This window comes from Rattus norvegicus, chromosome 4 (assembly GCF_021556685.1).
Source record: "Rattus norvegicus strain SHRSP/BbbUtx chromosome 4, alternate assembly SHRSP_T2T, whole genome shotgun sequence".
Classification (NCBI taxonomy): domain Eukaryota; kingdom Metazoa; phylum Chordata; class Mammalia; order Rodentia; family Muridae; genus Rattus; species Rattus norvegicus.
Genome location: NC_141537.1, coordinates 118,965,903 through 119,208,938, shown reverse-complemented (window position 1 = coordinate 119,208,938; position 243,036 = coordinate 118,965,903). Strand labels below are relative to the sequence as shown.

Sequence of the window (243,036 nt, the reverse complement as noted above, 5' to 3'; positions counted from 1 at the left end):
ACCATGTAGTGAGGAGAATCCCCCAGTAGAAGGGCTTTGCAGGGACCACTAGAGAGGAGCAAATGATCTTATTTTGATGTCCCACCTGGGAGGGTCTGACTTGGTTGGTCTAACCTGAGGCCAGTGTTGGAGGTGGAGGTGGCTAGCTGTTTCCCTAGCCTTAATTGGAACATGAACCAGTGTGGCTGTGTCCCTGTCCCATTCAATAGTCTAGCTTGGGCCCTTAAGCTTCTTATTTATTTATTTATTTATTTATTTATTTATTTATTTATTTATGGACTGCACGTGAGTACACTGTCACTGTCTTCAGACACACCAGAAGAGGGCATCGGATCCCATTACAGTTGTGAGCCACCGGGGTTGGGGATTTGGCTCAGTGGTAGAGCGCTTGCCTAGGAAGTGCAAGGTCCTGGGTTCGATCCCCAGCCCCGAAAAAAAGAAAAAAAAAAAAAAAAGAAAAAAACAGTTGTGAGCCACCATGTGGTTGCTAGGAATTGAACTCAGGACCTTTAGAAGAGCAGCCAGTGCTCTTAACCACCCAGGGCCATCTCTCCAGCCCAAGCTTCGTATTTATTTACATACTTAGAGTGTTCGCATATGTGTGCATGTGCCTACAAAAGCCAAAGGTGTCTTCTCCAATTGCTCTTCACTGTTTCGTTTTGTTTTGCTTTTTGAGACTGGATCTCACTCTGTAGCCCTAGCTGGCCTAGACTGTTGTATAGAAAAGGCTATTCTTGACCTCACAGAAAAGCCACCTGCCTCTCTGCCTGCCAGATGCTGGGATTACATGACTTCAACAGCATACTCTGCTTTCCACCTGGCTTTGGGGAGCGGGTTTTCTCAGCTATATTTCATCCCCCAGTGCCTGGAGTGCTGGTGCAGAGCAAGGCCTTTTCACGTGGGTGCTGGGCAAACGAACTCAGGTGTGCTTTCATCAATAGAGAGTGGAATCGGTGGTGCACTGTGACTTCTGAGTCTGGGTCTGATGATCTACAGTTTTCCCTCAACTTGCAATATTTGTTCTTTGGGTCCAGTGGTTATGTGGAGGAGCTCAAGGACAGAGAGGGAGAGAGGGAGACAGACAGACAGACAGACAGACAGACAGATCCAGTTAAGATAATTTTTTATGGGCTGGAGAGATGGCTCAGTGGTTAAGAGCACTGACTGCTCTTCCAGACTCCCTGAGTTCAAATCCCAGCAACCACATGGTGGCTCACAACCATCTGTAATGAGATCTGATGCCCTCTTCAGGTGTGGATGAAGACAACTACAGCGTACTTATATATAAATAAATAAATCTTTTTAAAAAAAGATAATTTTTTATGTGGATGAGTATTTTGCTTGAAGGCATGGCTGTGCACATATGTGTGTTCCTGGTGCTTACCGAGGCCGGAAGAGGGCATCTGATTTCCTGGAATTGGAGTTACAGACAGTTTATAAACAACTTTGTAAGTAGCAGGAACTGAACTTAGGTCTTCTGAAAGAGCGGTTAGTGCTTTTTACCACTGAACCATCTCTCCAGCCCCAGTTAGGTTATTTTTCCTGGAAAAAAAAATGTCTACTTGTGTATGGTGGTTTTGAGAGGCCAAACCTACTCCATCTTGGAATGGCCTCCATCTTAAAAGAAAAAAGAAAGAAAAGCCTGAGAACTTGACCAGCAGCTGAACCCTAGCTGCACACAGGTACCTGGAAGGACCCCACGGCTTGTCCTTGGCCAGAGCTACCCCCAAGATCTTCCTAGCAACAGGTAATCAAAGATGAGTCTGATTGTTTCAGATGTACTTTCAGACATTTGTTTCACAGCACCCCCCTGTCAGCATACAGTAGTCATTCAGTTAGATGCTTGCCAGGCTGGACCCCTCACTTGCTCCCCATTCCTATAAAGCCTTGTCCCCCTAAGAGATCGGGGCTGCACCCCCCCATTTTGCTGCCAGAGATGGAGGTGTGGCCCAAGGTCAAGTTTGTAAATAAAGACCCCAATGCGACTGCATCAGAATTGGCTCCTTGGTGGTCTTTTGCGGTTCACGGTCGCTTCCTGGCACATTAGTCTGAATAGATTTGGCCCCCATAGACTCATGTGTTTGAATGCTTGCCTCACAGGGCATGGCACTACTAGGCGGTGTGGCCTTGTAGGAGGAACTGTGTCACTGTGTAGATGGGTTTTGAGGTCTCCGAGTGCTCAAGCTATGCCAAGTGTGGAAGAGACCCTCCTCTTGGCTGTCTGCAGAAGCCAGCCTCTCACTTCCTGACTGTCATTGGACCAAGATGTAGAGCTCTCAGCTCCTTGTCCAGCACCATGTCTTCCTGGATGCTGCCCTGCTTCCCATCATGATGATAGTGGACTGAACCTCTGAAACTGTAAACGTTCTTTATAAGAGTTGCCTTGGTCATGGTGTCTTGACTTCACAGCAATGGAAACCCTAAGACATCATCCTAGATCAGCCACCAGTGACAGACCAAAGTAACAATTCCATCCAAGTCCAGCTTGCTGCACCAATGAGTTTTTAAGGCTTACTCACAGATGAGTGAGGGTTACTTACAGGAGCATGGGTGATCCCAGACACTGTATCACACCAGTGTAAGTGAATAACCTCCCCAAAACTATGTAGAAGTCAATCCCCTGCAGTCAAGCTTCCTTCTGTATACAGCAGCAGCTCCTGAGACCACATGCAGCTATGATAGACTGCCTCTGTCACCGGGGACCAGGAAGGGGTGAGGTGGCTGGAGTCTCAGGTGGGAGCCTAACGACTAAATCTCTCGGAGGTTGTGTCCATGAACACACAAGGTGCACACCTAGGAAGCCAGCTTACTGTGACCTTGCAAGATCTAAGATAGACCCTAGGCTAGGGCCCTGTTCAGTTGGTATAGTGCTTGCCTTAGTATTCCTAAACCCTGGACCTGAGCCTCAGCACTGATTGACTAACTGGTTGTGGTGACACCGACTTGTAACCGCAGCACTCAGGAGGGAGAAGCAGGAGGATCAGTAATTCAGCAGGGCAGTGGTGGTGTATACCCTTAATCCCAGCACTCTGGCAGCAGAGGCAGGCAGATGGATCTCTGTGAGTTCAACGCTAGCCTGGTCTACAAAGCAAGTTTCAGAATAGCTAGAGCTACACAGAGAAACCCTGTCCTGAATCCTGCTCCCTCTACCCCCTGCAAAAAAAAGGATCAGTAGGATCAGTAATTCAAGGCCACCCTTGGCTATGTAGTCTGTAGCCAGTGGTGGATACATGAGATCCTGTCTCAAAAAAAAAAAAAAAAAAAAAAAAGGACAGGCAAAACAGTCTACACCTTTAACTCCTAGGGATTAGATACACCTCAGAGGGTCTCTGTGAGTTCAAGGCCAGCCTGGTCTACATAGTAGACTCCAGGACAGTTGAGAGTTAGGGCTACATAGACTCCTCTATCTAAAAATCCAATCAAACAAAAAACTTATTCTTTTAAATTCATTCTTCTGCCATCTGTCTCTCCCTGTCTCTGTCTCTGCCTCTGTCTCTCTGTCTCTGTGTGGTGTGTTGTGCTATGGCACATGTGGAAGTCAGGGACAATCTGTGAAATTTTGCTTTCTGCTTCTGTCATGTGAGCCCGAGAGATCTATCTCAGGTCGTCAGGTTTGGCAGCAAATGCCTTTATCTGCTGAGCCTTATTGTTACCCTCATCCCAGAGCAAAACAAAAAACACAAGGAAGGAGATGTCATTAAAGCCATAAGGTTCACTTAGGGGTAGCTTGTTATATAACCAAAGAACCTATCACACAGTCCTGAGTGACCCTCATGTAACACAGGAGCTGTTTGAAGCTATGTTGTCACAACGTGGTATGTCGTGACCGTTCATTTAGTTATTTCCGTCTGTTTTTGAGACAGGGTCTTTCTATGTAGCCTTTTTTTTTTTTTTTTTTGGTTCTTTTTTTTCGGAGCTGGGGACCGAACCCAGGGCCTTGCGCTTCCTAGGTAAGCGCTCTATCACTGAGCTAAATCCCCAGCCCCTAGCTAAATCCCCAGCCCCTTCTATGTAGCCTTGAACAGGCCATCTTCCTGCCTCAGCCTCTCCAGTGCTGGGATTATAGGTTTACCTGAATGAGTTGAGAATTACCTGGGAGATTAGGTATCAGGTACACTTTGGGATCGATCTCTGAGGGTACTCCAGGTCATCAGCTAAGGGAGGAAGATCTGGCCCAAGTGTGGTACCACTCAGGGGAGGGGGGGGCAGAGAGAATGAGTGCTTGTGCAGGCTTTCCCTCTCCTCGTCCCTCTCCCTGTCTCCCCTCTTCCTTTCTTTCCTGTCTCTGCTCCATTACACATTCTGCCATGACGCTTCCTCCTCACAGGCCCAGCAGGTATAGAGCCGTGGCTGTGCACAGCACTCTCTGACACCACGAGCCTAATTCCTTCACACAGGCCACTGAGTTGGGAAGCTCTTGGGTTAAGACCACTGCCAGGTTTCTAGGGAGGGAAGATTCCTGTACCCTAAGCCCCACTTCAGATGAAGATGAAGATGCTTTGCAGACTGCGTCAAGAACCCAAGCTGGGGCTGGAGAGATGCCTTAATGGTTAAGGACACTTGCTGCACATCAAGAGTTTGGTCCCACATTGGGTGGTTCAACGGTCTGTAGCTCCAGCTTTATGCTATCTGATATCCACTTCTGGCTTCCTCGGATTCATCCCTCCCACACACAATCACACACAGAAGGTCCCCCCCACACACACATAGACACAGACACACCTTCTCTCCTCCTCTACAGTACCGCTAGGTGGTACTGAGCCCTTTAAACAGACATACTGTTTTGTTTTGGAAATATCTGCGCACCCAGGTTTCATTCTAGTCAGAATTCAAGAAAGCACCCAGTAAGGGTGCAGGGCCAGGCCTATGCAGAATGTCATCTCTCACAGCGGGCAGCAGAGGGCGCGCGCAGACCGCTTGATGGGGGCACCTAATTTCCGCCCCGGCGGGACCTTGCCATAACAGTGACCCAGAAAGGGAATGATACTGGAAGGACAGGCCCTCACACAGAAGCCAAGGAGTTGAGACCAAAGCTACGGGACATGAGGCTCCTGGGGTAGGAGAGGCAGACCCCTGTGCCCAGAGAGCAGCAGAGAATGAAGGAGCTGGGAACCATTCAATCGCAGCAGCTCTGTTAGAAATCTAGACGGTGGGAAGAGTTCAGAGAGAACACAGCCGGTCTGAGACTTATTTGATCAGTTCGCAAGTGTCTGAATAGCAAGAAAAAAGACTTCCGAACACCAAGGAGAGAAGACTGATTGGCACAATATCGTGTTTCCCAAAGGTGGGGGGTCAGAGTGAGGCAAGGCGGAGAGTCCCTCTGTGACTCTCGAGAAAACCTAACCTATGGCCTGAAGAAAAGGGAGAAAGCTAAGGACACCTTATTGCTGGACAGCTGGGATGGGGACAGATGCTGTTTGTTCTTTTAATCTCTGAGGTGAAGGCAACCTGGAGGGCTTCCTGCAGGAATAATTTGGGAGTCAACAGTACCAGGACAGGGAAGGAATTATCAGCCTACACCAGGGAGGACAGAGAGCAAGGACAAGGATCTAGTGGGGACATGGCTTCTGTGTGAGTCTCAAAGCGCCCAGGAATGTGTGACGGTCCTTTCTACCTCTGAGAAATTCCACTTAAGACTAAGAAACACACCTCTGGCCAGGACCAAAGGAAGATGAAGGCTTCAGAATATCAAAGATTCAGAGCTGGCCTGGGGAGCAGCCAAGTGTTTCAGACATCATGGGTGCCTGTGCAGGGATCCACCCTGGCAGCCTGGGGACTGGGTGAGAAAAGGGGGAAGAGTCACTGGGCCTGCAAGCAGCAAGCTAGGGACTGGAGGTGAGATTAGAGGAAGGGGGCCCCTTATTGCTCCCCTTCTTGTCTTTTCTTGTCCTCCCAGCCTACCCTCTCTTCCTCTTCATTCTGTTTCTCCTCTTCTTCCCCCACCCCACCCCGCCCCCACTTCCTTCAGCCTTTTGAAACAGGGTAGCATGTAGCTCAGGCTGGCCTCGAATTGACTGATGTAGGCTGATCTTGACTCTGAGCCTCCAGCCTGCATCTCTCCACTGCTGAATCGCAAACCTGTGCCATCACCTCTTGCAGCAGTGGCCATCTTTTTCCATCTTCCTCCCCGCCTTCCTTCCCCCACTCCCTGTGTCCCTCCCATTTCCCTATCTTGGAATTTGAATCAACCCCGTTTTATATTTTTACTGGGTAGTTGACCTTCCATGTGCTCGAGCTCGAACTTTAGAGGATAGACAAGTTGCAAATTTCGTGGCATAGGAAGGAGGGAAGTCTCCTTAGTCTTCAGCGGGCGCCCCTCGGCGTCTCCCCTGGGTGTCCCCCTCCCTGGGACCAGTGGTTACAGCGGCCCGCACTCGCGGGCGGAATCGCGGCTGGGGGATTGAAGCGGCCCCCTAATCTCTGATACACTTGCGAGTAGGCTTCCCGCCCCGGGCCAGCTTCGCGAGCAAACAGGCGGGCGCGCACCGCATCCCAAATGCAGCATTTGAGTGAGGGCGGAGGATGTGGATGCCGCAGGCTGGTCAGCGCCCTTTGTGGCCTAATCCCCGCCAGGCCCAACCAGCTGCGGCAGAAGGATTAGCGCATTGGGCCGCTTTGCTGGCTCCCTAGGGCCTCAGGCTGGTGGGGGCCCACATCCTTTTCTGTTGAGGCTCTCTGTCCCTGGAAAGGACAGCAAGGTTGCCAGCAGGGAGGTGGCAGAAGAGTGGAGACACCCTCGGACTTGACTTGCTGATGGCGGCTCCTCCCAGCCTGAGGTGGACCTGCCCAACCACACTGTCCATCGAGGGGTAGAGGGTACAGGGACTCATGGGTACCAGTGGGTTCCATATCCAGTGAGCTCACTACGGAGCTGGGGAGAAGTCCAAGCCATCAAGACTTCAGTGCACCTTCAATGATCTGCTACCTCAGGTAGACCACAACCCTCACTTTGCCTCAAGGCGGAAGGCCGGGGGTTCAGGAGCTCCAAGGGCTCCAAATCAGACAGACAGAGACAGATCCACAAGTAGTTAATGAGAGGGGTTGTGGCAAAAAGAGAGAGATGGGCATTGTGGGAGTCTCTGAGGACAGGATGGGCTTACAAGGCTAGACCCTGTCCTGCGTTTGTCCTGTGTTTGCTTCCCACCTTTCACTGCCTGAGCCAACAGTCATGTCTGTCTCACCCCAGCCCAGGCCAGGAAACCTGAGAGCAGCCCCTCTGGCCCACACTGGCTGCGTAGCTTTTTCAGACAGAGCAAGCATGGAGGCCCAGATCCCCACCATAGCCCTCAGCAGCCTGAGGAGTTCTCCTGGAGTTTTAGGAACCTCAGCTCAGGCTGAAACAGGATTAGTCATTTTGTCACAGAAAAGAATTTCAGGACTAGCCAGTTTTATGAAGGAGAGTGGGAGACTTCATTGGAGATATTTTATTATAGACTTAATCACAAGGATTAGGAGGAAAGGGGGCATGCGCAAAAGAGGGAGGCACATCGGAGAGCCAACAATGCAGTGAGCTTCTCAGAGCCCCCACTCATTGTTTTTACAATATCACTGGATGGTTCCTGAGGGGCAGATGATGGGATTACCACAGTTAATTTGAAAGTCTAGCCCACAGGAATGCAGAAAGGTAGCTAGCTGTCTTTGCTATCAACAGTTCTGTTTGAGAATCTTAGCCAACAGCTGGGCAAAGCAAGGAGACCTTTCCCAAGGTCATAAACCTGGTTCACTGTTACTTAAACATGAACCATCTATGAGAGAAATAAAAAGCTCACATTGGCAGCCTTTTTAACAATGTGTTTTTATAGTTCTGAGTCTTAGCTGGCTGCAGGATTTCATCAGACTCCGGGACCCAGGATTCCTCTCATCCTCTCCTGTCCCTGCTATTTCCCTGAGTTCCTGGAAGGGAGGTTCCAGTTGGAAGCAGAGGCATGCTGGGACAGAAACAGAGACAGAGATGGAGAATGGCAAGGCAAGTGGACCCACCCACAGGTACCAGTTAAGGAGAAGCACTCTCTCACATGGTACATGACAGAGCCAGCCCCTGTGAGGGAGTGCCCCCTTGCCTCACATGGAATCAGGCTTCAAGAAACCCTATCCCTGCCTCGGGTAACTGCCACCAGGGCTCATCCCACACTGCCTTATCCACTTGGTTGGTAAGATCAGGGGACTATGTCCCAGTGAGACAGCCCAAGGCAGGGACCTCCTCTCTTGCAGTCATTGCCAAGAGCAGTACTTAGCAAACATTGAGGGCCTAATAAATGGCTTGGGAACTAATAACTCTCCTAAGCCACCACTCTCGCTTCCTCCAGCCTACCAAACACAGTCAGTTGCATGGCCACATCTGGACTGCTTGTTCTTTATACCCGGGTTTCTTCTATGACACTACATTTTATGTCTGTCTGCAGGCAGACACACAAGACCACGAGGGCAGAGACCAAGCTCAGCTTCAAATTCCCAGAGCAGTTAATGAAATAGACCTTCTTCGCATCTGGTACCCCAACCATCCCCCTCTTTTGTGGGTGTGAGGTGAGACAGTATCTTTTTTTTAATTAATTTATTATTATTATTATTTTTTTTTTTACATCCCAAATGCTGCTCCCTTCTTGGTTTCCCCATCACAGAGTCCCTCCCCTTCGGCCCTTTCCATCTCTGAGAAGATGGGACCTCCCCCTGGGTATCCCCCCACCCTGACACATCAAGTCTCTGCAGGATTAGGCCCATTCTCTGCCACTGAGGCCAGACAAAGCAGCCCTGCTGGGGACAGGATTCCACAGTCAGGCAACAGCTTTAGGGAGAACCCACACACACACGCCAGTTGTTGGAGGACCTACATGAAGACTGAGCTCACATCTGCTATATATGCACTGGGGGCCTTGGTCCAGCCCACATATGCTCTTGGGTTAGTGACTCAGTCTTCGAGACCCCCAAGAGTCCAGATTAGTTGACTCTGTTGGTCTTCCTGTGGAGTTCCTATGCCCGTCAGGGCCTTCAATCCTTCCCTCAACTCTTCCATAAGAGTCCGTGACTTCTGTCTAATATTTGTCTGCATTTATTTCAATCAGCTGCTGGGTAGAGTCCCCTTAAAGAACAGTTTTGCTAGGCCTCTGTCTGCAAGCATAACAGAGTTTCATTAATAATGTCAGGGATTGGTTCTTGCCCATGGGGTGGGTCTCAAGTTGGGCCAGTGATTGGTTGGCCGTTCCTTCACTCTCTACTCCATCTTTGTCCCTGCAATTCTTTTGGACAGGACAAATTTTGGGTCAAAAGTTTCGTGAGTGGGTTGGTGTCCTTATCCCCTCCCTGGGGGTCCTGCCTGACTACAGGAGGTGACCTTTTCAGGTTCCATATCCCCACTGTTATGAGTCTCAACTAAAGTGACCCACGTTGACTCCTGGGAGCCATCCCCATCCCAGGTCTCTGGGACTTCCTAGATATTCCTTCCACAACCCCAGCCCTGGCAGCTACAGGTTTCCACTCATTCCCCAGGCCCTCTGGCCCCCTCCTGAGACAGGATTTCTTTACATATCCTTGGATGCCCTAGAATTCACTATGTAGATCAGACAGGTCTTGAACTCACAGAGATCTGCCTGTCTCTGCTGGGATTAGAGGCGTGTGCCACGATGTCCAGCCCCTAACCTCCTCTTGAAGACTGTAGCTGGTCAAGTCCCCTAATGCCTTATTTCTGATCAAAAAGGAGATCTGGGTCCTGAGCCTCTGTAGAGGTAGAACAGGAGCTGGAGCCAGGGCTCTGCCTCCTAGAAGCAGCTCTGCTCTTGGGCTGCAGAGGCTCACCACAGTCAGTGGTCATGTGGGACAGGTTCAGGGAGGGACCGTTTCTGGATCTCATGCTCTTCTTCTGTCCACTAGCTCCAAGGGATGGAGCAGCAGACTGCGGAGAGGGCCAGAGCGAGTGTGTGGTGTCTCCTGGAGGTGTTAGGGTTGTTTGTTTTCATTTGGTAGGGTGTATGGATGCTGTTGGGCAAGTGCAGGCTTCCAAGAGTATGGTCTTTGGGATCTACATCTGGGGACTTTGGTGTGCGTGTAGTATGTCCCGAGTTGTCTAATTTTGTCCTGTTAGTGGAAGGTGAGGGGGATCCATGCTTTCGGACTGTGCATGCTGTGTGCAGGGCTCGGAAGATCCTCATGTCTCAAGACTTCGTGTGGGCAGAGGGTGCCTGCTGGCTGCTTCAGGATGCTGAGTATCTGCTGAGATGTCCCTGCCGCTGGCTCTGGTTCTTCTAGGCAGTCAGGACTTTGAAGCCAGTGTCTAAAGAGACAAGGGACTGAGGGAAAGCAGGGACTGCCATAACCAGGGTTTGGGGACTTAGTGACAGGTGATAGTTGTAAAAGTAGGCAGACGCCATGCTTAGGGGTTTCAAATCCTATTAAAACCAGATGCTTTGGGGTTGGGGATTTGGCGCAGTGGTAGAGCACTTGCCTAGCAAGCGCAAGGCCCTGGGTTCGATCCCCAGCTCCAAAAACAAACAAACAACAGATGCTTTTAGGTGCTTTTATGTCTACGACATCAGTGCTCGGGAGGCAGGGATAGGAGGTCTGTCTGTCTGTCTGAAAAACAAAACAACACCAAAAAAAGAGAGAAAAGAAAACATCAGCTGGGCTGGAGAGATGGCTCAGTGGTTAGGAGCACTGACTGTTCTTCCAGAGGTCCTGAGTTCAATTCCCAGTAACCACATGGTGGCTCACAACTATCTGTAATGATGCCCTCTTCTGGTGTGTCTGAAGACAGCTACAGTGTACTCATATATAATAAATAAATAAATCTTAAAAAAAAAGAAAACAACAGTGACTAATAACTAGCCAGGCATAGTAGTAGATGTACATACATTCAGTCCTCAGGAGGTAGAGGCAGGAGGGTCAGAAGTTCAAGACTATCTTCAGCTACATAGTGAGGCAAGCCTGGGCTATGGGAGACTGTCTCAAACAATGACAAAAAGATAACAGGCCCTGTGTGTCATAGACCCCAGAGATCCCAGGCAGAGGGAGAAGGTAAACTAAATAATGAAGTTTGTGTCGCGATCCAGGCAGCACTGAGGCTCAGGAGAGGGACTCTTCGAGAAGGGCTGAGCTCAGGTGGTTAGAGAAGGTGAGAGGAAAGTGAGCCAGTTCTGCAGGCCCAGGCTTGTCTATACTCATCCTTCTGGGCAAAGACATCCCCATGCCAAGGCACAGGACCCTGAGGAGGGAGTAGGGCCTGGATCCCAGCCCTTTACTCTTCTGGCCAAGTTGCTCCTATGAGACAGACACCTGCCCGGTCAACTCGAGGTTTGAGCAGATGTGAGCAGATGTGTGAGATGGCTCTCACTGTGGGGGAGAGGAAGGGCTGGTGAGGACTAAAGGTGGTAATAGGCAGTAGAGGTGTAGGAGCTGAGAATCTGTCTCCTGAGGCCTGGGAAGAGGATGCAACAACCGGGGGAGCTGCTAATTAAGAGGGTCAGAATGGCCGCTCCACAGTTACAGAACTACGAGGACGGCCTATTACTGACTATAACCTGCGGCTGTGCCTACTGGCTCTCCTTGGCTTTGCCATTGCAGAGAGAAGGTTGTGATAAGAATTTCCATTTCCCTCTCTGTTCCCAAGAGGAGCTGGGAGAGGTTGAGAGTGAGCTGACTGGGAGTGGTGTCCTCTCTCTGGGCTGAAAACTAGCTGTGGCTAGTCTCTGGATGGCTAAAGCCTGAGGCTCCTGTGTGAAGAAAAGTCCTTACAAAGCTTCAGCTCCAAGAAAGACCCTCCCCATTCCTTCCTTCCCTCTCTCCTTCCTTACCTCTTTCCAGAGTATCTCACTACATCACCCAGATTGTTCTCAAACTATCAACCTCCTGAGAACTAGGAGTAAAGGCCTGGGCCACCTCACCTAGATAGGCCTCTGACCTACCTACCTTCCTTCCTCCCTCCCTCCCTCCCTTCCCCCTTTCTCTCTCTCTCTCTCTCTCTCTCTCTCTCTCTCTCTCTCTCTCTCTCTCTCTCTTTCTTTCAGACAGTGTCTTTGTAGACCAGGCTGGCCTCAATCTCAGAGATCTACCTGCGTCTGCCTTCCGAGTGCTGGGACTAACGGCCTCCAGCATGGTGCCTGCCTTTCCCATCTTTCCTAAGCCTAAATAAAATTTAGAGCCGGACATGGTGTGAGCAGCCGTGGTCCAGCACTCGGGAGGTCGAGGCAGGGAGACTGGAAGTTTGAGCTCATCCTCCAGGACAGACCTTCTTGGCCATCCTGTGCTACATTCTTGTAACAGGGTTATTTATCTGCCCTCCAGGGCTCAGGGGACACAGGAGGGCAAGAGGCAGAGAAGTCCAGGCCTTTGGAGGTCACAGAGAAATGAAAGAGGAGGGAGTTACTGCTGCTGCTGCTGCTTTAAGGAGGAGGGAGGGGAGGAGGGAAGGAGTGATGGGAAAAGATTTTTTCACTCCTCAGTGAAACAAACAAAAAAATTATTTCTCCCATTTCCTCCTCTGAGATTAATGATAAACTGTCTTGTCCCCTAGAAGAAAATGATAACGACTTTAATATTACTTCCAGGCTTAGAAATGCCATTTCCACGCAAAACAGGGAGCCATAATCAGAGCTGAGCCCGGCATCTCTTTGATAGAAAATGGTTTCCTTTCTCTCTATTGCTTCCCTCCTTCCCGTGCAAACCGAGATGCCCGACAGCTAAGAACAATGCTCAATAAAGTGAAATCATATTTTAGTCAAAATAGGCCGGGACTGCTCCCAGCCAACTGTAAATTAGCATTTTGAGGGCAAATATGCAGACAATTTGAGATAATGAAGGCTGATTATTCAATCCAATGAATGTTAACTAGGAAGCAGGGCCGCGGCAGCCTTATCTCACTCCCTTCGATTTATTTTTTAATCGTTTCACATTTGAACTCTTTATTTGTTTCTGTTTTCTGTGCTTCATGCGCGCGCGCGCGCACACACACACACACACACACACACACACACCCTGCACACATCCCTCCTTCCTCATTTGCCCAGGCCATTCAGCAGTCGTCAGTTTATCTACACTGGCCTTAGGAAAGATCAACAGGCCCCAGTGAGTCCCTGCAGTGTTCTGGGTCCTTTGAGGACACAGGAACTGGGAACTGGAGAAAGCATGAGGTCAGAGCAGGCTGTGTAGGACCTGGAAACGCTATTGTTTGTAAAGGAGGATGCAGGGTGCGCAAGGCTTAAGGGAGTCTGTGTGTACTTGACATTCAAAACAACAAGGGAATACAAGCCTCCAACTCATCTTCCTCAAGGCCTTAGGATCTCCTCTGTTACCCCAGGGACCAGGACAGACTTCAAAAATAAAGTTGTGTTCGCCCTAGGCAGGGCAGACTTCATCCTTTGTGGGCCACAGATACAAAGCAAAAGTTCATAGGGCCTTGTTAAAAATGGTTGAGAAAGCTGGCCATCTCTGGGTGACACATGCCTCCAATCCCAGCACTTAGAGACAGAGGCAGGTGGGTCTCTGTGAGTCTGAGGCCAGCTTGGTCTACATAGCAAGTTCCAGGCCAGCCAGGCTATATAGAGAGTTCCTGTCTCAAAACAAAACCAGAATATTGGGCCTGCATCTAAGCAGCCAAGTGTGGCTCTTATAGCCCGAGAGGCATCCAAGTGGAGGGTCAGGGTGTGCTTTATATACCTGTATTCTTGATGCTCTGGAAGCTAAAGCATGGGCCTCTGGAGTTAAAGATTATTATCAGTTACATAGCCAACCTGAAAGGAAATGCTGGGTTTGGTGGCATATACCTGCAGTCCCAGCCCTCAGGAGTCAGAGGCAGGAGGATTGCCATAAGTTTGAGGCAAGCTTGGTCTACAAAGTGAGACCTTGTTCAAAACAAACATGGCTAGTTCTCCTTCTCAATGGGCAAGAGCAAGAGGACCTGAGGTCAGACCCCATCACCCACCTAAATAGCTTGACGTGGTCACAATGTCATGCCTGCACCCCATGCTGACGGTGTGCAGCTAGGAGGGTCCCTGGGATTGGCAGGTCACTAGCCTACCTGGAAAACAGCAAGCTCCAGACTCACTGAGAGACTGTGTCAAGAAAATACAGCAGAACCATAGAGGACAGTCCCTGAGTCCTCCTCTGGCCTCAACACACACATACACCGGTGCTGACACCACAGGTATTCATCACTGTACACACAAAAGGAAACAAAGCCAGGCATGCAGAGTGTCTCCTCTGGAACCAGTGCACCCTCCCGCCCCACCCCTGCACCTGTCTCTGTGTCCTGTGTGCCACCAACATCCTTCTGTGCCTCCCTGCATTCTAGGTCCTCACGGGGTCTTCCTGCAGCTTCTCCTCCCTGTCCTTGTCGTTCCACCCACAGCCATAGCTCTGTAGTGCCACCTTTCCCAGCCTCAGTTTCCCCACCTATAAATGAGATTGGAGTGGGTGGGACCTGCTTGATAGGACCATGGGAAGCTGGATTGGTTAGTACAGGTAAAGAAGTCTGGTCTGGACTAGCCTCAGGAAAGTGCCCACAGTAGCTCACTGTTCTGGGAAGTCTCTGCAGCTCACAGGGCCAGCTGCCCTCTTTGATTTCTACATAATTAGAATCCCCTTCCATTAGCCTAAGGTTATAACATTTTCTGGAACTCCTAAATGTCTGAACCCCAGGCTGATGGTCTCTGCTCTGACCTCCTGCAGCCTCCCTCGCTTTAGCTTTCTTGTCAAGCTAGTCTTATTTTATTCCTTTGGGTGCTTTGCCTGCATGCACGTCTATGTACCCCACGCATTCCTGGTGCCCTCAGAGGCCGGAAGAGCCACAGCGCTAAGGTGGAGGGAAGGGCAGCAGCCCTCGGTGCCCAGTTCTTCAACTTTGTTTTACTTTTCTTGCTGTTTTGTTTTTTTTTGTTTTTGTTTTTTTTGCTTTCGTTTTGTTTGAGACAAACTATCGCTATGTAACTCTCTGTAGAGCAGGCTGGCCTGGAACTCACAGAAATCTGCCTGCCTCTGCATCCCAAGTGCTGGGACTAAAGGGTGTGCCATGCCATCCTGCCTGGCTTTGCTTTGTTTACTGTGTGTGTGTGTGTGTGTGTGTGTGTGTGTGTGTGTGTGTGTGTGTGTGTGTGTGGTCTGCGTTGGTGTGTATGTGTACTATGTTCTTGGATCTGATGGAACTGGAGTAAGAGGCAGCTTCGAGCTGGCATGTGACTACTAGACATCAAATCCAGGTCCTCTGCAAGAGCGGTAAGTACTCCTAACCACTGAGCTACCGCTCCAGCCCTGACTTACATATTTAGAAGCAGGGTCTCACTTTGTAACCCTGCCTGACATTCAACTCACTCTGTACACCAGGCTGGCCTGGGAACTCACAGAGATCCTCTTGCCTCTGCCTCCTGAGTGCTGAAATTAAAAACGTGCACCAGCAGCCTGGGTTCATGTCCAGATCTTATGTGGATACTGGGGATTGATCCAATGTTCTGATGTTTGCGTAGCCCCTCACTTTACTATTGAGCCATCTCCCCAACCCTAAATGCTCACCTTTGAGGGGCCACAATATCCTGCTTCCAGTTCCCTGAACACAGTTCCTGGCTCCAGGTCCGTCCTCTTTATCCCGGCTACTTGATCGAAGTGGCATTCTTGAGAGTTCCTTCCCTCCTGCTACAAGGCTAGCTGCAGGTCCCTTGCCATAGCCTCCCACCTTTAGAGACCACAGTTTGTGTGACTCAGAGGCCTCGCTGGCCAGTCTAGCCTGGTCCTGCCTGCAAAAACATCTGGGCAGAATCCTCCGGGGTCTCCTCCTCAGCTGGAGAATGGGGGGCGGGGGAGGAGCCAGGGTGAGTGACAGCTTTCACGGACACCTCACTCTTCTCGACATGTTTACTCACAGGCTGTCTAGGAAGTGAGAATCCTCCCTAATGGGTGTTTCACCCAATTAAATAATTAACTCAGAGTGTTGCTAAGCATTCTGGGCTCAGGCTCCCCTTCCTGGAGGGGCCCTCCTGCCAGGCAGAGGCTGCTGCCAGCCCAGGGTCTGGCCTAGGCCAGGAGGAGAAGCTGCTTGGAGGAGCTGGGAGGGGTGCCCAGCTCTTGGGAATGCAGTGGGCAAAGGAAGGATGGTGGGGGCATTTAGACAGGGAGATGAGAGTCACCAAGAGGTGATGGAACCTTCTAGAGCTTCTCCACCGGCTTCTGTTTTACGCACCCTGCTCTCAGCCTTCCCATACTCCACTGCAGGATAGAGAAAAGGAAACTTCTCTCTACATGTGATGTGGGGGCAGAGGCACCCTCCCCGCCGGGCAAACAGGGCAAGGAGTCTACAGGAAGAAGCTAAATGATTTGGTTCATCCCATACTGTGGAGTATCACTCAGCCCTCAAAAAGGACGGTGGCTGAGCATGGGTGGCCCATGGCTACAGTCCCAGTACTTTGGAAGGGCAAGTGGACGCAGGAGACTTAGGAGTTCAGGCTTACTGGCTGGTTTTGTTTGTCAACTTGACACAAGCTAGAGTTATCACAGAAAAAGGAGTCTCAGTTGTGGAAATGCCTCCATGAGACCCGTTGTAAGGCATTTTCTCGATTAGTGTGATCGGGGGTGGGGGCAGGGGGGCGGGGTGGGGCGGGGCAGCCCATTGTGGGTGGTGCCGTCCCTGGACTGGTGGTCTTGGGTTCTATAAGAGAGCAAGCTGAGCAAGCCAGGGGAAGCAAGCCAGTAAGAAACATCCCTCCATGGCCTCTGCATCAGCGCCTGCTTCCTGACCTGCTTGAGCTCCAGTCCTGACTTCCTTTGGTGAGGAACAGCAATGTGGAAGTGTAAGCTGAATAAACCTTTCCTCCCTAACCTGCTTCTTGGTCCTGATGTTTGTGCAGGAATAGGAACCCCAACAGACAAAGCTTATCAGAGCTATATCTGAAGTTCGAAGTTAGTCTGAGCTACATGAGACCCTGCTTCCAAACAAAAACAAAGCCAAGAGTGAGACCATTTGTGTGTGGACAAGAAAAAGCATCCCTGAGATCTCTAAAGTGGAGGAGGAAGAAAGGCCGGGCTGCGAGATGCTTGGCAGGTGAAGTACCTGCTGCTCTACCTCCCGAGTTCAGTCCCTGGGTCCCTCATGGTGGATGGAGAGAATGGGCTCCTGAAAGCTGTTGTCTGGCTTCCACTCACATGCCACGCCAGGCATGCATTCATGCACACACACAGATAAATTAACGTAAGGAAAAAAATAAAAACACACAAAACTAACTTTTAAAAAGCAGTAATGAGGAATTATCCCAAAAAGACAGAATGAGAGAAAGCAAGTTAGTAAAATAGGTTCTCAGGCTGCAGAGAGGTCTCGGTGGAGAGCACTGACTGCTTCTGCAGAGGACCTGGATTCAGTTCCCAGAGCCCACAGGACAACTCACAACCCTAACTCCAGTCCCAGGGGATCTCACAACCTCTCCTGTCTTCCATGGGCACTGCATGCACACAATGCACATAACACATATAAGCAAAACCAATCGTGCACATAAAATAAATAAATGAGTAGATTCTTAACCTGGGGAGGTAAGGGTTTTGAATCTGCATTTTTCAATCATATTTGTTTCAACTCAAACTAAAATTCCATCTTAAGCCTGTATGCCTCAGCCATGGGTCCAACAGCCCACAAAAGAATGTATTCATCCGGTACAGACAGACCACGACCCTGGCATCTTCTTTTTTCCTGTTTTTGAAAGAAGGTTTCATGTATCCCAGGCTGGCCTGTCTCTAGCTCCTGATTTCTGGGATTACAGGTGTGTGCCACCATGGTGGTTTCTATTTCTTTCCTCAAACATATTTTTGATTTGTTTACTCTTTTATGTACTTGAGTGCTTTACCTGAATGTATGGCTGTGAACCACATGCAAGCCTGGTGATGTGGAAGCCAGAAGAGGATGTCAGATCCCCTGGAACTGGACTTATGGATGGTTGTAAAAGACCATGTGGAGGGCTGGAGAGATGGCTCAGCAGTTAAGAGCACCCGACTGCTCTTCCAGAGGTCATGAGTTCAATTCCCAGCAACCACATGGTGGCTCACAACCATCTGTAAAGAGATCTGATGCCCTCTTCTGGTGTATCTGAAGACAGCTACAGTGTACTTATATATAATAAATAAAATCTTTAGAAAAAAAAAAAAAAAAAAAAAGACCATGTGGGGTCCGCCACACGAGCTGTAATATGTACACTTAACCCCTGAGCTATGTCCCCCAGTTTCTCCCATTTCTAATTTTCCCTTGAATTTTAATTGTTATTGTTGTTGTTGTTGTTGTTGTTGTTGTTTGTTCATTTGTTTTTTCTGGCAGAGCGAACATCTGTGATCCCAGCACTTGGAAGGTAAAGACAGGAGCATAGAAGTCCAAGGTCACCCTTGGCTATGCAATGGCAGTGTTAACCTGCAGGACCCAGAGTAGCTGCTCTCAGCCTATGGGTTGAGATCCCTTGGTGGGGGTAAAACAACCCTTTCACAGGGGTCCCCTAAGACCACAGGAAAGCACAGGTATTTAGGTTATGATTCATATCAGTAGCAAAATTACTGCTATGAAGTAGCAACAAAAACTGTTTTATGGTTGGGGGTCGCCACAACATAATGACTTGTATTAAAGGGTCTCAGCGTTAGGAAGGTTGAGAACCACTGATGTGGAGTCTCTTAGAGGATGAGATTCTGTGTATTCTGGGGGGGAGGGGGAGGTCTTGATCACATTAATCAGTGTGGGAAGGTCCATCTTATTGTGGGTAGGGATCCTGGTCTGTACAAACTAGAGAAAGCCAGCCGAGCGGTGGCATGCATTGTTCTGCCTCTGCCTCAGCTTCCACACTGTGATTCCCCACAAGGATGGCCGGACAGAAGGCTGAACTGTGAACCTAAATGAAGTCTTTCTCCTTTGAGTTGCTTTTGCTGGTAAATTGCCACAGTGATAAAAAGAAACTAAGACAGATACATAGATGTTTGAGGCCACTGTGGAACACTTATGAAACCTTGTCTCAAAAGACCTAAAAAAAAACAAAAAAAACCCAAAAACAAAACAAACAAACAAACAAACAAACAAACAAACAAACAAACAAACAAAACAGACCTGTCTGTGACCTTCTAAATAGCCGCAATCTTTTTTATCCAAGTCCCCAAAGGAGCGGGGAGCTGTCCTTCAGAACTCCACCACTAGGTGGCAGCTTCGATACACTTGCCAGCATTGCAGGTTCAGCTCAGATGACGGGGTGGGGGTGGGGTGAGGAGTGGTGACGGTAGAGGGGGAGTGGGGGATGGGAGGGGTGATGATAATAAATGTGACTTGAGATAGATCATAGCTTGGAAGCCCAGATTGGCTCAGCCTCCCTAGTCTGGGATTACAGTTTACAAGGATGCCTCCCAATACCCTGGAAAGTTTATCTTTTAAACCATCTAGGAACCAAACTTAAACTGCCACCAGCTTCTCCACTCTACAGATCCAGTGCACTCTTGAAACGAGAGGCTTTATTGTTCCCAAATAGGATGGGGGCTAAGGTAAAAAGAACGCAGTCATTCCAAGAGGGTCTGGATTTCTTACACTGGTGTAGAGGGAGGAAATGGAAACAGAGGGTACCTAGTTTCAAAATTCATATTTGGGCCAACCACGTGGCCTTAGCCAAGTTCCTTAACCACTTGGTGTCTGATTCCTCGATTACAAATGGACTTAGGTAATAAAGATAGTTCTTGCCCTTGAGGAAGTGTTTTAAAAAGAAAAACAACAAAACAAAACAAAAACGAGGTTAATCCAGAGCTAAGCCCAGCAGCCAGACAGCACTACACAGGTTACTACCCTGCTCTCCGCTCGGGAAGTCCAGAGGAGTATGGGGCAGGTCCATTAACTGCAGAGTAAATGAAGCTAGGTCCCATTCCCACGCTCCCTGGGGCAGGCAACTGGCTGGTGCTGGACCTGAGAAAGTAGCAGGTGGCTTTTGATGGGGATGATAAACCATGTCCAGCAAGGCACCCCACTGCCCCAGCATCCCAACTGCTACCCCAGGCTGCCCCGCCCCAAGCCAGGCTCTTCATCCCTGGCCCCTGAACCAGACCTACGCTCTCTGCTACTCTGTAGGCTATAGGCTGTATGCTGTAGGCCTCTGTATGGGCTCTTTCCACCCTCCAGGCTCAATCTTAACTGCCACACCTGCACCAAAGCTACCTCTTCCTCCTGGAAGTCCTCAGCTTCTCTCTTCTGGCAGATCTGACCAAGGCCTTCTCTGTGCACCTGCCCCTGGAAGTCCTTGGCTAATAAGGGTCTCTGCCACACATCTGCACCCCAGGCATGTTAAGACGATGATGGTATCTACTTGGATTGGATGCCTGACTGAAAACAATGTCTCTTAAACATTTGCAGTACAGCTTATAAGGGCCTCGGGACTTTTGAAGTTGGCCATGGACAGAAACACAACAGTGGGAAGCTAACTCTGAGAAGCAGGTCCTTATTTAAATGTAGATTCTGCTTGTCTTAATTTTAAAAAGTTAGCAAGGCTGGAGAGTTGGTTCTTCTAGAGGACCAGGGTTCAATCCCAGTACCGACATGACAGCTCACAACCATCTGTAACTCTAGGGAATCTGGTGCCCTCTTCTGGCTTCTTTAGGCACTGCACACACGTGGTGAGAATACATTCAGGCAAACACGAATATACAAGATGACACAAATCTTAGCAACAACAAAAAGCCAGGCATGATGGTACATGGAAAGACAGTGCAGAAGTTCCTCCATCCTGTACTCTTGCTGATGGAGAATCCCATGAAAAATTACCCAAATCTGTTTTAGGATCCGAGGCCAAGATTTCCCAATTCTTAGCTTCGGTTAAACTGCCTGCTTGTGCAAATCTCCCCCTGAAGTTGCACAGACAACAGGATGTGGTTTTTGCCTTTGAGACCCATTAGTCTAAATGCTCAGGGTAACAGTATGTCCTGAATACCTGAGTGTAGTCCCATTCAGCTAGAATTAAAGACTTTCAGTTGGCTATAAACTGTCTGAGCAGTCGTCTGTGGTGGGTTCCCTGTAACACCTATAATCCTAGCATGTGGCAGATGAAGTCAAGTTCAAGACTAGCCTTGGGGCTGGAGAGTCTAGATGAGCCAGGGTTAAATGAGACTCTGCTCCCACTTCCTAATAAACGGGGTGGGGTGGGGGAGCAGTGGAAAGATTGCTATGAGTTCAAGACCAACCTTGAATCACACCCTGGTGTCCCACCACTTACCTCATCACAAGACTCATGTTAATAGCTAAGCAGGACTCAAATAACTTAGGCTCAAATCAAACTGGAGGCTGTAACAATTCGATTTAACAGAACAAAACAAAAACCAATAGTCTGCAGTCATTGTAAATATGCCGATTTTCGAGGATCATACATTTACATTGCTAAAATTCCAAAGATAAAAATTACATAGAACAGTCAGGTCTGCCCCACACCTTTAATCCCAGCACTCAAGGCAGAGAGGCAAGAGGCAAGAGTTTAGAGGTGGTTATGCTAGGTACCTGGCCCAGCTTTTCTCTTTTCTCTGAAATGGCAGCAGCAGCAAGCACTCTTAACTGCTGAGCCACCTCTCCAGTCCTGGTTGGCTACCCCCTTCCCCGCCAAGCCTGTTTCTCTGTGTAACAGGCTTGGGTGTCCTGGAATTTGCTCTGTAGACCAGGATGGCCTAAAACTCACAGAAATCTGCCTGCCTATCCTGAGTGCTGGGATTAAAGGCATGCACAACCCTGATTGTTTTCTGAACTGTTTTAAGACGGGGTCTCATGGAGGCCAGTCTGGTCTTGAACAAGCGCTATAGCCAATGTTGACCTTGAACTCCTGATCCTCCTGCCCCTACCCCCAAGGTGCCGGGGTTCCCAATGTGCTCTGTTATGCCTAGTTTACATGGTACTGGAGATGGAATCCAAGGCTTAAGCCTGCTGGGTAAGCCCTCTACTAACTATTCCCAGCCCACTCTGCTTGGGTGTATGAACGTTCCTGTTTAGACATACCTTCTTGGGGTTGGGGATTTAGCTCAGTGGTAGAGCGCTTGCCTAGCATGTGCAAGGCCCTGAGTTCAATCCCCAGCTCCGAAAAAAAGAAAAAACAAACAAAAAATTTAGACATACCTTCTTTAATACATATATTAGAGGTAGTTATGCTGGGTACCTGACCCAATCTCTCTCTTGGTCGGTCTGTCTGTCTGTCTGTCTGTCTCTCTCTCTCTTTCTCTCCATACACACACACACACACACACACACACACACACACACACACACACAACACACACACGATTTTTTATGTATATGTGTATACTGTTGCTGTCCTCAGACACACCAGAAGAGGTCATCAGATCCCATTACAGATGGTTGTGAGCCACCATGTGGTTGCTGGGAATTGAACTCAGGACCTTTGGAAGAGCAGTCAGTGCTCTTAATTTCTGAGCCATTTCTCCAGCTCCCATGGTTTTTTTTTTTTCATTAATTTATTTATGTGTATGTGTGTACCTGTCAGAATGGGACCACAGCATATGGAGGTCAGACTAGAGGAAGTTAGTTCTCCTTTCTACTCTGTGGATCTTGGGGATTGAACTGAAGTCATCATGTTTGGTGGTAGTCACCTTTTCCTGCTAGCCATCTCATCTATCCTGTGTGGCAGAATCTTGACATTAAACTCGTTGCTGGCAGTGGGTGAAACAGGAGGCTATGCTGCTATTGATAGACTTCTGTGCAGTGGTAGCCTCATAAGGTTATAGATCCTAAGGGCCATGCCAACACAAGCCTGGAATTCTAGCACCCAGGAGCTGAAGCAGGAAGATCCTTTGAAACTCAAGGTCAGTTTAGGCTACATAGTGAGTCCCAGGTCACCCAGGGCTACATAGCAAGAAGGAGAGATGTCTCTTGGTGGCCGTATGCTGTGGTCCCATCAGAAGGGCCTTGTCTTTTTTCTTTTTGAAAAAGTCGTATTATGTTTATTTGCTTTTCCTCTCTCCCACTCCTCTCACAGTTGTATGTACAACTTTCTGGAGTTGGTTCTTGCCTTATATCATGTGAATTCCAGAAATCCGGCTTGGTGACTGGCAATCGCTTTATCCATCCCAGAAGGGCCATCTCTTTCTAAATCCTGAACGCCCAGCAATCACTGTGACTCCAGTAGGTTGAGCTCAAGGGAAGGAGGCGCCTGTGAGCTGTAAGCCGGGAGGACAGCAAGGGAGGAGGGCAACTCTATGCTGCCTGGAGAATTTGGTGCAGAGGAGACGACCAGGAGCCGAGGAAGAGGGAGGGTCTGTTTCCTCAGAGTGTACACATGCAGCTTAATGAAGACTTGCAGGCCAAAGCAAAGAATTTTTATTCTTCTGGAGAGACGGAATGGGAGGTGGGGTGGAGTCCCAAACCCTCTTCAGGCCGGCTATTGCCTGTGCTAATGCCCACAGACTTTATAGTTTTGAGTTCTGCACGCGAGCAGCAGAGGGCGCACTCAGCTAAATGCAGAGAGAACTTGGGCAAAAGGTGCGTAGACCTCAAGGAGCTCGGATGCTGAGCTGAATCTGGTACTTTGGAGGTGGAGTCCGACGTTCGGAATAACCACGGGATGAAAAGCTGGCCTTGGAGATGTTTATTCATATTCTCAGAACTTAGAGGAGGAAGCAGGAGGATCAGGAGTTCAAGATCATCCTTACCCAGCCTGGGTTACATGAAATGTTGTCTCAAGAAAGGAAAAAGAAAAAAAAAAAGCTTGAGAAAGCTACATATCAATGTCACACACCTATAATCTCAACATGTGGCAGGCTAGGAAGGAGGGTCTCAAATTCAAGGTGAAGCTGGGTGTGGTAAGTGCACATGGGTAGCCTGGTCTACATAGTGAATTCCAGTACAATAGCTTACACAATGAGGTCCTATCTCAAAACCAGCCAACCGAACAAACAAACAAACAAACAAAAATCGAGGCCAGGTCTGGAGAGATGGCTCAGCAGTTAAGAGCATTGACTGCTCTTCCTAGAGGTCCTGAGTTCAATTCCCAGTAACCACATGGTGGGTCACAACCATCTGTAATGAGATCTGATGCCCTCTTCTTTTTTTTTTTTTTCTGGAGCTGGGGACCGAACCCAGGGCCTTGTGCTTGCTAGGCAAGCGCTCTACCACTGAGCTAAATCCCCAAACCCCTGATGTCCTCTTCTGGTGTGTCTGAAGAGATCAACAGTGTACTCAAATACATAAACTAAATGAATAAATCTTTTTTTTTTTTTTTTTGGTTCTTTTTTTCGGAGCTGGGGACCGAACCCAGGGCCTTGCGCTTCCTAGGCAAGCGCTCTACCACTGAGCTAAATCCCCAAACCCCGAATAAATCTTTTAAAAAATATATATATATATAAAAAATCGGGTTGGGGATTTAGCTCAGTGGTAGAGCGTTTGCCTAGCAAGCGCAAGGCCCTGGGTTCGGTCCCCAGCTCCGGAAAAAAAAAGAAAAGGAAAAAAAAAATCAAGGCCAATTTGGTTTACACCTTGTCTTTAAAAAAAAAAAAAAGCCAGGTAAGGTGGCAGGTGGTGTTGCACTCCTTCAATCCCAGTAGGCACTCCGAACTTAAGGCCAGCCTGGTCTACAACATGAGTTCCAGGATAGCTAGGGCTACACAGAAAAACCCAAAACCCAAAAACCAACCAAACAACAACAAAAGTGTGTGTGTGTGTGTGTGTGTGTGTGCGTGTGCGTGTGCGTGTGTGTGTGTGTGTGTGTGCGTGTGCGTGTGCGTGTGTGTGTGTGTGTGTGTGTGGTGTGTGTGTGTGTGTGTGTGCGCGTGTGGTGTGTAATCTTCTCCTCCATCTGGAACAGGACTCCTCTCTCCAACCTGAAAGGCAGGGACCCTTGGTTTTCACTTCCCTCTTCAGGGAGGACAACTGGCTCCCACACAGTCACATCCCTGTCTAGTTTCTTCCAAGGTCTGGCTATGTATGCATCTCTGGCCATCCTGAGCTCCCATCTTGAACTCCCAGCAATCTTCCTAGCTCAGCAACTAGAGAACGGTGGTTACAGGGCATGCCACCATGCACAGGGCATAGTTTTGGGTTTGTGCATGATAGTCCATGTCACTGGGGCCTAGGGCTGTCACTCATTTGGTAGAGAGCTTGGCTAGCATGCACAAAGACCTAGGTTTGAGTTCCAGAAATTTGTAAACCAGGCGTGGCAGTGTTTGTCTGCAATCCCAGCACTTGGGAAATAAAGATACAAGGATCAGTAATACAGGGTCAAGCTGGGCAGTGGTAGCACACACCTTTAATCCCACTACTCTGGACCTCTGTGAGTTCCAGACAGCCAGGGCTACACAGAGAAGTCCTGTCTTGGAAAAAAAACAAAAAACAAAAAACAGAATAAACTAAACAAAAATTTTTTTAAAAGGAAGAAAGAAATATAGGGTCATCCCCAATTACATATGGGGTTTGAGGCTAGCATGGGCTATTTGAAACCTTGCCTCAGGAGACAAAAGCCTGTGGGGAGATGGGCAGAGTAGAGATAAATGTTGACGACTTTTGAAACTAAATATCGGAAATAAAAACATTCATTATATTCTTCTCTCTACTTTAGGGCATTTGAAAATCTCTACAACAAAAAGGATTTTTTTCCCAGGCAATTAGAAAGGAAAGTCACATCATCTACACAGAAACAACTCCTGAGCTGACAGGTTTCTCACCAGCAAGGGTAAACAGACCACAGTAGAATAATATCCTCAAAGGATGAAAAGAAAATAACTACCATGTTAGAATTAAATATTCAGCGAAATTAGCTTTGAGGAGTAAGGTGAATTGAGGATACAGCCAAAATAAACAAAATCTGTGCTTAGCCCAATAAACAGGTGCAAAAATCCTGCTAGGAAGCAGTCTTCATGAAGACAGGAAAATTCTAGAAAAGATAGCCAGCAAATAAATGGATACAGGTATAACCAAACTGTGCCTCCTCTGTGAAACCACTGTAGAATCTGGCCTCTATGTCTTATTTGCTAGTGATGGGTTTTCTCCCTGTAGCTTACTGGCCTCTCTGCCATGGTTTTGGTTTGGTTTGTTTCTCAGGAAAGGGTCCTATCTTCCATTCAACTTCTTCCTCCCAAGACATCATGTACACACACGTTTACTTATATTTCCCTCCTCCTCCCTCTCCTCCTCTTTCTCCTTCTCTTCCCCCCCCCACCCCCGGGGCTGGGGACTGAACCCAGGACCTTGCGCTTCCTAGGTAACCGCTCTACCACTGAGCCAAATCCCCAACCCCTCTCCTTCTCTTCTTTAAATATGGTCTCACTATGTAGCCCTGGCTGGCCTAGAACTCACAATGGAGATCAGGTTAACCTTGAACTTCCACAGCTCTGTCTGCCTCTTCTGGGGCTAAAGGTGTGCTCTATCACACCACATAGCTTTAAAAATATTTTTAAAGAGCATAATGGTTTTTTTTCTAACAGTAAGGCTTGGAGGACTTTATAATAATGTTATAAGATACAATAGAACACCTCTCTCTAAGAATTTCAAAATAGTTATGGAACAATTCAAGCATATCTCTAAAACAGAACAGGGACTGAGTCAGTTTATCATCATCATGACAAATACTCGAGACAATCAACGGAAAGGAGGAAACTGTTCTGGGTTGATGTTTTTGAAGGTTTCCATCCATGGCCACTTGGCTCCGCCATTTCTAGGTCAGAAGGGGTGTGTGGTGGGTAAAGCTGGTCACCTTGGTGGCCAGGGGAGGGGGAGGGGGAGGGGGAGGGGGATGTTGGCCCAGAAAACGGGAAAGGGAATAACTATCGAAATGTAAATAAGAAATACTCAAGTTAATAAAGATAAAAAAAGAAAGAGACAGAGAGGCTCAGGGTGAGGTAGAGTCCTTCTAAGGATCAACATCCCTTGGCTGGGCACAACCTCCTAAGTCTGCATCACTATTGTGAGGTAATAGTTTATCCAGCATGAGACTGTCCAAGGCTCTGTTCTCAGGGCACATTAGACCCTTTATGATCTGACCACTTTCCAAAGCCCTAGTCCTGGGCCCTGCTGTAGGGGGGATTGAGTCTTCAATATGTTGGGTTCAATTGTTACTAGAGGCAGACTGGGTTTTATTGTGTGAGCTTTCCCTGGGGAAGACTCCTCCCAAAAAAGAATATGCACCCCTGAGTAGACCCACAAATAGCAGACCAAGTGTTTGACAACTCCAAAGTCCCAATTGGTGAATAATGAATTTACTGAGTGGACTTGCAGAGCATGGGTTACTTACAGAATCATGGGTGATCCCCATTCCCCATTCACCAAACAACCAAGCCACTAGGAAATCTTACCCCAGCCCAGGTGATGATTCCCTGTCCATAGATATCATCATCTCCCCTCCACCAGGTAAACTCCATACTCTATGAGCTGGTCCCTTTTTGTGTTGCTTTTACTGCTCCTGAGGAATTCTGAAACTAAATCTAGACTTAGCATCTCTCCTGTGGGTGGCCATTTTCTTCCACAGATACTGCCCCTACTACAATGAACAAGACTAGTAACACTTCCTTCACACTCTCTACTCATGTCCAAATTTCCCTAATGGTCTCAAAAATGTCCTTTTATTCCAAGCCTGTTGGCATCGGAGTACACAAATTGCACTCAGTAATTACAGCTCTTAAATCTCGTTTAATCTGGCGTAGTCTTTCCCTTTCTTTAATTTCTCCTGATAATGATAGGTTGAAAAACTGGATCAGTCATTCTGTGCACTGCCCTAATTTCTGGTTTTGTTGCTCACCTTCCTCGCGGTACCTCTTAACCTGCTTTTCTCTGCTGCTGCTCAGCTCTCAGGGCTGATTAGATGAGAGATCTCCTGGGAAACCATTTTGGATCTTGACAACATAGGAGGTTTTTTTTTAAGGCTCATTATTATTTTATGTGTGTGAGAGTTTGCCTACACATATATCTACACATATATATGTTCACAATGTGTGTGCCTGTGCAGGAGGAGGGCAGAAGGGGTCAGATCTTCAGGAACTGGAGTTACAGGTAACTGTGGGACACTATAAGGGGGCTTGGAACTGAACCTGGGTCCTTTTGAATAGCAACAAGTGCTTTTAATTAAGGAGCCAGCAGAGAGGGTTTTTTGCTCGTTTCTATGGCTTGTTTGAGTCAGAAACTTGCTGCATTTTTGTCCTAGTTTCTTTCCATGTTTCGTGATAAAATGCTGTGACAAAAACAACTCGAAGGAGAAAAGGGTTTCCCTGGCTCACACTGAGGAGTAGAGCTCATGGTGGGAAGTGGAGAATGCACATGTTTAAGCAGTTGGTCACCATCCTGGCCAACTTGACACAAACTAGAGTCAAGCTAGAAAGGCGCCTCAGTTGAGGAATACCTCCATGAGACCCAGTTGTAAGGCAATTCCCAATTAGTGATGAGTTGGGTAAGGCCCAGCCCATGTGGGTTGGTGGTCCTGGGTTCTGTAAGAAGGCAGGCTGAGCAAGCCCTGAGGAGTAAGCAAGTGAGCAGCACCCCTCCATGGCCTCTGCATCCACTCTGGCCTCAGGTTCCAGTCCTGACTTCCTTTGGTGATGAACAGAAATGTGGAAATGTAAGCTGAATAAACCTTTTCCTCTCCAATTTGCTTCTTGGTCATAGCGTTTCTTTGAAGCAGTATAAACCCTAAGACCATCACATAGCATCTACAGTCAGGAAGCAGAGAGCTAGGAATGCCTGCAGCTGCTCAGCTGCGTTCTTTATTTATATAGTCCAGGATCCCAACCAAGAAATGACGCACCCTGCAGTGGATAGACCCCACTTCAATGAACTCAGTCAAGATAATTCTCCACCAGCAAGCTCAGAAGCCCGCTCTAGACCTCATCAAACTGGTTATTATGAATTGCCCTTAAAAGTAATTTCTAGCACCTTTATTATAGGAAGAGGGAGGGCAGAGCAGATGCTTCAGTGGGTACAGACTCTTGCCGTATAAGCTTGGTAATCTGAGTTCAATCCCTGGAGCCTACATAAAGATGGAGGGAGGGAACCAACTCTGGAAAGCCGTCCCCCACAAGTGTGCCGTGGTATGCATCCCCTTCCCTTCCCTCGTAATAACTAAAGTAAGCACTTTAAAGGAAAGGGGAGATTTGACCAAGGAAATAAAGGATGGAAAATAGACACAGGGCATCTGGAGGAGCTGAAGAAAGGATCATAAATAAAAGGCAAACAGACCCTCCCCAGAGTCTCCCAATAGACCTAACCCTGCCTACACTGACTTGGGCCCAATGGAACGAATTCTAGATTTTCAGTTCCAGACTTCAGAAGAAGAAAATAATTTTGTGGTATTTTTTTTCTTTCTTTTCTTTTTTTTTTAGACAGGGTCTCCCTAAATAGCCCTGGATATACTAAACTCACTTTGTAGACCAGGCTGGCCTTAAATTCATGGAGATTTGTCTGCCTCTGCGCCCTGCCCTCCCTCCAACCCAGCACTAAGTTTGTGGTATTTTAAGTGATTGAGCAGTAAACACATTAAGAAACTAACATTAAGTTTCTTGTTACCATGAAACCCGCGTTTGTGTTATAGAGTGGCTAAGCCTGAGCAGACACCTTTAATCCCAGACAATGAAGGTAAAGGTAGCTTGTAGAAAGAAGCAGCCATGTTTGAAAGTGATATATAATTGAGTGTCAGTCAAAGTGATGAACCAGAGAAAGATTTTACAGACTAGGCTATGCCCAACTCTCATGAGAAGAGAGAGGAAAGGGAAGCTAACTGAGGAGCAGTGCAGAGAGAGAGAGAGAGAGAGAGAGAGAGAGAGAGAGAGAGAGAGAGAGAGAACGTTTTACTGAGACAGGCTGAAGAGAGAACAAGTTAGACACAGATGAAGACAGATGAGCAGAGAATGAGAAGGAGCCAGAAGATTAGAACATATTGCCAAAGTTAGTATGAGGCCAAGCAGAGCAATTCAGGAGGAGAGGCAGAGAGAAAGAAAGAAAGAAAGAAAGAAAGAAAGAAAGAAAGAAAGAAAGAAAGAAAGAGGGCTGGAGAGATGGCTCAGCGGTTAAGAGCACCCGACTACTCTTCCAGAGGTCCTGAGTTCAATTCCCAGCAACCACATGGTGGCTCACAACCATCTGTAAAGAGATCCCATGCCCTCTTCTGGTGTATCTGAAGACAGCTACAGTGTACTTATAAATAATAAATGATTAAATCTTTAAAAAAAAAAAGAAAGAAAGAAAGAAAGGAAGGAAGGAAGGAAGAGAGAGAGGGGGGAGGGAGGGAAGGAGGGAGGGAGAGAGAGAGAGAGAGAGAGAGAGAGAGAGAGAGAGAGAGCGAGCAACTTGGAGAGGAATTTGAGCCAGGACTGCTGAGTTGAACCAGCCAACCAGAGTTCTGAAAGAACGAGAAAGGGTGAGTGAGAGGCTGAGAACATTCTAGGCCTAGATTAGGTTGTACAGAGGCTGGAAGCTTCCAGGACTAGGCATAGGTTAGCAGACTAAGGCAGTAAGCATTGGAGATGACAGTGACTTCAGGCTTAAATAAAAGCTACTTTTACAATAAAATATTCAAATGTGTTTTATTTAGCTGATTGCTGTAGCACATGTTTATAATCCTAGCACTAGGGGCCGGGGGCAGGAGAATCAGGTTTGAGGCCAGCCTGGGCTACATACTGAAACCTTATCTCAAAAGGAAAAAAAAAACCAAACAAACAAACGATGGAGCATGAGGACTCTGTCTCGAAAATCAAACAAAAGACAAGAAAAGGGAAATTGAAATAAGCCCTTACCAGCACCCCATGTTTTATTTTATTTTTAAATTTATTTATTGCGTGAGTGTTCTGCTACATATGCATCCATATGCCAGAAGAGGGCATCGGATCCCCTTACAGATGGCTGTGAGCCACCACGTGGTTGCTGGAATTGAACTCAGGACCTCTGGAAGAACAACCAAGGCTCATGACTGATGAGCCATCTCACCAGCCCCCATGTTTTATTTCTATTTTACTTTCCTTTAGGAAATAGAACCCTGGGTTTTGTGGATACGGGGAAGACATTTTACCACAGTGTATACTTTAGCCTTGATGCATTTTTAAATTTTTCTTTGAGATTTTAATTTAATTACAGCATCTCTCCTCTCTCTCCTCTCACTAAGCCCAACCGTGTACCCTCCTCTGCTCTCCTTCAAATTCGTGGACTCTTTTTAAACTGTTACTGTCAATATATTTCTTGGAATATAGCAACTACATAAACCTTTTTGAATTTCCCATTAGGAATGGGTTTATGGCTTCACTGATGTTTACTGGAAGAAAAGTGGCCAGTGTCCCTCCATCGGAGAGGCATTCTAGGTGCTCCTGAATATTGCTGCCTTCTATTGCCCTTCCTTGTGTGCCTGCTGCTCCTCTGTGGTGCTTGTGGCTCCCCTGGGTTTCTCCTCCTCCTGACTGGCTATTAGATGCTTGCTGCAGCCATGTTAGCATCTGTGTGGGAGGGCGTGACTCAGGCACTGTGCTTGGCTGTGACATTGCCCTTACCACACAGATGATACCTGTCTGCTTTTTGAGAAGTCTTTGGCAGTTTATTCCTATACTGAGGATTGAATCCAGGACTCTGTGAATACCAGGCAAGCATTCTACCACAGAGCTACTGCAGAGTGACTGTGGAGGGAGTCAAGAAGGCTGTTCGTTTCATCACAATTAGGTAGCCAGCATTGGCTCAAACTCCAGGAGTCTGACCCTGAGTGGTTTATTTTAGGCATATTCAAGCACAGCACAATTTGGTGAAAACTTCCCTGATGATTATTAACTCAATCCAATGTGCACAATAAAGCAAGTTCAATAAAGGTTTGGCGTGACTACATTGAGACTCTTTGTGAAGTTCATAAGGCTAAGTTCTACAGAGTGAGAAAAACAGTGTGTCTCTGTCCATACAGATATGGCAGAGGTCACCGGGCTAGCATGCTCCCAGCCTTCTGGGCACATAACAGGTATGGGATTCTGTCCTTGAAGGAACAAACCTGTTTGCTAACATTCTAGGTTCCCCTAGTGCTTATCTGGGAGCACAAGGATCTCTGTCCCTCCTACAAGCCCTTTTAGAGGTCCTAACGTGGGGACAGAATGGTTACTTCTGAGGTTTCATGATGATAATGTGATGATGACGCCGCCACCGCCGATTTGAACTGGGCTTTATGTAGCCCAAGCCAGTCTCAGTCACTATGTAGCTGAGGACAAACTCGAATTTCAAATCCACCTGCTTCCTCACCCAGCGTGTTGGGATTACAGGCATGCACTAATGTTATGGATTCACACAGGGCATTGAATCCAGGACTACTTGCATGCTGGGCTCGTGCTCTTCCAACCAAGGTACACCCCCAGCCCCTGCCTGATTATTCTATCCTGACAGCTGCACATCTGGCTAAAATCCCCCACTGTATAACCAAGAGGTTCTTTCCTCGTGTTTCTCTCTAGGGTATTGGAGTCAGGAGTCTCTCTCTCTCTCTTGTTCGTGGATCTGGCTGTGGTTTCACACGGTGCTTACTGTGGATCCCAGGACCACCATCCACTCCTGCATCTCAGCCATTACAGGGGTGGGAAAGGCTGCTCTGCATTGGGGACTTGAGCGCACACCTGTGTCGGTGTGCACGTCAGCACAGGTGGGAGATAATCTACTTATCTGATGAAGTACAACACACAGTAAAGATACCTTAAACGTCTGTGTTAGAGCTGGGCTTGTGACCCATGCCGGAAATCCCAGCACTCCATGGGATTTTGCTAGGAAGTTACTTAGAGGCCAGCCTGTTTTCACAGTCAGTGAGCTCCAGGGCAGTAAGGGTTACAAGGTGAGTCACCTCCACTCCCTTCCCCGAGGGGCTGTCTAAAGTCTCTTGTGGCTGTGCACACCTTTCATTCCAGCAGTTGCAAGGTGGGAACAGAAATTCAAGGTCACCCTTGGCTTCACAGTTTGAGGCCTGACTGAACTATGTAGGGAGGAGGAGGAAGAAAGAGGAGGGGAAGGAAGAGGAGGAGGGTTTAATCTCTCAAAATCTAAGCCCTGCCCCTCAGGACCTCTCCTATTGCACCTTGAGAAATGAAACCTATTGCAAAGTCTTCTGCTGCTTTGGATTTCCTGCAACCCTTGGCTCAGTTCAGTTTTCTGAGGTTGGTCTTTCACACTCCGACCTGTCCTCATCCCAGGACCAACAGTTTTGTATAAGCTTACACACTGTTTGCCTCCCTATCCTCGACAAAAAATCCCACCAGTGTGCCTTGCTTAGAGGGGATTCTGTTTGGTTTTAGACTCCGAGACAAGGACCTGAGGTGCATATTTTACTTTTCAAAACAGACCTGACCTCCAGGTTCTCCCAGCATCCCTCAGCCCCTACCAGGCATACCCTGCCGCCAATTTAGAACTCTCCAGCCCAGGGGCTGGGCTGCTCTTCCCCTAGAGGCTCCTCCCTATATAATGCAGACATTTTGGTTACCCTCTCTCTTTCCTTCCCCCCTCCCCCTCCCTCTCCTCTCTCTTCTCTTCTCCCTTCTCTTCCCCCTCCCACAACCCGCCCTGAGACTCCCCTGGCCTCAATCCTTGGAGCCAGAGAACAGTTTCAATAAATCTGCCTCTAATATATGCTAATCTGGCTTGAATTGGCTCATTTCACTGGTGGGGAAATAACCTCTCAGATCCTGCTCTTCCCTCTGAGGTCCTCCCCTTACCACAAGGGGGCGATGTGGAGTCCTCTGCGGCTTTCTGGCCCTCTTCCCATTCCTTTTGGGAACCGCTTCTACCAGGGCACACCTACTTCCTTTCCCAGAGCACAGCTGCAGAGACTCCCAGGTCTGAATAATACTTTTAGGAATTTTTTCTAATTGTGAAATAATTTTAAATCATCAGGCGGTGATGGAGCATACCTTTGATCCCAGCATTCTGGAGGCAGAGGCCGGCAGATCTGAGTTTGAGGCCAGCCTGGTCTATAGAGTGTTCTGGTTTGACGGCCCCAGAATAGCTGAAGTCACTGCGTTTTATGTCTGTCAGCTATTCTTTGTTGTTGCTGTAACATGCCTGTCAGTCATTGACACAGAGAAGTGATGGCCCAAGGACATGCTGACCACACACCCAGTTTTGTCCTGTATGTTCTGTATGAGGTTTGCTAATCTTAAGAAATTCCGGGGTTGGGGCTGGGGATTTAGCTCAGTGGTAGAGCGCTTACCTAGGAAGCGCAAGGCCCTGGGTTCGGTCCCCAGCTCCGAAAAAAAAAAAAGAACCAAAAAAAAAAAAAAAAAAAAAAAAGAAAGAAATTCCACAAAGCTTTACATAGGACCCACCAAATCAAAGGTCAGTATGAACTGTTATGTCTAAACTATCATGAGTCAGAGCTGACCACCAGGCAGCACATCCTGTAGCTGGGAATAGACTCATTGTAGTTTTTGTGTGTGTGTGTGTGTGTGTGTTTTTTTCCTTTATAAGCAGACAGAAAAAGATATCCGCTGTCATGAGTTCGAGGACATCCAGGGCTACACAGAGAAACCATATCTCAAAAAACAAAACAAACAAACAAACAAAAAACAAAAGGAAGAAAGAAAGAAAGAAAGAAAGAAAGAAAGGAAGGAAGAAAGAAAGAAAGGGAGAAAGAGAGAGAAAAGAAAAAGAAAATCCTAAATCCTGTTGGGTATGGTGGCATACATCTGTGCCCCAGCACTCAGAAGGCAGAGGCAGGAAGAGTAAGTTCCAGGCCAGCCTGGGCAACAGAGTAAAACTGTGCAAACAAACAAACAACCACTCAACAAAGAAAGAAAGTAACCACCCTGTGTGAAATGCAGCAGTGCAGAGCACAGGACACTTGGACGCCATAGTTTGTCCTTGTTTATTCTTCCAAGTATTTACCGATAACTTTATAGACACGTGGGCTTTTTTTAATAGCCCAGTGCTCCTGAGATTTGCTTCTGGCTCCACTGCCGTGCTCAAGGCACCTGGAGCTTGTCCCGGTTGTTCCTGTGCTTTTCTGGCATTCCTCAGACCTTTGCTCCTGAGGACATTCTTATTTCCCCCTATTGCAAAACAACCCCTGCTCGTCCTGTTTCCACCCTCCAGGGATGGGTGATTTCTCTGTGCCTGCCCTGGGTGTGCTGCGTGGTCTCAACTTCTAATCTAGAGGAAGAGGCACCATGCCTCTCTCCATATCTGAGGGTCCCCTCTTGCCAGGCCACAGACAGCAAGTTGGCAGACTTTTCTCCTAGGGTCAAGAGCCTCACCAGGTGAGCACAGCCAGGGTTCATGGCTTCTTAGGGCTGTAGTCCTGGCCAGCAGGAAGTCTCAACTTGCCAACTGCTTAGGTCAGGGCAGGAGGAAGGAGAGCAGGAAGTGGGGTAGTACACCTGCGTTCTCTTCGCCCTTTCCTGGAGTCTTCCTGTTACTGGGGGGTGGGCGAGGAAGAGGGCAAGAGATAGGGGGCAGCTCTCTTAGAGAACCAGCCAGCATGAGACAGATTCTTAATGGAGCCTGGCAAACTCATGGTAGTTGAAGGTTAATAAAGAACCTTTCATTTAAAATAGAACCTACTGTTAAAAAAATGGGAACTTAGCAACTCACCAGAGAGAGAGAGAGAGGAGAGAGAGAGAGAGAGAGAGAGAGAACTGCTGGCCATTGGGAGACTCTGGGTTCAGTTGAGGGAGTGCCATGGAGACTTCTGAGTTTGTAACTGTGGGCAAGTCTGCTAACCCTTTCATATCTCAGCTCCTCCAGCACCATGCCCACTTGTATGCTGCCGTGCTCCCACCATGATGATGAAGGACAACCTCTGGAACTATAGCAAGCCCCAATCAAATGCTTCCCTTTAGTAGAGTTGCCTTAGTGTTTCTTCAGCAATAGGACATTGAGTAAAATGCGTGGGATACTGGACCTTATTCAGACAATTAAAACAAAACAACTAAGGGGTCGGGGATTTAGCTCAGTGGTAGAGCGCTTGCCTAGCAAGCACAAGGCCCTGGGTTCGGTCCCCAGCTCCGAAAAAAAAAAAAAAAAAAAAAAAGAAAGAAAGAAAGAAAAAAAAGAAAAAAGAAAAAAACAAAACAAAACAACTAAAACCTCCAAAAGTTTGTAGCGTTTAGATGGTCGGCAGCCATTTTGAGGGTAGAGTGCCACAGGCAATAAAATTATAGTAACTCACTGCTCCCCTGTCTGCCACTGCCGCCTGGGCTCACTGAGTGGTTCATCCCGGCCAGGAAGACAGACTACGGACCCCAGGAACCTGTACCTGTACCAATCCAAGACAAGACACTCAGCAAGGGCTCTGTGGTTCTGGACTACAATGGTGGTCCTGTACAGTGGCTGAAGGAACAAGGCTATGATGTCATCGCCTAACTGGCCAACATTGGCCAAAAGGAAGACTTTGAGGAAGCCAGGAAGAAGGAGCTGAAGCTTGGGTCTCTAAAGGTGTTCATTGTGGATGTAAGCACAGAGTTTGTGGAAGAGTTCATCTGGCCTGCTGTACAGTCCAGTGCACTCTATGAGGATTGCTGTCTCCTGGGTACCTCTCTTGCCAGACCTTGCATAGCTTGCAGACAGGTGGAAATTGCCCACTGCGAAGAGGCCAAGTATGTCTCAAGGCTCCACGGGAAAGGGGAGCAACCAGGTCTGCTTTGAACTCACCTGCTACTCATTGGCACCCCAGATTAAGGTCATCGCCCCCTGAAGGATGCCTGAGTTTTACAACAGGCTCAAGGGCCAAAATGATTTGATGGAGTACGCAAAGCAACATGGAATCCCCATCCTTGTCACCCCCAAGAACTCCTGGAGCATGGATGAGAACCTTATGCACATCAGCTACAAGGCTGGAATCCTGGAAAACCCAAGAACCAAGCACCTCCAGACCTCTACACAAAAACTCAGGACCTGCCAAAGCACCCAACAGCCCAGTTGTCCTTGAGATAGAATTCAAAAAAGGGGTCCTGTGAAGGTGACCAACATCAAAGATGGCACTACCCACAGCACGTCCTCAGATCTCTTCATGTATCTGAACAAAGTTGCGGGCAAGCACGGAGTGGGTCGCATTAACATCGTGAAGAACCACTTCATTAATCAAGTCCCGGAGTATCTACAAGACTCCAGCAGGGGCCATCCTTTACCACACTCATTTAGATATAGAGGCCTTCACCATGGATTGGGAATTATGCAAAATCAAGCATGGCCTGGGCCTCAAATTTGTAGAGCTTATATACACGGATTTCTGGCACAGCCCTAAATGTGAATTTGTTCACCACTACATTGAGAAGTCCCAGGAGCGGGTGGAAGGGAAGGAGCAGGTATCTGTCTTCAAGGGCCAGTTTACATCCTCTGCTGGGAGTCTCCACTCTCACTATACAATGAAGAGCTGGTGAGCATGAACATGCAGGGCGACCATGAGCCCATTGATGCCACCGGCTTCATCAATATCAACTCGCTCAGGCTGAAGGAGTACCATCTTCAGAGCAAGATCACTGCCAAATGAACCCTGGCAAACAGGCACAGGCCTCCCCACTCTGCAGCTCTCCCAGGCTTCAACATTACTTGTTGTGATAAATTTGTAATTGTAGCTGCTTGTCCTCCTACCACCTGACTGGGCTGTTGTACCCCACCCACCCCCCACCCCCGCAGGCTTTGTTCCCTGGTCCCCTGTAGCCTACAAAAGTGGTCATCGAAGGGAAGGGGAGGGTGGCAGGCAGCTGCAGAAAGTGTGAAATGACAATTAAAAGAAGTTACATTTTAAAAAGTTACTGAAACTATTATTCAATTTCATTTGTAGTTTTCTGTTGGTGACTTCAGAGAAACAGCCTAGGCTCTCTGCTTGGGTTTTCTCCTCCGTGAATGGAGGGGAGCAGAAGCACCTACCTCACTTGGGGGGTGGGCAAAGAAGATAATGACAGTAGAGTCCCAACCCCGCAGGTTTAACCTTTACTCTCCGAGGCCCTCAAATTATTTGCAGATAGAGCGTAAAGATTAGAATGACAACGAACGTAGTGCTGGCGGTGTTTTCTCTTTCCTTTATTTTCCTTATTTTCCAAATAACAATTTTTTTTTTGAGACAAGGTCTCATGTAGCTTAGATTGGACGTAAATTCAGTGTGTAGCCAAGGATGGCCTCTTTTGATCTTCCGGCTTCTCTCTCCCAATGGCCAGGAATAAGGGAGTGTTCTCCCAGCCCTACTTTATATAGTGTTGGAGATGGAATCCAGGACTTTAGGCACAGCATGCAGCAGTCCACCTCAACACAACAGTGGAGAGACCCCGAGTTTGAATCTCCCCACACCCCACATAAAGCCGGGTGTGTACAAAGCACACATTTGTACTTCCAGTGTTCTCACTGCGAGATGAAAGGTGGAGGTGGAGGAGGAATTCCAGGAAGCTTGAGGGCTAGCAGACTTGGTGCAGTCTGTCTAGGAGAATCTAAAATGTGACAGAGATGACACACCCTATTGTGGGAGGCTGACCAGATGGGCTGTGCTGGAGTTCTCTCAAGAGTCTCCTTTCCCTGGTGTGCTGACTTCCCAGTGGAGGGTGCAGCCTAGGAAGTGGAGATTTGGACGCTACCTAAGAAAGAAAGGGTGTCCCTGTGAACCTCCCAATGAGGGAAGGCCCACAGTAGGACAGAGGACGGAGAGTGGGTGTGAGCTAATGGCCAGCGCCAAATTTAGATCTAGCCACAGAAGCAGTTTATACAGCTAAGTGCAGCCAACCCCAAGGCCTGGAAACACAAATGTCTTTACGGGGTGTATACTCAGAGGTGTGTGGCCCAGTTATAAAAAGCCTGAGAGAAAGCTTGGGGTTTATCTCCAGACTACAACTGGAGGTGCTGGCACCATTTACAAGAAACGAAAGTAAGTGTGTTTAGATTGAAGATAGGCACAGTGGTGCTGATCTGGAATCCCAGAATTCTGAAGGGAAAGGCCGGAGGATCCGGGAATTCAAGGCCGGTCTATGGTGATTTCAAGGCCAGCCTGGGCTACACAGACCCTGTCTCAAAAATAAGTTAATAAAGAGCCCAAAATGATGACGAATACTAGCAGCACTTGGGAGGCAGAGGCAGGCTGATCCCTGTGCGTTTGAGGCCAGTCAGGGTTACATGGTAAGACCCTGGCTCAAACAGAATTAAAAGTAGGGCTGGAGAGATGGCTCAGTAGTTAAGAGCATCGACTTCTCTTCCAGAGATCCTGAGTTCAATTCCCAGCAACCACATGGTGGCTCACAACCATCTGTAATGGGATCCGATGTCCTCTTGTGTGTCTGGAGCTAGCTACAGTGTACTCATATAAATAAAGTAAATCTTAAAAAAAAAAGAAATTTAAAAGTAGGTATAATCAGATAAGAAAGCTCAGCAGGTAAAGCAGGTGGTTGCCAGGGAGCCTAATGACCTGATGTGATCCTGTGAGAACTGAGGCCCATGGATTGCTCTCTGACACCCCGACAGACAGACAGACAGACAGACAGACAGACAGACAGACAGAATAAAGTAATAGATATATACCGGCATCTAGGAAGGGAGGGCTTTTGGAGTCTCTCCCTTCTCCCCTCCCGATGCTTCTCAATTTTATCACTATTTTTTGCGGGAGGAAGTGTGCTGCAGTGCACGCGTTGGGGTTTGAGAACGAATTGCTGGAGTCAGCGCTCGCCTATCATGTAGGCCCTGAGGGTCAAACTCAAGTCCTCAGGTTTGGGGGCAATGGAGTAACCTTGTCGCCTACCGTTTTGTTTTTTGTCCTGAGCATATATGTAAACATTATTGAAAAGTATTCTAAGCCCGACAGTGGTGGTACACGCCTTTAATCCCAGGACTGGGAGGCAGAGGCAGGCGGATCTCAGTTAAGGCCAGCCTGGTCTGCAGAGAGTTCCACAACATCCAAGGTTACACAGAGAGGATCTGTCTTGAAAAATGAAAAAAGAAAAAACAAAATCTAAGGGTAGGCTCTGAAAGTTAACAGAAGAAAGTAAAGGCTCACCACGTAGCCCAGGCTGGCCTTGAATTTGCCTTCAGAATCCTGGGATTACAGGCTGTGCTACTCGGCTTCTTTGTTATGCATTTTAGGAAAATTTGTCTAACCTATAATTCTGCATTCTGGGAATTCACATACAGGGTGCTCTGAAGAATAGGTGAGGTCATGCACAGACAGCTCATGAGTCAGTCCTTGGCCAAGTCCTGCTAAAATTCAGCATCCATAATTATTAACCATTATCTTTGCAACGAACCAAGTGTGCTGGCAGTTCTCAGAACACAGTGCACAGGCTTGTAAGAATGGGTTTAGAGGTTGAAGATTAGCCTTGTTGTAGAATGCTTGTCTACTACAAACAAGGCCCTGTCTGCCTTGTTTGTATATAAGCCTAATGTTTTTTTGTTTTTTGTTTTTTTGAGTTTTTTTTTTTTTTTTTTTTGAAAAAGTGTTACCACTCAGTCTTGGCTGGCCTGGAACTTAATATGTAGACCAGGCTGGCCTCAAACTTAAAAAGATCTTCCCCCCTCTGCTTCCCAAGTGCAAGTGCTGGGATTAAAGGTGTGCACTACCACACTGTGTCACACAAAAGTTTTAAAGCCAGTAGGCATGAGTTAGGGGACGTGCAAAGCTAACTTGTGAGCCCTTGATCTTAAAAAAAAAAAAAATCAAAACAGCTCAAAAAGAAAGAAAAAACAAAACTAAACAAAAACTCTTGTCCTGGTGGAGCCTGTCTAATTCCAGCATTCAGTAGAGGCAGAAATCTTTAGAAATTCGAGGCCTAATCTACATAGCGAGTTCCAGGAGGGAGAGCCAGAACTACCTAAGAGACCCCGTTTCAAAAAAAAAAGGGGGGGGCGGGGGGAGAACCAAAACAGAAAAAGAACAGTTGTTTGAAATCCCACTCCAGTGACTTCTCAGCACCTAGGGGGCTGATCCAGGTCATCACATATATGGAGCTGAGAGTTGAAAATGGGAGCGAATGTGCGATTTAGGGGATCTCTAGAGTAGGCATCTACCCTCAAACGCACGCTGAGCGTAATGGATCTTGGAAGTGGCAACGGTTTTCAAGAGTAGAGGAGGTTGAGGGGGAAGAACCTGAAACTGCCCAGGTAGAGCGCAGTGGATAGTATGCAAAAGTCCGGCTCTCTAGCACCGAGTCGCTGCCTAAACGGGGCGGGGCCATGGTGGCAACCACGCCCACCTCTCTGCAGAGGCTGCTAGCTGCCTTCGCTCGTAGCCCCCTCCATTTCTTCCTTTGCTGCTCTGCAATGTGCTCAAGCGAATCCGGTCGTGATTAAGGCGTGGCCAGATCTCAAGCCTCTCCTCCAACACAAGCAGAGGCCACGCCCCTTCTGCGCGGGTCACCTTTTTGTACCGCAGCTCGAGCTTGAGGTTCCCCCAGAGGGGCTGGGCCAATGAGAAAGCCCCGCCCACATCTTTGCAGAGGCCGCGCCCCTCTTTGGGTTTCTTTAGCTCTTAGGCAGCTATACGCTGGTGGAACTTGGGGCGGGGCCTGGCCGGGCCTGGGCGGGGCGTGACGTCGCGGGGCGGCCGGCCGCCCGGGAGGCGGGGCGGCGGGGAGGCGGCGGCCCGCTCGGCCCAGGCCATCCCGCAGCTGCGGCGGTCCGTACGCTGCAGGCGGCGCGGGGAGCCGGCTCCTGACAGCATCCCGCGGCTGCCACGTCTATCACTGGGTCCCAGGGTCCACCATGGCCCTGGTGCGGGACGATGAACCGGCGGCCGGGTCCTCCCGCTGGCTGCCCACGCACGTCCAGGTGACCGTGCTGCGGGCCAGCGGGTTGAGGGGCAAGAGCTCGGGCGCCGGCAGCACCAGCGACGCGTACACGGTGATCCAGGTGGGCCGAGAGAAGTACAGCACCTCGGTGGTGGAGAAGACGCAAGGCTGCCCGGAATGGTGCGAAGAGTGTTCGTTCGAGCTGCCGCCCGGCGCCCTGGACGGCCTCCTGCGGGCACAGGAGACAGATGCGGGCCCTGCGCCCTGGGCCTCCGGTCCCAACGCCGCCTGCGAACTCGTGCTTACCACCATGCACCGCTCGCTCATCGGTGTGGACAAGTTTCTAGGCCGGGCAACCGTAGCTCTGGACGAGGTCTTTCGCGCAGGCCGCGCCCAGCACACGCAGTGAGTCTGGGGCGCTGGGAGCGGGCACAGGACGGTTGAAGGCCTAACTGGGCGGGGCTGGTTGGGATGTCTGAACCCCGTCTTCCCACTCAAGGACACAAACCGACATAGTAGTTGTTACTTCTCATTCAGCCCTCTGGCCTCTTGACTGTCTCCCAAGCAGCCTGGTGGGCCTGGAAGGCCTGTTGGAGTTGATCTAGTGACCAAGCGTCAGTAGTACATGGCCAAGGAAAGTTCAGAATGGGATTCTGAGGCTGTGGGAATTCAAGAAGGGAAATTTCAAGACTCTGCGGTCTGCCTTCCTTTTGTCAAAGAGGTGCCTGCCCTGTAGGGGAGTGGAGAGGCGGTCTCACCTTGTAGAGGCAGCAAGGTGAGGTGTTTTCTTCCAAGGCAGGATTGAAGGGAGATGCCCCAGTGTTCCCAGGAGTTACACAGGACACCTGCCTTTTGAATGTTCAGGGATGCTCATCACCATGTAGTCATACTCCCTGACTCTGTGTCTAGGATAGAGAGCACTGGGCCACCTCAGAGTAAAGGAAGGGAACACTTGGATCAGCTTGGATCAGTGACACAGTGGCATAGTTATAATACCCTTCAATTCTCCAGAATATTTTCTATAGAAAGGATAGGAGGGGTTCTTGTTTTGTTTTGTTTTAAGACAGGGTCTTTCTATGTAGCTCTGGCTGCCCTGGAACATGCTATGTAGACCAGGCTGCCTTTGAACTCAGAGATTTTACTGTCTCTGCCTCCCCAATGCTGGATTCAAAGGCCAGAGACTCCAAAACCTGGCTGTGAGTGTAGGAGGTTAAACATTTATTTTGTCAAGTTTGCCCTTTGTAGGGTTAAGATCAAGACCTAAGATTTGCCGTAAATGCCAGCATTTGAGAGGCAGAGATGTGTAGATCTCTGGATTCCAGGCCAGCACACAGAGAAACCCTGCCTTGAAAACCAAACCAACCAAACAAATAAAAGACCTAAGACTTGGAGCACCTTTTCCTGTTTGGGCCACGGATCATCTAGAAGTCAGGCCCCAGGGCTGACCATCTGCTGTAGCTGGCTGGGCCAGTTAATTTCTAAGCCTCCTGGGTGGGGTCCCAGAGAATGGGTGCAGAGTGGTACCCCTACGTAGGAGAACTGCTAGAAAAGGTTTATTGTTTTTGAGTAAATCAAGGAAGGCTGTTGGAGAGGGATGAGCCTTCAGCCTGGTGCAGACTAAGAGGAAAGCAGGCTTTGAATAGAAAAGGATCTGACCTTGAACAATTCTTTTTTTCCAAAACATGACTAGGGAAGGGCTTTCCTGGCTGGCCCAGTGTGGCTGGGGTGGGATAGACCTGGGCACATTCCAGCAGGGCTGTGACCTGACTTCATCTTCCCTCCCCTGGCTTCTCTCCTTCCCTCATGACTTGCTGTTTAGTTGCTGGGTGTGGAGTCATGAGGTACAACTTGGTCCTTGTTTTTTTCTTTTCCCTCCCTCTTTTGTGTCCTTACCCTCCTTCCTGGTGCAGGCTGATCAGGGGCCTGGGTGTGGGAAGGACTGCTCTCTCCTGATCTCTTAGCTCTTAACTTTCTCATTCCCTTCAGTTGCTCCAGCCAGGCTGGTACATTATATGGGGGTATGCATTAGGAGGAGGGTGGACTAAAAGGGACGGGGCTGGGGGGTGGGGGAACTAGCTTCTTTGATTTTTTTCCCCCTTGTTGTTGTTCATGTGCTTGCTTCCCTCTTGGCCTTGCATCTTTCTTAGTGGAGCTGGCCCAGCCTGCAAGTCCAGGTGGGCCTGTTTTCAGCCAAGAACAGTGCTCCCGGGAGAATGTGACGTGCTATCCCTTGATCGGAATGGGAGCTTTAATTTACTTTGAGAAGTCATCTTTTCCACAAGCCTTGTTTCACACCCACCTGGCTGCCTTTCTGCTGATGCCATGACCAGGATTATTTATAGAGTGGAGAGGGCAGGAAGTGGGGCACTTAGGGTGGGCAGAGGAAAAGTCCACACAGTTGGCCCGCTCTGTTCCTCTAGTCACTGGACCTCACAGCTTGCTCACTGACAGAACCAAGGCTGCCATTTCCACAGCCCTCAGGCTCTAATGGCCGCTCCTAGAGGTGTTTCCTGGACCACGCTGGCCTGAGCCACTGAGGTAGAGAAGATCAAGGGTAACATTGATCTTCACTGGGGTAGAGAAGATCAAGGGTAACAAAACCGAGAGGTTTTGGAATCTTGTGGAAAAGCACCGTATTCACATAAGAGGCAGGAGCAGAGGGAACAGGTGGTGGGCTCCTGTCCGCAGAGAATCTGACTTGAGAAGCACAAGCTGAGAAGTTGCATGGTACACATAAGATCTCTTTCTCTCTTGTGTGCTCCTTCATGGCAAGGCAGGTAAACTCTTTGAGTGTCTCAGTTTACTAGTCTTTAAAATGGGGGTAACTTATACCTTCCCAGTATTGATGTGGGAGATGAAATGAGGATATAGAGGAAGATTTAGTGCAGTTCCCCGGCACTGAGTGAGTGTGTGCGTGTGTGAGGTGCAGAGGGAGTGGGGTAGTGAAGAGACATGATGGTGGAAGGACATGTTGGCCACAGCATCTGGTAGCCTACATCTGGAAGAAGTTCTCTGCCTTAGAAGAACTGCTCAAGAACTTTAAGTCTGAGAAAACCTGTCTGTGGTTGGTGACAGGAAGAGTCTCAGAATCCCTGGCTGCCTTCTGCAGCCCTTGGGAGGCCCAAGAACTTGAGCTGCACCTGAGAGGCATCCCTGATCCGAAATCCAGACTCAGGTCACCTGATGGCTCTGCAGCTCTCCCTGGCAGCCTTGCTTGGCACTGCCCATGCCCTGGAGGAAGGCACGCTGGCACAATGCTGGTTCCTTAACCATTTCATCCCATCTCTGCAAGGGTCACAGTGATAGAGATTGGCTGTATAGATTGGTAAGATGCCATCCATGAAGCGTGCTGCTTTCACAAGGGTAGGTTTGGAGTTGCTGTGGGACCTGGCTTCTGTGCTGAGACTCTAGCTACCCCAGGGGTCCCTGAAACTCACTTCTCTGTGAGACAGTCTTCAGTGTGAGAGGTTTTACTGGAGGCTTTCGAAATATCCAAAGAGGAAATCCATGCTCTGTGCTCCCCACCCAGCCCACACGAGGGATGGGACTCCGTGACCAGTGTGTGCTACGCAAGCACACACTATACTGCTGAACTACATTTCCAGCCCCAGAGAGGAAGCTCTCAATACAAAAAACATGGTGCACATGACATTTTGTTAGAGCTACTTCCCCTCTGGAGCACCATCTGCCTGCATGACACCAGTGTTGATGTTGTGGCGGGGACAATTACAAAGTGCTACTCCCTTCTAGCTTTTTACCACCACTGGAAGGGACCCCACCCCATCCCAGAACTCCTAGTGAGTCCAGGTTTGCCACCCTGGCTCCCAGGACCTAGATGGGGTGGTGGCAGCTAGTGTTCTTTGTCACCTGTGTGGTCAGACGGGGACACTTGGACTCTTCATGGCTTACTGCTGTGGATGTGGCTTGTGCCACAGGGGAATGACCCTGAATAATTTGGAAGATGGAAGAAAAAGCAAGAATTTTGGAGTCAGAGGCTAGGGAGTCTGTCCCAAAGCTTTTTGGGTGGAGAGACCTGCCTTGGCCTCTGAGAGCTGGTTGGTCTGTTCTGAGGAAGGGGAGGACATAGCACCATCTTGTGTGGAGCCCCACAATTTCTCTCTCCCCAACCTGGTCGCAGCCTTCGAGCTTATGGTACAGAAATAGATTGGGTTGGTCCCCTGGAAAAGCCACGGCTGTGGATTTGTCAGCTGGGACCAGTTGTCCTCTCTCATCATCTAAAACTATGATCATGGTCAGGCTGCTAACTGTGCTCCTCCAGTGGCCTCATCAGTTCCTGCCCAGCCTGTGCCCTGGGTTTAGCTCTTTTTTTTTTTTTTTTTTTTTTTTTTTGGAGAAGGCCCAGGGGAGCTCGTGGGTGTGGAGGTCTGAGACAGAGATTCTTCGTAACTGGTCATGATCATTTTCATTTCTGACTCTCCTGCCTCTCTACCCTAAGAGCTGGGATGCCTGGATGACTGGCATGGCCCATTGTGCTTAGTGTTGTGAGGATCTCTTGGCTTCTTTCCATCCACAGCCCTACAACCTTTCCACTGGCTTCTACATGTGACCTTGTTTTCGAAACACAGCGGAGGCCCACTCAGCCCTCTGGTTCAGGCCCCTGCTTGAGCCTCAGATCTGGAGAATGGAGCCGCTGGTGATGGCGAGGGGTGTGGCCACACTCAGAAGGTGTCTTTAGGATGAGCAGGCTTCATCTCTCCATGGTGGTGGCCCTGTGGCCTATCCCTATCTGGGTTGCTTGAGCAGAGCAGCACAGGGGTGGAGGGGGAGAGGGAGGAAGTGTGACTCCTTCTCCCTGGCACAGTGGCTTCCCTTTTCCTTTGAATCTGCCCCGTCCCTGAACCCTGGATTAGAACCAGGCGTCCATAACCAACCCCACTGTGCCTTCCTCACTCCACTAGGCAGAAGAGACAAGATACCAGCCAGCAGAACCACAGTCCTGGTTGACCTTGAGGCCTGGGTTTCCTTTATGTTTTTCCTCTTTGCGACAGAATTTCATTGCGCATCTGAGGCCTACCTGGAACTTGCTTTGCAGTCTAGGCTGCAGCTGCTGCCCCCGTTATTGCAGTCACCCTGGCGCTGTGCCGCTTTCTTTGCTGCTAAACTGCTGGTCTGGCCCTCTCCAGATGTTTCCCTTGCCCTTCCCACCCTGTTTGGGACAGATGACTAACACAATGACAGGAGCTGCTAAGCTCTGTGGAAATCAGCCCCCGCACTTTATTTCTCCCTACAGAGTGTGCCCTCTAGCTGGGTCCTGGAAGTGCAGTACTGAAACGCTGATCATTGTTCATTTTTGAGTTGGCTTCCCTACGGATGAGAGGGATCTTACTGTGTGGTGATGAGGCCCTGCATGGGATTAGTCCCAGTGTCTTTTCAGCTAGCAGTGAGCAGAGTTATCAGAGAGATGCTGTGGAGAGAGTCTCTAGCAGGTCACCTACCCTACAGCCTAACCTTTGGTTCACCCCCTATCCCGTGGGTCTTTACTCTGGGAATTTTAGCCTCAATGCTCAAGAAGGACTGGAATGTGTGGAGACTGGCTGGGAGAAGGGAGAAGAGAGCCCAGAAGCTATTCAGGAGTCAGAGAGGGTGTGGTTTTCTGTGGCCTCTGTTAAGCCCTGGTAGCCTGAAGAGCTATGCGTGAGCAAAAGGTGGTATTTGGGGTCCTTTGTGCATCGTGGGGTTTCTCTAAGTTGGGAGCAAAGCTCTTGGGTAGCAGAAGAGGATCTGAAGGTCTCTACAGGCCTGGAAGGGTAGCTTCTTCTAGAGGTGTCCTTGGAGCACATGGCAAAGTCCAAGATCAATCTGAGTGGGAGGGATCCCAGAGATAGGGACTTGGGCATCTCTTTACAGTGGGCAGAAGTACCCGTATGTTTTAGCTCAGAAGGAACCCTGGTTTTATTCAGAGCAGATGGGCCACTGGGTTTGCTATAGGCAGGACCATCCTCCTTGAGGTGGTAACAATACCCCAGAGACCTGTTGGGTAGCCATTAGAGAGCCTATCTGCCTCCAGGCCCTAGGATTGGCGGACCCTTTCTTCTGTCTGGTCCTTGCTAGGACTTCCCTCACCCCAGAGCAGACTTATGAGCTGTCAGTGCTGTTACCTTGCTTCATGGCTGAGTAGTTCTTGGCACAGAGAGGTGAATTGACTTTGACACAACACATGACAGGACTTGAACCTGACCACAGCACCATGGGAACATTGGTTTATCCCCCTCCCCTACTTGGTACTTGGTGGGGGTGGGGAGCGAGGTCTTGCTGAGGTGTCCTCTCCCTCTTCAGTACAGATCTCCAGATCTTGGGGTTGGCCTTGGAGATCAGCTCTCCCTGAATTTATGGGTGTTTATGGTTCCAGCCAGTCTTGTTCTTCCTAGGGGACAAACGTTGTTCAGCCCCTGGTATATCACAAGGATAGATAGGTTGAGGCCTGGGACACTCCTCAGACTTCGATAGGCCCAGCTTCTCCATGTGCCCCATGCTTGTTCGACTTGACAGAAGGCTGCTAGCCCTCCTGCTCTTCCTCTGTAGAGAGCAGTCACTTACTTTTTTTTTTTTTCAGAGCTGGGGACTGAACCCAGGGCCTTGCGCTTGCTAGGCAAGCGCTCTACCACTGAGCCAAATCCCCAACCCCAGTCACTTGCTTTTTGTTACCCTTTTTTTCCCTATGTCTGGGGAACCTTTACTGAGACTCCACTGTAACCATTGTGCCTAGGCAAGTGCTGGGGAGGATATGAGAGGGAAATGGGTCACTCCTTCACAAGAGAGACAGCAGTGCGTTTGAGAGACTTAGCAGGAAACTGTTACTCCATTAAGTCAGCAGACAGACATTCCCAGAGGGAGTCAAGAGAGTGCTCAGTGCTGGAGGAACCAGACCCCATTTGGCCTAGTGATTAGGGAAGGGACCACTTCAGAAGTATGGGGAAAGGCAGCAAGGGGGATTGAGCTGAGTTAGGGTACATCTTGCCTCCACCCCCATCTTGGGTTTCCCTTCTCCCCTTCTCAGAGTCAGCCGGTCTTTCCAGCTCTGGGGTAAGTGTCCAAACTTATTTCCTGCATTGCAAGCAAGTGAACTGCATATTTTCTTCTCCCTCCCTGTTTGTTTGCCCAAGTGCAACATTCTTAAATGCAGCTCTGTCCCTATGACCCACCTGTGCTTTCCCACAAAGGGGAAATTATTAATGGTCTCTATCTATCCTCGGGTTCAAATGGAAGCTCCGAGGAAGGATAGTCACTGCTTGGCTCTAGCCTGCTCTGACCCAAGGATCCTGGGGAAAGAAGGTTGAGAGCACCTTGGAGGCCAGATGGGTTAACTAGAGAACCTACCTTCTTCCTTTGTCACTGAAGTTCCCCGTGAAAGGTCATCTTTCCAGCTCCTTCCTCCTGCTTGGCCCTGGCCACCTCATTCCTTGAGGCAAATGACAGCCTGTAAAAGCCCTTCCATAGACAATAAACCCAAAGCTTTTATATGTGGCTGGCCTACTTCTCAGCATGCTTTTCCAGAATTATCTCATTTTGCACTCCTCTCAGGGCAGCAGTGTGACTCCTGTTTCCACAGACATTGGAGCCTGGGCTCTCTTGGACTGACTTGTCCAAGGTCTCAGGGCTTGTTAGTGGTGGGTAGGTTCCCAGCCTGGAGTCCAGTGCACTTTCCCCTGCCTATGCTTGTGCTGCTGGTCCTGTACTCTGAATATCTGCCCTTGCTGCTTGGTGATTAGACTTGCCTCCTGGCATTTTTATAGCGTGGGGCTCCCAGCCCCTTCTGAAGTCAGCTGACAGGCAGACCTTTGGAGCTTAAGGCAGTGGGACAAGTATTAGAGGAGATATTTATGTGAAAGAAGTGGGGGTGGGGGCTGAGTCTGGCTGGGGTGTGAGGTGACAGCTTCTGAGGTAACTAGTGAATTCCAGTCTGGGCCCTCTCCAAGGGTTGTGTCTGCCAGGCCTGGCATGATGCCAGAGGAGGCGATAAGATAAGTCTTTGGGCCTGATAAAAGGCTTTATCATGTCCTGGGATTGTGTCTGGCTTGCAGTTTAAGTATAGAGACCAAGTCAAAGAGTAGGTTTTAGGTCGTAGGTGTCAGCAGACACAGGAGTTGTTGGCTGGAGAACCCCCCTCCTATCCACTGGTATATGAGACAGACTGCTTCCATGGGAATTCTGAGAGGAGAGGAGGCAGAAGATGGAGGGAAAAGGCGGAGGGGTGTGTGTGTGTGTGTGTGTGTGTGTGTGTGTGTGTGTGTGTGTTGTGTGTGTGTGTGTCCTGGTTGTCCCCAGACTCCCAACTGTGGGTTTTAGCTGGTGCTTTCCCATTTTAAAATCTATTTTGTCACTCTGTTTTACAGAGGCAAACAGTTTTTAAAAATCTACCCAAGGAGTATAATATGCTCGGTAGTGGAGCCCTTGTCTACCATGTATTCAAGGAGCTGGAGATGCAGCTCAGTCAGTAGAGTGCTTACCCAGCATGCCACAAGTCCTGGGCCCTGTCCCTAGCATCACATACACTGGGTGTGGTGGCACATGCCTGCATTCCCAGTGCTTGAGAGATAGAAGCAGGAAGAGCTAGGTTCAAAGTCATTTTCAGTTACAAAGCTCAAAGCCAGCTGGGCTATATGAGACCCCAACTCAAAATAAAAACAAAACTCATTCAGTAGGTCAGAGGCAGGACAAGAATCAGACCTCTGTCTTTCAGCCACCAAGGCTCTCCCACAATGCCCTTTAAGTCCCTCTGCCCCAGTTTATTTCTCTGAGTGCATAAATCTGAGTACTGCTGCACCGTGTCTTTATCTAGTGGGTGGTGGAAGGGGCTTGGTTTACTTACTTGCTTGTTTTGTTTTGTTTTGAGAAAGAGTTTCTCAGTGTTACCCAGGCTTTCCTGGCCATCTTGAGCCCAGGCAATTCTCCTTTCTCAGCCTCTAGAACTGAAGGAATTGCCACACTCAGCTGGGTGCTGTGTCCCTTGGGTCCCGTTTTCACTCTTCTGCCAGTCACGCTGACAAGATGACTGAGATAAAATGGAAGCATTGATTCAGGCTTAAACTTTCAGGATTTCAGCCCAACGTTCTTTGGGTTATTTGGTCCTGAGGTAAGACAGAGTATTCTGGTGTCTGGAGCCTATGGTAGAAGTGGCTGCTTTATTTACTTCATGGTTGCCTGGAAGAGAACTGAGGCCCCTGCCTGTGACCTGCTTCTTTCCAACTTGGTCTTCCCCCTCCATTTGTGCCATCGAGTTGTGACTGTATCAGGGGCTCAGCCCATAGATGGAGGCAGAGCTCCAATCCAGTTACCCACCATGAAGAACGCGCCTGTAGCACATTGGCTTTTTGGGTAACATTTCCTATCTAAACCCATACAGGCAGTGCCTTGGGCTGTGGAATATAAAAAGTGAACGAGTATTGGTTTCTGCTCAATCACTGAGAGAATCAGGACAGAGCAACCCCATCACAGTGCTGCCATCAGGGCACCAAAAAGATCCTCCGAGGAAACCCCTGCCTTCCCCAGTGCTCCTGGGTCAGGATTTCCAGTTTGAGACAAAGTCTCTGTGTAGCTCATGCTAGCCTTGAATTTACCTTGTTGCCAGGAATGACTTTGAAATCTCAATCCAGCTTCCATTCCATAAATGGCATGTGCTACAGTGCTCAGCTTCCCAGGGTTGTTTTTATGGTCTTTAGTTTATTTATCATTGTGTGGTGATGTCCCCTGTGAGCAGTGCATGTGTGCTCCAGTGTACGTTTGTAGAGGTCAGAGAGGAGCCTCCTGCAGTCAGTTCTGTTCTGGGGGTCCAGGGATTGAACCCAGGTCACCAGACTAGTGTTACAAGTGGTTTTACCTTTAATCATCTCACTGGCCCCAGTTTTATTTTTCAAGATGGGGTTTTTCTGTATAGCCTTGGTTGTCCTGGACTTTGCTCTGTAGACCTTAAATTCACAGAGAGTAATCTCCCTCTTTCTCCCAAGCACTGGAATTAAAAGTGTGGCCCAGCATGGATTTTCTTTTCTTTCTTTCCGTGGTGTATATAGGTATATACATATCATGGCACATATCAAGGTCAGAGGACAATTTTCTGGATTAGGTTCTTTTCATTCTACCATGTAGGTCCCTTGGATCAAACTCAGGTCATCAGGCTTGGTGGCAAGTACTTGACCTTCTGAGCCATCTCTCTGGCCCAGGACTATGTTTTTAAACTTCTGTTTTAGATTGTTAACAGCTACTTTAAATGTGTCTGTTTATTAATTTACGATCAGAATTGCTGTTAAAGCTTGAGGAGTTTGGGGACCAGCCTTGCCTGGGACCTGCCACGCTTGTGCTCCTCTCTCTCTTACTACATCAGTGTCCTTCAGTTCTGTCCTTGAGCCATTCCCTATAAAGCATTTCAGGGCCACAGTAAAGCCACAGTCTCCAGACAGGAATGGTGGCTCACGCCTGTAATTCAGCACATTATGAGGTGGGGGGAGGAGGATTGCGGAGAGTTCCAGGCCAGCCTATGCTACAGAGCAAGACTGTTCCAAAAACCAAATCACAGGGCTAGAGCAATGGCTCAGTGATTCAGAGTGTGTGTTACTCCTCCGGAGGACCTGAGTTTAGTCTCAAGCACCTGCGTCCAATTGCTCACAGCCTTCTCTAATTCTAATTCCAGTACCAGAGGATGGAATGCCTTCTCCTGGCCTCCTAGGGCACTGGCATTCATGTGCACAAACTCATACACAGATTCATGCACCTACATATAAATAATAAAATAAATCTTTAAGAAAAGAAAAGAAAATCCTAGTCCCTTTGTAAGGTGGGAACTGTCTCCTGTCTGCCCCAGTCTGGTGCCTGCACTTTTTGAGTTTTTTTTCCCCCTCATTTGGAATGTTTTCTACCTCCCCTTTCCCTCCACACCCATTGTAAGTAGCCAGTCCTATGGTTCCTCCGAAGTCCCCCGGTTGTTCCTTTTCAGTGTGCATGTCATCTGTGCTTTCTGTAGTGACCACCATCTTGCTTTATTTGAGTGGAGGCCTGGATCAGGAGCCTTTGGCTGGGTATGGTGGTATTGCTGGCAGGACCCCTGTGCCTCTGGGAGGGATGGTGCTGGCATGTGTGCTGTGTGTCTACGGTGAACAGACATCAGTTCACATCTTCCCTAGGAACAGTCATTTGGGCAGAGCCAATGGTGGAGAACCCACTGCTGAGTCTGGGCCTCCCTGAGTTCACACAGGAAGCCCAGACCCACACAGGGAGGACTCATGCCAAGATGTCTAGTATCTGGGGACGGAGGAATATAATGGCTGGTAACCTTGGGGAACTCTACTTCCAGGGGCACAGATAGACCTGGTTTCAGCTCTTCTACCAGATGATGTATGGAATAGAGAGAACTGGAGAAGTTGGGAGAGGAGACAGCCAGCCAATAGCCATGAGATTTTTGGCTTGGGAGCATTGTCCCAGAGCTATTGAAGTGTGAGGATGGCCCCATGCCTGTTTTCACACAGCACCTGAATCTGAAGACAGCTCAAGATAGCTGGAATATTTAGGTGGTCCTGACTCATTCATCTCTCTTTTGTTCCACCAGAGACTTCTGGTGGGGTTACCTTAGACCCTTGAAGAAGTGGGGGTTAGTCTCTTGTTGTATGAATGGCCCCAGCTCCTGAACCTTTGCTCACCTGTGAAAACTTCAGTCTCACCCACTCATCAGCCCAGCAGATGACCTCTCCAAAGCTGAAGAGATCTCCCATTCAGTCAACCTACTGCTTAGATATTCTAGTGTCTTCAAAGGTCAAAAGTAGCTGGACAGAATTCTGTGCAGCTAGGGGTGGGAGACAGGATGGAGGTCTAGAATCTATTCCTTTTGTATTATATAGCTCTAGCTGTCTTGGAACTATGTAGACCAGGCTGGCCTCAGACTCAGAGAGATCTGCCTGCTTCTGCCTAAGTGCTGAGGAAGTGCACCACCATGTCCAGTAAAGCCTTAGTGCTGACCAGGACTAGGAAGCAGAAAGGCATGCTATTGGTCACATGAGCAATAGCTTCTGTTCCCTAGGAACCTAGGAACCTGTTCTCCTCCCTTCCCACCTTCATTGGCATTCAGGGTATTCAAAGACCAGACTGATCACCATAGCCATGGTGTGATGCCGGGGAACCTGAGGGCCTTTGTTTCGTTCCTTGCTGATTGCCAGACTTTGTGTGCCCCTGGGTGGGAGTTCACAGAGATGCCTGCCTTCTGTTGGAACCTCTCAGCCTGGCAGCCATGCAGGATAGGCAGGTCTGGCCCTCGCTGAGCACTCGCAGCCTTCCCTGTGCCGAGCACCCATTTGGCCTCTGAAGCCTACAGGCCTCTTCTCAGAGTTGGGTCTCTAAGTAGACAGGTTATACACTCTGCACACCAACATAGTCAGCACAGAAAAGAACATACATAGGCTTTAGACCTGTGTTGAATCCAGTGATCTGGTTCTGTGCCCTTTGCTATGTAGATCAGAGCGTGGTGGGTATGCTTTTAACACCTGTCACACAATGTGTGTGTGTGTGTGTGTGTGTGTGTGTGTGTGTGTGTGTGTGTGTGTGTGTGTCTGAGAGAGAGAGAGAGAGAGAGAGAGAGAGAGAGAGAGAGACACTTCTGTGTATTGCCACTATGCTGTTACTGTCACAAATGAAGAAACAAAACATTTTTGGATGTGTTTCGGTCAGAGGGGCTAGAGAGATGGCTCTGAGGTTAAGATCACACACTTCATCTTTTCCATGTTTTTAACACTCAGGTTCTGTGTCCTACCCTGGTCTCATGGGGCTGTGAAGGGATCCAGACATTTCAGTGTGTTATGTCCTTAGTATAGTGAGGGCCGTGTTGGATAGTGGGGCAGTGATGAGATCTGTGGCTTTTCAAGGTCAAGTGGTGGGCTAGAGGTCAGCATCCAACCTCTTCTTTTCCTGATCCTGGGTACTGCCTGGTCTTCTGTCAGTGGGTGAAGGTCAAAACCAGGTCCTTTCACAGTAGTCACATGATCCCAGGACCTGACCCCCAACCATGGCTGCTCTAAACCTTGCTGAAGCTGGGGCTGTAGCTCAGTTGGTAGAGTGCCTGAATAGCATGCAGAAGGCCCAGGGTTCAATCCCCAGCACTGCAAAAAGCCAAGAGTATCCCACACATGCAGTCCCAACACTGAGGAGGTAGAGGGAAGATGATCAGAAGTTCAAGGCCACCCTCACCTACCTATCAAGTTAGAGACCAGCTTGCTTTATATGCCTTGTCTCAAAACAGATAAAAACAAAGCAGAAACAAACTTGTGGAGAACAGCAGCCTCCTACACATAGGCCTGGAGGCCATCAGGAAGTTTTCTAAGAATCCGGTCAGCTGAGCTCCTCCCCAAGCTCATCTCCTTGACAAAGTCCAGTGGTCACGTGTAGACTTGGGACTCAGTTCTCAGTCTTCCCCAGGACCTCAGGGACAGAGAGCAGCAGGACGTGGGTGGGTCATCGGTGCTCACTAACCAGATTATGGTGCTAGTCAGCTGTTTGTACTGGTGAACTTCCCAGGCTTCACTCCCATCATTTACCACACAGTGTCACGGGCACCCGATATTGGAACTGATGTGTCAGTGGTCACCGACACCTGTCTGAGCATCAGGGGAACCTGGCAGCTGCAGGCCAGACACACTGGATTTACCCCCAGTTCTATTCAGGAGTCTGTGAAACATGCCAGGCTTTCTCCGTCCTCTGCCCCACAGGGTACCCCCTGAAGAGATAATGAACTTCAGAACCAAAGTACATGAGCTTGGAGCCAGGCAGCTTCACGTTAACATCGACTACACTTAGTAATTATGTGACCATGGGCAAATTACAAAACTCAGTTCCTCATCCACAGTGGAAACAGTGGAAACTAATAAAACAATAGAAACAATAAAAAAAACCCAAACAGTGGAAAATAATTAAACAGTAAAAAACAACAACAAAAGAAAGCCAATAAAAACCAATAAAAGTCATGCAGAGGCCAGAGCTCCCCATAAGTTAGCTCTGGCTATGGTCTGGTCTGCTTGTCTGCGTCCTTTCACAGAATGTGGCTCGACGCCAGTAGCCTGATCCCCACTGGGAACTTGGCTGACAAGTTCCTTCTTGGGAAATATTGGAAGCATCCAGAGTATGGGTATGATGTGTGTGCACACGTGTCCCCTGGCAGGTGTGTGGAGGTCAGAGAACACCGTTAGGTGTCAGTCCTTACCTTCCGTGTGGTTGAGTCAAGTTCTCTGTGCTGTTTGCCACTGCACAAGCCAGGGTAGATGCCTAGGGGCTGAAGACTCTCCTGTGCTTGCCTCCCATCTCCCTATGGGAGCTCTGGGGGTACAGATGTGTGCTATGTGGTTTGTGGGATTTGAATTCATGTCCTTATACTTACATGGTAAATGCTTTACTGACTGAGCTAGCCCAAGACCCAGCCCAAAGTCAGGGGCTCTTTTGCAGTAAAAAAAAAAAAAAAAAAAAAAAAAAGGTACTAACTTGCCTGTTTTGAGGTACAGTGTGCATAGCATTTTTGGGGTGCAGGTATGTGGGAACTGAGGAACCCATGCTTTGAGTACCAGATGTGTATTGGGGTCACAGGCCAGACGGGGTTCACTGTGTTTGCTGTGGCATTTCAGAAGTGATTTTTTGGGGGAAAAGAGGCCATATCCATCTTAACACACTTAGTCCATAGGAAGTGCTTTATGAGGCTGGTGGTCCCTTACCCAGGCATGCTATCTCTTGGCAGGTTGCCTCCTTCTGGGGAGGGATGGGCACACCCAGGGCCAGTCATCTCATAAGAAGTATGTCTTGGCTAGCCTAGGTGGCACAAGCCTACTTAGAAAGTTGGGTCAAAATGACAACACCAACCAACCAGAGCTCCCAGGGACTAAACCACCATCCAAAGAGTACACATGGACTGACCCATGGCTCCAGCTGCCTAAGTAGCAGAGGATGGCCTTGTTGGGCACCTTGGTCCTGCCAAGGCTGGACCCCCCCAGTGTAGGGGAATGTCGGGGTGGGGAGGCAGGAAGGAATGGGTGGTTGGATGGGGGAACACCCTCATAGAAGAAGGGAGGGTGGATAGGATGGGGGGGATGGGATGGACAGAAACCAGGAAAAGGAATAACATTTGAAATGTAAATTAAAAAAATATCCAATTAAAAAAAAAGAAAGTTGGGTTAGAAGGTCAAGGCCGTCCTGGGTTATAGGGCAAGTTCAAGGTCAGCTAGGTTAAGTTAGTGAAACCTTGTTTCAAAAATAATTAAGTGGACTGGAGAAATGGCTCCTTGTTTAAAGAGCCTTGCGTGCTCTTCCAGAGGGGCCAGGTTCACTTCCTCACACCCACATGATGGTCCACAACCGTCTGTAATTCCAGTTATAGGAGCCGATGCTCTCCCCTGCCTCTAAGGACAGTGGCATGTATGTGGGACACAGGCAGGTAAAACACTGTACACAAAATAATAAAAATTATAAATAAGCAAGTAAAGGCTGAGACCTGCATCTAAGCAATAGTACCCTAAACAAAAATCTTGCCCTGCTTGCAGTTATATCCCTACACGCTGAGGCAGGAGGATTGAGAATGTGAGGCCAGTCTGGGCAATATCACTGGACTCTTGTCTAAAAAACCAACAAAAACCTAGAGATAGAAAAGTATGGTATGACTTGGCAGGGCCCAGGGCAACAAAGGATTCATTTGGTTTCACTTGAATGTCTTGGAGACTGAAACCATGTGGAGGGAACCATTTGTTCCCCGACTTGACAAATTAATGGAGGTAAGATAGGGGCCACCCATCTTCTTCTCACCCAGGACTAGAGTAGTCTGAGGTGCCTCCACCAATATGTCTGTCATATCTATATTTCCCATCCTGACTTTATAGTTCCATATGTTTTAAATAGGCTTGGTGTCACTAAAGGGATAATGGACAAAATGATCCTGCGCCAATGATGCTTAGCTGGGTGTGGCCTTGGCTGATGATGCCCAGTGGGGTGGGCCTTGGCTATCGAGCTCAGGCCTTGTATGCCACACAGTCCAGACTTTTTAAGCTTTGACCAAATCCTATGGATTTTGGATAGGTCCTGAGGTTTCCAGGGCTGTGACAACCTCACCTAGTGGACTTGGAAGGAGTGTGAGGGAGGGTGTTTGAGAGCTTCCTGAGTCAGTCAGGTCCTACCTTCCCTTGTCCATTCCTGGAGATAGGTGAACATTTGTTAGGAGAGGGCTAGGAATGGCTGTTTATGTCTGCCTTCTCATGGAAAGAGTCACAGGGAACTTCAGGCTGCAGGAAGTTGCTACTAGTAGCCTGATTGTCTCTGGTTCTTTGGTGCGTGTTCCCTGTGTTAACCTATTAGGCAGTGTCTGTGGCTACCTTTCCCCTAGGAATCTAGTAGCTCGGTACATGGCAGATCTGGGTGGGGTGTATTTGAGCACTTGTCTAGGAATGAGACAGATAGCATTTCAGAGGATTCTTGACATCTCAGCAAGAGTAGGGTCACCCACCATTCTGGAAGAAGGCTGAGCTCTGGCCAAGTCCTCAGAGTGCTCAAGTGCTAGTGGTTAGAGAGGGGCTGAGTGAATTTGTTGAAGGACAGAAGTGACAGTGTTCTATGTCCCAAGGCGTTTGTAACCCTAGTCTTCTCTGGACAAGAGAATCTGAGAGATTCCAAGTGTCTTAACCACTTACTTTCCCTTTTGCTGTGATAAAATACTTTCACGAAAGCAATTTAAGGTTCGTCTTAGGTCACAGTTTGGAGGCTCTGGCATGTGGAGACAGACAGTGAGGTCATCCTAGCAAGAATGGGAGGCAGCTGGTTACATTGTATCTGTAGTCAGGAAGCAGAGAGCAACAATGTAATGCGTAGCTCCCCTTTCCTTTTTATTCAGTCCAGGGTCCCAGCGGTTGGTGCAGGGCCTGCAGTTAAGGTGTGTCTTCCCACTCAATGGACCTAATAGATAAGCCCTCATAGATGTGGTTGTTCACTGCTTAACTTTCCATCATTCAGATAAACAGTTAATATTAACTATCACACTGTGCAAAGCCCTTCTTCCTTCCTGGCCTCCCAGAGAGAGAGACTCAAATTTCCTGGGAGAAGTATCAGATGAGAAGGTGACCTCACAAAAGAGGTCAATCCTCAACCTGAGCTGCTGATGACCCTTGCCTTTACCTGGGAAAGTCCTAAAAGTAGCCCCTTTGGTGGGCCCAGAAGCTGTAGAGGAAATGGCAGGCCTGGCATTTCTCCTTTCTATTACAGCAGTGATAGATGCTCCTTATAAAAGATTCAAGGAGTCCAAAAATAGCCACAGAGAAGATAGCTCCCTGCAGCTTCTCACCCGGGGAGCTCTTCTGCTGCGTGTGACCTTCAGGCCAAGCACAGAGGATGTCTGTGGTCCTTCTAGCGTCTTAGCAGTGGCTTAGCGTCTGTTCTCTCTCTCTCTCTCTCTCTCTCTCTCTCTCTCTCTCTCTCTCTCTCTCTCTCCCGCTGTCTGTCTGTCTGTCTGTCTCTTCTATTTCTTAGGTCTTGGTGATGTTTTGACTGGATTTGAGGAAAGTGACTAGGACCTTGGTTCTTAAAGACCTAAAGGCTGAGAAGTCAGTTATTGTGACCCATAGCTTAATCTCAGTACTCAGAGGCTGAGGCTGGCAGATCCTAATTTAGAGACCAGCCTAGGCTATATAACAAGACCCTGCCTCAAAAGGCATTAAGAGCTCCCTTTCCCCCACAGTAAAACAAGGCCACTGCCACCAGCCTTATGGTGAATTTATTCTGTATGTTTTGATGAGAAGCCTAACCACACTCACTCCCTCACTATGGACTGAGGGCTGACTGGAACTGATCATCTTCCTGCCACAGCTTCTCAAGAGCTAGGGTTACACTTGTGCACCCATCAAGCCTAGCTACATAGCAGGTTTTAATAAAAGGGCCCACTCCCATTCCCAACCTCCTCTGTCTGCCAGGACCTCCAAGTTGCCAGTGTTGTGGGGAAGGGGACTCCCAGTGAGGAATGGTTGCCTTACACTCCTGAGGTGTGCATGCACGTCCACTGTGTGTGTGTGGATCATGGGCTCTGAGTCTGTTGGCTGCAATGCTAATGGCCTTCACCCTTGCTTGAATGTTGGTCTTGAACTCTAAACTAGTGAGAAGCATTTCCCTCAGATACTTGGAGATAGTCATTGCCCTTTGTGTGGCATTGATAATGGAGGTCTTTGGGGTTTTCTTTATATGTGTGCTGTTTGGAAGTCTCATGACTACATCGGTGGGTGTGGTGCTGACTTTGCTCATTGGGGTACATACTTTGTAGCCTTTTGTGTAGTGCTGGTGGCTTTCAGTTTAAGAAAACTTATGTTGTTTATTTCATAGTTTCTTCCTGTGTTCGTTCTCTCTCTCTCTCTCTCTCTCTCTCTCTCTCTCTCTCTCTCCCCCCTCCTTCCCCTTTCCCTCCCTCTTCCTCTCTCTCCTTCTCTCCCTCCTTCCCTCTCTCTCTACCTTGTCCCTTTCTTTCCCTTTCCCTCTCCTCTTTTATTTTTTGAGACAGATTTTTACTCCGTAGCCTTGACTACCTGGGAACTCACAGCATAGCCCAGGCTGGCCTCGAATCTGTAGTCATTCCCCTGTGTTTGCCTCCTGAGCACTGCGATTATAGGTGCGCCTATTAAACTTTCTTTTTAAAGCGATACAACTTATTTTTTGAGAGAAGGTCTTTTTGTGTTGCTCAGGCTAACCTTGACATGGACTAGTCCTCCTGCCTCAGCCTTCTGAGCACTGTTACAAGCACGTACCACCATTCCCACATTAGATACTATTTTAAAAGTACTTTGCTTTTAAAAATAATTACTATTTAGCTTATTAAAATTGTTATCATATATTTATTTTATTATTTTATGTATACAGGTGTCCTGCCTAGATTGTGTGTATGTGTACCATGTGTGTGCCTGGTGCCCTCAGAGGTCAGAAGGCTTGGATCCCTTGAGACTGGCGTGAAGAGTTGGTTGTGGGCTGACACGTGGGTTTTGGGAATCGAACCGGGAGCTAGACTGGTGGACAGCAAGCCACAGGAGTCCATCTCTGCCTCTGACAGTGCTGGCACACAGTCCACACCAGTCTTTCGACATGAGTTCTGGAAATCCAAGCCCACGTCTTCATGCTTACCCAGTGAGCCATCTTCCCAGCCTCTTGGGCATTTAACCTTATAAATCCCATTAGAGGAGGGCCAGTGAGATGGCCCAGCAGGGAAAGGCAGTTACCACCAAGCCTGACAGCGGAGTTATCCCCCAGGCCCCACATGGTAGGACAGAACTGACTCCATAAGTTGTTCTGTGACCTCACATTTGCAGTGAGGCATATAAACACAATCTCTCCCTCCCTCCACCCACTCCCCACAAACAATAAATTAAAATGTAATTTAATTTTTTAAAAACATGAAACCATCTGAAAGGCCAATAAAAATTATTTTAAAAATGTATGGCATGACGATTTGGTAAGTTGTTATGTAGTGACTAATCATGCCTTCCTTTCTTTGTACTAGGATGCTGCACAAATTATACTTGTGCAGGAGTCACGATAATCTCTGAATGCCATTTTTAGCATTTGTGCTACTAAAGTGAACAATTTTTACCTAACCCCATAAATAAGTCTTAAAAGGGGAAAAAATCTAAGAGGGGCTGGAGAGATGGCTCAGGGGTTAAGAGCACTGGCTCCTCGTCCAGAGGGCACAGGTTTGGTTCCCAGAACCCACATGGTGACTCACAACTGTGACCTCAATTTCCAGGAGATCAGGCGCCCTCTTCTGGTTTTGGAGGCAACCTGCACACATGTGGTACATAGACATGCATGTAGGCAAAACACCAATAGACAACAAATAAAATGCATATAATGTTAATTTTAAAAAGAAAATTTTTTTTTAAAAAAACGTTTTGGATACATATAATTTTTCATGCATTAAAACGAAAACACATTTGCATGCTAATGAGATGAAGGTGATTCTTTTTGCATAAAGAATTAAGTCTCAGTGGGGCACAGCATGCACACCTGTGATGCTAACACTCAGGAGGATCGATACAAGTTCCAGCCCAGTCTGCTCTACAGAGTGAGTTTTAGGCACGTGTATGTGTGAGCTTGAGTATGTAAATGTAGTGGATGGTGTGTGTGTGTGTGTGTGTGTGTGTGTGTGTGTGTGTGTGTAGGTCAGAGGTCATTTCTGGTGTCTTTCTCTATTGCTCTGCACCTTCTTCTCCAAGACAGAGCCTCTCTTTGAACCTGGAGTTCTTGGACTAGCCACAGTGGATGAACAGCAAACATCAGGGATCCCCTCTTCTCCATTGCTGGGGTTACAGACACAGAACACCACAGCCAGCTTCTTTCTCATGTGTGTGCTGGGGACCCAACCTCAGGTCCTCAGACCAACTGAGCCAGATCTCCAGCCCCAGCAGTGATACTTTGAGAGGAAATCAATGTCCTGTTTCTGAGAACCTCTACTCTTCAGTACCGGTGTCCACCAGTGAACCCAACCCAGATCTGCTGCTAAACGGAGTTGCAGCAGTCTGCTCCATGACTTTATCACATCCAGAGGGACCAGGAAGACAGTGAAACACTCAAGCATTTCTATGAGGACTCTGTCCAGAGCATTCCCAAAGCCAGGGAACACTGTCCTGATGTGAGAGGTACCAGTTGTCATGCTGGGTCCCAGAGGAGATGCCCCTGGTATACAGCCTCCACCATGTGCTCCTGCAGCCTCACCAGGGATGCAGAATCGAGGGAGGCATGGACCATGAAATGAAAAAGCCTCTGACACCATGAGCTAACGCAACTCTTTCCCCTTGAAGTTATTTTATACTGGGTGAGATAGCCTCACAGTGACTGCTGTGGAACTGCTGGACCCGCCATTTTGTGTGTGCTTGTGAGTGCAGTGCTTGCTGGTGGGGGCCGGAAGGGGCCTCTCTTCCAGCCGGAGTTACTGGGGTGTGAACCACTCACTGTGGATGGCCTGCAAAAGCAGTGCACGTTTTTGTTTTTTTTTTTTTTTGTTTTTTGTTTTTTTTTATTAACTTGAGTATTTCTTATTTACATTTCGAGTGTTATTCCCTTTCCCGGTTTACAGGCCAACATCCCCCTAACCCCTCCCCCTCCCCTTCCTTAGGGGTGTTCCCCTCCCCATCCTCCCCCCATTGCCGCCCTCCCCCCAACAATCTAGTTCACTGGGGGTTCAGTCTTAGCAGGACCCAGGGCTTCCCCTTATACTGGTAATCTTACTAGGATATTCAATGCTACCTATGAGGTCAGAGTCCAGGGTCAGTCCATGTATAGTCTTTAGGTAGTAGCTTAGTCCCTGGAAGCTCTGGTTGCTTGGCATTGTTGTTCATAGCAGTGCATGTTCTTAAGAGCTGAGCTGCCTCCCTAGCCCCAATGCTTTGTTTGTTAAACAAGCAGTTTTCCTTTAAGATTTAGAGAAAGTCAGTTAAAGTTTGAATTTTGTCCAGCACCCCACACACCTCCCCCATGCACCAGTGTGTTGTGTTGCTAACATCTGGCAGCAGTGTGGTGCATTTGTTAAGGGTGAAAGGCTGATTATCAAAGTATCAGAGGTCTTCAGCGCTTAGGTTTTTTTTTTTTAAGATTTATTTATTTTATGTAGATGAGTACACTGTTGCTGTCCTCAGACACACCAGAAGAGGACATCGAATCCCCTTTACAGATGGTTGTGAGCCACCATGTGGTTGCTTGGAATTGAACTCGGGACCTCTGGAAGAGCAGTCAGTGCTCTTAACCACTGAGCCATCTCTCCAGCTCTATTGCTTAGTTTTTGAGGCACTTAGTTTTTGACACTCTCACTGTGTCGTCCCTAGCTGGCCTGTAGATCTCTGTGTAGCCTAGGCTGCCCCTGAATTTGCGGCCATCCTGCTGTCTCTGTGGTTGATTATACATCAGGGCTCATTCTATATGAATGTTCTGTGTTCTTCAGGTGTTGAAACAAAATGACACTATTTACCACAATGACATCATCTGGGTAGTCTCACTCCATAAAAATGCCCTACTCATTCACAAAAATGTTCTGTCTGTTCACTTCCTTTCCTCCCCTGATCTTTCTTTTTTCTTTTTTTGGAGCTGGGGACCGAACCCAGGGCCTTGCGCTTCCTAGGTAATCGCTCTACCACTGAGCTAAATCCCCAGCCCCCCCTGATCTCTTTCTTTGTTTCATTTTGTTTTTTTAAAAAGGGGGCGGGTGATAATTGCATAGTCTAGGCTGACCTCAAGCTTTCAGTGATCCTCCTGCCTCAGCATCCCCAGTGGTAAGATACAGGTGTACATTGCCTGCTATGCTCTGTCCTTATCTTTCTCTTGTCCTGATAGTTTTGTCTTTTCTTGAATGTGATACAGTGGAGTCCACAAAGCCTTATGGAATCCTTTCTCTTGTGTGTTTACAAATCTTCCTGTGTCTTTTCATGTCTCTGTAGCTCATCCTTGTCTGTCATTGTGTTCAGTGCTACTGTCCATGCCAGTGTGTTGATGTACTCACTCACTGAAGGGTACCCGGGCAACTTCCAAGTCTGGGCTGTTGCAAATAGAGGTGCTACAAGCTTCTGAGAGACGTTTTCTTTTGGTGGATACAAGTTTGCACCTCCATAGGTAAACACCCACAAGTGTACTTGCTCCTTGCACAGCAACACTGTATATTTAGTTTTCTGAGAGGTAAGTGGGCATGGTGGTGCACACCGGTAATCCCAGCACCAGGTGGGGGATGGAGTTCACAGAGAACTGCAGTTAGATAGTGATTTCAAGGCCGGTCTGGGCTCCTCATACCTGAAGACGGTACAGCTAAACTAGGGGTTGATTCCCTGGGGAGTGTGTCACCAGAGGACATGGGCTTGGGAGTGATGGACAAGGATGTATGTCCTTGTCCTTCCCTGTCTGCTGTTCTGAGTCTAAGCCTTCCCTCTAATCTGTAGAACAGGGGATGACCCCCTAGGGAGTACCTGGCAGGGTGGAAGTGGGGGAGGGGAGTGGATGAAGGCACTCCTCCCCCCCAGCTCTCTTGCTTCAGGTCTCAGTCATGCCTGTCTGCTCCTCTGCTTCAGAGTATTCTTGGCAGGACTTGGGGTGAGTCAGTGCATCTGTGAGGACTGTGTGTACGTACATTAGTGTCCTGGGCCTCTGTGTGCTCTTTTTTGGTGGCTCAGAGTACCTGTGGGACTGAACAGAGAAGGTAAAGTGCGTCATAGGGCTGTCTCCACCAGGACCTGGAAACAGGGCAGTTCTCAACAGGCCCAGCCTCACCCCTTTGGGCTTCAGAGTTACAGGTAGAGGGGCTGATGAATTATTGTGGCGTCTCTGAGCTCTAAGGAAAGCACTGGTCAGGAGGGACTGTGTCCTGGTCACTGCTGCCTTGCTCAGTGGCCCCTGAGAAGATTTCTTAGCTCTGGATGTGGCTTTCTCCATTATAGGTAAGCTTAAGGGTTTCGCAGTTATGCTGGTAATTCCAGAACCCAAGCTTGTGTGCCACGACAGGAGCCGGTGGGGGTGGGGCTGTGTGTCTATGGCTGTCCTGGGAAGTGAAGGGGGCGTCTGAGGTACCTGTGACCAGAGCTCTGCCCTGCTGCTTCTTTCAGGTGGTACAAGCTACACTCTAAGCCAGGCAAGAAGGAGAAGGAGCGTGGTGAGATCCAGGTGACCATCCAGTTCACACGGAACAACCTGAGCGCCAGCATGTTTGATCTCTCCATGAAGGACAAGCCACGGTCTCCCTTCAGCAAGCTCAAGGACAAAGTGAAGGGCAAGAAGAAGTATGACCTCGAATCTGCCTCAGCCATCCTTCCTAGCAGTGCCCTGGAGGACCCCGAGTTAGGCAGCCTGGGCAAGATGGGCAAAGCCAAAGGCTTCTTCCTCCGCAACAAACTCCGCAAGTCCTCGCTCACACAGTCCAACACCTCTCTGGGCTCCGACAGCACCCTGTCCTCCACTAGTGGCAGTCTGGTCTACCAGGGCCCTGGGGCAGAGCTGCTCACCCGCTCACCAAGCCACAGCAGCTGGCTAGCCACTGAAGCGGGTGAGCAGAGGGAGAGGGTGGTGAGGAAGGCAGGGAAACAGGGCTCCTCTTCCAAGTGCTCATGGTCACATTTCCTTTCCAGGAAGGGACTCTATACAGTCCCCCAAGCTGCTCACTCACAAGAGGACATACAGTGACGAGGCCAGCCAGCTTCGAGCAGCTCCTCCCCGGGCCCTTCTTGAGCTCCAAGGCCACCTCGATGGAGCCTCCCGCTCGTCCCTCTGCGTCAATGGGAGCCATGTGTACAATGAAGAGCCTCAGCCCCCATTACGGCACCGCAGCTCCATCTCAGGCCCCTTTCCCTCAAGCTCCTTACACAGTGTCCCACCTCGGTCCTCTGAGGAGGGGTCTCGGTCCTCAGATGACTCTTGGGTCAGAGGCAGCCATGGCACCAGCAGCTTAGAGGCAGTGCCTGGACAGGAGGAGCTGAGCAAGCAAACCAAAGTGCTGGCTCCAGGGGCCAGTTGCTCTGCAGAGGAGGAGGGGACCCGACCACCAGAGGGAAAGCCAGTCCAGGTTGCTACACCCATGGTGGCATCCTCTGAGGCCATAGCAGCAGAAAAGGAGCGGAAGCCCCGGATGGGGCTCTTCCACCACCACCACCACCAAGGGCTGAGTCGGAATGAGGTGGGGCGCCGCGGCTCAGTCGGGGAGAAAGGGAGTCCTTCCCTAGGAGCCTCCCCGCACCATTCATCCACCGGGGAGGAAAAGGCCAAGAGTAGCTGGTTTGGCCTGAGAGAGTCCAAGGAACCAACTCAGAAGCCCAGGTACATATTCAGCAAGGCTACTTTTGCTCTGAGTGAAGGAGGTTGGGTGTTTGGCCCCTGGGGCCTGGGGCTGGGAGGAGCAGGGAGCAGGCTGCCTGGGCTCTAGCTTTGCATGGTTAAGTGAGGTACCTTGTCTTCCTGAGCCAAGGCTTGAACTGTGCCTACTGACACAGGTGAGTAGCAAGGGCACAACACCATGAGGGTCCTGTGGATCCAGGTGGGCCCAGGCCCTGATGCTTATATCGGTAATACAAAGGAAGGCAGAGGCATCGTGTGACTTGTTGCTTTCCTGACCTCATCTCTTGCTTTCTCAGCTCAAGGTAAGGAAGCTTTGAGACGGGGCTGTACCTTCAGGCACTTTCCCCTGAAGTTAGATAGATAACTTCCTTTGGCTCCTCACCTGGCTCTGGGATCATGTCCCCTCGAGGGACAGATGTTAAGTATTGTAGCTGGGTGCTTCCTCCTTGCCCAGTCGTCCTAGGCTGGGAAAAGGTTTTGCGTCCATGGCCACTCCCTGGGAATAATCACCACCACCAAGGCCTAGGATCTCTTGCCCTAGGGATGAACTCTGCTGGGAGTGATGGCCACTGCTGCTGGCTCCATTCCTAGACCTCTCCTTTGGTCCTGGTCGGTCTCTGACCCCTTCTGCAGTGGCTGTATTGTTTGGCAGGGCCCTAACGAGGGTCTCCATGCACAGGTCATAGAAATCTGCATTGCTGTCCAGCATTGGTGGCAGTCCCAGCTAGCCTCTTGAGGCCAATTGTTCCTCCCCTCATAAGTCTACCTCTCCCATTCAGTGAGTATAGAGAAGGCTGGGCCCGGCTGTGAAGATGCTATGCCTGCTTCCCAGCAGAGGGGAGGGGCAGGGCCTCAAAATTGTAGTTTTACTTCTAGTTTCCTTCCACCATTTCCCTGTGCTTCTCTGACTTCTTAATTCGGGTCAGTGGTAGACAGAAGCAAGAGGGGATTTCTGCCCTGCCCTCATTTGGTTTTGGATTCTGTCACAGGCTGTGGGCCAAGCATCCAGGTAGGGCCAGAGGAGCCACCCTCAGAGTGCCAAGAGCACTCTAACCTTGGGTCGCTGAAGCAGGAGGGAAAGCTGGCCCCGGGATTGTTGGTTGGAATGCTTGCTTAGAGTTCTAGGGAGAGAGCCGAGAGATAAGGCAGCTCAGGGCAGCACCTGCAGGTTAGAATCAGAACTAGTTACAACTAGAGGAGGGTCTCTACCTAGGACTAGGAGAGCCAGCCAGCCCACAGGGACCCCCGTGCCTGGGGCTACTGTCGGAAAGCCTGAAAGGTTTTGCGTAGGAGTAGCAGCGCCCTCTAGTGACTCTGGCACGTGTGCTCTGTGGAGAAGCTTAAGGCAGTGTTGTATTCAGTAGCTAGCAAGACGATCCTACTGGCCTTCTCCACATGGTATGCCTCTGGCATGTGGCTCTTACCCTTGAGCCTACATACATGAGGCTGAGAGGAGTCAGAACTGAGCCTTATCTGGGCCACAGGACCTGCGGCTGTGTCCTATGCTTGAGTTAACACAGGCCACCCTGTTAAACCTTTCAGTGCCTCCCGTTAGGGCCTTTGTTTTGGCTCCTTTTCCCCACAGCAACCTTTGAACACAGAAAGTGACCAAATACAGGTGTGAAAATAAATTGAACTGGCAGGGTGGTATCAGGAATTGAGTTGCTGTAGTGAGCCAGGGGTGTTATTAAGTGACCTTTAGCACTTCTGTGTCTGCCCAGTCCCTCCTGAGGTATGGTGACAGATATTCGTGGTGGCAGAAAGGGTGGGTCATTTCAGGTGATCCCTAACTAGCTTTAGTGAATTTTCTGTCTCTCCTGTGGCTGTTTTCCCAGAATAGTTACTTGGTTAGCAATAATCTAGTTTTGGAAGCTAGATGCTAGCTGGGGTCTCTGCCTCAGGCTTCTCAGTGTCTCCTGCCAGTAAGAGGATGACCACACCTCCTGGACATGTTTTCTGGGAATTGAAGCACATCTTAGGAGGTGTCAGGAGCTTCCAAGCTCAGGAGGGGTGGCTGGTACATTATATACAGTGGTATCTGGAAGGCTGGCGGTAACCTTTGAGGACTGGTAGGTAGCCTTCATAGAGCCACTTGCCACCTCAGTGTTGGGAACACAGAGCTCATCTCTGGTTAAGGAAGAAGCCCCAGCTAGTAGTGAAACCTGCTTTCTACAGAGATGGTCCCAGGGTGTGATTTTTAAGGACAGCTAAGAATGGCGGCACATGCCCATAATCCTGGCACTCTGGAGGTCCTGGCAAGAGGATTGCTGTTGAGTTTGAGGTCAACCTGGGCTCTGCAGAGAGACAGTATCTCAAAAAAACTTAAAAGGGTGGGGAGAAACATTGAAGTGAATTGGTGTTTCACATTAAGTGGCAGGTTCAGCCAATTGTCCTATGGTTCCTACAGGCCTGGAAGCTTATCTGCATGGGTTGAAGGAACAGAGTTGCTTGGACTTGTCTCTTCTCTTCCCAGAATTTGGCCTCAGCATATGTTGTTCCCTGCTGCCTTGGAGGGGAAGGCTGTGCCAAGCTGGCTGGGTAGGCTCCAGGGCTCAGTGGCATTCTCTGGGTACAACCGTCACAGAAGACCATGTGTGCTGGTGGGGCAGGAGTGTTCCACTGATGACCTTCAGATGACTTCAGAGTGTATGCTTGGTCGCTGGAGGGATGGCTCAGGTGTTAGAGGCCACACTCACAACCAAAAGAACATGTGTGTGCTAGGGTGCAGGGAGAGTGAGGATGGAGGGGTTCTGAGGGTGGGAACAGGCAGGATGTCAGAAAGCTGTGCTGGCTCAGGGAAACCTGTTGGGCCTGCTGCCTAGAACTCTGGCCTCCAGAGAGAGCTCTTTGCTGATTCCATACCAACCGGTTTCTATGCATCTCTGGGGAATCATGGTGGGAGGAGCCTGCTGACAGAGCCTGAGGCTCCTAGTCTGCTTCCCTAGTGCCCTTCTCCCTGAAGTCTGCCTAGCAGCAGACTGCTGCAAGCTTGAGGGTGAGTGTGTGTATGGGCAGGTGGGTGGGTGGTGTCAGGTAGGGCCGAGCAAGGCTGATGGGACCACAAGGGCTACTCTTGAGAAGCATAAAGAGAGGGTAGTTTAGAGTGCCCCAGCCCCTTTCCTAGGAGGGAGCTTGGGAGGTGTGGATGCTCCAGACGGGGCTCTGACCCCAGTGGTAGTTAGTGTGTGGTCCCTAACTCTCAGGGGTCAACCTGGGCCTCGGCCCTGGGGCCTACCTGGAATGAAGGGAGAAATCTGTAGGGGTGGGGACATTTGTGGGGTGGCTCCCCAGACAGAGTTCTTCTCTTTTCAGTGTCTTCCCCTGTTTTGTTTGTAGAAACAGAACCAGAAGCTGGGAGCTGGAGGTGGGACATGGGAACTTGGTCTCCCCTTCCCCTCCATTGTTGTCTAGAGGGGGTGATCAGTCTAGAGACTGAGAATCTACCCTCCAGCTTGGTTGGAGTTGTTCTAGGGGGAAATAAGGTCATGAGAATCTTTGAAAGCTGGATTTTAAAAAATGACCTTTTTTAAAAAATCAAGATAGGATCTCTCACTATGTAGCTCTGGCTGCCCCTGGAACTTGTTATGTAGACCAGGCTGCCTCCTGCCTCCTCTTGCCTCTGCTTCCCAAGTGCTGGGTGTAAAGGTGTGCTGTCACACCTTGCCTTCCCTTACTTATTTATCAATGTCTAACTCACTGGCTGCCTTTGACTTGCTATACATAGGAAGATTACCTTGAACGTCTGGTCTTCCTGACCGTCTTACGATTGATTACGGCCTGTGCTGGCACAGCTGGCTAATGCAGTGCTGGGAGTGGAACCTAGAGCTTTATGCATGCTGGGCAAACATGTTGCCCACTAAAGCCACAGCCTCCTTTACATTTTTTGGGTTGGCAGCATGTGATGTAGTCCAGGATGGCTCTGTAGGTGAGGATGGCACTGTGCTCCTCCTCCTCCTCCTGCCACCGTGTTTAGCTTTGAAAGCTGAATCCTCATGAGAAAATGGCTGTGTCCTGTGGGGAAGCTGACCTCTGTCCCCAAGTTTGTTTTTGGAGCCTCCATGGCCTTTGGCTGACCTGGACTCTTGCCTGTTGCCTGTCAGGCACCTTGTACAACCTGTCTAGTTTAGACCCTAAGTTCTTGAACGATTGTGACAAGCTCCAGGCTCCTTCCCTCTGGCCACAGCCCACCTTTCACTATGCCTGGCTAGCAGAGTCCGGCTTCAGCTGCCTTCGCTCACCACCCTGCTGGATGGGTGGGAAAGGTGGATATGAGGAGGTTACCCGATGCTCTCATTTAGGTGTAAGGGGTGAAGGGGACCCCAGGAGTTTAGAGAACTGAAAAGCTGCCTGTGAGGAGGAGGCCATCAAAGTTGGAGTTTGACAGGAAGCTCAGCCACAGCCATTGCCAGTCTGTGAACACTGGAGTGTTCAGTTTGCTTTTCTCTCTTACTCTGTCCTGGGGGAATGAAGGCTCTTAGATCAGTGTGTACTCCATAGGCTGACCCACAAGAGGGTAAGCTAAGGAAGGATGCTATCTGCTGTAGGAGAATAACTCCTTAGCCTCCCTGTCCCCTCCCCATGTGCTGAGCTCTCTTGGACATCTTCTGCCTGATGATAGTCTCACCTTTACCCCTTCCTGCGAGAGCTCAGTAAAGTATAGTCTATTTCATTTGCAACCTAGGCCCCTGCTTGGTTCTCTTACTGCTGTCTTTGTCCATGAGCTCTCCCAGCATCCTTTTGGTGCCTCATAATATTGGGGTCTTCCTTCATTTGGTTCCCTGGGTCATGTGGCTACATATAGCCCATGTGGTGGTGTGGTACCTGGCCTGGTGGACGTGGGGTAGGGATGGTACTTGGCCGGGATATTTCCAGTCTCAGCGTTAACCAGGAGGCTCATGGTTTTGTCTTCTCCACAGCCTGGACGTGTCTCCTCAGGTAGAATCTGACCCAGCTGCTCCTCACCCCTGCTTCCCCCAGGCTCTGGTCCCCCCTCCTGCTCCCGCTGCCGCTCCCATGCTAAGCACTAACCTTTTTGCAGCCGCCTCCCCTGCCACTGCCACTGCCACTGCCGCTGCTGCCAACATTGTCCTTGAAGCCACCCCATCCGGATTCTTGGGGGTCACCAACCCGTTCCTCACCTCCTTGCAGAGCAACCCCTTCTTCGAGGATCTCAAAGCCGACATAGCACTAAATTCTCCTTCACCTGCTCCCTCTCTCCCCAGTGCCTCGAGGGCCAGCCTGGCCCCCCTGGCCTCCCCTGGGAAAGCCCTGCCTGAGTGGGACGACAACTTCAACATCTTTGCTGCTGGCAGGCTGCAGTCAGAGGCCGGGAGTGGGATCCTGGCCCCTGCAGGAATGGGGCTGGAGGAGGATGGGCTGCAAGACCCAGGCCCTAGAACCTTGGCAGTGAAAGCAACAGAGCCCCAGGGAGAGCCTGGGGGAGGAAGAGGAGGAAGCAGCACATGGTTAGAGCCCAAGGCTCCTGTGGACTCAGTACTGGACCAGCCAAGCACAAGTATGTCTGACCCAGGACCCCTGGGGTCTTCAGGGACTGGTCCATCCTCCAGAGCAGCCCAGTTGCACCTGCAAGCCTCAGCCTCAACACCAGACCGGGAGCTTCCTGCCTCAGAAGGGGGAGCAGGGCAGAGTCCAGCAGATAGTGGGGCATCTCTGTTCAGCTCCCCAGAAGTTCTCAGTGTATGGGAGAGATTTCCTGGTTCAGATGACACTCCTGGAGGACTGGAAGAGGAGGCCGCCCAAGATGGAAGCCAGCTTTTCCAGGAGCTGAACACAGTGGAGGATTCCTGGCCTTGGGACGTGATCACCATTTCTCCTACAGCAGAGGCTGCTTCACCTGTCATGAAGGGAGAATCCAAGGGGGTGCTTTCTTCCCAGGTGCAGCCTGAGTATCCAGATACTGTGCCTCCCATGGGGAGCGAAGGGCTCCCATCATTGCAGCTGGAGCCTGAGCCTGAGCAGGGACTGGATGAGGGGCCATGGCTTGGCCCACCACCTCCCAAGCCACCCCGCCTCTTCACACCCACGAATTCTCAAGTGGAGGAGGACAAAGAGGAGGAAGAGAATGCTACAGGGGGGCCAAGTAGCAGGGGGCCAGGGGTAGAAGATAGCACCCCAAGTGCATTGGTTATTGGTCCCCCAGAGTCTAAAGAGGAGGGGGTAAATTCAGAGTTGGAGGAATTGCACAGACTCCCCTCTGGGACCCTGATAGGTGAGCCAGAACTTGAAGATGTAGTAGGAGAAACTAGTAGCCCTGGGTCTAGGGACTGTCTACCTAGGCCCACCAGCTGCCCTGAGGGACCCATCCCCAGATCTCATAACTCAGCCAGCTCAACTCTGCTAAGTCAGAAGGACTGGGGGACTTCAGAGACAGATGAGAGCTTTGAAACCCAGAGCCAGGAGCTAGCCAAAGAGGGGTTTGGGGCTCTCTCAGTCCCCTCCCAGCAGGCCGATCTGTGGGTCAAGAAAGAGGAGGAGGAGGAAGAGAAGGAAGCAGAGGAAGAGGAGGAGGAGGAGGCCTCAAATCCCTTCTCATGTCAGGAGAGCCAAGATCCCCTCAGCCTCCCATCCACATCACCACCAGGGTCAAGGGGATCCTCTACCCACTCTGGTCCAGAAGAGTTGCCCACACCCCCAGAACCTGCCTTCCCACCTCCCCCTCTCCCACCCTGGGCCAGCCACCGCCACGGAGTGCCAGGCCCTCCGTGCCCTCCCCTGCCTATAGCCTGGCCCTTGACCTCTTCTTCCTCACTTCCCGAAGAGTCAGCTTGCCCCCTTGAGCTCTCCCCCACTGGGGGCTCCCCTACACCATATGGGGAAGACCACGCTGCAGCCACCCCAGCCTCCCCGCTTGTGCTTCTGCCCCTGGAGACACGGCCAGCTGAGGACCCCCAGCCCAGTGGCAGGTGAGCATCCACCTAGAACCCTTCCCAGGAGGAACATGGGTGGGGAAGGGACACAGGAGTGGAAGTACTTCACAGTAGAGCTTCATGTTTGCCGAGGGCACGTGTAAGGTCTCCTCTATTTGGAGGCAGCCGGTGAAGCCATGTACTTCTGTAGGACCAGCTCTGACACTGTTTATACATGGGACAGCTGGCCCTATAAGCTGGGGTTTGGGAAACAGCACCTGATAAGGATAGAGGTTGAGGGATGAGGTTGGAGAGAGTCCACGTGCCCTGGCAGAAGATGGGCATGAGAGCTGCATCTGCTGTACGAAGATGCCATGACTGGGGGACTGGAGTTCCACAAAGGGGTGATACTTCTTCAGGCTTTGTAGGTAGTAACAGGTTGTAGTGGGGCTCACAGCAGTTTTCTGTCCAGGTAGGATGAGTTAGCAGAGAGCCGGCAGAAGGTCTTGGACTTAGAGAGGAAGCTGAAGGCAGGTTCAGAGGAGAGGAAAGGAAGCTGTCTTCAAATGCTTCCCACACCCAAATCCTCTAGAAAAGGCTCTCCAGCTGCAGCAGGCACCTCACTGGCTTGCTTTGTCATTGGCTTTCAGGCCTGGGCCATTCCCCTTCCTTTGTCTTCTACACATTCGGTGACCCAGTGGTCAAGACTGTAGGTATGAGAACTTCAGAGCTAAGAGCAGGAGAGACCTGCACAGACTATGGTGCTCCCTTGTTGTCACCTCTCTCTGCTAATGGCTTACCACGAGGTTTTGGAGAGGCCTGCAAAACCTCTTCTTGACCTTGACCCTGCCTCTTCCCAAATCACTGTCCGGATCCGTTTAGGGCAGCTGAGTGGATAGCTCATGCCTCTGTGACTGTGGTCTCTACGGCATGAGGCCCTGGGCAGAATGGAGGGCGATGAGACTTGGGATAAAGGCTCAGTGAGAGTGACCCAGCAGGGGCATTGGATCAGGATGGCAGTGGCTCATGATCTGACCCTGGCCTTTGAGGCCCCCCAGCCTGCTCAGGCACCTGCTGGTTCATATGTCTAGGGTTGCTGAGCAAGCATCTGTTTTGTGCCAGAACCAAAGAATGCCTAGTCCAGGTGGACAAGCAGGGAGGTTTCATTTCAGTGAGGGAAGCAGTTGGGCCTGCTGGTGACACCTGGTGTTGGGTGAGCCTGTGCCTCCTTGTAAGGAGAAGGAGCTGGTGGCTATGGTTTCCTCATTTCCTGGTGATGGTGTCCTCATGTGGCCCACATCTTGCAGTATAACCTCAGCTTGTACTCAAACGGGTTCTTTTCAGAATTGGTGTCATTTAATATGTATATGGAGTAAGATCTTACACTGTGAAGAGATGGTCACATAGAACTGTCCCTATTTCTCAGATGCGTGTGTGTGTGTGTGTGTGTGTGTGTAGCAGCGGGGGGGTTCAGGCCAAGAGCCTAGCACTCTAGCTGTTTGCTGAGAGGGTACCTCCATGCGCTGAGGGTGGCTTTTGAGACAGGTGGCCTTGGAGCTGCTCTCATACTATCTCCAGGGCAGACTCCTGGGTGAGAGGACCAGGTAAAGGCCTAGTGAACTGACTCCTCAGGAAGCTCCCTGTGTGGGGGACTTGGTATCTGTGAGACTAAACACCAGCCCTGTCCTGAGGAGCAGTGCTATTTCATGGGGTCACCCTGCGCCTGTGTCAGGGAACCCGGGTCCATTCTCTTCTTTGCCTAAAGGCCTGAAGTCTCTATAGGGCGAGTGTGGATTTATGAGGTTCCCCCAGGACAGGTTACCTGATTTATAGGCTTATGACTATTGCAGGTGCCAGGTGCTCGGGCACCCAGGAGAGGGTTATCTTAGGTCAGGGAATCACTAGGTTTCCTGAGGAGGTGGACTTGTATAGCTTTGGCACAGTAGTAGGAACTAGGTTAGGGGAGGAAGGGAAGGATCCTGGGTAGAGGAATATGTTGGTGAGGGGTTATTGAGGCACAGTTTCATGTAGGAAAGCCTGGCCTTGAATTCCTGGTGCTTCTGCCTCTGCTGTGCTGTTATTACAGGTGTGCCCCACTATGTCTAGCTAGAAGTAGTTTTCATAAAGGTTGAAAGATTGTTTATGACTGAGGAGGGGGTAGTTGTGGGCCAGGAGGCACAGGCAGAGCCCCCGTCATCCTAGAATCTGTTATCTTACTTAGAAAGGAGCCACTAAAGGAATTTTCAGAAGCGGAAGGCCACTAATTGTCTAGCAGAATAGGGAAAGCTGCTTCTGGAAAAGGCAGGTGTGAGGGGAACTTGGTACATCTAGAAGGACCCCGGGGAAGCAGCTGGACTGCAGCTGGTGAGAAAGCAGGGTGTTCAGGAGAAGGAGAAGACAGGGAAGTAGCAGTTTGGACTGAGAGGAGGCTAGTAGACTTCAGGGCATTAGCTGCAGGTCTTTGAAGAAAGGGAGAGGTGGGTAGCTGTTAACTCAGAGAAGTGAAGGAGGGGATCCAGCAGATTTACTTGGACTGGGGTATCAGCATTGAGGTTTGGCCTGAGTACTTAAAGAAAGTGAGAGGTTAGAAAAGGAAGGCAGTCTCCATGCTCTGGACAGTGATTTGGGAGGAGGTGGGGTCAAGGTCAAGAAGAGGTTTTGCAGGCCTCTCCAAAATCTTATGGCAAGCCATTAGCAGAGAGAGGTGAAGACAAGGGAGCACCATAGTCTGTGCAGGTCTCTCCTTCTCTTAGCTCTGAAGTTCTCACACCTACGTCTTGACCACTGGGTCACTGAATGTGTAGAAAACAAGGGAAGGGAAATGGCTGGCAAAGACCTGGCATAGGTACAAGATTTGTAGGCCAGTTATCCATGCTGGATTGAGGCTGGTGGGTTGAGGAGGTCAGGATGCTGTGTCCTGGAGACATCACAGAGATGGTGGTGTCACCTTTGTGCTGCCCTTCTGTCCCTATAGCTCACTTGTTTGTTTTTGCAGTCCCCATCCTGTGAAACCCCTCACTGCTGCCCCTGTGGAGGCTAGCCCCGACAGGAAACAGTCTCGTACTAGCCTGAGCACAGCCCTGAGCAGCGGACTGGAGAGGCTCAAGACCGTCACATCTGGAGGCATCCAGTCTGTGCTTCCAGCATCCCAGCTTGGCTCAACTGTGGACACCAAGAGGCTGAAGGTGAGGTGCAGCAAGATCTTAGGGGCACCTGAGGGAAGCGTCAGTACGATGGGCAGAGGCCAAGTGATGCCAAGGGCAGAGCAGGTAGCTGGTAGTTCCCCGGGCCACAGCTCTCAATGGACATCTCCATCCTTAGAGATGGGCTGCTGCAGAATCTGGGGTTCTACGGTGGGAAACAGACTTGGGTGGGCTAGCTGGTGGATGGTCTGGGCCTCCCTTCTTAGTTCCATCCTATCTGGCCATAGGATTCTGCTGTGCTGGACCAGTCAGCCAAGTACTATCACCTGACTCATGATGAGCTCATTGGCCTGCTCCTGCAGCGCGAGCGTGAGCTGAGCCAGCGGGACGAGCATGTGCAGGAACTGGAGAGCTACATTGACCGGCTGCTGGTGCGGATCATGGAGACCTCACCCACACTGCTGCAGATCTCCCCGGGTCCCTCCAAGTGACCCTTCACTCCATCCCTGGAGGGATGGTGAGGACCTGTGTAATGCCCTCCACTGACTGCTCTCACCGAGAGTAGGGCGAGCCTGCTCTCATGGTCACTCTCTGCTCCCCTCCCTGTCCTGCCTCTGCTCTGCTGCTGGAAGGGGGCCTTTAAACCCCCTCTTACCTGCCCATTTTCTCCCCCAGAGAATTGGAACAAGGTTGTTAGCGGTCAAGATGGAGCAGGAGTTCCATGGGTTCTGGGGTGAGCGCTAGTATCTGGGGCAACACTGTTGACAGCACAGACAGTCACCCCATGACGTTAGTTGTTTCTTCTCTTGGCCGGCTCTGCATCTCCATTTCCCTCAGACACCCGGAGGGCCTCCCAGGATCAACTGGGACACGGGTGGGGACTAAGCTGCTTGCTGGTCTGTGCATTGTAGACAGCCAGGGCACCTACTCCTCAGCCTTGTGTCTGTACTTGAGAGCAAGGAGCCTATGTGTTTTAGTTTTGCCTCTCTGTCTAGAGCTGTGTGTGGAACATCTAAGCAGGGTGGTGGTGGTGGTGATGGTGGTGGTGACGGTGATGGTGGTATTTGCCTGTGTGTTCTTCAGCTGCCCTGCCCCTCTTCAGACCCTTCCACTCCATGTCCCAGTAGCGGCCGGAGGTGGGGCTAGGCACAGGGAGAAGGCCTCCTTGCTCCTGAGGTCCTCCCTACCTCCCTAACATGAGACCCTCCCTCTGGGTTGGGGTTTCAGGCTGCTGCTCATGTTTTGTGGACCAGGCTTCTGTGCCTGTTGTTACCACGTGTCATGCCAAAACTGTGCTGCTGCAGACTCAGAACGTGTGGAACCAATCAAAATGTGCCTTTTATGGGTGAGGACAAGAGCCCCTGGATGTACATGTCTCTCTGGTCATGGTGTCTCCTCCCTATTGAGCACATGGAAATGGCTGTTAGGGTCCTGAAAGGGGGATGTGGACCAGGCTTTTTTGCTACCCTGAGAAGTACCTCAGCTAAGGCTCTGGCCAATCTGCTGCCACCTCCTAAGCCTCCCTCCTACTTTCTGCTCCTCCCCTGACCCTTATTTGGAGCATCCCAGGATAAAATCGAATGCACAGTAGGTCCAGGGCTATCCAGCACCTTATTGTGCCTGGCGTTGGGTCCCAGTTGTGCTGGGCCAGTGGGCTTGTCTGAAAGTAGGAGGCTTCCCTCTGCCTTAGGAGACACCTGTACTTAGGAAAAGGCCTTGTGGCTTTCCAGCTGCTCTGTCCCTGCTGTACAGCCCTCCTGCTCACCAATCCTGCTCACCCCTGCCTTGCCTGGCTTGGCTGAAGTGCATTTTAAAGTCAAGTATCTGCCCTGTGGTCCAGTTTCTAGTTTGCTTGTGAATACAACCGTTTTCCCCATGACATCTGGGGGTCCTTGGTGGCTGTGCATGTGGTATGTGGTATGAGTGAAGCAGGTGAAATGCTGACAGAAGATGCTCTTGGCCCAGTGGAGAGGTAGTAACTTCTTTCCAGTATCTCTTAACCCAGAACACCTCAGAATAGTCTCTGTGGATGACGTCAGTCTTCTGCCAGCATGGAGCAGATGAACTCCACAATGTGGTCCACCACAGCACAGTTACCAACTATAGGTCAACTCAGAGAAGAGGAAAGTCATCACCAGTTCCCAGAATATTGGGGTGGAGGCAGTCATGGGTGTTGGAGGTGTCTCTTGAGGAATTGAGTCCCTCTGCTAGGAATTCCTCTGGGCTTTAATTGGTCCCAGCCCTGTCTTTTGTCTTTCATCCATTCCTGCTGTTTGGCTTCCTTACATGGCCAGGGTAGGGGTGTCTCCCAGAGGAGTCCTGAACTGAGGCCAGGGTTTTGCTCATGTGTCTGCTCCTTACCACACACTGCAGAGTGCAGCCAGACAGGCAGTGAGCAGGCACCTGCCTTTTGTCTTCCTAGTTGAAACTGCTGTCTATAAAGAGCTTGTTCTTCATGTTTTGAGGACTTTATGAAGAATAAAAGGTTCGTGTACCACAGCCAGCTTGGTGTGTTTCTGTCTTGAAATGAGCGGGTGAAGGAGACTGCCTGTGGGAGAGGGCAGTGTGGGTCTTAGGTGACAGAGCGCTACTGCCCTGAGATCACAGGCAGCACTGCCTTAGGGCCTGGTGTGTCTAGGGTGCATGTGTTCACCAGGCACAGGTCACTGGCATAGTGAGTGCTGGGGCTAGTAGGGAAGTGTGGAGAAAGGGCACGGTCTGTGATTTCAGTTCTGAAGCTACTGAGTTCAGTAAGGAAAGGCAAGATACAAAGCAAAAATAAGACCTGTTCTTAGGTCCATCTGTGAGTCCTGTTCCATATGGCTCAGCTATCAGCAAGTGGATAAGCACTTGGGCCACCAATGGCTCATGCAATGTTTAGAAGGACAAGAGGACAACCCCAAGTTACCTCTGAATCTCATCAGGAGACAGAGGCTTCCCTAGAGCCAAGGAGTTATGTCCTCAGTGAAACCAACATCTCCCCACCCTTCATGCCCAGTGTGGCTCATAACCACATCACTGAGCTGGGGCTGCAGTTGCCATTGGGTGCCATTCTGCAGGGGGTGTGTGTTTATTACCCTGGTGCTCTCTGCAGCTCCTGGTGCACCCCTGTTGCTAGTCCTTGGTAATTAGTCTTGGAGAGAACCTGCTTAGGCCAAAAGAAGTAGGGTCTCAGGATGCTTAAGCTCTGGATATTTAACTCATCCAATACATTTGAGTGCCTAGTGTAAGCTCTCTTCACACTAAATCTGAACTGAAGATTTATTTATGTGAGCCACCGCCCCCTCCCCACACAGTAGGAAACAAATATATTTAAGTCCATAGTTTGTCTGCTAGCTGGCATCTGTAATCCTGGAATTTGGAAGGCAGAGGAAAAAGGATCACAAGTTTGAGGCCAGCCTGTGCTACATAGTTCCAGGCTAGCCTGAGCTACATGCAACGAGGCAAAAGAGAGTTCCGCGTGGTACAGAATCCGGAAGCGGATCTTTATGGTAGTATGATGACTGAATCGATGAACATTTATGAGGAACTTAGAAAAAGAACCGCCTCAGGCCGCGATAAAAATGAATAGACTGTAAAAGGGTCACAGTAGCTTGAGCATGGCTCGTTTCAGAGAGTGGCGGAATGGCTGGAGGCAGGGTTTTGATAGAAGAAACTGTAGGAAAATCCCGCAGTGCGACTCCTTGCTGAAGGCCGTCCGAATTAACCCCACTCTGCCTGGAGTCCTTGCTTGTCTGATCCCGGGTCGTGCCCGCGTTTGTAGGGGTTCCTTGTCCTAAGACTCAGGTTTGCATGTACACCCGCACATGCATTTGCATACATTCCCAGGACCGCGGACGCCTGCTGCTTTGGCGGTGGGAAACGAGACCAGGTCTGCGTGGGTGCAACTCTCCGCAGTTTGGGGTTGTCAGGCTCGGAGCAGAGGAAAACTACACTCCCCAGAAGGCCCTGCGCGCCCGGTTCGCTGCGGTTGCTCACGGCCAATCGGGAGAGGCAACTGTGGCGGGGGCCGAGGAGGGACATTTTAAAAGGGCTGGAGATTGCGGGCGTCAGTGGCCATGGCGGATACAGCGACCACAGCCTCGGCGGCGTCCGCGGCGGCCAGTGCCTCGAATGCCTCCTCCGATGCTCCCCCTTTCCAGCTGGGCAAGCCCCGCTTCCAGCAGGTGAGACTCAGGCATCGGCCTGCGGGTGGGAGGGAGACACAGGGGAGGGCACCGAGCCAAATCTCTTGCAAAGTCACTTCAGCCCGAGGGTCTCCAACCCACGGCCACCAGAGCCTGCAGCTAGTGTGGGGACCTTGGCTGAAGCCGCTCCTTTCCTATTGGGCAACCGGATGGGCGAGGTCTCCCTCTCTTGTTTCCTATTGGCGGGTGACACAGTCACTCCGCGGATGCCCGTGCCATGGCACAGCCCCCGTCCGAGTCGCGCGTTGATTGGCCACGCGGGTCGCGGTCCCGGGTCCGAGCGGTTCTGAAGGGTCGCTCTGGCAAATGCGCCCTAGGCGCAAAGTTCCAGTCTTGTGCAGCATGGGCCGGTGGTATGGCCCGTACGCTTCTCAACTTCTCCCCGAGTGGAACTGACCTTCCTTATGAGCTGCGGGACAGTCTCGGGGCAAAACTCCCTGGTCACGCCCCACGGTCATGCTCTGGCTTCTCAACCTCCAGCAAGGTGCTGCGTGTGCCCTAGGATGGGACCGCGTGCACCGGTATAGCGACCTGATCTCTATCCCGGGGCCGGGGCTTCAGTGATGAGACCAGCGGGCCAGCTAGTGCGCTCTGCGGGGATGCGGCTGGGACAACGCGGGGAGAGCCGGGTGCGGGGAAACGCTGTGTCATTCTCCGGAGCTGCCGCGCTCCTCCCAAGGGTCCCAAGCGCGCCCCAGTCCTACACGCGCTGCTCAGCTCTGGCCCCCATCCATACCTTAGGCTTGGGCTCCTCAGGGTGCACCATGACTATGATTAACCTCACCTGGGGTACCACACAAACCCCAAAACCTCGCAGAGTATCACTAACTCGGCCTTGGAACCGCAGGTCCAGGTCTGTGAGCCAGGAGCCTGGGGGGCTTAGTTACAACACCGCAGACCCTCTGACTCCAAAGCTAAAGTGACCCTGGGCTTGCCAGGAGTGGGGGCAGCAGATGCGTTAGAGAAAACTTTGAAGGAAGAAAGGAAACGCTACTACAAAGATGGGATGTGGCTGGGCGTAGAGGCGAGAATGGGTTCGAATTCAGTCGTGTGTTCCCCCCCACCCCCACGACTTCGTCGAGCTGAGCTTTCTGAAACTACATCCCTAGAGTTTTTAAATGGGACTTGGTTTCTTTTAAAAATAGACTGTCTCAGCATGGAAGAATCTGGAGAGATTTAATGTCCCAGCTAGTGAAAACTGCCACCTATTGAGACGCTGTCAGGGGTGCTTGTGTCTAACCTTGAGTGAACCTTTATTTGTCCCCCCCCCCCCCCACCCGTTCTACTCATCTTTAAGTAAGCCTGCACTCCCGACTAGGAAGCACTTGCTGTCTTTGGAACCACTACCCCAGTGGTCCTATCAGAACGCCAAACTCCCCTCTGTACCCCAAGTGGTAACCTTGCAGATGCAGATTACTTTTTTAAAGTATTCCCTTGGTCCTTTTCCTGGTAAAAGGGGTTAATCTTACCCCGAGGCAATTGGGCTTTTAATAACACGACCTGAGTAAGGGATTCTTTCTCCCAGGTCTGGTGTCTGGTATCTGGATAGTGCTTGGGTCATCATCCATCTACCCAACATTTACTGAGTACCTTGTGTTGGCTTTCTGCTCTGGGCTTTCACTCTTGTGGAGTGTATTTGGGGAGATTTAGTTCCTGCAGCTGTTCATATCTGTGGAGTATGCAGTAGCCTCTGCTGAGGCTTCCACTGCTGGCAGCCTAGTGGCTTTAATAAGGCTGCTGAGCAGGTCTGATTCACCCATGCTGAGAACTTCTGTTTCTTCCACACCTGCTCCTCCCTCTGCAAACAGCTCAGCCTGCCACCCAAGAACTAGAGTCATAAGCCTAGTTTCTCCTCTGTAATTCCCAGGCCTCTGAGTCCAGCCAGAGGCTGTGATCTCTTCTCCCCCACAGCTCTCATAGCCGCCCTCTACAAGGCTAAGCCAATCCACACCATTTATTCTTTGGCTAATGTGGGAACCTCCGACAGGTTCCTGGGTTTCCAGTCCTGCTCTGGCCCTCTTCCAACTCTTCTCTTTCCTCTATGGCAGAGACCCAGCAATGCAGGTCTGATCAGGTGATTCCCATACTCGAAGTATCCCTAAACAGCCTGCAGTGGCTTCCTCTACTTTTGAGACATAGACCTTGCATCTGAAGGGACCCAAAGTTTTGCAGGGCCCACTCCTTGACATGTGACTCCCCACTTGCCCCTTTCTCTCCACCATTCTGGCTGTTTTTAACCCCCAGACCTATCCTTTCCCTCCCACCCCTGAGCCACCCACTGGAACATAATATCTCTTGCCTCCTGCTCTCAACTCTTTTTGCGCTCCACCTCATCCCTATATTATCCACAAATATCATTTCCTCAAAGGATCTTCATGCCCTTGGCTTCTTTATTGCCATATGTTTCCCCCTTTGATCATATAGTCTGTGGGATCAGCGACTGTGCCTACCTCGTCATGCTGTTGTTAGGTTAGGTTATCACACTAGCATAAGGTCTGGATGGGTGAGGTATGTCACAGAGCTTTGTGAATGAGTGGGGCCCTCCAGTGGGGTTTGTGAAACTGAATGAAATTGAGTTACAAGCCTTTGATTGTGGCAATTGGCCAGATTTCATTTAAATTGTTCCTCAGGAATTTTGGAGGATGGCAACATTGTTCCCACTCTTTAAGGGGAAATTCTAAAGGCAATAGTTTGCAACATACTTCTGAGTAGACAGGTTCCTTCAGAGGCTGGTCTCAAAATTCTCCATGTAGCCAAGGATGACTTTGAATATCTGACCCTCCTGTCTCCACCTCTAGGCGTGTGTATCGGTGACATTTATGTAGTGCTGGAGATAGAATCCAGCTTTGCACATGCTAAGCAAGTCCTAATCAGTGAAGCTGCCACATCCCTTACCTGGGCCCAGTTATCTTCATCTGGATCCTGGGTCCTGTTCTCAGTGTTTGGCACACAGTAGGTATCTAATGACTGCTGATAGTGGACTGCACTGGCCTAGCAGATGTCTGTGGACAGTGGGTCATAAACCATCATCCATTCCTAGAGCTCCACCTCCACCCCCAGGGCTACAGGAAGATTCTGTTGGCCTCAAGCTTCCTATGTAGTTACAAATGACCCTGAAATTCTGGCCCTCTTGCCTCCACTTCTGAAGTGCAGGGATTACAGGTGTTCTAACCACACCCACTTTTATGGGGTGCTGGCGACCAAACCCAAGGCTTTGTGCATGCTAGGCAAACAGGCTACCAATTGAGCTACAGCCCTAGTCCTAGTGCGTTTTGTAGGATTGGGAACTGAGGTCTCGCTTGGCTCTGGAAGCCCTTCCTCCCTTCCCTGATCAAAGGTCTCTCTATAAAGGAGGGCAGGGGGAGGGGCAGCAACTGAGCAGGATCAGAGGACAGGGAGAGGGTGATGGGTTGGGTTTTGTCTATGGCTGCTTTTCTCTCCATAAGATGTTTATGGTGGCCTACCCCTTCTTGGCTTATGAAATTATGAAATTGGCTTATGAAAATTTTACGGTCCTTTGTGACTGGTACAATGACCTCTAGTTTTCAGGTAATAAAGTTGCAGTGCACAGACAGATTCAGTGACTTCCCAGGCAGCCTAGTTCCAGAGTCCAAGCTTATTTATTCACTGTCAACTTTTTCTTTTTTCTTTTTTTTTTCCTTTTTTTTTTTTTTAGACAGGGCATCTCTGTATCAAGGTATCACTTTGTAGACCAGGCTGGCCTCGAATGCCAAGATCCACCTGCCTCTGCTTCCCGAGTGCTGGGATTAAAGGTGCGCCACCACCACCTGGATGCTGAGTTAAATGTTTTCTGGCTTTCTAAAGCAAACCAGAAGGTCCAATGAGGCAGCAGCACACGGCCCTGTGGGTAGGAAAGAAGTACTAAAGACCCAGGAGAGATCTCTTTATGTCAGTGTTCCTTATTCTAGAGGTTTTCAACCCCCAAATTAGAGCCTTTCATCTTCTAACCCCTGACTGCTCATCATTCAATGCTGCTTTGCCAGGTGGGTATATCTAAAACTAAGGATTAGTGCATGATGTGAGTACGTGCGTGCATGCACGTATCGTATGCGCGCACGCGCGCGCGCGCGCGTGTGTGTGTGTGTGTGTGTGTGTGTGTGTGTGTGTGTGTGTGTGTGTGTGCGTGTGTGATTTGTGTACTCCTGTGTGTGGAGGCCAGAGGACAACTTCAGCTGTAAATTCCTCAGGTGCCACACCCAGCCTGGTTTGTTTTACAAACTTTAAAAAGTTAAAGAATCCCTGCACAACTCTCACACAGGGTCCTTTAATATCTCATGGGGCCAATGGACATTTGTCAAAAATAAGAAACTAAAATTGGTGGCTGGAGAGATGGCGCAGCAGTAAGAGCTCTTGCTTGGCAAGAATTCAGTTCCCAGGACCCATGTTAAGTGGGTGGCTCACATGGCCGGTGACTTCCACTCCAGGGGATCTGACATCTTCTGGCCCCTATGGGCACCCACACATCTGTGGCACACAAAAATTTAAAATAAATAAGTAGGTGGATGAGGTGGTGCACATCTTTAATCCCAGCAATTGAGAGGTGGAGGCAGGTGGATCTCTGAGAACTTGTGGCCAGCCTGGTCTACAGAGCAAGTTCCAGACCAACCAGAGCTACGTGTTTCATCAAAAGAAGAGGTGGGGTTCCATAGACAACCAAGGTTTGAGTCCCAGTATCTACCTGGTGGCTGACAACTATCTGGCTCCAGTGCCAGGCAATTTGGTACCATCTTCTGACCTCCACCAGCCACAGTGCACAGATATGCGCACACACACCCATGTGCACACACATATAGCCGGGGAAAAATTCATACACATAAAAGTTTAAAAGAAATTTTTTTCTTTGGAGTAGGGTTTCTCTGTGTAGCCTTGGCTGTCCTGGAACTCGCCCTGCCTTCTAAGCACTGGCATTAACGGTGTGCACCACCACTACCAGGCAAAGTAAAAAAATGTGACAGTAGATAAAAATAAAAACCAAAAATGTATTTAATGTGTGAATAATAAAAAATAAACAGATAAAAATCAGTACACTTCAGGCTGAACTGTATTTATTTTTATGTCAATGTCTCTTTCATTTCTAATGTTGTAGGTTGCTTTTGCACGGCACGTCTTTTTCTGACTCCGTTGGTCTTTGAGTTTCTCATTCTCTTCACTCTTTGACCTTGACAGTGTTGGGAAGAAGGGTGGGATATTTTGTAGCACATCTTCAGTTGCGGTGTGTCTAGTGCATTCCCCATGGACAGACAGAGCTGCAAGCTTTGAGGGGAGCATGCTTCAGAAGTGATATGGCCTCCACACTGCAGCTTATTGCAGGGCTTTCAAACCCGGAGGCTGGAAAGATACTCAGCAGATAAGGCAGACATACAAATACTCTTCCCGAGGACCTGAGTTCAGATCGCACCCACATCAGGGGACTGCCTACAGCAGCAGCTCTTGGAAACTTGATGCCATGCCCTCTTCTGGCCTCCAGAGGCCTCTGCACTCACCTGCACATACCCTTCCCCTTTCTCTTAGACATTAAATCTTTAAAAAAATTAAAATTAGTATTAATGTGAATGCAACATCCCCCAAACCACATTAGCTTGCTGCCTCTTATTTATTTAATTCTTGATTTAATTAATTAATTTATTTTTTGAGACAGTTTTCTTTGAGTAGCTATCCTGGAACTCGCTTTGTAGACCAGGCTGGCCTTGAACTCGCTATGTGACTGAGAATGAGCTCTTGGTCCTCCTGGCCTTTGCCTCCCAGTACTGGGGTTACAGGCATGCGCCATCTGGAATGCCCCTCTCCTTATTCTTATCTTCAAAGTTTATTATTTATTCGTGTGTGTATATGTTCACATGTGTGCCAGTGTCCATTAGAGCCAGAGCTACAGACCATTGTGAGCTGCCTGACTTTCCTGCTGGGAACAGAACTCAGGTCCCGCAGAAGATCAGCAAATGCTTCGAACTACTAGGTTATCTCTTTAGTTTCTTTCTTTCTTTTTAAAGAGATTTTTAAAAATTTTATTTTATGTGTATGAGTGTTTGCTTTCGTGCATGTCTATGTACCACGTGTGTGCCTGGTGCCTTTGGAGGTCAGAAGAGGTTGTCAGATCCCCTGGAACTGGGATTATGGATGGTTATGAACCACCATGTGGGGGTGCTAGGAATCAAACTTGGGGCCTCTGTAAGAGCAACAATGCTTTAACCACTGATTGTTTCTTACCATTAAATAATGACTCATTTGGCACTTCCCTCACTGTCACCTGCCATTTGAAGTTGTTGGTTTGTTTGAATCGCACTCCCTGTCTGTCCCACTATTGCTAAAATTCCTTTTCTTTGAGAGATGGGAACGAGCCTACCCCTGTTCCTAAGGCCCCAAAGACAAACTGAGGTGCAAGTCCACCACGGTTCACTCTGAGGCTTCCAGAGCCTAGGCAGGGGCAGCAGCTTGGGCAGAGCCGTAATGTTGCCACACTAGATCTGTACACAGCACAAATGGATGACTCCTCAGGGTTGGGTAGGAGGGGGAGGAGCGGTGGCTGACCTCAGTTGGCAGGAGCTCCTTGCTAAGGGTGAGGCCTCAGGAGCCCCTCCTCCGTCCACTCTGGGTTGTTGACTGGCTTGGTCCCAGGTACTCACAGCTGCCGTGTGCTCATGAGTGGAACAGCCGTGTGTTCAGAAGACAGCACATCATAGCGTCCCACCCCATCTGTGAGACTCCATTCTTCCTCTGGTCAGTCTCCTTCCACAGTGTTCCCCCTCATTTCCTTCACATCCTACCCTCCGCCCTCCATTCTTTTCTTCCCTTCAGACTCAGATACTAATTTGGCAAGTTGAGGCCCCAAAACAGGAAACCACACACGGGCCTCTTCCTGTTTGTCTTTCCATCTGTGCAGAGTCACCGTTGTTTGCTTGTTTACCTTTCCCCCTTGTCTTTTAATTATTCATCTTTCTGAATGTGAGCAGATGCTTTGCTTACGTGGATGTCTGTGCACCATGTGTCTGTGTGCCTAGCCATGGAGGCCAGAAGAGGACATCAGAGCCCTAGAAACTGGAGTTCCAGACAGTTGTGATTTGCCATGTGTGTGCTGGGCATCAAACCCATGCCCTCTCTGGAAGAATGGCCAGTGCTCTGATCACTGAGTTATCTCTCCCGCCTGGTTTATTCAGGTCTTTAGAGGATTGCTTGTTTGTTTGTTTTTGAGACAGGGTCTCTCTTTGTAGCCCTAGATGTTCTGGAACTCACTCTGTAGACCAGGCTGGCCTTGAACTCAGAGATCTGCCCTCCTCCGCCTCCCAAGTGCTGGGATTAAGGGATGAGCCACCACTGCCAGGCTTCTTTAGTGTTCTTGCTCCTTCAGAAATCTCACTTACCTGATCAGATGGCTGGGGTCAGAGTGCATTGTATGTGTGCCGGTCTCCAAGATGGACCTGAACTGATGGCCTGAGCAGGCCCAGTCTGCCTGTGGGATTAAGGGAGACACAATTCAGCCCACATCAACCTCTCAACTTTGATGTGAGCCCATTTCTCAGATAACTTGCTTGTAATAAACACCTAGAATCCTAGTCACTTAGCCAGGTCTTCTGTCTTTTAATTGTTTATTTTGCACAAACTGAGTGTTGCCAAAATAGCCTTTGGGGTTTGTGCTATGGAGGAGACCCAACAGCTCCCCAGAACACTGGGCAGGTATTTTCTTTTTTTTTTTTTTTTTCTTTTTTCTTTTTTTCAGAGCTGGGGACCGAACCCAGGGCCTTGTGCTTGCTAGGCAAGCGCTCTACCGCTGAGCTAAATCCCCAACCCCGGTATTTTCTTAAAATTTTACCTGAGCATGTACATATGAGTATATAGGCCCCAAAGGGCCAGAAAAGGGCATCAGATCCCCTGGATCTTGAGTTAATGGTGGTTTTGAGCCACCCAGTGTGGATACTAGGAACTGAACTTAGGTTCTCTGCAAGAGCAGGATTCTCTCCCAACCTCTGAGCCATCTCTCTAGCCTCCCCCACCCCATAGGTAACTAAGGAGATACTGGTGTCTGAAGCCCACCCCGGACCAATGGATCAGCATCCGGGAGATGTGGCCTGCCTGGGAAGTCCCAGGTGATGACATATGGTGCTGATGCAGTGAGGATGTCCGGCCAGGCTGCTCACAGACTCAGTGAAGAGTTGTGCCGAATGCTCACTAGTTTGATCCTGTGCAAATAATTCTCAAAGACGGATGATTTCGAGGCTGGGTCTGGGATTAGAAAGTCTTCTCTGGCTTTGCTGGGCAGTACCTGGGAAGGGGTCAGTTTGGGGTTGCTAGGGGGAGGGGTACTACCCACAGTGAGCTGACTCACCTAGCTTGTGAAGGGAAAGGGAAGGAATCATTTCGTTGACTCATTCTTCCAGTAAAGAAAAAGGGAAAGAGAGAGAAAAAAAAAATGCACTGTGTGATTAAGCAAAGATGGGGCTGAATGGGGGTGGGGGAGGGGCAGGTGACTATACATTTTAAAGTACTGAGAAGGTAAAATGAAATCAGATCAAGAAAATAAAAACTGTGTACTATTCAACAGGCGGAAAGGAACAGACACCGATGAAATAGTTTTTCAGCAAGGAAAGAATGTTTTTTTAACTTCGAAACACTGTTTCTTTTTTTTTTTTTTTTTGCTTCTTTTTTTCGGAGCTGGGGAAACACTGTTTCTTTTTTTTTTTTTTTTTTTTTTTTTGGTTCTTTTTTTCGGAGCTGGGGACCGAACCCAGGGCCTTGAGATTCCTAGGTAAGGGCTCTACCACTGAGCTAAATCCTCAGCCCCCGAAACACTGTTTCTTATAAGAACCCACACCAGCAGTTAAGTACCGAAGCTACTTTGTTCTGCTCCTCCTTCCCCCATATTCATTCATATTCTCTCTCTCTCTCTCTCTCTCTCTCTCTCTCTCTCTCTCTCTCTCTCTCTCTCCCCTCTCTCTGTGGTTTGCATGTATGTATGTTTCTGCATGTATGTTGGTGTGCATACACATGTGTACATGGCCTGAGGTTGATGTCGAGAATCATTCCCCATCATCCCCATCATTCTTTCATGGTACTCATTGAGGCAGGATCTCCATCGAACCCAGAACTTGCTATCTGCTTACTCTTGCTAGCCAGCTTGCTTTGGGGTCTCTGATCTCTGCTTTACCAGGTTGTCGTTACAAGTGGACCGCCACATGTACCTGGCATACATGCTTGAAGGCAGATGTCCTAACTTCTGATCCATCTCCCCATCCCCTAGAAACTCTAAGATTATGATGGTCGGAAGTTTGCTGTTGCAGGGCTGTGTGCAAGACTGAAACTCAGGGCTGGGGAGGTGGCTCAGCAGTTAAAAGTGCTCTCTGCAAAGCTCTCTGCTCTTGCGGAGGCCCCAGCTTCGGTTCCAGAACTCACAGGCAGCTTTACAACCACATTTAGCTCCAGTTCTAAGGCACCTGACACCCTCTGGCCTCCTTGATAATCTGCACACATGTGGTGCATACAAATTCATGCAAGCACATAAATACACACACACACACATATGTATATATGTATATATAAAAGTATGAAACATGCACATTTTTCATTTGTGGTTCCTCTCCTGTGGTAGGTAAGCTCTACCACTAAGCTAGGTCCTCAGATCAAACCTATTCTGATTTTCCCACCTCCCCGCACTGGGAATGGAGTTCTTATACATGCTAGGCAAGCGCTTACCGCCTAGCTGTGTCCCTAGCTCCTTTCTATACCTTTCGATTGGCAGATTCATGCCACTTTGCCTCACAATCAACCCCGGCATTTAGTGTCGAGGAGTTTCTGGTTCCAACACTGCACACTGATCTTAACTTTGTAGTTTCCATGGAAACAAGACCCCATGTCCTGTCTCAGTCTGGACCTAGGTCAACTCTTGTCCTGGCAACCTGGTTTTACTGGGCGTGGCTGATGAGTGACCAAAGCAGGCCTTTAGCAGACACTCTGTCTTTTTCTGGCAGATACCCTACAGTTCCCCTGTGGTGCAGTCAGCCTCCCTGCCGGAGTGAGTCAGTGAGACTGACTACCAGACTCAAGGGCAGTCCCCTAGGTATCTTGGGCTATCAGGCCCTATACGCTTAGCATCCCGACCCAGGCACCTTTTGTGAGTTTCCAGCCTATATTTCTAAGCACTTACTGAAAGGATCTGGAAAGGCCTTTACGTATTTCAAATGTAACAGATCAATGTACTTTTTCTCTTTTTGATGAAAATATTGTGCTTCTTGCTTTCCTTACTCTGGCCATTAGCCTTAGATTTCAGTTAAAACACTAGGCATCCCCTGAGTATTCTTCCTCAGTCCCTCGTGGTCAGTAAACTTGGCTTTCCTTGCATTGCTATCACACTGTGGAGCACACAGTCAGTCTTCAGAAGGTAGCTCAACAGGCAGATGAGAATCTAAGCATCTGGAGCACCTTCTGACCTTTACCCTGAGCTTGGTGATCTCTGCCACCTCTGGGCTCTAGCTTCCTGGACATGATCTCTGCTTTACCTCAGGAAGAGTCAGGAAGAGACCTGGGTGTCTCTGGTGCACTTTGTGATACCTTCTTTGAGCACTGATCATGGTAGTCTTAGCTCTCCGTTGGTCTATTTCTCTGCAGTCAGTTATTGGTGGCTCTGAGCAACGGCTAGGCACGTACAGTGTGCCTTTTCTCCAGGCCTGGCTCAGTAGCCATTTGCAGAGGTCTGCGGAACAAACGCTTTAACTGGGGCTCCCCCCAAACAGTGGCTGTGGTAGAAAGAAGCAGAGACTTGGAGGTTTGGGACAGGATCACCTCAGGGTGAGTCAGAAGGTGTAAGCCATCTGCAACATTTTCTAGGAGTCACTTCCCTTGAGCCATTCTCTTGAAGATCCTCACCTTACCCTGCTCCTCCTCTTCTCCCATGAATGCTTTCTAATCCTCCCTTCACCTTGAAGCTGCACCCAGCCACATTACCTTCAGGAAGCCTCGAGGCCACTGGCTGGTTATCAGTCTGCCTTTGTTTTGTTTCAGGTCTGTCTGTGAGTAGAAACCAGGAGCCAAAGAGGAAGGGGAGAGGGCATCTGAGTGCCCCAAGTCTCTGAAAGTTTATTATCAAGTGTATTACTCAGGGTCTGGAGGGACGGTTAGGCAGTTAAGAGCATCTGTTGCTCTTGTCAAGGCCTGGGGTTCTGTTCCCAGTACCACATGGTGGCTCACAACTGTCTGTGACTCCAGTTCCAGGGGATCAGATGCCCTCTTCTAGCCTCAGGCAACAGGCATGCACATGGCACACATACCTCGGGCAAAGCCTTCATATGTATAAAGTAAAATAAATAATTAAAAATGTATTACTATAAATATTACTTTTTATTTTTTGAGGCAGGGTCTTTCTATGTATCTCTGGTTGGCCTAAGACTTCTTATGTAGACCAGGCTAGCCTCAAACTGAAAGAGATCTGTCCTCTTCCCAGATCCCCAGTGCTGGGATTAAAGATTTATGCTTGCCACACCCATCTCATCTATAGTCTATTCAAGTCACCTTGTAGTTCTTGTCCCTGGAGGGCAAGGGGCACTTGCAGCCACCATTGTCTAGAGGTGACCAGAAAGCCTGGGAAATAGCAGATATACATGCCAGTACTAAGGACATCTTTAGTCTGGAAGAAAATAAAACAACTGCCCCTGCTTGCCGGGTTTTGTTGCTACCCTGTGCTTTTAGGTGCTTTTTACCTCAGCGATTTGAGAGCAGGTTACATTCATTTACCCATAATGCTTCAGCACAGACTCTATAACTCCTATGCTCGCTATGCTCAGGAAATTTAACATAGATATGGTATTTCTCATTCTTTATTATGTGTATGGGTGTTTCCTCGCGTGCATGTATGCACCGTCAGATCCTCTGGAACTGGAGCTATGGAGAGCTGTGAGCCACTGTGTGGGTGCTGAGAACCGAATCAGGTTCTCTGCAGGAGCGCCAAGTGCTCTTAACCTCTGAGGCATCTTTATAGCCCCAAGTTCCCCCTTTCTAAAACCACACAGTATATTAGTTTTATTTTATCCCTGTGCCAGCCCTGGAACCAGCCGTTTCTTGGGGAGAACCCTGATTCTTTTAGGGACTGGATGCCATGTGGGTTTTTTGTTCATCTTTTAGTGTCCACGTATCTTGGGGCTGTAGTGGAGTTGATAGGAATACTTGCTTAGCATGTATGATGCCCTGGTTCAATCCCTGGTAACACAAGCGCGCGCACACACACACACACACACACACACACACACACACACACACTCCATCCCTTCTCTGTCTCTTTGCCTATTAAGTTGGTCTCTTGCTGATGGCATGGATTTTATGAAATCATAATAATTTTTTATATTGCAATTGTTGCTTGAAAGTGGGGATGAAGTTTTGCTGGGACAGTAGATGTGTGTGTGTGTGTGTGTGTGTGTGTGTGTGTGTGTGTGTGTGTGTGTGAAGTGGAGACTAGTTTCAGCCACTTGGCTAAAGAAGTTAGGAAAGAACATATTTGTTTTAGGATTAAGTGCTGGGGCTTAATCTGGCCTCTGCTTCAGAGTGGAGGGACTGCCCCATGCAGGCATGACTGGTGTGCAAAAGCTGGAAGAATAGGTTTGGCTTGCCTGGGAACCTTATGATGCCTCAGGGGAATCATGAGGTCTTTACTGGGAAGGGAAAGGGCAGGAGTTGACTGCAGCGTGTGCTGCCCTGGTAAGCAGTGAGGGAGGGGGATGAGTGGGATCAGGCCTTCAGTTTCCTTCACCATGCAGAGGGTGGTACTTGGAGAGATCTGGGACTCTGGGGAGGACTTTGGGGCCAAGCCCAGAGTGCAGTGAGGCATGAACCCCCCCGTTTGCATCTTGCCCCTTCATCCTCTAGCCAGCACTTTCTCTTTCTCTCCCAGCTCAATCTTGCCCTATTGGCTTTGTCCTCAGGCAGAAGGCCCAGCAGCCCTGTTGCTTGGTTTCCTTTCAATGTGCTTGAATGCCTGTGGCCTGCTTAGCACAAAGCCTTCCTTTTCCTGGGCCCCTACTCCTGGGCAAGGCTAGGGGAGCTGGCCCGGTGTTCTGTGCTTCACTGTGGTAACTGGGCAGTGAGTCGAAGGAGGGTCTGGGCTGTGAGTTGAGGCTGCCATACTTGGGCTCTGCCTGTGGGGAGCTGCCCTCTGAAGGCAGAGCAGAACCTCAGAGAGGGGCCCCTTGAAGGGTGGGCAAGCTCTCTCTCCGAGTTCCTGAGCAAGGAAGGTGCCCATGTACCTAGGGGCTGAAGTGCCTAGACTAGATCTCAGGAGGGTGGGACAGAGGGAGGGGAAAACATGGGCGACACCTGGAGGAAGGGTTCAAGAATTATATATTACTATTAAAGGTGTGTGTGTGTGTGTGTGTGTGTGTGTGTGTGTGTGTGTGTCTGTCTGTCTGTCTGTCTCTCTCTCTGTGCACCACGTGTAAATGCAGGTGCCCACAGAGGCCAGAAGAGGGCATTGGATTCCCTGGAACTAAGTTATAGGAGTTGTGAACTACCTGATGTGGGTTCTGGGAACCAGACTTAGAGCCTCTACAAGAGCAGCAAGTGCTCTTAATGGTTGAGTCATTTCTTCGGCACAGTCATGGTGTATCTTTTCTGTTTGTTTATTTGTTTGTTTGTTTGTTTTGAGACAGGGCCTCTACATAGCTCAGAATGTCCTGAAACTCACTCTGTAGACCAGACTGGCCTCCAGCTCACAGAGATCCACCTGCCTCTGCCCCCTGAGTGCTGAGATTAACAGGTGTGGTGGCACACATAGAGGTTATGATGTATCTTGATGTTCTCTCTGAGTCGATTTTAGGAAGCTCCTAGCCCTGAGATGAGGACTGAGGTCTCAGTGGTCTCCGTCACCCACATGGAGAATCCTGGGACCATGCATGAGGTCACCAGTATCCTGAGCTTAGGTACAGCCTCTGACTGACTCTCCTCTCCTCTTCGATTCCCCAGACATCCTTCTACGGTCGCTTCAGGCACTTCTTGGACATCATCGATCCTCGAACACTCTTTGTCACTGAGGTGAGTTACAGCCAGCAAAAAGGCCTTTGTACCTCCTTGTCACTTTGGAATGTGTGGGTCATCAGAAGGGATGAGGAGGTGAAGAAATTAAGGAAGGTTTGAGGTGAGAGAAAGGTCACACATCCATGTGTTTGTCTAGCTCAGCCAATCAAGAGGGCATCTCTACAATTGCTGTGAGCTTTCTCCCACGATTCCATTGGCTCTCACTGTAGCCTTTTGAGAGAAAGAGCATTTCTATTATTGAAACCTCAGTGTCAATGTTACCGATTATGTAAATTGTTTACTCAGCATAAAAGTTCAAACAGGGCCCAAGGTGGGGCTCAGTCACACAGTGCTCACTTACATGTGTGAGACCTGGGTTAGATCTCCGTCGTGATTGGGTTGGGGGTGGGGATCAAGCAGTCTGGATGTGGTTAGCAGAGCAAAAGGAACCTTTCATTATACTCCTTGTTTAGGTCTCCTTAAGTGACCTTTGTCCATAGCTTTTAGGGTCTGCTTTGTTAAGGCATTATTTGCCTCGAAAACTGTACAGTTCTGTGAATTTTGACAGACATATTCAGCCACATATTCATGACCACCATCATGTGAGAGATGGCTCAGTTGATAAATTGCTTGCCTCACAAGCATGAGGATCGGAATTCAATCGCCAGCACCCATGTGAAGAGCAGGAGCCCACACTTCTAATCTCAGTGCTGGGGAGTCAGAGACAAAAGGAGCCCTAGGCCTCACTGGTGGGCTAGTGTCTTCCAGTCAGTGAGCTCCAGGCCGGTGGAAGATGCTGTTTCAAAGGAGGCAGATGACAAACCCAAGGATGACACTGTGGTTGTCCTCCACCCTCTGTGTGCACACGTGTAGCACACGTGCTACAACCGTACACACAGGAAAACCATACGCACATGAACTAAAAAAAAGCCAGGTGCAGGAGCCTTCCTGAGTAAGGTGGGGAGGCGGAGGCAGGAGGATCACTGTGGTGCTCAATCAGACTAGTCACACGATGAGCTCCAGGTTCATTGAAATACCCTCCCTCAAAAAAAAAAAAAAAGGCATAGAGTAATTAAGGAAGGCACCCAGTGTTAGCTGACCTCTGACCTCCACAGTGCACAGTGCACACACACAGGCATATGGGCATATGCAGCTGCAGGTATGTGTGTGCACATGCAAATGTGTCAATACACACAGGGTGTGAGACATTTGTATCATTCTTGCAGCTGGTTTATGCCCGTGGAGCCAATCCTCTCTGTCCCCAGCTGCCTTCCTCAGGGTTCCTATTCCTGCACAAAACACTATGCAAGTTGTGGGGGAAAGGGTTTATTCAGCTTACACTTCCACATTGCTGTCCATCATCAAAGGAAGTCAGGACAGGAACTCACATAGGGCAGGAACTTGGAGGCAGGAGCTGATGAGGTCATGGAGGGTGCTGCTTACCGGCTTGCTTCCCCTGGCTTGCTCAGCCTGCTTTCTCATAGAACCCAGGACCACCAGCCCAGGGATGGCACCACCCACAATTGGCACCTCCTACCCTTGATCACTAATTGAGAAAATGCCTTACAGCTAGATCTCATGGAGGCATTTTCTCAAAGGAGGTTCCTTTCTCTGTGATAACTCCAGCTTGTGTCAAGTTAACACACAAGATCAGCCAGTACGACAGCTCCCATCAACTTCTTGTTATGGTGTTTCTAGACTGTGGTGCTAATAGAGTTCCACAGCCACCTCTTCCCTCTAGTGTGTGCTTCGACATTCACCCGTGTTGCTGTGTCTGTTAGTCAGGCATCTCTTAGTGCTGGGAAATGTTCCATTGAAAACATGCTCAAGAATCTGTTTGTCCATTGACTTGTTAGCGGACGTCTGGACCTCTTCCAGCATTTGACTATCATGAATAAAGTTGCTCTGAACGTCCTTCGTGTGGATGTATGCTTTCTTCTTTATCTTTCTGTTTTTGAGAGAGGGTTTCACGATGTAGCCCTGGCTATGTTGGAACTTGTTTTGTAGACCAGGTTGGCCTTGGGAACAAGATGGCTAGCTTGTAAAGCAAATGTGGAAAATAAATGTTTTAACTTTTTGGGAAACTATCATATTGCTTTTCAAAGTGTTTTTCCATGCGGCACTCCCATCAACAATGTATGACTCCACTTCCTCGTGTGACACTTACCGTTGCCTCTTGACCTTAACCAAAAGGCTGAGAAGTAATCAGCATTATTTATTTTTATTTATTTTTTATTTTTTGGTTCTTTTTTTCGGAGCTGGGGACCGAACCCAGGGCCTTGCGCTTCCCAGGCAAGCGCTCTACCACTGAGCTAAATCCCCAACCCCAGTAATCAGCATTATTAAACTGAAGAAATAATTCTTTGCAGGGCAGCTTCAGAAGCATGTCGTTTCCTATGAATGTGAAAATTGAATGTGACGATTCATTTTCATATACGCAGAACGTGCTTATTAAGCACATGCTGAACAAGACAGTCTGTGTTTTTAGCTTTATTTATTTAAAAATGTATTTTTATTACTTATATTTACATGTGTGTGTATATATGTATGCATGAAGTTCATTTACCATGTGTGTTCTGGTGCCTGAGGAGGCCAGAAGAAGCTGTCAGAGGCCTTAGAGCTGAAGTTATAAGCAGTCGTGAGCTGCCCAATACAGGTGTTCTAAGGATTGAACTTGGGTCCTCTGGAAGAGAAGCAAGGGCTTGTCAGTGCTGAGCCATCTCTCCAGCCCCTTATTTTTATTTTGTGTTACATTTATTTGTTTAATGTGTAGGTATATCAAGGGATGTGAGATATGGTGCCAGTTACGAGAACTGGTTCTCTCCTGCCCTGTGGGGTTCTGGGGAATCGAACTCAGTTCATCATGCTTGTTAGTGCCTTTACTCACTGAGCTGTCTCACCAGCCCTGTATTTTTAAACTGATACACAACACACATATCTTTGCAGTTTCACGTCTTGATTCTATACTCATGTCTCTGCCATGTTCATAGCAGAGTAAATATCTTGATCCCTCTCAAACATTTGCCGTACCTTTGTGGTGACTACATGTTTCACATCCTTCAGCTTATCCGAATCACAAAGACCTGCCCCATTACACATCCCATTCTACAGATGGAGAGTAGAAAGTCGAGGCTCATTGTGCACACAGTGCTGCCCTGGGGTGGAATGAGAGCGGGCACCCTTGCCTGCAGAATTGGTGCTCAACAGGTTTGCATTCCTGTTAAAAAATCTGAGTTTCAGAACTTGGCCAAGATCGCTCAGCCAGCAGCAGACCTGAGCTCCAACCCTGAATGTCCTGCTCCCTGAAGCTCCTTACTGAGCCTCAGAGGCAGCCTCCTGACTGCCAGAACTGCCCTGTACCTGTCTGTCTGTCAGTGATCCATAGGCCTCGGGAAGGACTTGCTCTCAAGCCGTTTCTTCAGATTTTTCCTTTGTTGCTGTTGTTTGTTTGTGGGTTTGGTTTTTTGGAATGGGCTCTTGCTGTGTAGCTCTGACTGCCCTGGAACTCATTAGCCCAAGCTAAGCCTCAAACTCACAATCTTCCTGGCTAGGTCTAACGCTTACATTTGTATATCACTAACCCAAAGGCACGATGGGAGAAAGTACAAGGCTTTTTGGGTACATGGACTTTAAACCACCCCTAGTGTACCTGGGTGGCACCCTAGAACATGAAGTATGGGGATTATTCTGGTATGTGTTTCCTACCACACCTCAGCCAGAACATAAGGCCTGGACATTTTGCTTCCTGACTTTACTGGCCCCAGCGCCCGACCATCTCTAAGAGGCCAAGTCTGCTGAACACCTAGACTTTGGATCCTCCATAATGGAGGTAACTACATAAAATTCGGAAGAGCACCAAACTTAAAAACTACTTTTTGAGCCCAGTAATATTTCATTCCAGAAAGTTCTAGAACTGTTCAAAACCAGATACAATTCTCGTTTTGAAATTCTGACAGAAATGCCACTTGCTTATACGGATTAAATGGAGGCTGGTGCTTAACTTAAGGCTAGAGATCTGATGCTGGCCTTGGAGGTCTGATGGGGGGGCAGATGGATTTGGGAGGCCCTTCAGAGCTCCTCAGATCTCCTGAGCAGGGAGATTGGAATAGAGGAGGTGCTGCAGGACTGGATGCTAGGAACTCACTCCCCTCCCCCAAGGACACCCTCGTCTCTCCCGTTCCACATTTCATTTACTCTTGACTTTGTCTTCTACATCTTGTTTCAAATCTTTGCTTTTTGTTGTTGTTGTTGTTGTTACTCATTTTTATTTTTTATTTTAATTTAATTAATTACTTAATTATTTTTTTTAATATAAAAAAGGGTCTTACTCTTTAGGCTGACCTGGAACTCACTAGGTAACTCAAGCTGGCCTTGAACTCGCTGTAATCCTTCTGCCTCTGCTCCACAAGTGCAGGGATTACAGGCGTGCACTACCAGGCTTAGCAGAACTCTTGGATTTGAAAGACCACAACTTCTTTATATAATACCAACCCATGTTGGGCCGGTTACTTAATATTAATTAATAATAATCAAACCTTATGCCTCCCTTTCCCATTAGCAGTTAAAATGTCGAAGCTCACTAATTAGAAATTAACCCAGGCAACAGCAACTTTCAGACATTGTTCAGCTCACACACGCTCCCTTCAGCATGCATAGACGTATGATGGTCTTCCAGGCCTTTCTCTTCACTGCCATACAGGAGTTGAGAATTGTTTCTAGGAGCAATGGGGACCTCTTGGGTAGTTTGTATTCTCAAAAACTCATGATTCCCTCAAAGTCTGCAAGCGTCCCACATGGACCTCCAGGCCAGCAAGGCAGCAGTCTCAGCCCTCACCAGAAACAAAGGTACTGAGAGGAAAGAGTCTCTGACCTTAGAGCTGTGCTGAGCTGTGGGACACATGGCATGCCAGTCCCCTCAGCTACCCCGCTCCTCCCCCTCATACTGGGACTCGTGTCTACGGCACCCTTCTGTACTCTCAGGCCTGTGGCTGGTGTGCTGGAAGGCAGTGGAGTGGTGACTGCTTGGCTGGAGATCTGAGGGCAGGGAGGACAGTAAAGGACACGAGGAGGTGGCAGTGTAAGCTGGAGATCCCCAGAGAGGGATGATCGCGGGCAGCCCCAGATCTGAGGCGACCGTGGAGTCTGCGGATAGAAGCGTCTTCAGAAGGTTTTGCAGCTGCTGGTTTGCAATTTATAACCGGCCAAGCTTTAAAAAGATCCCAACCCTTGTATGTGTAATGAGGCAGAGGCAATTTTATCCGCTGTAATTTCTCTTAGGAAGAAGGCTGTCTTTGTTCTCAGAATGCTTTGAACGAGCTTCAGAGGAGGAGGAGGAGGCTCTGCTTGACAGCGGGGAAAGAATTGTGCTTTTCGATTCTAAAAGGGGAGAGGGGGGGAGAAGGAAGAAGAGGAGCAAATGGTGGGAAGGGGAACAGGAAGACAGGTGAGCTGGAAGATTGGCATGTCAGGTGCAGAGAGATGAGGGCGGGCTCTGCTGAGCTCATTCCTTGCTGGAGAAAGTTGTAAGGAATCCTTGGCACAGTCAATATGGGTCAGGAAACTGCTGCGAGGAGATTTGGGAGCTTGGAGGACCGAGTCTCCTGTCCAGGGTACTGTGTGCAGCATCTAGCTCAGCAAAGGAGGCTTTCAGAGACCCACGAGAGATGGCACACCCTTCCAGGGAGGCCGTCGGATGCAGTCTCGAGCTCTGAAGGCAAGGCTGTGTGCTACATGACACCCTTTTGTTTGTTTGTTGTTTTGTTTTTGAGGGGAAGGGGAGGCAGACAAGGTCTCACATTCTAGGCCAGGTTAGCTTGGAGCTCACTATATTGCCCAGGCTGCCCTCAAAACTCACAAATGTAGCTGACGCCACCCTTAAACTCCTAAATTCCTGCATCGGGTTCCAGCGTTCTAGGGCTGCAGACAGGTCTCTTCCCCGATCCACTGTTGTCTTGTTGTTTTGAGACAATGTCTTACAATATCACCTTAGCTGGCTTGGAACTCACCATGATGACCAGGATGGCCTTGAACTCACAGAGATCCACCTGCTTCTGCCTCCTGAGTGCTAATATTGAAGTTCTGTACCACCACACCTGGTTTATATTTTTATTTATTTTATTTTATTTTTTTAAAGACAGCCTCTTACCTTGTAGCCTAGGCTATCTTGGAACTCATTATGTAGCCCAGGCTGGCCTTGAAAACATGATGATCCTCTTGCTTTTGCCTCCCAACATGAGACAACACACTGAGGTCCAAGTTCATCCTAATTTTATCTGAAAGTGGCATGAGTTGGTTATTTAAAGGTTAACAAATTATGATCCTGAAAACAGAGTACAAGCTGAAATAGTATGGCGTGTGTGCGTGTGCGTGTGCTTGTGCGTGTGTGTGTGTGTGTGTGTGTGTGTGTGTCCTACAGAGGCCAGAGCTGGAAATCGGATCCTATGGAACTGGATATACAGACAATTGTAAGCCACCATGTAGGTGCTGTGAATTGAACCAGGGTCCTCTGGAAGAGAAGCAAATGCTCTTAACTGCTGAGCCATCTCTCAGCCTCAGAAATATTAATAACATCCACTCAGTACTAATATCAATGTAGTAATTCAGAGCTATGTTGAGTGTGTTGTAGGTTAGAATAAATGACTATAGATGTGGGAATGGGGTGGTGGCCAAGCCTGCAGTCCCAGCACTTGGGAGGGGGAAGGAGAAGGATCAGGAATCCAATCTTGTCTCAAGTACATGAATTTCTGTTAAAAACAGACTTTGGTGCTGCAGAAGTGGTTCAGTGCTTTTCCAGAGGTCCCAAATTCAACTTAACAGTTCACAGCTGCCTGTAACTCCAGCTCCAGGCATCCAGTGCTCTCTTCTGATCTCTGTGACACCAACACACACACATGCACACACGTATGTGCGTATATACAAATAAGAATAAAAGTTTAAATACAAAACAAACGACCCCAAGTCACTACTTGTCAACGAGGGTGCTGAGGGTACCTGGAAGGGAATGGGGGACAAGAGATGCGAAGAAGGACGCCAAGACAAGAGTCTGATCAAGGCGACAATTTTATTTTTTTCCAAGGCAGAATTTATACCATAACATGGGTGACAGAGGGAGGGGGGAAGTGTGAAACATTTACGAAAGCCAAGGACACAGTATTCATGTGGTCAGGGAATCAGCTGATGTTGACAGGATTTCAGAAAGGTCACAGGTTTGTCATATCTATTAGTCAGCAGGATGTTGGTTTTTCAGAAAGATTACAGGTCATCACATTGGGCGCCTTGATATCAGGTGTATTTCTCAGCAAGGTCAGAACTTTATCATATCATTATTCATCCTGACCACCAGATCTGTATTAGTCTTCTGCAGCTGGCTGGGGATTTTCCATGAACCCAGTCATACTTAACTCTAACCATAATATTAACATCAATAATGGAGGGTTTCAAGGGCATCACTCCCAACAACCACTGGTATTGAGACCTGGGGCTGTCACTGTGGGAGCAGGGAGATTAGAGAAAGAGCCTGAGGTATTGCATTTGACCCAGGGACATCAGTGTGAGGCCAAGACTTCACACCATGTACGCACACATACAGGCCTAGTACATTTCCCAGTTTTCTGGTTTTGCTCACTAAAAGGGCTGAGATGTGACACTCTAGTACCTTTGAACACACCAGCATTCAGGCCCTGGGTTCTAAATGCTGTTACACAAGAAGACAGAGGGCTCACTGGGAGATGGCAAATCCGGGTTTGAGGCAGGGAAAGTCACTGTGGGAAGTGAGAGGCCGCTGGGGAACTGAGGGATTCACACACAGTACCTGGCTTGGAGAGGTATCATTCACACACATGACCCCTGGCCATGTTTGGACACATTTGGCACTGAGAAGATAGGTGGATGGACTCTAATACCTTGCACAGGGAGAAAACAAGTGTGCAGGGCTGGCCAGGTGCCTCTGCAGCCACAGCACCTGCTGTGCCAGCCTGGTAAGCGGAGTACAATCCCAGGATGCCAAGAAAAACTGAGAGGGGCGGACCAAGTCTATGCAGCTGTAATACGACATCTGAACACCAATCTTAGCGTGCACATACAATGATAATAAATAAAATTTATAAACAGTCTACAGGCCTAGTTATACTAAAATGTGGGTTTAGTGGTTCCACGGCAGTCGCTGTGAGGCTATCTTACCCAGTATAAATAGCTTCCTGTGTTAGCTCATGGTGTCAGAGGTTTCTTCACTTCATGGTCCATGCCCCCCTCAATTCTGCATCCCTGGTGAGGCTGCAGGAGCACGTGGTGGAGGCTGCCCACCAGAGACAGTAGCCTGGCCAGGGGCATCTCCTCTGGGACCCAGCATGACAACTGGTACCTCTCACATCAGGACAGTGTTCCCTGGCTTTGGGAATGCTCTGGCACAGTCCTCATAGAAATGCTTGACTGTTCACTGTCTCCCGGGTCCCTCTGGGTGTGATAAAGTCATGGAGCAGACTGCTGCAACTCCGTTTAGCAGCAGATCTGGGTTGGGTTCACTGGTGGACACCGGTACTGAAGAGTAGAGGTTCTCAGAAACAGGACATTGATTTCCTCTCAAAGTATCACTGCTGGGGCTGGAGCTCTGGCTCAGTTGGTCTGAGGACCTGAGGTTGGGTCCCCAGCACACACATGAGAGAGAAGCTGGCTGTGGTGGTCTGTGTCTGTAACCCATCAATGGAGAAGAGGGGATCCCTGGTATTTGCTGTTCACCCACTGTGGCTAGTCCAAGAGCTCCAGGTTCAAAGAGAGGCTCTGTCTTGGAGAAGAAGGTGCAGAGCAATAGAGAAAGACACCAGAAATGACCTCTGACACACACACACACACACACACACACACACACAGAGTCTTAAACATCCCACTCACACACATGTGCAAAAATTCCTAGTGTTAACTTGAGTTTCATTCAAAAACAGACATTTAATTATGAGAAAGAACAAAAATAAAAAATTAAAAATCATAAGATGAATTCCAAAGGCATTAGAACAGTTTCTAGGAATTTTTTAAATGGCCCTAAAACAGACTTTTGCCATTTTGCAGTATGTATTTATGTGAGGTAATGAACTCAGCATTGCCTATAAAGTCGGAATATCTGTCAGCTCTGAAAACTGTTGATGTCTTACACTCTACAATACCAGATACCCAGCCGAGATTTAGAATTGTCATTATCAGTTTTGTTCTTTGGAGAGAGTTTCGCTGTGCGGTTTTGTCTGACCTGGAACTCATTTATGTAGACCAGGTTGACCTAGAACTCACTCTATAGACCAGATTGGACTAGAACTTGCAGAAATCCTCCTGCCTCTGCCTCCTGAGTGTTGGTATCACAGATATGCATGCTATACCTTACTGAGATTTAATTCTTTTGTAAAAATAAACACCTTCATGTAGTGGTGAATTGTTTAAACCATTTTGACCGGGGGTGGTGTCACGTGCACACTGCACTTGCCTAAGAGCTCTCTGGATTTTTGAACACACACACACACACACACACACACACACACATCAGCTAATTTTGATATGCCTTGATGAGCTCAATGGTTTGACACTTCTAAACCTCCCCACTGCTAGCACACACTTCCCTCCGGTATTCCTGGCTTAACACCTTCTAAATCTATATTTTATCTTTGCTGCCTTGTTACCCTCTGGGCAGCCACCCCATAGGGCTGCATTCCCTTTCCACCTACATCGCTGGATGCTTTCTCTCCTACAGCTCTTAAATCTGATCCCTCTCCCTTCGAGTAATGGTGATTCCCTCTTCTTCCTCTCCCTCTCAGTCCCTTGCCCTGGAAATTTAAAAGTCCCACCCCTGTCTCCCTGCCCAGTCATTGGCTGAAGAGCAAATTTTATTACCAATCGAAACCACCTGGGGGCAGGGACCCTCAGATCTGGAAGTGTGGCTTTGGGAACTGAATTAAGATAAAGCATTAGAGGGGCTGGAGAGATGGCTCAGGGGTTAAGAGCACTGACTGCTCATCCAGAGGTCCTGAGTTCAATTCCCAGCAACCACATGGTGGCTCACAACCATCTGTAGTGGGATCTGATGCCCTCTTCTTGTGTGTCTGAAGACAGCTACTGTGTACTCATATACATAAGATAAATAAATCTTTAAAAAAAAAAGATAGGGGCTGGGGATTTAGCTCAGTGGTAGAGCGCTTGCCTAGGAAGCGCAAGGCCCTGGGTTCGGTCCCCAGCTCCGAAAAAAAGAACCAAAAAAAAAAAAAAAAAAAAAGATAAAGCATTAGAACCAATTCCCAACACCTTCCCACATCTCATTAGTATGTAAATTAGTCTTTATTTTTAATGCATAAAAATTATATGTATCTAAAATTGTTTTAAAACAGATTTCTTTTTAAAATTAGCATGATACACATTTTGTTTTATATGTGTGGATGTTTTGCCTGCATGCATGTCTGTGTACCACATGTGTGCAGGTGCCTCCAAGACCAGGAGAGGGCGCTGGATCTCCTGGAACTGGAGTTAGGTGACAGTTGTGAGTCACCGTGTGGGATCTGAGAACCAAACCTGTGTCCTCTTAACCCCTGAGCCATCTCTCCAGCCCCTCTCAGTTTTTTTCTCCTTTAAGACTTATTCTGTGGGGCTGAGTGCCACAAATGCTAAAAATGGAACTGTTCAGAGATTATCGTGACTCCTGCACAAGTATAACTTGTGCAGCATCCTAGTACAAAGAAAGGAAGGCATGATTAGTCACTACATAACAACTTACCACATCATCATGCTATACAATTTTAAATAGTTTTTTATTATTGGCCTATTAGATGGATTCAGGTTTGTAAAAGTTGAATTACATTTTAATTTATTGTTTGTGGGGAGTGGGTGGAGGGAGGGAGAGATTGTGTTTATATACCCCACTGCAAATGTGAGGTCACAGAACAACTTATGGAGTCAGTTCTGTCCTACCATGTGGGGCCTGGGGGATAACTCCGCTGTCAGGCTTGGTGGTAACTGCCTTTCCCTGCTGGGCCACCTCACTGGCCCTCCTCTAATGGGATTTATAAGGTTAAATGCCCAAGAGGCTGGGAAGATGGCTCACTGGGTAACAATGAGGACGTGGGCTTGGATTTCCAGAACTCATGTCGAAAGACCGGTGTGGACTGTGTGCCAGCACTGTCAGAGGCAGAGATGGACTCCTGTGGCTTGCTGTCCACCAGTCTAGCTCCAGGTCCAGTGAGAGACCCTGTCTCAAAGGAATAATGGCAAGAGAGTTCTAAAGCAGGATACTGATATCTTCATCTGGGCTCTGTACATGCACATACACCCACATCCAAACCCACACGTACACCCCTCTCTCTCTCTCTCTCTCTCTCTCTCTCTCTCTCTCTCTCTCACACACACACACACACACACACACACACACACACACACACACACACACACACACCCCTATCCAACTGCATGTCAAATTTTTGTCTATTTTGCCGGCATTTTTGTGATCCTACCACACTGAACATGATAGGTGCTGGCTACCAAACCCAGGACTTCTGCAAGAGCAACACATGCTCTTAACTACTGAGCCACCTCAGCAGGCCATACTCTCCTCTCCCTTAATATAATTTAGGTCATAGTTGGTGTGATGGATTGTATATGCTCAGCCCAGGGAGTGGCCCTATTAGAGGATATGGCCCTGTTGGTGTAGGTGTGGCCTTGTTGGAGTAGGTGTGGCCTTGGAGTGGGTGTGTCACTGAGGGTGTGGGCTTTAAGACCCTCATTCTAGCTGCCTGGAAGTCAGTGTTCTGCTGACAGCCTTCAGATGAAGATGTAGAACTTTCACCTCTCCCTGCACCACCCTGCCTGGATGCGGCCGTGCTCCCATCTTGATGATAATGGACTGAGCCTCCAAATCTGTAAGCCAGCCCCAGTTAAATGTCTTTTTATAGCAATTGCTTTGGTCATGGTGTCTGCTCACAGCAGTAAAACCCTAACTAAGAGAGTTGATTTTTAAAAGCTCTTAGGCATATGGCCATTGGTTTCCTACAGGATGTACCACTGATCCTCCAGCAGAATGTACCAACTTATTTCCTTGGTCCTTTGATGACTGAGGGTCAGCTTTGGGGAAAACCGTGTGTCCCTGGTTCTTTCTCCCTTTGGCCTTGGAGAACATGGCTCATAGCCAGTGGGAGACAAGGACTTAGCTAACCAAGTTTAGCCTGCTCTCCTGGGACAGTAGGAGAAAGGGTTTAGGATGGTGACCAAATTATCTTTAATTACCAACTTGACATAGCCCAGAGCAATCATTCTCAACCTGTGGGTCACAACCCCCATGGAGGCTGCATATCAAATATCCTGCATATTAGATATTTACATCATTCCTCACAGTAGCAAAATTATAGTTATGAAGTAGCAATGAAATAATTTTATGAGGGGTTGGGGATTTAGCTCAGTGGTAGAGCGCTTGCCTAGCAAGTGCAAGGCCCTGGGTTCGGTCCCCAGCTCCAAAAAAAAGAAAAGAAAAAAAAAATTTATGGTTGGGGTTACCACACCACAAGGAACTGTATTAAAGGGTTGCAGTAGCAAACCTTAGGAAGGTTGAGAGCCGCTGTCCTAGGGTCATATGAGAGAAAAGCCTTGTTTGTAGAATGCCTAGATCATGTTGGCATATGGGCATGTGTGTGAGGAACTGTCTTAATTGATGTGGGAGGGCCGGGTCCACTGTGGGTAGCACTATCCCTAGGTAGGTGTTCATGGGCTGTATATTAAAGCTAGCTCAGCATTGGCCTGTTAGTGAGTAAGCCAGACAACCAGTAAGCTTCTGTTAACTAAGGTTACCAGACCTGGTTTCAAGTACCTTTACCTAATGAGCCATCCCACGTGCCCTGGGTTCAGTTTTAAATGGTAGTAAAAAAGGCCTCTTTCCTTCTCTCTCTTCCTCTCTTCTCCCTTTCTCTGCCTTTTCTCTTTTTTCTCCTCTCCCCTCCTATATTCCCTCCCCTTTCTTCCTCTCACTCCCCTCCTTTTCCCTCCCTCCCCCTTCTTCTCTACTCTCTTATCTCCCCTCTCCTCCCATCATCTCCTTCTGCCTTCCTCTCTCTTCTCCCTCTCCTCAACTCTGCACCAGATGCTCCTGCTGCCATCTTGTGTTATCCATACTGAAGAGTAGATAGTAAATTATATTTTGATTCCTTCTGGGACTCCTGCTTAGCTGCACAGGGTGTATCAATCCAGGTTCTCTAGAGAAATGGAGCTACAGGAGGAATATATATTATATAAGTGGGATTTAACTACAGTGCCTTACAGTCAGGCAGTGGTCTGACTCTTACAACAATGGCTGTCTCCCAGTAGAAAGTCTAAGAATCCAATAGTTGTTTGGTCTACAAGGCTGGGTGTCTCAGTGTGTACTAGAACCTGAAGAAGCAGGCTCTGATGCCAGTGAAGGCATGAACTTGCCACAAGTGCTTCTCCTGTGTCCTGCATACAGATTGCCACCAGAAGGTGTGGTCCAGGTTTAATGTGGGCCTTCCACCTCAAAGGATCTGGATTTAGGGTGGGTCTTCTTGACTGGAATGATCCAATCAGGAAGAATCCCCCACAGGGACACCCTACAGCTTGGGTTAAGTCCAGATATGGTCAAGCTGACGGCAAAGATGCCATCCCAGAGGTTTTGAGAAATTTGCACTGTATTTGGAAATGGGTTATGGTTCCAGGAAAGATTATTTCAGATATCTGGGTTTGAAGTCAGCCTGGTCTACATAGTTTATGACAGCCAGGGTTATGCAGAGAGACCCTGTCAAAAAAAAAAAACCAAAAAAATATAAAAAAAACAAAAAAAATACTTTTATTCTTTGAAAATTTCATACATTCATCCAATTTTGGTCATATTCACCCCAACTCCTCCTCTTAACTCCTCTCAGATTTACTCCCACACCCCCCCAGCTTCATGCTCTGTCTTAGTCACTGTTCTATTCCTGTGACCAGATCTCATGACAAGGCAACTCTTACAAGGAAAGCATTTATGGGGCTGGCCTACAGTTCCAGAGGTTTAGTCCCTTATCATCATGATGGGGAGCATGGTGGCATGCAGGTGTAGTGATAGCTGAGAACTTTACATCTTGATCCACAGGCAAAGAGAGGCACCGGGTCTCACATGGGCTCTTGAAACCTCAAAGCCTACTCCCAAGGATAGACCTCCTCCAAAAAAGTCAACCCCCCTAAGCTTTACAAAGAGTTCACAAATCCGGCACTAAGCCTGAAAATATACAAGTCTCATTCATTCAAACTACCCCACTATATATCACTTAAAAATATAACCCACTCATTACAGTCTGTGCTGGTTTGATACTCACCGGCTTGTGTCAGCTACCGGAGCACGGTCAACTTACAGAGGCTACACCCTTGAAGAAAACGGACTCTCCCTTTACCAGAAGCCATCAACTATCAATAACTCCTTTGCTAGGGGTTGGGGCTCATCAATTCATGAGCCACCGCCATGTTGGAATGTTAATTAGCTTGGTCTTGTACAGGTCTTGTGAAAGCAATTGTAATTGCTGTGAGCTCACAAACACAGTGGCTATCGTGTTAAGAAGACACTATTTTGTCTCCTCCCCGTGCCTCTTCTTCAGTGATAGGGCTGAGCCTTGGGGCTGGGGGTTACTACTGGTGTCCCAGTTATGGCTGAGACACTTAGTCTCTGCCCTTAGACCAGTTGTGAGTTTTTAAGTTACCATCGACACGGAAAGAAAAGTCTTGGATGAAGTCTGAGGGCTGCACTAATGTACAGGTAGAGATGAGAATTTAGAAAATGGCTCGATACTGTGTCTACATCCATGAAGCCTGTACGCTCCCCAGCCCTCTGATCTTGGCCACGTTTAACAGTGCCAGACATGGGTTTCCTCCTGTGGAATGGCTCTCCACTCTAACCAGAAAGCGCTTGGTTACCCCCATAACATTCATGCCACTGCTGCACTCATAGGCAAGTCCTGCCATATTGCTTGCTAGTGTAGTTCCTCACTAAGTAAAGCTGGTGATGACTCTTCTCTCCCAGTAGCCTGTGTGTCACCTTCTGTGCTATGAGGGCTAGCCAATAGGGAGGGTGCTTTGTGATTAGTAAGTACCTGATTTCTCCCTGTCCTGTGACCTGTGTGGTTCCTTCTTCTAGAATACTGTCTTACCATCCAGTTCTGGTGGTCAACCAAGAGCAATGGTAGTAACCTGAGTTGTTTTTTTTGGGGGGGGGTTGTCTCTGGGACACCTCTTGTTTATTTTTTGATATTGAGTCTCCTGTAGCACAGGATGGCTTTGAACTCACTATGTAGCTGGGCTTAGCCTTGGGTTCCCAATTCTCCTGCTTTCACCTTTGGAGTAAGGGCTTATAGATGTGCACCACATCCCCACCTCCCACGTCCCTTTTTATATCCTTATTTCCCATGACTCTCTGCCTCTGACCCAGCTCCCCCAATCTCCAGGCTGGTACTTTTGCTTCCTACTCATCTCTGCTTAGGGCTTTCTAGCAGGACCAGGGGGACAAGCATGGTTCTCAACAATAGTCTGCTGCTAACGCCTGCCTCCCGGTACATGTGTTTGCAGAGGGCCTCTAGAGACCATACCCTGTGGAATATGGAGAGAGGCTCATAGTACTTCTTGAGGCTGGCTATAGGCAGGTGGGCTGGTGATGGGAGCTGGGAAGCAGCATGGTTGGCCAATCTGCTCCTTGTCTGGGACTTCAGGCAGGGGCCACAGCCTAGCAGCCTCCTCAGAGCCAGCTGGGCCCCTCCGAGCTTTTACATTCAGGGGCTGGCTGCTTGTTTGTTCCTGGTTGAAAAGACTTCCTGCCAAGCTCACCCAGCACTGACCTCCCAGCACTCCCCCTCCTCAAGGGCCTTCCGCCAAGCACCATAATACAGTGGCTAGAGAGGAGGCTTTAGCAGGGAGACATTTCTTCTGAGCCCCAAGCCTCCCTAGTGTAACCAGCTTATGTGTCCTCTCTACACAGGTGGCTGGGGCCTTGTCCATCCCACAGGACCTTTGAGCAAGACTTAGGTCAACCCCATCGTACAGGCCCAGAGTTAAAACGTTCCTTCTAGCTTTCTCCGCGCTGGGCCCTCAGGCCTGTCTGCAGGAACTTTGGCTCTTCGTCCTCCTTACTCTCTTTGCCAAGCTCAGGGCTTTATTGGAACTGATTCTTTTGGCTTGGGGCTGCCTTTGATGACTGTGTCAAATGAGATGGAACCTGGCCAGGTTGTTATAGGAACTCAGGAGAATCCCTGGGGTGGGAGAGATAATGAGAATCCAGGGCCTTTTACTTCATGTCGCTAGAAAGTAAAGCATGCATTGTCCGGGTCCTGAGAGGCTCAGGCAGCAGGAAGAAGCCACTCAGCCTTGGGGGACCTGGGCTTCCCTAGGAGTTTTTGGGGTGCTTGGGGTCCGGGGTGTCTGGCAAAGGTTTAATGAAACTTAGTTCAAGTGCTAAATCCTGCACTAAATCCTTATGCTGCCTAAGAGAATTGAAACAACTGTGGTCCAGTTTGACTGAGACACAAGGCCAGTTGTGTGTACCTGCTGTCTGAGCACTTGGAAAGTTGAGGCAGGAGGACAGTCCACAAGCTAGAGGCCAGCTACATGGTGAAATCTAGGGTAACCTGGGCTACAAAGTGAAGCCCTATCCCCCAAACAAACAAACAAACAAACAAACACAAAAAGGAAGGAAAGAAAAATATTCAGAGTCTAGAAGAAAAGCCAAGCTTTTGCTGTGTGGTGAATGGTGTCTGGGAATGAGTTTTCACGTTTTCCTGCTTCTTTTGTGAGCTGCCATGTGGATGCTGGGAATTGAAGCCGGGTCCTCGGGAAGAAGCAGTCAGTGCTCTTACCTGCCGAGCCATCTTTCCGGTCTCCTTTCCTACTTCTTTTGATGTCTTCATTTCCTGTCTTTTTCTTCTTTCAGCCTCAAACTTGTTGAGATCCTCCTGCTTCGGCTTCCTGGGCGCTCTGATTTCAAGCGTGTACTGGAGCATTCAGTTTCTTTGTTGGTTTAAAAAATTTTAAATGTGTGTGGAAGTTTGTGCGTGTGAGTGCAGTGCTCGTGGAGGCCAGAAGAGGGCGTCAGATCCTGGTATTGGAATTAACAAGTGTTTGTGAGCCTTCTGACATGGCTGCTGGGAATCAAACTTGGGTCCTCTGTAAAAGCGGTATGTTTGCTTAAGCACAGAACTATCTTTGTTTTATGAAGCAGGGTCTTTTTTTTTTTTTTTTTTTTTTTCCGGAGCTGGGGACCGAACCCAGGGCCTTGTGCTTCCTAGGCAAGCGCTCTACCACTGAGCTAAATCCCCAACCCCATGAAGCAGGGTCTTATTCTGTAGCCCAGGCTGTTCTTTGCTCACTGTGTGGCCCAGGCTGGCCTTGAGGTCCTCATCCTCCTTCCTCCGCCTCCCATGTGGTAGGATTCCAAGTGTGTCCGCCATGTGTTGCTCTGGCTGCTGTGTTCTGTAAACATCATAAATTGTTTACATGGTTGGAGGAGAGGGGAGCAGGCAGGTAGGGAAGGAAGCAAAGAATCCATTTTGGAAACGGACAGACTCAGGAAATGTGGTGGGTGAGTGTGTGCTGCCTCCGATGAGTGCCCTGAGGCTTGCTGCTCTTGCCGTGGGTCCTTCCTGAGCTGACCGAGTTTCCTTACAGTATGGGGGCTGCTCCTAAGAGAGGGGCCATCTTGAGAGCAAGGTGAAAGAAAGTTCAAGACTTTATGATCTAGCCTCAGGTCAGACCTCCTCACATTGACCACCCTCTAGGTGTCAAGACAGTCACGAAACCTGTGTCGGTAATCAAGGCGAGGGCACTGTGGTGGTTTGAATAGGTCAGGCCCCCATAGACTCGTGTTTCAGCGCGTGGCTCACAGAGTGGCACTTTTAGGAGGTGTGGCCTTGTTGGAGTAAATGTGTCACTGTGGGGATGTGGCTTTTACACTCAAGTTCTGTTTAGTATGGAATGCCAGTCTCCTCCTAGCTGCCTTTGGATTAAAACATCTTGGCTCCTCCAGCACCATATCTGCCTGCATGCTGCTATGCTTCCTGCCATGATGATGATGGACTAAACCTCTGAAAATGTAAACCAGCCATTATTAAACGTCTTCCTTTATAAGAGTTCCTTCCCAACAATGAAACCCTAACCCAGCCACTTAGACTTGGATATGGAATGGATGTGGAAACATTCTAGAAGATTCTGGGGAGATTTGGATAAGGGGGTGACTATCTTTAGAAGGTTCATTTGCCAGCAAGAGTCACCTGTGTTGTAAGGTCGTCATAGTTTTCTAGCCCCCCTCCCCCCACATTGATCTTGTATGACATGGGCTGCTCTTGAACTTCCTGTGTTACCAAGGCCGTGCAACTCCATCTTCTGGTGGACCTGCCTCCACCTCAGCGGTGCTAGGATTACAGACGTACGCCACCCTTCTTTCAGTTATATAATCTCCCTTCTTCCTTCCCTCCCTCCCTCCTTCCTTTTCTCCTTTCCTCTCTCTTTCTGCTTGGTTTCTTGTGTAGCCCAGGCTGCCTTCAGACTCACTATGTCATCAAAGCTGGCTTGAACTCCTGATCCTTCTGGTTCCACCTCACAAGTGCTGGTATTGGAGTATGCTACCACCTAGGAAGTAAATTATCATCTCTCTCTCAGCGCTGTCCTTCCCCCTCCCCTGCCCTCCTTCAGGGATCTGTGTAGCCCTCGCTGTCTGGAACTCACTGTGCAGACCAGGCTAGCTGTAAACTCACAGAGATCTGCTGGGATTTAAAAGTCTGTGTCATAGCACCTGGCTTGTTTGCCTCTCTTTGAGACGGAGTCTCACTGTTTAGTGTGTGCCGGCTTGGAACAGTGTGTGGTCCAAACCAGCTGGAAGTCAGGGTTCCTCTGCCTCTGTCTCTAATGCTGGTATTGCAGGCAGACACCACCACTCCTGGAAAGTTATTGTGTTTTATTGAGCTCGTATACTCCAGTTTACTTATCTACACTCCCATCAGTTAGCTGTAATCTTAGCCATGTTTGAGAGCTGTTGTAAACATCTTTATTCAAGTCTCTTGGTGAATGAAGGCTGCCTTCTATACTGTTCTTTGTCAAAAATTGAAATTTAACCCTCTTTCCCTCCTCTCTCTCTGTCAAGTATTGTAGCCATAAGTACTTGAGTAGGTAAATCTGTTAGAATTTAAAAAAAAATTACTTACTCTTTGTGTGTGTGTGTGTGTGTGTGTGTGTGTGTGTGTGTGTAGGCCAGAGGTCAACCTCAGATGTGGTTCCCCAGGTGCTGTTGACCTTTTGACATTTTTGTTTTTGAGGTCTTTCACTGGCCTGGAGCTCACCAAGCAGGCTATGCTGTCTACCCAGTAAGCCCCAGGAGTTCCTGTTTCATCCCAAGCGCTGGGATTCTAAGTATGCACTACCTCATGTTTGTGTTTTAGTGTATTCCAGGGGTTTGAACCCAGGTCCTTGTACTTGCATGCAAGCACTTTACTGACTAAATCATCTTCTGATTTTTACTTCAGTTTCTGGTTGGGCTGGCCTGATCTGTTGTTTATCATACCACTGCTATTGAACCAGGTCCCTGTGGAAGGACATTTAGGCAGAACCCTTCCTACTGTCTCATGTGTGCACTGTGAACACTCACTCTGGCTGATGCTGAGGTGGTCTCACAAAGGAAGAACTTTCTGAAGTACTGGTCTCATGCCACACAGTGTCTCTTTTCCTTCCTCCACAGAAACGTCTCAGAGAGGCTGTGCAACTACTGGAGGATTACAAGCATGGCACGCTACGCCCAGGAGTTACCAATGAACAGGTACTTCTGCCAGGAGGTGGGCAGAGGCAGGGGAGATGATTCCAGAATCTCGTTGCTGTTATGCCAAAGTTTTTCTTTTTGTTCAAAAACTTTATTTCAAAACTTTATTCCATATTTTTCAAAGAAATATTTACACAGTTAAAAAAGGCATCATCATCATCATCATATCATCATCATAATAATAAAATAATAATAATAACATTGTGTTGTCCCTCACCAGGCCTATTACTGGTCACCAGAAGAAGCTCCTTCTAGTGGAATCTCAGCTGTAAATCTGTATTTCATGGGTAAATCTGTACTCGTTCATCTGAACTGCCATTCTCAGCTATCTGGCACTGTAGGTCTCTTATCCTCCACGTCTGTAAAGACATATCTTCCTTCTAGTCCACCCCCTCCTCAAGTATTAATCATGGTTTTGAGATCTGCATTTCAGCTGCTTATATAGCTCCAGTTATTAAATAAGTCACTGACCAGTCGAGTTGTTTGTATTATGGCTGTTCTTTGTCTTTTTCAACTTTACGTTGTATCTGGAGTTATTCATTGCCTATGTTTTTCACTAGTAAGCTTTGTTCCCCTTCTCACTCTTGCTGCATTTCCTACACTCCGTATGCCAGTGCCTCCTTAACTTGGGAGTCTCCTGCCTCCCACTGCCAGTTTCCCTTTCCTTCAGCCAGCCAGTCTTTCTTTGTGTATCCTGTAGTTTTAGTAAAATCCTTTTCGTAGTCCCCTGAACAGGATGGATAAGAAGGTTTAAATGTTTGGACTGCTTTGTTATTGTAGTTCCTGAGATAGGGTCTCACTATGCAGCCTTGGCTGACCTGAAACTCACCATGTAGACAAGGCTAGCCTCAAACCCAGAGCCCACCTTAAAAGCATGTGCTACCACGCACACTTAACAGACCATTGGGTGAGAAAGTCCTAGGTCAACAATTATCTTTCTCCTCATAATTTTGAAGACTATTGCTTATTTTCTCCTGACCTATAGTATGGCCTTTGGAAAATCTGATGCCTTTAATTTCTGATTTTTTGTAGGTTGTCTGTGTTCTTTTTCTGGGGTTATTTATGTTCCTCTATGCCTTTCTCTCCTCTGTATCCATCTTCTGTACTCTGCATCTTCTCTCTTCCTCGTCCTCTTTTTCCTCCCTTTCTTTTTTTATTTGGTTGAGAGGATCATATATAGCCCAGGATGGTTTTCAATCTTGCTGTATAGACAAAGATGACCTTGAACTCTTGATACTCTTGATTTCAACTTCTCTCCATTTCAGAAGTACTTAGAGCTTGGATTATAGTCTTTCCCCCCCTTTCTTTCTTTCTTTCTTTCTTTTTTTTTTTTTGGAGCTGAGGACTGAACCCCTTTCTTTTCCTCCCTCCCTCCCTCCTTCTTTCTCTCTTCCTTTCTTCCTTTCTTTCTTTCTTTCTTCCTTCCTTCCTTCCTTCCTCTCTCTCTCTCTCTCTCTCTCTCTCTCTCTCTCTCTCTTTCTTTCGGCAGCATCTCACTCTCTAGTTCAGCTGAGCTGCAAACTCAAGGCAGTCCTTGTGCTTCAGCCTCTCACACACTGGGATCACAGGCATGCAATGCGCTTCCACAACCAGCTTATCCAAAGTCTTAAACATCATTATGGTGACTCCCTTGAGTCTGAAAGTTCTTAGCGGTCCTGACAAACATGTTTATATGTTGTTGTCGTTGTCGTCGTTGTCGTCGTTGTTGTTGTTGTTGTTGAGACAGGGTTTCACTGTGGAGCTGGCTAGCCTTGAACTCAATGTAGGCAATCCCCATGCCTCTGAGATTAGAAAAGTGAGCCATCATTTCAGCTATTCTGTTTCTTTAATTTATGATCATTCTGCAACTCCTAGACTTAAGATATTAGATGTATTCTGCGTGTTCATGTGTCCATTGTATGCACTTGTTAGTGTGTGCATGTGTATGTGCAAGTGCATATATGTATGCAGTAGTAGTGTGTGGAAGACAGATGGTGTTTTTCCTCAACTGCTCACCACATTTATTTCTGGAGAAAGGGCCTCCTGTTGAAGCTGTGGCTTATTGATTTGGCTGTGGTAGCTGGCCATTACTAGTCTGCCTCCACCCCACATCACTGGGTTCACAGGTGTACGCTGTCACATCTGACCTTTTACACAGGTGTTGGGGACCCCATATTAGGTGTTCACAGTTAAATGGCAGGCACTTCCCCAAGAGTGCCATCTCCTGAGTCCCACCCGGCAGACATTGTAAATTGACACTCCCGTTCCCTCCTTTCCTCTCTAAGTGCTGGGGACTGATCCAGGGTCTGTTGCTAGGCAAATGCTCACCGCTGAAGTAAGTCCTCCTTTCTCAGGTTTCCTTGTCTCTCCTTCTCCTTTCTTTCCATCACTCCAGGACAGAGGGCAAGGATGAAGCTGGGTATCTTTTCCTCACAGGATACCCTGCCCCACCTCAGACAAGACAGATGAAGAAAAATGAGAGTGTGAGAGAGCAATGGAAGCAGAAACTTGCCCAGACGAGGTGCAGCTAGAGAATATCCCCTCCTCCTGCTCTTTCTTCTCTTCTTCCTCCTCCTCTCCTCCTTCCTCTTTCTCCCCCTCCCTCTCTCTCCCTCTCTTCTTCTTCTCTCTCTCTCTCTCTCTCTCTCTCTCTCTCTCTCTCTCTCTCTCTCTCTCCTCTTCTTCTTCTTCTTCCTTCTCCTCTCCCTTCTCTTCCTTCTTTGGTGTTTTAAGACAGGGTCTTTCTGTGTAGTTATGGCTATTCTAGAATGTGTTATGTAGGCCAGGCTAGCCCTGAACTCATAAAACTCATCCTACTTTTATGACTTGAGTGCTGAGATTAAAGGTGTATGGCACAAACTTAGCCTGGAAGTTTTTGTTTGTTTGTTTGTTTGTTTGTTTAATTTGAGATTGGCTGGTGGGGGTGGTCTAGGCAAGGAAGACAAAGGAGTGGGCAAGTTTTCAGTGGGACTGGGGCAGACAAAGATGCACATTGTGCTGAAAGTCCAGAGAAGAAGCACCTCAGGGCAAATGTTCTGGAGTCTCTCATGCTAAAGTGACCTCAGTACCTTGGCCCAGTGCCCATGCAGGGCCCCAGGGGAGTGATGAGACCGGAAGCCCAGGCAATCAAGCAGGTCCTGTCTGTCTGGAGGTATTTGCCCTGCAGCCCTGGGCAGAGAGTCAGGCTGTAGTCTCACTCCCTCCCCAGTGGTGACATTTCTGTCCGGCTTTGGGGCCCCTATAGCCTGAAGGAGCCCACATACCTTCCAGTGCCCTTGTAAAGTTAGAAGTGAGGCCACTTTCACTCTGGCCTGCTACCTGCCTAAGCTCCTTCATGCCCCACAGCCTCTGAGCTGGGCCTCTTGGGACCCCCCAGAGTTCAAGGAAAGAGGCCACATTATTCTCTTTCACTGCTCAGAGAGCGGAGAGTTGCTGTCCTGTTTTTCAGCTTTGTTTGCTGTCCCCAAAGCCCCTACTGGCCTCCTGGGAGTGGGAGTGGGGGAAGGGCCCAGAGCTTGGCATTTAGCTGTTTCCTGTGCTGCTGAGTTCTGGCTGGCAGTGGCAGAGCCTGGTGGGTCCATCTGGTGGCTAGGTGGCACAGCACTCTAGGTGTGAGCCTGTCACTCTGGTCCCCTGGAGCAGTGTCTCCCTCTGCCGAGCCTGAAGAATTGGACGATGTGTGGTGGCTGTCACATTCCTCCTTCCTTGGGCCACAGTCATCAATGTCACATATGCCTGGCCTTCACAGACTGGGGGATAGAGGGGACAGAGATGGCATATCAGCTTCACCATAGGGTGTGAAATTAAGGAGAGCCCAGGTCCTAACTCAGGGATGGCCCTGCTCCTGCTCAAGTATCATGTGTGGGGCATCTGAAGTCCTACAAGGTTCTTAGACCTGGAGTACACAGTAGTCATGGTCTCTCTGCACCTGCACTCTGTCTGCTCTATGGTTAGTAGTCATGGTCTCTCTGCACCTGCACACTGTCTGCTCTATGGTTAGTAGTCATGGTCTCTCTGCACCTGCACACTGTCTGCTCTATGGTTCTTTGGCCGATATCTGGATCAAAATTCCAAAGCTGGTCCTGATAACTACAGTCACAGATGTCACGAGCTGCCTGGATATCTTGGGTGTGTCCTTAGTGATCGAAGCCATCTGAAGGTGGTCTCAATTGCTCTTCTGTTCATGGACAGCTGATAGCTTCTCCACAGATGGTCACCTTCCTTAATGGTTGCCACGCCTAGGAATGACATGTGACTTGCAGGAGCTCTACAGTCTAGAATCTCTCTCAGCTTGGTCGGTCAGTCTCCACCCCTGGCAGTTATAGTCTGTTTCGATACCCCTTGGAAAACAATCCAAGAATCTTTCAAGTTTCTGCTTTCCTAGATATGAGCTTTTTGTCTACCTTCTGAGTCTCATGGTCTTCTCTCCCTTCTGAATGTTTTAGTTTGGAGGAAACTTCTGTACTGCGGCTCTCATGTGTTCTAGGCTGGCTTCAAACTCACTATGTAGCTAAGGGTGACTTTGAACTCCTGACCCTCCTGCCTCCACCTCAGAGTGCTGTGATTAGAGGCATGTACCGCCATGGCTGGTTTATGTGATGCTCACATGGAAGCCAGGATTTCAGACATGCCAAAACAGCGTTCTTCCAACTGAACTGCCTTACTGTTTTGTATCGCGCTATCTTTAGTATTTAATGTAAAGTAGGTGTGCTTGATAAACATTTGCTCACCAAGTGAATTCTCTTATAATAAGCTTGATCGCAAATATCCCTATCTTCATATTACAAAAGAGATACTGGAGGCCCAGAAAGACTAAGTAAATCATCTCCCATCGCATAGTGAGCTAATGGGGGATTTCAAATTCAAACCTGGGCTCCTCTGCAGGGCCTGACCTCTCTCTAGAGGAAGCTTCTCGCCAAAAGAAGCCACAGCTGCCACCAAAATCCTGCAGAAGCAGGCAGGACATCTCTCTTCTTTCCTGTGTCTGCAGAATTGGGGCTCCCTTCACCCCACATAGGCTTGTATAGGTACATGGTACCTGGAGTTACCATGGCAACACAATTAATGGTGCGCTATAATGCAATGGGCTCAACTGATCAATTAGGAAGTTTTTTTGTTTGTTGAATGGAGGCCTCCTTCCCGGTACAGAAGGGTCCCCTTCAGGCTCTGTTTAATTACCTTCTGGAGGTTGTTTTAAATAGGCTCTGTCTTTGCTGCCTTAGGAGGTTTAAAGAAGCAGCTTGCTAGGAGACAGAGGGGAAGTAAGTGAGCCAGACTGGGGGTGGGGCTGTCGTTCTCCCTCTGGGTGCTGGGGTGCGTCCTGCCTCTTAGCAGCATGTGGGACCCCAGCCTACCCCTCCCTTAGTCTCCGCTGAGGCAGGTTCAGCTGAGACAATGGCTACTTCTTAACTCAGTGAATTTGTGTGCTCTGACAGCCACCCAGATGGCTTCACCACACTGCCCTTTGTCCCTGTTCTCCAAGTGAGCCAAGCAAACAGGGCCTCAGCTCTCAGATCCACGCCTGGCCATTCCTAAAGTCAGGCATCCCCACAGGTCGGGGCTGCACAGTTCCGTGTTCAGCCAGAGGTTCACTGAGTGCTGGGCTGTGTACAAAGGAGGTCAGCTCTAACCCTGGGGCTGCAGTTCAGCGAGCAGGTGCCTCTGTGTGCTGTGAAGATGCCAGGGGTCCTGGCCTGCGTGCTACATGTGGTGGCCAGCCAATGGGCTCAACTGGCCTTCCATGTCTGGTTCCCAGGGTGGCCTTTGTGACCTGTTTGCATGAGTGGCTTGTGGAACTTGAGCTTTTTCACTGTGGGGAGTACTTGCTGCCTTTTCTGAACCCAACTCATCGGTCCAGCAGGTCACAGGGCAAAGTTCAGCCAGACACTGTAAACTCAGTGTTTTTAACCTGTTCTTTAGAGTTGGGCCTGGTGTGTAGACTTGTCAGGAAGGGAGCGTGGGTTTCACCTCCTTCCTCTTCTGACTGATTGCTGTTGTTACTTGGGACAGGGTTTCTTGTAGCCCAGGATAGCCTCAAATTCACCGTGTAGCTGGGAATGGTTTGAACTGATGACCCTTTCTCCTCTGCTTCCCAGTTTTAGGGTTATGTAGGCATATGTCACCAGGCCCTGTCTGGTTAAGTTTCTGTTTACTTGGTTCTGATTTGTTGAGACAGTTTCTCTCCCTGCTGCCCAGGCTGGCCCGGAACTTGCTGTAAGGCTTAGGCTGGCCTGGAATCCAGGCTTCTGCCTCAGTTTCCTGATGCTGGGGTTACAGATGTGCTTTAACATAAGGGAAAAAAAGTACATGTCAAAGGCGTGTGGGAATTTAACTAGGAGGACAAGGAAAGATGGTGGCTGCCCCAGGTCCAAAGGGCCCAACATTGTGCCTGACCCTATGTGCAGTCACTTGGCTTTCAGTGGAGATAAAGTACCTGCTAAGAAGGGGAGAATGTTTGACTGGCTCATCTCTACCCTCCCTTGGTGGTGTCCTGTTAGCATCAGCAAGGCTGTGTGCAGCTCCACCTAGTTCTGACACGCAGGAAGAAAAGAAGTTACAGGGCTAGGAAGTGCTGGCCTGGGAAAGGTGCAAGTCACTTCTCCCCTGCCGCAGGAGTTCAGTCACACAGAGCCCTCCACAGTCAGCCCCCCACCAGCTGCTGCTCTCTAACCACAGGGATTTTGTTGGACACTTAGTCCTCCACACACAAAGGCGCTAATGGAGGGCTCGGATGGTGTGCATCGATCTCATTAAAAAACAAAACATACCATGACCAAGATCTACAGAGGACGGGAGAGAAATGGTGTCAGGCCTGGGCACTTCAGCCGAGGCTTTAAGAGTGTGGCCCTCTGGGTCCTCCAAGCCCTGGAGGGGCTGGAAATTGTGGAAAAGGACCAAGATGGGGGCTGCAAGCTAACACCTCAGGGACAGAGAGATCTGGAAAGGCGGCAGCTGCCAACAAGAAGCGTTAGAACAAAGGATGCTGGGTAACAAAGGATGCTGGGCTAATAAACTGCCTCATTCATAAAACAAAACAAAACATAAAAACAAAACCTTTTTTTCTTTTGAGACAGGTTCTCACTATTCACTATGTAGCCCTGGCTGTCCTAGAACTCACTATGAACAGGCTGGCCACAAACACACAGAGATCTACCTGCCTCTCCCTCCTGAGTGCTGGGATTAAAGGTGTGTGCCACTAAGCCCAGCTCATCAAAAGTTTTAAGTCCACACTGTTTCTTTTCTAGTGGTTGTGTTTATTATATTAATGACATAATAAACCACAGCAGTGGTGCTCAACCTGTGGATGGAGACCCCTTTACAGGGCACATGTATCAGATATTGACATCACAATTCATAGCAGTAGCAAAGTTATAGTTAGGAAGTAGCAATGAAATGATTTTATGGTTGAGGGTCACCACAACATGAGGAACTGTATTAAAGGGTTATAGCTTTAGGAAGGTTGGGAACCACTGCTCTACAGTGTGAGCCCAGTGTTGTGAGCAGGTTACCCAAGTGATGGTGTCCTTTACAGCCAGCCCTGTCTGTCTGTCTGTCTGTCTGTCTGTCTGTCTGTCTGTCTATCCATCCATCTATCCATCGATCATATACCTATCTATCTATCTATCTATCTATCTATCTGTCTATCTATCATCTATCTATTATCTATCTAATTTTGAAATGGCAATATGTCAACAAGATATAGATTCTAGAAGCACAAAAAGAGCAAAGAATAAAAATGAAGTTCTGGGAGAAGGCTCATTCACTAAAGTGTTTGCCATGCAAACCTAGGGACCTGAGTTTGATGTACCCAGGTACAAGCCAGGCAGAGAGGCTGGCACGCATCTTGAACCCTGTACTGGGGATGCAGAGTTAAGAGCATCCTTGGATCTCACCGACCAGTCAGTTTAGCTGAGTCAGAAAGCTAAGGTATAAAGGGATTGAACACACCTGAAGTTGACTCTGGCCTCCTGTGTGCAGAGTGTTGTTTGGGGATGTAGCTCAGTTGGAATGCAGCTTCTGTGCAGGAAACGCTGCATAAAATGTGATTGGCACTCCGGAGGCAGAGCCAGGACAGTCAGGATTTCAGGGCCATCCTCAGCTGTGTAGAGGGTTTGAGAGCAGCCTGGGACACTTAAGGCTCTGTCTCGAAAAGCAAAACACAGCATGGGGTAAGGACAGTGACTCAGCAGTTAACTGTACACTGGGCTCTTGCAGAGGACCAGAGTGTGATTCTTAGCACCCACACTGGGAAGCTCACAGTGGTTTATAACTCCAGTACTGTGGGATCTGGTGCCCTCTTCTGGTTGCTGTGGAGACCTGCACACATGTGCACAACACCAGCCCCCTGTAAATGTACAAGTAGTATACCCATAAATAAGAATAAATAAAATATTTTTAAAGGAAAACGAAAGAAAAGAAAAAGGAAGCAAGGAAGGCAGGCAGGTTAGCCAGCTTCCCATCCAGAAAGTGGTAGAGCTAGAATCTGTCTCCTCCCCTTTTTCTTGTAGCCCCCCCCCCCACTTGAAGATACTGCAATGTTTTCAAAGTTCTCTTTAATCCTTGAGTTGCCCTGTTCCCTCCGAATTCTTTCTGTCTGTGTGTGTACCCAGACTCACTGAGAAAGGATCTTTTTCATTTAGGTATTTCAAACATCAATTTGTTTAATGTTTTGAAATAGGGTCTCAGGTATCCCAGGCTGGTCTCAAACTCTTGCTGGAATCCCAGGACACTGTTTTCTCCAGTGTTGGTGTTCACTTGTCATGTGTTCCTTATTCGAAAAGCATGTGTTATCAAGGTGTCTCCCTGTGTCCCCAGCCCTTGGGAAGTAGAGACAGGAAGATCTCTATGTGAGATCTATACTACAGAAGGTACTGTCTCAGAATTCCCTTGGTTAGAGAACAGGGCACCCACCAAGTGCAATGATTACACATATAAAAATGTCATAATGAAGATGCTAGTTAAAAATTCGAATTTAACAAAACGGAGGGAAACAAAACAGAAAAAGCAGGCTGGAGCTGCAGTCTTCTTGGTGGTATGCTTGTCTAGCATGCTCAAAACCCTGGGTTCCATCCCCTGGATCCCGTGAGCTGAGCATGATAGAACACGTAAACAGAATACGCTGGAGGTGGAGGCTCCGGGAGGACCAAGAGGTCGGGGTCATTGCCAGCTCCATATTGAGTTTGAGGCCAGGCTGAGTTACAAGATATCCTGTCTCAAAAATCATTTAATTGGGGGTCGGAGAGGTTGTTCAGTGGCTGCTCTCCTGGAGGACTTGATTCATTTCCCAGCTCCCACATGGGGCAGCTCACATCTGCCTATGAATTTCGGCTCCAGGGGATCTGACATCTTCTTCTGACCTCCATAGGCATCTACTCACACACATAACACGCTCATATATTAATGAGGAAAAACAAATCTTTAAAAACTTTTAAAATTGAGAGAAACCATGGCTCATAGGGCTTAAACTGCTAGAGCTTTTAATTCTCTCCTCTCTCTTTCTCTTTTTTTCAGCTCTGGAGTGCACAGAAAATCAAACAGGTAATTTAGTTCTGGGTTCTTTTCTCCTTCTCTGTGCTTCCCTGGGCTCCTTCTCTCCCTGTCCCAGGTATCCAGCAGAAGCCTTTGTCCCATGGCTACTGGGTGTCCAGCCTTTCCCCACCCCATCCTTCCTACTAGCACCCTAGGGCCTGAACAGCTAAAGGCTGGGGTTCTGGCCTGACCAGCCTTATCCCAGGAGCTCTGGAAGTTCTGAGAAAAGACTGGGTTCTGCCCACCGGGTCTGGTTCTGTGCCTGTTGTATGATGGGCAAGGGCAAGAAGACTTCATAGTGGGCACAGCCTTGGCTCCCACTGGTTAGCAGCTGGGTGAATGGAGGATACGGACCATGGCTCACATTTGAGCCAGAACCAAGTGTTCAGAGGCAATGCAGAGCCCCGGGGGGAAGGGTCTCCCTGTGTCAGCTGTCCTTGCCCTTACCCCTTGTCCTTAATACTTCTGCTTGTCCTTCCTGCTTCTCCTCTCCTCCTACCAGGCTATCCTACACCCGGACACCAACGAGAAGATCTTCATGCCTTTCAGAATGTCAGGTGAGCTTCCAAGACCCTCCTGGCTTTGCCCAGCAGAGGTGTGGCTGTGACAGAGCTAGGGGTGGCCATGTTTCTGACATTATATGAATTTTCCTTCGAAGATTTGAAAAAACATGTACTCACCCCAGAAAGGGTGCTGATGGCATTCCAAAGAAACAGCCCACTCAAATCTCTTGGTGAGCCATCAGGTTTATTAGGATCACGTAAAGGAGCATCCAACATAGGGGGCATTTCCAGAGAAGGACATGGCCTCTCACATATACAGCCACACTCTCACCCACATGTTTACGTTAGCTCAACCATGTTAGATCGGGCACACACCTGTCTTTCTTTTCCACTTGTGGTTGGGGTAGAGCTGTGGCCTCTGCATTGGGTCTTGGCCTCCACCAGGTCACAAACCCCTCCCTAATTGCAGCATTGTGCCCCTGGCTGAGGGGAAACCCTGGCTTCTATAAGTTCTATCTGACCCCTTGCAGCACACTCTTTCTCCCTGTCCTAGGCCATAGCATCTAGACTGACTCACTGTCCTCTGACCTTGTTGTTAACTAACCTTCCTTCCTGGGCAGACATGTACAGTCTGTGCTCACAACTCTTGAGTATATAGACAAAGCAGGAGTCCTGTTCTGTGGAGCCATGCACAGGGGTGGTGAGATTCTCCACCCAGAAAGTCCCTAACTGGCAGCCTCTAGAGAGCTACTTTGTGTGCTTTACACTTGGATCACAGGGTACATTTGTTCAGGCTGAAATGGGGCCCTTTCCCTGTCTCTGAAAATATGGATTTTGCCCCAAGTCACTGCACAGGCATGTATTTACACCAGTGCAGAGGGACGTATTCACACCAGCACAGAGAGATGTATTCACACCAGCGCAGAGGGGTGTATTCACACCAGTGAAGAGGGATGTATTCACACCAGTGCAGAGGGTTGTATTCACACCATCACAGAGGAATGTATTCACACCCGTGCAAAGGGGTATATTCACACCAGTGCAGAGGGTGTGTGTTCACACCAGTGCAGAGGGTGTGTGTTCACACCATCGCAGAGGAATGTATTCACACCAGTGCAGAGGGGATGTATTCACACCATCTCAGAGGAATGTATTCACACCAGCACAGAGGGTTGTATTCACACCATTGCAGAGGAATGTATTCACACCAGTACAGAGGGATGTATTCACACCAGTACTCTGCCATTTCTTTCTAGCCATTTTTACCCACTCTGATTCAGGAGACTGGTGTGAAGGGCTACTGTTTGCTGCCTTGGAAAGGCTTCCACCTGGCTGGGAAAGGAGACTTCAATCAGTTGAGAATGCCCTGCTTCAGAAAGCCTGACTTCCTAGAGACTAAGCCAAGACATGGCAATATGATGCCGTTTTGTGAACTGGGTCACTGGCTGCCAGGAGCCCTGGCTTTGCTGTGAAGGGCTTAGGCAGCAAAGGTTCTAAACACATAGGACCTAAAGATGGAGCTACTCACATCCCGTTCCTGGCATGGCAGGCCCACATCCAGCTTGGCTTCTTTTATATTTCTGGACCTTTCTGAAGCAGGCATTCCTTTCAGCCCCCTTATTCCAACCCCCAAACTTGGCCTTGTCCCCAGAGGGAGGCGCAGGAGAGCTGTGGCACCAGCTCTTAGAGCCGTGTTTGCTCAGGATGTGAACCTGGGTTCTCCATACAACTCAGGTAAGTATGGCCCCTGGTGCCTGCCCATCAGTGACTGTCTAGCATAAGTCAGAGGCTAAGGATAGGAGGCTGCCCACTCGCCGCAGTGTGGAAGCCTTGCACACAGGCTAGGAGGGGGCTGAACATCACCCAGCGCTCTCCTGCTTTCCCAGGTTGGGAACACCAGAGCTTTTAAATGTTTTTTTTTGTTTGTTTGTTTGTTTGTTTGGTTTTTTTTTGTTGTTGTTTTTAAAGGCTAAAGAAGGAAGACACTCAGGGTTCCTTGGGAGATAAAACCATAGAGATTGGGGGACGAGGCGGCGGGGGGGGGGGCAGTGAATATTGTGCCTCAGAGAGGAAATAGTTCATAGGACCCCTGATGACCACCAGCCTCTGGATTCTGGAGGGAGCCCGAGTCGTCTGGCTACTGGGGAACAGAGAGGGGTAGGAGAGTCCGGGGGACAGTGAGCCCTCTGCTTTAGGAAGAGCTGAGTCAAGGGAAGGCTGTAGTGTCTCTCTATAATTGTGCTGGGCTTCTTCATCAGGGCCCCGGGGCAGACCAAGCCCCAGAAGCTTCTGGATATCTCACGAGACCCAGAAGGTTCACGGGACCTGACTTTTTCTCTCCCCACCCACAGGTTACATTCCTTTCGGGACGCCAATTGTAAGTCTTACCTGCAAAGGATTTTCTTTTCCAAAATGAAATTTCAAATGTCTAACAGCATCATTATTCATAAATACTCGGCAGGGGATCTAGTTGACTGTCCTGGTGGGGCACTGCTGGGAGAAAGGGCAGGCGCACTCTTTGGGCATGCGCAGTCTTCTTTCCCTTGCTGTCCAGCTCTGCACCCAAGGAGTCTGACTTCTGCCAGCGCAGGGAAGCTCCTTAGACACTCATATTGGAGACTTGGAGCTTTCTAAAGAAGCCGGAGAAGTAGGAAGATAAGGGCACCTTGTGGAAATTGAAGTTGCAAATTAATTCAGACAGGGTTTCTGTGTTCTTTTTGTTTGGTTTTGGAGTCGGGTTTAGCCCTGCTCATGATTTCTTTCCTGTGTTAAGTATTCTGTGTTATGAATATGGATTAAGTCTGAAAAACAGTGTTGAATGAGAAAATAGTAGCACAGTAGTAATACTCGCTGATGTCATTTATATCATGTTTAAAAATGTGCAAAGTGATAGTATATATAGTGTCCGGGTGTATGCTCTGTGTACGTGTGAGAGCAGCCCTGGGAGTGACAAGCAGGACTCACTCAGTGTACCTTCCGCTTCGGGTGGAGAAGAGGTGGAACTGCGCAGGAAATCGGTGCTACGGATCCTGCTGGTTCCTACACAGAAGGCAACATTCCCACGATTCTTTGAGGAAGTGAAAAGCACAAACCACGAAGTGCGTGTCGCGTTACCCTCTAGACTTCTGTGTGTGCTTAAAAGACTTCATCTTATGCATTTGCACTTTTAACTTTGAAAGTTGTTTGTTTCCCCCATATTTCCTTCTTCAAACTCAACCCTTCCCGTTATGCTCAGGATCAAGCTTAAAGCCCTGTGCACACAGCTTCATTCCTGTGGAGCCGCGTCCAAGGGTGGTGGTGGGGGAGTCTGCTTTGTTTTGGTTCTTTTTTTTTTTTTTGGAGACATTTTCTTTGTGTGGTCCTGATCCTCCTGCCTCAGCCTCCCAAGTGCTGAGATTACAGGTGTATACCATTACACTTGGCTTAAAGTAAATGATCTATGTATCAATTCTTGTTTTTTTGAGATAAGGTCCTATGTAGCCCAGGCTAACCTTTATAATGTAGTTGAGGTCAACTTTGAACCTGTGAACCTCCTGCCTCCACCTCCTGGGATTACAAATGTGCACCAGTGTAGTCACTTTAAGTGACTCTCGGGAAGGAACGCTAAGCCCTTGTATGCCAGCACTCAACCACCCAGGCTGTATTCCCACACGCTATGAGCCCGGCTTTCCGTTTTTTTTCCCGGCTTGTTAATTTATACTTTGTTGTTGTTGTTCCTTGGTTTATATTAGGGCGATGGTTTTCCTGGTACCTAGTTGGTCCTTTGGAAAGGAACCCTCCTAATTCTGGTGATGACCACACACACTCACAATTTTATAGCACAGATATGTTGCATTCTGAATATAAGCATCATCAATATCAAGAATAAAATAGTAAATATGAGTCCCCACCCCAGGAAGGAGTTAGGCATACGGTTTGTTTACCCCGGTCCTTTTTCATTTTCCGAGTAACTGTTATTACGGGTGCTCGGAGGCTCGGCAACAGAGACTCTCGTGAAAGAAAGGTTTTTAAGATTGTGTTTCCCTTAACAATTGCTTCACAGAGGACTCTGAATAAAATTGGGGACACAAAGGTGGAAAAGATGAACTGTGCCCTTGATGAACCTTTGTCTGATGGGATGAACTAAGGAGCTGAGATTTTGGCCCTGTGTCACCAAGGCTGCCTCTAACCTTTACCTCAGACACCTGGCAATTGTTTTTGGAGTTGATTGAACTCTTATCCATCTCAAATGCCCTGACTGTTTGGCTTGTGTTTGGCGAATGCTCTTTTGAGTAGCATCTGGATTATCCACTGTCAGCATCTCTGCTTTGCAGGGAATGACTTTTTCCCCTTTCAGGCATAAACAATGTATTTGGCTAAAATGTGTTTTCTTTTGTAAGTAAATTTTTCCCATTTCTTTGGGAATCATTTGACATGTTTTTTTTTTTTCTTATCTTTGGAGTTCAAAAATATCTTTAGGATTAAAGGGAAAAAGATGTATATTTTATACAAGAAATATATGAATATGTTCTTTGGGATTCAAAAATACCACCAAGAGTTTTTTTTTTTTTATAAAGAATATTTTAATGCTGGGCACGGTAGCACATATCTGTAATCCCAGCATTTTGGAGATGGGGACGGGAGGATCAGAAGTTTAGGGCAGCATCGGCTAAGATATATGAACCTTTGACTAAGAATTATTAAAATTCAGAAAGAAAATATTTATATAATCAATATATAAAACGTCTTCTTAGCTTTGAATTCAAACAACAGAAACAGAACCGCAAGTCCTTAGGGTGTACTTCAGATCCACACAGTGAGACACTTTTCAAAAAGAAAATGAAATAGAAGGGGGCTGGGGATTTAGCTCAGTGGTAGAGTGCTTACCTAGGAAGCGCAAGGCCCTGGGTTCGGTCCCCAGCTCCAAAAAAAAAAAGAACCAAAAAAAAAAAAAAAAAGAAAGAAAATGAAATAGAAGAAGGAAAAGGGGAAGGGAGGGAGGGAGAAAGGAAGGAAGGAAGGAAGGAAGGAAGGAAGGAAGGAAGGATGGTCTTAGTTGGTAGAGTGCCCATCAGAATAGCCTGGCCAGTTAGCTGAAGATGACCTTGAATTTCTGATCTTCCTGCCTTTGACTCCAGAGCTCTGAAATCAGAGGCGTGCATTGCCACACCTGGTTCACGTGTTTCTGGGGATGGAATCCAGGCTTTGCGTATGCTGGTCAAATACCCTACTAACTGAGCTACATTTCTGGCCTGTTATTCTTTAAGCAAGTATTTTTATTGCTTTTGGGGGTGGGCACCCATGGCACACAGATGGAGTAATTCTCTCCTTCCATCAGGTGAACGCCAATGCTCACACTCAGGCCCTGGGTCTTGGTGGCAAGTGCCTTTATGCCCTGAGCCTGCAGTTTTTACTTTTTGTCTTGATTGCTCGTTCTTTCCTTCTAATGAAAGTATTTAAACTGTGTTTGACTTTAGAAGATACTGGAGCCGTGCATTTTCTTATATATAGATACATAATGTAGCCCTATGTCATTGTTTTCAAATAAGTTGGAAATTATTTGAATCCTCCTTAGTTGGGATTTTAAAAAAGATTTCTTTTTAATTGTGTGCATGTGTGTGTGTGCATGTGTGTGTGTGTGTGTGTGTGTGTGTGTGTGCGCGCGTGCACACATGTGTCTGGGTGGCTACAGAGGCCAGAGGTGTCAGAGGGGTTAGACATCCCTGTAGCTGGGGTCACAGGTGATCGGTAGCCACCTAATGTGATGATAGGAATTGAACTGACTCCTCTGAAGAGCAGAGTGTGCTCTCTACTGCGGAACCATATCTCCAGCACCAGGACTTATTTTCTTTTTAATTATATTTTTGTGTATGGGTTTGCACATGTGTGTGCAAATGCCAGAAGAGGGCATGGGCTCTCCTGGAGCTAGTTACAGAAGTCTGTGAACTGCTGATGTGAGTGCTGGGAAGTAAACTTAGGTCCTCTGCAAGAGCAGCGTCTGCTCTCTACTGCTGACCCCCCTCCAGCCCCTTGGCTGAGATTAAGCGACTCCCTTTTAAACACTGTTAATTTATTGTTATTATAGCTTAATCTTATTTTCAGAGAGCATGACCTCTGTAATTCTGTCATTTAAAACTTACTGCGCCTGGGTTTTTTGTTGTGGTGGTGGTGGTGGTGGGAGTGGTGTAACTGTTGTCAGCTATGTGTGGGGTCATCTGCATGCTGTAGAAAATTCAGAGTAATCATGGCTTTAACTACAGTATTTCTTTTGAATGTCAAAGTTCGAATGTGGTTAGAACTGCCCGAGGTCGTCAGGAACCTGGTCTTCTTTGTCACCATTCGTTGTCAGCGATTGTCTCTGTTGTCCATGTCACCTCACAGCTCGCGTTGTAGCTGCTGGAACTATCCTGTCATATGCACTGTCAGTCACACGCACATTGCAGAGAGGATAAGAGGGAAGAGTGAAATATCCCCCAACTGAGTCATCTGTCTCCAAGGAGTCTTCTTGGGAGTCCCATACAACAGTGGCATTTCATGGAGAATTAAGCTCTTAAATAGTTGATTCTCAATCACACAGAGATTTTTATGAATGAGAAAGAAGGGTAGGATAGTTAATAGGTAGTCACATCAGAGTCTGCCAGAGTCCTTTTTATGTTTGCACATGATTCTCAGTGTGTGTGCATATGAGTGTGTGTGTGTGTGTAGGTCAGAAGACAACCTCAAGTGTTGTTCCTCGGATGCTATCATCTTGTTTTTGACACAGGGTCCCTCACTGGCCCGGCAATCACCAAGTAGGCTAGGCTGGCTAACAAGCCCCAGGAATCCTGTTTCCAATTCCCCTGTGCTGAGATAAGCATGTGTCACAGCACACCCCAAGCCCCACTTCCTTTTAAAGTGGGTTCTGGTAGGATTGAACCCAGGTCCTCATGCTTGTGAGGCAAGCACTTCACTGACTGAGCCATCTCTTCCACTCTGAAATAATAATTTTTATAAACATTTACATTGATACATCATTTGTCAATATTATCAAACCAGAGACCTGGGTGTCTGAGCTGGTCACAAGCTCATGACCCACTGGGTGAGCAGGTGGACCCACTGGGTGAGCAGGTAGATTTTTAGCAGAGTCAGTGACTGCTCTCAGTCAGAACAAATCAACAAAGCTGAGCGTGTAGCTCTGTTTCGTTGTTGTGGTTTTGTATGTTTTAAGACTGGGTTTAACCATAGAATGCTACTGAGGTGCTTCGCTCACACCCCAGACAAACCCACTGTTGCAGGGAGCTGCAGCCCTGTTGGTGTCCAGGCTCGGGATGCTGATCTCCTTGGCTGTGAGCTGTGCATGTGTGAAAGCAGATGTGCAGAATGGCCCAGTCCTCAGAGCCCGTGAACAAGAATCTCTGAGTTAGCATACACAGTGTGGAGACAGCACACCTCAGAGCAGCAGCGTGGTCTCTCCACAGAGGCAAAACAGGAAGCATGCTGAGACATGGTGTCCCAGTAGGTGGCTCAGCGGCTGACCTGATTCTGAGTCCCAGAGAGTCATGTCCTAAGATTCAGAGCACTGGGTCAGAGGTGAGTCTCCAGTTGAGCCTGTAGATATGGTGAAACCAAGGCCATCCATCCCTTTGCTCGGCAAGCAGCGTGCAGTTTTCAGGTCCCACTCTTGACTCCCGCCACCACCGGATTAAAACCTCACTTTATAAGGAAGGAACATAACTGTTCTCCAGCACTCACAGCCTGGCTCCCCTGAGCCACAGTAGCCCCTCTAATGCCCTGCTATTGTCTGACATCCCTGAACATTCCTTCGTTAGCGGTCCCAAAGGGGCTGGAAGGTTCCAGTCCATACCTTCATAAAGCCCCTGGTCAGAGCAAGTAAGAAATATACTCGCCTAGAAGCCACTGAAAATGCTTACCGAAATAGAAACGAGGGTGCCAGCGAATGTGCGAGGAACTGGGCCCCTGAGTGACGAAGGGAAGGGGCGAGGAAGGCTGGCAGGTGCCTCAGCTGAGAAGTTTCTAGATGTACATCCAAGCAGCCTCCTGCCTACATGAGCATCCCTGCTCGACCCCATACCCTCCCGCTCACCCCGAGAGTAACCTCACTCCTACCCCAGGGCTCGGAGGGACGAGCTGGTTCTCTCACAGGCACTGGTGCCAGTTTAGTCAGCAGATTTCACAGATCCACTGGCACCCGTGTTGGGGCTTATTTTAAGCTTAACATTTAAAGATGGGAACTTTCCCCCACTTTTCATGTGTGGCAAAAAGATCCCAATTTATACAGGAGCGAGGATGCTAAGCCAGTGTGTCCAGGCCACTTCTGCGGCTGCTGTGGCCCAGTCTCCATCCTCTCAGGGTCCTCCGAGAGGCCCCCACCATGAGGGTGTCTCCTCCAGTCAATACCTCTTTCCTTAGCCCCCCTCTGTAGTATGGAACACTGTCCTTCCCATGAGCCCACAGTAGAAGGGGCAGGACTCCCTGCCTTGGGGTCTGTTCAACTCTTCTGCCTGTGTCCTGCATGCCTTACATGCCTGGAGCTCAGTGCCTCATGGACCTAAGGCTCCCTGGGTACATTTGTACCTCCCTTCTCAGCTCTGTACTTCTGTCCAGTCTGGAAGTTTCAAATCTCAGAAGGATGAAGGAAACAGACCATGAGCCCCTAGTCTGTGGGTCTGATGCCTTGTTTGCTTGGACAATCTCAGATGTAACTAAGCCTGTCCTAAGCTCACTAAGTAACTGAGGATCCTTAAACTTCTGATTCTTCTGCTCCACCACCCAAGTGCAGTGTGTATTGGCACACAGGGTTCATACAGTGCTGCACATGGAACCCAGAGCTCTGTGCAAGCTGGACAAGCACTATACCAGCTAAACCACCTTCCTGGCCACAGATTCCCTGCGACATTATAGGCCTGGGTTACACAGTCTGAGCTTTCTCTTATTGCTCTGCATGTTCCCATGAGTAGAGAAACCCCAAGACTCAGAAGGTACTCATGAGGCCACTGCATCTCTACTGTATGGGAGACGTAAAGGGTTTGTATCAGGGTTTGTCTATGTCTCAGGGCTTTACTGGCGTGCTGAGTCCTTGTTAATGCAAACTGCTCTCTCCCGTCTCCCAATCCTCATTCCAGCTCCTCACTGCCCACTGCCAGTGTCACCAAACAACCATTTTGGCCCCATCTGTACCATGTAAGAGGTGTCAGTCCAGTTAAAGCTAGACACCACCAACCAGGGTTAGTCTTGACAAAAGCTACTTCTGGAGGTACCCGCAGCCTTTAAACCTGTGGGTCATGACACCTTTGGGCATCAAACAACCCTTTCACAGGGGTCGCCTAAGTGCATTGGAAAGCATAGATATTTACATTACGATTCATAACAGTAGCAAAATCATAGCAGTTATGAAGTAGCAATGAAGATGTTATGGTAGGGGGTCACTGCCATCCGAGGAACTGTATGAAAGGGTCACAGTGGAAGGTTGAGAGCCACTGCCGTATAGAGCAGTGGCGCCCTGATACACCAAAGTGATACTTTTCAGATCATTAGCCATATAATCAGAAGATGGAGGCAAAGCACAAGAACAAAACGTAGCAAGTTGGGTGCCCTAGCTACGGCATGGGGGCAGTAAGGAAGGGAAGGTGACGAAGTCAGGCACCGCACTTAGGAGGGTTGTTCATGCCTCTGGCTGCTCCCCTCCAAGGCTGAAGGCAGTTCTGAGCCGGCTGAGGTGAGGAAGGTGAGGGTGATGGGAATCTGCAAAGAAACTGAACCTCGACCTGATTGGAGAGCCAAGTGATGGGATGGGCGCTGAGCTAAGTGGCGGTGGGGTGGGGGGAGGTCAAGGATAGTCATTCCTATTGTTTTCTTATTAATTGGGACAATTTGGTGGTACCTTGTGGTGAAGCTCAAAAATGTTTCACCCCCAATAGTTAGATCTTGTGTGTGTGTGTGTGTGTGTGTGTGTGTGTGTGTGTGTGTATGTGTGTGTGTGTGTGTGTGTGTGTGTGTGTGTGTGCGCGCATACATGTGCTGGTGTACAGACGTGTTTGGAGGCCAGAGGTCGACATAGCTGTCTTTCTTGTTTTCCACCTTCCTCTGAGACAGTGTCTCTCCCTGAACCTGGAGCTCAGCAGCTGTCTACACTGGCAGGCCATCGGGCCCCCAGACTCCTCCTGTCTCCTTCTCTATGATGGGACGACAAGCACAAGCTGATGCATCTGACGTTTATTTAGTGCTGGGGGTCAAACTCAGGTCCTCATGCTTGTGTAGTGAGCCATTTACTGACAGAGCATCTCCCTAGTGCCCCCTATTTGTTTATTCCTGTTTTATGTGTGTTTTACCTGTGTGTATATGCATGCACCCCCTATGGAAGTCCAAAGAGGGCATCAGAGCCCTTATACCTGGAGTTACAGGTAGTCGTGAGCTGAAGGCAGGTCTTCTGCAAGAACAAGTGTGCTTAACCACTGAGACATCTCTCCAGCCCCCCATACACACACACACACACACACACACACACAAACACACACACACACGTGCATACACGTGTGTGTGTGTATATATAGTATATAAAAATATATATGTGTATGTGCACATATATACATATGTATGTATATATGTATGTATGTATGTATATGTTATGAGCACTATGCAAAGTCCTCATTCTGGGAATAACGTGGGAAAGAGCAAGGCTTAGGGGCTGCTCAGGTCCCTCTGAGGTCAGTTATTGGGGCCTTGCCTGGCCTGTCTTCTCCTCCAACCCCCACTTCAGCAGCTCAGGTAACACTCCTGGCCAGAAGACTGGGATGTTCAAGGTGTTGCTTTTCCAGATTAGGACTTGTCTGAGCTGAGGGGATGGCTCACTGGCTAGCAGCCAGCCCTGGCTGCTTGTTCAGGGAACCTGAGTTCACTTCCCATTATCCACACTGGTCAGCTCACGGCTGCCTTTAACTCAATCTCCAGGGGGATCCAAAGCCTTTATTTAGATCTAGCCTCTGTGGGCACCTGAACTCATGTGCACACACCTACACACATACACATAAATACAAATGCAAATAAGTCTTTAAAAAAATTGTCAGCCAGCCAATGGTAGTGCATGCATTTAATCCCAGCACTTGGGAGGCAGAAGGCAGGTGGATCTCTATAAGTTCGAGGCCAACTTGATCTGTAGAGTTCCAAGAGAGCTATGGCTACACAGGGAACCCTGTCTTGAAAAACCAAATCAAACCAAACAAAAACAACCAACCAAACAAACAAAAAACAAAACAAAAACCCAGAAAAACGTATCTATCTACAGCAGTTAGGACACTGGAGGAGAGAGGAACAAAGGTGTGGGTTCCCTTTTGAACCATCTTGCAGGTGGGAGCTAGTGACCCATTCTCTACACTGTCCTTAGAGTAGCACAAATGGTCCCTCTTCAGCCCCAAAGCCCAGGGGGGTGGGGTGCTGAGCAGGGCTGCTTGGGAGCCAACGGTGTGAGTGAAGGAGGAGATGTGTCACAGTACCAGCGTCAACACAGCTCTGCATGAGATGTCCTTAGAGCCCTTTGTGAAGACTGCCAAGGTGCCAAGGCCCAGACACCCACACTCCGCACACATTCTTAGGGACTCTTAGTTAGCTGGGGTCAACCTCTGGAAGAGCTTCTGACCCTTGTATATCTATGATCTGCTGAGTCTAGCTGACCTCTGCTCCTTTCAGCCTCCAGAGGCTTGTACATGTATGTGCACACACATGAACACACCCTCGAATACATACTCACACAAAGATTTATGTTTTAAGACGATGCTCAATTGTAAGGTGCAGGCTGTGAGGCTCGAAGAAAGCGTGTGTGTGTGTGTGTGTGTGTGTGTGTGTGTGTGTGTGTGTGTGTGCACAGGCAAGACTAAAAGAGAAACCAGACTGGAGGAGGGTACAACACCACTACCTGACATCCGTGAACGTGTGCCAGACACTGAGCCAGATTCTGTCTGTGCTGCTCTGAGAGATGTGGCTCCTGAGAGATGCCAGGGTGGTCCTTTATTTAACAGGTGAAGATAGGGAGGGAAGGACTTAAGGAACTTAACCTGGGTCAGTCTTGGCCCTAGAGACTGATGATCACTGGATCCACAGCAGGGCACATGATGGGAGGTGCAGAGAGATGAGCAGAGAGGACAGCCACCAGAGGGCTGGAGCTGCAGAGGGGACTCCAGCCACTGCATGAACTATAAATGCAAAGATGGGATGTGTGATTTGGCCAAGGTCCTGCAGCGCGGGAGGTGGGGGCGGGAAGCAAGCCTGGCTGTTGGCTCCCATCCCCTCCACTTCCATTTTGCCTGGTCCCCATGCATTCTGGGCACTCTCCGCCATGTGTGGCCGTGCCTGCCGCGTTTCCCTCTTAGAAGAGGTGTGATCCACTGGCATCAGCCGGGTGGACTGGCTCCCTCTCTCCATCTCTTCCTTCCCTTCCCCTGCCATGTTCTGGAAAGGGCAGCAGGAGGGAATGTGGGCAGGTTGCACTGGAGATATACATCTGAGAGCTGAAGGGAACATTTATTTTTAATGTAGACTGAAAAAGAAAAGGAAGTTATAAAACGCCTGCTCCTGCTCCTGGGACTATACAGATGGTGCAGTGCTTTGCCTAATAGGGAATGAGGCTGGCACCATGTGCTCCGGGCCCCTCCTGGCCACAGGGACCCAGCAGGCTCTGGTGTCCCTGCTCTTCTGTCCTTACCCTCTCTAGATTGTCTTTTGTCCATTTCTGGGACATTCTTCTCAGTCAGGCCAGTGACTCTGTAGTCCTCAGCTGCCTGGCTCCTGCCACACGTACACAGACACACGCAGACATGCATGCACTCACACACACACACATCTCCCTTAACAGAAGTCGACTTCTTTTTGCCAGTAGCTAAGCCTGCCTTTCCTCAAGTCCTGTTTGAATGTTAGAGTCTATCAGCCTTGCTCACTCCCAAGTCCCTCTTTGACCTGTCTAGTTTTTCCTGTCTTGTCTGGTCTTTGTGTTTTGTGGTTAGGAGGTGTTTTGATTAATTTTCTTTTCGCTGTGGCAAAACTTCTGTATAAACCTAATTTAAGGAAAGAAGGATTTGTTTTGGCTCATTGTTTGAGGACACTGCCCCTCACAGTGAGAGGTCACAGCCACGAGGGAGGTGGCCACGTTACCCCCACTTCCCAGGAGGCACACATGAGCACAGATGCTCAGCTAATGCTCTACTTTTTATTCAGTTCAGGGCTCCAGCCCATGGGGTAGGGCTGCCTACCCACAGGGAGGGTCTCCCCACCTCAGTTAAATCTTTGCAGGATCTATCATGAAACCCCCTGAGGTGTGTGTCATCCTGAATTCCATCAGTCAAGTTGACAATGAACTATCACAGACACCGTTTAAGCCCACTCCCAACCCCTGCTGTTGCCAGAAGTCCTAGAGCACACTGCATCCACTATAACCCACCCACCCTCTAGAGTGGTAACTGAACCCCCTCTTCCGTTGTGCTCACTGAGGCAAGCTGGAGGAGCACCCTGAAATCAGACTCAGAGAGCCAAGCTGAAGATTGAGAGTCCCGGCTCTTGAATTTTCAGGCTTGGATAGATTCCCCACACATCTCAAAGCCTCAAATTAGAAGGTCGTCTCTAGTTTATAGGGTCCTCATTATCCCAACAGTTATGGTAAGTGACACACGCTTGTCAAGATCAGTCAACAAGATGATGAAAAGCGTGGAGAAGTCTCAGTGGTTTGAGGCACTGCCATGGACACCAGGTCTGTCAGGAAGGCAGCAAGGGTCATCCAACACAGTCAGACTCTTGTTAGTCAGAGTCATATATGCACTGGGAGTATGTCTGACATAGGCTAGGTGCAAGTATATTTAGGGCTATGGATTGTTCGAGGTTATGTGTCATTTTCAAAGAAGGCATTCTATGGGATAAAATGATACCCAAATAAGGTCAGTGAAGGGAAGATGGTGAGGCTAGGAATGAGCACAGAACAGTGTGGGTCTGTACCATGAGAGCTGTGGGCAGAGGAAGCTGGCATAACACTGTGTATGTGTGGAGGTCTGAGAACAACTTTGAAGAGTCAGAGAGTGGCTTCTAGGGATGGAAGTCAGGTTGTCAGGCTTGGATGGCCAACACTTTACCCACTGAGCCATCTTATTGACCCTGGCCTAAGCCTCTTACTGGTCAAACACAGGTAAATGGCCCAGGGTCGGCAAGACAATGCAAAGCACTTGCTGGGACATGCAATCTCTGATTTAGAAACCAGGAAGTGTTCCTGAGGTAATTCAGTGAAAGGTCACCACAATTCAAAGTGCAGGGACCATGCTGGACAGCAAGAACCTGGTGACCCACAGAGTCCCAGGTAATGAATGGTATCTGAGGACATTCTTGGTGGCTTAAGCACCATCCAGGAAGTTGGGATTTGGGGGTAGGTGTATATTGCATAGTTTACAATATGATGTAAAAACCATGGGGAGGAGAGGGGCAGGCTGCGAGACCAGAACACTTGCGAATGGTCAGTATGAATGGCTCCAGTTTCTAAGAGGTAGTGTTCATGTGCTTGTGTGTAAATATGCAATACTCACACCCTTCCCTCAGTCACTATAGGTTCAGTTTCTCTTTGTTCTGTTCAGAGTTTCAAGAAGGAAAAGTGCCTGGGTTCCTTGGGAGCCTTCACTAAATAGACACCTAATAGAGGACGGGGTTACCTCTCCAGATAATTGAAACCTGAGAATAGACTTTAAAACTGAGCTGGGGGAGCATTGGCTAAATCTGCAAATGACTGCTGTATGAACATGAGGACCAGAGTTCGAATCCGCAGAACCCATGGAACAATCCTGGCGCAGCGGCGTGTGCCTGTAACCCTAGCACGGTGGAGGAGGAGTGTGGAGACAGGTGGCTCCCTGAAGCATGTTGGCCAGCCAGAGCTTCAGTCTCAGTGAGAGCCTGCCTCAAGCATAAAGGTGGCAGGGCTGGAGAGGTGGCCCAGTGGTTAAGCACCTTGGCTGCTCTTACGGAGGACTAGGGTGAGGCTGGAGAGGGATGGCCTAGTGGTTAAGTACATTGGCTGCTCTTGCAGAAGACTTGTGTTAGGTTACTGCCACATGGTACCTTTTCTGGTATCCCTAGACACTGAACATAAGTACTCCACATACATACATATAGGCAAAACACCCATACATGTACGTTAAAAGTGAGTAATGAATACAGATGGAGGTTGATTGAGGAATGTATTCTACCATCTCCCTCGGTCTCCACACACACACACACACACACACACACACACACACACACACACACACACATATCCCATACACAGACCCAGACACAACACACACTGGGGTGGGGTGTATGGAACTGAGCTAGGCTCCCCAGGGTCAATCCTTTTCCTTATAGCATGGAAAGGTCCAACTCCAGAAGGAATCAAGAATCCAAGAACAAGGCTAGAGCTGCAGTTGAGGCCCAAGGTCTCCTGACTGGATTTCAGTTCATTGTCTTAAATGGCCACTGCACAAAAGAATCAAGTCTGGAAGAAAAAAAAATCCTTTGCGTAGCCCCGTTGGAGCTGAGGAATGGCTTGACGTTCTGTAATTTTATTCAAACTGATATGGGCCAATAAATATAAATGTGCGTGTGTGCTCACTGTTTTAAAACATTTTAATGTTTAAAACATGATTTACTAATGCTGCTAAGGATGTCTAGAATTTGATTTACTGCATAGTATTGAATGTTTATACTTGTTCCTTGCGGAAATTCTTGCCAAAGAGCCATTTTATCTACAGGAATAATAAATAAGTCAATATGTGGATGGCTGTGCACATTTTCCCCATATGTAGCTGTACTTGGTGGATGTTGTTTTGCACACAAACACTCTAAAGGTAAACTTAAGAGTCTCACACAAGTCCTTGATGCCCAAGTGTCAAGATCAGCCAGGCACGGCGGTGCATGCGGTCAGCAGGGAATGTGTGAAGTAGAGGCAGGAGGATCATGGATTCAAGATCATCCTCAACTACCTAGGAAGGTCATGGCCAGCCTATGCTGTGTTAGATTCAGTCTCAGAACAGAGCAGAGGGGCCAGGGAGCGGAGTCAGTGGGTAAAGCACATGCCACACAAGCCTGATGACCCGTGTTCAGATCCTCCAGTCTGGATCCACAGAACCCATGTGAAAAAGCTGGAGACCGCAGTGTGCATCTATAACCTAACCATTCCCATAGTGTGCTGGGAAGTGGAGGCAGGAGAATAGCCCAGGGCTCATGGGCTAGTTGGCCTGGAGTATGCAATGCTGGGACAGAGACAAGAGGGACCCCACCTCAAGAAAAGATGGAAAGTGAGAATTGACTCCTAAATGTTGTCCTCTGATCTCCAGTGCATGAGCTTGGTGTCTGTGTCAGACACGGTCAGTTAGTCACACAGACAGACAGACAGACAGACAGACACACACACACACACACACACACACACACATACACACACACAATTAGGGCTGGAGATGCGTGTAGACCAGTGCTTGCTTAGCATACACAAAACCCTGGGCTCAGTCCTCAGCACCTGTCTTAGTTAGGAGGAGACACCATGACCAAGGCAACTCTTATAAAGGACAACATTTAACTGGGGCTGTCTTACAGGGTCAGAGGTTCAGTCCATTATCATCATGGCAGGAAACATGGCAGTGTCCAGGCAGACATACTGCAAGAGAAGGAGCTGACATCTTGATCCAAAGGCAGCCAGGAGGAGGCTCTCCTTTGTAGGCAGCCAGGAGGAGGCTCTCCTGCACTGGGTGGAACTTGAGCCCAGGAGCCCTCAAAGCCTGCCTGTACAGTGACACACTTTCTCCAACAAGGCCACACCTATTCCACAAGGCAATGTCTCTTAACAGTGCCACTTCCCTTGGGCTAAGTGCATCCAAATCACCACACCACCCAAACACCGCTCTGTTTCCTGCAGTCCCAGCACTTGGGAGGGAGACACAGGACAGGGAGTTCAAGATGGTCCCAGCCACACAGCAAGCTCAAGGCCATACTAGGACACAAAAGACTGTTTTTAAAAGTGTGTGTGTGTGTGTGTGTGTGTGTGTGTGTGTGTGTGTGTGCGTGTGTGTATGTGTGTGTGTGCGTGTGTGTATGTGTGTGTGTAGATTGCTTATCGCAGTGGTTCTCACCTATGGGTTGTATGACCCCCTTTGGGGACTGAATGGCCCTTTCCCAGGGGTTCCCCTAAGACCATCAGGAAACACAGAGATTTACATTACCATTCACAACAGTGGCAAAATTACAGTTATGAAGTATCAACAAAACAATTTTATAGTTGGGGCCACCACAACATGAGGAACTGTATTAAAGGGTTACAGCATTAGGAAGGCTGAGAACTACTGGCGTAGTGGTTAAGAGCACTTGTTCCTTTGCCAGAGGACCTCAGTTCGGTTCCCAGCACTCACATCAGGCAATTCACAAACTCCTATTAACTTCATCTCTGGGGCATCCAATGCCCTCTTCTGGCCTCCATGAGTAGAAACGCATGCACATAAATAAATAATAAAGTATTTTTTAAAGGTAGCCAGCAAGTCTAGATTCCAGGTGCTATTTGGGTTTGAGGCATAATGGGTGTAAAGCCATACTCAGTGTATCTGTTTTTCCATTTACTCACTCGATATGTTAGCTTCCCATGTTGTAACAAAACACAATGCAAAGAAGAAGCCATTTGGCTTATGGTTTCAGAGGCTTCAGTCCATGGTCACTTGGTTCTGCTGCTTCTAGTCCTGTAAGAGGCAGAGCCCTGTGACAGGGAGCTTGTCCATAGTGAACAAAGCAGCTCTCCCCATAGTGGACAGGAGACAGAGCACATGCATGAGGAGAAATGCCTAAAGACAGGACATGCCTGCTTCCTCCATCAGGGCTGTGCCTCCTAAGAACTCAGGGATGAGCTTCATAGTGCTCTCGCCTACTAAGCCTTTAGCAGTGACCCCAGGGGACAGTCTAACTCCCATGCAAACCACTGCTTATTAAAGTCCCATGTCCCAGTCATTCAACCATAACTGTCAGCTTTCTTTTGATGAAGGCTTAGTGAAGATGCATTTCCAAAACTTCTATGCATGAGTCCCTTGGAGGACTTCGAGATTATTTAATTCTCACAAATATCCTAGAAGAAAAGTGTTCAGTCTACCTGAGGAGACAGGGTTCCTTTTGTTTGCTTGCTTGTTTTTGCTGCTCTCTCCAATTATGGAGATAGATAAAATCCATTGTTAGGAAGAAGGCAGAAGTTGTAAGACTATGAGAAGGTGGTCTGGAGTTACTTTCATAAAAATCCATAGCTAATTCTACTAACTACAGATGCATAGTGCGTGCATGCATGTGTGCGTGCGTGCATACATGAGTGCGTGCAAGTGTGTTGGTTAGACAGCTATGTTTTTCTGCATGGTAATGTAATTCTGCACTTCAATTGTCTCACATCTCACTGTGGCCATCACTGTGTATCAGCATAGCAGACCACCCAGTCTCCATACGGTTCAATTTCCCCCTTGCCCATGTCTTACACTTTTGCTTTGTGTAGCACAGGGTGGTGCTGCACATCTGTGATCCCACTTGCAAGTAGCTGTGACAGGCATGGTGCAATTCACCTGTAATCCCAGCACTCCCGAGGCTGAGGTGGGAGGTTTGCTATGGTTTCCAATCAGCCTGGGCTACATAGTGCATTGCAGGTCAGCCTGGATATAGTGAGACTCTGTCTCAAAGCAACAACAACAAAAAGAACTGGGCATCTCTTGCCTTCTTCAACCTCCCCCTCTCACTTTCCTAGGTCGTGGGACTTCTCTTGCCTAACCAGACCCTGGCATCCACTGTCTTCTGGCAGGTAAGAGTCTGTGCAGCAGGCTCCTGAGGGTGCGCGTGCACACACACACACACACTCACACACACACACATACACACACACACACACACACACACACACACACACATACACACACCCTGGTATGGAACTCTCCCCCTGCTTCATTCAGACCCTTAGGTCACATGCTCCTATCCCCTAGCACTTACCCATAGACTGCCAAAACCTTGATTCTGCTGAAAGGCCTTCAACACCTCACTGTGATGCCAGCCATTTTGTGTCCCTTTAACCTTCAGATGGAGGTGACGCAGAGCCAGGTACCCTCACCTGGAACATGATGGCCTGTGAGTGGCAACTCAGTCTGTCCATTGGTTGCTTGACCCATGGTCAGTGACCAGAGGCCTATAGCCTCTTTCTGATAATAGCTTCCTCTAAGTCTAGTCTTGCTAACCAGCAAGAAACACTTGTTGGTTCTGACAGAGCTTCTGGCAGGTGAAGAGGGGTCAAATCAAGGAGGCTGCGTAGGGGGTGAGTTCTTCTACCTTCTGGATTCTTCTGGGACAGCTCAGATCTTGCATCCAAGTGATATCTGCATCTTGAGTACCGTATCCCCAAGCTCACCCAGAAGTCACCTCATTGTCCCATCTCTGTGTACCTACAGAGCAGTTTCCCATGACTTCCAGCAGGAGTGGGGGTGGGTGTTCCATGGAGATGACCCTATTTCCCTCATTCTCTCCTTGTTGCCTTCAGTGGCTGAACCAGAGCCATAACGCCTGTGTCAACTATGCAAACCGCAATGCTACTAAGGTGAGTGTCGCTGCCCTCTGCTCATGGCAAGTTTAGGTGGGAGTGGCCTGGCCATTCTCCCTGACAAGCCATGCCAAGCACTCTGACATTGGTGCCAAGTACTGCCTTCTTTGGGTACTTTCTTATGCTGCCATCCCTACAGGAAGGCAGCACTCAGCTTGCTTGGCATGGGTCAGCAGAAGCCTCTGGGCAGGGCCCTGCAAGAGGCAGGTAAAATAAATATCTATAGGAGTGGACTCTGCTGGCTTCCTGTCCAGAGAAGCTGGTGCACTCAGATATTGGATCGGGAAGGTCATCCTGAGAACTGAGCTCCCCTAAGCTTACCCAGAAGCCAGCTCAGTGTCCCCAGCTCCTAGGTGACTGATCACACAAGCTGATCTGTGACAAGGCCACCTTTCCTTCTGGTCCACTCTCATATCCAGAGGAATCTGGGTTCCCCTCCGAGGGGTTGTTCTTAATATTTTCCAACAGTGGCAACGAGGGCAGAGTTAGGAGCTGGCCTTTGCAGTAGGAATTTGAAGGACCAGAGACTCTTAGGATACCCCTTCATCTGACTCTGCATAGCTGGACTCTCTGGCGTTTTTACTTAGATGGCTCCATCAGTTGTTTCTTGTAACCTTATAACCAGCTCTCTCCAAACTGCAATTGTAGGAGAGATGTGTTCTTCAGTTTTTCTTTCTTTCTTTTTTTTCATGTTGGGACTTGAGATCTTTTGTTCTGTGGAACTACTGGACAACAGTAACACAATGAAGCCCCCTGAGTCCTGGGCCCAGGGGGCTGTAACAGCCAGCTAGACTGTAGCTGGTGAGACAGTGCTATCCCACACAGACAGTGTGCCAGGATGAAACACCTGCTTACAACGCAGCCTTCCTAAATGATACCCTGAACGTAAAGGACCCGTGTGGGGCCCTGCTGTTTCCCACCTCCAGCCAGCAGTGTCTGCTCAGATCTTCTTAGAACAGGACAAAAGTAAAGAGGCCCAGCTATACCAGCCCGTGCCTTGTACAGTCTTCTTTAAAGGCGGCTGAGGGAGGCCTGCCCCTTTGACTTCCCAAGGGAGTGCCTCTTGCTGGCCAGAGCAGAACATGGCAGCTTTCTGCCTGTCTACCTTTCTGTCTGTCTTCCAGCCTTCACCTGCATCCAAGTTCATCCAGGGCTACTTGGGAGCTGTCATCAGTGCTGTCTCCATTGCTGTGAGTAACTCCTACCCTGCTCCAGGGCAGGCCAGCCTGTGGGGGATGAGTCTGCAAGGAGATGCCCAGATGGTTTTCTAGACAGAGAAGAGGCTCTGACAGAAGAACAAATATTGGTATTCCGGGGCGTTGGGGAGGATGGAGGTATGGAGTCCAGGGCAGGGAGGGGCAGGCATTTGTCCCTGTCTGTCCCTGCACCCTCTAGAGCAGCTTTGTTCTTTGTCTCCCCGGGGCAGTATTTTCCTCAGAGGAGCCTCTGGTGCACAGTCTACAGCTGTCTACTGTGTAGACAATTCACTGCTTCTAAACTTCCTGGATGCAGACTTACGAATTTCCTCTCCCTAAGTGATCTGGGGGTCCTTGGACACAACCATCTGCAGCTTGGTGTTCCATGAGGAAAGACTGTGTGTGCGGTTTTCTTGGTCTTGGCTCTTAGAGAAGGCAGTTGGCTTCCGGTGGAAGTTGTGATAGAACTGCCTCTGTGTAGTCTTTTCAGGCTTGGTTGGAGGGTCACAAGGCTAGCCTCCCCGGAAGGCTCTTCAAGCTGAGCCTTTGCAGTCCTGCAAGAATAAAGCTGGAATTTGTTACTAGAATTTGCACATCGCCTGAATAAAAATGGGACTGATGGTTCTCAGATGGGGGCAGCAACAGACAGCAGAGAGTGGTATGGGCTGCAGCCAGAGTAAAGAATCAGGCCCCTGAGACCTCGTGTGGTTTCCACTCCACCTGGAGTGTGTGGCACTTTCTGGATCTCCGATGGAGTGGCTTCCTACAACCAACTCCTGAGGGTAAAGCGCCTTTCACAACCGTTGTCTCTGTCACTAGTAACACAAATGCATTAACTGTTAGGGGAAGGAAGAGCACACCTCAGGGCTGGAATGCAGCTCAGCTGGGAGAGGGTTTGTCCAGCGTGCACAAAGCTCTGGCTTTAATCCCCAGCACCACATAAAATAGGTCGTGGTGGGCCATACCTGTACCCAGCACTTAGGGTGGAGGAAGGAGGATCAGAAGCTCCAAGTGAAAAGGTATATGGTGAGTTTGAGGTTGGCCTGGGCTACATGGGACCCTGTCTCTAAAAAACAAAACAAACAAACAAACAAACGAAAAAGAAAACCAAAAAACAATGGCTTGATAGTCAAAAGCATTGACTGCTCTTCCATAGGACCTGGGTTTGGTTCCCAGTGCCCATGTGGTGGCTCACAATTATCTATAACTCCAGTTCCAGGGGATCTGACGCCCTCTTCTGGCCTCTGCAGGTACCACATATACATAGTACACATGTGCAGGCAACACACACACACACACACCATTTTCAAAAAATTTGAGAAGAAAGAAAACTCAACACAATGAAAGAATTCACATGTCCGAATCTTTCGATAACACCCCGTCCGTATCTCTTTGTCACAGCAGTCGTTGTACACACTGTGATAAGCCTTTCATCCGACCCAGTCATCGCTGTTGCTGTTCCTCTGAAGTAGAGCTTCGGGGCTGTCCTCAAGCAGCCCCTTTTATTTTACTCGCACGTAGACCACGCCACCTCCAAGTGAAAGTGGGGCATCCCGTTTTGTGCCTGGGATCCTGTTCATTCCCTGAATGCCTTGCTGCCAGTTAGAAGCCATATGCAGCCAGACCTGTATAGACGGCTCGCTGTGGAGAAACTGCCAATCTGCCCCGTAGACTCGCAACCCTGAATGGAACTTGGCTTGGGAGTCAGATAAATTGGGGCAGCCTGACTCTGCTGGGCTGAGGTCTGGGCTCCTGAGAGGGGAGAGGGCTCCCTCGCCACCCTCCTCCTCTGTAAAGCAAGAGGAGTTTAGAGCCCCCCACCCCCGGCTCAGCTGCTTCAACAGCCTCTCCCTTCTTCCAGATGCTCTGATGATGTAGGAGAACCTGGGAGGAGGGGGCAGCACACAGAAGGGTTTGAGTGAAGAGGTCACGGCCCTGGTACCTTCCCACTGAACATGTGGTTCAGGAATTCAACTTATGAAAACTCTGGCCTCTCTGACTCCCACCCCAACACTTTCCAGGCAGGTACCTCACTCCGACTGGTTGGCGGAGGAACACAGAACCCAGCAGTTTCTTGGAACCTGGGGCTTGCACTGTGGAGACACCTTCTGCCTCCTCTTCTTTGCTTGGTTCCAGATCCTCCCAGAGGAGACTTTCCTTGACCTAAGTCCCAGAAAATTCTTGTTCTTCCCACACCTCGTCCTCTCATTGTCCCCAGTTGGATTACAAGTTAGCTAGGGACAGGCATCTGTCTCGTACCCCACAGAGGGAACCATAGAGCCCTGTGCCATAAATACCTATTAATTAGGCTGCTGATTGATCGCTGGCCTTGAGAGGCCCCTCCTGTCCTCTCCGGGAGCCTGAGCCTTAGCAGAGGCATGCCCTTCTGCCTGCCGACTTCATACAGCGAGGGGCAGATGGAGTGGAGTTCCTGACTTGGAAAATCGGCAGCTTGCTTTCTTCTCTTTTGTGTGTATAAATCACAAAACTGCCAACCACAGAGGCTTGATTTTATTTCCCTCTCCCTTGTTCTGTGGAACCCCAGGCCCTGCGGCCTCATTAACTGATTTCGGCTTCAATTAGAGACAAATCCCCTCCCAGGGCGAGCCTGTTAGGAGCAGATGACCTGCAAACAAGTGTCACGGCCCCAGTGGTTGGCCCAGTTCTGGCATTAATTAAAACGAGTCCCTACAAGCAGGTGGTTAGATGGCGCCTGACGGGCTGAGAGCCGGTCCCACAGACTAAGCTGAGCTGAGGTGCAGCCTCCTCTGTGGGGTCTGCAGGGCCCTGTCTCTCTTTCAGAAGAACCCTTGGCCTTGGCCACCAGCGCCCCCTCACCAATCAGGCATTCCCCCAAATGAAGCCTCATGCTGGGCCCAGGATTGTTGGGGTGAGAAGCCTCTCTGGGCCCCCCTAAATAGACTTGGCAATGTCTGGGGCTCTTGCTTTAGAATAAAAAAGAAATCCCGTCTTAAGTTATTTTTGAAAACCTAACAGTTTGCTGTCTTTTAACAAAGGAAACCTCTCTCTGTCTTCTTTGTGTTTTTGTTCTGGAGTTCGTGTGGAAGCTTCTGGGCTGGCCATCACTGTCTCTGTGAAGGGAGAGATCAGGCAGGCTCCTGACTCCTTCTGCAAGGTCTGTGAGGGGCCAGACACTGCAGGAGCCTGGGCTGTAGCTTGATATAGCTTTCAGGATGCTGGGAGGGCGAGCGGAGAGCATCGAGGCAGGGAGAGCCATGGTGGTGCTGACCCCGAGGTGTCTAACTCAGCCACAGGGCTGATACATGGGACAGATGGAGAAAGCCAACAGAAGGCAGGGCTGGATGTCCCAGAGAGAGGGTAGAGAAGATACAGAGGCATGCAGAAAGATGGGATCAGATTCTGGACCATGTCAGAAGTGTGTCATGGAGAGATTAATGCTGATGGTGACGGTGGGGGATAGCAGAGGTCATCAGGGGCCGCGGATGCCACACCAGGAATCCCAGACTGGGCATTGCAGGGTCTTAGGCAGAAATAGGAGGTGGCAGATGCAGTCCACTGACCACCGGCTCCTGGGTGTTGATGGACCCGGGGTTGGGGAGGAAGGCTCAGGGCTGACGTCTTGTGTGACTGGTCAGGGGTAGGTTGGCGGAGCCTGATAAGAGATGCATTCACGTCCTGTCGCAGGCGTCTCAGCTAAGCCTTAGCTGCAGTGGCCTTTCCTTCAGGATCACTGTAGACCCCCTTTCCCCTGGTGGTCCTTTCCTTGTTGGTTGCAGCATTTGTCTGCAGGGAGAGACCCAGGAAGCCTTCTGGTTCTCATTGCTTGCTGGCAACTCCACATGCCCCTGATGGTCAGATTAGTAAACAGCCACCCAATGGCCAATCCTTACAGAGAGCTGGCACTGTGCTAGTTCAGCCCCATTTTACAGATGGGGAAATTGAGCACAGACTGAAGCCAAGGGCAGAGCCTGTGCACCGCAGCCCAGGCTTACTTGCACACTTTTATTAACAACGGTCCTTTTATCATCATACTCCTTACTGAGATGGGAAAAACCAAGCACTGTTTTAGCTTCTAGGTCAGAGAAAATGTTACTGTTCCCATAGTAGGCAGGTGCCCCCTCAGGCATCCCAAGAACAATGGCAATTAGCAGTAGCTCTTAGATCAACCATGACCTTCATCCTTGGTTTCTGGACCTCTGTCTTCTGGCCAACATTAAGTCAGTATTGTGATCCAGAGCGCACACCACCTCCTGTAAGACAAGATCAGGCTGACTGTTCAGCAAGGGCATAGCCAGGCCCTTCCGTTCTCCTCCCGCTACCCTGGCACCCCGGTCCAGGCGATGGTCAGGTTACTTTCCCTTTAGATGACTTCTGGGTTGGAGGGGCCATGGCAGAGACCCAGCAGCTGAATTTGAAGTGTTCCAGAAGCCTGCACATGGCAGTGCAGTGGCCAATCGGACCCCAGTAGCAGCCCTGCGTCCATTCTTGGAAGGAAGAGGGTCTAATGTAATTGGTTTCCTTGCAGCCAGCACACTGTCCCTATCAAACACATGACAGGCCTTAGGCCCGACCGCTGGCCGAGCAGATCAATGCCTCAGCCTCAGCTGGAGCTGACAGGAGCGAGGCTGTTGACTAACTCTCCCGTTCACCTTTGCTCTCTTGCCCCTGAGCTCATTGCCAAGCAACTGGCTGGCTGTGGCTGGAAGACATTTGACCTCCACTTGGTAGCCAGGTTTAGTTTACAAAGCTGTGCCCTCTGGTGGGTATTGGTGGTACTTCAGTGATTTCCTGACCCACGCTCTGCCTTCTGGGACCCACGAAAATGCAGCACATTTGGGCACATTACTGTCCAGTCACCCAGAGAAGTGTAAGGTCTGATCTCGTGCCATCTCTCCTGCCTGTCTGCCTCCTCCTCCATTGTTCTTCAGAACTACTTAGAGTCCACTGGCCAGTGCCGCAGAGTTCACAGAACCTTGCCGACAACCCAACATTGTTACGTCTGTGTCTCGGCAGAGCCGTCCTCCCCCTCTCCCCACACCCAGCTACCTCCCACTCACTTCCATGGTTCAGTCAGGTGTGCTTTGGCGCTTTGGTGACTCTGGGGCCTCCTCCCCTAGTTGAGTATAAATGAGCAGCCCAGGTAGCCCACAGACCGGGCAAGCACAGCGTTTGCAAAGCCAGATGCAGTGGTTTGGAAGGCTTTTGTTTGCCTTCATACCTCAGACAGCTTTCACTCTGATTTATTCTAGAAGCACCACTAAGTCCAGACTCATTTTACCACAAACTGAGAATTCAGTGGGTGGGCAAGAGGAACAAGCCCTGGGCTCTGGTACTAAGTGTCTGCTGGGGCGATGGGTTTTTTTCGTTTTTTGTTTCTTTTTTTCAGTTATCAGATGCATGTATTATTTTAATTCAGAGATGTGTAAAAGGGCAAACACATATGTACTTAGAGACTGGTAGATGCATGGATGAAAGCTCTGGCCTTGGGCTGGGGGATAGCTCAGGTGGTGAAAGTGCTTGCTTTGCAAGCTTGAAAGCTTGAGCTCGGTTTTATAGCTCACATAAAAAGCGTGTGGGGTTGGAGAATTGGCTCCCTGGTTAAGAGCACACGCTGTTCTTGTAGAGGACCAGAGTTTGATTCCCACTTTGGGGCAGTTTACAACTTTTTGTAACTCTAACTCCAAAGCCCTCCTCTGGCTTCCACAGACACTCATACACACACACACACACACACACACACGCACACACCTGGAGACAGAGAGGCGATCTGATATTTAGGTTGAGGGTGAGGCTTGACAGGAACCGTGCTCAGAGGCCCTGGAGTGGGAGTGGGGAGAGCTGGCTCGTGGGAGGAGCCTACAAGTCGGTAGGGAGTGAGGTCATAGGGGTGAGTACAGCAGAGACAGAACTACAGTGGGGATGCCTGGGAACTTGACAAGTAGCTGAGGCTCCCGTGGCTTAGCTGTGGCCTAGAGTCGCTCCTGCCAGGAAGATCCAGAAGTCTCTTCAGGACCTTTTGCTTTTTTTTTTTTTTATTAAAGATTTATTCATTTATTATATGTAAGTACACTGTAGCTGTCTTCAGACACACCAGAAGAGGGCATCAGATCCCATTACAGATGGTTGTGAGCCACCATGTGGTTGCTGGGATTTGAACTCAGGACCTCTGGAAGAGCAGTAGGGTGTTCTTAACCACTGAGCCATCTCTCCAACCCCAACCTTTTGCTTTTTATGCTTTATTGTTTTGGTTGTTTCAAGACATGATTTCATGTAGCCCAAGATGGCCTCAAAGCAGCTGAAGATGACTTTGCACTCCTGATCCTCCAGCCTCTCCCTCCTAAGGGCTAGGATTGCAGGTGCGTGCCACCACACCTGGCTTAATCAGTGCTGGGGATTGAACCCAGATCTTCAAGCACGTGAGGAAAGTCCTCTACCCACTGAGCCCCAGCCCTGGTCAAAGGGGCCTGAAGGCTCCCCTCTACCTTTAAAAAAAGACTTGCATTAAATTTTTTCATTTCATTTCATTTTTATTTATTCATGTATGTTTTTAGACGTGATCTCACCAAGTAGCACTGGTTGGCCTAGAATTCACTGTGTAGACCAGACTGGAATCAAATTCACAAAGACAGGAGTCTTTCAGCTGGTAGCAGATGAGGACGCCTGGGCAAAGGTGAGGCAGAGCTGGACAACCTTCCCTGAGGTGGGGGTAAAGGTGCCTCGCTGAGGCCTGTCCCAACAGACGGGTCTCCTAGTGGTTACATGTCCAGCTAGAGGAAGGACGTAGCAAGATAAGAAGGGAGACGGCCTTGGCATCAGCCCCCTGGCATCTTTTTGAAGGCTATGCAGAGCCAAGGTTGCTGTTGGCCATGTAGCTAACGACACTAAAGGTTTTATGTCACAGAGCTCCGTGAAGTTTAGAAGAAAGCTTTAGGGGCTGGAGAGGTGGCTCGGCAGGTAAGAGCATGTGCTGCTTTGACAGAGGCCTAAGGTCAGTTCCTAGCACCCAAATTGGGCTCCTCACAACTGCTTCTAACACCATCTTCCAAGGATCTGATGCCTTCTTCTGGCCTCCACAGTCATCTGAACTCATGGTGCGCCACCCCCCTCCCCCCACACATGGTTAAAGATTAAAAAACAAAATTATCAGGCATGGTGGCACACACCTTTAAATCCCAGCATTCTAGAAGCAGAGACAGGCAGATCTTTGTGAATTTGATTCCAGTCTGGTCTACATAGTGAATTCTAGGCCAGCCAGTGCTATTTGGTGAGATCATGTCTAAAAACATGCAGGAAAAAATGAAATTTTTTTTTAATGTGAGTCTTTTTTTTTTTTAAAGGTAGAGGGGAGCCTTCAGGCCCCTTTGACCAGGGCTGGGGCTCAGTGGGTAGAGGACTTTCCTCACGTGCTTGAAGATCTGGGTTCAATCCCCAGCACTGATTAAGCCAGGTGTGGTGGCACGCACCTGCAATCCTAGCCCTTAGGAGGGAGAGGCTGGAGGATCAGGAGTGCAAAGTCATCTTCAGCTGCTTTGAGGCCATCTTGGGCTACATGAAATCATGTCTTAAAACAACAAAAACAAAAGCAAAAAAAGCTAGCATGCCCCACAAGTCTGGAATGAAATTTAGCACAAAACACATATCTATCTGAAAGTAAGCAACATACCCAAGAGGGATCTGGGGACCACAAGTGGAGAGAAGGTTCATGTGGAGTTGGGAGTTCACTAGGAGGCAATATGGCTGCCTCACCCACCCACTAGCAATGGGCCTGGGGTTTGTTCCAAAGGCATAGAGGAGTCAAATGGCCACTCAACACCCAGCCATTCTGCCCCCAGAACCTTGGACAGGGACAAGGACAGCCTGGGAAGGATCCCAGGGAGGGCTGCATTTTGGGGGACTGAAGCCCGTCTGTTCTTGTTTCTCGGGGTCCTTTGGCCTGGAACATTTGGTGGAGCCCATTAAAATTAAAAAGCCAAGTGGCTGGAGGCTCGGAATGCCAGCTCGTTTTCTCTGGCATGGCAGGTCCTGTTTAAGGGAACCAGCTGGCATTAATGGCACACAACGCATCGCGAACAGCAGCTAGCGATCAGAAGAATCAGAGCTAATAATCAGGTTCAGGGAAGATAATGAGGTATGAACAGCCATTGCCGAGAGTCCCCCGGGGTCTGCCTTAACAGCCTCCAAATAAGCTACAAAACAGAAATTAACCAAACAGGGGCTCCATTTGGGCAGAGGGGGAAAACAAACAAGGTAGAAATTTGCACACGAATTCCTAATATGGCCATGCTCAAGCTCAGGACCTGTGGGACAGCAGCCACTGCCTGAAGGAGGCAAGGGGTCTTGTGTGACCACTTGCTTCTCAGGTGACTGTCAGGTCAGAGCTGCCGGTGAGAGACCTGAGGAAAGAGAAGACTAGCTTCCTGTGGCTCACTGGAGACTAGGGTCAGCCTTCTTTCCTATCCCAGGTTCTCACTTGGCATGCAGCAAACTAGCTAGGTCACCCCTTCAAGACAGTGGCAGACCTAGCCAGTGGAAAGAACAGGCAGCCAGGGAGGGGTCAGTCTCAGACTGGCACAGAAAGTCTCAGTGCTGGCTACAAGCAGTTGTCTCTAATCTCTCCCCGATCCCCAGCCCCACCCCCTGCATTTGAGCTCTACCCAGTCCTAGGAGGCTGCCAGCCTTAGAGAAGCTTGGGGCCTCCTTGTTCCCTTCCCCAACTCCTGCTTCCTATGCCTTCAGTACCTCATTTTTCTGTATGCGTGTGCATCTTCTATGTAAGATGTGTTCAGCCTCTCTCTGTGTCTAGGCCTGCCACCCGCCAGGTCAGGTGCTGCCTCCCACTTACACGTCATCTGGACCCCAACTCCTAATGGCTTTTTTCAGGGGTCCCATATTATGCACCATGGTTAAGGGGCGCCAGGCCATTGCTTCCTGAGAAGGCTGTGCTAGTTGTTTTCCCTTTGCTGTGATCCAAGAATTACAAGGAGCAATCTGAGGAAGCTTACAGTGAGGATACTGTGTATCATGGCAGGGAAGGCATGGTAACATGGAGGTGGCTTGTCACATTGTATCCACAATAGGAAGAAAAGCAAGAAGAAAGCTGGGACTGGGCAGCTTTCTCCTGGCCCACGTTTAGGGTGGCTCTTCCTACCTCAGTTAACCCAACCTAGAAACTCCCTTACAGACATACCCAGAGGATTATTTCCTAGGTGGTTTTGGATTCTGTCAAATTAATAATATTAACTATCACAGAGGCTAATTGCAAAGTGGGGTTGAAGCTTTGAAATCAGCAGGCCCTACGTTCAAATCCTAGTTTTAGCTGCTACGTTGTAACTGTCTGACCTTGGCAAACTCACTAGTCCTCTCTGAGTCTGCTGCTTCTTGGTGGAAAGGGGCTTTTGTCAAGAGATTGCATGTGGTAGCTGGGGTGTAGCTCACAGAGCACTTGCCCAGGCAGCCCAGGATGCCAGGTATCCTAGGTTTATCCCCCAGCACTGCAGAATAGAAAAAGCTCTTACAAGCAAAAGTGTTGGTAGCACATACGAGATCTCTAGACAGTCCACTCTCTTTCTTCATAGCATGTGCTGTGGTCTCCATGCTTTTCCACTGTCTTTACCTTATGGTGTGTGCAAGAGGCCATTTCAGAGTCACTCATAGAAGAGAGCTAGGGGATGGCTGGGAGTGGTGGCACCCACTTTTAATCCCGATTCCAGGGAGGCTGAGGAAGGTGATCTCTGAGTTCTAAACCAGCCCTAGTTCACACTGCAAGTTAGCCCCAGTCACAAAATGATAAGAAGGGGATGGGGAGAGAGCATGCATTAGACTCAGATTCCTGAGTCTGTAAGCTCCATCCAAGTGGTGCCCAGGATAGTCAGTGGCCTTCAGAAAGGCCCTGGTATATCACTGAAATCTGGAAAAGCCTCATTCAGTTCCTGCCACTCAGCTTCCCTCAGGCAAGCAGTAGGGACAAGGACAAGGGCTCTGAACAGCAGCATGACAGGATATACATGCAACACTGACAGCCCAGGCCGGAAGTGTCTGGCTGCCTAGGGGATGATTACTGACACACCTTTGTCCCATATCCCTCCACTGGAGCCTGGGCCCAGCTGGCCCTGCTCTATTGCAGGCACTCCATCTCCCTGAGGCTTCCCAAAGCCTCAGCAACCCAAAAGGCTGAGTCTAGAGCCAGTCTAGGACCACAGAGTCTGATTAGCCACCAGAAGTCCAGAGCTGAATGCAGGCCAGATCTTACCATGGCCCTTCCTGCCTCCTCTTGCTGGGATAGACCATCGAGGAAGGGCTGGCTAGGCCTCAGTCTAGGAATACCAAGATTTCTGGGTTGTATCTGTTCCCTCTCCATGTCCACTGCTCCTCTAGCGTCTAGGTAGTTCTTCTCTGATAGCCGAAGCCGCCTTCAGGTCCCCGGAGATGGTTTCCTTCACCTGTGTGAGCTCTCTAACCAATTGTCTGCTTGTACCTGTTCTTCAACCGCAAGCTCACTGAGCATGGGCTCTAGGCTATCAAATACAGCATTGAGTGCCGGGCAGTCCTTGCCTCCCAGAGGTCCAGGGTCAGGAATGCCAAGGACTAGCGCTTTGAGAGACGTACCAGGCAAACAGGATCAATGGTCTGCCTGGCTGAGAGAGATGACGCTGTCAAGTGGCTGCACTTTCTGAGTCCTCTTGTGTGCCAAGCTCATGCCTTTTGTATACATTCTTATCACAAGCCCTGAATGTGGTAGAAATAACTATCCTTTTTGTACCACCAGACAGTGATGTAGAGAAAGGATAGAGTCACCTACCTGGGGTCCCACTGCTAGTAAGTGACAGAGGTTGTAGACTTCAGAGCTGGTCCTGAGGGAACAGGCGTGTGGCCTGAGGTGGGTGGGGCACCCCAGTCCTAGGGAGTGGGTGAGCAAAGGCTAGAGGCCAGAAGGCCCAGGTGGCCTCCGGAGGGTTGCTGTATCTGAGGGTGGGGGGTGAGGGAAATTGGAGGGATTCCCTCCCACATCCCTCCAGTTCTACTCCTTCCTCCCATGAGCCCTTGCAGCATCAAGCACCTTCTGTTTTCTTTCCTTTCTAAGGTGGGCCTTAATGTGCTGGTTCAGAAAGCAAACAAGTTCACTCCAGCCACTCGCCTTCTCGTGCAGAGATTTGTACCCTTCCCTGCAGTAGGTAAGATCTGCACACTAATGTGCGTGCGTGCGTGCGTGCGTGCGTGCGTGCGTACATACTGCATGGTGGGAGTCTGGGGAACTTCCAAGCACCTGGGTGAATGGTGGCCCTTCCACACCATATCTCCCTGATGCTTGCAGACTCCTGGCTGGGAGATGCAGGGCCCACCCATCAGCTCAGGGCATGAGATGTAGCTTCAGCACAAATTCCTGGATGTTTGTTTCAGTTTGTGGTGCTGGGGGTGGAGCCTAGGGCTTCATGCACCCAAGGCAAGCATCCTACCAGCTGAGCTCCAGTCTCAGCCCTTTGTCTGTTTGAGACAAAATCTTAATCAGCAGCATAGGCTATCTTGGCACTCACTATGTGGCCAACCAAGGCTAGCCTCAGACCCCCAGGAGACTTAGCACCGAGGTAGTGTGTTTGCTCCTTTGTTTTGAGATGGGAGTCTCGTGTATCCCAGACTTGCCATGTAATGGATCGTGACCTTGAACTTCTGGCCCTCCTGCCTCTGCCTTCCCAGTGCTGGGATTAGAAGTGTGCAGCACTCTTGGTTCATCGGGTGCTGTTGATCTAATCCAGGGCACCCCGTGTACCAGGGAAGCACTCTTATCAATTAAACCCAACCTCTAGCTCAGCACAGGGAGAGTCTGAACTTGGATCAACAGACAGAACACAATGTTGTAGACTGTGAAAGGTGTTCACAATAAACCTTAACAAAAATCTACAGTCCTTGTACTGTGAACATGCCCAGGAAACAATAAAAGCCTGGACTTGGGGATTTGTCAGCAGGAAACCCAAGGCAGCCTGTGCCACATTGCAGTTGTGACTCAGAGACCTGCGAGTACCACTTCTGTGCAGACTGAGCCCAAGTGAGCACTCTGGACACTTCAATGACTATGTCTTACTTTTTTAAAAATCAGGTAAAAGGCATATTGATTAGCTGACCTTGGGAGTCCACATACCAGCATGTGGGAGGTGGAGACAGGAGGGTGAAAAGTCTAAGACCATCCTTAGCTATATAGTGAGCTTGAGGCAGCCTGGCTACAGGTAACAACTGGAGTTCAGTTCCTAAGACACACATGGTGGATGGAGAGAACTGATTCCTGAAAGTTGTCTGACATCCACACATGCCCCCTATAAACACGTAAATAAATAAATCAATTTAAATGTGCATGTATTACTAAATCACAAGAGAACGTGTTTTAATCTCTGTATAAATCCTTTGAGTTTTGTTTATGTATATAAAGACATTAATCTGACATTAGTCTTCACATGACTGTCAGAGGGACCTCAGGCTGCAGGGCAACTCTGAGATTTCGTTGTTGTTGTTGTTGCTGTTGCTGCTGCTGCGGTGGTGGTGGTGGGTTCTTTTGGTTTTTCAAGATATGTGTCTCTGTGTAGCCCTGTCCTGGAACTCACTCTGTAGACCAGGCTCAGAGATTTGCCTGTTTCTGCCGCCAGAGGGCTGGCATTAAAGGCGGGAGCCACCACTACCGGGCTAACTCACAGTTTCTGTTGGGTCCTCAAGATATTGCACAGCTTTGCCTGGCTTTCAGGAAGTGCCACCCAGTTTCGGGAAAGGAGACTACCGGGCAGGTTTGTTTTGTTTTGTTTTGTTTTGTTTTAAGAAATAACTGTAGATATAGTGCAACGCAGTTCAGGATTTGTTGTTCAAAGAAGGGTACGTGAATACTAAGAACCCTGAGCAGAGTCCCCTTCTCGGAATCTTTCCAGAGGACAAAGGTGGGGGTTGGCCCAGGGCCTGAGCTTCTGTGACCTTTCTGATGTTACCGCCCAGACTAAAGAGCGGAGTCAGATTCGGGCTCCTGGCAATGACCTGACCTTCTCAGGCTCCTGTGTACAATATGTAGGCTTGGGACTCCATCTATGGCCCGCAGCTGCACATGAGACCACAGGCCAGACTCTGTTGACAGGGATGTGCTGTGGAGAACCTACAGAATGGGGCAGCCTCACCCCTTCCATGCCCAGTGGCTAATAAACTCCCAGTACCAAACACCCAGTGGAGCCTAGCCAGCTCAGATAATTGCTATAGCAACCCCACAGTTGTAATGAACCCTTAGCTATTTCTGCCGAGGGCCGTTAATGAAATAACTCTTTAAGGCTGACTTCGTCATGGGGTCTAATTGAGCAACAAACGTGGCTACTCAGTGACTAGGCTTTCTATGCCACCGGGGCTGGAGGGTCAGAGGCAGCCTAGACTGGCTCTGAGGCTCCCCTGAGATGTAATTGGGACTTGGGGGACAAGCCTCAGATAAGAACTTTGCCAGTGGCTTGTTCCATCCCTATCCAGCCACCATTGTGCTGTGCGACCTTGAGCTGCTCTTAGCCTCTCTGGGACTCCCTCAGGAGGGGAGGCCTTTCTTCTGTTCTGAGATTCTCTCTGACTTGCTCCTCTCAGCATGAGACTAATACCCTTCCCATCTTCTTCTTGGGGCTGAGCCTTCAGCCCTCCCACCCTAGTCCAGTCGTTCCCAAGCAGGCTTGAGGCCCCTATATCATAGCTGGTTGTATACATTGTGCTTTGCAACTCGCTCCTCCTCTCTCCCAGGCCCATCTGCAATGAGGCTTCTGTTCATTCTCCTGTCAGAGATTGTCACAGTGAGGTCAGAGCCCTAATCCGCTCCCTGCACTCGGTCTATCTGTACCATGTCCCTTCATGCCCTGGTCAGGAAAGACCATCTGTAAGTCACTTCCCCCTTGCTTCTTGGGGCAGGATGGCTAGGGGCCTCCGAGAAGCTTGCTCTGCACTGGCTTCACCATGTGACAGGCCCACTTTCCCCTTAGGGAACAAGTTTGACTGAAGGACTCTGTTGCAGGAAGGAATGGGATACGAGAGGGTCTGTGATGGGGGTCCTGAGAAGACCACAACCATCCCTCTCTTCCTAGGCAAGCAAGGAACAAGGAAACTCCCCTGAATTGTTGTGTCCCTCACTTCTCTTGGCTGGTTCCTCCACTCATCTGTCCAGGAGAAAACCTGGGAGGAAGGGTGGAATGTGTCCTCGGGCTCTGCACTGTCCAGAGCCTGAATTACTCCCTTAACCCACTCTGCTTCGAATACTTGGTCTCTGTCTAACTCTGCTTCTCCAACCTGAGACCACATCAACAATTGTCACATGCTTGCACTGGGTTTGTAGATCTCATAACTCCTGGGGCTACCTAGTCCTTCCATCTGTCCTTGGCGACCTCATTCAGTGCTGGGAGGAACCCAAGGCAGAGATTACCCCCCCCCCCCGCCTTCTATAAAAGAACACACAAACTCCAACTCGGAGTTACCCCTTGTGCCCAAAGCTGAGGCCTGCCTGCTTCCACCCAGAAGGGCTCAATCTTGTGGAGAAAGCTGCCTTTGGAGCTGCGACACTGAGGTGTGTCCCAGCGGCGACCAGGCTGTGCAGTGTCTTGCAGTGAGCACCGCATCTTCAGGCTTACCCTGACTTCTCATCTAGGACTGTGTGAGCACTTGTGTGTATAGAAGTGCCGAGTGCACAGAAAGTGAGTCCCAGATGCTCCCTGAAGCCACCCCTCTCTCTCGGGGAGGTTTCTGCACCCACAATGCCCTGCCCTGGTCTAGAACAGCAGTCATGTGGGAGATGGTGGTTTCTATTTATACATGGAGACGGTAGGAGAAAAGGTGAGCCCGGGAGCATGTGTGCTGGCATCAGAATCGATTGGGGACTGGTAATTAATTTGTTTAGACCTTAATTAATTCTCCAGTTCTTTCTTATTTGTGGACTGTCACGCTTAATTGTGTTCAGGAGCTCAAGCTTGGAGCAGGCCCTCCGTTAATTGATGTGTGGCTGCTGGGAGGTGGAAGTTAATGGTTTGGGAAGCTGGGCAAACAGAGCCATTAAAGGTCAACAGAGGAGATGCTGGGAAAATACACACCTCTGGGTCCAGCCACTGGTCTACAGAGCTGAGCCTGCTTTACAGGAGGAGAGCCTTTCCAGGAGGCCTTGGAGGAAATCTGCTGGGAGTCGGCTCTAGGTGTGGGTCTCACAATAGACACTGTGAGAAAATAGGCATGTCTGTGGTCCGAGACGGATGGAGCATGGCCTCCAGTGATGTGGAAATACCAGCAATCACCTACTTAGTGTATCTTGTTGGAGTTGGTATCCCTGCTCCATATGCACATGTATAGGTTGGAAGCCCCACTTACCCTACCATGGAAGAAGAAACAGCATCGAGCTAACAACATTAGCTGAACCCTTCACTCCCCTGAGCTTGGGCCTCTGTATTAGTTACTGTTTTCATGTAATAACAAAAGCTCCAGAAGGAAGGAAGGCAGTGGTTGTTTTTGCACCGTTTGTAAGTCTGACAGCATAGTCCATTGTGGCAAAGATGTCCATGGCAGGAAGCTTGGGTCACTTTGTAAGTGTTCGAGCAAGGGGAGGGTGGTGCGTGCTGGTGCTCAGCTCTCTGGCATTCAGTGGGGGTGAGGGTGGGGTCGGGGTCAGCTCTTGGCACTCAGAGTCAGTCTTCTCACTCACTTAACCCACTGTAGAAAGTCCTCCACAGACAGGTCTGTCTTCTGTGTGCTTCTAGATCCTGTCAAATTGAGAATTAATGTGAACCGTGCCAGCCTTCCATAGGATAACAATCTTTCCTAGACCAGAAATTCCAAACTTGGCCAGGAAGTCTTCTGGGGTCATTCCTAGGGAATCTCTTTCATGAGTTGTCAAAACAGTTTTCACTGCCATAAAAAAAATTCTCTGTGCTCCTCAGGGAGCCATGCTCAGGACTTCTAGAAAGTCCTGGAGAGGGGTCTCCTGTTTCTTCATACCCAGTAAGCCTTAGAGCTGCCCCTTTGTGCTCTTTCTATGCCCCAGGCCACAGAGGTCTCGGTGACATTGACTCCCCCTGTGCTTCACTCTGGGAGGTAGTGGGAGCCTCAGTCCCCCGTGCCCCCATCAAAGCATAACTCCCCATTATTTGTGCCCTGTGAGCCAGGAGGCAGTGCTGTTCCTGTGACAGCCTTGTCCTGGGCTGTGACAGGAGTTCCCCATGGAGGTCAGTAGTGCTTCATAAAGTACCCATGTCCCTTCAAGGCTCCTCCGGAGGCTGGAAGACCTTGCCTGGACCTTGCTGCACTTGCTCCTGAACTCACCGCAGCTGTGGCTGCCCTCCTCCTCTTCGCCTCTTGCTGAGCTTCAGGCACATGACCCTGGGCCTTGGTGCCTTCCCCTCCCCACCCTCAGCCTACACTTCCTGCCCAGTCCTCTGTAGCCCTGAGTCTCCCCAGGCTGGGCTGCCAGGTTCCACTTTGCCTTCCTCATCAGACGGTGTGGGTGTCCCAGGATCTTAGGGTTACCGCTCCTTAGCCTCCCTCAGCCCAGCAAATAGTCAGGGCATGTATTAGTCACTTTCTCATCACTGTCACTGGATATCTGAAAAGAAGAAAGGTAAAAGAGAGGGAATTTATTTATTTTGGCTTAGAGTTTAAGAAGGAATATATCATAGTGGTAAAGTCATAGCAGCAAGAATTTTGGGTGGCTGGCGACATTGAGCTTACGGTTAAGAAAGAGAGAAAGAGGGGTTGGGGATTTAGCTTAGTGGTAGAGCGCTTGCCCTGGGTTCGGTCCCCAGCTCTGAAAAAAAGAAAAAGGGAAAAAAAAGAAAGAGAGGGGGGTGGTTAGACCTCAGCTTGACGCCTCCCCCCATTTTTCATGTGTGTGTATGCATGTTTTTTTGTGTCAGCACATGTGGATGTGCATGCATGCATGCATATATGATGTGTATGTGTGCGTGTGCATGTGGAGACCCGAGGTTGATGGTGTGAATCATCCTTCATTCCTCCCACTGCATTCATCCAGGCTGCATCTCTCAGTCAAACCCAGAGATTGTTGACATGGCTAGTCTCATTGCCAGCCTCCTCTCGGGACCTGTCTTTACCTTCAGAGACGGGAATTTCAGGTGGGTCACTACACTCATCCAGACTTTACATGGGGTTCTGGGGACCCAAACTCCTCGGTACTTGCATAGCAAGCACTTTTAACTGCTGAGCCCTCTCCCCAGCCCTGAACTCTCTCCTCTTGTTCAGCACAGAACTGCAGCCCATGGCATGGTGCTGCCCACGTTCAGGGTGGATCTTCCTTCCCTGGTTGATCCTCTCTGGAAACACCCTCATAGACACCTCCAGAGGTGCGTTTCTATGGTGATTCTAAATCGGCTTGACAATGAGGATTAGCATGGCAGGGTCTCTTGTGGGGCCTGTTAATGCTTAAGCAAGCACGTTAGCACGTTAGCACGTAAGCACGGAAGGTCAGGGTCAGTTGCTCAGAGTGGGACTCCAGCCAGTGGCATCGATGACTGGAGTCTGTTTTGAGTGTTCTGGCTTTTGTATCCTGGTCCATTCTTTGAGTCAGTGGCCCCAGGTAAATGCTCAGGCCATCTCTCACAAACTTATCCCACACATATACTCCAGCCTTCCTGGTCTGTGGGCTATGTCTTTAAAAAGGTATCCTAGGAACATCGTGTAAGTTTTCACAGGGATTACACCAACCGCCAGGGCCTCATGAGCCCTCCGAGCAGGTTAGCCTTCTGTCTGCCCTTTATTGTCCTGACCAGGGTGACAAAACCAGCTATAGTGGCAACTCTTATAATCCCAGCATGTGAAAGGGGAAGGGTCAGAGTAAGATTACCCTTGGCTACACAGTGACCTCAAGGTCATCTTGGATGGCAGGAAATGCTATATCAAAAAAACCTGAAGCATGGGGCTGGAGTGATGGCTCAGTAGTTAAAAAGTAAGTAGTGTCCTTACAGAGGACGGGGTGTGTTCCCAGAATCCACATTCAGTGACTGCTGCCGTCTGTCACTTCAGCTTCCAGGGAGAATCTGACACCCCTAGCCTCTGCAGGTACCCACTCATGTGTACACTCGTGTACAATCTGCACAGAGTCATACATACTCTGGCATTGTAGAACTTTAATTTGGAGACAAGCGTTGGTCAGATGCTCAAAATGGCACAAAGACAAATGTTCTTGTGACAAATGCTGTAGTATTTCATAGTGGCTGGGGCTTGGGCTCGATGCTGGAGTGCTCATCAAGCATGCCTGGGGCTCGGTCACAGTACCACAAGGGGTGTGTGTGTGTGTGAGTGTGTGTGAGTGTGTGAGTGTGTGTGTGAGTGTGTGTGTGAGTGTGTGTGAGTGTGTGTGAGTGTGTGAGTGTGTGTGAGTGTGTGTGAGTGTGTGTATGTGAGTGTATGTGTGTGAGTGTGTATGTGTGTGTGAGTGTGTGAGTGTATGTGTGTGTGAGTGTGTGAGTGTGTGTATGTGAGTGTGTGTGAGTGTGTGTATGTTAGTGTGTGTGAGTGTGTGAGTGTGTATGTGAGTGTGTGTATGAGTGTGTGTGAGTGTGTGTATGTGAGTGTGTGTATGAGTGTGTGTGAGTGTGTGTATGTGAGTGTGTGTATGAGTGTGTGTGAGTGTGTGTGTGTGTGAGTGTGTGTATGTGAGTGTGTGTATGAGTGTGTGTGAGTGTGTGTGTGTGTGAGTGTGTGAGTGTGTGTGACAGTTAGATATTGTTTTCAGACAATCTCCCAATACTTCCTAGACTTTAGGAATTTAACCTAAGCCAATGTTTTAGGAAGTGTGCATTGCATTTGAAGAGGATCATCCACTGACTTCTCCATCAGAGGAATGTGTGGGCGAGTGACAGGGATTCAGAGCACGCCAACCTATGTAAAAACTGCAGGCATGGCAGCCTGCCTATAATCCTGGTACTAGGGAGGCAGACAGGACGCTGGCCAGGCGGCCTAGCCTAATTGGTGAGTTCCAAGACAATGAAATTTCTTGTCTCAAATTAGGAGAATGGACTGTCTGAGGATGACCCCGAGCTTGTCTTACGGACTCCTCAAGCACACAGATATGCGCACGTCCACACATATGAAAACGCCTCATGTAGTCACACACACATTAAGGGACCATGTCCTGACTTAACTGAGGGACTTGCGGTGAAGTACTGAAGGCCAGAGGGGTCACATGGGCTCCATTCAGAGCAGGTCCATCCTGAAGAGGTCCACCCCATGGTGTGTGACTCATGATAGTTTGAGTTGTGTCATTGAGGACAGAACAGGCAGAAGGAAGGAGTTGGTATCCAGAGTGGCTCTGATACCTTGTGAACCTGACAAAGATGGCAGGACCTTCTGACAAAGCCACTGTCATTGAGATGAGATGAGTGACCCTTGAGTTTTAGGAATGTGTCTTCTTAGCAGCCTGACCCAGAAAGCTCTAAGGGATATTCATATGTGACTAAGTCACCACTTTTTGGGCAACTTGTCTAAGTCCTGGCATCCTGTAGGTGCTCAATAAATATTATTGAACAGATAGCTTTCTAACTCAAGAGACTTGACCGTTCCTCAAATCTGCTAGGTGGAAAGACCTGACGACAGAGAAGGCAGAGAGGCAGTACCCTGGAGAGAAGGGCCATGAAGGCAGGAGGGACAGCTATGGGGTAAGGAGATGGCACTTTGGAGCCCTGGATAGGAGCTGAGGGTTCAAGCCTCACTCACCTTGTCGCCTGGGAAGTCACTGCAGCCTCTGGCACGGGAACTGGTGGGCTGAGGAGGCATTCAAAAGATGTGTCAGTGCCCCACTTCTCATGCCCTTAGAAGAAGGGTGTCTTAGCAGAAATCTGTGTTACTGTGTGTGTGCACATGCACTGCATATGGATGTGCATACGAAGGCCAGGGAACAACTGTTGATGTCATTTCTCAGATACCGTCCACCACCACACTCCCCTCCCCTCTCTGGCCCAGGACTCTCTAAGTAGAGGCAGACAGCTCTAGGAATTCCCCTGCCTCTGTCTCTCTGGCACTAGGATCACACGTGCACCCTATCACACCCCAATTTCCCCACAGACCACAGACACTAGTGATTGAGTTTAGGGCTGTGCTTAGGCAGCAAGGTCGTTACTGAACTGTCTCCCCCCAGATTCCTTAGCAGGAGTTTTATAGACTCCGAACTTCAGAGTTAGCTATACCTAGCCTGTACAAACTGATTTTATTTTTTCTTCAGTTTAGAAATTTCCAGTCCTGAGTCGGTGACACTTCAATATGAGCTGTGAAACTTTCCCCTGGCTCTCAAGCTATTTAAAAGAAAATCTGGGCCATTTAGAGTGGCCTCTCAGATGTAGCATTGGGGCATGCTGTGAAATTAAGCAAATATTAAGGTCAATGTGCCTGTTTGGTGAGCATTGCTCCTCCAAAGACTGAGGGACTGTGTTCTGAGAGGGGCTGTGTTCTAAGAAGGACTGTGCCCTGAGATTGATGGGGGCAGGGTGTGTGTGTGTGTATGTGTGTGCATATGAGTTGGTCAGTGTGGTAATGCATATATGTGTGTGCCTGCAAATGTGCAGGTCCCCTGCTGCTTGGCCTGAGAGCCTGGCTATGGTGCCTCTGAAGGGAGGATGAAGCTAAAGGCCAGGGGTCAGAGGAGACTACTGTTTGATTATCCAACTTTGTATGCAGTTTGAACTGTTTACCATGCTGTGGTGGTTAATATTGATTGCCAACCTAACAGGGCTAGAGATCAATCACCAAAGAGATGCGTCTCTGGGCGTGCTTGGGAGGGATTATCCAGATTAAGTTCATCGAGGTGGGAAAATCCAGTGCAATGCTGCAGGCTGTGAAAAGGGAGCAAGGGAGCAGAGCGTCCAGCATTCGGTGATCTTCAGTTTCTGGCTGTGGACATAGTGTGACCTCTTGTTTCTGCCATCCTGCTATAACCACCATGATGGACTGTCTCCTTTGGAACTGTAAGACAGAATAAACCCTTTCTTCCTTAAGTTGTTTCCTGAGGTATTTTGCCACAGCAAGACAAGTAACTAATACACATGACACATGTACAGCGTCTGGGCTTCATGACCCCGGGAAGTGACGGAGGAGGGAAGAGGACAGGAGCAAGTGTGCCTGACCCTCCTTGAAGGTGACAAAGTGGAGTTTGGGAGAACTTGAACCATGTCTGTCTGGAGCTAAAAATAGTTGCTGCTTTCTGTTGCTGCTACAGTAGTCAGTTTGTTTTTATGAAAAAAGACACCCCCCCCCCCCCGAAGACAAGCTTGTCTGTATCCTTCCAAAGTTAAGTAAACAGCTAAAAGTTTACAAATCAAAGTAGGTGTGGTATTGTCTGTTTATATCCCCAGGAACAGGGAGGTGGAGGCAGGAGGATCAGAGGTTCATGGGTATCCTTGGCTTCAGAGCAAGGTAACCTGGGCTAGCTCTTTCTCAAAGCAAAAACAACAGCAGAAGTGTATGAACCTCTGCTAATTTATTGAATACACTTAAATGTAATCAATACAATAGGATTCTATAAACATAAACACAATAGGTTTTTTGTTCATTTGTTTGTTTGAGACAGTGTCTGTCCCAGTCCATGCTGGCCTTTAGCTCACTATCAAACTGGGAAGGATCTAGTTGACGTCCAAGACATATACCACTACACCTGGCAAAATGTGGAACTCTTTCCATGAAAGTTGTAAAATTCTAACTTGCCCCCTTTCAATAGGAAGTATTTAAATAAGCCACAGATATTTCCATGATGGCTTTTTTCAACTTTGAAATACTGTAGCCAGGCATCATAGCCCACACCTAGAGTCAGTCCTAGCTTGGGGTGGCAAAGCCAGGAGGGTCATGAGTTTGAGGCCGGCCTGGACTACAGTTCAAGTCTAGGGCATTCTGGGATATAGAGCAAGATCCTTTCTCAAGAAGTTAAAGTAAGTGAATTAATAATTATGAAATATTTCAAATATAAAGGAAATGAATGGAGATAGCAGAAAATGTTAGAAACACTTAAAGCCCTTGTGCCCTCCACCTGCTTGGTAATGGTCTCTCCAAGGGTTACTGGCCTGCCATCAGCAGGCCCCACTCATTCAGATTCCTACATCCTAGATAGGCGTATGCTCCAGAAATGATCACTTCCACTGTTTGTGACGTGTGTGTGCATGAATGGCGTGAACATCTGGGCTGTGCGTGCTGTCCAGGGAGCTTCAGGGGTTCCTTCCACCTCTGCTTCTCCGTGGTGGGCTTATAAGCACACACAGTCACATACAGGTTTTGTAGTTGTTGTTTGATTTTATTTTTTACACGAGTTCTGGGAAACAAATTCAATCCTCATGCTTATGAGGCACTTTATTGACTGAACCATCTCCAGTCCTGTCTGCATTTTATGTGAACCATATTACGGTCTGCTTGTATTAATTACTTCTCCATTGCAGTGATAAAATACCACAACCAAGACAACTTATAAAAGGAAGTGTTTGGTGGTTTAGAGGTTAGTCTGTGATGGCAGCAGGCACTGCTGAGAGCTCACATCTTAAGTAGTAAGCAGGAAACAGAGAGAACATTGGGAATGGCAGTGCCATTTTTAAACCTCAAAGCCCATCCATGACACACCTTCTCCAACAAGACCACACCTACTAATCCTTCCCAAGCAGTTCCTCTAACTAGGGAGGCATATGAACCTATGAGATCCATTCTCATTCAAACCACCATAGTGTTTCATTGTTTGTCTTGTTTTGTTTCCCTTTCCCTCTCCCTTTTCTGTCTTACTCTCCCTTTCCCTTTCTCTTTCCCTCTCCCCTTCCCCCCCTGTGTGTGTGTGTGTGTGTGTGTGTGTGTGTGTAGCTGTGGTTGTGCTATGTGGCTGTGCACCCATGATCAGAGGTTAGTAGACAACTTTTGGAAATTGGTTCTCTCCTTCCCCTGTGTGGATCCCAGGGACTGAACTTAGGTGCCCAGGCGTGGTAATGGGTGCCTTTACCCACTGAGCCATCTCAACAGCCTTTTCCTTGTGTTTTAGAAACCTGCTTTTCATTATGGTTTTGAGATTTTTCTGTGTTAGTACACATACATCCATTTCAGCTGCCATCTGGGCCTGCAGTGTGAGTGTCCACGGTTGATAATTCGGGACTGTTTCCTTTCTCACTGTAGAGCTGTGCACTCTCTCATGTACATATGCCCATCGCACAGGAATGGGCTTTTCTGGACTGGACTTTGAAAACCTTCATCTGTATAGTGTCTACCCAGGGAGCTTGAAAACAGAGGCAGATCTGGGCTCTACCTCAGACTGTATCTCAGCAGAATGGCTGTGTGGAGAATCTAGAAGCTGCAGCTGGAGATGGAGGGAGTGTTTCTAGCTTTGTGAGACCTGCCAGACAAAATGCAGTTTTCCAGATCCACAAGGTCTGAATTTCTGTTCCCCAGTATCCTGTGTCCTCTTGAATATCTCTCAACAGTCAGTACCTTTTAGATTTGTATCCATCTGAAGGAGTCTCATACACATGCACACTTTGATTTTGTAAGAGTTACTTCTTGTTTTTAATTGTATGTGCGTGTGTGTGCATGTATGTGTGCATGCATGTGTGTGCATGTATGTGTGCGTGCATGCATGTGTGTGTGTGCGTGCGTGCGTGTATGCACATGTATGTAGGTACCTGTGGAAGCCGGAGGGTTAGCGTTTCAGCTGTCTGGTGTAGATGCTGGGAACCAAGCTGTGAAAGCAGCAAGTGCTCTCAACCTCTGAGCCGTCTCCACAGTCCACCATTTGTTTGTCCTCTTAAGCTATGTGGCCCAGGCTGGGCTTCTGAGGACTTCCTGCCTCTGTCTTGTGAGCCGAGGTTATATCCTCAGGCCCAGTGGCTGTCTCTCGCTTTCATTGACTTGGTTTCCCTTCCAAATCCTAGTATAGCTGAGAATGTTCTTAAGTTTATTAGACATTTAGGTCTTCAGATAGAAGAAATGGGGCCATCTGAATTATATACAAAAATAAATTCCAAGGCAGATTACAGACCTGACTGTGAAAACGAACACTTCAAATATTTTGAAGAAAGTATAGATGAGCAATGGTGATTTCTTAATGGCACAGAAAGAACTGGAAGAAGGGAAGGATTGCTTATCTGAGGGCATATTAAACTGTGTGACAGACAAGGCCGTCCACAAAGTGGGAGGGCCAGGCCACAGTCCAGCAACAGCCATTTGCAAACCATTTGACCAATGAGGATTAGTTTCCAAAATATAGAGAGCTCTTGCAAATTGATTTTTTTCTTAGATTCAGAAGTCTGTCTTTGACTATTCATAAGATTGAGTTCATGTTTATCAAGTTTTTTATTTTTCATTTCATAGAACTCTTAGTCTTACATTTTTTTCCTGTGATTTTGGATCTTTTCCTGTGTGTGTGTGTGTGTGTGTGTGTGTGTGTGTGTGTGTGTGTGTATGTGTGTGTGTGTTGCAGTTTGATTTAGAATGGCCCTTAAGCTCATGTATTTGCATGTGTGGTCCCCAGCTGATGAACTGTTTGGAAGGATTAGAAGGTGTGTCCTTGTTAGAGGGGCTGGTTAGCCAGGCCCAGTGCTGCGCTCTCTCTTCCTCTCTTCCTGTGGACCACCGTATACAGCTCTCAGCTACTGCTCCAGCACCTCTGTGCGTGCAGCCATGTTTCTCACCAGGGTGATAATGGTCTGACCCTCTGAAGCCATAAGCAAGCCCCCAACTAAATGCTTTCCTTTATAAGAGTTGTCTTGGTCATGATGTCTCTTTACAGAGATAGAACAGTGACTAAGACTATATGTCTGCACAGATGTATGTACACTGCACATGAGTGCAGTGCTGGCTGAGGGGTGGGTGCCAGTCACATCTGCTGGAGCTTGAGTTACAGGTGGTTTTACGATAACCAAATGTGGGTGCTGGGAACCGAACTCAGGTCTTCTGCAAGAGCAGTAAGTGCTCTTAACCACTGAGCCAAGTCTGTGGTACCCCTCCCCTCCATACTTTTTTTCTTTTGGAGACAGTCTCCTGAGATTGCAAGTTCACACTTGCACTTGGCTTTTTACATGAGTTCTGGGCTGGTACTCAGGTCCTACATGACAAGGACTTGGTCAGCTGAACATTTCCCCAGCTCCTTCTCTTAATAAAACTTAAAACTCTTTATTCTGTTTGGGGCTGGGTGGGCATGGGTGACTAGGGCTGAAATCAGAGTAGCTTAAGTAATACAAGAACTTGCTGCTTTCCTGAGTGTGAGCCTCAGATGTGACACCCAGACCTGCCGCCCTTCCACCTCATCTCTGCCCGCTGCCCCGTGAGCTTCTTCAGACTAGATCAGTCATCATCAGTGTGGCAGCTGTAGCTGCAGGCATCACATCTCAATCCTCCTGTGCCCAGAGGACTAGAGACCCTGACTCTTGTCTGTTACCTGTCGGATGGGAGGAGGCTTTTCACAGTATCCCCAAAGACATTCCTCACTAGCTAGGGTTTGGGTCTCGTGTCTCTTTCTAACCATTGACAAGGGATGTCTACTGGGTGAATTTTGGGGGTGAAATAGCTTCAGTCACCTTCACCCTCCCCACGGTTTCATATAAGCAGACTTTTGTTTATCATATTTAATCGGTATATTTCCCCAGCTTCTCACCCATAATACGAATTAAAAATAAATCTTAACTTCCGTTTTTCCTTTTTTTAATAAATTTTTTTAAAAAGTATTTTTTAATGTTTTTCTTTGTGAGAAAGGGTCTCACTGTGTTAGCCCCAGCTGATCTGGCACTCGTTATGTAGAACAGGCTGGCCTCAAGCTCACAGAGATCCTCCTGCCTCTGCCTCCCTAGTGCTGAGATTTAAAGCCTCACCAGTACACCTGGAGACTTCCGTAGTTCTAAGATGGCTTCTTAGGTAAATAAAACATAATTGCATTCTCATTGTAAAATTTAAATAATATAGAAACATTTAGTGTAAAAGATATGGAAGTCTCTCAAAACAGGCCCTAAGTCTCAAGTTGCATTCTCTCCTCCCTGGGCAGCTCTAGGAGACAGGTGTCTTCTAAAACATTACCTGTGTTTATGCCCACGTGCACCTGGCTCTGTCGATGACAAAGCTTGACACAATCACCTGCCTGCTCCCTGCTTTCTTCCCATCGTGGTTTGTTTTGGAGGGAGTCCAGTGTGAGTTCCCTAATGGTGGACATTTAGCTTGTTTCTAATTATTTGCTCTTACAAACAGCACTATAATTAACATCCTTGTAAATGTCTCTTTGTGCATATGGGCAAGCATTTCTTTAGGGGAGCTATCTATGGTTTGGCAATTTCTACTGCCTTTAATTGCATTGCCTGGTATCTGGCAGACGATCTTCTGCATGTACAATAACTTTTCGTGTCCGTGCACCATTATAGTGTAAGTTTTAAAAAAGATGTTTCAGGCAACAATTAGGAATCTAAGTTTGAGCTCAAGTTCTGTGTGGATTGCTGTGGTCGGCTGAGGTGACAACTGAATGAAGTGATCTTCTTACCCGTGGTTAAATCCACGGGAGTCTTGTCAATTACGTTGCGTAGCAGGTAAGATTCCCCTGGCCCCTGACAGCCATTATGATTATGTGTGTGTGTGCCTGCGCATGTGCATGTGCATGTGTGTTGTACACTCATATGCCATGGCACCTATGTGGAGGTCTAAGGACAATGTGTAGAATTGGTTCTTTCCTTCTTCCATGCAGACTCCAGGGACCTAACAGGTTATTGGCCTTGGTGGCCAGTGCCTTTACCCACTGAGCCATCTCACATGTCCATACCTTGTATTTTGAATCAGAGTCGCTCATTGATACCTAGTGTTTACCTGTTAGGTTAGTGAGACTGACTAGCAAGCCTTAGGCATCCTCCTGTCTCCACATCCTCAGCACTGGGGGGAGGAGGAGCATTCAGGCATGTACCACCACACATAGCTTTTTACATCGGTTCTGGGGGGTTGAACTCAGGGCAACCCTGTGCAAGTACATTACCAACTGTACCATCATCCTGGCCCCACACATCATAACTTTTAGGATGATAAGATGTGGAGAAATGGATCTCAGAGTTGAGGAGTTATGGGATCTCGTTTTCCTCAAGTCGGTGGCCTATGGGTCTTCCTGAGAGTGGCTAAACAGTCCTACTCCTGCATGGACTGATGCACCTGCCTTCCGCACAGCCAGTTTCTGACACAGGTGCGTGCTGCTTGCCCAGGCCCCTGATCTCTTGTTTGCTCTGTGCAAGCTCAGAGGTGGGCTTCTCCCCTAACTTCCCCACTGCTCCTTCTTTCTCATATTGTCCCTTTGACTCTGGATGCTGCCTCGTCAGCTCTTCACTGTCTGCATGGCAGTGAGTCCATGCAAGAACATCTGTGGCAGTCAAGAGCGTGTTTTTGTCATTCCCTCCCCCACTTCATGATGTCTCCCCATATTGTTGCTCTGGTGTCAGTCATGCCTGAGTCTTGAATGGTGTCGATCTGAGTTGAAAATGTGCCAGTTTTTGTAACATTGTCGCTAATAGACTGCTTAATTAACCTGCTGATATTGTCGATGATAGATCTGTTGGTGTGTCAAAAGGGAGACCCATGCATATCTCTCCCTCTCCCTCTTTCTCCTTCTCCCTCTTCCCCACCCCCCGTCCCTTCCCTCCCTCCCCCTCCCTCTCTGGAATGAGATAGGAGAGATCTGGGAAGGTCTCTGGGGGAAATGGAAGAATTGATCAGTCCAGATGAGACAGTTAAAGTGCAGTCCCTACATGGGGCATGCATCCTTACTTGTTACTGGGAATGATTTCTTCTGGTGCTGGTTGTAACTAGACACTCACTGTAGGAGCAATAGAGAAGATCGAAAGGCACATGCCATCTGCATAGCCAGTCACGTCAAATAACACTATCCCTGGTGGGAACTGCTCTTACTTTGACATGGGTTATCTCTTTTTTCCGCCCAGGGAGCTTAAGTGACAGGGCCATTGTTCCCCAGTGACATCCTGGAAAGACTTGCTGAGGGACAGATGCAGGGTTAACGTAGGACCTCATATAGCCCTGGCTGGATGGAACTCAATTTGTAGCTGAGGATGACTTTGAACTTACAATCCTCCTGCCTCTGCTTCCCTCTGGAGTGTTAGAATCTCAGGTTCACGTCACCACCCCTGACTGTACCTTTTTTTCTTTTTTCTTTTTTGTCTCACATGTGTTTTGTGTTTGAACTAAAGTTCTCTATCCTGAGGTCCTTACATCCACATTTGGAAACTGTGGAGGGAAAATCAGTTGCTGACCTGCTCCTGGAACTGGCCCACCATCACCTTCACAGGCTGCCTCCCCTCTCTCATCAGCCTCCCTATCCTACTAAACACACACAGGGGGACCTGTAGTGATTTGAGTGTCTTCCTGCCTTCCTGACCTGGTGGGTGTAGAGGCTGGCTTTCAGTGTGAGTGTAGCCTGTCCCCTGAGATCTTCTGGAGACCCTAAGTGCCATACTGGGAAGGCCCAGCAGGAGGGACAGGACTCACTGTCTCCTGCTTGGGGACCACAGTTGTGCCACCTTACCAGGAACAGTAGTGCTGGAAGTGGCAGGCATTCTTGAGGGTAGGGGTCCACCCTCTCAGACAGAAAACCCAACTTTCTCACTCAGTGATGTGTCAGGTCTTTGAGAACTCGGGGCCTGGCAGCCCAAAGGCCAAAGGGGTTGTAGAGTGTCTCTGGGGCCACTAGAGGGCAGGTCACCAACAGAGGCCAGGAGCTGCTTCCAAGGCCACACAATAAGAGGCCTGTTTGGGTGTGAGCATTCCAGGTCTATGGGAAGCTCACCTCTGAGACTGTGTAGAGAGAGAGGGGGGGGCAAAGTTGGGAATGAATCCCAAGCCAGATGCCTCAAGCCTATGCACTTTGCCCATCTTCTATGGCCTTCCCTCTTGCTCCAAGTGTTTGCCTCAAATCCACCTTCTTTATTCTGCCTTTGGATATGGTTAAGGTAGGGTTTCTCAGACATTGTGGAAACTGCATTCTGGAGGCTGAGGCAGGAGAATTTCGAGTTTGAGAATGGTCTGGGATACACGGAGAGACCCCATCTCAGAACAAACCAGGGTGTGAGTTTCTCTGTCGGGGCACTATTGACTTTGGGGGCCAGGTAGTTCCTTGTTGTAGGAACGCCCTATGCACTTTAATGCCACTCTGCCAGTCATGTGCCAGGAACACCCCCACCCTAGTCCCCGAACCATGAATAACAAGTAACGATCTCCCCAAATTGCCCCTGCTTGAAAGCCACTGCTCCAACAGGTAAATGTGTGTATTGTAGGCTTTAGTTCTTGCCACAGAAGGTCTGCCATGGTGAGCGTTGATCAGCATCGTGTGGAAACAGTGGAGACACTCAAAGATAGCATATGTGCTCGAAATACATTTCAGAGCCTGTTTGCTCTCCGCCTTTCCTCTCCAAAGACTGAAGTGCCTCCTGGTCTTCTCCTTGGCTCATTCCACCTCCCTCCTTGACTACAATAGGACAGTGAGTCTTGGAGACCCCTGGTTCCCATACCAGCTTCACCTGCAGAATTCTGTCCCCCCAGCTGTGAGCACCCTGCACTCCTGGGCTCCACAGCCATTGGCTCAGGTCCCAGGAGCATCTGTGGGCTCCCTCCCACTCCGCTTGCCCACTGAGCCCCACCACCCCTCCAGCTCCCCAAACCCGGGTGCCCCCCCACTGGAGAGGGGGAAGCAGCAGGTGTTGATGCTAATCAGCGTTCACAGCCCAGAACTGCAGCCGCTCCCAGGCTCACACACTCCCCAAAATTAAACACTCATTATACAAAATTAATTGACATTAATTAGCAAAAATTAAAACTTTAAACACAGCAAGGCGCTTTGGGGGGAGGAGTGGAGCAGGCAGGCTCCGCATTTGTCACCCCCCACCACATTTCCCACCACCCACCTACCACCCCCAAGTCTCCCCGTTTCCATCATGAAACAGAGCTGGAGGACTTCAGGCCAGATCTATATCAGTACGCTGCCATGGGCCCGGCCCGTGAGTTCTCTCCTTCAGGGGGTCAGGGCAACTGTACCAGCTGCCTTCATCTAGTGCTTATTTAAGGATCCAGGAGCCTCCTGCCAACTTTAGGCCCCCAAGATCTCAGCTGAGACTAGGGGGTGGTATGGCCAAGTGGAGCAGCTCGACCCCTGGAAGAACTCTGCTTGCTACCCCCAGACCCTGCCTCTGGGTACCTGAGGTTTGGGCACCACAGCCTTCCCCTCTGTTCCACTTTGCCATGTGACTTTGGTTAAGTCACCCTTGCTCTCTGAGCTTGTGTCCTGTTTGTACGATGAGGGGGCGACGCTGGGCAAGTACCAAGGTCTGCTCTGTCACCGGCTGTTGTGAATGCCATCTCTTGGTTTGCTCTCATGAGACATGCAGGGCTGAATTTGGGGAGTGGCAGTTAAATGCATTTTATGGCCAAGGGACTGAGTTGCTGGTGGTGGAACATCAGGCCCCAGGGGGATGCATCTCAGGGCCAGAGAGCTCTCTCTGCACACACATCTGCTTCCCCTGCCTGAAGACCGGTCCCAGAAGAGAGGTGAGCAGCGCCCTCTATAGGTGGCAGCTCCCAAAGCCTTCGCCATATTTCCACCTGTTACTTTTGGCCTGTGCTTCCTGTGTCTCCAAGGGCCTTAGCATCTTTTGCAGGGCTGAAACCAAAACAGAGGACTCCACCTCTCTGGGTTCACAGAACTCTTGGGGGTAGGGAGCCCTGGCTGGAGGGAGGAGCTAGGCGGGAAGCCATCCGTGCCTCACTTCCCCTCTCTGTATTCCTCTCTCTCCAGCCAGTGCCAATATCTGCAACGTGGTCCTGATGCGGTATGGGGAGCTAGAGGAAGGGATTGATGTCCTGGATGCTGATGGCAACCTCGTGGGCTCCTCAAAGATCGCAGCCAGACACGTGGGTTTCCCAGGGGCGAAGCCCTGCAGGAATGGATTGATGCTCCCATACATAGCCTGTGTATTCCTCAAGGTCTTCTGGTCACAGGACCTTGGCTTGCTTCTCTGCTGTCTCCTCATTCCAGTTGCCGTCTCTCATCTGTGTGAGCCCTTGGCCTCAAAGTCTGCTCCCTGTCAGGCTTGTTCCCTGGACAACCCTTCACTGTTCTCCAGCCACCTCCCTCTTATCTTCACTGTGAAATGTCCCCATTTTTATCCCAGCCCCTCAGGACCCAGTTCTTCCTCAGAGGTGTTAATTGGAGAGGGCAGAGGAGCCTCCCCAGGGCTTTCTCTCCATGCCCTAGGCCTTCGCAACCTTGTGGGTTGTGAATGGGAAGCTGCAGGCAGTGGTATGAGGGCCGTTACCTCTCTGGGAGCAGCAGTGCTGTGAATGCTGGGGCTTCAGGCTGTGGAAGAGGCTGTGGCTCCTAAAAATGGTTCCAGTAGCCCTGCCACTATAGCTCTTGAGTTTTACACACACACACACACACACACACACACACACACACACACACACACACCAGTATACATGGTGCTTTCTCAGCCTTCCCGTTGATGGTGGTTGGTGGCTTGTCCTACTGTCCTGGGCTCTAGCCTGTCAGTTATGGGAATGAAACAAAGGGGCAAGCATGTGGGGAGAGCATTACACCTGTATCAGTCTCTGTTGCTCAGCAGAGACCTTGTTGCTAAGCCTCTGGGCTTCTCTTCCATCTCAGGAAGTCAGGGCCCATTTAGATCCTGTAAGGGCCAGGGCTGGATGTCATGCCAGCCGTTCACTCTTTGTTCCCTGCCCTGGCTCTAGGCCTTCACGTCCTGCCCACAGGCCCCTGTTCTGGAACCTGGAAAGGCCCTCTTCCTGGGGACTACTATCAGCCCCAGTCCCTCATTGGGGGAACCTGCCCTACTCTACCCCAATCCCACCCTTCATGGTGCCCTATGAGGACAGTAGAGGTGACACCCGGGTAGGTCACCCAGCACCTCAGCAGCCCCAGGCTTCTTTCAACCTTGCTTGACCTATCTCCGTCTCATTGGAGAGACTTGGGGAGATGTGAGTTGAGACACATTCCAGGCCATCCCTCTAAGAGCAGGAGCCCATGATTCAAAGGACTCTACAGTGGCTGTCCAAACACAAATGGCCGTTTAGCTGGGCCTCAGGATATGCCTCCCACGATCCCATGGAATCCCAAGCAAACCCCAGGGCAGATCTACATTGGATCCTGTACATGTTCAAAGCTCATGTCCCTTACAAAGCTGACCTTTTCTTACCAAGGCTGCAGCTCCATTGGAAGAATACTTACCTAGCACACACAAAGCCCTGGCTTTGATTCCCAGTACCACATAAATCAAGGGGTGGTAGCTCATGCCAATAATCTCAGCCCCCCAGGAGGTGAAGGCGAGGGAGTTTGAGGTTCAAGATCATTCTCAGCTGTGTAGTTCAAGGCCAGCCTCGGGGTATAGAAAGAAAAAAAAAAAAAGATTAGAGCCAGGAGACAAAGATCTTACATATCTTTGTCTTTGAGGGATGTATGTTTAAAAAGTAACCCACAGCATCATTCAGCCTGGGAGCCCCCTGGCTCTGCAGACCCCAGCAGTTTGTTCTGGCTTTGTTTTGTTTGACAGCATTGTAGGCCCTCTGTGTACCAACCCCAACCCCTGATCCCTGTGCACCCCAGGCTGGGAAGACTGCCTTCTGCTACCCTTCCCCCATGCAGAGACTCTGCTCTTCTCAGAGGCTTGTGAGGGAGGGTGGGGCCATGTCTGTTGTCTGGAATCCAGCTCTGTGAGCACTGCTGTGAGCGGGCCCAGGCTGCCAGATGTGCTGAACAGCAGTGCACACACCTCACTCGTGGGGTGGGATTTGCTTCCCTAGTGGATGTCCCCAGCCCCGAGCTCTCCACTCACCTCAGCATGTCCTCGTCCTCACTCAGGCCCTGCTGGAGACAGCTCTGACACGAGTGGTTCTGCCTATGCCCATCCTGGTGCTCCCCCCGATCGTCATGTCCATGCTGGAGAAGTAAGTCAGGCTGTGGGGACAGAGGGGATGCTGGGTGGGGAGCCATGACGCCTACCTGATGTGCTTCTGGGGGGTGGGAAGCACCTACTCTGTCTTCTGCTGTAGTGGACAGTGGTATTGAAACCCATGACTTTTCCCATGCTATTGGCTGGTGCTCGTGCTGTCAGGTCCCCCATGGGTAAGCCTGGTCCTGTCCTGGTGAGGGACAGGGTAGCTGGCAGATTTGGTGGGAATTTGTGTGATCCTGTGAATGCGAGTATGTATGCATGTGCCCACTGTGTCAGTGAGTAGTCCCAGCCTGTTGTAAAGATAGTCTAAGAGAGGCAGCCTCCCTGAGAGGTTATAAAACTAGAACAATATAGTCTGACTGTGGATCAGTCTTGCCATCCAGACGATGAGGTAGACTTGCCATGACTTTGAGATAGCATGGGGTACATGGTGAATTCTGGCCAGCCTGGGCTACGTGGTTAAGATCTTGTCTCCAAAAAATGAAACAACAACCAAAACCACAAAAAATAGGCTGGGAGTGGTGGCACCTGCCTTTAGTCCAGGCACCCAGGAGGCAGAAGCATATGGATTTCTGTGAGTTCAAGGCCAGCCTCGTCTATATAATATTTTTAATTAATTAATTAATTAGTTAATTAATTAATTATAATAAAGCAAAAATGGAACAATAAAAACCTCCCTGGCTTGCTCAGAGAACAATCAAACCACAACTATTTGTCATGTCACTGTCCATAAAATCCAGGGAGCACCACCATGCTAACAGGGAGCACTAGTATGCTAAAAGAGGGCTGCTATTATTAGCACACACAAAGCTCTGCAGACCAGGCTGGGCTTGAACTCAGATCCTCCTGCCTCTGCCCTGAGTGCTGGGACTGAAGGCCTGTGCCACAGCCACCCGGTTGAATGCTTCTCCTTATTTATCGGTGAGTGTATAATAGGAGAGTGAGGACTGGGGTGCAGCTTGGAAATGGCTGAACAGAGAAAGAAGGAAGAACCAGGGTCCACCTGCCTATGGATGCCCGGCAGGCCTGGAGTGGGGCAAGAAGGACTCTGGGTGAAGCTCGAGGCAAAGAGCCTGGCCAGTGTGTGCATGGGCTGATAAGCAGGTCGTGGCCTCTCCCTCTGGTGGGGCCCCATAGGATCCAGCATGCTGGAAGGAAAGCATGCCCACTGGCACAGACAGACAAAGGTCCTGGGCACCCAAAGGAGAGACCCTACAATCCCAGAAATGGGCAGAACCTTTGCATCTGAGCATTGAGATTAAAATCTATTAATCTGGGACAGGTATGGTGGCCCAGAACTCAGAAGGACGAAGCAAGAGGATTGCCATGTGTTTGAAGGTAGCCTGGGCTATATAGTGAGTTCGAGCCTGGGTTAAAATGTGAGACCCTGTTTTGAAAACACATTAAGAAAAAGGGTGGAAGGGAAGGGAAGAGGAGGGAAGAAAAAAAAGCATGGAAACTTAAAACAAACAGCAGCAAAAAAATATAGATTTGGAGAGGGCAGTTCTTTGATTATCTGGCTTTCTGTATAGCCCTCTCCTGTGAGTCTTAGAAGAGACCCCCAACTAAAAGGACAGATATGGGGGGTTGGGGATTTAGCTCAGTGGTAGAGCGCTTGCCTAGCAAGCGCAAGGCCCTGAGTTCAGTCCCCAGCTCCTAAAAAAAAGAAAAGAAAAAAAAAAAAAAAAAGGACAGACGTGTAGACCAGGGCCAGGTGAAGAGGATGCGGCTGCCTGCAGTGCTGAAACCTGGTTGGTCACCTGTCACGTGTGCAAGTCTGGTAGGACAGAGCCCTCACCTGGCAGATTAGGCAGAGGAGGTTTCTTATAGACACAGGCATCAAAGGACAGCAGAAGCTGGGGAAGCCGAGGGCTTGCCCCATACTCCTCCCATAAGGCTCAGGAAAGCTACGGAGGGAGAATGAAGTCTCACTCCCCAGGCTGGTGTCCAGAAGCAGCTAGGGGATCCAGAAGCCCTTGGCTACAGGTTTTATGGCTTGCTGGGATACAGTAGGCAAACCCACTGCAGCCAGCAGGAGCAGAGCTGAAGCTCCAACCCTCCTCCCTATCTGAGCACCCAGCAGCCTCAGCGCAGTTTCCAGACACCTGAACACTACACACAGGATGGGGAGAAACCTGGTTCATCCCTTCAGCATGGATTGGCTGCAGAGGACATGACCTGAGGAGACTTCCTACTTTGCACAGGAACCGAGCTTGCCAAAGGCTGAAGGAGGGTTGGCTTAAAGTTTGCTTTAGGAGCTATGGGGGGTGATGTGGAGATTATTTTCACTCCGAACCCTCCTTAGCCCAGTGTCTGGAGTGCTGTACAGCCTGCCTCATCCCAAGAGGACGCTGTGGGGTAGGGAAATGAGAAGTCAGTAGTTGAAGCTCCATGCAGCCTACTAAGTAGTTGACCCTTTCCTGGGGCTCCCTGGATGATTTTGAGAGAGAAGAGTCCAGCCCCAGTTCCCTCAGAATGTTAGGTGGGTAAGACTCCGTTTGTATGCTCAAAGACTTAGTAATCTCATGCCCACTATCAAACCCCGGGACTGGGTCGCAGGAGAGGCAGAGCACTAGAGACTCCTACTAGGGAAGTATGCTCTTCAGCCTCAGTTTCCCACATAGAAAAAAAACGAGGATGCAGCCCTTCTTGCTCTTCTGGACTTGGCGTTGGTCAATGCTCCAACATCTCTTCCCCCTGAGGACCAGCAGCTGTGCTGTCCAGAGTTCTTCGATGCAGGATTTCAGGGCTAATGGGAGGGGGCGGCCCCCACCCTCCCGAGCCAGGTTGGGTGAGGAAGTCTGGACAGCCAGGGAGAATAGACAAAAGCACACTTACAAAGCAGCTGACTTGCAAATTAATGGAGCGCAAAGTAGGGCTGCGCTGCAAGTGCTGAAGGAATGCACAGCAATGGGGGGACCAGCTGTTGTGTGGCGGCCTCCTCGCTTGCCTCTGGCCTCAGTCTATCCTCTCCGTCAGGAGTCCTGGGCCTCCAGCTAGGATCAGACAGAGGTGGAAAGAAACTGTGTGTCCCACTGTCCTCACCACTGAGACCAAAAGAGGTCTGAAGTGTGAAGTTAAGGACCTCCCGTTACGCCGGGAGCGCCCTGACACACACCTTCCCTGTAGATCCTTCCAGCCGGGAAGCTGAGTTCAGATCCAGGGCTGGGAGGCCCACAGATTTAACCCATCAGTCCAGAGGCAGGCGTCAGTGAAGGGACGGAAAGGCTACAGTTTGCTCCCCCAAGCCTTGCAACCCTGCTCAGGACACACTGGAAGAGTGAATGTGGGTGGGTGGAAGCTGGATGGAGCTCTGGGCCCCACTCGTGGTAGATCCCTGAGTCCGCTCCCCTAGCTCCTTCACTGCCTTGATCCGGGTCTTCCCTTTTTCCAGGCATTCGCACATCTCTCCATCTGCATATTTTAACTCCCCCAGCTGCCTTTCCAATCCCTGCCTGCCTGTTCCCTCTTCTCCCCTCCCCCCATCCTGCTGTGTTTTCTCTTGGGGGCTCTGGACTAGACTCCCCAGGCTTCCCAAAGGTCGCAGCCCTGGGGCTTCCTGGACCCACCTGCATACAAGGGACTTCAGCCTGCCTCCCCTGAGAGGAGTCGAGGTCATAATCCCCATGGATGGGAGTTTGTTGAGTGTTACTTTCAGGAAGTCCCAGAGGACCTGTCACCCTTCCCTGTCCTAGGTGACCTTTAGGGCTATGCCTCCAGGTTCACCCTTGGAGAACTGCCACAGACAGCCCTGAGACCCAGGCATGAGATGATCAGAGCTGGTCTTGACCTCATTCCAACCTCTGTGAGACCCCAGAGGAAGCCCATGAGGCCTTGGGCTAGCATAGGTTAGAGAGATAATAGGGTGCCACTCCTCTTGGGGTTGAGCTTGATTTTGGCACCCTCTGTCTTGTTCCTCTTATTCCTTGGGAGAGTGCTTACCCCAGCCCCCAGTAACTCAACGAGGCTTTATCCAACATTCACACAGAGCATGGGGTCTGGGCCAGCCAAGAAGGGCCAGTGCAGAATTCTACTGCCAGGATTTCACATCCTTTGTGCAGGTAGCAGCAGCACCAGCGAAGATGATGTACACTTACCTGCTGCTGAGCTGGCTGACCTTTGGATTTGCTTAGAATTGATAAGCAGTTGGGTCTTGGTTAACACCTGAGTGAGAACATGGAAAGGCAGCCGCCTCTCAGAGGTGCGATCTAGAGACTCATGAATGCCAGTTCCTGGTTCTAATGCCAGCTGAAGGAGGGTCCCGTGGAATCAAGAGCCACTTTTAACTAGACCATTCCAGTGTGTACTGAGAGTCTGAGAACTGCCACTCTCAACCTTGCTGTCTGCTGAGGGGGCCTGCCCCCAGAAGGATGGATGGATGAGTCAGTTTCCCCTTATTCGACCAAACATCTGGGATAAGGTAGAAACGTTTGACTCTCAGTTTCAGGTGGTTTCACCTGTCATCCAGCCTAACCCCTGGGGCATCAGGCCCATGTGGTGTGAATAGGAAGCAGAACAAACCTGGCCCTTTAGAGAGTGGGAAACTTAGTAGGAGAGGGACTGGAACTCCCTTTTGTCCCTGAGGGGCACCCTACCCTCTGGACCCTAGCTTAGCTTCTGCCATCTCCCAACAGGACCAGACTAACGAAACCTTAATGTGTGGCAGTTTGAAGACACATACAATTTAGACTACGCACAGCAAGGGCCTCTCCTCTATGACTGGAGCCAGCCCTGCTTCAGTAGGGGAAGGGGACGAGCTCCAGTTGTAATCTGTCCCACGGCTGGTCCTGTGAGGCTGCTGTGGCCACTGAGGTTGGGTTTAGCGCCCATCTAACATCACTAGCAGATGATCCAGGCATTCAGTTCTGCTGGCATTACCCAGTTTCCAGAGCTAGAATGCCATAGAATCTGACAAATGGTGGTTTCTGCTAAGTGTGGTGACTATGTACTTGTCAGCTAGGGTGACCCACCTCAGTCCTGGGAACCTATTCAAACTCCGCACACCGAATCCTCCCCCACCCCCCAACCTGTCATAGGGGGTGTGACAACTGCATCAGGCAGGGAGGTGCAGCTGTCAAAGGGTCCTGAAGTCAGGAGCCAGGAGCAGCTCAAGGTGATGGCCACTACAGGGTGTTTGTTAGAGTCTAGGCAGCTGCCTGCAGAATTACCCATGACCATGCCTGCCCGCCCCATGGCCCTTGAATGGAAGTGGTAATCAGTGGGATGTCTTCAGTTTTCATGCACAGGACAGGACTGCCTATCTCTGGTCACATGCATGCACATGTGTGTGTGTACGTGTACAATGTATTCTGTGTCTACTTTCTGGATGGCACATACTGGAGTGTTCCTGATGTTTACTACATCTCATATGTGTGTGCTTCTTCGGGAGCCAGGGGACAGTCACTTCTGTCCACCCCTCCCCATCACCATGCAGATGGGTGGTTCACTCTAAGAACTTGTTTACAATTGAAGTAGCCAAGGGTTCCTGTGGGCCCTTCCCTGTCTTCACAGCCAGGTGTGGGGAAAGCAGTGGTAACCAACAGAAGCCCCGAAGACAGTGCCTACTCTTTACTAGGCTCGAGATGTACTGGGCCACTGAGGTAGCCCGGGGCCCAGCTTTGGCAGCTCATGGCCAGGCAGTCTGGGCTGTGTACCTCATGTGGCCCTCCTTCTCTCCACAGGACAGCTCTCTTGCAAGCACGCCCGCGGCTACTCCTACCTGTGCATAGCCTCGTGTGCCTGGCAGCCTTCGGCCTGGCCCTGCCCCTGGCCATCAGCCTTTTCCCGCAGATGTCAGAGGTCAGTGGGGGTCCAGGGCAGGGCAGGGAGGAGGCACTTATTATCAAAGACTTTATCCAGTACTGACTGCCAGTACTGAGCCAGGGTGTGTGGTGAGAGCCAGGTCTCAGGTGGCTCCAGTCTACAATACCAACCTTTTGGGCTAGAGCAGGGTTGTGGTGAAGGAAGTGAGGCAGGAGGACTGCTGTGAGTTTGAGGCCAGTTTGAGCTAAAAAGTCATTTGGGACCAGCATGAGCTACAGAATGAAAATCTTTCTTTAAAATCAATCAATCAATCAATCAATCAATCAGTCAATCAATCGATCAATCCAGTGAATGAATTTGGCTGAGGCTTAGACCTCTCAAAGATGACTGTCAAACAGCGACACAAGGATCCTGTGTAATAGCAAATGAAGTTTAAGGAAGGTTAGGGTGGAAGGAAAGAGGCAAACAGATTCTGAAGGGAAGTGGTGCATGCTGGGGCACGGAAGCTGGATTGGAGTTGACCCAGTGGGCAGGGTCTTTGGGGACACACAGGCTAGAGGTCAGCTGGTGTTAAGATTCTGAGGTATGACAGTACCTGGCATAGGTACCTGAATGAGGTCTGCCCTGTGAGCAGTAACGGGGAGAGATGACTCAAGCGAGGTGAAGCAGGTCGGACCTGGGCGGTACCGGAAACTTGAGGCGAAAGCAGAGGGGCGATGGCACCTAAAGAGCTGCACAAAGGCTTCTTGGTTGCGAATGGATGGTCTCCATGGATGCTTCATGATGAGTTGGAGCTCTGGAGAGGGAGCCATCAGGAAGCTGTGGCGGGCATCCAGTGAGAGATGATGGCGGCTTGGACCAGGCTGTTGGCAGTGGGCGTTGAGAAGTGGGGCCATTATGAGAGTGGGGCAGCCGCTTCCTTGGGATTTTCGTGAAGAACTGCATGTGGCAGGGGGGGAAGGGAGCCGGCAGGGTGTGCGCCTGGCTTTCTGGTTTTGAAACCAGAAGGTAGGTGTAGTCACTTTGTCACAAGATGGAGATGAGAAGAGGGGAGAGTTGAGTCAGTTAGACCTGTAGGTGGGAGGAACCCATGAACCATGTAAGTGGGGGCACCCTGTGGGGAGCGGCATCCAGGTCTACAATCTAGGATGGTGTCCTAGGCTGCAGGGACAGTATGGAGGCCATCAGGTAGGGGCAGAGCCAGACTCACTGAGATGGGAATGTGCAAAGTCCCTGAGGTTAGAGTGTCTCTGCCCTTAGAAAGTGAGGGGGAAGCTTGGCAGGGAGCTACTGCACACCTCTAGAGCTTTTATTTGTCTGTTTCTTTGTTTTTAAATAAGGAGGAAGTGTGTGTGTGTGTGTGTGTGTGTGTGTGTGTGTGTGTGTGTGTGTGTGACAGAGGACTTCAGAGAAAGAGCAAAGTCTGTGAAGGGATGGAAGAACTAGTGTACAGACCAAGGGACCAGCCTTGGCAGGGGAGAGCCCGGTGCTCCTGGTAGCCAGTGGGCGGATGGCAGGAATAATTGTGGGTAGGGTATAGGTCATGACGAATCAGAGGCAAGGACGAAGAGTACACAGAGCCAAGCTGCTGTTTACAACCGCTGAGCTCATGGCTAGAGAATGAGCTTCTGAATGAATGATTTGATGACCAGCCCTGCGTCAAGGAGTGCCCCAAATGGAGGAGGGAAGACAAGCCAGGGTTCCTGGGGGCAATGGCCAAGGGGGTGGGAGAGTGTTCTCATGGGAAAGCTGAGCCTCAGACCATCTACTGGAGCCCAAGGCTGTATAAGCCCTGGAGACAGGGTATAGTTGATTCTTAGGTCTCTGGGGCCACCACTGGGCTGGAACCTCTGCTTGTGGAAAGGACCCAGGACAGAGAATCCCCAGATCACCCAAATCAGAAGCTGTCCTAAGTGGAAAGGGTCATCCCATGTATACCCTCCTGGCTCTACTGGAAAAGAATGTTGCGAACGAACAGCCATGGATGGGACCAACCCTCAGTCACAGAAGCCAGTGTTGATAGGAGGGGACACTCTGGAGGCCACACCCAGCACAGATAGGAGTCCCAGTCAGCTGTTCCAAGAGGTTGTAGACAAGTTCCAGACTCTTCTGTCCCTCTTGCCTGCTCTAATAGGTTGGGAAGAACAGTATGAGGTCTCTGTCCTTTGGAAGGAGGGCAGGAACGTGTTCTTCAGAACTCCCCACTCAGCTGTGTCTTCCCCAGCAGGGTTTAGCCCAACCTGGACATTATTATAGGGTATTTTGAGGCCTGTCTGCAACCCATGGCACCAAAGCCATCAGCCAATTGGCTGGGAGGCGCTTGCTCCTTTGTTCACCCCCCCCCCCCAATTAGTTCTAACGAGGAGCTGTTTCTGCAGTACAGGGACCGTGTCATGTGTCCCAGAAGCCAGGGGAATTTGCCATATGAGTCTGGACTTGCTTGAACTGACCCAACCTTGCCAAAAATCACCAAGGCTGTCAACAGAAGTAATCGCTCAAGTACTAATTAATTAACTAGGAGACCTGGAGACCAAGTTCAGGACCTAGGATGGCTAGCTCGTTGTCACTGGTATGGCAGAGTTCAGCTCTCTAGTCCCAGAGCTTGAGGAAGAACCTCCAGTTCTCCTTCCTGGCCTGAGAGAGAGTTTCACTCTTTTCGAAGGGAGAGTTCCTGCCTATTTAAATGGCACCAAGGGTCAACCACAAATAGTAATTATAGCTACCTTGACTGAGGTCACTTGCTAGGCCTCTGCTCGATTTGTATTTTGACTCCGTCAGGTACAGTTAAGTATCGAGATATTACCAGGTCAGTCAGAGGTGGTCGTTGACAGCTCTAGGAAGAGACCTGGTTGGAGACACAGAACCTTTGGAGCACTGAGGGGACTGAAGCCAAGAACAAAAGGTCAAGATTAACCAGAGGCAGGAGGATGAGGACAAGGTAGGTGGGGGAGGAGGAAGCTCTGTGGAGTGAGCCACGAGTGGGACCCTGGGAAGGGGCTGAGAGGCCCTGGTGGGGTTTTTAGACCCATCAGTCTAGGAGGCAAAATGGTTGTTTTCTGTTCACAGAAGTGGCTTAGAGACTGGCAGAGGAAGCTTTATAGTCCCACGAGGGAGTCCCCAGCATGTTCTGGTTACAAATGAGGGCACTGAGGCAGCTTAAAGGTAATTATGTTGTCTGAGGTTCATTTCGGTCGAGAGAGGCACCTTATCCAGACAGGATCCTGTCACACAGCCCAGCCTGCCCACTTCTCACCATAAGAAGAGAAAATCCAGCTTGTGCTCAGACTTCACACTGCTTATTTATCAGTCGGGCCAAAGAGCCTTCCTCTAGACCTCCTGCTTTTCCTAGGGAGTCTACTGTCATAGCTACAGGGACTGTCCGTATTACTTTATTTCTAATGTAGAACTGGGCAGGGTGGAGGCGTCTAGGAGGCCAATAGATGGCATCTGGAATAAGCTGTGAACTTGGGCATAAGAACCAGTCTGGCCTCTGCTGGGCCTCAAACTCACTGACTGGACAGGGAGAATGGGGCCTGTTCTTTGACCTGGAGGGTAAGGGTATGGTGGAGCACTGGCTAGACAGTGGCATCTAGCCAATACCTAGAATAAGTTCCCTGCCCCGTGGTCCCTCACGAAGACTAGGCTACTTGCTCTTGTGACTGAGACAGCCTTCTAATGGCTTTTGATTTCCTGAAGCCTTAATCTGAAGTCAGAAACAAGTTTAGTAATTAAACGTCCCTGGGTGTGGTGGTTCACACCTGTGAAGGAGGGGATCCCTACAAATTCGAGACCAGCCTCATTTACAGAGCAAGTTGTAGGCCAGCTAGGATCACATAGGGTTGATCCTGGGTCAGAAAACCAAAACCAAAAAAAAAAAAAACCCAAAGTAAAATGGAGTGTGGTAGCATACACCTGAGCCAAGAGGAGCAGGGGGTCAAGGCCATCCCTGGCTACATCATGAATTTGAACTCCAGTTTGGGCTACATGAGAACTAGTTTTTTTTTAAAAAGCTGAAATAAAATCCTATGAGGGTGACAATTATGATGGCGGTAAAGCCAGGAGCTGTGCTTGCCTCAAGGCTCCTTGAGGCAGGTAGGGTAGGTTGTGGAGGGCTCTCTACTTGAAGAGGTCCTGATTTAGGGTGGCCTTTCTGGCTCTATCCTGTGACCATTAGGCCTCTAAACAAGGCAAACAAGGTCACCTCTGTCCCTCTGTCTGGTCTGCATGTACACTGTTGTCTCGGACTCTTGGGGACATCCAGTGTTCAGGCCTTGGGTCCATGGGCTTGGCTGCTAGTGGAGTCTGGCTTGGGTAATGACAAATGCCCTTCCAATTCTGACAGCCGGTGTTCTCTACCTGGGAGTGTGTCCAACCCTGGGGTTTAATGAGCCTCAGGTCTCCCAGGGAGCAAGAAGCAGTGCGCTGGCCAAGCCTCGCTCACCCTTGCCTCTGCCTTTCTTAATTCCTGAGTCCTCTGGGACTCTCCGGTATCCAGGTTGCCCCTCCCCCGATGCTCCCTGGGGAGCTCGGGGGCTAAGGAACGGGGCTGCTATACAAGCGGGAGCTATTGTTCCACAATCTGGTTTTGTCCTCATCTTGTTGGCAGGCGGCAGGAGAGGAGCGAAAGGTTAATGAGGCGCTGTGAACAGGGACTGCAGCGGGCGGGCGCCGGCTTGGTGACAGGGAGCTAATTAGGAGCAGTTTAACAGGAGGAAAAAGTGAAATCTCCTCTTCACCAACTGTCAATAATTAGCCGATTTGGTGAGGTTGAAATGTGTCCACAGGAGAAGGCGGGGCCTGTCTGGGGATGCTGGGGTGTGTGTGGAGAGGGGGCTAAGGCTAATCTCCACCTCCAGGTGTGTATGGGGTGGGGGTGGGGGGTTGGAGGTACCGGCTGCCATCACGGGCCATCTTGCAGCTCTGGGCCTCTCTTCTGCCCTCTGGTTGGCTTTTCCCAGCTTGGCCCCAGTGCAGACCTCAGTCGAAAGCAAGTATTACAACTAAGTTTCTTCCAGTGTCTGCCCTGTAGGAACCTGGAAGTGAAAATAAGAGGCAGGTGCTCGAATCAGGAGAAGGATGGCAGCTACGCTGATCCTTAGGCGCCTGCCTTTCCCGCAGCGCAGTGTGCCCTCTGTGTAGTAGCTGAATGGTGCCAAGAGGAGGCTGGGCAGGCCCCCCTTAGCTGGCTGCGGAGCATGCCCTCCACTTAGTCCCCTGGGCCCTGTCCTCCTAGCGACACTAAGGCAGGGCTAGAGAGGAGGATCAGACTCTGAGCGGTTAAACTGTGGCTGGAAGGATGTTGCAGAGGCCTCCTGGGGGCAAGGAGTCATGTTCACCAGCCAGAAGGTTGTTTCCTGTTGGGCCTGTTTGTGCTGTCTGTTGTCTTGTCTTTTGTTGGTCCCTGGCCTTTGGCCTTTCCTGACCCCTCTGCAGATGGATGCCTCCTCCCCAGACACTAGCTTCTGCTGAACACCTTAGCTAGAAAAGGCATCAATCAGCCCTGCCAATCTCCGCCCCCCCCATCCCCCTCCCCCCCCCCCCCCCCGTCCCCAGTCCCGCCCCGCCCCTGCCCCCACCCTCAACCTAACCACTCCCAGCTCAAAAGGGCCTCCAGGGCCTGAGGCATGCTGGGAGAAAGGCTGAAGCATCTTTGGTCCTTAGCATTATCTGCTGACTCTACAGTAACTCCTAGGGCCACATTCCATCCCTACTCCTCACCTCATCTTCTCCCTCTTATTTTCAGAGCAAAGAAACACGTTGTACCCCACTCCAGAGACAAGAACATGCCCCTCCCCTGGGTACTAGAACCACTCTCTACCCTCATCAGCCCTGCAGAAAGTGGTAGCTTAGATGGACCAGCTTGGCTAAGCAGCTGTGACACACCAGAAGCTGACACCCTCCCCAGTTTGCCTCCCTTTCTCTGAGAACAAAATTCAGGGAAGGGTTGTGACTCTTCGAGAAGGCCCTGGAACATTCTCCCTGATATCCAGGATCTTTGCTACCTCAACATGTAAGCTATAACTCCCACCTTAGGACAGGACTTCTCCCTCCCTCCATGTAAGGCTGAGAACCCAACTCTTTCCCACTACCTGGTACAGACCTAACTTGGCTGTACTGTTGGCTCCAGTTCCTCCTCCTCTTCCAGGACCAATACAAGGCAAGACTCAGTGTCTGGGGCCGTGTCCCTCCCGAGTCCACAGTACCTTTCGTTGTCCATAGAAAAGGAGCCTCTTCCCCTCCAGTCTCACATCCATCTTTGCTTAGAGATGTTTGTTTGGGGTTTTTCTCGTTTGCTGGTTTAATCAATCCCCACTGAAAGCTGAAGCAGGCTATTTTTGCTGTCAGAAATCTGCCGCCTCCCCGCCCGCTGCTTTCTTGGAATTTGCCCACAGGACCCCCCAGGAGGGACAAACGGGGATGGCAAAGCCACTTGGATCCCAGGAACGCCAACGCCACCTGTCATATTGCCTGTTCCCCACACCCCCATCCTAACCCATGCGTGCACACAGGCCTGCACACGTGCATACACACCAGTGTGCACACATTCTCAATGATAGGCTTCAGAAGAGCCACCTCCCAACTTGTCTCTTTGAGGTCTCCCTGCCAGAACCTTCTAGAATACCTCACTGGTTTCGAGAGTGGAGCCTAGTTGGGCAAAATTTCCACTGAGTGAAAAGCCGTAAGTGCAGGGTGTTCAGTGCATACCCGATGAACTGCAGCACGTGAGAGCCCAGCCCAGTGAGAGTGCTTATCCGCTAGGGCTGGTCAGGACAGCCACAACCTCACCTTTTCTCTATAGCATCATGTGAGTTCCTACTTCCTCCGAAGACTCCTCCACCCACCTCTAGATGGTATCTTTGTCCTACTGTATAGATGGAGAAACTGAGGCCTCCAGGCTGAGAAGACAGAAGAGGGAGAAAGACTCTGAGGTCAGTCCACCAGAGGGCACCCAGGAACACCAAGGAACACAGTAAAGTTCTGAAGTGAGGATGGGGCTTGGAGCGCTTGCTGGGTCTACCAAGCCCAGGGGAGGAGCCCCACATTTGGCTCTCAGTGATATGGATGTGGGAGCTGAAATCTGCCCCCTCCCTGCTGGAGTCCGCAAGCAGAGAAGCAATGAAGGCTAAAACAAGTGTTGGAGATGCTTAAGGCCACAATCGTGGGTGTGGCACAAGACCAGGGGACCCAGCAGGAGGAGAGAGAATAGCATAGACTCATACCTCAACAGCAGAGCATCCAAGGAACCCAGAGAAAGCCCCAAGGGGCCTTGAGCAGGCCAGGCATGCTCTTCCTTCCTTCAATGGAAGCTTTGCCCCACCAAACCTGTCTACCAAATTCAGTGAGGTATTCTGGAAGGTTCTGGGAGGGACAGGCTAAGAGATGGCTTTGCTGAGGAATCTGACTTTGTTTTGTTTAAGACAGAAACTTGCTATGTAGCCCAGGCTGGCCTGGAGCTCTCAATTCTGCCTCTGACCCCCACGTGTTGGGATGTGCCACTGTGCCTCCCTGGAGGGTGGCCTTCATTAAGAAGGTAGTCTACTCTCAGTACCCGAGGTGTCCAAGCTCAGGCCTCAGCTGACCCTGTAACCCTGGTTAGCCTGGCCCTTCAAAGACTCTCAGATCAATTTCAAAGATGGGCCTGGATGTGCAGTGTGTGTATGAGCTAAGGCTGTCTCGGTCCTGTGTCTGTTCCGTGGACCAGCCAGGCTTCAGGGACCTATGTCAAGTGCTGTGCCACCTGCCTGCCTCAGAGAGGCCCAGACCCCTGGGCAGGCACGGAAGTGGCTTTAGGCTGTGTCACAGGGTCAGGCTGAATGCCCCACCCCTTTGCCCTTCTCTTTGAAAAGGAGGTAGAAAAGCCTGCCCCGGCAGGAGGAGGGAGTGCTTTGTAGTAGGGAAAAGGCCAGGAGAGTGAGGCTCTACTTGGGGATCCAGTTTCCTGTTTATGTCTCTGCACCTTAGCCCCTGGTTCAAATATGTAAACTATCCACTGGGGCTGGCTGCAGGTGTGTGTGCCCCCAGTGCATTCCTGACTCCTGGCCCCCACCCCAACATAGTGTCTGGCTACAAAGGCAAATAGCTCAAGGTTAACCCTTCCCAGGCCATGAAAGAGCTGTAGGGAACTGGGGGTCCTGGAGGTAGCTGGGCTGTGGGGTATTTAGAGGAGACACTGGATATGGTGCTCTGTGTTTGGTGATGTCTCCTGAGAGGGGCTTCATGGTTTGAGCTTGGTCTTCAGGATGGAAATGGAGCTGAGTAAGGCAGACCCAGAGGGATGGTAGTGCTCATTTCAGGGCAGGCTGGACACATTCATGGTGTCACCAGTTCTGGGGCAAGAGGTACCATCCAGCACGCTCTGAGCAATGCCTTTAGCGTCCTATATGGTCCTGCCTTCTGAGGCTCTGGCACCTTCTTCCAGATCCCTCTCCATGAGAGCCTCCATTCACCCCTACCATCCTGGCTTGAAGAAGCCCATCAGAGGAGACACACAGCCTCCTGCTTGCCCCAGCCAACAGCCTGAAGCTGGGGGTCGTTCTCTTCCCCATGGCCGTTCCACACCATCTTACCTCCCTAGAGCCTGGGGGAGTTACCACGCAGACGTAGCCAAGTCCCAACTTTCTCAGGGCCTCTGATGCTGGTGCCCCTTCTGGCTGTACCTATGTCTCTCTGAGCCTTCATCCCTCCACAGGCCTGTGCACCAGCTACTGTGGTCACTGTACCATTTCCAGTGGGCAAATCATTGCTTCCTAAGTCACCTCTCAGTCCCACCAGCAGCAGAGGAGTCCTCAAAAGAAAGAACAGCACTTGTCCTTTGCTCTGGGGTTAGAGCTGGAGGACAACCGGAAAGGCTGCAGCATCCAGCCATACTACAAACCACAGGTTAGGAGGACATTGCCAGGCAGAGCCTGGGTAGATTCCTTTGGTGGACCTTGCCTTCCTGCCCTCATCTTGGAAAGATGACTGCAACAAGTGTACTTGGTTACAGATAGGAGGGGAAATGGTAGCCTGTTGACACAGGCATCTCTAGGGCCCTTGTCCTGGCCTCTCTCAAGTGAGCCCAATAGTGAGGGCCTTTGGTGATCTCCTCACACACAGGACCTGAAGATCATAGAACGTTGGCCCCACACCCAGACATGGCCAGAGAACTTGAGGGGTTCTCACAGGCAGCTAGCTGCCATGCCTCAGGATGAAGAAAGCAGCTGCACCCAAGGTCAGCACTGATTTGGGTCTGGGAAGTCTGGGCTCCCCACAATCTAGCTGCCAGGATCAAAGCTCTCATTGAGACCACTGTCACTCGGTACTCAGGGCTTTGAGGTGTCTGGAACCCTATGTCAATGTTCAGCTGCTCATGCTGGCTGCCTAAGGCTGCCTTCATGGGCTCATTCCCTTCCCCGCCCCTCCAATGTGCCTGTTCCCCTCCATCTGCTCTTCCGGGCAAGCTCCCCCACTCTGGAGGCGCTGGCTGTGCACACACATCCGTCTCCCTCCTGCCCAGAGCCCAGAACCCTGGGCCCATCTGCCTCTCGGGCCAGTCTACCCGGGAGACCCGCAGGCACCCCAGCTTCAGCATGGCCAACCCACCCCCCTTCCCATATTCCTTGCCTCTGAGAATGGTATCACCACCACCCCGGCTCATGAGCTAGAATTAGGAGTCATCTGCCGCCCAGTCATCCTCGACACCTCCCTCTCACCCCCACATGCAATTGGTCATCAACTCTGTGGATGTCATCTCCAGAAAGGCTCCTTGGCTCACTCTTCCTCCTGCCCCCATGGGCAACATCAGAAGGCAGGACCTAGGAACTTTCTGGTTCCAACAGCTGCTCCTCTGGGAGGCTTCCCTGTCTCCTCACTCCCCATCCCCCCATCCTCCACCCTGCCATGGTCAGAAGGACCTTTCTCAATCCTGGGTGTGCTCACTCCTGTTCACCTAATGGTTCCCTAATTCTCTCGGATGATGGCTGGCTCCTCCAGGCAGCCTAGGATGCTTCGCCTATTCTATCCCCATCTTAATATCCCTCTATGTATCCACGGTGACCACCACCTTTTTTTCCACAGGCTGACCTGCTGCTTTCCTCCCCCCCACCTAGCAATTATTGCCTGCCTTCTCTGATCAAGTCTTCCATTCTCTTCCCAACCCACCTCCTCTGAGAAGCCTCCCTTCCTTGTGCCTTCATCAGTGCATGGTAACCCCTAGGCCCTCCCCAGTTTCCATGGTACTTTGCTTGTCTCTCTCAGGAATCCATCTGCTTTCACTTTCTGACTCCTCCCCTAGACTTCCAGCTTCTCAAGGGCAGTGAGCTGGCCCGGTCCATCACTGTTCACCCAGCCTGAGTGTGTGGTGTTGGTTAATGTGAACATAAACACACACAGGATAGAAATGAACAGGAAGGGCAGTTCTGTCCCCAAGACCCTAACCTAGGATGCCTGGGCCACCTCCCCCAGGAGGCTCCCACTGTCTGTATACCCCTACAGACATTCCATTCTACCTGCTACCCTCGGCTCAGTGGGGCCCCAGGGGAGCCTGGGTGCCACAATGGAGTAGCCTTGGTCTTGTGGGGATGCTGGGTTCTGCGGGGAGTGGGCCCTGCAGGCCACGGCCCTGGGCCTCGGTCCTCCACCTCGGTGGTGAGCAGCCTCTAGGATTTTAATGCGGGCCTCAGTGCTTCAGTGAAAGCTGCATGGGGAGCTGCTAATAATGGCACTAAAATAAAATATGCTACATCTGTTATGGGTAGCAGAACAAAATTAGCTGCTCACACCTCTGACATCCAAGATGTCTTAACTTAAAATACTCCTTGGCTTACTTTACATCATTTACTGATTATATTTAAAAGAAATACAATTTTGCAATTACTGTTCTTTCCAGTGTGGTATCTATGCATCGTTTTCCTTTTATGTTTATATATTTCTCCTTCATTAGTGCAGTCTGAAGGGTGATTAGGATTCTTCAAACATTTTACAGAGGTTAAACGTTGATTAAGATTTAATTATTACTGTAAATAGCTTGGAATGACATATGGTGCAAAAGCCTGACATATGTGCATTTGAATAAATGAAGTGCTATTTCCCAGGATGCCTCGGTAGCTGTTTAACAGCTTTCCCGAAGGGTTATGTTACACCTCATGGTAAGATTGCTGGGATGTTATATTTTGTTGGTTTTTGCAGCTGAAAGCTAAGAACAGTTTTCCAGTTTTTTAAAAACATTGAATATTTTAAATACCTAAATTGTTTTGCACAAATTTTTGCTAATTTGTCTAACTAGGTTAAACATTTTCAAAAGCATTTAGATTTTTAAGCGTGGGCGCTGTGCATTGTGTCAGTGGCAGCATGGGGACGAGGGGAGCTGGTCGGGTGGAGGGGACTCAGGGTAGAGGGGTGGGGCAGGAGAAGGCAGTTTTAGGAGCGGGGTCCTGGGTCCTGAGCGTAACTCTTTTCTCTTGGACCGTCTCAAGTAGACGGAGTGTTAGGGTATTGAGGGACAGGGGATGGGGACCCTTCTCCAGGGTCCCTTCTATGCCCACCATCTCTAATCCTCACCAAATTCCCCCTCGTCTGACCTTGACCTACATATCCTGGTTTGACTGAGCTCCCTGAAGTTTCCCTTGCCTGGGCCAGCCTCTGGCCACATCCAAGGCCTCAGTGGTTTCACATCTAGTGAGTACCTAGGATCTAGGATCAAGTTCAGCCGAGCTACACAACACAAAGGCCTGGTAGTTCTAAGATCTTGCCTGGGGCACATGACAAGCTAATGGGTGGGTCCCTCACTAAGAGTGCATCTCCCTCATTGGTCCAACTCAGGCTTTCCCCTCTGGCTCAACCTGGAGCCGAAGGCCAACTTCTGGGTTGCTGTGGTTTAGAGAAGGAGCCATTTCTAGGTGCTTGCTACCCATTTTCTTTCTACCCATTAATCTAACCAGAGAGACTCTAGCACTGTTCTAGGCCTGAAGGCGTGTGTGTGTGTGTGTGTGTGTGTGTGTGTGTGTGTGTGTGTGTGTTAGGGTCGGGGGTGGGGTGTTGTGAGGGGTGGCACTTGTGGTCTGACATGGAAAGGTAGAGAATGTGTGAGTGGTTCCCACACACACACACACACACACACACACACACACACACACACACACTGTGATGTAAGAAATGCAGGGGTCTTGGACCAGAAGGGTTGTCCTATCCAGCCTAGGTGAGCTCTGGTCTATGGCTAGGCCTATAAAGGTAACTAAAGACAGAAAAACGGTGGGAGTGGGAGTGGGGATGGGAGGATGCCTCTAAGAGACAGAGCAACCCAGGCAGACTGAGGTGAGGCAGGGAACAGCCTGGTTTGTATAATGAACCCAAAGAGGTACATGTGTCCTGTGTCTTCAGGATGGTGGGAACTGGGGGCTTGGGTGCAGGCTGCTGAACCATTTTTAAATGAGGATGGATTGACCAGGCCTGAGATTCAGAAGACCGTGGTCTGAAGTGGATGTCCGAGGAATGGAAAGGGAAGGGGAGGGAAGGGAAGGGAAGGAAGGGAAGGGAAGGCAAGGGAAGGGAGGAGGACAGGGAAGAGGAAGGGAGGTCAAAGGAAGGGAAGGGGAGGGAAAGGGAGGGAGGGAAGAGAGCCCAGGGTCTTTGGTCAGACAGCCATTAGATAAAGGAATTATTGCCCAGAACATGGAGCTGGGCTGGGGCATAGGCTCAGTTCTATTTCAGGATGGTTGAGTTTATGCACCCATGAAGCATCTATCATCTCTGACTAGCCAGCAGTCAGCTGTTGGCCTTAGGCTCAGGGGAGAACCACAGCCGGTCACATCTGAGACATGACAGGCACCAGGAGTCCAGCCAGACCAAGCCCCAAGTACTCCAAGAAGTGGCCAGGAGATGTTTTGAAATGAGGGTAACTGACCTTGGAAAGAGAGTTCTTGTAAAGCCAGATTTGCTGTGGGCTGAAGCCAGTGGGAGGTGGGCAGGTGGATTTGGCCAGAATGGACAATTTAAAGCAGTATGGTTGCTGGGGAGAAGCAGTACCGGGGCATAGGCAAGGCTGACATGGTAGGAAGAAGGTCTTGTGGCGTGTGTAGGAGTCCATGGACAGCAAAGTTGGGAGAGAAGAGGGCTGTGTAGGAGAGGACCAGGCAGAGGAGAGGAAGGTGGGCGTTGCCTTCCAAGTGGAAGGGACAGACGGCCACTGAGGAGAGCAAGAGCTGGAGCGAGTGTGTGTGCGCGCACACGTGTGTGTTTGTGTGTAGACAGAGATAGAGTATCTGAGATGTCCAGGGAAGTGGAGAATGGGGTACTGCTAGGCTTAAGGAGGACTGGAAGACGGGTCCTCATGTGCCTGCAGGAAGAGGAACTAGGGTATTTGCTAGAGGGAAACTCAGTCTCTAGACCAGAAGGAGGCTAATCCTGAGCTGATCGAAGGGAAAGCCTGCATATTCCTAGCTAGGACATAGAGGCACTGGCTAGGGGTATAGAGCTGTGGGTACCAGGTTAGGCCTTAGATCCACTGCACCTCTCTTCCTGGCTCTCCCCACCTCTACACTCTTCTCTTTCTCTCCTCAGATTGAAACCTCCCAATTGGAGCCTGAGATAGCCCGGGCTACAAGCAGCCGGACAGTGGTGTACAACAAGGGGCTGTGAGTGAAGATAGCCGGCCTGGGAACACAGCACTGTCCAGGCCAGGCATTCGGGGTGGGGAAAGAAGTCTCATGAGCTGTATCTGCCGGGAGGGGCTGCCTGGAAAGCAGTCAACCTCTGTCAGTAAGGAGACTAACCATTCACATTTTAACATAGGGGAGAGGAATTCTGACACATTTCCTACACACAAAAAAAAAAATCAAGTGCATCTCTGGGCCTTACATGGGGTCGGCTAAACTCCACTCAGCACAATTTCGTCTGAGCTAAAGAACTATAGAGTGCTCCTGGGGTAGAAGTAGTATCCTTTTATACGTTTACTTTTTTTGTTTTAATTTTTTTAATTAGAAGCAAGTCTGAGCCTTGGTTGCAGCTGACCAGAAGCAGCAGGTGGACAGGTGATGGGAGCCAGAGGAGCCTGAGAGCTGGGTTAGATTGATGAGAGGGAAGTATAATGGTTAGGCCCGATGGGCCCCTGGGGTTACAGAAGGGAAGGAAGGGGAGGTGGTCTGCACCCCACAGGATGAGCTAGCCATAATCAGGTTTCTCAGGAAATGGCCTCCTCGATCAAGGAGCACTAGAGACCCCTGGAAGATTCCAGGAACACCAGGCTCTGAATGAACCCAGCTCCTACCCACCCCACAGCTGAGTGAAAGTCAGTGACCCCAGGCATAGGTCATCTTTCATGGAGCTCTTGATTCCAGGCCCCTGAGAGCACCCCAGCTCTAGTCAGGGATCCCCAAGAAGGAACATTGTTCTGTGGAAACAGGGAGAGGATCCTGTCTGGGCTTTCCAGAAGTAGCTAGTGTTTCCTACTGGGACAAGGGTGGGCTGAGCCCACTGTGGTCCAGTCTGCAGCCACTGAAGCTGTTAGTCACACTCCACACCTTTCTGCAATAGAGGAGTCTCCTGCCTGAGGATGTAAGGCCGGATCCCTGGCAACTGCCCGAGAGGTAGCATCAGCAGTGGACAAGCCACCACATCTCTGGGCTTCCATTCCCTGCCTGGAAGCAAAGGACCAAACCGGGATTCCCACCAAGCCTCTGGCTCCTTTCCGCCTGCTTCACTTAGATGTGCACATTCCAAGCATATCTCTAAGGTGGATTCTGGGCTAGAAAGTGCATCGGGCCCTTCTGGAAATGGCCACTTAGCCTACTAAAGGACCTTGCCCTTCTGTATGGACTCCCCCCTATTCTGACAAACCTTGACTTGTGTCAAACACTTCATGGCTGTGGAGGAGGCAGTATGGACGACTGAGCTGAGCATAGGGGATCACATCACGCCATTCCTCACTGCTGCAGACTCGGGGCTTCTTGCTGCTGGTTCCTGACTCCATCTCGTCACACGTAAGCCAGAGAGGGAGAGAGAGCTCTACCTAAGGAGGCAGGGTCTGGGTGGGGTTGAATAGGGTGACTCCTGGTCCAAAGGACCCACAGAAAGGAGATGATATTCTGATCTTTACACAGCCCTCATCTATCCACACTAGCATAGGAGCCCCGGTTTGTGACCCTGGAACCTGACTTAGGAGGAGGTCAGGCTGAAGGTCAGCATGTATGTGTGCAGTACAAGGCTGGCACAGGGCAGCAAGGACAAGGTCACAGGCTGCCTGCCAGCATCTTAAGGCAGGTGTCACTGAAGCAAGATGGGCCAAGCATGGGCATTGGTACCACGGTCTCCAGGCATTGATCAGAGACTACATCTGTCTGGAGTTCTTTTGAAAAGTCCATTCCCAGCCTTCTCTGTGCCCACTTGTCCTGGAACAAATCCTTATGCATTTATCTTGGGACCAAAACCACCCTCACCCAGGCCTGCCTGCTCCGGAGGTCCAGCAGGCCAGGGGTTCTTCCAGCTCGCCCTCTGTGCCGCTGCCCCTGTGGCCTCATTACCCCTCATAGGTATGTTTTGTGTATGGAGTGATTTCTGTCGCACTCCTAAATACAAGCCCGGAAAAGGGCAGCTCCTTTGGATTTGCTGACAGATGGTCCTTGTAGTTCAGGTGACGGTGACTGAGCGTCTTGAGCCGTGCTGTTAGACCCTGTCCCAACTTCATAAAATTCATAAGGAAAGCTTTCTGTGAATGCAGATGTCCGTTTGCTGAGGCTAGGGGACAGAGAGAGGCCTGGAGAAAAGGCAGCACAGATTACCTCTTGTTGGGTCTAGTTTTGCCAGCAGTCAGGGAATATCTATAGCAGGTTCTCCAGCCCTGATGTTCCTGGCCAACTCTCCTCTGATTACTTTTAAACATTCCCTCAAAGGATGCACTTCCCATCTCTGGAAAGCAATTTGAGAGTACAGGAACCAAAAGACCAAGATGCCGAGATGGCCACCGAACCAAGATGTCTGTCCACTGTCTCACTTCCTAACTTTGGCTGTCTAATGAAGTCTCTGGTCTGGGGAAGGGTGGGGCACTGAGGAGACGAGCCAGTGGGAGGCAGGTCCATGCTAAGCTTCCAACCTTGGGCGGGTGTGAGTGAGGCTCAACACGAGTGCCTCAGGATATCCTAGGCATCCAGGATACTTCAGACTGTCTCTTTAACCTCAGAAAATGTCTCAGTTTATGTGATCTATGTCATACTAATGGGCTGTGGGTAATAAACATGGATTTAAAACACACAGGTGTGGCTCTGTGCATTACAGGTCACGGGAGGGGAGGAATGGAAAAACGCAGAGGGATCAAGTGAAGGCAGCTGGGGACTCTGTGGAAGTGTTCCCAAAGAAGGGCACCTGCCCAGGGTTCAGGAAAGACCCAGAGGAAAGGGTAAAGGAAACGAGGAGGAGGGTATGAGGACAGGAAGCTGGACGAAGATGAGTTGAAACCACAGAAGAGGAGTGACTTTGATGGCTCAGCAAGGACACAGGATTGCCACGCAAGCCAGAGCCACTGGTTTCATCTTCAGAGCCCATGGTGGAGAACAGATTCCTGAGAGTTGTCATCTGATCGCTGCGTACTCCCCCGTGTGCACCATAGCGTGTGAGCCCCCAGCCTCTCAAATAAAAATACAGGGAAAAGACAGAATCACAGAAGCCCTGTAGGTGAGTGGCTGCTGAAGAGGCTCGCCCTAAGGAACCGGAACACACTGGGATCTCAGTAGGCTCTGTGCTGTGTGGGCCCGCAAGGCTGGAGAGTGAAGGCGACCGGACCACCCTGGCCTGCCTGTGACCTGGAGACCCATGAGGGATCTGAGCCAACTGCAGATAAGAGGTCTTCTGTGTGTATGGCCTCAGTCCTGGAACTCTGCCCTCTCCCAACTCTCATATCCCCTCACGTGTTGCGTAGTTTTTAATGTCAACTTGACACAGCTATAGTAATATGAGAGGTGGGGGACCTTAATTGAGAAAGTGCCTCCATAAGATGAGGCGGAGGATATTTTCTTAATTGTTGATTGATATGGGAGGGTCCAGTCCGTTGTGGGTGGTTCTATACCTGGGCTGGTGGTCCTGGGTGCTGTAAGAAAGCAGGCTGAGCAAGTCATGGGAAGCAAGCCAATAAGCAGCACCCCTCCATGGCTTCTGCATCAGCTCCTGCCTCCAGGTTCCTGCTCTGTGTGAGTTCCTGCCCTGAGTGCCTTCAGTGATGAACCTGTGATGTAGAAGTGTAAGCCAAATAAACCCTTTCCTCCCCAACTTGCTTTTTGTCGTGGTTTCAACACAGCAACAGTGACCCTAACTATCATCTCCTGGTTTCTCTCCCAAGCTGCTCCCTAGAAGTCCCCACAGGGAAGCATGCCCTCTTCTATGGGACCACTGGGCATCTTCCAGCCCTGCAGAGAGAGAAGCTGGTATGGGTAGAAAGCACGTAGTAGGCAGATACTGGTCTCTGCATAACCAGTGGCTGTTGTAAGTACATTTTGGTATATATACGGGTTTGTGAGCATTTGGGTGCACATATGTGTGCACATGTGTATAGAGGCCAAAGGTCAACTTTAGGTATCATTCCTCGGGAGCCATCTCCCTTGATTTTGAGGTCCCTCGATGTCCTAAAGCTGACCAAATTAGCTAGACTGTTGCGAGCAAACCCCAGGATCTGCCTGTCTCTACTTCTCTAGTACCGAGATTTACAAGCATGACCCAGCACAACTGTATTATTATTGTTATTGTTATTATTATTATTATTATTATTATTAGTAGTAGTAGTAGTAGTAGTAGTAGTAGTAGCAGCAGCAGCAGCAGCAGCAGCAGCAGCATTTAGTTTGTTTGCTTGGTTTTCTTGAGACAGAGTCTCTCTCTATAGCCCTGGTTATCCTAGAACTTACTATGTAAACCATGCTAGCCTCAAACTCAGAGACTCACCTGTCTCTGAGATTAAAGGCATTCACCACTATGCCCAGCACCCTGGCTTTTAAAAAGTGGGTTTCATCACTTTGCCAGCTGAACTGTATCCCCAGCCTCTAGTGTAGGCACAGAGACTTGGTGCACTTACCTACCAAATGCCAGCTCATTGGTGGGGAACGCAGCAGACCCTTCTCTCATTAATTATCCAGGGTGTGGGTAGGAGGCCTAGCTTTGGGCCCCCTTGGAACAGATGAAGAGGGAAGAGGGAGGGGATGGGGTCTCTATTCAAAGTGATACCTTGAGGTCAGGAGGCTACAGGTCCCTGGGAATTTCTTTGCTAAGAGCTAAGCTACATGGGCCCCATCAGTGACAGCAAGCCTTGACTCTCAGGACGCACACAAGTCCCTTCTGGGAACTGTTTGTTGTTTCTAGCTGGATTGGGGATTCAGCTCCTGCTGGCTCAGAGATCATTAACATTTGAAGAATGCAGCCTCTCCTTCCCTCTGTCCCCATGGACTGGCCTGGATCTAGGTTTCTTCCTTCCCACTCAATCAAAGCCTAGGAGAGGCAGAACACTGGAGCAGGGGGCAGGGTATGAGGACAGTGATGAGTGACCCTTTCCTGAGGCCCAATTCCTGAGCCTGGCTCTGGATTCAAGATGGAGCCTGCTTCAGCACCCTGTGTCCTCCACCCCAGCTGCTGTTATGCCTGCCATCCCATCTCCTCCGGAGCCACTAGTTAGGCTGTCAGTTGGAATTTCTCATCAGTTGGGTCATGCTTGTAAACTCCAGCACTAGAGAAGTAGAGACAGGCAGATCCTGGGGTTCGCTCACACCAGTCTAGCTAATTTGGTGAGCTTTAGGACATTGAGAGACCTCAAAATCAAGGGGGATGGCTCCTCCCAAGCCCTTTCCCCACCCTTTTCTGAAGTACCAGGTAACCCTGATGGCAATGGCCAATAACTGCCCCCCAGCCCACCATATACCTCCAAGTAGCTCCTGGAAGCCTTTTTTGACTCCTCTTTAATCAATACAAAAACCTGGGCCCCACTACAAAGCCCCAGGGAAGGTAGAGAGATGGAAAAATAGATCAGGGAGAGAGGAGATAACAGACAGACTGGCAGGCAACAAATTCTCTCCCTGGAGACTCCATGCATCCTTAATGGGGACAGAGGGGCTGCTAGCAGTCCCGGGCCACCTGACAGTGCTCTTCTCCTCTTCCTGGGCAAGCAAGGGAAGGGAAGAGGCAGCACCGAAGGCGCTGACCACTCCAAGAATGAGCGTAAGAAATTCAGTTTGTTTCCAGAACACAGGCAAGATCTTGGAGAGGCGAGAGGTGCTAGAGGGATCTGTGGGGGTCTTGTGGAGAGAGTGGCTCCATTTGAGGGTAGCACAGAGAGATGACAGGTAGGGGACCCTGCTTGGTCATGGAGGCTGGAGAGGCAGGGCCTGGGCCAGCAGGATAGAGACAAAGGTAAAGGAAAGTAAGGTCACTGAGAGGGGTGTGGCAGCAGGGAGCCAGCTGACACCCCTCCCCCGCCCCGTCCTGTTTGGGAAACAGAGGAAAAAGGATGCTACATTTTTGGGACCTACAAAGACAGGAAGGAGACCAAATCTGCAGGGGAGGCAGCCATTCCATCTCAGAAGTTCTTATAGGTTTCTGGAAGATAGCCAAGTGAGGATGTCAGGAGACCAGCAAGGGCTGGGTGTATAGGCTCGCATACTTGGAAGCCTGTTGAGGTGGCACATGCCTGCTGTCATCCCAGCACTTGGAAGGTAGAGGATGGGGAATCAGTAATGCAAGGTCAGTCACTCTCTGGTCAGTCACTGGACCCCATGAGACCCAACCTCAAAAACAAAACAAAAGACCTGAAAAAGATTTGCAATGATTCATTTATTGACTGTTCTAGGAGTACAGTAAATTAACAGGAAGAGAAGGCCAAGGGCAAAGTCCTGGAAGCCCACCTCTATGTGGCCCAGAGACTGGAGACTGCCAAGAAAGTTCAGCCAGTGAGAGGTGAGTGGTCACAGTGTGGTCAGGGCAAAAACCAGCTTTGTGGGCTGGGAAGTCAGGAAGCTTCTGGCTTATAGCCTGTGAAGGGGTGTGTGTGTGTGTGTGTGTGTGTGTGTGTGTGTGTGTGTGTGTGTGGTGTGTGGTGTATGTGTATGGTGTGTGGTGTGTGCGTGGTGTGTGTGGTGTGTGTGGTGTGGTGTGTGTATATGTGTGTACAGTGTGTGGTGTGTATGTGGTGTGGTGTGTGTGTGGTATGTGGTGTATGTGTGGTGTGTGTGGTATGTGGTGTGGTGTGTGTGTGGTGTGTGTGGTGTTATGTGTGGCGTGTGTGATATGTGGTGCGGTGTGTGTGGTATGTGTATGGTGTGGTGTGTGGTGTATGTGTGGTGTGTGTGGTATGTGGTGTGGTGTGTGTGTGGTATGTGGTGTGGTGTGTGTGTGTGTGTGTGTGTGTGTGTGTGTGTGTGTGTGTTTAGGTAGTCTCAGAGCCATAAGATCCTCTAGAACTAGAGTTACAGGCAGTTGTGAGCCACCCAACATGGGCGGCAGGAAGTAAACTCAGGTCAGTGTACTCGTAACTGCTGAGCCACCCCATCTCTCTCTCTCCAGCTGTGTATCTTAATTTTTGAGCCCGGGCCTTTTACTGAACTATTTGGCCAGATTGCCTGGCTAAAAAGCTTCATGGAATCCTCCTGTCTGTCTCCCCAGTACTGAGATTTTGATTTTTTTGTTTTCACACGAGGATCAAGCTCAAGTCTGCACGCTTGCATAGCAAGCCCTTTACTAAGCCCTACATGGAAGTAATTCTCCACATGGATATGGTTGTAGCTCTGTGTCATGGTATCCTGACACTGCAGTCACTGGGTGTAGGAGGGACACTCAGGCAGAGAAGTGAGAAGGAAAAGATCAGGCACTGAAGAGTGTGTGGTGAAGAACAGAGACTGGGGTACATCAGAGAGCTCTTGAGACCTCCAGGAGAGCCATGGAGATTACAGGAGGTGGGTGGAGAGGAGGAATTAGATGCAGAAGTGTCCACGGAGGATGGAGAGCCAAGGGTAAGACTCTGAGAGGTACTGCACCATTGTTCACAACCCCAAGAGGCGGGCTCATGGGAGACCTTGCAACCTAACTTCCACCATTGAAGTCATGAGCAGAAAGCTGGGACTGGCCCTCCAACTTCCGTAGAATTCTCTCCATCCAGGGCCATAGCTCCTGCCTGGAGTCTCCCTACCCAGCTGTCCTCTCCAGGTTCTGCTGGTCACTGCTCCTGCCCCTCTAGACCTAAGGGCTCTACAGCCTTCCCATTGTTACTAAGGACTCCCCATGTTACAAAGGGTGCTCCAACATTCTCAACACTTTTCCAGATTTGTTCCCTGTTCCTTTTTGTCACCTCCCCTGTGTTGCCCGGTCTAAAGTTCTCTTTCCTAAGTGATGTGAAGGTGTTCCTTTCAAGGTTCCTTTCTCTCTGAAGATGGAAGTCATGAAATTGGGGATGTAAGTGAGTTGGTAGTGCCTGCCCAGCATTTCATGAAGCCCTGGGTTCAAGCCCCAGGTCCACTTAAACTGAGCATGGTGGTCACCCAGGTAATCCCAGCACTCAGCAGGTGAGGGCAGCGGGACCAGAAGTTCAAGTTCATCTTCAGTCTTATATTAAATTTGAGGCCTCAAAAGGGAGAGGGGGAGGGAAGGAGAAAAGGAAGGAAGGAAGGAAGAAAGAGAGGAAGGAAGGAAGGAAGATGAAATAGGCTTCCTGCTGACAGTTACAGAAGCAACTAGGGGAGCAGGGTTAGTCTAAGGCCTCTCTCATAGGGAGCAAGAATAGATTTATCAAAGAGAATAAGGGTTGTGCTGAGACTGAAACTTGATTCAGAGGGTGTCCCTGATACATACCATTACCTGGTGTCCTCCTGACTCAACAAGGTAGGTAGAGAAATGGTCTGAGTGGACCTCTGCTGGTCTGGTACTACCAAGCATAGCGGGACAAGGGCATATCAGAGAGAGAATGGGGGAACAGCTGGGAGCGCCCTATGGGGTCCCACTCTAATGTGGATGAGAGAGTGAACAAGCCAGCTGGACACCCCAGCACAGGACATCTGAATCCGTGATTTGAAAGTGTTCTTCCCAGGCGTGCTGAGAGTGACAAGAAGCTGAGGTATACCACTAGGTAGGCTGTCCACTGAGACCCCAAGTTCTTCGGCAGGGGCAGGAAGACCAGAAGCTGCTAGCTTCAGTCTTGGACAAATGAAGGGGCATGGCCAGGATGTGCAGCTACACTTCACGCACGTGCACAGCACACTTGCACAGCCACACGCCCACACCCACCCACACAGTCACACTCTCGCGCACGCCCACAGCCCTCCCAGACACTCCAAACACCCTCACATGCACTCACCCTCACACGAACCCCAGACAGCAGATGGGGCGCTCGGGTAATTGGTTAAACCTGTTCCCGATGTCTGGCTCCGCCTTGGCAGCACCGTCTGACAGGAAAGCTGGCTGGGCCTGCACCACTAAGCCTTCTGCCCCCCACCCCCTCCCCCTGTGTGGCTGTCCTGGAGCAGGGTCCCAAAGCAGCCTGAGAACTAGCTGGGTCCTCTAGGACAGAGCCTGGCTCTCAAGTCAAGATTGTGTGAAGATCCGTGGGAAGCAACCACAGCGCCTGTGAGGAGAGATTGATAAGCGAGCAGGTGCCCTGGCCCCCCGAGAGGCCAGAGGCCCATCTGGGAAAGTCCTGAGGACAAGAGGAAACAGTATGGTTGTTCCCTGAAAGGAAGCACATGCATTGCTGGCTACACTTGAGGCTCCTGCAACTCTGTACTCTTAACCAGTGCTCAGAAGAATCAGGCCATCATTCCACAGGGCTCTGGAGGTCAGCACCACAGATGAGAAGTGGCCAAACGAGCTTGCTTAGGGAGGCCTAGCCCAGCAGCTCACCCGCACACAGATGCAGGGAAGGAGGTCATGTCTACTCTTCTGGCCCTGTGCAGGCCCTTGCTCTAGGCAGGAGCCCCCCGGGAACGGGCAGGAGCAGCAGTCCTGTCTTCTCACTGTTCAGCTGCATCTGCGTCTCTTCGTCTCTTCGGGAGAGACTTTGGTTTGTTCCCTGGAGAGGGCCCAAAAACTCCCAAATTAGCAAACCTGGCAAGCCCGCAGCTCAGAAAATAGTTCATCCTGATTCCATGTTTTTCAGGCTCACAGAAGCCTTTATTAATGAAGTCACAACACCAATATTTACCGTCTGCGGAAGAGGCACAACATGGGGGGATGGAGGGGGCTCCCCGCCCCGCCCCAGCAGGCCTGCCTAGGAAGATTGGCAGGTTTTCGGTTCTTCTAGTTCTTTATCTTCTTGATGGGGCATTCTGCTGGGATCTTCCAGGACCCATCCCCCACCCAACCCAGTCCCCAGCCAAGCAAGGAAGGGCTCTCCCATCCTGTCTCCCCACCACTAGTGCTGAAAGGGAGCCTCTCCTCCCATCCTACCTGTTCATGGACACCCCTCCCCACAACACTATTGCTTGGCAGGGAGAGCTGTCCAGAATTTAATACAGACTTAGCTGGGTTAGAACTTTTAAGATTTGAGGGATGTATTCATTTGATGGAGGAAGGGACAGGAGGAAGTCTTTTGGTTTCTGGAAATAGAAGTGGACATCAGCAAGACAGGCAGGGTAGAAAAAGGTAGGACAGTGGGACTTGGCCTGTGCTCTCAGCAAAAGAACCTTGCGTGCTTGGATTTCTGCCGCTAGCCCAGGCAATAGGAATGGGCCTTCAACAAGGATAAGGTGTCCGCAGGGTACTCACCAACATCCCAGATGGGAAGAACAGCACAGGCCAGCAAAAGCCATGACAGCTTACTCAGGGACACTAGAAGCAAAGTAGGACAGGCCACAGGTGGGAGAGAAGCATCAGCACAGTACAGAATAGAGAGAGAAGAGACACTGTCAGGAGGATCAGAACCCTTCTGGCCACAGCATGGAGGGCCTTCTTCGATATCCACAGAAGCCACGTAATGTCTGTGCTCTTCCAGATAGCAGACCAGGACCAGAAAAGTGGCAGAGACAACTGGGGGACACTACACAGATTGATGTGTGACCAGACATCACTGTCTAGCCAGGAATAGATGAGCTGACTAGGAGAGACATGAGGTATGGATGAACCAGAGGAAGAGGAGACCCAAAGAGGGATCCAAAATGAAAACATAGGGGTTAGGGGGACAAGGAGGGCACCCCAACAGGTGAAGGAACAGATGAACCCAGACTGGAAGTGGATGAGTGTAGGAAAGAGGAGCTGGGGCAGTGGTTGGTGGCTGTCATTCACATCAGGATATGCTAGAATGAACAGTGGGGAAGCTCATGAGAGGTGAAGTAGAGGCAGCCTGGGTGTTGGGAGGGAAAGACTGTTGGAAATACAAATCAAACTTCTCCAGGATGGAAGGAATCGTATCAAGGGGAAAGGACAAACAAAGTAAAAGGCAGATGGACAAGAGTTCACTGGGCCTGCCTTGCCTTTCTTGGTTGGGTGGAGGTGTCACTGAGCCACGATGACCTCAGCAAGCTCATCATCAAGCCCATGGGCACCAGGTGTGGTAGCTCATACTTACAATCCAGCACCTAGGAGGCTGAGGCAGGAGGATTGCTGTGACTTGGAAGCCAGTTTGGGTAACAGAGTAAGACCTTATGTCTGAAAAAGAAACTAGGACAAGGGGGTGCTTCAGGTTCTTCAGGACAGGTGCACATCTGTGTGGGGGCTGGGCTTGGGACCTCCTTAACCCACCCCCTGGTCTCCTTCCCTCTGGATGCTCCTCAGCTGGAGTCTGCAGTCCCTGAGCGCCCTTGCTGACCAGCTCCTACCACACTGAGAACCAACACCCTGCAGCCCAGGTTCTACGGTTGAAGATGGATAGCTGTGTCGTTAAGAGAGAGATTTTTTTTTTATTATTATTTCCCATAGGGAAGGGGGACATGAGAGGATCACTAAGAACTACAGCAGGACCTGGAAAATAAATTAAAAGAGACATGTCTCAGAACAAAGACAGAGACACGGAGAGCAGCTGGGGGGGCCGCAGGGATGGGCGGTCCACCCAAGCAGCAGGCTCTCCACCAGAAGGCTGAGCAGTCCCAGGCCTCAGCCAGCCCATTTTCTTGTCCCTCTGACGGTGATGGCCCCAGGCTCCAAGCCCTGTGGGGCCGTGACTCGACACCTCCCTGCAGCCTGGCTAAGGAGTGGCCAGAGTCCAGCGTGGGCCCCTGGAGCCCCGGCCAGCAGCAAGCAATGCTCTGCCCTTGTGGGCTCTCGACTGTTCCCCTAGTCATTAGAGGTGACATCAATGTCCTCCCCGTTGGCCTGCTTCGTGGCGATGCGCCACCGGTTGATATGGTGGGAACCCTTCTTCTTCTGCTCAGACTCCGGCCCTTCCTCCTCCAGCTTCTGCCGTTTGTATTTTGTCCTCCGATTCTGGAACCACACCTTCACCTGGGCCGGGAGGGAGGGAGGGGCATAGGTAAGAAAGCATCCAAGATGGCCTCCACACTGCAGCTGAGCTGGAAGTCAGATGGGGAACTGAGGCCACGCAGGCCAGGGTTCTCTTCCAGGCATCTGCCACCCGACAGGTCTGGAGGCCTGCTCTTCAGATGCAAGCGAGGAGGGGGCCGGGGAACGGACTGAGCTAGACATAAGGGCAGTTTCCCCAAACAGAGGGGGCAGGTATGGCTGCTCAACCTCCTGGACCCGGCCGAGGAGAGCATAACAGGCCAGGGCTCTGCCTGGGTCCAGAGAAGATGTAGCCATCCCCAGAGGGCCCAAAGCATACTCCTCACCGCCACATGAGACATCATGGCTTCATAGCCCAGAGGAGGCATCTACACCAAGAACATGGCCTACGACAGCCAAACTACATCTAAGTTCCCAGAGCCATTAATGGATCCTGTAAACTCACATGCTGTCTGTACTGTGTGAAAATGCCCTACCCACTTCAGTAGTAGAACGGAGCAGGCCAGAGCTGTGTGGTAGGGAACCCCAGTCCCTCAGGTGGCAGCTCCTCAGGGCAGTCTAAAATCCACCCTGATCATTTGACCTTGGACGGACACGTATGGGGAGAGTTCTGTCTGAGGTCTTATCCCACACACAGGGTCAGCTCTGTACCTCTTGTCCCAACAGCACTGACCCCCGTGGTCCATCTAGATGTCACAGGCCACACAAGAAACAGTCAGAAGAAAACCGGAGGACAGAAACAAGTGCTGATTTGAATGTAGGGAGTCCCTACTTCTGTGCCTGGGAGCCTTGCCTTGTGTGAGGCTTGCACAAGGGGGACAGCATCCTTCGTTGGCAACAACAGGCCTGTGGTTCTAGGCATCTCTAGGAAGCACCATTTAGTTCTATCTCTACGGTCCTTCCTTCCTTCTCTCCCAGCATTACTAGGTGTCCACAACACAGCCCTTACATCCCCCTATAGGTGGTTCCCCATGCTCCCATGCTCCCTCAGTACTCCATGCTGCTTTGACTGATCTCTTCACTCAGCCTTGTGGGCCAGCCAGGCCCAAGTCCTCCTTGATGCTGGCAGGACTCACATCCCTCATCCATAAGTGAGATGCTTTTGGGACCCTTTGTTGTTCCAAGGTGCCTCCTGGACTCCTGTGGGTAAGGGGTAGGGGATGTGGGGTAATGGAGTTGCATGCAAGCCCTGGTGTTTTCCTGGGAATATCAGCACGGCTTAAAACAAGCAAGGGCTGTGGCGTGTGGCTGTGCAGACAGCACTGGTAAGCTGTTTGTGAACAGTGATGGTGAACATTCCGATTCTGGCAACTGCAGTAACTGCTGGAGGGGGATCTGGAACTCATGGCAGGGCTGAAGGGAGCCCTTGCAGACAAGCACGCACAGCAGCAAAGCGGAGACTGGGCCTGGTACCCTGGCTGTAGGATGGCTTCATGCTGGGGATGTGCCAACCTCATATACCCTTTCTTCCCATCATAGAGGCCCTTGAAGGTTCTCCTCACAATCCCTGCTCACAGAGGCCTCCACCGAGCCATCTGTCCTGCCACTAGGTTGGAGGTGGGAACGTTGGTGCTCAGTGTTCCAAATGCCACTAGCTCAAGACAAGAGAGCCGGTCCAGGGAACATCCCTGCACCCAGCTTTGGTGAATGAAGTTGGACAAGGGATGCCTTCCTTCCTCCTGAAGGCAGGGTTCAGGCTTTATAGCCTGTGTGCCTCTTCTCAAGTAGACAGGAAAGGATATTGGCTGCTCTGAGCTCAGGACTTCTGGATTCTGTGCCCACCTAAGCACTGGTGTTCTCGGCACACCCTTGGCAGTCAGCCCAGTTCCTGCCCTCTATCCCAGAGCATACTGTGAGTGTGTCAGCCAGTGGGTGGACGAGCTTGCCCTGCCTTTTGTGAATGACTCAGAGCTGTGTACAGGACAGCATATCTGAGTCCAAGTGGGCTGGATGCAAGTGGTTTCAAGGGGGCAGTAGAGAGCACCCAGAGACAGGTCACTTTCTGCACCCCATCCTCAAGTCTCACGGAGACTGATGATTACAGTGGCCTGTAAGGGACAGACCTAGCATGCTATCTTGCCCGTCAACTCTCTCCCAAAGACGGAAATTACCAATGGCAGAGTAGAGCCCAGGGATAGGGCAGCATCCTGGTACACCACTCAAAAGAGAATCCCGACTATTTGTTTCCGTAAGAGAACTAAAGTCAATCGGGGCAGAACTGCAGTTCAATTGGTAGAGCACTTGCTTAGCATGCGCCAAGCCTTGTGGTCTAGCCTCGACACCACATAAAGGAGAAGGGATAGTACAAGTCTATAGTCCCAGCACTGGGAAGGTAACGGGTAGAAGGATCAGAAGCTTAAGGTCATCCTCAGGTATATAGTGACTTCAAGGCTAGCCTTGGTTACATGAGACCCTATTTCAAAAATAACAGCACTGGGGACAAGAAAGACACCCCCACCCCCTGGAATAGCCCTCTTCATAGGCAGCCTGGATGTCTTCTGCAGAGCAGCTCTGGGCTGGGTATCCAGACACTGCTTATAAATCCTATAATAGCAGGGACAGTTGTGACGTCATAATAGTACAGGAGCCAGGATGAACAGTGTTGGAACAGTGCAGTCATGGCCATGGGTGAGACAGAAGGGAATGGACCTAAACACCTAACAAATTTGTTCCCTAATTTTTATTCTCCCACCCCAATGCCAATGTATAATCACCTCTCTCAGCCCCCACACCATGCCAGAAATGGTGGCTGCAGGCCACCCAGGCACCACCCAGCTTGACCCCTATGGTTTGGGGGAGAAGCTCCTGTAATCACCTGAATCCCCATTTTACTGAGTATCTCCCAATTTCTTAGTGAAGTCTTCTGGGACTCCCCATTTTGCCCTCAGTTAGGTAACCTGGAACTCTTATTGGCCTTTGAAAGCCTGCTTGGATATATCTGGATTCCAGGGAAGCTAAGCAGTGTCCTCTCTGGCTTTGGAGTTGAGTCCCGAGGCCCAGAAGACCTGTCCAGGTATGGCCATCCAGTTGTACGGAGGTGGAGTAACCCAACACTGTACTGCCAGCAAGTGGTGCCAGGGACAGGTCTGGGAAATGGGAGGAATTGGCAGAAGAGGGGCTGGAAGGGATCAGAAACAAGGCTGGGAGAGAGCTCAGTGCTAAAATGAGGTCTTTTAGTGGATGTGCTTTTGCAAGGGGGGTTTCGTTGGTTTGGTTTGGTTTGTTTTTTTGGGGGGGTTGCTATTTTGATTTGGTTTTGTTTTGGGTTTTCTGAGACAGGGTCTCACTATGTAGCTCTGCTTGGCCTGGAACTCCCTAAGTAGACCAGGCTGTCCTGAGCATCAATTCTTCTGCACTGCTTGGTTTGGGAGAAACTGAACCATCTTGGCTAGCTTTAACTGCCAACTTAACACACAATAGAATTTTCTGAGATGATAATCTCAGTCGAGGACTTGCCTAAATCGGATTGGCCTGTGGCCATATCATAGAAAACTCTCTGGATTTTTGATTAATGTGGGGAGGCCCAACCACTGTGGGCGCGGCTGTTCCCTGGGCAGGGGGTCCTGAAGTATGTAAGGAAGCTAGGGGAGCACAATCCTGCTTGCCCTCCAGAGAGCAGCATCCTTCGAAGTTCCTGATGCACTTCTTTGGCTGTGAAGTGGGTTGCTTGGTTAAAGGCTACCTTGTGTGGAATAGCTAGGTGGCCTACTACCTGCGAATACTTGCTTTGACTTCTTGTCTTGGCTTCCCTCGGTGATGGACTCTAACCTCAAATTGTAACCAAATAAACTCTTTCCTCCCTTGAGTTGTTTTTCTGTCAGGATATTTTAGTCGCAGCAACAGAAATAAAACTAGACTAGTTAGATTTGTACACAGGAATTTGAAGCCAGAAAGAGAGCACAAGGAAGCAAGAGAGAGTGTGTTAACCTCTTGCTGGAGGAAGCTGGAGAGACACCCTTTGCAGACAGGTGGTTGGGGTGGGGGTGGGGGTGGTTCACCTTGAGTCAGGCAGGATGAAGAGCAAGAAATGGTTCTGAATGGGTCAACACAGCACTTCCCCAGAGGACCAATCACTACACGCTATGGTGGAAACACACATGGGTGAATTCTTGAGTGAATAGACAGTGAGTTTACAAATAAGTGGGAAACAGCTCCTCTTAGTATTTTGGAGACCACCATTAACTTTTGAGTCATCTGCTGCTCTGAACAAAAGAGGGGTCATTCCACCTCGCTCACCTCACCTCCAATCTCAGGCTCTCAGCCCCAGGTGCCTGTATACTTCCCCGCACCCTGTCCCGGCTTTCAGAAGTCCAAACATCCCTGTCAAGATCTTGCGACTCTGACATGGGAAGTTCCTCCTTATGTTCTACCGCTCTCTCTTCTGCTTTAATTTAAACATGTCTTCTTAGTCTGTCGGCCTCAGACATAAAGTCCTTAGAATAGACGGCAGCTTGGAGACATCAATCACGCCACCGCCACCGTTCAGCCTGCTCTCTTCCCTGCCCTCTCTTGGGGGATCCATTTCCTATCAATTGATCATGTCAGACTTCCTGCTCTCAGTCAGATCAACCCTCATTCCCCCAAGCTGGGGTCACCCCAACTCCTCCTGCTCCCTCCACCCATCCTAGGTCCTCTCCCTCACTGTACTAAACTAATCTGGCCTGAGTCCCAGCATCTCAGAGTCTTGCTTAGCCTCTCCTCAGTCCACCACATGGGACTTCCAGGCTATAGGAATAAGGAAACACTGGAGTCAGGACTTAGAAGAAGGGGTGTCTGGGTTCGATCCCCATCTCCGAAAAAAAAGAACCAAAAAAAAAAAAGAAGAAGGGGTGTGTCATCCCAAAGCCACAGTGAGTTACTGAGTTACTGTCAAACTTTTCCCTAAAACCCAAGCCACTTGGATATCTTCTGCTCACCCATCCCTCCAAAGGCAAACATTCCATGGCAGGAAGCTCCCACCCTGGATGTCGATGAAGAAAACCCATAGGTAGGTAAAGACCTCCCTCTCTCCCTGCTCTCAAGCCTCAAAATGGAGTCTGGTCTTGACACCTCCATCTCCACTTTAATTTGCCCTCATCTAATACTTGTGTGTGCCCATCCCCCATAATCCTACACATTCTTCCAAACCTTCCAGCCCAGAAGCCTGCTGGGGACCTCCCACCTATCAGGTCTCTGATCTCCCTCATCCTGAGCTGTGGCTTCAAGAGGACCCAGTTACTCACCCTATCCTTGTCCTGCACGAATGTAGGACCGTATACTTTAATTTAACACACTAATCAACAACCAAGAGCGTTTTCTGTTCCTGTCCTGCAGGTATGTATAGACTTATCTATATCTGCAGCAGCTTCCGCCATTATGTGAAGACTCTCCAAGGCCCAAGACCACATTTCCTGCTTTTCTCACAGCTCAGCAAAAGTAAAAGGCAGACAAGGTCTAGAGACACTGATGGTCTATTTGATTCTAGGGGCTACTGGAACATGTAATTAGCCAAGAACAGCACTCATCCCCATGTGGCCTGTGACTGCCCACTGGCATCTGATGGGTACCCCAGGTATTGCCTGGCCTCTTGGTGTCCATGGAAACCAGCCTGCATGTATCTCATATGGTGGGAACACACCCTCACGGTGATCGAGGTGCTGTTCTGGCCTACGTCTAGATCTGCCAAGCAGCCACATGAATGCAAGCTTGGATGAGCGCCTTCTTGGTCCTATCCCATTCAGTACCACAGTCGTAAGAAGCAAATGATTACAATCAGAAGGGAAAACTGGCTATGGCCCAGGACCCATCCTTCCACCCCTTGGGCCGAACACCTCCCCAGCCATCCCAGCACGAACACCACTCCTAGCTAAGCCACACAGCTCAGTACCAGGTAGCTCAGGCTACCCAACACCTGAAGCTGGAGCTTTACCAGCACAGAGTCCTCCTCTGAGACTTATCTATAGCCTGTCTTTGTGCCATCAAACCCAACAGTCAGCCATGACAGCAGGACCGAAGGGGAAAGACAGTGAAGGAGGAGCCAAGGAAGGGGGCAAAGAAATAATTCATAAAGCTGGCTGAGTGTGTGAGATCAAAACAAATGTATCTGACCGCTCAGGGTTGATTGAGACAGGTCTCAATCTGTCTACAGATTGACACAAAACAGGCCAGCTTCAGTATAGCGTTTCAGTGACATCTGCTTCTACCTCCCAAGTGCTGGGATTATAGGTGTATGCCAGTCTGCCTGACTGAAAAATTTTCTTACTTTTATTTTATGTGTATGAATGTTTTACCTATATATGTGTATGTACCGCAAGCATGCAGTTCCAACAGAAGCCAGAAGAGGGTGTTGCATCCATTGGAATTGGAGTGACTGTGAACTGCCCTTTGAGTCCTGGGAATTGAATCCCAGTCTTCCGGAAGCACAGCCAGTACTCATAACCAGGGAGACAACTCTGCAGCCCTATGCCTGGCTTTTATTCAGTATGTATTTACTGAATATCTGCTCCATGCCAGGCACTGTGCTGGATCCCATGAGAAAAAAAATTTGACCTCTGCCTCCCACAACCAAGATACTCAGACCTGCAGTTCATCTTAATTCCCCAGTGAGCTGTGGGAAATGTTTCTTCCTTGGACTGCATCTTGGATATCCTAAGAGCATCTCCTGGGTATTCCTGTATTTTAAGATCTCCTTGAGAGTGGCTGCAGCTGATCTACAGATTGACATATGGACATGACAGATAATTAAGTCACAACAGCAAAATGTGATGGGTATTAGGAAAGGCAAGGGGGACACCGTGGGAGAGTGGAGGGGACACACACACACACACACACACACACACACACACACACTCTACAGAAAAGTCAGAAGTAGAATGTGGGTAGTGAGCCTCACAAATTCAGGGCTGGAGATGACCCTGGCATTTATTTCTTCCAATCACAGCAATGTGACAATGGAAACCTGGGAGGAGCCAGAGCCAGAGCTGAGCTGGCAAGATAATCGTCAGTAGGTAGGAAGATGTCAACAGTTGCCAACAGCTCTCTAGAGATGGCTGGTGGACAGAAGACAAAATGGATGAGACAATCAACAGATGGGTACATGGAGGTTATTGTTAAGAAGAAAAGCATGTAGTTTGGAGAAAACATAAATTTCCCAATTTAGGGACATGGCTAAAGAACACAGACAGATACAAGTTGCTAGATAAAAGACAGTTACATGTAAAGGGCAGAGCACAGAGACCTGGCTGACAAATGTAGGTATCATGTTAGAAACGCAAAGCAGGGAGCTGACTGGAGCACCACATGCTTGATGAATAGCAGATAACTGAAAGTGACCGTTAAGCTTGAACGGCAAACACTGAGGGGTGCATGGTGAGCTAATTCTCCAGTGTAAGTCCAAAGAAGTTACAAGGACAACAGAAGGGAAACAGTGATGATACTGAATGTGGCAGGAAGAATATCGGCCTAGGGAAAACCTAGGCGGGGTCTTTATTATGCTATTTGATGTATTACTTTAAACAAAGAGAACAGACCTGAGAGGGAATGGGAATGGCTGTTACTTGGGCTACCTCTAACCCTCAAACGTATTCTCTGGATGAAGAAACAACTGAGAGAGGTCAAGCAACTTGCCCATTGTGCACAACAGGCAGAAGTTCCATCTGCCTGACTTGGGCACTCTGCTTAGCTCACCTCTCCGCCTCAGGGTCTTTATCTGGAAAGGCAGAGCTACAAGAAGTTCTCAGTTCCTTCAGATATTCTTTGATGGGAGGGGGAGAACACCATTCCCCTGGGAGCAGGATTAACCAAGAGTCCTGAGGGTTAGCAGAACAGACACATTGTATTCTTCTCTTTGGTTCTGTTCTAAAAGCATGATAGAAATGTCTAATGATAGAAACAAAAGCAATAAACAGCCTATCAACTATGAACTGGCATTAGGAGAAGCTAAAATTGACAGGAAGCTAGATTCAGTTTGAAAGAAAAATTAATTAAACATGTTCTCACTGTGCTGAAAAATGGAAAGTTTAAAAACAATGACAAGATTTCAACAAGTGCTAATCTGTGGGTGGTAGGATTATAAACTGTTTTGTTTTCTTACATTCCTGCAATTAACATTTAATAAATATTACTTTTTTACATGAAGCTAATTATAAACACCATTCTTAAGTTAACACCTTGTTTTAAACAATAATCGTAAAGCACTGTTTGCCAGGAGGGAAAAGAGGTGTTATTAACTTAATTTTTTAAACATTGCTTTCTTTAAAATGGTTTTTAAAACTAACTCTGTTGCTCTGTAAGATTTGTTCAGTGAGAGCTGTCAACTAGCAGCTCTAAAACCCCTTCAGGCCTGTGGTGGCCTGGAAGGAGGCCCTGACTCAACTGTTTTATGGGGTACCAGACACTGTATCCAAAATACCAGGACCAGTGGGTGAGATCAGTTTAGGGAACTGGGGTGCAGGAAGGGGCTGTCTACCAGACTAGCGCTCCCTGTTACACCAGCATTTAGTGGGAGAGCACAGGCAGACCCCTACCTGCAGAGGGCCTGTAAACCTAAATTAGAAAGACATCCAATATAGCAGCCAGGCTGAGAGTTCCTCAGCTGCTTCTGTCCTCCTTCACAGGAACGGACCAAATGTTTAGTGGCACTTTCACACGGTGTTCAGGTATGGCAAGGTGCTTACAAAAAACCCCTCATGTTTGCCTCTTTACTGATTCCCTAGACATCTTTTTTTTCCTTTAAATAATCAAGTACTAAACCCTACATGGGAATTATAATGTCATCGTTCAAAACTCCCCCAACACCAGTGGAGTTTGTTCTCTCAACACTCCACAGGCCTTGCCCTTCGTGCATAGTCCTTAGACACTCTTGGTTGGAGGCTTATCGCGGAAAGGTGAACCACGACGAACGAGCCACAGTTTCTCAGAGCCCTAGCAAATGTCTAGTGCCTGCATCCAGTTAGAAGCTGGTCTCTTGTTGGCTTATTTCTTTGTTGCAAAGCTGACACTGGCTTTCTTTGCCCAGACACTGCAGGTACTTGAGGTCAGAAGAGGTCTCCCCGGTTTTGCCAGAGCCAAGAAGACCCAGACCACTCCCACAGACTTGTGGGTACTGTGTCATCTAGACTGGAGAGGGGTTAGGGATGTTTGCTGCCTGGGCGCACCACCGACCAAATTCTGCCTACTATGCTTCTGGTGGGATCCTTAGCGCTGATTATAAGCTCAGAGAAACTGGGCGATTTGACTTATATATGCTATCCAGAACGCAGGAGACAGAGACTGGAGGATTGTTCAAGGCCAGCCTGGGCTACACAGTGAAACCAAAACCATGTCTCATTACAAAACAAGACTCTTGAAACTTAGCAGGGCAAAGCCAGAGAAAGGGTAGGGTTTCCAGGGAGCGACCTAGATGCCGCAGGTGGCTTTTGGAACCGAGGGGTAGAGACACCTGCACCTAACCGCCCACCTCCAGCACCCCGAGGTTGTGGCCGGAGAAGGCAGGAGAATGCTCACCTGCGTCTCGGAGAGGCTGAGGCTGCCTGCCAGCTGCTTCCGCTCGGCACCCACCACGTAGTGATTCTTCTCAAAGGCTCGCTCCAGCCGCAGCAGCTGCGAGGGCGAGAAGGCCGTGCGAATCCGCTTGGGCTTGCGCGCGAAGGGCCCGTGCAAAAGCAGCCCGTCCTGGGGAACTTCGCTTGCTGCAGCCCAGAGGCGACAACAGCACACGCAGGTACAGATAGAGAGAAGGGGCGGGGTGAGTAGCAGGCCTCTGCCTCGGGTCGCCCTGCCACCTCTGTAATCCTGACACTTCCTCTGCTTCTCCCTTTTCCCTCGCCGCTGCCCTGAAACCACACTTCAGAGCTACCCTCAGGGAACGACTAGCATGATCCACTCGTGAGCCCAGGCCTGATGAGGGCCCAACAGGCTCAAATCCAACGTTGCCAGGGGCAGCAGAAAGGCCAAGGAATGGTAGAAGTCCCTTAGGCCTTTTCCTGCGCCCTTACGATGCTACTACCTCCACCCAGCCCCCAAAGATTGATTAGCTTTTAAATTATTTTGTTAAAAATTATAAGTCCCCTTTCCAGACTAGCTATAAAGAGGACAGGGCTGGGGCTCAGAAAGGTAATGTGTGAAGAGTAAGGCTGACAGGACCAGAGGTCCTCCAAAGATTCTAACTCCTGCTTAAAGTACTCCTGCAGCTAAGTGCTCAGGTTACTACAACCCTGCTGAAAAATCCTGCTGTGGGCCTAGGCTCCTCCACACAGAGGCGAAAGCAGGCCAGGTCCACCAAGAAGGCAGGCAGACCCTGGAGTTCTCAAATCTACTTCTCTCTGCCACTTCCTTCTCTTGTCAGGCCTTAAACACGGTGAAGGCAGGCCCACTGTGAAGGAGGGCTGGAAGAGTGGAAGCCATTCTCATGGGAAAGTCTCCTCCTTTCTCTCTGAGTAGTTCTGAGTTGAAAGAACATGGAAGTAAATTATATATATATATATATATATATATATATCCCATATATACATACAGATATATTCGTTTCCCTATGGGTGTGTGTAAATATACCCTCTAGCATCCCTTTTGTCTTTTCTGCCCATTACTGTATAAGATTTCAGAGAGTGGCTGTCCCTTGGCAAAGCTCCCACACTCCACTCCTACACTCAAGAGGACTGAATAAGACTGGGGTGGTGGTCAGGAAGTATAGAAGTCAGAGCAGGCTTCTATCCACAGCTCTGGCTTGGCAAGGCCCCCACTGGGCCCTCACACAGTTGCACATTCTCAAGGACTCAAAAAAGGCCTGAGACTATCCCACACGGGTCCTCACACACAGGCTCGTATCAGTTACACTGACCCAACAATGCAGAGCCCTAGATGGGATGTTTTGACACAGAGAGCTGCTGGGATTGACTGATCCAATTAATTTCCTCAGAGATGGCTACTGACTGGGTTGACTCAAGTGGACCCTATTGCTTTATTCTGAAGACAGTAGTCTGGACAATTCAGATGAGATCTCCCATTTCTAGAAAGAGCTATGTAAGTGAAAGTCACCTCATGAGGTGCCCTTGTTAAAATTCAGCCAGTAGACTGACTGTATCCCTCTACTGGTCCCACCTGCCTCTGGGTTGGACTGTCTTTGGGCTTTGGAAGTCTATGCCAGTCAACTGGGTTGCTGGAATATTCTTTGGGACATAGTTGTCTGGGATTGACCTCCCATCACCTACACGTTTTAAGTGATTGGGTCTGCATTACTATACAACAGGACAAGGGGGTGTCACTGAGGAGTATAGGAAGGAGTCTCCCCCTAAGGTTGGTGCCAAGAGCAGACCAGGATCTATCAGCCTGATTGAAGAAGGGGGATAATAGAGGAACCGTCAGGGAAGGTGGTCTGCCAGAAAGAGTAAGAGGGGAAAATAAACAGTGAATAAGAAGACTCAAAGCCTTGGTGAGGACCAGCTGGAAGTCCAGGGGAGGTGAGAAAAATGGAGGAGAAGTCTGTATTGAATAAATTGCTTTGAAAGCCCACATTGTTCAGAGTCCAGGTAAAACCCCAACGGGGGGGGGGGAGTTCCTCTGGACAGATGAGTCAGAGAAGAGGTTGTGGGGAAAGGAATGTCTATCTCAGCATTCTGTCTGGCCTAACCTATACAGCAGTGAGGTCGCAGTGTGGAGGTCCACGCAGGATTGAGGAAGTGGGATGCAGAGGTGTGCCGGGAAGTGTGGAGCAGAGAAAGCAAGGCTGGGCTCTGTGGCAGTGTTCTGTAACAGCTCAGTGAGGTGCTGGGGAGTGTGTCAGTCACCTGTACCGTGGGGGAAAGCCCTCCCTGTCTGTTTAAACCCCACAGGATGAGGAGAGCCTGAACTAGCTTTATCCTGACCCAAAGTGTCTTTGCCTCCACCCTCCAATCTTGCTTGGTTCCGGGGAAACGGAAGGGATGTCCTGCTGCAGTGGTTAGCATGTGCCCCAGTATGTGTTCATATGCATGCAGTGAATCACAGGGTCTTCTTGACTCAAGTACGAAAGAAGCCTTAGGCTACAAAATCATCCAAAATACTGATAAATTAAATACCAAAGCCTTTTTCCAGTGAGAAAGATGACGTTTAGCACAGAACCAAACATCCGACGATATTAATCAATGGGTACAGTTTCCCTAATGACAGGGATGTCGTGGTGTCTTGTATTGGACGCCTCTCTTTTTGACCCATAGGAAAGGGTACACCTCTCCCTACCACCTCCAGAGGAGCCTACACAGTTCCTGACTGAGCCACAGGATAGACCAAGCTTGAGGTGGGATGTAGCCTGTTTGGACGAAGTAATTCCAGCCTGTGAGAAAAGGTGTTAGTTTCAGACACCCGTAAGAAAGGAACACGAACCCATCTTTCCCTGGAATTAGGAGTTAGGGTGTGAAAATCCCCCAATCTTTTTCTCCAGGCCGCTGCAAAGCGATGGCAGGGAGCTAGCAGTGGAGATAGTAGGAACCAGGAAGCGGAAAGTGGGAGCAAGAATCCGAAGCGCCCTGGACTGGAGCTGTAGTCCTAAACGGAGAGGCCGCATTAGCTACAAACTTGGAGGAATGGCCTGGAGCTAGAACCTGAAGCGGTCGACAGTAAAGCGGAGATTGCTCTTCCCTCCTCCTCCTGCCTGAACAAAGGCGTCCTTTGATGCTAGTGCCCACAACCGCAGCAGGGTTAGCCGGGCTGAGTCTCCCTCCCTTAGTCCCCTTCAAACGTAGCTTTCCAATTTAGAAAGTTCTTGATCCCTGGGAAAGATCTCCGAAACGATGCCAACCTCGCTTAATCTTCGCAGGTTCTTCCCGTTTGGCCCCCAGTTCGGAGGTCCCGACCGTGCACCCTGGCTTTTCCTCTTTGCTTAGGGGAGAAGCGGCTTCTAGGCGCCACCGGCTCGCGGTGCCCGAGAGCGCCGCGCACAGAACGCGTACGCGGGCTCCGTTTCGTTCTTGTAGGGTTTCGTTTCTTGTATCAAAACGGGACTGAAGTGAGCATCGCGGAGACCCGGTTCTCCAGAAAACACGGCGCCGGAGGGCCTGGGACGGCTGGGTTCTTAGCCCCGAGACCCGGTGGGATCTGGAAGAGGCGGCGTCGTCGGGATGTGGGCTGCAAGACTGCGGCACTTCGGAGTTGGAAAGGGTTGATCAGCACCCATTGGACTTCCGAGTTCGCAAGCGCGGTCACACTCGGATCCTTCTCCGCGTCGAGACGCGGTTCTGGAGAGAAAAAGCCCACGGTTTGTGTAACTCCACAATGTATCCGCTGGGACCGATGGCTCAGAGAGCAGCGGAAATTTCCTGGAGGGTTTTGCGAAGAAAGTATTGACCTCGCCTGCTGGGGATGTTCCGAGCCTGAGAGCTGATCTCTCTCAAAAGGCACCTCCAGCATCGGGCGAGCGGGATCAGCGTGCCGGGCACCAGAGGTGTGAAAGGTGGAGAGAAAAATGTGAGATTCCGGACTAAGGGCCGGAAAAGCCCCATCCAGAAAGCATCTTGAGTATGCTGAGACACTGGACTACGCTAGGAGCCCTTAGCATCCTGTGTTCCAGGGTCCTGGATCCTTCACCAACCCAGGTCCCTTTTGCGGTGGGCTCACATCCTGGACGAATCGAAACTCCTCCAGTGGGCCCAAAGCTGAAGATAGAGCCCCCCACCCGGGGGGGTAGTTAGCTAAATTTGAATAAAACCTCATTTTAGTAGTAAGCATTGATGTTAAGGAAATGTTACCTAAGGCAGCTAATATCTTAGGCTTTTCCGCTCCCGAATTTTTTTTTTTTTTGAGGAGAAAACTATGCCCATAAAAATACGCGCCGAAGTAATTAAACTATTGAATACACGGGAATTTCTCGGTTAGTATATAGTGACTAGGTAAGACTTGGCTCATTGTCAAATCGGGGTCCTCTCCGAATAGCTTTCTCCAAGTCAGTTAAGCGATTATAGCTAAAGAGTCGAGAAAAAATGTTCTTTTATCGTATAAATAATTGTATCACATATCAGATTCACTTTGGCCGTGTAGTTCTGGCTTAATGTCAGTGTAGCTCCTGGAGCCGAAAAGCCAACCTGGTCTTATTTTTGCTGCTGTTTTACGAAACGCTTGATTTACCTGCACGTAAAGTCTATATCAAAGTGGGAACCAAACAATTGCTATAGGAATCAAGGCCAACCTTTTTCTTTTTCTATTTTTTTTTAATGAAAGAAAACTTCAGATCCAAAGAAGAAAATTATGTGCAATGAACACAACTCTCCTTTCTTTAGGAAAGTCAGATAACTGGTGTGTGTGTGTGTGTGTGTGTGTGTGTGTGTGTGTGTGTAAGGCTTTTGGAGGGGTCTTAATTAGCAAACCAGATGCGGTTGCAGTCGGGGTGGGGTAAGACTAGATATGACCTTAAAAGCCCTCCTCCGCCAACACCCACTCAAAAGCACGGTCCTGAGCTCTAGCAACCGGGTGGGCTCCTGGAGGAGGTCAGTGATGAAGAAAGCCAGTTTGCTTTTCGCAAGCCTTTTCCACTTTGGGGCGGAGAGGGCACATGTGACTGGGAAAACTCTGGCCAAGGTTGCCGAGAAATGTCCCAAGAACTCTGAGTGAGCACACGAGCACACCATGCTGCCCTGCTTCCCACAGATCCAGGGAGTGCAGGTGGACTTTCCCCTGCCCCGACGCGCCAAGAGTTGCGGTGACCAAGAGAGCGAAGTATGGTCACAGCTCAAAGCTCTGGCACAAGAAGGACGGAGGGCCAACATTTTCAGGGATAGGACTGGTTTAGTCGTAAAGATTAAGGCTGGCCACAGGAGGGTCTGAAAAAGCTCCTAGGATGCTCTTAGTCTTCTGTCCCAACCGGCGTGGCGGTCCCAATCTCACTTCTTGGGTGAGAGACCAACACAGCCGACCGCAGGCTAATCGCCCGCTCACAGTCAAGGCTGATCCCTAAGCCTTGTCCCCCACAACTTCTGAACAGCCCCGCCGCCGCACTGAACCTCCCCCACATCCCCGGGTCACAAACACAGCGAGGACACTCACCCTGGAAGCGGTGACCAAAGAAGCGATTCCGAAGCACCCAGGGGTAGAAGTGAAGAGGGTCCCGATGCTGGGCGCTGAAGAAAGAGTGAGGGGGTTGCAACGAGGAGGAGCCCAGCTGGTGTGCCGGGTGCACCGTCAGAGCCGGGTGGTTCATGGCCTCTGGGAACACCAGCTCCGGCCCTCCGTAGAGCGAGCGGCTGGCGCCCGCAGCTGCAGCGGCAGGGAAGCCACTCACGAAGGCCGTCTCGGCTGCACTGGGGTGAGGGTAGTTGAGCGCCGTGGGCCTGAGCGGTTCTTCTGAGGCGGCCACAGCCAGGGGATGGGAGCCCGCGCCCCCGCTGCCAGGACTCCCGCCGGTGCCACCATCCTTGGCTACCAAGGACTCTATGGTGAAACCCCGCTTAGTCGCGGGCTGGAACATGGTCGCTGCCGCCGAAGAGGAGTGAGGTAGTGGGGCTCTGGGGAACGCTCGGTGCCCCGGCGCTGCCGCCGTGCGGGGTGTGCACCAAGCCTGGCACATGCACTCACGCCCGCACCCTTCACCTCCCCCGCCCGCCCACCTGCCCGCGCTGGGCCCTTGCGGACCAGCCAGGAGCGGGGCGGCGAGGGGCGTGCGAGAGCCCTAACACCGTGTTGGGCCACTGCGCACCGCCTGGAGCGTGGTCCCCGCGGCCCAGCAGGCAGCTCCCTGCAAACGCCCGGGCGCGGGCTGCCTCTGCTACTGAGAACGGCTTCTGCGGTCCTCCTGGCTTTCTCCCTTACTAGTCAAGCTGTGACAGACCACCGCCCGAGATCCTCCTAGCTCTGCTGGGCCAAGCCTGGGCTGCAGCTCAGCGAGGAGAGAGTTAGCGGGCACCTGCCCCGCACTCCCCCATTGGCCACAGCTCACCTGCCCCAAGGTGGGGGGCGGGGCGGGGCGGGGCGATGGATGGCGGGTGGGGGAAATACAGTCCCCAGTCGGAGGCAAAAACCGGACTGGAGGATTGGTGCTTGATCTAGTGTCCTCCTCCCCTCCACTCGGCATCTTGATTCTCTGACTTGAGAGAGAAGCCTTTAGCCTCCGCCACAGGCTGCTCTGAGCGGGACATCTACAAAGCCTGGGCTTGAGAAAAAATACCAAACCCTGTTCTAGCGCGTACCGTACTTGAGACCCCTCTCTTCGTCCTGGGATGTCGTTTCAGTTCGTAGAGAACTGGGGTACAAGCTTAGGATGGGTGTTTGGGGTCTAGCCTAGATTGTCCAGAGAACCTAGTCCACGTTCGCCTAACCTAAGGGCAAGGGAGACTCCTTACCCACCATCAGCCTCTGGAGCTATTTTCTGAAACCGCAGTCATGCTTCTGAAAATTTGGATTTTATGAATTAGGGGAACAGTGCTTCAAACGGGATGCATTCTTTTCTCAGGGGCCCGGTTCTTACTGTCCGAGGAGGAGCACAGAGCCCATCGCCACGCAGCTCTCCCGCAGCAGCTCGCAGCGTCCCAATGCAGCGGAGCCCACAACGCAGCGACTATCTCCCACCGGACCTCGGGGCTTAAGCTCAAAGTGATTTCCTTTCCTCCGGCTCCAATAGTAGACGACAAGGCCAAAATGAGGTCTCTGGGTCACTATATTCTAAATTGGAGCTGGTCTTGCTGTCTGCGTGGTTCTCCAGGGAACAGGCCAGTGGTCCCTGGGTGGCACTGGCAACCTAGCCTCTTGGACATGCGACCTGCGACCTGTGACTTGCGACCGCGGGGCAGTGTCCCAATCTGTTCAAGTTAGTTTCCATAGCAGGCGTTAAGCCCGGAGTACAAGAGGGCAGTTGACCATTAGAACCTGTACTCGGTAGTCTATCCACCCCAATCTTCCAGGGTGCTGTGGCTCCTTTAGGGCTCTTGATTTGGGGCTCCGGACCCAGTCAGTTCTTGCTCGCGTGTGGAGGGAAGGATGGGGGAGGGAGGCGAAGAAAATTCTGCTTTCTAGTCGCTGCCCTGGGGAGTCCAACTGGCCACCGCACAACCCAAGTGCTCACCTCCTAGCTGGGCCTCCAGAACCCCAAAGGGCAGTGGGGTCTACATCTCCCTACAACTATGGGGACTCCAGGCCAGGTCTTGCAGCGGCCCGCCGGAATGCCAGGAGCCTTGGTCCGGAGAAGCGCTCGGGGCGCCCTCACAGCTACAAAGCGGGTTAAAGTCTATTTTCCACTCGACTGCTCCGAAAAGCCCCCGCAAGCCTGTACCATTCCGGCCCCCTTGGGCGAGGTGGGGAGGAGGCGGCGAGAGGGGACTGAAAAGGGACCGCACCTTGCAGCCCTTCCCGTCCTGGATGACCCAGGGCCAGACCCTTGGATTTCCTACTCTATCAGATTCAAGCTATGCACCCTGTCTCTCCCTGCCTTCTCCTAATCTCTGCTGCTTCCTATGATGCTTTCTCGACCCCCGAACCCGGTACCTGTCTCAGACTGTCCCTTTTCACCTCCCGCTTCCTCTGTCCACATAAGGACCAATCTTCCCCTCTTTTCCTTTGCCATATCCTGGGTGGCGGCGCACGCACGCGCGGGGCGGTGAGTGTGTGTGTAAAGTGGCAGAGGTGAGGATCTGGAAGATGGTCTCCTTGGAGCAGGGTCTGAGCAGGAATGCAAGTTACACTGAATAAAATTGTCTAGATTTAAGCTCTGGTTGTGTGTTGGGGGCAAACAAGCGCTGGGCTCTATAGGGGGGGATGACAGAAGAGGTCCCCTTGCTGGTCTTTGTGAATCCCACAGGTCATCCCTAGGCTTTTGTTTCATGTCTAGTCTGAGCAGTAGCTAAGAACTCCTTGGAAGGAGGAACATCAGACCGGAAGCTGGGCTGTCCTCACCATCCCAGCCCTGCATCTAAAGTGCCTGCTCTGGTTCACGTCTGCTCCTGGTCAGCTCTTCACTCACCTTTCCTCCCTAGTCCTCCCCTAGAACTCACTGATTCCCTTCTGTCAGTCCACAGGCATTAATCCCCTGCCTGGTTTCCTCATTTCTGTTCCCCCAAGGGCCTCCTCTTCCTAGCTACTCCCCTGCAGCAGCTGGAGAAGTGGCCAAGCTTCCAACCCTTTCTGGATTTTGCAAGAAAGTTCTGACCTTCACCCAGTTCTCTCTTCCTGCCCCTACCCTGTCTGCCCCTCCACAGCTTGCAGACCTCTCCTAATAACACCTTCCTTTACCAAAGTACCCTCCACTCACCTCCGACTTTATCCGATCCTGTGGTCTCCCTTCCCATCCAAACTGCTGGGCTCTGCAGGAGATGGAGGCCCAACATACACAGTGTGAGCTCCTACACTCCACACACCTGGCTGGCTGTGTCAGCTCACTCCACATCTGTCCAAACTTTCCCTCAGTTTCTTCAGAGATCCTGGCTCCTACTCTGCTGATCCAACCTCAACCATCTGTACTCTTCTGTCTGTTTCTCTTCCCTCAGTCTCTGAGATGGCAGGGACCAAATCCAGACTCTTTGTGTACTGGACCATGAGACTTGATCAGCATCCTGCCTCCAATGTATAGCTTATAAGTGGCAAAGGTTCTATGGAAGTCTGCAAATATTAAATCAGTAACACATGGTGCTCAGGCCAACACCCCACTCCACGGAAGCCTTGTGTAAAAGTCACCTGGGTAGCAGCTACTCTCTTCATTGGGATAAACTAAGGGAGCATCTTCAAGACTTCCCTTTAGCTTCAGGTAGGGGTGCAGTGTCTAGCCAGGCCAGGTGATTTCTCCATCAGAGTCTTGACTACGTGGGAAACTCCATCCAACATGGTACCCCCCTCCTGTTTTCATCTCCCCGTTTATTCTCCAATTGTCCCCCTTCATGTCTCCCACTCTTCCAAAGATCTTTCTGTCATGTTTCCCTCTGTCTCTCGACTTTTCTTCTTAATCATCCACCATCATTTCTTCTCTTTGAAACAAGGTCTCACTGCAGAGACCTGGAACTCACTCTGTAAACCAGGCTGCTCTCACACTGAAAGTGATTCTCCTGCCTCTGTCTCCTGGGAACTGGGATTCTAAGCATGTGTGGCCAAACCAGCTGACCCTCCAACTTTCTGAATAACTTTAGTCTCTGGCCAGTTCTCTCACTTCCTCTCTCCTCACATTCTCACAGTCAGACCTCTACCCAATCCCAGCAGAAAAGCGGTTTGCAAACCTCCGGAACATGCATGAGCATGTCCTTGCACACTCATGTGTCCTTGCACACTCACGTACCCTCTTGGAGTTATTGTGAGACTAAGTGGGTTACAATGTCCACATGGTAGACCTGGGGCAGTGCTCAGCACACAGTAAATCCTTAGTAAACGCTGGCTGCCTTCTAGAACTGTCTTCTCCAATTTGGAATCCAGGAGGCCACATATACTAATTAGGTGGATAAAATGTTGGTGGCCCAAATTGAAATGTTCTGAAAATGTAAATATGTAACTTACTTGAACACACAAGCAAGAAGCCCATCCATGTAAAATAATATACATTGTATTGGGTGATTGGGTATTAGTAATTTTAAAATGTAAAAATTTTACTTATATTTTCTATATTAGTTGTATATTAAAATGAACATATCAGGTTAAATGAAATTTCCTAAGACTTTTTTTTTCTATTTTCCTTTTAAATTTTGTTGTTGCTGCTGAGACAGGATCTTATGCAGCCCTGGGTAGTCTGGAACTCACAGAGGTTCCTCTGCCTCTGCTACACACCCAGCCCTGTTTTCTTTTTAACTCTTTAGTACTGCTTTTATAACACTTAAAAGTCCGTGTCTCAGAGTTTATTTCTCTTGAACAGAGTTGCTACAGAAAATGGGTTTAAAAATAAAAAGCAAAGAAACTTGGGGAAAGGGAAAATGGGTTTAAAAATATTTATTTATTTTATTTTTACTCTTGAGACAGGTTCTCATGAATTCCTGACTAGCCTTAATACTATAGTAACGGATGGCCTTGACTTACACTCTGTCAAGTAAGCTGTGTTCCCAGTCCCAAGCAGGAAAGTCTTAGAGCAGATCTGCAGACCCTTACAGTTAGTTATATGGGTTCCTTTAAAAAAGTTAGAAGAGGAGGAGGAAAAAGAGGAAGGGGAGGAGGAGGAAAAGGAGTGAAGAAGAGCTAGGTGACCCACACAAGTGATCTCAGCACCCAGGAGGCTGGGCCAAGATCCTCTGAAGTTTACATCCAGTCTCACTCAGAGGGAGAAGAGACTCACGTGTACAATTCTATAACATGCTTCATCATACTCTTCCATCAACCGAAAGCATATTTTCATCTCATTGAATATTCACTGTTAGACATACTGTATTTTTTATAAAGTTTCAATGGATTGAATCATTTGTGTGTGCATTTTGGGGTGGTGCCCTTGCTTGTGCCTCTGTGTGTGTGTGTGTGTGTGTGTGTGTGTGTGTGTGTGTGTGTGTTTGTGATGGAGCCCAAGGACCTATGCATGTTAGGTCAAGTATTCTACATCTGAGCTATCTATATTGCTACATTTTATTGCACATCCATCTTTCTTTTCTATATAAATGTCCAGAAGTGTCTTTGCAGTCATAATTGTCTTTGGATTCTGTGGTATCAAACACTTGCAATTGCCCTGTCTTTCAAAAATCCTTAGAAATCCCCTTCCCTCATTTTCCAAAAGGGCCCGTATCTGGGTCCACTGCCCCTGAGTGTTGCTTCTTCATGGTGTCCATCACAGTAGATGTCCATCCTTAGTCTAAGTGTCCTTTCCTTAGTCTAATTCTCTTTTCAGTCCACTCAGCTATTCTATCATCTACTCTGTCTGTCTTGTAGTCTGCCCATGTTTGAATGTGCACACCCATAATGCGTTTTTGTGGAGGCCAAAGGTCAGTCTTAGATGCCTTTCTCAATTACTCTTCACTGTATTTGTGTGTGTGTATGTATGTGTATGTGTGTTTTCAAGACAGGGTCTCTCTGTGTAACAGGCCTGGCTGTCCTAGAAGTTTCTCTGTACACCAGGCTGGCCTCAAACTCACAGAGATCTGCCTGCCTGTACTGGAATCAAAGGAGCACACCGCCATGCCTGGTCTGTGGTTTGTTTTCATTAAGACATAGTTTTACTTTGTAGCCCTAGCTGGCCTGGAATTTGCTCTGCAGATAATGCCTCAAACTCACTGAGATTTGTCTGGCTCCTGCCTTTCAAGTGCTGGAGTTAAAGGCGTGTTCCACAGCTCCTGGCTCCATGTTATTGTTTGATTCAGGGTCTTACTGAACTTAGAGTTCACTGATTTATCTAGACAGGCTTGGTCAGCAAACCCTGGGGATCTTCCTATCTCTACTTCCCTAGTTTTGATAGTTTTCAATGTCAATTTGCCACAACTAAAAATCCCCTGAGAAGAGAGCAACAATTCAGAAATTGTCTGGACCAGGTTGACCTCCCTGTGTGCCTCACTGTGGGATTGTCTTGACTGTTAGGTGTTGTAGGTAGACCCAGCCCATCCTGGGTGGCGCCATTCCCTAGGCAGGCAGTCCTAAGCTCTGAGTTAGAGGAGACCTAGTTGAGATGGATCAAGCACCATTTGAATGTATTGTGTCTCTCCTCACTTGATTGTGGATGGGATGTCTTATTCCTGCCTTGACTTCTCTGAGCTGATGGACTGTAACCTGCAACTGTGAGCCAAATAAACCCCTTCTCCCTGGTGTCGCTTTCTGTCAGGTTTGTCACAGCAACTGAAATGAAACTAGGACACCAGTGCTAGGGTTGCAGCCATGTGCTGTGACACCTGTCATTTTATGTGGGTGTTGGGGATCTGAAATCATGTCTTCTTATTTGCATGGAAAGTACTTTATTGACTGAGCCATAGCCCTCTTTCTGTCTTGATGCAGGCTCCTCACAGTTTTGTGGGTTTCCCCAGATCAAATCACTAAACTGCACATGTCTATGTCATATCTTCCTGGGTACCCCTCAGACCCCTTAGATATTCACTGGACTCCACAATTGGTCTCTACATCTTCCTTGCCCAACATGTGGCCCTTTTTGGAGTACCTCTCCTGGTAGGACTTTGTGGGACACTTGGACTCAGGCACTCAGAAGCACCTATAGGAGCCTCTCTTTTTCAGTGATACCCTGGAAGTTCACTCCTAACTTTTCTTTCTGCTCCTTAGCTCTCACTGTCACTGGCCTAATTCAGGCTTTTGTTTCTTTCTTTTAATGATTCTCTTGTAATAATCACTTAAGAACTTTTCAACTTTTCCTTTCTAAAATTCATTTCATACATGGCTGCTAGACTCCAATATCACAATTCTACACTATTAAAAATTTTCACACAGTGGTGAGAAATAGGATAATTTCATGAATAAACTGTGGCTCCAGTTTTATCTGCACTATGAAGATAATAATCAAATGCCTCTTCTGGAGGGAACTAAGTTAGAATGAGGCAATTGATTCCTACTGATATATTACTCCTAGCACACAGGATGTACTCAACGAACACTAACTGTTAGCATGATCACTGCCCCCCCCATCCCTTCTGGTAGGACAGGGTCTGTCTGACCTCAAACTCACAGAGATCCTCCTGTTTCTCCCTCCCAAGTGCTATATTTAAAGACATGCCATTAGAGCCAGCCATAGAAGTTTTAGTATTTAACATTTTTAGATTCGTTAACTTTGAGACAGAATCTCGCTGTGTAGCCCAAGCTGGCCTTGAACTCACAGAGAGCTGCCTGCCTCTGGCTCTCAAGTGCTGTGATTAAGGCAAAGTACCACTATGACTGACATTAAGTGTTTGTCCTGCATGCATGATGTCCATGGATATCAGAAAGGGTCATCGGATCCCCTGAACTGTGGTCACAGATGACTGTGAGGCACCACGTGGGTGCTGGGGACTGAACTAAGTCTTCTGCAACCTTAAGGAGTATTCTTAACTTCTGACCCATCTTTCTAGCCCCCTTCTTTTCTTTTCTTTTTTTTTAAGGCTCTGTTTTTATTTTTAACTATGTGTTTGTATGCGTGCATGTGAATGGGCATTCAGGTGCTTTCAGAAGTCAGAAGAGGGAGTTCAATCCCCTGGAGCTGGAGTTCCAGAAGTTGTGAGCTGCCTAATGTGGGTGCTGGGAACCAAACTCCGTCCGCAACAACAGTGTTTGTTCTTTATCACTAAGTCCTCTCTCCAGCCCTGACTATTTTTAACATGGTTTAAACTCTTTAGCTTGGCCCTAAGGGCCCCCATGAGCAAGTCTTTCCTTTCTGGCTTCCTGTCCTCTGCTCTTCTGAGGGCAGCATGAACTGGAAGCACCACCAGCCAGAGCACTCACCAGGGGCTCTGCATGTTTCTCTGATGCTTTTCTCCTTTAAGTCTTGGTCAAAGCAGTGCACCAGCTGCAGGTACCAGCCTAACTCCAGAGAGGAGGGAGATTGTCATAAATGCCTGCAGTGAAGGACATGGAATGTCAGTGCCATGAGAATGTTTCCATCCTGTTCACGGCTGTGTTTCTAACACTCAGGTCATGATTGCCCGACACACAGTCAATACTCATTAAAGATTTTTTTGACTGAATGTATTAATTTGAGAAACACACTTCAAGGTTATGTTTGTTCTGAGGCAGTGTGAAAATGTAACTTCCCTGTCCTGGGAGGCTTGCTGTAAAAGTAGAGGTGTGATCTACTGCCCCTCAGTGTGGGCTTCCCTCCTAGGACATGTAGGAAGGAGACTCCTCCTGCAGAATTCTGCTTTGGAAGAACACCCAGATATCGAATTTGGAACCTGCTCACTACTGGAAAACCTCTTTAGTTGATATTCTGGCAACTTGATATGAGCTAACACCATCTAGGAAGAGGAAACCTCACTGAGACACCTTCTATGTCATACTAACATATAGGTAAGGCTGTGGGGGAACTTTTCTTGGTTAATGGTTGATGTGGGAGGGTCTAGCCAGCACTGGACAGGTGTGTTCCTGGCTTGTATAAGAAAGGTAACTGAGCAAGCCAGTAAACTGTCGCTGCCCCCGCCCCCAGTGTTTCTCCTTTGGTTCCTGTCTCCAGGTTCCTGCCTTGAGTTTGTGCCTTGGCTTCCCTTAGCAATAGACTGTGATATGAAAGTATAAGCCTACATCTAATAAACAATTTTCTCCCCAAGTTGCTTTTGGTTGTAGTGTTTATTCTGGTGACTGAAAAGCAGACCGGGTCATTGGCAGTTAGTTGGTCTGGCAAGAACCTCAGCAAATCCAGCTCCTTAGAGTTGTAGAACGGACATGGTGTGATTGTCAAAAAGGGTTGGAATGGGAAGATGCAGCCAGTGAGAAATGAGCAGAAACTGGGAGACAAGCTCTATTCCTTCAAACTACAATGGCTCAAACTCTGAAACAAAGGAAGTTAAAAGAAGCAGATATGTGGACCACACAATGAAAACTGGTCCTTCCGTGGGACCCAGTGCCAAGGTAGGTCAACAGGCCTGTCCTACCTAGCTCTTTCAGCCTGTTCAGGGCTCACCTCTCCACTGCCTGTTCGCAGAAATTTGCTTGCTTGTGTCAAGGTCTGAACAGACTTGCATTATACAACATGCATACACACACACACACACACACACACACACACACACACACACACACAAACTTTTTCGTTGGTCGAGTGATCTGACTTAGATCTCGGGTAGTTTCTGAAACCCGGTGATTCAATAGGATGCCAAACATTGCTTCTAAAGACACAGTAGCCTATATAGGAATACATCCTTGGTTGCAGACCATGGAGGACTATTTTACTTGACTTTTTGTAACCCGTGTTTCAAAACTCTAAAAAACATAGAGAAACCATTATAAAGAACACTCACAAACTTTGTCCCAGGCTTCACAGTTATTAACAGTCTCCATTTTGCTGCATTCCCATCTTGCTGAGGTAGATTCTGCTCATCATGCTTCATTCCTACAAACCTTGCTATGAACCTCTCTAGGAGGAACTTTTTGTTTGTTCCTTTGATTTTTGTTTTTTTGTGGCAGGTCTTCTCTGAGTAGCCCTGGCTATCTGTAGACCAGGCTAGCCTCGAAAACAGAGATCCCTTTACCTCTAACCCCAATACTCCCAGCTGAGTGCTGAAATTAAAGGTGTGGCTCACCATCACCCAGCTCTTTTTAAAGTGTCCCCTTATCTTCTTTCTTTTTCTTTAAATTTTTCTCTGTGTGTACATGTATGTGTATACATGTGCATGCATGTGTGTGTACATGCATGTGTGTACGAAGGTGGTAAGGAGTCCGGAAGAGGGTGTCAGCTATCCTGAACCTAGAGGTACAGACAGTTATGGAGTACCTGATGTGGCTGCTGGGACTTGAACTTTTGTCCTCTGAAAGAGCAACGAGTACTTTTTTTACTTCTGAGTCATCTCTCCAACCATAGTTCACCCTCAGACTGGCCTTTTCCTTATGGGGAATTACAGTCATCCTTTGTAGAGGCAAAGGCCTAAGAAACTCCAGCTTCTTACTGTTCAACTTCAGTTATCTTCAGGCCTTAAAATGGCATCTTTTTCCAAGGATAAAGAAGTAGCAAAAAATAAGGGAATCCTCAGTGGTCAGGGATTATTGGAAGCTTCAGTTGAGAAAAGTAGGCACCAAAGCTGGGGTCTGGCTGGGGTGAGAGCCAGGTGGACCAGAGTTTAGGCCTCAAGAGAGCGATCAGGAATGAGAGGGACAAGAGACAACGTACCAGAGCAGCCACAGCAGCAAGTTGGACAGATCCAATCCCTGAAAAGCAACCCCGGATCAGAAGAAAATCAAGCCCATAAAGAGCGGTGGTGGGCATATGTGCCTAACTGTCTATCGCTGAGGTCCGCCCCACCCCAGCATAGCTGTAGCCATTTTGACCAGTGCCTGCCAGCTATTTCATATGGTTGCTGTAATATGCCTGCCAGTCATTGACACAGAAAAATGACCTGACTCAGAGCAGGGTCACGCTGACCACATGCCCTGTCATGTTCTCTATGTTCTCTATAAGGTTTGCTAATCTTAAGAAATTCCATGAAGCTTCACCTAGGACCCACCAAATCAAAGGTCAGCATGAACCATTATGTCTAAAATGGCTTGAGTCCGAGCTGACCACTGGACATTTCGTGTACCTGTGTATGAGCGCATTGTGGTCTTTCCCTTTATAATCCTGTCCTGAAGACAAACTGCTACTACAAAATTAGGCTCCTGAGTCCTTTTTGTGGTCCTGATCAATCAGTCTTGGAATGTGCATTCAACAAACTATTCTTGCTTAACTGAGATCAGTGTTCGTATGGTTTATTTGGTGATTCCCAAACCCCAACTTCTTCTAACCATAACCTCACTCTATCCTGAATTCTGGACCAAAATGTTAGAAAAGCCTAAAAGATCCACAAACTGAAAATGTGATAACTGCCTCCATTCCCCAGCCAAACAGCAGTAGAAGACATTTGAAAGCCAAATTATACCCACAGATAAACTTCTAAGAAAGGGAGCTGGGTGTGTGGTGCAGCCTTCAATCCCAGCCTTCAGAGGCAGATGCGGGAGGAACTCTGAGTTAGAGGCCAGCCTGGTCTATAAAGTGAGTTCCAGGACAACCAGTGCTACACAGAGAAACCCTGTCTCAAAACAAAACAGCTCTTTAAAAAAAAGGGTTAAATGTGAGAGGCAGTGCACAAAATACACAGAGACAAAAATTGTCACGAGAGGTAGCCAAACCAATAAACTATGGAATCAGATTTGCAGAAACCAACATAAGTTAGAATTTAGAAAGCTGGTGCATTGGCTTAGTGGCAGAGTATGTGTCCGGAATTCAAGGGGTCTTGGATTTCAACAGCTAGAGTAAGGGAGAAGAAACAAGGAACACAGAGTATTGGATATCCTATTTTATGTGCCAAAAAGCCCCAAAGTCATATTAAGCAGAAACTGAAAGGACCAGCAAGGGGTCTTACTACGTAAGGGAGTCCAATCCCTTGAACCCACGGTGGAAGGAGAGAACGAACTCCAGGAAGTTGTTCTGACCTTAGTTAGTAGAGGCCCTGCCTAGCATGTCAGAAACCCTGGCTTCATTCCCTAGAACTTCATAAACCAGACTTGGTAGCATCAACCAGAAATCTCAGCACCAGGAAGATGAGAGGCAGGTGGACCAGGAGTTCAAGGTCAGTCATGTCTACACAGGATCCTGTCTCTAAACAACAAACGATCTATACATCAACAATGATTACCAAAGAAAAGAAGCAGAGAGAAATGGCAGGTTCTTAGAAAGTAAAGACAGACTAACTCTCAACTGTGCATGCCAGGAGAGAGCAGAATGCATCATCAAATCACTGAGAGAAAACTACTTACAAGCTAGAATTGTATTTTTAGCAAACACTGTCTTTCAAGAATAAGAATGAAAGAAAGACATTTCAGACAAATAAAAAATGAGAATCTGTGCCAGTCGACCCCAGTGAAGGAATTTCAGGCAGAGGGAGATAGCTGCAGAAGGAAAGTAACCTGGGAAGTAAGCTGTGAACTCTGTGCACCGCTGAGGGCCACGGTGTTCTCAGAGGCTCTACAGACTCCAGAGGCACACAGTTCGGGTGGTGATGTCCAAAGTTAAGGCACAGTGTCTCACACATGCCTCTGAGGGGAGGTCAAGATGTGATCTGAGGAAGTAAGGGGCCAGCAAGATGGCTCAGCGAGTAAAGGCTCCTGGTGCCAAGCCTGCTGACCTGGGTCCTAGCCCTGGGACCCACATGAGAACCAGCTCGACAAAGCTGGCCTCTGACTTACACATGTGCACATTGCTATGTATCCACCTGTGCACATACACATGCGGAACTAAATATAGTAAAAATTAAGGTGGAGGGACTTAAACACACTCGATCGAATGTCCAGGGCCACAATCACAGGAACACACGTGCAATATGGCTTCCATACTAGTAACGGAGGGAAATGTAGGGTGAAGAAAGTGGCGTGGTATACAATTAAGTGACATAATCCACTTCCTCGTGAAAATATAATCGAGACACCTGGAGAGAAGGCTTCTTGTTCAGAGGCCCTGAGTTCTGTTCCCAGCACCCACAGCAGGTGGCTCACAAACTGATTCTAACTCCAACCCCAGGGAATCTGACAACCTCTTCTGGCCTCCAAGGGCATTGCACTCACATGTGCACACATGTGCACCTACATAAAGACACATATGTAACATGTAAAAACATAGTCATCACGGTGGGAGGCAGAAAAGGTGGATCTCCATGACATGAAGGCTAGCCTGGTCTACACATAGAGTTCCTGGGCAGCCAGGGACACACACAGAGAAACCCTGTTGGGAAAAACAAAAACAAAAACATAGAGACAAACAAAAAGAGAAACTGGGGCTGGAGAGATGGCTCAGTGGTTAAGAGCACTGACTGCTCTTCCAGATGTCCTGAGTTTGATTTCCCACAACCACATGGACCACAATCATCTGTAATGGGATCTGATTTCCTCATCTGGTGTGTCTGAAGACAGTGTACTCATATAAAAATAAAAAATGAATAAGTATTTTTTAAAAAGGAAAAAGAAAAAATACTAAAGTAAACAAATAATGTTGCACGCAAGGTTTCTAGAACAGTGCAGGAGTTTGTCACAAGGCTGAAGGGGCCCTGCTCTGGGACACTAATCTGGTTAGAAAACAACTGAGAAAACATGGAAAGCATCTTAACAAGAAGTGTTAGAGAATCTGTCACCAGCAGTCTCTTCCCGGAGACAGAACACAATCGCCGAGCGACTCTAAATAAACACTTAAGTCACAGGAATCTAAAAATTGATGTCAAAACAAAAGTTTGAGTTTCTATTTCTCACAAAAAAAGATTTCAAGAGTTTATCATCAGATTTCTGTGTCACTAATAGCAGAGCGGGAAGGAGGGATTTCTTAAAGGATGCGTCGAGCACACAAGAAGGTGGGCAGCTCATTTCTAACCAAGGATCCACTTGTGATCTGAGATTTGGGGGGAAGCAATGACGATGAGGGATCCCAACAGCCTGATGTACGGGAAGCCAAGGCAGGTGCAAACACTTTGGTTGCTTGTTGTTGTTTGGTTTGCTTGTTGTTGTTTGGGTTGCTTGTTGTTGTTTGGGTTGCTTGTTGTTGTTTGGTTTGCTTGTTGTTGTTTGGTTTGCTTGTTGTTGTTTGGGTTGCTTGTTGTTGTTTGGTTTGCTTGTTGTTGTTTGGGTTGCTTGTTGTTGTTTGGGTTGCTTGTTGTTTGGGTTGCTTGTTGTTTGGTTTGCTTGTTGTTGTTTGGGTTGCTTGTTGTTGTTTGGGTTGCTTGTTGTTGTTTGGGTTGCTTGTTGTTTGGGTTGCTTGTTGTTTGGGTTGCTTGTTGTTTGGGTTGCTTGTTGTTGTTTGGTTTGCTTGTTGTTGTTTGGGTTGCTTGTTGTTGTTTGGGTTGCTTGTTGTTGTTTGGGTTGCTTGTTGTTGTTTGGGTTGCTTGTTGTTGTTTGGGTTGCTTGTTGTTTGGGTTGCTTGTTGTTTGGTTTGCTTGTTGTTGTTTGGGTTGCTTGTTGTTGTTTGGTTTGCTTGTTGTTGTTTGGGTTGCTTGTTGTTGTTTGGGTTGCTTGTTGTTGTTTGGTTTGCTTGTTGTTGTTTGGTTTGCTTGTTGTTGTTTGGGTTGCTTGTTGTTGTTTGGGTTGCTTGTTGTTGTTTGGGTTGCTTGTTGTTGTTTGGGTTGCTTGTTGTTTGGGTTGCTTGTTGTTGTTTGGGTTGCTTGTTGTTGTTTGGGTTGCTTGTTGTTTGGGTTGCTTGTTGTTTGGGTTGCTTGTTGTTTGGGTTGCTTGTTGTTGTTTGGGTTGCTTGTTGTTGTTTGGGTTGCTTGTTGTTGTTTGGGTTGCTTGTTGTTGTTTGGGTTGCTTGTTGTTGTTTGGGTTGCTTGTTGTTGTTTGGGTTGCTTGTTGTTTGGGTTGCTTGTTGTTGTTTGGGTTGCTTGTTGTTGTTTGGTTTGCTTGTTGTTGTTTGGGTTGCTTGTTGTTGTTTGGGTTGCTTGTTGTTTGGTTTGCTTGTTGTTGTTTGGGTTGCTTGTTGTTGTTTGGGTTGCTTGTTGTTGTTTGGGTTGCTTGTTGTTGTTTGGGTTGCTTGTTGTTGTTTGGGTTGCTTGTTGTTTGGGTTGCTTGTTGTTTGGTTTGCTTGTTGTTGTTTGGTTTGCTTGTTGTTGTTTGGGTTGCTTGTTGTTTGGGTTGCTTGTTGTTTGGGTTGCTTGTTGTTGTTTGGGTTGCTTGTTGTTGTTTGGGTTGCTTGTTGTTGTTTGGGTTGCTTGTTGTTGTTTGGGTTGCTTGTTGTTGTTTGGGTTGCTTGTTGTTGTTTGGGTTGCTTGTTGTTGTTTGGTTTGCTTGTTGTTGTTTGGGTTGCTTGTTGTTGTTTGGGTTGCTTGTTGTTGTTTGGGTTGCTTGTTGTTGTTTGGTTTGCTTGTTGTTGTTTGGTTTGCTTGTTGTTGTTTGGGTTGCTTGTTGTTGTTTGGGTTGCTTGTTGTTGTTTGGGTTGCTTGTTGTTGTTTGGGTTGCTTGTTGTTGTTTGGTTTGCTTGTTGTTGTTTGGGTTGCTTGTTGTTGTTTGGGTTGCTTGTTGTTGTTTGGGTTGCTTGTTGTTGTGCAGTACGTCTGTGGAGGGCGGTGAGCCGTGGGTGTTGATCCCTGGTTGCCACTCACCTTGGTTTTATTTGAGACAGTCTCTCACTGAGACTTACTATGCTAGACGTCCTAGCTAGTGAGCCCCAGAGATCACCTGTCTTTTCCTCCCCAGAGTCAGATCGACAAGCACAACCCACCATGCCTGGCTTTTGATGTGCGTTCTTGGGGTCAAACTCTGGTCCTCAAGGATGCACAGCAAGCACTTTACATCTGAGTTATAGTCTAGGCCCTGAGAAGAAATTCCAAATTTTAGTAATTGCCGAATATGCCTGGCCTCTCAGACTTTGAGAGGAGCAGGCAAGAAGGTCAGGAGTTCAAGATCATCCTTGACTACACAGTGAGTTCCAGGGCAGCCTGAGCGACAAGAACCCTTCTCAAAAAACATCACACACACACACAGATTTTAGTAGTTGGGTTGTTTACAGAATAAAATATTATGTAGCGTATTGTCAGCCATTCGAGTTCTGCTGTTCAGGGGAAAAAGAGCAATCACAAACTTGGAGAAAGTCCTGGAAAATTTCAGAACACTAGGAAATACATATGATGTATACTGTGTGACAACATAGTTCTCATGACATGGTCTTTTGTAAGGCATAATCTGATTTAATTTTTTTTGGACACTATTTAGCCCAGGGTGGCTTTGAACTCAAAGCAATCTTCCTGCCTCAGCCTCCCGACTGCTGGGATTTCAGGTCTATGCCATGATATATACCTTAACTGATTGGGTGATGCCTAAAGAGGGAAGAGTGTTTGAATTGAAAATATACTATTTCGGGGGTGAAGAGCAATGACTGCTCTTCCAGAGATCCTGAGTTCAAATCCCAGCAACCACATGATGGCTCACAACTCTCTGTAATGTGATCTGATGCCCTCTTCTGGTGTGTCTGAGGGCCGTGGTGCTGCTTGCCTTTAAGGTGGATCTGATTTTGAGGCCAGCCTGTTCTACAGAGTTCCAGGACAGCCAGGGCTACATAAAGAAACCCTGTCTCAAAAAACCTAAAAAAGAAAAAGAAGAAAGAAAGAAAACAATCTATTGCTTAGAAAACCAGCTGCCTGCTTGAGTTCCTGATCTGACTTCTCTTATGGTGGATGGTGATGTGAGAGTGTGGGTTAAACAAACACCCTCCTTCCCAGGTTGGCTGGGTCAGTATTTTATGTCAGCAAGAAGGAAGTAATAATACACACATAGGTACAGAGTGTGGGGTGTTCTGTGATGGATCTGACCATGTTGTGGAGGAGGGGCTGTAGAAAGACTTTGAAGTTTTGGGCTTCAAAAAGCCATTGAGTGCTTAGCTGTAACTAGCTATCACGAGTGCCTGGAGTATACGAAATACTGAGAGTGGTGCCGCTGTCGGGGTCCTGGCTTGTGACATTTCAGAGGGAAGCAAGGGACTCCATCAGGGCTGTTCATGGGATGAGTTGGACAAAGAACCTGCAGAAGTGAAACCTTTTCTTTTTTTTTTTTTTTTTTTTTCCCGGAGCTGGGGACCGAACCCAGGGCCTTGCGCTTCCTAGGCAAGCACTCTACCACTGAGCTAAATCCCCAACCCGTGAAACCTTTTCTTTACAGGGATGTTCAATGCTGGTCAACAGGTGCTGGAAAATGAGCTGAGGTTAATAAGAGACCAACATTGTTAAGATGAAATAACCTAGGATGTTGTGCTGGTTAAGTTTATGTCAACTCGACACAAGCTAGAGTCATCTGAGAGGAGGGAATCCCCATTGAGAAAATGTCTCCATAAGGCTGGGCTGTAGACTGGGCTCCATAGCATTTTCTTAATTAGTGATTGATGTAGGAGGGCCCAGCCCATTGTGGGTTTTGGGGGATCATCCATGAGCTGGTGATCCTGGGTTCTCTGCAAAAGCAGGCTCAGCAAGCCATGAGGAGTAAGCCAGTAAGCAGTGTTCCTCCATGGCCTCTGCATCAGCTCCTTCCTTCAGGTTCCTGTCTTGACTTCCTGCAATGATGAACAGTGATGTGGAAGTGTAAGCCAAATACACCCTTTCCTCCCCAGCTCCTTTTTGGCCATGCTATTTTATCACAGCAATAGAGACCTTAAGTCAGAAGTGTTTCATCACGGCTGCCACATAGACATGGTGGGCAGAGGAAGGCAAGGCTTCCTTAAAAGCTGGTATCACAAAGTCTCCTATGTGATACTGGTTTTGAAGGCTTGAAAGTCATCGTTTTTGGTTAGCAGCTGAGGCTTGGCACAGGGAGAGGTCTAGGCGAGGACACTGGTGAGGGTGTAGCCCCAGGGCAATGGAAGCCCCAGGACTGAAGGGGTCATAGAGTCTGAGGCTCGGCACCATGTGCTAGGTTTGGTGTTCCTACCAAGGGGTCAGGAGACCTTTGGTGAAAGAGCACCCTCAGCTGCTGTGGAGATCCCTGGGTATGGGAATTTCCGCAACTGTGAGACGTCCACCAAGGACAACAGCAGATGTGCATGGAGCCGAGAGACAAGCTCTGTGGGCTGTGGATGGTGGAGCTGGGAACTGCTCAGGCTCTTTGGAGCTCAGATCATGAGCCCCAGTCACTGGACATCAATTTATTTACACTACTAGAGTTTAATTGTGCCCCAGTTACTTCCTCTTGGAATAAGAATTATCTAACATGTTTTTAGATTTATAGGCACCACAATTATGTGACCATGGACATTTAAAGAAGACATCAATTCTTTTGTTGTTGTTCTTGAGATGGTCTCACTCTGAATCCCCGGTTGGCCTGGAACTCAGAGATCCTCCACCCCTTACATTCTGAATCCACCACACCTGGCATGATATTAACCTGTTAAGTGTTGAAGAAATTGTGGGATTTTTAAAAGCTGGATTGTGTTTTATATTATGTTATTCTAAGCTCCTGAGGATAAACCAGAAAGGAAAGGTTATGGTTTGAGAGTGATGCAGTTGTGTGTCAGGTTGACAAAGTGTCAATTGTACGGGTTAGTTTTTGTCAATCTGTACAACCTAGAGTCACCTTGGAAAGGGGAATGTCCACTGAGGGGTTGCCTCCATGTGACTGGCCTGAGGCATTGTTTGTCTAAGGATTACAGTGGGTGGGCTCAGCCCACTGTGGGAAGCACCATCCCGGGGCAGATGGCCCTGTGTTCTGGAGAGAGAGAGAGAAAAAAAAAAAAAAAGCAAGCCAGTAAGCAGCATTTCATGGCCTCTGCTTCAGTTCCTGCCTCTAGGTTCCTATCTTGAGCTCCAGTCCTAGCTTCCCTCAATAATGGACCATAAGCCAAACAAACCCTTTCCTCCAGAAATTGGTTTGGGTTGCTATTTTATCACAGCAACAGGACAGCAACCAG

At 49.3% G+C, this 243,036-nt stretch overlaps 3 protein-coding genes, 1 long non-coding RNA gene and 1 pseudogene across 13 annotated transcripts; 3 read left to right on the top strand and 2 right to left on the bottom strand.

Annotated features, from left to right (window-relative positions):
• The first annotated feature begins 36,025 nt into the window (after positions 1 to 36,025).
• Ass1-ps2 (argininosuccinate synthase 1, pseudogene 2) lies at positions 36,026 to 37,361 on the top strand (annotated as a pseudogene).
• A 4,045-nt stretch (positions 37,362 to 41,406) lies between these two features.
• Positions 41,407 to 78,878, top strand: Rab11fip5 (RAB11 family interacting protein 5). Of its 4 annotated transcripts, XR_015685559.1 has the most exons (7): positions 41,407 to 41,976; positions 65,145 to 65,581; positions 65,664 to 66,348; positions 71,283 to 71,301; positions 71,589 to 73,289; positions 76,228 to 76,417; positions 76,663 to 78,874. XR_015685559.1 is itself a non-coding variant. In XM_087657513.1 (6 exons), the coding sequence occupies exons 1-6, from the start codon at positions 41,546 to 41,548 to the stop codon at positions 76,864 to 76,866; spliced, it is 3,648 nt and encodes a 1,215-aa protein (XP_087513639.1). In that variant the 5' UTR covers positions 41,407 to 41,545; the 3' UTR covers positions 76,867 to 78,874.
• A 1,518-nt stretch (positions 78,879 to 80,396) lies between these two features.
• Positions 80,397 to 200,031, top strand: Sfxn5 (sideroflexin 5). Of its 7 annotated transcripts, XR_015685321.1 has the most exons (15): positions 80,427 to 80,541; positions 94,516 to 94,584; positions 114,275 to 114,352; positions 123,842 to 123,868; positions 124,362 to 124,416; positions 126,714 to 126,739; positions 143,102 to 143,155; positions 143,882 to 143,938; positions 145,066 to 145,131; positions 156,200 to 156,290; positions 175,874 to 175,989; positions 177,956 to 178,041; positions 183,731 to 183,848; positions 197,349 to 198,766; positions 199,676 to 200,031. XR_015685321.1 is itself a non-coding variant. In NM_153298.1 (14 exon segments), coding segments are annotated over 14 exon segments (1,029 nt in total). In that variant the 5' UTR covers positions 80,397 to 80,433; the 3' UTR covers positions 197,427 to 197,443.
• Positions 136,231 to 145,691, bottom strand: LOC147994936 (uncharacterized). The gene is made up of 2 exons (XR_015686730.1): positions 143,341 to 145,691; positions 136,231 to 136,841 (listed from the first exon to the last, which is right to left on the bottom strand). It is a non-coding gene; the product is annotated as an uncharacterized LOC147994936 (long non-coding RNA).
• A 6,856-nt stretch (positions 200,032 to 206,887) lies between the features above and the next one.
• On the bottom strand, positions 206,888 to 224,986 carry Emx1 (empty spiracles homeobox 1). Its single transcript, NM_001427580.1, is given in 3 exon segments — positions 206,888 to 209,174; positions 218,676 to 218,860; positions 224,181 to 224,986. Coding segments are annotated over 3 exon segments (873 nt in total). The 5' UTR covers positions 224,701 to 224,986; the 3' UTR covers positions 206,888 to 209,006.
• Positions 224,987 to 243,036: the final 18,050 nt, after the last annotated feature.

Bases quoted from the DNA above. Each gene is read 5' to 3' on its own strand.
- Rab11fip5 (XM_087657512.1), top strand. From the start codon at position 41,546: ATGGCCCTGGTGCGGGACGATGAACCGGCGGCCGGGTCCTCCCGCTGG. The intron at 41,977-65,144 runs GTGAGTCTGGGG...TGCTTCTTTCAG, and splicing joins GGCCGCGCCCAGCACACGCA to GTGGTACAAGCTACACTCTA. The intron at 66,349-71,282 runs GTACATATTCAG...TCTTCTCCACAG, and splicing joins GAACCAACTCAGAAGCCCAG to CCTGGACGTGTCTCCTCAGG.
- Sfxn5 (XM_087656186.1), top strand. From the start codon at position 106,400: ATGCGGCCGTGCTCCCATCTTGATGATAATGGACTGAGCCTCCAAATC. The intron at 106,449-114,251 runs GTAAGCCAGCCC...CATGCCACACAG, and splicing joins TGGACTGAGCCTCCAAATCT to TGTCTCTTTTCCTTCCTCCA. The intron at 143,156-143,881 runs GTAAGAGTCTGT...TGTTGCCTTCAG, and splicing joins CATCCACTGTCTTCTGGCAG to TGGCTGAACCAGAGCCATAA.